This window comes from Lissotriton vulgaris, chromosome 4_1, assembly GCF_964263255.1.
Source record: "Lissotriton vulgaris chromosome 4_1, aLisVul1.2, whole genome shotgun sequence".
In the NCBI taxonomy this organism is placed as follows: Eukaryota; Metazoa; Chordata; class Amphibia; order Caudata; family Salamandridae; genus Lissotriton; species Lissotriton vulgaris.
The window spans coordinates 33,640,134-33,928,491 of NC_141691.1; the positions used below are offsets into that span (position 1 = coordinate 33,640,134).

Genomic DNA, 288,358 nt, shown 5'->3' on the forward strand with positions numbered 1-288,358 from the left:
TTGAAGAGTGGTGGAGAAAGGGGGAGTAGCTTCCTACCAGCTGTGTGGTATTTACTGGAGGTAACAGGAGAGATAGTTGGCCCCCAGGGCGTCCTTGTGGGCCCCCTACCATGCCTGTTATCTCCAGTTAGTCCCACACAGTGGGAGTGCTAACAAGTCATCCAAGGCGACTCCCCCTTTCTCCACCACTGTGAAATCGTGGCTCGTGATGCATTAATCGTTGGGGAATGAAGTCCACTTTACTTCTGAGAGACCATGGGAACCAAGAAGCCTTCCTGGCACTGCCTGTAATTCCCACACAGCAGGATTTCTGAGAACTGGTTGGAGACCCAACCCTGTTTCTCCACCACTTTGCAAATGCTAGTTTAAAAAAGTTAAAAACGTTAGAAATTCACAGAAAAAACAAAGGTCACAGGGACATTATAGTTAGTAAATAATATTTTTAAAAAACCTTTGAAATTCACAGGAAAAACCCAAAGGTTACAGGGACGTTATAGTTAGGGTCAGATTTCACTTATACAAAACCAGTAAATTAAGTCAATTATGGTTAGTTGATCTATCTATAACTTGTGCCCTGCAGTGCACTGCTTATGACCTCGCATATGACATCACTCATGACATGGTCAGTGACATCGCTGACGACATTGATGTAAGCAAGCCTTAGCTAGGCCTACCAACGCAAGGGGTTCACCCTTCTCTGCCTCAAACCATAGGAAGAAGTTGGCACAGAAACTGGAAAATACAAAAGCAAAGGTTATTAATCCTTTAAAGGTGGTACTACAATCCACACAACACCCTTCAGTATTGCATAGAGTAGCACACCGAACTAAAGCACATGGCCCCTTTTATACACAATGAGGGGGCTCAAAAGAAGGCGGTACAAAATACAAGAGCAGTTTTATGTACATATAAGGACATATTGGAAAACACAATCGATGAGTGAGCAGAGTTAACAGTCTTCCGAAACTAGTAAACACATTCCTATCTTGAACTAATTAGTAACAGTCGCAGACCCTACTGGGCATGTCTTTGCATGCTCGAAGTGGGGGATGCTAAATATAGCCTGTTGACAGGGGGAAGTTAACAAAGAAGTAGGACGAAGCACATGATGAGCACATAGCGATGTATGGCAAACAAAAGGGCCGCTACGAATACAAAATAAAGTCGGTTCATTTGATACGATTATGGTCAAATACAGCATGTCTTCTGCTTATGTTTAACCTAATCGCCATTGATTTACAATAACATCACTGACAATATCTCAAATTACATCACTGATGACATCATTTACATAATCACTGGTAGAGAAGTGTGGCTCAATGGTTAGAGCGGCAGACCCTGATGCAGAGGTCTGGCCCAGGACCAGGTTTAAATTCCCGCCTCGGCGGGTCTTGGGCTAAATTTCCTCCGACCTGATAATTCTCGTCTCGTCCCTATTCTAATCATGGGTCCCACTCTGCAACTCTGGGCAATAGCTTGCTTAATCTCCACAACAGCCCTAACAGCACTTGGATGCCTGGCTTCACCGTGGGGGTGCACAGGAGTGGACATTTCACAGGGAAAAACCAGGAAGGTTTCCACAGCGGTATGTGTACAGTGCCAGGAAACCCCGGTTGGGGTATGAATGCGCTTTACAAGTACAAATTCATTTGAATTCATTTCATTTTGCTGACACACCCACTTACACCCCCATGGTTCCTTTCCCCAACACTAGAACACCTTATCAAGATCCCTGCATGGCTTGAACTTATATCATGTATAGCTGTGACAATTTGGAAGTATGTGTATGAATAGGTGGATTGTGATTGTGATCACATTTGTATCCTTAACAGCCACTGTTCCCTGAGGAAGGGCAGGTGTTGCCCGAAATGCATTGGAGCGTATAAATACACACGTGTTTGGAAATGAAATGCATATGATAAGAAAAAATAATGTCATGAGAACATTTGAAAATCGTTTATGATGAATATAATCATAAAAAAACAACAGTTGAAACAATAAAAATGTTATCCAAGTAAACACAGGAGTCCTTATTCACAGAGAGGAACCAATAAAGAGTGCGCGGTGGGGATGTAACCAATGACCCATTGGTCACACTTCTAAACTATTGCAAAAAGACACTGGAGACGGAAAGTGTCACCCAGCAGCAGCACCTAAACTAGTTTAGTTTGAACAAAAACAACAATAAAACAGAAGGCTGGGCATTGATCCTAAACCTAAAGTCCTTTCATACACCCACACAACCATTCACAAACCCATTCACGGACCCATAGGAGTGTTTACACACTAACTCACTGATTCATAGATATACACATATATCCACTTGCTCACCCATACATCCACTCATACACCTATTCAGTCACTAATACAGCCATTGTCATATCCGCTCATAGGGCTAGTCACATGCCTAATCACTCACCCATACAGTTAATCACACAGCCACCTACTCAGCCATATATTTACACACACTTACTTACCCATTAAAGTAGAAACATGTACTCACTCACCTATACATTCACTGACAGAAGCATGCACTCATTCATATAGCCACTCTCACATGTAATCTTTCATCCATACAGTCACTCATATACCCCATCACTCACCTGTACTGCCTTTCATATACCTCGTATTCACCATAAACCCCGACATGCACTCACTCACCAACATAGCCATATACAAACTCACTCACCATGCAGCCCCTCACACATGTACTCACTAACCCATACAGACACTGACACACCCACTGTCTCATCCACTCAGACAGCTCCACACCCCTTCACCCACCCACACAGACACTCATACACCAATAAGGTACTCAGACAACTAATCAATCACCAATACCGCCACTCCCATACCCACTCAATTCAATTCAATAATACTTTATTTGGTTACAGAAAAATATAACCATAAAAGCATATATATATATATATATATATAGAAAATCAGACATTAAAAAAATTAAATGCATCTAATAAAAATACATGATTACAGAAATAGAGATGGGAACATTATACACCCAGATCAAATCATAATTGATTTTCTTATTCTAAAACGTTTTTAAAAAGACCATAATTGAGAATACCACAAAGATTGTCTCCAATTGCTGAAGTACCACAAATGCAGGACAACAGAGCCTCAATCCGGATTCTTTTAAAAGAGGGACAATCCATTTTTTCCACTGGGATATGTAAAATTTACAGAAAAATAAAACATGTATAGTGGATTGCTCAAAGATGTCATCACAGGGACATTCACGTCAATTGTATGTCCAATTGTTAATTACCAGGTAACTTAATAATCCCATACCCACTCACCAACCCATTCAGGAAATTAGACACCAACTAACAGACTGAAATAGACATTCACACAACCTAGTCACTCACCCATAAATTCCATGAGGCACCTAATCACTTATGCAGTTAGTCACATACCCAATGAATAATCTATTAGGGCACTCTTATACCTACTGTTTCACCAATACTCCTAGGCATATATATTTTTCATAAACTTTTAAAAAACATTTACAGTCACTGGATGATGTCATCAGTTATGTCATCAGTGAAAGATAATTCTCTTTTGGAGAGTAAGGTCTACCTTGTGGTTGGCCACATAGTTACTCCTACTCTTAATTGTTGCTATCTTTGTCCTCAAGCCAATATTGACAGACTATCAGGTTAACTCAGGTCTATGAGCCATGCATAACATCCCCTCGTCATCGAGCAGCATGCGCTAGGAACGGGCTACGTTTTTTTGACAAAGCCATCATTTTCTGATTGTTGTTTTTTTTTTCTCTTTGGACTTCTATTTCCATTAGTGTTCAGTTAAAGATGTTTTTGATGTTGAGGTACTGGTAACTTAATGTAACTGTGTTTTATGTTAGATGTTATGTCTAGTTAATTTCTCGATGTGCGTATCGAAAAGTCTTCATTTGTTTATATTTTCTATTCAGCTGCTAAAGATACACTTCATTATGTTTTTGAGCTTACCAATACACTTTCTTATAGGTTTTGATTTTCTAAAAGTGTTTTTTATGCATATGTATCCTAAGCTGAGCTCATATTAAAAGTGGCTATTGCCAGTTTAATCCTGTGTACATATGTTCCCGACTATCAGAGTAGAATTTAAGTTTGATTAAAGAATTGTTATTTTAGAAGTGTACTAGCCCATAAAAGTTCCCAACCCATCATGGAGTTGCCTATAAACCATATGCAAATGAGACTCCCCATGCAGGCTAGGAATTTATATACATTTTCCTGTGAAAGGCATGTGCACACTAAGACACATGCATTCTGCTAGCCAGAGGGAGAACATTCAACACCAACAACATAGAACACACTAGGACACATATTTGGGTACAATGTGTGGGGCAGATGAAGGCTAGAAGAGAGGCACTGATAGAACTATGGGCCATCTTCGAGGTGGCTCCTACATGCGGTTCTGCCCAAGAACCTGCAACCAAGGTGTCCACACCTTTCCCACCATAAACAGGTAGAGAGGTGTTTACTCTAATGCCCATCATCCCTGCCATTCCTACACTGGGTTACCTCAATTTTCAGGTTGAGCCAGCTGAAGGGCAGACATCAAAACACTAGATCCAGGGCAGGGAGGTTGCCAGAGTGGCAAACCCAGACAATTCCTGCCTGATCTCAGTTCAGTGGCAGGATTCCCTGAAATTAGACCCTAAATCTATTGCATGCAACCCAACAGGGTCCAGTGCTGTGGAAAACCTGAACTCCGTCCTGTCTGGTGGAGAACTTTCAGGTAAGTGGAAGTTTTGGAGCCATACTGAATAGTTATACCCCCACGGTGGAGAGGACCTAGCCGTACGGGGACTGACATTAAAGCGGTTGCCACAGGGTATCCTCCTTCAGGGTATCCCCCAGCAGTGTGAGGCGAACCAGGGCGAAGGAGGCCACCTAGATGAGAGTTAGTGGAAAGGCACAGGTTGAGAATGCAGAGATAAAGAGCTCTTGCCTTGGAACCAAAGAGTAAAACATACCCTCCCCCTGAAGAGAGGCAATCTATACCCTGGTTTCCACTTGAAGAGGAGCCTGAAATTAAACTAGGACCCCTCTCAGGAACAAAACACTACCATATTGTCAGCATAGGAACTGGACTGATCAGAGATTGGCCAACCAACAAACTCCGAGATCAGGGAAGCCTAGCCCAAATTCAGTTAAGACTGAGGAGAAGAACAATGGTCCACTGTGCGTAAATTAGGAGAGCAGTGATGAGGCCATCTGGCACTCCCCTTGAATGCACTGGTGAAACAAACATAACCCCAGAGTGATAATATCAGGAAAAGAAGGTGAGGACTTTGTGTGACCATACTGCCCCCTTCTGACCCTGCTGGACCAAAATGGTGGGCCAGTATGATAGAACCTCGCTTAAGGGGCGATCCCAGTGGGTTTCTACCCAGTAGTAATGACAGAGGTCAATGTGACTGGCATCAGCCAGTCCCCAGAGAGTGTTACTCCTGTCACAGAATGGGAAACATGACCAACCAATGCCACATGAAAGCTTAGCATGAGTAAAGCTCAATAGGCCTGGGACGGTCTCCAACAAAGCAACATCTACCAAACCCAGATCAATTGGAGTCAAATATTCAGGGCACAACCACAACAGGGAGTGATGACTGTCTCAAGAGGTAATGTGTTTACTCAATTGCCCAGACCAAATGTGCATTTAGACTAAAACCGCACATATGATCCATCCACTTCACATCCACATCAGAAAACTCACCACACTAATAAAGATTTGTGACACACCATTAAGAAACAAAGAAAACCTTTACTTGCATTCAGGGAAAAATCAAGGCTATTGTATGTTCTGTTGAATGGGAATCCATGCTAAAATATGTCATCTTAGGTGACTGCAGGGGTCTAGGCCCAAATCCGCTGCTAGACCACAGGAGCATGGTTGTCTGGCTAAGCCCCAGGGAAGGGCAGTCTGATGAGGGGGCAGGATGGCTCGATCAGTGCAATCAAAAAGGCACCCAGGTGCCTTCACCATAGGCACTATAAATCCCAGATAAAAAAGACCCCATTCTTGAACATGTTTAGGCCTCCAGCTAGTGGCGGCTCTTTCAGTTTAAAAATAAGGTGTCACTCCGGTGCCAGAGCCATTTTTCCCATGCACTTGGGATAATTGTGTCCCTCTTAGAATGCTGTAGTCCACACATGAATATGAAACAATTTGCCACCAAGTCAGTAAGGAAACACACCAGGGCAATCAGCCATCTGAGGTCATTACCATCAGAGCGACAAGACCCAGCCGGGCACCTGACTCCCATTGCAAGCTTGAATTTGAACATTTGCTATTCCCACTCTAGTCAGTGAAACAGTAGGGGAATTGTTGGAGCATATTGACCTCTTCACCGATTATACCTAATCCTGGGCATAGTTCTTGAAGTAGTGCTACGCGTAGCTACGCAAAGTGCACTTTGCACAATGCGAGCTACGTGTAGCACTTCACAAACTGCGTAGTGCGCTGTTTGCAATGAATGCACAGTGCCTGATGCTTGTTCGCACTGTGCACTCATTGAAAACGGCATCTTGCACAGTAAGAGATGTCTTTGACTGCCGCTTGAGTAGATTAGTAATCGAGCGGCAGCTTTCTCAACGCGGACTGGTAGTTTCTCATCGCAAGCGGTTGTGAGCATACGCGACCACTCGCAGTGAGAAACCTGACCTCCCCGCATTGAGAATCTCGCCGAGAGGTTTATCTTTCAAACTCGCGATTGACAACTTGATTTTGCTGATCACGAACAAGGAAAAAGTATCCCCAGGAGACCGCGACCAAGCAAAAAATAACCACTGCACTATGCTACGCTACACATGTTTGCACTGTGCTACGTGCAATTTGCGTAGTGCGAAGGAGCGCAAACTTCGCAAACTACCCAAGCATAGCATAGTGCTTTGCCCAGGGTTAATTATACCCCCTTACACAGTTCCCATCAGCACTTACTTTCTTCTCTTCAATAAGAAATAAACCAGACATTGTTATAATTTGTGACAAATATATATATTTATATATATATATGACCTTCCCTCCTTGAATACACGAATACCAATATTAACAAGAGCTGTATTTCCACTTAAACCTTGTAATTTTTGGATAGTGAGGACATACGCTAAAGATACTGGGAACTGCTTTCACTGGACATACAAATCTTTCACACTTAGGAAACGTGCAAAGCATCTACCAATCTTTCTAACTTCAGAAACATCATCATATTTAATGGCAAAGTATTCCACATCATTTCTGTCATACCATAAAATTGCCCTTCTTCAACAATTACATTATCACATAAGATCACACAACAGTTTTTACAGATACGTAAGTATTTTTTGAATCCTGCAGTTTTTGACACAGCCTTATCTAAACTATCCAATTGTCATTGCTGTTTTTCTTTTAGTTGCACTGTAACTACTTGATGTTCGATTTTATCATTTGCTCTAATTTTGAAGATCTCTTCTTTTTCCAGTTGCAATAATTGTTCATTGAATTTACATCAAACAAACATTAGACTTCTCTGTCATACACATTTATACATTACTTCTGCAGCTGAAACATTATTTGGAAACAGATTGTTTATACAGGTTTCTAATACTGTTTTTCCTTTTTTTGTAAGGACTCCAAATCGTATGTCCTTAGTATATCTCCATAATGCATATCTGATGCCAGGCGCATATATTGGGGTTAAGTCTTTGTATAGAATGTTTTCACAAATGCTTATATTTCCAATACTTCCAAGTGAATTGCTTGTTTCATTATGTAGAAGTTCCCTGATTACATGTTGTCCTTTTACAGGAGTTATTTGTAGCTGGTCTCCTAGGACTAGTAAGTGTTTTCCTCCAAAAAGCATGTCATAGTCAATTTGCAATATTTGCTGCAATCTATAATATATAAAAGCTAGCATTCGGTTAGAAACCATGCTGACTTCATCAATAATTAGTAGCTTTAATTTCTTTAATTCTTGACAAGGTTCACGAGAAAACTTGTGTATTGTAATTTGCTGTTATGTTCAATAGGCAGCATTAATAATCGATGAAGGGTAACTTATTTAATATTATGTGCAGCTAATCCTATTGATGCAGTAACTACACATGGGAAATTGGACTTTGGTGCCTTCTGTAGATAACTTGTCAGTACTTTAATCAATGCCATTTTTCCAGTTTCAGCATGACCACTGATGTACAACAGAATTGGTTTACATGTAGAACATGCAAATGATTTTTCCTTATTCAGAAATCCATGTGCTACTTCACCTTTTACATCTTCAAAAATGTGTTTCTGATCTGCATCCAATAGCTGTATTAGCTTTTCTAGATCAACACTTTCCTGTCTTACATTGCATTCACCAACTCATCCATGGCTATTGCAGATTCATGTTCATTGACTGGCTGTCCAAGAGGATCTTGACTTCCAGGTGCTGAACTTTGACTGCTCTGAGAAGTATTTCTTGCTATCGCAGAAGCAATTGTTTCTTCTAGTTCAATCTCATCTCTCAACATTTTAAGATACATTGGAAACACAGAACACTCAATGCTGTTTTTCACAGTGTTTAATTAGTCTTCATAATAGTCAAATTCTTTAAGTAGCTCACTTTCAGTTCCCCATGGCTTGAACAACTGTAACAAGGCTAAATGGAAAAACTTTATTTTGTCTGGATATTGTCAAATTAGCTTTCAATGGTTGATTCCATTTCCTTCGTAATATCTGACCAAACATCTGTTACATCCAACAACAACGAATTTGCCTTCTATGTTTTCACTGACATTATTTCTGAATGTATAATGTTGAAGTAATTAATAAAGACACATACTTTCCAGATGAGGGCTTCAGAATATCTGTACTGTGTGGCTCAAATTCTGCAAGATATTGGATTTCAGGGAAATACTTCAGTACTCTGTTACCAGCATAAGCAGGCTATAAACTCACCCATAGAACTCCTCTAGGTTTAGAAAACATACTGGGTTTAACCAGTCCACACATTCATATCCACCTATCTCTCATTGAAAAGGCATTTTCAAACTAAAACTGTGCAATTTCTTTGTAAGACTATTTTCTTCTGAAATCTCCTCCCACATCTTCTTCAGCTCAGTTTTCTCTGACTTCTTTATATAAGACGTAACATATCAAACAACAGAAATTAAGTTGTCTAGAATAAATTATACATACATGTTTGCATTCAACATCTTTAGAATCACATGATTGCATAGGGACAAACAACAACTCCAGCAGGGCAGATCAGACAGCCCATCAGTGATGCTAGAGATGACTACCACACATTTAACACCAACACCCTACATCAGCTAATGGACATCTCAGTCGTTTCATAAACTTTTATTCGATTACCACTTGTTTGTAACCATAAAAAGTACACAATTTAAAACAATGGATTAAACAAAACAATATTTGTTATGGGAAAAAAAATAAAAAATAATAAAAGAAGAATACTATTTATAATAAATAGCCACACTTATAACAATTTAAAACTATAAGAACTTGAAAGGAAAGAAATTAGAATAAATTTATGAAAATTATATGTAAAAAAAAAAGGATTACGCAAGCTTTAAAGTAGAAATTTCTTATCAGTCATAGGCTTGGCTATTTTACTGCTAGCTTTTAAAAAAGTAGCTATGCATTTTGCAACATGTACCGAGTCCAAGAGCTGCAGAGAGAAAATGCAGGGTGGCATAACCTGTGTCCAGAGGATTGAAGAAGTGGGAGAATCCAGGATTTTCGAGGTGTTTTATAGTATTTACAAAAGAAAATAATATGAATTGTTGATTGAGTGGATACTCCATCACACGGACAATTCATAGGTGTATGGGACCAGTTTTGAACTTTCGGAAAGGAAACTAGACGGAAAAAGATGTTGAAACGAAATCTTGTCAGAAGATATTTTTCATGGTTGGACAAATAGTACTTCAGATAGGGTTGGATGCCTTTAACAATTTGAATTGCACTAATTTTAGAGTTTGAACGTTTTGTGATCTCCATTTGATTGCGCAGTTCTCTCAAATGGTCAATACACATCATCTTTAGCTCTTTTCTAGAGATGTCCTCTACACTAGGTGGGTCATCAAAATAAGAGCTGCAGCCAAGATCATGCAGAAAGTTCCGCAAATGGACTAACCAGGGAATCCTGTGCCAGTTGGTTAAGGCTATACAGTCCGTGATCAGAGATCGTGTTAGATGACACTCTGGTTTAGTCCATATGCATTGCCATAAAATAATTTGTTGGGAACGTATGGCGTCTGTGATATATTCCATGCCAAGCTCATTATGTGAAGCATTGTTCGGAGCACTTTGTGGAAGAGCCAGCAGGTATTTGACAAAACCATTCTCTATTGTATGAATAGAGTCTATTGGACCATAACCCCAAACACCCGCTCCATAGGTAGCCACACTATGGCATTTTGCGTAGTACATTTTCAAAAGTTTGGGGGGTGCGGGTTTGCCTAACTTTCTCGAAAAGGTGACCAGGGCCGATGTTGCTCGCTGGAAGAGAAGTTTTCTACTGGCCGTGGCCTGTCGCCAACTTAAAGAATCGTCCACAAGGATGCCCAGGTATGGATAAACAGAAGTTTTCTCCAGTCTTATTTTGTCCACCAGGATTGGTTTTGAATTCTTGACCTTAGGACCAATGTGCATGGTAAATGTCTTTTTTATATTAATTTTAAGACCAAGAGAAACCATAAAGCAGCAATATTTGTTAAGTTGTTTTTGGAGTTGATTCAGTGTTCGAGCTAAAATGACCGAGTCATCAGCATATAGCAGTGTTGGTATAGGACGATGGTTTATCTGGGGTAGATCCTGGCTCCCTTCCAGCATAGCCTGCTCTAGACCATTGGTGTAAAGGTTGAACAGGAAGGGAGCCAGTACGCATCCCTGTCTTACTCCTTTTCCTATGGTAAAAGAAGGAGTTAGCTCTCCGTTAACTCCAAATCTGACACACGCCGTGGCGTCAGAATAGAGCTCACGGAGAAAAACTATAAGGGAAGGGTCCACCCCAAGATCACTAAGAATAGACCAAAGTTTGGGATACTGGACGCAGTCAAATGCTGCGCTGAGATCAACGTACACAAGAAAGATGTTACCTCTTTTTGCACCCACGTACTTTCCAAACAAAAGGGCAAGGTTCAGGGCCTGCTCCACGGTCCCAAGACCCTTCTGGAAACCGTATTGCAGGTCGGTCATGATGTTATTTTCTTGGGCCCAAGACTGTAATCGGTCCAAAAGCACCCGACCTGCAACTTTGCCCATGGAGTCCAGAAGGGAAATCGGCCTGTAGCAGGCCGGGTCGTTACGGTCACCCTTTTTGAAGATGGGAAGCAGGATTGACGTTGACCAAGACTCTAGCAGCCCTACTGATGTTACTGCTGCCAGGACCTGGGTAAGTAGTGGTGACCAGAGTTCGACGTTGTGGAGAAAAATGTCCAGTGGAACTCCGTCCGGCCCGGGAGCTTTACCGGGTTTCGACACCTTGAGTGCTTTGGCGACTTCCGCATAATTAAAATGGATGTTAATCGGATAGATGTTCTTCCCTGACTTATGGCCTCCACTGTGGTCTATTCCTGCTGAGTCTATATGGGAATTCCCAAAGATTTTGGAAAAATGAGAGACCCATTCATCTGCCGAAATTGCAACGTCTAGGTGCTGTCCCTTTAAGGTATCGGCCAGAAAGGGGGATCTGATGACTTGCCAGAAGAGGGCGCTATCCTTGCTTTGGCAGCTATCATGCAATTGTGCCCAAAGATTTTTCTTAATTTCTCTTCTGCGTACCCGTCTAGCTGTATTATAATGTTTCCTTAAATTTGAGATTTCCAAGGTATCCCTCGTAGGTCTATGAAGGGCTTCCTTTAGGTTCGAAAGGGCCTTGCGACAGTCTGCATTAAACCATCTCAGAGAGGTTGACTTGTTGTTCCTATGCTTACCAGTAAGCTCCTTTCCAATTACCTTCAGGATATTCTGAAAGCTTCCCACGATTGTCTGGGGGTGGAGTCGGGTGATAGACAGTCAAGTACCCAAGGTTTAGTTTTTACAAGGACCCTCTCTGTTATTGCAACTGGGTCCACCTTGGCCCATTTGACTGTATAACCATTCAATTTATTCATAGTTAGTGAATTTTGTCTTAGATGGCTAGAAGTGATAGACTGCGGTTTAACCGTTTTTGGCTTAACTCTTACACTAATCGGGAAGTGATCACTGCTAACGTCTGTCCCAGTGGAGAAATTGATCACTTGCCCCTTTAGGATCTGGAAAGTCAGAATGTAATCAATAGTGGTTGAAAACCCTCTACCATGAAACGTTGGTGAATAATCTATTTGTGGCTCCACTAGGTCGTTTGCAAAATCAAGTTCTAGGGAAAAAAGGGACTCGTTTAATTTGTTGCCATGAGTGGAGTGGGTGAAATGACACAGAGGACTACCATGTTCGTCCTGCAGGCCACAAATTCAATTTTTATAGTTAGTGCATAATGAGAGGTTAAAATCACCACCCCAGATTATGTGTACTGGGGAAGATTGGGAATCGTTTTGCAAAGATTCTAAAAACGTGGTAATTTCTGTTAGCATATTTATACAGTCCATTGTATCTAAATTATTATAATAGTTAATCAGAATATAGGTACTGTTTTTGGTAAAATTTACTTGCAGAATTTGGTAAGTCTGGAGTTCTTTTAGCTTGCGTATGGATATAGTAGGCAAGGTATTAGCAACAAAGACCACGAGGCCTCCCTTTGGTCTACGCATAGCTCCCTGGATTGCTGGGGTATGGAAAGTTTTATATCCCATTAGATGGTTTGGAATAGTTGACCACGTTTCCTGGAGACAAACTATCTGGTGTTCCCTCACTGTATCAAGCCACGGTTGCCGTGACAGCTTAGTACGGAGGCCTGCGACGTTCCAGTATAATATTGAAAAGCTCAGGTCTGCTATGTGGAAATGGTCATTTAGGTGAGATGGTAACTGACGATCGAATGATCACAGTGGTACTGACTCTGGTGGGATCACGGTGGTTGCTTTAATAATGACCAGGTCACTGGTCTGATGTGGGTTTATATCATTTGCAGCCATGGAGGTTTCCAGGTGGCTGATCATCATTTTATTTGTAGTAACATGGGGAGGTTCTGTCGCAAGACCAAACTGGGTGCTATTTGTAGGGGACAAAATGATGTCTTGTTGGACTTGGGGTTTAGGCTGATGTAATTGTGATCTGGGACTAGGAGAGGCGACCGTGGTTTTTAGGACCTGGGACGTACTCATTATGGTCACTAACGGTCAATCTACCATTTCCAAACAGTCAAACCTATTTCTGGTTGGAAAACCCTGCCAACCCTCCATTGAAAAGAGGGACCTGCCAGGATGCCAGAGCTGAGTCTGCCAATCTCTACTGCTATTTCTATTACCATAACTGTAGTCCACCTGGTTCCATTGCCCTTCCTGTGGGTGTTGCCAGTTTAAAGTGGGAGGGTATTGGTGGGTATTTAGTGGGGGTAGATAAAAGAAAGATGTTGGGCGTCAATTCCACCCCTTTTCCCTAGTGTTGGCCAAGAGCAAATATAGTCAACAGTAGTTGGATCATTACAGTTTACTATGACACAGTCGCCCTGGATTGATTTGCGTTTATCCCCTATCCAGGTTACTCTGCGAACTGTTGATATCCTACCAGAGTGGTAGGGCTCTAGTGGTCTATTTACACTTAGCCACTGCAGGACCTTGTTTTTAAGTGACCAGGCAGATTCGTTAGTACCCTCAGGTAGTTCAGGTACTCCTGTAAGGATGACCGTGTAGGGGGTTGCCTCCGGTGGGAGATGCACCTGGCGCCTTGGTCGTACTACCTTTTTAGCTGCCACCGAGGATTTTGTTTCCATTATTTTAGGAAGTGGAGATGTAGGTTTTTTGTTAGTAGCTTGGTTTGTGTTTACATTTGCATTTTTTACAGATCCTGATGGATCTGGGGCAAAGCAGTGGATAATGTCATTGTTTGGGAACCTAACGCTGGGTTTAGATGTTCTTTACCTAATGGGGCTATATGCTTAGGTTTCGGAAGAGATGGGGTGGCCGGTACAGGCTGAACAGGTTGGGGAACTTTTGTTGAGTAAGTAGATTTCCCCTTCCCTTGTTTGGGTGGATGTAAGCTAGGAACGATGGAGGGAGTATGTGATAAGGTTGCTATCTGGGTTTCAAGATGCCTCAAACTAGTTTCTATTGGTTTTAAGTATTGAGTGAAGAGCTCTTTGATGGAACTTAATATTTGCGGGGTGATATTACAAGCTCTACACGGAACCCCCAACTGGGATATCTTATGTAAGTTGTCTAAATCCTCTACAGCAATAGTAGGTACTATGGAATTGTTAACAATTGATGTGTTTGTACTGCGTTGTGGGGGCTGTAAGAACTGATCCCCCCCAGACTCCAAAGGTATATCAAGCACCGCTATTTTACCGCGTGACTTGGTATTTCCCCGTTTAGAAATGGCTCCTTCCCTAGCTCCCCGGAACTGCTTATCTATGGTTGTTTCCAATGTTCCCACTGTTTGACATAACTCTAAGTCTGGGGTGGTTTCAAGATCAATTGACGAGAGAGAGTCAGACTCAGATTCAGATTGGGTTGCAGACAAATCCACTGAGCACGGCACTGTATGGATAACTGCAGCCGTGACAGATGGTGTCGAAATAGAAGGGGTAGGAGCTTTCTGAATGGGGGAGGCCACAGTAGCCAAAAGGCCCATCGAGGAGCGTTTTGCATTAACGAGGTCCATAGATACTCTTCGCTCCAGGAGGGAGATACTCTGCTCAATAACCTCATTGGTCCGTGAGATGAATTGGTCTATTGGCCCTGTAATCTGGGCTACAGCTAATGCAGATTTAGTTTTACTTCTGGTTCTTCCAGGCATATTGCTCTTGGCAAGGAGCAGACAGCGACAACGTACCAGAATAGAGTTGTGACAAAGACCAAGGGGGATAGCCCGGTCCGGTCCCTACCGGGCACTAACCGGCAACAACGGGCCCGCCCTTTGCCCGGGCTTAGCACCGTGCTTGGACCCGCGTGTGTCCCATGTGCGCGGTAGCTACTTCCTGTTTAAAGCGGGAGGAGGCGGAAGAGGACCAGCTGCGGCGAGTTAAGAGACGCAACGCCCGCTGGTCCTCGCAGTCCCGCAAGGGCGGAGGGCGTCTCCAGGAACTCTTCTCATAGGCGGTGATTCCCCAGTAACGTTGACCTCGAGCGGCTCCCGCGCAGCAGGGGCCGCGAGGAGTAGGTGAAGAAATGGAGTGGTGATTGGAAGGTAGGATTGTGCAGCCCAAGAAGCTTGTCGTCCCTCTCTCAGCAGCAAATGCCGAGGTCCCTGCCCGCAGCTCTTTTCAGTCCAGGCGGGAGGGGGCGGGAAGAGGACCAGCTGTGGAGAGTCAAAAGACGCAATGCCCGCTGGTCCTCGCAGTCCCGCAAGGGCGGAGGGTGTCTCCAGGAACTCTCCTCGTAGGCGATGATTCCCCAGTAACGTTGGCCTCGAGCGGCTCCCGCGCAGCGGGGGCCGCGAGGAGTAGGTGAAGAAATGGAGTGGTGATTGGAAGGTAGGATTGTGCAGCCCAAGAAGCTCTTCGTCCCTCTCTCAGCAGCAAGAACATCTCAGTCAACCCACCCCCAGGAGCAGGGCAGCCAAGTTACATAGAGTAGAGCCCAACCCCTGCACAGACCACACAGTAGAATCACCCTCAACCACAGCGGGCTCCCAACACTTCTCCAAGGCAGATACAGCGTTCCAATGCCAGGGGTCAGAATGCCAAAAGGAGGTGTCCGAACAGGTGAAGGTGGGCTCAGACCTCATGGAAACCAAGCTACTTTACATACAGGGTGTCGAAATCTCACCAGGGACCACCTACACCCCACAAAGGAGACCCACACTGGGACAGAGACACATACATTTGCACATTTCCTGTACTGAATTATGCCCAGATCCCCAGCATTACCATTCACACACCCATCCTGGCCCTGTGTATGACTCCCAGTATACCCCTCTTATGTATTGAGTGCCTGCTTATGTATTGAGTGCCTGATGACAAAGGTACATCTCCAAGCTCTAACCCGCTGACAGTGATTGTAATTGTAATTGTAAGACATACTTTTATAGCGCTGGCTGTCACCCAGGGGTATCCTGGGGCTTTGACTCTACATACAATCACGCGAAAACGGAATCACACTGCCCTAGGGAAAAGGTGGAACTTCAGTCCTTTTTTAAAAAGGGATAATTCATCCAGACTCCTCAAGGAAAGTGGAAGAGAAATCAGGAGCTTAGCAGCCTAGGAGCAGTGCGACAGTAATAGAGTCTGCTGAGTATAATACTACGCATTACTTCAGGTCTTGCCAACGCAGTGTCCGTAGCAGCATCATGTAAGTCCAAATGGTCTTGTTAACAAAGACATCCAACTGAAGATGTGGGCCAAACATGACGCCCAAATTACGGGCAGTGTCTGCGGCTCCGACTGTGACCAAAGAGGAAAATGGCCAAAAGTCCATGGGCAGAGGACGAGTGATTTTGTCTAATGAACAATGCAGTACCCCTGTCTTGGATCCATTGAATTGGAGAGAATTCTGTCATAACCAGTCCGCCGAGGATGACAAACAGTTATGAAAGGTCTCCTTAGAGACGCATCTTTACCTTCAAAAAAGAAGATAAGCTGCGTGTCATCGGCGTAGTTTATTACAGCAATGCCAAAGGATTTTATTACTTAATGTAGGTGGGTCTGCACACCTATTTCTCAAACTTATAGAGTAATTTATACTAATGTAATCAAATGTTTGCGTGCAGTGCTGTGGGAGAAGGTACCAGTCCCCCGGGAAATATGCTTATGTGTGAGTCTAGAGCAAAACCCAAGACTGAAGCAATGCACAGCTTATGGCACTAAGGCCTATTTTTTGTAAACAAAAATGTTGTTCAACACAATTGGTCAAAGCTTCTTTTACTCAGAAATGCTTCAAAACGTTATATCTGATTAAAGACAATATAATATTCAAATCAAGTCAGTTGTTGATACATATCACAAAAACCATCATTGTTTCTGTTTAAGAAAGTACTTTTCACTGTTTTGATACATGAAACAATTCATCCACAACCCAATGCATTTCGGGTTCATTCAGAACCCTCCATCAGGGGGAATCATATTGATAAACATCCACATTGTAAGTATAAACTTGTCGGAGCCAGTCAGAAAGCGAATCTACAACAAAAAAAGGGTTATAATGACTTAGTTACAGTTCAAATGAATTATTAGGGTCAGAATAAGGATGATAAGCATGAACATTGTACAGTGATATTTAGTGATAATCAATGCTGCTGTGGATTTTTTATCACAAAACGACACAAACGTCAAAAAAATGCCTGAAATAGAAAGCATCTCCACCGTGAAGAAGAAATATCCACCATGAGAAGAGAAAACAGAAATAGACAGAGTGTCCTCAAGTGCTAAAATGACTCATTATCCTAAATAACTGAATCCACTTAGTGCCACACACGTGTGGATTAAGGGTCTAAAAGAATGTGAGCGAAATACCTTGTGACGTCCTGGAAAAGACCTAAAGTCAGTGGCATCGGATTCAGTCTATAATGTTTGTTCCTGTTAAAGTTAGTAAACATACTATTATCTCGATGTTCTTGTCCAAACAATGAATGTAACACTATTGCACAGCTAAAACAACAAACGTGATACTCACAACTAATGTCCCAGATGTGGTCCCAGGTTTTGTCAAATACACTCGATGTCCAAAATCACCCCCTTCGTGTTCTAAGTTGTAATCTAGTTTAAAGACCAACATGGTACCCAAAGTTAATATCGCGAAGTATCACGATTCCTAAAGCGATTCTTAAATAAATAGAAATGAAAATCCCCTTACCTTGTTTTCAAGACATGTGTAGCTAGAAGGTTATAACTGCTCCTCGTTAGAGACGCGAAGTGTGTAGCCAGTTTTAAAGTGAATCTGACCAGAGTGACGGCGCGCCGCCCCGTACAACGACATAAACATAGGACATGAAACTTAACCTATCCAAGATGGCGCTCCCCCTCAGCCCGCGATCACGGTGATAATCTAAATAATATTAAAGGAAACTGGACAAGCAGAAAAAGAAAGAGAATGAAGAATATGAAGTTTAAGAAAAGGAAAATCTAAAGTGGAAATAAACTGAAAAAAAGGGAAAAGAAAATTACGAAAGAGTGCACAATCTAACAAAAATAGAGTGTCCTTATGAGATATGTAAATTACCCCTCACATTCTAAAATCACTAGTGATACTAGTGTAAAAAACACAGGAGTTCATAATGGTCATTAAGACACCCTGGGATTACGGTCCCTAGCTTAAGGATCCACTGTGTCTCCATACGTGACAGTGTAGTGTTAATGTCAATGCCTGTGTGTGGTGTAATGCATTCAAGAATGGTGAATCTTAACTGCGGAATGGTGTGTCCTGCATTAATCCAATGCGCTGCTAGTGCAGAATTCATGTTTTTGTTACTTATACGGCTCTTGTGTTTTTATTTTTCTACTTGTCCTGCCCACATAGGTTAATCCACAAGGGCATTTAATTGCAAATATGACATTCTCAGTGGTGCAATCAGAGGTGTGTCTTAAGGAGATGATTTTGCCAGTATGAGGATGTCGAAATTCCTTCCCAGTGATTACATTCCCATATTGGCCACAATTGTGGCACTTCCTCATTCCCTTCCATTCTCTCAGTGTGTCTTTTTTCTTTGTTTTCAACAGTTCTCGAAGATTTTGAGCCCGAGTGTGGGCGAATAGGGGTATTCCTGTGATGATTCCATGAAAGTCAGGTTCATTTTCAATTAGTTCCCATCTCTTGCAGATGATCCTTTTGATTTTAGGAGCTTGGGTGGAATACTTTAAAACAAATACCTCCTTCTTTGCATTGGATTTGTGTTGTTTTTGTAAGAGATATTCTCTTTTTTTATTGGACACTGTCCTTTTTGCTTCACTTAAAGTGGAATCTGGATAACCTCTAGATCTATACCTCTGTACTTGATCATCCATTAGTTGTTCACAGTCCTCCTTTTGTGATGTTATCCTTTTAATTCTCATAAGCTGCGAGATAGGTAAATGTTTTTTCAAAGATAAAGGATGGGCACTTGAGAAATGAAGTGCACTGTTGACATCAGTGGGTTTTTTAAAAACTCTAGTCACCAAACCTATTTCGGTTCTTGAGATTTCGATGTCCAAAAAATGTATCTTCTTTTCATTGATGTCATACGTGAACTGTATTCGACTGTTAAAATAATTCAATTCTTCAAGGCATTTTTCCAGTGTCAAGCGTGGGCCCTTCCAAATCACCAGAATGTCATCGATGTATCGGATGAACATAATGGCATTTTGTTGCCATTCTGGATGGTGGAGTATGTATTTCTCTTCAAAGTATGCCATAAACGTATTAGCGTACGCAGGAGCCCCCGGAAAGCCCATGGAGGTTCCTATTCTTTGCCCGTAAAAACGGTCCTGCCAACAAAAATAGCTGTGAAACAAAGCAAAATGTAATAGTTCCAGTAGGAAAACACATTTTTCATGTGGTAAATCTGAATTCAAGAGTCTCCATTCTGTGGCTTCAAGTCCTTCTTTGTGAGCTATAGAAGTGTATAGAGCTACCACATCGATGGTACAGAGTAATATATTCTGGGTAAAGATTTCTTTAATGGATTCCAGTTTCATTAGACAGTCTGTGGTATCTTTTACGTAAGTCGTCCAAGTTTGGACAAGTGGCTGTAAGTAAAAATCCAAAAAGAATCCTAATGCCTCATGTATAGACCCACATACTGCCACAACGGGGCGGAAGGGGGGGTTGTTTTTGTCTTTATGTACCTTAGGTAATATATATATCGAGGGAGTTTTAGGGTGTTGATTGTATAAGTACTGTTTTTCTTTTTCGGTGATTACTCCCATCTCAGTTGCTTTAGTCAAAATGGTGTTTAACACCTGTTGTAATTCCTTAATGGGGTCTCGTTCTAGTTGGAAATAAGTGTCTTCATCTGAAACGTGCATATTAATATTTTTTTGATAGAATTTAGTATCCAGTACTACCAGAGCACCTCCCTTGTCAGCTAGTAAGAAAGTTGTTGTGTGGTCTTGTCGCATGTTGTTTAAAATCCTCCCTTCCTCACGAGATAAATTCGAATGGGAATGTGTTGAGTATTTTACTTGTTCCAAGTCTTTTTTAACCAAGATTTCAAAATTATCTAGGGTCTTGTGAGATATCGGTGAGACAAATTTGCTTTTAGGTCTAAATTGAGTCTCAGTTGTTTGTGTGTCTGTTATTGTCTCACTAGAGAAGAACCACCTCAGTCTTAGTTTTCTCATGAATTTGAATAGGGACACTTCGGTCTCCAATGCATTCGAGGTGTATGATGGTACAAAAGATAATCCCTTGTTTAAGATTTGTAATTCCTTATGACTTAACTTTTTTTGTGAAATATTGATCACTAAAGATTCCTCAGTTGTTATTTCTTGAGGTCTCGTTTGGGTCTAACCATGTCCACTGGTGTGGCTTTTTTTGTTTTGTCCCCTGCGAGTCCTCCGTCTCCAGAAGTTATTTTGTCCGGAAGAATTTTGTCCACTTGGCCTGTCCCTAAAAAAGGTTGCCCGGTTGTTGAGGTGGTTGGTGTATCATCTCTGGTTTTACTTAAAGTTTGCGATACTGATGCCGCACTTGGTCTTTGCATCGTTAGGTCTTGATCTGTGGCTACACTCTCGTCCGATGATGCTGTTCCAGGTTTTTTAAAAACTCTTTTCTGGGCATAGTTATCAGCCCACATGTAGACCTCATCCATTTTGTAATCAATAGTATCCCGTCTAAATTTTCGGGTCTTACGTTCGTGTACTTCACGAGCATGGATATCTAGGTTTCTATTGATATCTTCCAAGGTTTTAGTCCAGTCTTCCCCTTCCATTTTACTGGAAAGGTCATCCTTCAGTTTATTGATGTCCTGTGTTAGTTCTTTTAAAGCATTAGAAATCTCCTCCACTAGTAATAGAATTAAATCCAATGAACACTTGTTTAAAATCGCGTACCATCATGACATGAAGGTCTTATCAAATTTAAATAGCATGGGGCGTAGGGCAATCTGCAGTCCTCGGGGTATCCTCCTGACCTTATGATACTCTTTCAGCGTGGTGGCCTGTAACCGCTGGTTGATTTCCTTTTTCATCAGGTATTCTAACTGTCCCAGTTGGTTTGGCAGTCCGGCTTCCGAGCCAAACACAATACTGAGACCGCACTCATCGCAGCAAAAGACGACATCCGAACTCTACTGGACAATGGAGACACAGTCGCCCTCATCCTCCTCGACCTCTCCGCAGCCTTCGACACAGTCTGTCATAACACCCTATTACAACGACTCAGAAACATCGAAATCCAAGGAAAAGCACTGGAATGGATCACCTCATTCCTTGCCGGAAGAACTCAGAGAGTACGCCTCCCACCATTCAAGTCAGAGGCCACTGAAGTCATCTGCGGCGTGCCACAAGGATCTTCTCTCAGCCCCACCCTCTTCAACGTATACATGAGCCCCCTCGCGACCATCGCACGCCAACACAACCTCAACATCATCTCCTACCCTGATGGCACTCAACTGATCCTCTCACTAACCAAAGACCCAAACATCGCCAAAGCCAACCTACATGAAGGAATGAAAGAGGTAGCCGAATGGATGAAGCATAGCCGTCTGAAACTGAATTCAGACAAAACAGAAGTCCTTATCTTAGGTACCTCCCCCTCCGCCTGGGACGACACTTGGTGGCCAGAGGCCCTTGGAAAAGCACCCATCCCGACGGATCACGCACGGAATCTAGGCGTCATCCTGGATTCCTCACTCTCGATGACCAGACAAGTCAACGCCGTCTCTTCATCTTGCTTCAACACTCTTCGCATGCTCAAAAAAACATTTCGCTGGATCCCCACCGAAACTAGAAAAACGGTAACCCACGCACTGGTTACAAGCCGCCTGGACTACGGAAACACCCTCTACGCCGGTACCACCGCAAAACTTCAGAAAAAACTCCAACGCATCCAGTACGCATCAGCCAGACTCATTTTAGACATCCAGCGTAAAGAACACATTTCTGGTCACCTGAAAAACCTCCACTGGCTCCCCGTCAATAAGAGGATAACTTTCCGCCTCCTCACCTACGCACACAAAGCTCTTTACGAACTTGGACCCGAATGCCTCAATACACGTCTTTCCTTCTACACCCCCTCCCGCCAGCTGCACTCTTCCAACCAAGCCCTCGCTGCTGTTCCCCGCGTCAACAAAACCACCATGGGAGGAAGATCATTCTCCTACCTAGCGGCCAAAACCTGGAACTCACTTCCCATGCACCTTCGCCTCACTCAAAACCACCTAGCATTCAGAAAGCAACTTAAAACCTGGATATTCGAGAAGTAATTCCCCACCCCTCTTCAAGCGCCTTGAGACCCTCTGGGTATGTAGCGCGCTATATAAATATATTGACTTGACTTGACTTGGACTTAATTCTATTACTAGTGGAGGAGATTTCTAATGCTTTAAAAGAACTAACACAGGACATCAATAAACTGAAGGATGACCTTTCCAGTAAAATGGAAGGGGAAGACTGGACTAAAACCTTGGAAGACATCAATAGAAACCTAGATATCCATGCTCGTGAAGTACACGAACGTAAGACCCGAACATTTAGACGGGATACTATTGATTACAAACTGGATGAGGTCTACATGTGGGCTGATAACTATGCCCAGAAAAGAGTTTTTAAAAAACCTGGAACAGCATCATCAGAAGAGAGTGTAGCCACAGATCAAGACCTAACGATGCAAAGACCAAGTGCGGCATCAGTATAGCAAACTTTAAGTAAAACCAGAGATGATACACCAACCACCTCAACAACCGGGCAACCTTTTTTAGGGACAGGCCAAGTGGACAAAATTCCTCCGGACAAAACAACTTCTGGAGACGGAGGACTCGCAGGGGACAAAACAAAAAAAGCCACACCAGTGGACACGGGCAGACCCAAACGAGACCTCAAGAAATAACAACTGAGGAATCTTTAGTGATCAATATTTCACAAAAAAAGTTAAGTCATAAGGAATTACAAATCTTAAACAAGGGATTATCTTTTGTACCATCATACACCTCTAATGCATTGGAGACCGAAGTGTCCCTATTCAAATTCATGAGAAAACTAAGACTGAGGTGGTTCGTCTCTAGTGAGACAATCACAGACACACAAACAACTGAGACTCAATTTAGACCTAAAAGCAAATTTGTCTCACCGATATCTCACAAGACCCTAGATAATTTTGAAATCTTGGTTAAAAAAGACTTTGAGCAAGTAAAATACTCAACACATTCCCATTCAAATTTATCTCGTGAGGACCGGAGGATTTTAAACAACATGTGACAAGACCACACAACAACTTTCTTACCAGCTGACAAGGGAGGTGCTCTGGTAGTTCTGGATACTGAATTCTATCAAAAAAACGATAATATGCACGTTTCAGATGAAGACACTTATTTCCAACTAGAACGAGACCCCATTAAGGAATTACAACAGGTGTTAAACACCATTTTGACTAAAGCAACTGAGATGGGAGTAATCACCGAAAAAGAAAAACAGTACTTATACAATCAACACCCTAAAACTCCCTCGATATATATGTTACCTAAGGTACATAAAGACAAAAACAACCCTCCCTTCCGCCCCATTGTGGCAGGATGTGGGTCTATACATGAGGCATTAGGATTCTTTTTGGATTTTTACTTACAGCCACTTGTCCAAACTTGGACGACTTACGAAAAAAGATACCACAGACTGTCTAATGAAACTGGAATCCATTAAAGAAATCTTTACCCAAAATATATTACTCTGTACCATCGATGTGGTGGCTCTATACACTTCTATAGCTCACGAAGAAGGACTTGAAGCCACAGAATGGAGACTCTTGAATTCAGATTTACCACATGAAAAATGTGTATTCCTACTGGAACTATTACATTTTGCTTTGTTTCACAGCTATTTTTGTTGGCAGGACCGTTTTTACGTACAAAGAACAGGAACCTCCATGGGCTTTCTGGGGGCTCCTGCGTACGCTAATACGTTTATGGCATACTTTGAAGAGAAATACATACTCTACCATCCAGAATGGCAACAAAATGCCATTATTTTCATCCGATACAAAGATGACATCCTGGTGATTTGGAAGGGCCCACACTTGACACTGGAAAAATGCCTTGAAGAATTGAATTATTTTAACAGTCGAATACAGTTCACGTATGACATCAATGAAAAGAAGATACATTTTTTGGACATCGAAATCTCAAGAACCGAAATAGGTTTGGTGACTAGAGTTTATAAAAAACCCACTGATGTCAACAGTGCACTTCATTTCTCAAGTGCCCATCCTTTATCTTTGAAAAAACATTTACCTATCTCGCAGCTTATGAGAATTAAAAGGATAACATCACAAAAGGAGGACTGTGAACAACTAATGGATGATCAAGTACAGAGGTATAGATCTAGAGGTTATCCAGATTCTACTTTAAGTGAAGCAAAAAGGACAGTGTCCAATAAAAAAAGAGAAGATCTCTTACAAAAACAACACAAATCCAATGCAAAGAAGGAGGTGTTTGTTTTAAAGTATTCCACCCAAGCTCCTAAAATCAAAAGGATCATCTGCAAGAGATGGGAACTAATTGAAAATGAACCTGACTTTCACGGAATCATCACAGGAATACCCCTATTCGCCCACACTCGGGCTCAAAATCTTCGAGAACTGTTGAAAACAAAGAAAAAAGACACACTGAGAGAATGGAAGGGAATGAGGAAGTGCCACAATTGTGGCCAATGTGGGAATGTAATCACTGGGAAGGAATTTCGACATCCTCATACTGGCAAAATCATCTCCTTAAGACACACCTCTGATTGCACCACTAAGAATGTCATATATGCAACTAAATGCCCTTGTGGATTAACCTATGTGGGCAGGACAAGTAGAAAAATAAAAACACGGATAGGGGAGCACAAGAGCCGTATACGTAACAAAAACATGAATTCTGCACTAGCAGCGAATTGGATTAATGCAGGACACACCATTCTGCAGTTAAGATTCACCATTCTTGAATGCATTATACCACACACAGGCATGGACATTAATACTACACTGTCACGTAAGGAGACACAGCGGATCCTTAAGCTAGGGACCGTAATCCAAGGGGGTCTTAATGACCATTATGAACTCCTGTGTTTTTTATAAGTGTGAACACTAGTGATTTTAGAATGTGAGGGGTAATTTACATATCTCATAACGACACTCTATTTTTGTTAGATTGTGCACTCTTTCGTAATTTTCTTTTCCCTTTTTTTCAGTTTATTTCCACTTTAGATTTTCCTTTTCTTAAACCTCATATTCTTCATTCTCTTTCTTTTTCTGCTTGTCCAGTTTCCTTTAACCCTTTCGCTGCTGATGACGAGCTCAGCTCGTCATCACCCACAGGTGTCGTGTGCTGATGACGAGCTGAGCTCGTCATAAGTGAAGCAAAAGAGCAATTTCCAGCATACGGGAAAAATCATGGCAGCAGCCATGTGGTTAATATTATTTAGATTATCACCGTGATCGCGGGCTGAAGGGGAGCGCCATCTTGGATAGGTTAAGTTTCATGTCCTACGTTTATGTCGTTGTACGGGGAGGCGCGCCGTCACTCTGGTCAGATTCACTTTAAAACCGGCTACACACTTCGCGTCTCTAACGAGGAGCAGTTATAACCTTCTAGCCACACATGTCTTGAAAACAAGGTACGGGGATTTTCATTTCTATTTATTTAAGAATCGCTTTAGGAATCGTGATACTTCGCGATATTAACTTTGGGTACCATGTTGGTCTTTAAACTAGATTACAACTTAGAACACGAAGGGGGTTATTTTGGACATCGAGTGTATTTGACAAAACCTGGGACCACATCTGGGACATTAGTTGTGAGTATCACGTTTGTTGTTTTAGCTGTGCAATAGTGTCACATTCATTGTTTGGACAAGGACATCGAGATAATAGTATGTTTACTAACTTTAACAGGAACAAACATTATAGACTGAATCCGATGCCACTGACTTTAGGTCTTTTCCAGGACGTCACAAGGTATTTCGCTCACATTCTTTTAGACCCTTAATCTACACGTGCGTGGCACTAAGTGGATTTAGTTATTTAGGATAATGAGTCATTTTAGCACTTGAGGACACTCTGTCTATTTCTGTTTTCTATTCTCATGGTGGATATTTCTTCTTCACGGTGGAGATACTTTCTATTTCAGGCATTTTTTTGACGTTTCTGTCGTTTCGCGATAAAAAACCCACAGCAGCATTGATTATCACTAAATATCACTGTACAATGTTCATGCTTATCATCATTATTCTGACCCTAATAATTCATTTGAACTGTAACTAAGTCATTATAACCCTTTTTTTGTTGTAGATTCGCTTTCTGATTGGCTCCGACAAGTTTATACTTACAATGTGGATGTTTATCAATATGATTTTCCCTGATGAAGGGTTCTGAATGAACCCGAAATGCATTGGGTTGTGGATGAATTGTTTCATGTATCAAAGCAGTGAAAAGTACTTTCTTAAACAGAAACAATGATGGTGTTTGTGATATGTATCAACAACTGACTTGATTTGAATATTATATTGTCTTTAATCAGATATAACGTTTTGAAGCATTTCTGAGTAAAAGAAGCTTTGACCAATTGTGTTGAACAACATTTTTGTTTACAAAAAATAGGCCTTAGTGCCATAAGCTGTGCATTGCTTTCAGTCTTGGGTTTTGCTCTAGACTCACACATAAGAAAAGGATTTTATTAGCCTGATCAGAGGACAGAGGTAAAGGTTGAACAGAATGGGGCTAATTACTCATCCCTGTGGCACGCCTTGCCCCACCTTCCTAATGCCAGATCTAAAAGGCGGCAGAGCCACCACCTGATGCCTGTTAAGAAGGTAATCTGCTGATTAGAGTAGAGTGGTTGACCGCATCCAACGTGGCTGACATGTCGAGCAGCACTAAAAATGCTGCTCGACCAGTGTTGACACACGAGCGAAGATCGTCCAGGACAGCCAACAGTGCTGATTCCATGCCATGAGCTGGTCGGAAACCGAACTGAGCTACATCTAAACAGGCATTAGTCTCCTAAAACTAGATAGGGATTTGGTAACAATTTTTTCCAGGATTTTAGTTGGAAAAGGCAAAAGCGAAATAGGCCTATAATTCGCAGGACATACAGGATCCAGTGTAGCCTTCTTCAGCAATGGGGAAACCACCGCCAGTTTCCAACTGTCAGGAACTGTAGCAGAGCTAAGAGACTGGCAGCAGATAGAATACAGAGGCGGGAAGAGCTCCTCTTGGAACAGTTTCCAGAATTTATGAGGCAACGGGGCTAACGGGGAACCTGAGGAGACATAGTTGGCCATGATACAAAAGTCCTCGTAGGAAGGGAGGGTAAAACTGGACAGCGTCGGGTGTACACCTGCTTCCCTAGTTGTTGTGGAAGGTAGCTCAGAGACAGACTGAGTACTGGGAGTGCTACAAGCAGCAAGGCCGTTCAGAATGGTGGTGATCTTGTCCTCGAAAGTAGAGGCCAATGAATCACACAGTGTCTGGGAGGCCGGAATGCTGTTAGTTGCAAAGGCAGTATTAGAAAGATTTTTTAACAATTTTAAAGAGAGTTTGTGACTTATTAGCAGCCTGTGCCAGCATATCCTCCAAGTATTTGGCTTTAGCTCATTTAATCTGTGTTTTAAAATCCACGCTCAGTTGTTTAAAGAAAGTCTTATCAGCCTCAGAATAATGCTTCCTCCAAGTTCTTTCTGCCTGTCTACAACGTAGTTTCAGCTGAAAGACATCATTAGAGTACCAGGGGGTGGCTTTGGTCTATCCCTCACTTTCCTTAGAGGGACCACTTTATCTAGAGATTCTGTAATCTGTTGACAGAGGCTCAAATAGCTTTCCTCCACCCCTTTCTCCAATGAGAAGCCACCAGGGAGCAAGGCAGGCAGTGTAGAGCATTTCAAAAATCTAGACCACTGTCTACAGAGTTTGGTTTTACCTAAGCAATTGTCCAGCGAAAAAACATCAGGAAGTTGTACCGCAAAATGGATAAGAGCATGGTCAGTCCAACATTGAGTGATTACATCCCTGACCTTGACCCAAGTGTCTTTGGCAAAGACCAGGTCGAGAATATGAACCTTCGAATGAGTTTGAGTAAGCACCAACTACTGGAGGTGGATGTTACTACAGGTCTGGCATAACTCTCTGTAGGCTGTGTCCGACGGGCCATTTAGCCAAAGGTTAAAGTCTCCTACGATGAGGAGCCTGGCATGGGTATTAGAGAGGTCATAGATAGGATCCACCAGGTCATGTGGAACTGCCAAAGCACTGCCGGCGGTCTATAACAGAGCAGGCCAGAGAACAGAACTCCCCTGTGGTTTTTAAGTGAGAAGCCCATCAATTCAATAGCCTGAACAACCTTGACCTCAAACTCTGACAATGCAAGTTCTTCCCTAAATATAAGTCCCACCCCTCCTCCTCTGCCTCCTACTTGGGGATTATGTCTGATCTTGTAGCCAGGAGGGCAAGCCAGCCCAAGCTCTACCCCGCTGTCAGCTCTTGTCCAGGTCTCCGTGAGAAATAACACATCCAAATCCAGAGTTTCGATTTTGAGCCATATTTCCAGGTGGTGTTTACACAAAGACCTGACATTGAGCAGGCCGCAGGAAAGCTCCACCGGACGACTGATAGTTGTTAAAGACTGACTGCCCAGACTGGGGTGCTGGCCCACCTGCATTAGCTCTTCCCTAAAGTAGACATACCGAACAGAAGCAGTTTTAACAGTCTGGCTGGCGCTGGTCGCGGCCTGTGCGCGAACGGGCTCAGACGGGCTTGCCACTATGAATACAGAAACAGAAAACACCAGCATTACAGAGACAATTGCGGAGCATCATGGAGGTTGCTGGAGCAAGTACAGAGGTCACACAATGAGCAAAACAGAAGCGTCCGTGAATTGCAGTGCACTGAGGATGGGGCACTATAGCTGAGTGCGCTCATGTGAATAAAATGTCTAGGATTGTGTTCCTTCAGGACATCCTAATGCAGCTGGTGTGGGGGGTGGCATACCTGCATAATCTTCCCCGTCATCGTCCCAGGTCTCTCACACTGCCTCAGGTGACATTGCTGTGTGAGCTCTCCACAGCACATTACCAAAACAGTAATGGATGATGATTTGTGGTGCACTGAATTAGTGGCATCTGGAGAGCTGAGCAGGGGATGAGGCAGAAGATGGCATTCACGACCTGTGTGAGCAACTCCGTCAGTCTGCCACTATGACTGCTTCAGTTGCTCCGTCCATCACCACCCCCTTTTGTATTGCTTTTTTCGCCATAAGTTGTCAGGGTATGCTCAGACGTGAGTCCCTTGCTCACTTTGCCACTGGATTCAAGCAAGCAGGGCTGACGACGGCTGAAATGCCAAAAATCATTCCTCGGAAGCTTGTTTCCGGTCCATGGAAGGCATGGCTTGGCAGTTCCGGCTGGACTGTTCCCATGAGGCACAGGGTCAAACTGATTTGCATATGATCATGTCTGAACTGGGGTGGCAGAGTGGGCTAAAGAACGGTGATTGATGAAACCCAGATCTGTTGACTGGGTGTGAGTGTTTGATTGGTTCAGATGCTCCGTCTATCACCACCCCCTTTTGTACCGCTTTGTTCGCCATAAGTTGGCAGGGTATTCTCAGACGTGAATCCCTTGCTCACTTTGCCACTGGATTCAAGCAAGCTGGGCTGACAACGGCTGAAATGCCAGAAACCATTCCTCGGAAGCTTGTTTCCGGTCAAGGGAAGGCATGGCTTGGCAGTTCGGGCTGGACTGTTCCCATGAGGTACAGGGTCAAACTGATTTGCATATGATCATGTCTGAACTGGGGTGGCAAAGTGGGCTAAAGAACGGTGACGGAATAAACCCAGATCTGTTGACTGGGTGTGAGTGTTTGATTGGTTCAGATGCTCCGTCCATCACCACCCCCTTTTGTACCACTTTGTTTGCCAAAAGTTGGCAGGGTATGCTCAGACTTGAACCCCTTGCTCACTTTGCCAATGGATTCAAGCAAGCCGGGCTGATGACGGCTGAAATGCCAGAAACCGGACCTCGGAAGCTTGTTTCCAGTCCAGGGAAGAAATGGCTTGGCAGTTCGGGCTGGACTGTTCCCATGAGGCACAGGGTCAGACTGATTTGCAAATGATCATGTCTGAACTGGGGTGGCAGAGTGGGCTAAAGAACAGTGATGGATTAAACCCAGATCTGTTGAATGGGTGTGAGTGTTTGATTGGTTCAGATGCTGCGTCCATCACCTCCCCCTTTTGTACCGCTTTGTTCGCCTCTGAATCTGCTGTCTTGAATTTAGCGCTGGGATGCTTCTGGGTTACTACATGCTCTATAAACCCACATTCATTCATTCATTCATTCATTCATTCATTCATTCATTCATTCATTCATTCATTCATAAGTTGGCAGGCTATGATCAGACATGAGTCCCTTGATCACTTTGCCACTGGATTCAGGCAAGCCGGGCTGACGACGGCTGAAATTCCAGAAACCGGTCCTCGGAAGGTTGTTTCCGGTCCAGGAAAGGCATGGCTTGGCAGTTCGGGCTGGACTGTTCCCATGAGGCACAGAGTCAGACTGATTTGCATATGATCATGTCTGAACTGGGGTGGCAGCGTGGACTAAAGAACGGTGATGGATTCAACCCAGATCTGTTGACTGGGTGTGAGTGTTTGATTGATTCAGATGCTCTGTCCATCACCACCCCCTTTTGTAGCACTATGACTGCTTCGATACGGGCAGTTCGCAGTTGGAGTTGGTCCTGGCAGTGGAGGTGTGTGCCTCCTGTGGTGATGCGACGTGCATGCCGGTCAAAACTCGATTTGATGTGTGAGCCCTGGTGGACCTCAGTTGAGGCCGGAGGCGCCTGACAGCGCAGGGCCACAAACAAATGGCTTTCATGACCCAAGGCCAATGTCTCAGAGGCCATCCATTATTTCAGAAGAGAGGGTCACTGACTTGAGATGTACAGAGTTAGTGGCCCCGGATGCACAGCGACCGGCAGAGGCAACCAACCACAGGACGGTGACTTGCAGTGCACTGAGGTAGGGCCAGGCGGACTGAGTGGGTCCTCATTGATGTCCGAGGTGAATGTGGCAGAGGGTTGCAGGGGAAAGTGGAGGATGTCCTCCAGGGCATGATGCAGAGGGCAGAAGCCATCTGGAAGCAGCAAATGGAGGAGTGGAATGCTGCAGCCTTGTTTTCACCACCAATTATGTATCAGCTACATGAGGATAATGAGAACTCCCAGTCCATAGCCTCAGCCGCCACCAAAGTTCAAAAAGAGAGTGTCCATGAATGACGGTGAACAGACTTTGTGGCAACAGGGCTGAGAATGGATGCAGTCTGTGATGATGCCGGTACAATAATATGAACTCGGCCATTGCTAAATCAAGACTCAGTTCCAACTGTGTGACCCACTTGACAGCAGTATTGGCCAAAGATTTTGCCCGCAATGGGCCACAGTCACGTGTGGTTTTGATGCTATGCACAGAGTCGGTGTCACAACATTGAAGGGAGTACGGTGATTTAAACTCTGCATTAACATGTATACTAGGCCATTGCATGATCAAGACTCGGTCCCACATGTGTGACCTACTCAACTGCAGTGTAGACAAAACAGGTGATGGACCGAATGTGGATCAATGTCACACATTCAACCCAGTCAAAAGATCTGGGCCATAAGTGCGCTGGGGATGCCCAGACGTGGGTCCCAGGTACTCCACACCACTGGAGTCAAGCTAGCCGGGCTGATGACAGGTGTTACCTTGAAACCGGTCCGGTCCTCGGATGCTTGATTCCGTTCTGGGAAGGACATGGCTTTTGTAGTTTGGACTGGACTGTTCCCATGGGGCACAGGGTCAGAGCTGATTTGCATATCGCCATTGTCTAACCCAGGGTGGTGTGGAGTGCAAAAAAACAATGGATTTGGGCCCAGATCTTTGGACTGGGATGAATGTGTGACATTGATCCACATTCGGTCCATCACCTGTTTTGTTTGCAATTGCCGCCATAAGTGCGCTGGGGATGCCCAGACATGGGTCCCAGGTACTCCACACCACTGGAGTCAAGCTAGCCGGGCTGATGAGAGGTGTTACCTCGAAACCGGTCCGGTCCTTGGATGCTTGATTCCGTTCTGGGAAGGACATGGCTTTTGTAATTCGGACTGGACTGTTCCCATGGGGCACAGGGTCAGAGCTGATTTGCATATCGCCATTGTCTAACCCAGGGTGGTGTGGAGTGCAAAAAAAACGATGGATTTGGGCCCAGATCTTTGGACTGGGATGAATGTGTGACATTGATCCACATTCGGTCCATCACCTGTTTTGTTTGCAATTGCCGCCATAAGTGCGCTGGGGATGCCCAGACGTGGGTCCCAGGTACTCCACACCACTGGAGTCAAGCTAGCCGGGCTGATGAGAGGTGTTACCTCAAAACCAGTCCGGTCCTCGGATGCTTGATTCCGTTCTGGGAAGGACATGGCTTTTGTAGTTCGGACTGGACTGTTCCCATGGGGCACAGGGTCAGAGCTGATTTGCATATCGCCATTGTCTAACCCAGGGTGGTGTGGAGTGCAAAAAATCGATGGTTTTGGGCCCAGATCTTTGGACTGGGATGAATGTGTGACATTGATCCACATTCGGTCCATCACCTGTTTTGTTTGCAATTGCCGCCATAAGTGCGCTGGGGATGCCCAGACGTGGGTCCCAGGTACTCCACACCACTGGAGTCAAGCTAGCCGGGCTGATGAGAGGTGTTACCTTGAAACCGGTCCGGTCCTCGGATGCTTGATTCCGTTCTGGGAAGGACATGGCTTTTGTAGTTCAGACTGGACTGTTCCCATGGGGCACAGGGTCAGAGCTGATTTGCATATCGCCATTGTCTAACCCAGGGTGGTGTGGAGTGCAAAAAAACAATGGATTTGGGCCCAGATCTTTGGACTGGGATGAATGTGTGACATTGATCCACATTCGGTCATCACCTGTTTTGTTTGCAATTGCCGCCATAAGTGCACTGGGGATGCCCAGACGTGGGTCCCAGGTACTCCACACCACTGGAGTCAAGCTAGCCGGGCTGATGAGAGGTGTTACCTCGAAACCGGTCCGGTCCTCGGATGCTTGATTCCGTTCTGGGAAGGACATGGCTTTTGTAGTTCGGACTGGACTGTTCCCATGGGGCACAGGGTCAGAGCTGATTTGCATATCGCCATTGTCTAACCCAGGGTGGTGTGGAGTGCAAAAAAATGATGGATTTGGGCCCAGATCTATGTCAAGTCAAGTCAAGTCAGAGAATTTATATAGCGCACTACATACCCAGAGGGTCTCAAGGCGCTTAGGGAGGGGTGGGGGATTACTTGTCAAATATCCACGTTTTAAGTTGCTTTCTGAATGCTAGGTGGTTCTGGGTAAGGCGAAGGTAAGTGGGAAGTGAGTTCCAAGTTTTAGCTGCCAGGTAGGAGAAGGATCTACCTCCCATGGTGGTTTTGTTGATGCGAGGTACAGTGGCGAGGGCTTGGTTGGAAGATCGTAGTTGGCAGGAGGGGGTGTAGAAGGACAGTCGTGTGTTGAGGCATTCTGTTCCGATTTCGTAGAGTGCTTTGTGTGCGTGGGTTAGGAGCCGGAAAGTGATCCTCTTATTGACGGGAAGCCAGTGGAGGTTTTTCAGGTGACCACAGATGTGTTCTTTACGCGGGATGTCTAATATGATCCTGGCTGAGGCGTTTTGGATTCGTTGGAGTTTTTTCTGGAGTTTAGCGGAGGTACCGGCGTAGAGGGTGTTTCCATAGTCCAGTCGGCTCGTGACCAGAACGTGGGTGACCGTTTTCCTAGTTTCGGTGGGGATCCAACGAAATGTTTTTTTGAGCATGCGCAGAATGTTGAAGCAGGATGAGGAGACGGCGTTGACTTGTCTGTTCATTGAGAGTGAGGAATCCAGGATGACGCCTAGGTTCCGTGCGTGGTCTGTCGGGATGGGTGCTTTTCCAAGGGCTTCTGGCCACCAAGAGTCGTCCCATACGGAGGGGGATGTACCTAAGATGAGGACTTCTGTTTTATCTGAGTTCAGTTTCAGACGGCTGAGTTTCATCCATTCGGCAACTTCTTTCATTCCTTCGTGTAGGTTAGTTTTGGCGGTGCTAGGGTCATTGGTGAGTGATAGGATCAGTTGAGTGTCATCCGCGTAGGAGATGATGTTGAGGTTGTGATGGCGGGCGATAGCCGCGAGGGGGCTCATGTATACGTTGAAGAGGGTGGGGCTGAGTGAGGATCCTTGTGGTACACCACAGATGACTTCAGTGGCCTCGGACTTGAATGGTGGGAGGCGGACTCTCTGGGTTCTTCCGGTGAGGAACGAGGTGCTCCATTCTAGTGCTTTTCCTTGGATTCCGATGTTTCTGAGGTGCTGTAGAAGGGTGCTATGGCAGACTGTGTCGAAGGCTGCGGAGAGGTCGAGGAGGATGAGGGCGACTGTGTCTCCATTGTCCAGTAGAGTTCGAATGTCGTCTGTTGCTGCGATGAGGGCGGTCTCAGTGCTGTGTTTTGCTCGGAAGCCGGACTGTGAGGAGTCGAGGGATTTGTTGGCTTCGAGGAAGGCGGCGAGCTGGTTGTTGACAGCTTTCTCGATGACTTTGGCCGGGAATGGAAGGAGTGAGATGGGGCGGTAATTTTTGAGTTCGGTGGGGTCCGCTGTGGGTTTTTTCAGAAGGGCGCTGAGTTCAGCGTGTTTCCAGCTTTCCGGGAAGGTGGCGGAGTTGAAGGAGCAGTTGATGACGTCTCGGAGGTGCGGTGCTATGATGGAGTCTGCTTTGTTGAAGATGTGGTGAGGGCATGGGTCTGTGGGGGATCCTGAGTGGATGGAGTTCATCAGGCGGATGGTGTCCTCAGTGGAGATTGGGTTCCAGTCATTAAGGATGTTCAAGGGGGGTGAATGTTCAGCAGATGGTTGGGTGGGTTGGTCTCCGGGTTGGTTGTCGAAGCTGTTGTGGATGTCTGCAATTTTGTTGTGGAAGAATGAAGCTAGGGAGTCGCAGAGGGCTTGAGAGGGGGTGATGTCGTTGGAGTTGGCCGAGGGATTGGTAAATTCCTTGACGATGTTGAAAAGTTCCTTGCTGTTGTGGGCGTTGTTATCTAGTCGATCCTTGAAGGCGGTTTTCTTGGCCTTTCGGATTAGTTGGTGGTGTATGCGGGTGGCGTTTTTGAAGGCGTCCTTGGTGCTGGTGGTTGGGTCTTTTTTCCAGGCCTTCTCAAGGGAGCGGCAGAGTTTCTTGGACTTCTTAAGATCATCGTTGAACCATGAGGCCTTCTTGCTGCCAGGTTTGCTTTGTCGTTTTTTCAGTGGTGCTAGGATGTCGGCGCTGTTGGATATCCATAGGGTGAGGTTGGTGGCGGCTTGGTCGGGGTTTGAAGAGTGGGCTGGGGTGTTTAGAAGGAGCGATGAGGAGATCTGGTCGATAGTGACTTTGTTCCAGTTTCTTTGCAGAGTTGGTTGGGGGTGGTTGATGGGTTTGGGCTTGTTGTAGGTAAAGTGAACGCAGCTGTGGTCAGTCCAGAGGAGAGCCGTAGTGTGGCTGAAGGAGACATGATTGCTGGAGGTGAAGATAGGGTCGAGAGTGTGACCTGCGATGTGGGTGGGGGAAGTGACCAGTTGTTTAAGTCCGAGGTTGGCGAGGTTGTCCAAAAGAGTGGTGGAGTTGCGGTCGTTGTTCTTTTCAAGGTGAAAATTGAGGTCTCCCAGAAGGATGTAATCTTTGGAGGGGAGCGCGTGTGGAGTGATGAAGTCCGTGATGTCTTCACTGAATTGTGCGCGGGGTCCTGGTGGCCTGTAAAGGAGGGTGCCTCTGAGTGTGGTCTTGGGGTCGATGTGGATCTGGAAGTGAAGGTGTTCAGAGTTGGCGAGATTGACGTCAGAGCTGGTTGAGATGTGGATGGATTTTTTATGGACGATAGCGATTCCTCCTCCTGTGTGGCCGGTACGGTCCTTGCGTATGATCTTATAATCTTCTGGGATGGCAATGGTGATGTCTGGGGCGGAGGAAGCGTTCATCCATGTTTCTGTTAGGAAGGCGACGTCTGGAGAGATGGTGTCTAGTAGATTCCATAGGTCAATGGCGTGCCTGTGGACCGATCGGGTGTTGAGCAAGATGCATTGTAGGTGGTTGGGGTCGGGAATCTGAGGTGTGATCGTAGCGGAGTAGGTGACGGTACCGATGAATTTGCAGGAGTAGCAAGAGAAAGGTCCATGGGTGTGTCCAGGAGCGGCTTGGACGCAGTTGGTGGAGCGGCCGGGGTTAAGGGCTAGGAGGGTGGAGGCATCGTAGGTAATGCGGGAGGGCTGGGCAATGTGAGGGCCAGGGGGTCTGGCGCTGGGCGCGGGCCAGGCGCGGACGGGCGTAGACGGGCTTACCTTTGGAGCACCTTTGGCGAAAATGGGGCGCGAAACTCTGCGCGTGAACGCTGCGCGCTGATGCATTAGTCATATATGGATGGTGGAGGGGGCGGAGCGTGGGAGGGGCTCCAGGGAGGAAGGAGCGAGGTCCAGGGAGGGTCAGGGACGGTCAGCAAATCAACAAAATGGCTGTGTGGTAAACAAATGTTGCGAGCGTCTCAGCCAACAAAAGCCACACTGAAATTGGAGCGCTATGCAGGGCAAGACTGTTGGAATTAGGTAGCCTGGCCTAGGGCTAGACTAGCATAACAGAGGCACAGTGTAAAGGTTGCAGACCACCCAAAAGTAATTCCACGCAATAGCACTCAAAAAGAAAACACTACACCAAAATTATATGAAAATACGTACTGCTTTATATAAAAATAATATGCTCTTTGTTGTCAAATATCAGTAGTTCACATATAAATAGTTCAAAACATTTCAAGGCACCTTTAGAATCAGCAGTTACACTTTTGAAATTACTAGCAGATTATCACGTTGTCTTTAAAGCCGTTGCTATATCCTTGAACTCCTATTACACTTGTACATTAGGATAAACTGTACCTTAGAATCAATCAGGCTATTTATCACTCTGCTAGAACCTTGGGAGGAAAAACCCCAGCGCCACCTAAATACAAGTAGATTTCCTTTTGAGATGAAAGCACAAATCTTATTAGTCAGGGAATTTGTTACAGATTCTGTCAAGGTGCTAGCTTAAATCATCAGCTGTACATTACTAGCATTTCTAGCGCTTAATTAGGCATAGTTTCTAAAGATGACCTATACTCTTCAACTGGTCTCAGCGATAGCAATACTACTTTTAACGTGCTATGCAAACTTCAATTAATTACTACAGTTCATGACCTTTTTAAACAAGCACTATATCATTAGCCGGTAGGTAACCTTCAGGTTTTCTCAGGCCAGTTAACTATGCGTTATACTTGACTCTTTAGTGAACTTCTCACCAACTCTACTCCACCAGAGGGGGGGAAGGAAGTAATCTGTCCCCAACTGTTAAGTACCAAGTTTCTGTAGGCAGTTATGTAGTTATTTTTGCAGTTAGGCCACTCGTTTCTCTCAGGCCTTAGGGGAAGAAGACAGACGAGCTGGAGGCCTGTCGAGCTCTCCCTCGCCACCCCTCACTCTTCCCAGCTTACTTGTAGGAGCAGGCAGCAGTCGAGTCCTCCGCTCACCCTCTGGACTCGAGGACGCTTCACCGCTGTTACTCGGCCCCCTCGCTCCCTCTCAGAGGAGCAGAGACCTCTCCAGCAATCAGAAAACGAAGCGCAGACACGGTGATGCAGCCTCGCCACAGGGCTGCTCCTCACCGTCCAGGATCTGTCCCTCGGCGCCCCACTTGATCTCAGCCACTCGCCGAAGCCGCCTCCTCACAGCTCTCCTCAGCGTCGCGTCGTCACTTCCACACGCCCCCGGGCTCTCCTGCGCATGCGCGGGGGAGAAGCGACACCGCACCGGGCCTGCTCGGTCCTAGGCCCCTCCTGAGGGAATACTATAGCTGAATGGGCATGCGCGATGGCGCCTTGGCAAAGCGTCTCGCCCAGGCTCTGCTCTGTAACCCGGGACTCTACTCGGTAACGCGACTGGAGCGCGGAAGGTGCCCCCGGGGTCCCGCTTTCAAAGGGAAGCCCTGACAAGCTTCACAGGCTCAGTGGATCCCGGGGTTAGGCGCTATTCCAGAAGACTTGATGCCTTCCACCAGGGACTCCAGGGATCAGTTGACTGCCAATCCAGCCAGGGCTCCTCAGGACACAAGCCTTCCCCAGCACCCAGGAAGGTAGGGACAGCGCTGGCTCGATTCTGTACCCAGTTCCCACCTCACAAAGTCCTTTTAGCACTTGAGTTGAAGAAGGGGTTGGGATCTTAGGGAAGAAGGTTATCCTTCCTGAGTCTCTTTCTGCTGGGCAGAGGACTGCGCACCGCAGCACTGCAGTCTCCTTCTCCTCAAACTTCCCCTGTATAGTTTGGACAAGGGGCAAGCTAGGCGCCCAGGGTCTCCAGTAATCCTTCACAGCGGGGTCAGGACAAATAACCCAAAAGGGGGATTTTGAGGTGACAACCCAAGGCAGCTTCCCTATCTAGGAGGTCAACCCTATGTCTAACCTCTCCCACCCTTGGCTACAGCCTGTCCTCCAGCTGACTTCCACAGGTAGACATAATGGCTGCCCCGCATTCCGCCTTATATAGGCTGCCCTTCAGTGGTCCAGAATGGACCAGAAGGTTCTGGAATGCCCTATGTTAGGCTATGGCCAAGTTCTGTTGGTGACAGTTGGGGCAGTTGGTGGCCACCATTTTAGGTGGTGCCAACTTTCCTGTCAGAACAGGCCTCTGGACCTGAGGTAAAAAACTATGAGGGGGAGAGGGAACACCTATCCCCCTGGCCAACACCTACAAAAAGTCAGTAGACACAAAAATTAATAAGGGTTTGAGGGGCAAAAAGGGGACAAAATAAATAATAATTAGGAGGGACTTCGCCAAAAAGCCAGACAGGTCTAACACGCGTCCCCCCCAGCTGAAAGTGGGGAGAACTACCCAACCCCTTGGGAGTCCTCATCACTAAGGCGGAAATACCTGGAGAGACCGTCTGCATTGGCGTGGTCCACTCCAGGCCGATGTTCCACCCGGAAGTCCATTCCCTGTAGGGAGATGGACCACCTCAACAACTTGGGATTTTCCCCTTTCATCTGCATCAGCCAACGAAGGGGTCGGTGGTCAGTCTGAACCAGGAAGTGCGAGCCAAAGAGGTATGGCCGCAGCTTCTTCAGAGCCCACACCACCGCAAAAGCTTCCCTCTCAATGGCACTCCACTTCTGTTCCCGGGGAAGCAGTCTCCTGGATAAGAAGACCACAGGTTGATCCAGGCCCTCTTCGTTGAGTTGCGATAACACTGCCCCAATGCCATGTTCTGATGCATCTGTTTGGACAATGAACTCCTTGGAGAAGTCTGGGGCCCTCAGGACCGGTGCCGCACACATTGCCTGTTTCAATTTTTCAAAGGCTTGCTGACAAGCCTTTGTCCAAACTACCCGTCGAGGTTGTTTCTTGGAGGTGAGCTCTGTGAGGGGCGCTACAATAGTGCCATACCCCTTCACAAAGCGACGGTAGTATCCTGTGAGGCCCAGGAAAGCTCGGACCTCAGTCTGTGTCTTGGGGGGTTCCCAGGCCATGATTGCCTCAATCTTTGCCTGCAGGGGCTGCACAGTCCCCCTACCCACCAAGTGTCCAAGGTACACAACCGACCCCTGCCCAATCTGGCATTTGCTGGCTTTGATGGTCAATCCAGCTTGTCTCAGGGCCTGGAGAACGGCCTGCAAATGCTGCAGATGGTCCTCCCAGCTGCTACTGAAGACAGCAATGTCATCCAAGTAAGCAGCAGAGAAACTCTCCATTCCAGAGAGGACCTGGTTCACCAGCCGCTGAAATGTGGCAGGGGCGTTCTTGAGCCCAAAGGGCATCACGCAGAACTGGTAGTGTCCCTCAGGCGTGGAGAAGGCTGACCTTTCCCTTGCTCCATCTGTCAAGGAGATCTGCCAGTACCCTGAAGTGAGGTCAAAGGTACTCAGATATTGGGCAGCTCCTAGCCGGTCAATCAATTCATCCGCCCTAGGGATCGGATGAGCATCAGTCCTTGTCACTGAATTCAGTCCTCGGTAATCCACACAGAACCTCAGTTCAGGTGTGGTGCCTGGTGGTGCGGCTTTTGGCACGAGCACCACCGGACTGGACCAAGGGCTGTTGGAAGGTTCAATTACTCCCAGCTCTAGCATCTTGGCAACTTCTCCATGTATGCTAGCCTTCACCTTGTCAGACAGCCGGTAGGTCTTGGACTTCACTGGTGGGCTGTCTCCTGTGTCCACATCATGGGTACACAGGTGGGTCCTTCCCGGGACAAGGGAGAACAACGAAGAGTACTGCTCCAGGATCTGGCGGCAGTCCTCCCGTTGCTCAGGAGTTAGAGTAGGAGAGAGAATCACTCCCTCCACTGACCCATCCTTCTCTTGGGACGAAAAGAGATCTGGGAGAGGTTCGCTTTCCGCTTCCTCTTCCCCGTCAGTCACCATCATCAGCATGACTTCGGGCCTCTCATGGTGGGGCTTGAGTCGGTTGGCATGCAGCACCCGTAGGGGCTGTCGAGGGGTCTTAAGGTCCACCAGGTATGTGGCCTTACCCTTCTTTTCCAACACCTCAAAGGGGCCTGTCCAGCGATCCTGGAGGGCGCTAAGCTCTCCAGGCTCCATCACCCACACTTTCTGTCCAGGCTCCAGTTCCACCTGGTGAGCGTTGTGGTCGTACCACTCCTTCATGACTGCCTGGCTGGCCTCCAAGTTGTCAGAAGCTTGCTTCCACAACTTCGCCATTTGGCTCCTGAAGGCCAGCATGTAGCTCACCACATCCTGGGGGGGTTTCCTGGGAGATTTCTCCCAACCATCCTTCACCAGGCTGAGAGAACCGCGTACAGGGTGCCCATACAGAAGCTCAAAGGGGCTGAAGCCCACTCCCTTCTGGGGCACTTCCCTGTAGGAAAAGAGTAAACTGGGTAGGAGGACATCCCATTTCCTCCGCAGGCTCTCGGGCAGACATCTGATCATGCCCTTCAAGGTCTTATTGAACCTCTCAACCAGTCCATTCGACTGGGGGTGATAAGGAGTGGTGAACCGGTAGGTCACTCCACACTCCTTCTACATTGCCCGCATGTAAGCTGACAGGAAGGTGGTCCCCCTGTCGGACACAACTTCCTTGGGAAATCCTACTCGGGTAAAGATTCCCATTAGGGCTCTTGCCACTACAGGTGCAGTGACTGTCCTCAAAGGTATTGCCTCTGGGTACCGTGTGGCATGATCCACCAGTACCAGGATAAACCTGTGACCAGCTGCTGTTGGTGGATCCAAAGGCCCTACAATGTCGATGCCCACCCTCTCAAAGGGGGGGCTAACGACTGGAAGTGGTTCCAGGGGAGCTTTTAGCTTCACCCCTGTTTTCCCACTGGCCTGGCAGGTTACACATGTCCTACAGTATGTGTTGGACGCCGCTTTCATCTGAGGCCAGTAAAAGTGGAGAACAAGCCGTGCAAAGGTCTTGTCCTGGCCTAAGTGTCCTGCCAGGGGTATGGCATGAGCCAATTCCAAAAGAAAGGCTCGGTACTGTTGCAGGACTACCAAGGCCCTCGATGAACCAGGCGAGGGTACCTTGGGTTCACTGTAGAGGAGTCCATCTTCCCAGTAAATATGGTAATGTCCCGTAACATCACCTGCTGCTTGGGCTTCAGCCTGTCGCCTCAGTCCCTCAAGGGTGGGGCACTCCCTCTGCCCCTTACAGAATTCTTCTCTGGTAGGACCTCCCTCCACATGCCACTCCGCAGGGATGGGCAAATCCTCCAGAGAGTCTACTTCCCCCTCCACGGACTCCTGGTCCACCACCGCAGGTGGCCGATCTGTCTCATGGGGTGTGGAAGCCGGAGCAGGCTTTCTCTGTCTCCGGGTCTGTCCCTTCTTAGCAGCGGGTTGGGCCATTGTTCCAGGCTCCAACCCAGGCGAACTCCCTCTCCGGGCAGTCGCAGACCGTGTGCTGACACAGGCCCAGTCAGGTGTACCCAGCATCGCAGAATGCGTCCGGTATTCCACCTCTCTCCAAGTATTGTGTTCTATGTCATTCCCCAACAGACAATCGACTGGCACGGCAGGGCTCACGGCAACTGGAAGTGAACCTGCAACCCCCTCCCACTCAAAGGGAACCTCAGCCACTGGATAGTGGCCCATTCTGCCGTCAGCCATCGCGGCGGGGTGGAGTACATTAGGAACAACCTGCTCTGGGGACACCAGCTGACTTCTCACCATAGTCATGCTGGCTCCTGTATCCCTCAGAGCCTCCCCTCTCTGGCCATTGATGGTAACCCATTGCCCATACTTTGTAGTATTTGGGGGCACCTGGATCTTTGGCACCATATCCCGCTCTCCCAGGGACACTAAGGTGACACCCGCCCACTCACCCCCCTTATCTAAGGGCAACTCCTCCCTGAGCGCTACGCTAGCTACTCCCGGTGACTTTCCTCCGGTGGGAGGGGGTGGTCTCTTTGGGCATCTGACATCTCCCTTATAATGTCCAACGCCACCGCATTCAAAACAGTGGAGAACCCTGGGCTGCTGGCTCTGGCCAGGATGAGGGTTCCGGGGCGGGTTTGCCCTAGGGGTGAAACCTGCTCCCTTCCCTTGGAAGTTATTTTGGGGACCTTTAGAGAACTCTTTCTTTTTCTCCCCCCCCTCCTTCTTCTGGGGGGCGCCCTGTCCAGCTTTTTGAGATTCCCCTCCAGTCCCCTTGGAGGACACCCGGGTACTTGTCCAGATGTCCGCCTCCTCTGCAAGCTTCCGGGGATTGGTCAGCTTGCTGTCTACCAGGTGTTGGCGCAGCTCGGGAAAACATTTCTCGAGGAGGTGTTCTCTCAAAAACAGATCGTACAGCCCCTCATAATCTTTTACCTCACTGCCCTTGACCCAACCCTCTAAGGCCTTTCTGGCGTAATCAAGGAAGTCCACCCAGTTCTGAGTGCCCATCTTGTGGCTCCCCCTGAACTTCTGTCGGTACCTTTCTGGGGTGAGCCCGAACTTCCTCAATAACGCCAGCTTCATGGTGGGGTAGTTTGTCTGTTCCTCTGGATCCAGGGCCAGCAAGGTGTCCCGACCAGCAGGAGGCATGTACTTGTACAAACTACCCCCCCAGTGCTTCTCCTGCACTCCATGAACCTTCAGAGAAACCTCATAAGCGGCCAGCCACTTAGCTACATCGTCCCCCTGACTGAAGCTCGCTATCAGGTCCTTTGGGATATAGGGTTTGGTCTCCCTGGCTGACTCTTTCGGTTCGCTGCCACCATTCCTAACAGGTGAGGACCCCCGTCGCAGACTTTGGAGCTCCAGTTCCTTCAGTCTAAACTCGTGGACCATCCTCCTCTCCTCTTTCTCCTGCTCCAACTTAGCCAACTCCCACTTTAGCTGTCTTTTCTCCCTCCTATCGGTGAGCTCGGCTTCCGTTAGGCTTTTCCCAGAGATGCTACTGCCCTTTCTGGAATAGGACACTGGTCCGGTGAGTAAGTTTTCCCCCTCATGGCGAAATAACTCTTCTACCTCCCCCACCGTGTCCTGGTCAACCTCTTCATCCTCCTCCTTTGTCTCTTGGTGTGCCTCCACCCATGCCCTAAGGCTAGTCTGGAGCTCCCCCTTCCTGGCACCATGTTTGAAAAAGACCCCCATTTGTTGGCAGAACATTCTCAATTGGGGCACGGAATAGACTTCCAGGTTTTCCACCGCAAACTCCATTGTGAGTCTGGCAAACCTGGATACACACCAGAAATTTCAGAGGGGCAAGGGCAACCTTAAGCCAACTCCACCCACCACCAGGAATAAATTTAGAAAAAACAAAAAGACTAATTGGGAGGGCCGCAAGGAGAAAACTCCTGGTGTAGGTTGGGTGTATTACGTCAAGTTACTAGTAAGTAGCTGCAACCAAGTCCGCAATCCCACCGCTAGGCACCAATATGTTGGAATTAGGTAGCCTGGCCTAGGGCAAGACTAGCATAACAGAGGCACAGTGTAAAGGTTGCAGACCACCCAAAAGTAATTCCACGCAATAGCACTCAAAAAGAAAACACTACACCAAAATTATATGAAAATACGTACTGCTTTATATAAAAATAATATGCTCTTTGTTGTCAAATATCAGTAGCTCACATATAAATAGTTCAAAACATTTCAAGGCACCTTTAGAATCAGCAGTTACACTTTTGAAATTACTAGCAGATTATCACGTTGTCTTTAAAGCCGTTGCTATATCCTTGAACTCCTATTACACTTGTACATTAGGATAAACTGTACCTTAGAATCAATCAGGCTATTTATCACTCTGCTAGAACCTTGGGAGGAAAAACCCCAGCGCCACCTAAATACAAGTAGATTTCCTTTTGAGATGAAAGCACAAATCTTATTAGTCAGGGAATTTGTTACAGATTCTGTCAAGGTGCTAGCTTAAATCATCAGCTGTACATTACTAGCATTTCTAGCGCTTAATTAGGCATAGTTTCTAAAGATGACCTATACTCTTCAACTGGTCTCAGCGATAGCAATACTACTTTTAACGTGCTATGCAAACTTCAATTAATTACTACAGTTCATGACCTTTTTAAACAAGCACTATATCATTAGCCGGTAGGTAACCTTCAGGTTTTCTCAGGCCAGTTAACTATGCGTTATACTTGACTCTTTAGTGAACTTCTCACCAACTCTACTCCACCAGAGGGGGGGAAGGAAGTAATCTGTCCCCAACTGTTAAGTACCAAGTTTCTGTAGGCAGTTATGTAGTTATTTTTGCAGTTAGGCCACTCATTTCTCTCAGGCCTTAGGGGAAGAAGACAGACGAGCTGGAGGCCTGTCGAGCTCTCCCTCGCCACCCCTCACTCTTCCCAGCTTACTTGTAGGAGCAGGCAGCAGTCGAGTCCTCCGCTCACCCTCTGGACTCGAGGACGCTTCACCGCTGTTACTCGGCCCCCTCGCTCCCTCTCAGAGGAGCAGAGACCTCTCCAGCAATCAGAAAACGAAGCGCAGACACGGTGATGCAGCCTCGCCACAGGGCTGCTCCTCACCGTCCAGGATCTGTCCCTCGGCGCCCCACTTGATCTCAGCCACTCGCCGAAGCCGCCTCCTCACAGCTCTCCTCAGCGTCGCGTCGTCACTTCCACACGCCCCCGGGCTCTCCTGCGCATGCGCGGGGGAGAAGCGACACCGCACCGGGCCTGCTCGGTCCTAGGCCCCTCCTGAGGGAATACTATAGCTGAATGGGCATGCGCGATGGCGCCTTGGCAAAGCGTCTCGCCCAGGCTCTGCTCTGTAACCCGGGACTCTACTCGGTAACGCGACTGGAGCGCGGAAGGTGCCCCCGGGGTCCCGCTTTCAAAGGGAAGCCCTGACAAGCTTCACAGGCTCAGTGGATCCCGGGGTTGGGCGCTATTCCAGAAGACTTGATGCCTTCCACCAGGGACTCCAGGGATCAGTTGACTGCCAATCCAGCCAGGGCTCCTCAGGACACAAGCCTTCCCCAGCACCCAGGAAGGTAGGGACAGCGCTGGCTCGATTCTGTACCCAGTTCCCACCTCACAAAGTCCTTTTAGCACTTGAGTTGAAGAAGGGGTTGGGATCTTAGGGAAGAAGGTTATCCTTCCTGAGTCTCTTTCTGCTGGGCAGAGGACTGCGCACCGCAGCACTGCAGTCTCCTTCTCCTCAAACTTCCCCTGTATAGTTTGGACAAGGGGCAAGCTAGGCGCCCAGGGTCTCCAGTAATCCTTCACAGCGGGGTCAGGACAAATAACCCAAAAGGGGGATTTTGAGGTGACAACCCAAGGCAGCTTCCCTATCTAGGAGGTCAACCCTATGTCTAACCTCTCCCACCCTTGGCTACAGCCTGTCCTCCAGCTGACTTCCACAGGTAGACAAAATGGCTGCCCCGCATTCCGCCTTATATAGGCTGCCCTTCAGTGGTCCAGAATGGACCAGAAGGTTCTGGAATGCCCTATGTTAGGCTATGGCCAAGTTCTGTTGGTGACAGTTGGGGCAGTTGGTGGCCACCATTTTAGGTGGTGCCAACTTTCCTGTCAGAACAGGCCTTTGGACCTGAGGTAAAAAACTATGAGGGGGAGAGGGAACACCTATCCCCCTGGCCAACACCTACAAAAAGTCAGTAGACACAAAAATTAATAAGGGTTTGAGGGGCAAAAAGGGGACAAAATAAATAATAATTAGGAGGGACTTCGCCAAAAAGCCAGACAGGTCTAACAAAGACTATCTGAGGCCAGCAGAGGAAAGCGCTATATCAGGTGAGGTTACAAAGCGCTATGCAGGGCTAATAACTAATCACACTCGACATGTAATTCTGTTAGGCAGCAAGGCACAGCAGCGTGACAAAAGCGCAGCGCAGCTTTGAATTCCTGATTATAATGAAAATAGCAGGAAATGCGATGCAGAATTCAGCTTTAAAAATACGATACCAGCCAGGAGAGGAGAGGAGGGAGGGAGCGACCGTTTCTGGTGTTAGCAGGGCGGTCACAGTTCACTACGAGGATGTGGGCAGCCTGTAACTCTGTGGGTGGGAGGGGCTGCAGGGAGGCGGGAGCGAGGTCCAGGGAGGGTCAGGGACGGTCAGCAAATCAACAAAATGGCTGTGTGGTAAACAAATGTTGCGAGCGTCTCAGCCAACAAAAGCCACACTGAAATTGGAGCGCTATGCAGGGCAAGACTATCTGAGGCCAGCAGAGGAAAGCGCTCTATCAGGTGAGGTTACAAAGCGCTATGCAGGGCTAATAACTAATCACACTCGACATGTAATTCTGTTAGGCAGCAAGGCACAGCAGCGTGACAAAAGCGCAGCGCAGCTTTGAATTCCTGATTATAATGAAAATAGCAGGAAATGCGATGCAGAATTCAGCTTTAAAAATACGATACCAGCCAGGAGAGGAGAGGAGGGAGGGAGCGACCGTTTCTGGTGTTAGCAGGGCGGTCATGACTGGGATGAATGTGTGACATTGATCCACATTCGGTCCATCACCTGTTTTGTTTGCAATTGCCGCCATAAGTGCGCTGGGGATGCCCAGACGTGGGTCCCAGGTACTCCACACCACTGGAGTCAAGCTAGCCGGGCTGATGAGAGGTGTTACCTCGAAACCGGTCTGGTCCTCGGATGCCTGATTCCGTTCTGGGAAGGACATGGCTTTTGTAGTTCGGACTGGACTGTTCCCATGGGGCACAGGGTCAGAGCTGATTTGCATATCGCCATTGTCTAACCCAGGGTGGTGTGGAGTGCAAACACACAATGGATTTGGGCCCAGATCTTTGGACTGGGATGAATGTGTGACATTGATCCACATTCGGTCCATCACCTTTTTTGTTTGCAATTGCCGCCATAAGTGCGCTGGGGATGCCCAGACGTGGGTCCCAGGTACTCCACACCACTGGAGTCAAGCTAGCCAGGCTGATGAGAGGTGTTACCTCGAAACCGGTCTGGTCCTCGGATGCCTGATTCCGTTCTGGGAAGGACATGGCTTTTGTAGTTCGGACTGGACTGTTCCCATGGGGCACAGGGTCAGAGCTGATTTGCATATCGCCATTGTCTAACCCAGGGTGGTGTGGAGTGCAAAAACACGATGGATTTGGGCCCAGATCTTTGGACTGGGATGAATGTGTGACTATGATCCACATTCGGTCCATCACCTGTTTTGTTTGCAATTGCCGCAATAAGTGCGCTGGGGATGCCCAGACGTGGGTCCCAGGTACTCCACACCACTGGAGTCAAGCTAGCCGGGCTGATGAGAGGTGTTACTTCGAAACCGGTCCGGTCCTCGGATGCTTGATTCTGTTCTTGGAAGGACATGGCTTTTGTAGTTCAGACTGGACTGTTCCCATGGGGCACAGGGTCAGAGCTGATTTGCATATCGCCATTGTCTAACCCAGGGTGGTGTGGAGTGCAAAAAAACGATGGATTTGGGCCCAGATCTTTGGACTGGGATGAATGTGTGACATTGATCCACATTCGGTCCATCACCTGTTTTGTTTTCAATTGCCGCCATAAGTGCGCTGGGAATGCCCAGATGTGGGTCCCAGGTACTCCACACCTCTGGAGTCAAGCTAGCCGGGCTGATGAGAGGTGTTACCTCGAAACCGGTCCGGTCCTCGGATGCTTGATTCCGTTCTGGGAAGGACATGGCTTTTGTAGTTCGGACTGGACTGTTCCCATGGGGCACAGGGTCAGAGCTGATTTGCATATCGCCATTGTCTAACCCAGGGTGGTGTGGAGTGCAAAAAAACGATGGATTTGGGCCCAGATCTTTGGACTGGGATGAATGTGTGACATTGATCCACATTCGGTCCATCACCTGTTTTGTTTGCAATTGCCGCCATAAGTGCGCTGGGGATGCCCAGATGTGGGTCCCAGGTACTCCACACCTCTGGAGTCAAGCTAGCCGGGCTGATGAGAGGTGTTACCTCGAAACCGGTCCTGTCCTCGGATGCTTGATTCCGTTCTGGGAAGGACATGGCTTTTGTAGTTCGGACTGGACTGTTCCCATGGGGCACAGGGTCAGAGCTGATTTGCATATCGCCATTGTCTAACCCAGAGTGGTGTGGAGTGCAAAAAAATGATGGATTTGGGCCCAGATCTTTGGACTGGGATGAATGTGTGACATTGATCCACATTCGGTCCAATACCTGTTTTGTTTTGCAATTGCCGCCATAAGTGCGCTGGGGATGCCCAGATGTGGGTCCCAGGTAATCCACACCTCTGGAGTCAAGCTAGCCGGGCTGATGAGAGGTGTTACCTCGAAACTGGTCCGGTCCTCGGATGCTTGATTCCGTTCTGGGAAGGACATGGCTTTTTTAGTTCGGACTGGACTGTTCCCATGGGGCACAGTGTCAGAGCTGATTTGCATATCGCCATTGTCTAACCCAGGGTGGTGTGGAGTGCAAAAAAACGATGGATTTGGGCCCAGATCTTTGGACTGGGATGAATGTGTGACATTGATCCACATTCGGTCCATCACCTGTTTTGTTTGCAATTGCCGCCATAAGTGCGCTGGGGATGCCCAGACGTGGGTCCCAGGTACTCCACACCACTGGAGTCAAGCTAGCCGGGCTGATGAGAGGTGTTACCTCGAAACCGGTCTGGTCCTCGGATGCCTGATTCCGTTCTGGGAAGGACATGGCTTTTGTAGTTCGGACTGGACTGTTCCCATGGGGCACAGGGTCAGAGCTGATTTGCATATCGCCATTGTCTAACCCAGGGTGGTGTGGAGTGCAAAAACACGATGGATTTGGGCCCAGATCTTTGGACTGGGATGAATGTGGGACATTGATCCACATTCGGTCCATCACCTGTTTTGTTTGCAATTGCCGCCATAAGTGCGCTGGGGATGCCCAGACGTGGGTCCCAGGTACTCCACACCACTGGAGTCAAGCTAGCCGGGCTGATGAGAGGTGTTACCTCGAAACCGGTCTGGTCCTCGGATGCCTGATTCCGTTCTGGGAAGGACATGGCTTTTGTAGTTCGGACTGGACTGTTCCCATGGGGCACAGGGTCAGAGCTGATTTGCATATCGCCATTGTCTAACCCAGGGTGGTGTGGAGTGCAAAAACACGATGGATTTGGGCCCAGATCTTTGGACTGGGATGAATGTGTGACATTGATCCACATTCGGTCCATCACCTGTTTTGTTTGCAATTGCCGCAATAAGTGCGCTGGGGATGCCCAGACGTGGGTCCCAGGTACTCCACACCACTGGAGTCAAGCTAGCCGGGCTGATGAGAGGTGTTACTTCGAAACCGGTCCGGTCCTCGGATGCTTGATTCTGTTCTTGGAAGGACATGGCTTTTGTAGTTCAGACTGGACTGTTCCCATGGGGCACAGGGTCAGAGCTGATTTGCATATCGCCATTGTCTAACCCAGGGTGGTGTGGAGTGCAAAAAAACGATGGATTTGGGCCCAGATCTTTGGACTGGGATGAATGTGTGACATTGATCCACATTCGGTCTATCACCTGTTTTGTTTTCAACTGCAGTGTAGGCCTGAGGGAGCAGTCAGCAGTGTCCCACAGCCACATGTCGTTGGCTCGAGATGCACAGAGTTACTGACACTAGGGCAGCTGTTGATACTGTCCGATCACCTCCATAATGATGATCCTTTTTTCCTCCTGACTACAATGCGTCATTCACTTACACCTCTCCTTGAGTGCAATGATGTGTAGTCTGCCATTGACGTATCGATGCTCAGTGCCAATTGTGTGACCTACTCAAATACAGTGTAGGCCGAGGGCAGTAGTCGGCGTTGGCCCACAAACATGTGTTGTTGTAATGCTATGCACAGACTTGGTAACACAACATTGAAGGGAGTATAGTGACATGAAATCTACCATGAATGATGTTCTCCGATATAGTGTAATCAAGACTCAGTTCCAAATGTGTGAACTTCTAGTCTGCTGTGTATGTTGGTACAGTACATCAATGTGAAAGGAGTACTGCAGGCCTTGCTAGAGGAGGCCATGAAGGTCATAGCAGGCACACAGGATCTCAGGCAACACCGCTCATGGCGATGGCGTCGGTCGCGTGGTGGGCTGAGGGGCACTGCCCTGGCAGAGACAATGGGCATTCTGAAAATGGACCATGCCTAGAGCTACTTGATTTTTATTCACACCCCTACGCTGGCCCGGCGGACACCAGGGCCAGTCCACAATGCTCACACTTAAGGGGGGGGGTGTAACAAGCTATATTTCTGTTATCTTCCCCAGTGGCAGGCGTGACATGATTGCGTTCACTGCCCACAACACTCCATACACCAGTGGTGTATGTCGACATGGATATGTGTGTGGTATGCATACTGCAGTCTGGCCATCACATCCACATCACAGTTGGCAATGGGTACTTTCTCATTCATGGGTCACTTGCCTCCTTCATACATGCCTGGTTCTTATCTCTCTCCGCATTCAGGTTTTGTGTGGATGAGGTGCCATGCCATTGATGGCTAATGTACATGGCTGGCCCAGGTTCCCAGAGTAAGTTGTGCTGTGGTGTCTGGTGGGTGGGCATGTTGTTTGGCATGTTGTATGTGAGTTTGTAACATGGGCATTCCCAGTGTTGTGTGTTGCATGATTGTGGAGTCAAGGAGTGTGTTGTGTTCATTTGGTACTTGCCATCGAGTAGTGCAGTTCCTTAGGTTCCATCCTGGTAATGCTGGTTGCTGATGGACTGTCAGGAGATGTAGGAATCATACACAAAGCCTGTGTGGCTGTCATCGACGTAGGTGGAGATTTCCCAGGGGACTGCTATTGTTTGCACATTGATGGAATGCATGTGCTTTTTTGTGGTTATTTTGTGCAGTGTTGCCTGGGGGCACCAGTAGGACACATGTGCACTGAATTGCACTCAAAACGTGTGGGAAGCCAGCTATGGCATAGACATCTTGCCTTGTACCAAGCTGATGATGGCATCCAGGACAGGTTTCAGGAACCTTTATAGGGCTGGCTGTGAGACTCCTCCAACATTGCCAGTAATTGGTTGGTAGGTACCAGATGCCAACAGGTGCAGCACAGCCTGCAGCTTTATCGGAGGTGGGATGTTGGTTGTCCTTTTGAGCCTGTGGCATGTGATGTCATTCTCTGGTATTGTGTCTCTGTGTTTTCAGGGGGTCGTTGTCTTTGCCTGCGCTGCCTCAGTGTTGGTCCGGGGAGGGCAGTGGGATTCCAGGAGGGGGTGGGGCGTGGTCCTGGAAGTGGTGGTAGTGGGTGTTGTGGCCCTCCTGGGTATCCGGGCTGCATGATCAGTGGCTCCAGGGCATGTGTAGCTCTGGGATAGGCTTCCTTTTGTGGTGCAGGCTGCTGTCCGACTTTACTTCTGGTCAGAGCAGGTGTTCAATTCCTGCTGTTAACGCGCCTTATCGTCTGTTTTGTGATCTTATCGCTGATCTGGCTGGTCAGTGAGAATTTTGCGGAGTGGGTCTCGGCTTTTAACACGGGAACGCCTACTCTGCATCTCATTAGCGATAGTTGCCGGGGTCATCTGTGACGAGGTTTTTTGCGGTTGATATCAAGGGTAAACTGGTGATATGGGCTGTTATCACCTGCTTGCGAATAGGGCGTTAGTTTTATTATAACTCTGCTGCTCGAGAATATGCCCCTATCTGTTATAGTATATCTATCCTTTTCTAATGAGCTATGTGTCAGAAATTTCTAGATATCACACTTCGTATATAATTGGATACATACCTCTCTAGGCACATACCTTGCTCTGTTTCTCAGTAAACATGTGCATCATTACGTTTTCTAAAACTAAAAAACAACAAATCTCACTTTTTCAAAGCAGAAAACCTTTTCTTAAGGGCATACCTACATCATTTGTCAAAGTTTCTTTGTGTGTTTAAAATATATATTCAGCATTTCTCAAAGACAATTTACACAACAAATAAAGGTAGAACAAGAACTATCAAAATCAAAACAAATCAAATAACTGTATTCACGTTTAGTGAATGCATAAAAGTACAAATAAATATCACTATGCAATTTTCTTTTAAAATAACAATATGTATCCTCAACTCTAAAACTGACATCTATTAGTTATAAAAATAAATTAACACAACAGGCAATTTAAATATGGCACCACCCCTACGTAAACATTTCATTATTCTATATATTGAATTGCAGTTAATATTTTTAAATCCTTAGAGCAATATATTTTCAGGAATTGGGCAATTAATGACAGGCTGATAAAAATGATCACATAAAACAACACCCCATCTGACAAACTTCTCCGAGTCCGAAGGACTGTGTATAAAGCATTTGCAGATAGACTTGGGTCCTGATTAGCAGGATCCTAGTCAGTCTAAGGTGAAAACAGAGATACATCAGCAAAAAGTGGGGGTAACTTTAAGAAGCAGAAGCTACTCTCATGCACAACTCCTCTAAAATGTAGGGAAATTAAACTAACTGTGACCAGTTGAGTCTCCATGTTCTAAGTGGAAATATCTTGAGAGTCCATCTGCATTTGCATGGTTACTCCCAGGTCTATGTTCCACTGTATAGTCCATCCCCTGTAGGGAAATGGACCACCTCAAATGTTTGGGGTTATCAGACTTATCTGTTTTAGCCATAAGAGGGGATTATGGTCTGTCTGAACAATGAAGTGAGTGCCAAACAAGTATGGGCACCGCTTCTTCAAGGCCCAAACCACAGCAAAGTATTTCCTCTCAATAGCTGACCAACGTTTCTCTTTGGGGGTCAGCCTTCTGCTAATAAAAGCTACTGGCTGATCCTGACCCTCTTCATTCAATTGTGATAAGACAGCCCCTAACCCCAACTCGGATGCATCAGTCTGAACAATGAATTGTTTGGAATAGTCTGGACTTTGCAGAATGGAAGCAGTGCACATGGCATGCTTCAGAACATCAAATGCCTTTTCACAGCTAACTGTCCACTGAACTTTCCTAGGCATTTTTTTGGGATATTAAGTCATTCAAAGGCGTCACTATGGATCAAAATCCTTTGACAGACCTCCTGCAATACCCAGCCAGGCCCAACAAAGCTCTGACCTGAGTATGGGTAGTTGAAGCAACCCAGTCCATGATGACGACAAGAAGGACAAACAGATCAACGTGCTTAAAGACTTTTTGAATGAGCTAAATATTACACAAGCCTGCTTACAGCCAACACACACAAAAGAGCAACACTAGACTGGATATTATCAAGAAACAAGAACATAGTGACCCACTCAGTTGTTCCGTGCCACTGGTCAGATCACCATGCCATAATACCTACATTGAAAAGGAAAAGAAGCAAGACCACGCAGCCTATCAAACTCAAAAAGTGGACCCAGGATATTAAAGACTCAAATATTGAACCGCTAGTAGAGAGGTGTGAGAAAGATCTGAATCCACCTAACAACTTGCAGAATGTGAATGAACTAACGGATCACTACACTACGACAGTAACAAACATAGTTAACACCATCATGCCACTAAAACTGAAAAGAGTCACAGAAAAGGACAGAAACCCGTGGTTTAATGGGTCATTGAATGATGATAGGCGGAAACTAAGACTTGCTGAAAGAAAATGGAGACAACACCCTGCAACACCCGAGCTGAAATCGCTCAGGAAAATCAGAAACAAATACAACTAAAAGATCCTCAACTCCAAAAAAAAATATATTAGATCAGAACTTAATAATGTCAAACAGACCACGGAAACTATTTGAGATTCTAAAGCAACAATCCAACAAGTTGGCAAAATCGGCTCAAGAAACTACTAAAACTCAGCTGAGCTGCGAAGAATTTTTAACTTTCTTCACCGACAAGGCAAACACCTTGGAAATAGAGCTCAAAACGGTAGCGGACTACATGCCCAGCCATCTACACGGACTGAACAATACCACATTGACAATAGACCACAATGAAGCAAAAAACAAAGTGCTTTGGGATACTTTCAAGACTTATGATCAGAATACTAACGGAAAAACACTATCGGATATCAAACCAAATAACCACTATAATGATCCACCCCCGCCAAATGCCTGCAAAAAATCAACCATATCTTCATCCCAATATGGACCAAAATAATAAACTCCTCGCTATCACAAGGGATCCTTCCAGAATGCTTAAAAACAGGCCAAGTTGTCCCAATCATCAAAGAAACCAACAGCGGACCCAGCAGATCCTAAAAACCTTCGCCCAGTTACCAATATTCCATTACTGGCTAAATTAATCAAGAAATGTGTCCAAAACCAACTGAGCCACCACATCGCTAATTTGATGCTACTGGACGAGTGCCAATCGGGATTCAGAACAGGCCACAGCATGGAAACAGCGATCCTACATATTGTAGATGATGCGTTACAGGCCCTAGATCTTAACAGGACATGTCTACTAGTCCTTCTTGACCTGTCATCTGCATTTGACACTAAAATTACTGGATAGGCTGTACAAAAAGATGGGAATATCAGGAAACGTACTGAAATGGTTTGATTCCTTCCTTTAGAACAGATCTCAAAGATTTTTTGTCAACCAGACACTGTCCCCATCAAGTCCAAATTCGATCAGAGTCCCTCAAGGATCTACACTATTCCCCTCACTTTTCAACCCATACATCGAACCTCCAACAGAAATTCTCCGAGACGCAAACATATTGTATCACATGTATGCTGACAAGACACAAATATACATCAAGATCGCATCTCTGGAAGACATCAGGTTAATGAATGAGGCCTTAGAAGTGTCATTAAGCTGGTTAACCAGTAATCACCTGAAGCTAATTACACAAAAAACGTAATTCCTATTAATCTCACCACCTAAGAACCAAACAGAAGTGAAGGAATGGACCAAATTGTTCACAGCACTGAACTGCACCCCTACTCTAGTGCACTCAGTGAAATCATTAGGAATCACATTGGATAAGAATGTAGACATGAAAGCCTGCATCAAATTAATAGCAAAAAATGCTCGCTTTTACTTGAACTACATCAGGAAAGTGAAACCATTCATCTCTACATCAGATCTCAAATTGGCAGTGCAATCCTTAGTTATCTCAAGAATTAAATATGGATGTACAACCAGCAGGTCTACCAAAAATCTCCATGGCACCACTAAAAGCATGCCTCAATGCAGCGGCAAGGCTCATCACAGGATCAAGGAAATTCGATCATATCTTGCTACACCTGAAAGCGCTAAACTGACTACCATACGAAGCAAGAATCCAACTTAAAATGGAATGTATCTCCCACAAAGCGCTCCACTACAAAACACCAAGATACCTTGCCCAGAAGATTGAGCTATCTGGAGGAAGCAGACCAGCTAGGAGTGCCAAGGAGCTGCTTCTAAAACCACCCATCTTCCGGAAGAAGAGCATTCACTGGGGTAGCCCCCAGAATATGGAACTTTCAAGCAGGAAGCCAAAATCTTCCTAATGAGTAAGTTCCTCACATAGGCATGACAGGACATCACCGCCACCCCGTCATAGATGTACCAAAACAGAACATCAAATGGAGAAAAGGGAAATGACCAGTAGACTTGGGACAAACTAGCGGTGCTATACCTACCCAGAATCTGGAGGAAGAATGCTCAGATAAAGACAATGCAGAATGACTGTACAGGAATACAATATACAATACAGTAAGCAAGTAGAATAACGTATATGAAGATAGATGCAGACTGAAAATAGAAATATGTAAATCACGATGTCAACTAACTACTAGCCTATAAATTTACCACGCCACTGTACATAGTCTAGGCTTTATTACCTTATAGACGTATACCCAACCTACCTCATATCAGTGTGATACGTTTACTATATAGCTCTATAACTACAGACCTCACTCAATATGTGATTATGCTATGCGAGCTGTATCTCTACCCAACCTACCTCATATCAGTGTGATACGTTTACTATATAGCTCTATAACTACAGACCTCACTCAATATGTGATTATGCTATGCGAGCTGTATCTCTACCCAACCTACCTCATATCAGTGTGATACGTTTACTATATAGCTCTATAACTACAGCTTCACTCAATATGTGATTATGCTATGCGAGCTGTATCTCTAACCTACCTCATGTATGTGTATCTGTGTAGCGCTCTGATTCTTAAGGGTCATGTTTGCGCTATATAAAACTTTCTAAATAAATAAATAAAATGGTCTGGATTTTGCTCTGCAATTATTGAACCTGGCCTCCACCCACAAGGTGGCCCTGGTATGCAACCGTACTCTCCATATCTGGCACTTGGCGGCCTTGATAGTGAGGCCTGCTTTCTGCAGGGCCTCTAAAACATTTCTCAGGTAGACCAGGTGATCCTCCCAGGTGGAGGTAAAGACAACAATATCATCTAGATAAGCTGCACTATAGGTTTCCCGGCCTGTAAAGACTTTTTTCATCAACCTTTGAAAAGTGGCAGGTGCATTCTTTAAGCCAAAGGGCATCACTACAAATTGGTAGGACCCACTAGGGGTTGATAATGCTGTTTTTGTCTTTGCATCCTCAGCTAATCTGATTTGCCAGTAGCCAGCTGTTGAGTCAAATGTACACAGAAACTTTGCTGAGGCCAAAGTTGGTCTCCCCTGGGTATTGGATGGGCATCAGTCCTAGTGACTGCATTGAGACCCCTGTAGTCAACACAGAACCTCATCTCTCTCTCCCCACCCTGGTTATGAGGCTTTGGTACCAAGACTACTGGACTAGCCCAAGGGTTTTCCGAGGGTTCAATTCTCCCAGCTCCAACATTCTCTGGACTTCAGTCCAGGTGCAGTCCCTGACATGTTCAGGTTGCATGTAAATCTTACTTTTAACAGGCATACTGTCACTTGTGTCTACTTCATCAGTGCACCAGGTAGTCTGACTTGGAGTCAGTGAAAACATATGTCTGTACTAATTGAGGACTTTCTTACAATCAGTTTGCTGTTGGCCAGTGAGACTGCCTGCCAAGGCTACACCACCAACTGAACCATCATCAGGGTTCTGTGAAAGCAGGCCAGAATCACTCTCTTCCTCCTGTACCACATCAGTAGCCATGAGCAAGCCCATGTATGCCCTGTCAACATAAGTTTGAGCCTGTCCACATTAGGCACCCTATGGGGGCTCCAGGGAGTTCCAAGGTCAGCCATGTAGGTAAGCTCTCTCTTTTGCTCAATGGTTGTAGGAAGACCACTTCAATTGTCTTCGAGGGCTGCTGGGGCCACAGGCTCAAACAGCCATACTTTCTGTCCTGGCTGTTAAACAGTCAACCTAGCCTTTTTGTCATGCCTGGCCTTTTGCAATTCCTGGCTAGCCTCAAGTATTTTGGATACCTTCTTCATGTATTCAGCCATCCTGGAGAGGAGACCAAGTACATAGTGGACAATATGCTGTTTAGGGGGTTTGAGAAGTAACTCCCATCTATCCTTCACTAGACATAAAGGATCCCTAACTGGATGTCCAAACAGAAGTTCAAAAGGGTTGTAACCAACCCCCTTCTGAGGAACCTTTGTATTGGCAAAGAGAAGGCAGGGCAAAAGGATGTCCCATCTACGCCTGAGGTTTTCATTGAGACCTTTAATCAAGCCCTTGAGGGTTTTGTTGAATCTCCCAAATGGCCCATAGCAATGTGGGTGATTAGGGGTAGTACATTTGTAATTTACATAACACACCTTTCCCATAGCAGTCAAGTATTCAGACATAGAGTTTCAAAGGAGGATACAACCTCCTAAGGAAAACCCACCCTGGAAAATATTCCTAGGAGTGCTCGATCCACCACAGGAGCTGTGGAAGTCCTGCGTGGGATTGCCTCTGGTTACCTAGTGGCATGGTCCACCACCACTAGTATGAATATGTGCCCAGATGCAGTTTGAGTATTTATGGGGCCAACAATGTCAATCCCAACCCTCTCAAAGGAAACCCCCACCACAGGTAGGGATATCAGCAGGGCCGTGGTGGTGCCACCTGCTTTACTACTGGCTTGGCAATTGACACAGGAGCAACAAAACTGTGTCTTCTGACATATGAGGCCAATGAAAGTGAGGAACAAGTCTGTCCTAGGTCTTGTTTTGGCTTAAGTGTCCTGCTAATGGGATATTATGCTCCAGTGTCAATGGGAAGCCCCTAACCCTCCGAGGTATAGCCAACCTCCTGGTGGTCTCTACGTCCATCATTCCAGTAGATCCTGTGGGACATACTGAGACTCCTAGCAGTCTCAGCAGCAGCTTGCTGTCTGAGCTGTTCGGGAGAGGGGCAGCTCAGCTGCTTCTGGCTCAGATCTGCTCTGGAAGGCCCCCTGTCGAAACAAACTCACCTTGATCAGGTTCAAGTTCCTCTGAGACCTTTCCTACTTCAGGACTATGATCATATCCCTCAAGAGACTGTTGGGGGCCATGGGTCTGGTCTGCGTAAATGGAAGAAAAGAAGCAGACCGGCCTGCGAATCGCACCTTTAAAGTAGGGCATCAAAAGTGCCCAATAGATTATGCATTCATACAGGCCTGGAATTTTTATCTAATTAAACAATTTGAAATTCTTAGGTTAGAGGGTAGTGATCATTACCCACTGCAGATAGAACTCCAGGTAAATAATTCCCCTTATAGACAAAAAGTGTTACCAGTAGAGGTGGAATACCCTAAGCGACTAACTATGAGAATTACCGATGAATATATAAAAAAAACTGGGTGCACACCAGTTAACAGTGAACTTAGATGACCTAGCACCAGAGGAGGGCATAACCTGGTATGAGGATACAATAAGGGATATGGTGGAATGCCTCAGGATAAAATTAAAGCATGGTAAACATAAATCAGTAAATAATGCAAAATTATACCCCAGCATTACCAACCATTGGTTCGTTGATGAATGCCGGAAGGTAAAGGCCAGTATTAGAAAACAGGAGAGACGCCTAAGAGCTAACTATAGTGATGAAGCGGTAAAAGAACTTAAGAAACTAAAAATAAAATATAAGGCCAATATTAGAGATAAAAAAGAACCTTTAAGGACAAATGTTGGGAGAATTTACTTGAGACAATTGAAGAAAAGAATGTGAGAGGCTTTTGGAAGTTAGTTCAGGAATGTACGGGGGAAGTCTTAGGAATTCTACACTGCTCGGTACCAGAGGACAAGTGGGTGACCTACCTGGAAGAAATCTATGGTATATGGCCAGACAGGGAGGGAAGAATGGTCAGACTTGAGTCCCAGGCACTCCACATCACTGGAGTCAAGCTATCCAGGCTGAATCAATCAATCAATCACAGACATTTATAGAGGGCACTACTTACCCGGAGGGTCTCAAGGCGCTTGGGGGGGTTGTACTGCTACTGAGCGAATAGCCAGGTCTTGAGCTTCTTCCTGAAGGAGAGGTGGTCTTGGGTCAGGCGCAGGTCGGTCGGGAGGGAGTTCCAGGTCTTGGCGGCCAGGTAGGAGAAGGACCTTCCTCCTGTTGTCGTTCTTCGGATGCTGGGGGCGGCGGCGAGGGTGTGGCTGGCTGATCGGAGATGACGTTTGGGAGCGTAGAAGTTGATGCAATTGTTGAGGTAGCTCGGGCCTTGATCGTGTAGGGCTTTGTGTGCGTGGGTGAGGAGGCGGAAGGGGATTCTTTTGTTGACGGGGAGCCAATGCAGGTCTCTCAGATGTCCGGAGATGTGGCTGTGTCGAGGGATGTCGAGGATGAGTCTCTTCTGGAGCTTGGCGGTGGTTCCGGCGTAGAGGGCGTTGCCGTAGTCCAGTCGGCTGGTGACGAGGGCCTGGGTGACCGTCTTCCTGGTCTCGGTGGGGATCCACCGGAAGATCTTCCGTAGCATGCGCAGGATGTTGAAGCATGACGAGGAGACGGCATTGACTTGTCTGGTCATGGTGAGGGAGGAGTCCAAAATGAAGCCCAGGTTGCGTGCGTGGTCTGTCGGTTTGGGTGCGGTGCCCAGGTCGGGGGGCCACCAGGAGTCGTCCCAGGCAGAGGGCAAGGAGCCCAGGATGAGGACCTCCGTCTTGTCTGAGTTCAGTTTCAGGCGGCTGGTCGTCATCCACTCGGCTACGTCTTTCATCCCTTCGTGAAGGTTGGCTTTGGCGGCGGCGGGGTCGTTGGTCAGGGAGAGGATCAGCTGGGTGTCGTCAGCGTAGGAGATGATGTTGAGGTTGTGTTGGCGTGCGATGGCCGCGAGGGGGCTCATGTAGACGTTGAAGAGGGTGGGGCTCAGTGAGGATCCTTGAGGGACGCCGCAGATGACTTCGGTGGCCTCTGACTTGTACAGTGGTAGGCGGACTCTCTGTGTCCTTCCGTTGAGGAAGGAGATGATCCATTCCAGTGCCTTTTCCTGGATTCCGACATAGCTGAGGCGCTGCACTAGGGTAAGGTGGCAGACAGTGTCGAATGCCGCGGAGAGGTCTAGGAGGATGAGGGCCGCTGTTTCTCCGTTGTCCATCAGGGCTCGGATGTCAGTCATCGGTGGCAGCGATGAGGGCGGTCTCGGTGCTGTGGCTGGCTCGGAAGCCAGACTGTGAGGGGTCGAGGGATCCATTCGTCTCGAGGAAGGCGGCCAGCTGTTTGTTGACGGTCTTCTCGATGACTTTGGCTGGGAACGGGAGGATGGGGCGGTAATTCTTGAGTTCGGTGGGGTCCGCCGTAGGTTTCTTTAGTATGGCGCTGAGTTCGGCATGCTTCCAGCTTTCCGGAAAGGTGGCGGTGTCGAAGGAGGTGTTGATGATGTCCCGCAGGTGGGGTGCGATGACAGCGTCGGCCTTGTTGAAGACGTGGTGTGGGCAGGGGTCGGTCGGAGATCCGGATTGGATGGAATTCATCATGCGGATGGTGTCTTCGGTGCTGATCAGGGTCCAGGCGAGGAGGGTGGTGGTGGGGGGCGGCTGAAGAAGGCTGATAGCCAGAAACCGGTCCTTGGATGCTTGATTCCGGTCTAGGAAAGACATGGCTTGGTAGTTCGGGCTGGACTGTTCCCATGAGGCACAGGGTCAAGGCTGATTTGCATATAGCCATTGTCTGACCTAGGGTGGTGTGGAGTGCAATTAAACGATGGATTTAGGCCCAGATTTTTGTACTGGGGTGAATGTAAGACATTGTTCTGCATTCTGTCCATCAACTGTGTTTTTTGCAATTTCCAAACTAACCCAGCACGGCGCAGCAAAATGACTTGCTGTACCGTGCTGCGTTACTTTGTTTTTAAATCTGCCCCAAAATGTTTCTAAGCACCCATTTTAAAGTTAGCATTTACAGCAAGGTTATAATGCACTTATATATATATGGTTGGCTGCATCACAGACAACCCTGGAAAATAGGTTCTGAAGGCTGCAGAGGGGCTCTGCTCATGCAGGGGGACCTTTTCACACAAAATTGAGCACCCTTCCTTCAGGATTGATAAGGTCAGCCATAGGGGTGACCGATAAGTTTATATGTGCAGTGATTTAGAATAGATGTAGGTAACCTATATCTAAGTAAGGGGTGCATGCACCACCTTACACAGGCTGCACAATACATGCTTGAGCCTCTGGGAGGCCTCTCGGGTAACTATGCCCTGGGCACATGGTGTACCATATACTAGGGACCCCAGTATCCAATCAGAAGTGTACCTAAAGTACATGCAACAATTTAGAGGAAAAAGCAGATAGACTCGGGTCCTGAATAGCAGGATCTTAGTCTTAGTCGAAAAAAGTGATAGATCAGCAAAAAAGAAGGGGTAACTATAAGAAGCAGGTCCTACTCTGCTACAGCAAAACTATGCAGAAAAAGTGATGCCCATACTTCTGGTCTCACAACAGGAGCAATGCACTGATTCTGATCTAGGCAACATAGATAATACACAAGGTCCACACAAAGGCAGTGATGGACCAGTTTCATGGGGGTTGCATGTGGGGAGCAATAAACGGTACCTGTAATCGCCGCCACAGCCTTGAATTGGATGCTGCCACCGGCCAGAATCAGACCACGCCATACTCCGTGCCGCCGCCCCGGGACCACAATTCCCAGCAGGCTCAGTGGCGGCGCACGCCAGTGACGACGCGCCAGCGCCAGGAGGCGCATAAAATCGGCACAGAGCCCGGCGGAGTGGGGGAGCAAAAAACGATACCTGTAATCGCCGCCACAGCCTGGAATAGGACGCTGCCACCGGCCAGAGTCAGACCACGCCATACTCCGTGCCCCAGTAACGACGCGACAGTGCCAGGTGGTGCATAAAATTGGCGCTGAGCCCCGCTTCGCGGGAAGAGCCGAGCGAAGCCCGGCTAAAGGGAGGGCCCCTTTAAGCCTGTGCCGAATGCCTGTAATTTACACCCTCCCCAAGATACATAAGAGCATCACTGCCCCACCAGGACTCCCTTTTGTGTCGGGCCGTGGTTCTATTCTTGAACCTTTGGGCAAATACGTCAACTTTTTTATCAAGGATTTTGTACCAGAAACTCAATGCTATGTTAGGGATAGCATGGCTATGGTAAACTTTATTGAGGACACACCCTTCACTGTAGGCGACCAGCTTCTGTGTACAATGGACGTTGAGTCCTTGCACACAAATATCCCCCAAAGTGCTGCCCTTTTGGTCATATGCGACATTCGTGACACCAGGCCTAGACCCCATCGTGTCCCTACTGTTTTTATACTCCAACTGTTGGAAATTTGTCTGACCAAAAATGTATTTTCCTTTGACCAGCAGTACTTTCAACAAGTCAAAGGGACTTCCATGGGGGCTATTTTTGCCCCCAACCTCGCAATATTATTCGTAGACCAAATAGAGACTAACTCCATCCTAACACCTTCCAATCCTTTTTCATCAGGCATTTCCATCTGGAAATGTTACATCAATGATATTTTTTTAATTTGGAATAGTGATGTGGGAAATCTGAATCTATTTATCCATTGGTTGAACAACAATTGTTGTGGTCTCACATTTACTAGCTCAATTGACACCCAATCCATCCCCTTCTTGGACCTACACATATATCACCTTGATGGTTACTTACACACAAGGCTACATCGCAAACCAACAGAGAGGAACACGCTGTTATCCTATAACAGCAACCCCCCTAGAGCCCTTAGGGATTCCTTGCCCTACTCCCAGTTCCACCGCATCAGGCGGAATTGTTTTGCCAAGGAAGACTTTTTTAAGGAGGCTGGTGTACTATCAGAAAAACTAAAACACAGGGGCTACCCCAATAGGTTAGTCAGAACAGCTGTCAAACGTGCCTGGTATTGCCCAAGGGAGGCACTTCTCTGTCCCAAAGAAAAAGAAGCTAATACTAGGTTAAACTGTGTAACTACGTTCACGCCCGTGTCCGATGCATTGAAAAAAAGCATTCTCAGACATTGGCCAACCCTGAGCGCAGGTGCCCTGCATTTTGACCGCCCATTGTTCGCTTTTAAAAAAAGTTCCAACCTTAAAGACCACTTGGTCAGAGCTGCTCTACCCAACCCTCCAACTTTGAGAGCAATAGACTCCCTATGGACCCAAACACCACTAGTGGGACATGTTAAATGTGGATCATGTAACGTATGTGGGTTTACTATTGAAGGGAAGTTGTTTGTTTTTAATAAAGTGACTATTCAATGCAAAAGCTTTACTAACTGTAACAGCAGTGATGTAATTTACCTGATCCACTGCCCTTTCAAATTGATATATGTGGAACAAACGAGGCAAAAAATCAAGACAAGGATTCGCTGCACAACTCCCAACACCCTTTTAGTGGATCACTTCACCGACAAAGGACACACAAACAATGATTTGAAATGGACTGTCCTCAAATCTGTGAAACTACCACCACGTGGAGGTGACATTGGACTCCTGCTAAACAGAGATGAACTAAAAATGATCTTACTTCTGGACAGTATACGAAGTGGCCTCAACCGTAATGAGGACTGGACCTCACTTCTGTGAAAATCAGTTTTTAGTCCTGTAAATTAGGGCTGGACCTCACTTCTGTGATAATGTATTTCTACCCCTTGAAATATGAATGCGTGCCTATTCTGAATCTCTTCAATTAATTGGCTTTAGAATGTTATTCATTTTAAGTCACCTGCATGATTTTAGAACTCACCAACTCACTTATATAATTCCCTCACTCACTTGCAGCACTCCCTGTAACCATCCTGGTGACCATTCCAATATGTCTGCCACCACCCCTTGGCTGCCCCCACAATCATGGCCGCCAATTCCCCATTCCAACATGACCGACGCCTCTATTTCCCATGAGCACGCCCACACCCAGGCGTTCTACGGCGCAATTGTGCACCAAGACGCCCTCGGAAGTTCCATCGCAAACTTTAGGTAAGCGCTTATCCCTTTCTAACCCCTTGGTTAGATCGCCAATTGCAGCACCATGCGGGACCATAATGTCACCTTATTTCTTCCACCGGAGCCTTATTATAGGTTACCGCGCTCCGTAGCCGTTTTTTGAAATCGGCAAACTCATAGGTAAGCAGCCGTTGTTGGTTAGGCGTTAAACATGGCATTTTCCCTGGTTCTCAGTGCACACAACGGTAATTTTAACCCCTAATCCCGGTTCTAGGCACTTCTACCGGGTTCTGCATCCCTTTATTGTTCCCTACTACCGGCTTGTGGGTCATCGGCTACGCGCTATCAACACAGACCTTATAGCCCTTTGCGCTCCCCGGGGACCTTGAACCGTGAGGTAAGCCTATCTACCGAGCAGTCACTTTAGATCTAATTCGCGATTGGCAGCCCCTCCTAATTCACGGTCTCATCCCATGTAGGCTCCCCGTAGGCGTCACACGCCTAATTCTACAACTAGCCCTTCAGCTAATCACCTGCTTTGTGGGTCGACCCTTTCAAGCAACTCGGTGACTCCTATAACGCGAGGTAAGCCTTTTTTACCCCATGTTCCTTCACTCAATCTCTAAGCATAGATGCGCAGGCTAATTACGGTCCCACTCCCCGTAGGCACAACACGCCTAATCTGACTGCCAGCCCACTTGGAACCATCAACCTTAATCCTTGCAGGCTCCACATCTGGTAGCCTGACCTACCGTGATCCTGCTATTGGCCCAATTCACCGTGCCTAGGTAATTATGCCACTCCTGGTCTCACAGCAATGTCACTCATCCCTTGCACGAGTAGTCCATGATACTCTCACAATTTCCACCTTATTCACGTAATAGCTTCTTGCACGCAATAAACCAATGCACTTGCGCTGTGTTCGCCTGGCTATGGTTGCCTGTCACCTTTTACACCTTTGATATGTACCATCGTGGCATGGTTTGGTCACCGATAAGAAATGCGTCTTGGTTGCGACGCAGTTGATATGCTCCATCCTAGCATGTTTTGGTCACCAATAAGAAATGCGCTGTGATTGCCTGGCACTGGTTGCCCGACACTCTTTCACATGAATGGCCAATACCACCCCAGTGCATGGTATGTTAAACATGTTGAAATTGTTCTATGAGTTATACAGCTGGTTAATCGTCTGTTATATGTCACCTTGCTCCCTCCTGTCAATACAGGCTTCCTATTCAGGCAAGCACTGAATGTCCTGATGATGATCCACAATTTTTACTGGATCAAAACGCAGTCGACAAAATATGTGGTTTAAACACTAGTACACTATCATGTGCCAAAAATCATGTGTTTTCTACATATGTGAAGCAAATAGATTGAAAAATTACCTTTTGCTCCTGTACCTTCTAAATGCTTGAAAATCCATTGTTAATTGTACTGTGTGTTGTATGTCTAGTACTGTGGATACAGGACTGTGTCCCACTGCTCTATTGTTGTTTTGTTTGATTTGACTTATTTAGTTATCGAATACATTTTGGAGACCGGCTGGACTTTGTGTTCATTATAGCGCATATTGTGGCCTATAATTATTGAAATTGTTATTCTTCCTTGTCAAGGACCATTGTTCTTTGGTCACTTGCTAAAAGAACAGCAGTTCGAGTCACGAATCGGAAGAACTGGGTTCATGGTACCCAATGTCGCCGAGTACTCCCGACTTTGGTGGAGCCTGCTGTATTGACCAACCACTGAGAGGTTCTGACTGCGGAAAGAGGTCGTGCTGTGACGCCGGACGGATCTGAGGAGTTCTTCTTGGACCAGACAGTCCCTGGAGCAACCAGATATAATTTGAGGCCGAGAGAGAAATCTGCAGCATTGTGAAAGTTGTCTGAGCATTCCCTGGGTCAGTTAAACGGAGAGCGATGTGGCAAGGGGGGGGATAGCCCTGCACTAGAGTATTGATACCCGTCTTGGCCCGTGGTGAAGAAATCAAAGGCTACCCAGGGGTAAGAGCTCTGACAACTACTTTAGTTTCAGGAAGATTTGTTTTGTGCCGTGACTGAGAATGGGGAAGAAGAAGACGATTTTTTGTGTTATATGGTTTATTGTTGCCTTGATGATTGTGGCAGCAATAACATGGTCTGTTGAGGAAACAACTCCTGCTCGTGAGTTGTTCATTGTTACTACGCCTGCACCAGAGGAGCATTATTTCTTTACGCTCCTATATCAAGAATCGAAACATCGACAATCTTATCTGAATAACACATTCGTTCAAATGTTACATCATACCCACATCGCTACTAATGCAACAAACTGTTGGTTTTGTGGGATGATACCTGCACACCAAAAGAAAGGTGTTACACCGTTTTTACCTCTCCCTTTTGCGCATAATGGCTCTTGTCGAGCCTGGTATATTTTGCTCTTTGCGACTAGGAAGCCTACAGTGGGCAGACAGCTTTTTCGGTTAAAAAAAGAGTGCCACCAGGACAAAGATGGGTATCCTCAAGCGAATGGGAATATATGGGAGTGGGAAGAATATCGACCGGACAATGTTTCAACACCATATATCATCACCAACACGAGAGACTCATTTGAGGCTGAACATTTTGTTATTTCTGTTACCCAGACACAAGCATAACTATGTGTACAGAGCATTGGACATATCCCTGTGGGAATTAGTGATTGTATCACTGTATTAAATATAGATGGTTTAAACAACAGTACTTTTTTAGCTTCGCACAATACCTATTTTGTGTGCGGAAATCGTGGATATTATCGATTGCCAGCTGGATGGACTGGTATTTGCTATGTTTCTTTTCTGTTGCCCCCTTGTGTTTTTAGCTCCTCCAATGTATCACCGAAATCTTAAATTGTTCAATAATATTACTGTAAATAGGTATAAAAGAACATTGACTACTGATGATGTTGATCAGACTTACACTAGCCTACAACAGTATGTAGATTTCAATTTAGGATTGTTCTTTTTCGTAGGTGCTGCATTAAATAGCAGGAAAATGTGACGATTGACTAGAGTAGTGGAAGCTGTTACTGAACAGATAGCTGCAGCCTTAGGAAATATTACTGAAGAATTACAGATTGCAAGAATTGTAGCTTTGCAGAACCGAATGGTTCTAGATGTGATGTTAGCAGATAGAGGTGGTGCATGCCGTGTTATTGGTAGTAGCTGCTGTATGTTTATCCCAGACCATACCCCATCAGTGTATAAAGCGATAAATAAACTTCATAAAATCGCCGCAGACATCCACACAGAAAATGGTACATGGACTTTTACAGGATGGCTTTGGACTTCAATCTCTGCTTGGGGTTGGAAAGAATTAACAGTCCTATATATAATCATTGTAATAATGTTTTCCTGTTGTGTCTGTTTTCAATGCAGCCCAATGATTTGTTCTATGTGTGTCAATGCTTGTATACCAACGAAAAATAATATTACAGAAGTCAAAATGCAGAATGATCTGAAAAAGGATATAGCAAGTATGATGACCATTGATATAAGAGATGAATATCTGGCCATTCCTAGGAAGTTGAATGTCTTCAGCTAATGCTGAAAGGGTTGTCTGTTGTAAATTAGCAGCAGTTAGATTAAGCATTAGCAGAAGACATGCTTTGGTTTTTACCATTATCCTAATAAATGTGCCGAATCCATCTTGAATTTGTAGCGGTCATTTTGTATGCCATACATTGCCATGTGCTCGTCATGTGCTTGGTCCTACCTTCATGTTCATCGTGCCTGGAGTCTGCCTGGCAACAGGCTTTTTTTAGTGCGCAGTAGGATCAGAGACCGTTACTAATTGGTTGAAGACAGGAATGTGCCTACCAGTTATCGGAGACTGTTAACTCCGCCCACTAATCGATTGTGCCTTCCAAAATGTCCTTGTATGGTCATGAATCTGCTATTGTCTTTTGTACCGCCCTATCTTGAGCCCCCTCATTGTGTATAAAAGGGGCCATGTGCTTTAGTTCGGTGTGCTACTCGATACAATACCGAAGGGTGTTGTGTGGGCTGTAGTATCACCTTTAAAGGTTTAATAAACTTTGCTTTTGTGTTTCCAGTTTCATTGCCAACTTCTTCCTAAGGTTTGAGGACTCTGTGCAGAGAAGGGCGAACTCTTGCACTAAGTAGGCCTGGCTGAGGTTTGCTTACAACACTGGCTGGACTTAATTTGAGTAACCCTGCCAAGAAGCGGCCTTCACCCAATATGAAAACCAGGTCAGCCAGAAGTGCCAAAGTTGGAGTGGCACAACAGTCGCAGGGCCCAGTATCCAAAAAGAAATGCACAGGGGTGCAACAGCAAGCGGCAGAGGGAAAAGTAAAAAAAAACTAAGGAGGTTGCGCCCAAAGAGAATCTGTTAACAAGTGCACCACACACACCACCACCTGCAAAGGAAGGGGCAAGCACCCTGCAATCCAGGGAAGCAGATGCCCCACGGGTCTCGGATCTCGCCTTTAGGAAACAATTGGAAAGCACTGTACATAAGATAACCCTTGCGATACACGACAGGCTGGATCGTATTGAAAATAGACTGGTGTGTCTGGATCTTTTGCTCTCATCAGTGCAGGCCAGGGGAGTTCAGGGGGTGGATCCAATTCACAAGCAGTCAAATAGGGTGGGGCAGGCATTGTGGGCACAGGTTCTAATGCTCCAACTAATTTTAATGTATCCCAAAAGGTAGTCAAAGCCTTGCAGCAAATAACGTATCCGCTCCTAGTGCCACTATCCCCCTGAGAAACCCTGTAGGGGTATCTCAAACAGAACAGGCAAGTAAGGATAAAACATTGAAGGCTATCAGCCCTTTAGTAAAACCCCAGATAACACACAAACCTCCTATAACTCACGCTGTGCTGAGTCAACAAACAATTTATCTCCCTCCGGATTCATCCCCGTACATGGTAGTACTAACAGGGGTGCCACCGTTAGAACATGGAAAGAGGGAGACCTATAGGGAATTAAAAAATAAGTGTATTTGTTGGTTGAATGCCAACCGGCCATTACCTTGCTATATATGCCCAGAGATATTATTTGTTAGGAGAGTTAATTGGGTGGGAAGGCGGGCAAAGTCGACTGAAGGTGATTGTATTATTATTAACTTCAGGGACACAAGATGTGCCGAATTTATTTGTAATGGGGCACAACACTGCTCTAGATCTTGAATCCAATCACTTCCCCTAAAGTTTTTTATGCCCCTGAACAGAACACAGAATGGGGTAACAGCTTAGGAGGTGCGGCCCAAACTATTACAATCCACAGAACATCAGGTTACAAAAAAGGTTCTGGGCCTTGTCCGGGTTGAAAGATTGTGACCCAGAGTTAAGCATGGAATAAGTGGAAACTAGAGGCAGCTTACCACAAGGACTAATAACTGTGGGGAAAGTTATTGAGGGATCTCCGTCAGTCAGGAGATCAGAAAAACTGTGTGAGTGGAACACTGTAGACCTACTGTCATGGAACGTGTCAGGACTTTCAACCAAATTCTATAATAAGGAATGGTTGGACTATGTAAATAAATTTAACGTAATCTGTGCCCAGGAAACATGGGAAGTCGACCCAACAAATTTCAATCTTGAGGGGTATAAGCTGTTTGGGACCCCAGCTGTAAGATCTAGGGCAGGCAGAGCGAAAGGAGGTCTCGCTCTGTGGGCGCATCTGACTCTAGATGGGACCTGGATAGATCTCAACTGGAAATCAGACCGTATGCTTGCAGTTCAGTTCAAAACCAGGGATCTTAACCTGATTACAGTTAATTTTTATAATGCAGGGGATTGTAGAGTGGAGGAGTTGGAGGATCAACTGTGAATCCATAGATAAAAGATGAATAATGCCCTTACTCCTTTAATTTTATTCGTAGGGGATTTTAATTGCCATTTATGTCCTCAGCTGATTCCCTGTATGGAAAACTGGGCGTCGTGTAATTTAGCGGATGGCGCCCATTTTGACCACACAATAGATAGAGCCAAACTCAATACGATGATGAGTAACTTCGATTTGTCTCATTCCATGGATCTTTTATCTCTCAATTCCAACAGTGGAGTTAATCTGACCTTTGTCTCCTGCTTACTTAAAAAGAGACTTTTAGCATTTAATATCAACTGTAGCGGTTTTAGTGACCACAACCCCGCGCAGTGAGTATTGTAGTGTCAAAGTTGAACAGAGAAATAAGGAAGAGACCTTTAGACGTCAGGGAGATGGTCACAGACCAAGGCCGAAGACTAAAATGGGCAAAAATGGATAGCGGAAGTTTTTATAAATCATTAGTCTTCAAAGGGAAACAGCAGTTGGAGGTATGTCTAAATCTGGAGATTAAAGGCCCGCTGGTGGTGGAGGCATTTGAGGAGATGGGTAGTCTAGTAGATCGCCTAATGCACGCAACAGGGAAAGGGATGGAATCCCACAACCCAAGATGGTTTTATAGGGGATGCTCTATGGCCCAGAGAAAGCTTAGAGCTGCCCTCAAACAGAAACCCAGAGATGGTGCCAGGGTTATGCATTATAAGCAAGAAGTTAGGCTCCGTAAGTTAGCCCTTCATACTGAAATGTGGGAATATTTACGCGATGCTGCCGAAAAACGCGATCTATCATCTTACCAGGTTTTGGCAAATAATTCTTAAACGCTGCTTTCAAGATGGGAACGGCCCTAGCATTGCGTTGAATGTACTCCCCGCACAATGGGTGGAACATTTCAGTGCTCTATATAACAGAGGGACCACGCTGGAAGGTGAACAAGGTGACCACAGGGACACTGTTGCTGGGGGAACAGAATTTACCCTAAAAGAGAGTGAGGGGGGCATAAAGGGCGTTACATGTAATAAAGCCCCTGGTCCTGATGGGATCCCACCAGACCTTTTCTTAAGTAACATAGAACTAAGGGGCCTGTTAGTCACAAGAGTTATAAATGTGGCGATAGCATCGGGCTTACCCCGCTCATGGTCAACGGCTATAATAGTACCAATTTTCAAGAAGGGTAGGTGAGATAGCCCCCAATGCTACAGGCCCATCTCTTTAATCGATGTAATAGCTAAAATATTGGGCAGGGCTATCCTGAACCGCCTAATGGATTGGGAAGCAGAAAACGATATCCTCACAGAAGTACAGTATGGCTTTCGGGACGGGAGGTCTACGACAGACCAGTGTTTAAATGTATACTTACTGGTCACAAAATATACTGTTGCCAGATAGGAGAAATTTATTTAGCCTTCATGGATCTGGCAGCAGCCTTCGATTGCGTAAATAGATTGAAGTTGTGGGCAATATTGTCGGATCTGGGGGTTGATGCTGGCCTCATTTCTATTTTGAGGAACCTTCATCAGAACACCATTGCAAAAGAGAGGTATAACCTGGAGGGCGACCAGACGGAGTCCTTCAAATGCACGAGCGGGGTAAGGCAAGGGTGCATACTTGCACCCTTCCAATTTTCCATTCATATCAATGGGCTTGAACGTTTTTTACTGAATCTGAAATCGGACACACCCAGAATAAGAAGTAGATCTGTTCCAGTTCTGCTTTATGCGGACGATGCGGTCTTGCTGGCTCGAACCCCAGTAGGACTGCAACGTCTGATTGATGGGTTTGTGGAGTTTATGTCTAGCCTAGACCTATCCGCTAACATGACAAAATCATATGTAATGGAGCTGGGCCCAAAACATAAGGGTAAACATTTTTACTATAGAATAGGCGCTACAAGTCTGGGAAAATTGCAGACTTTTTTATAACTGGGCATTCTATTTGATAGGAATCTGAATTTTAAACCACTGATTGAAGAACATGGTAATACGTTGGCAACCAGCTCAGAAGCGGTTATGAATTTTGGGCGCAGATTGGGCCATTGGGCCCCTGAGCAATGCTGACCATGCACAATTCGATCACTGTTGCTAAGGTTGTGTCCGGGGCAGAGTTATGTGGATTGGCAAATGTAACCAGTTTACAGACTAAGGAAAACAAACACTTAAGGAGGCTACCTAAAGCCCCCCAATCTGTACCGTCATATATAGTACACGGGGTACTTGGCTATAAGTACTTGGAGGACAGGGTGAGGAATAGACCCTGTATGGCCTGGCTAAAATGATGGATTAATAAGGAAGCTAATTTGTCGCGGTAGGTCATTACAGATTGTTTGGGGAGTGAGAAAGGTATGTCTATTCCCTGGCTGAAGTATGTAAGGGGAGAATAATTCTTACGGGGTAACCCAGTATCCCTGAGAACCTGGGCAATACAATAGTAGTTTCAACAATGGTTCTTTCGGGTTTACCAACAATTGCTTTGAGTCATACGTGTGTCTACAGCAGTAGTCAAAACATAACTTTGTTAATTATTATGCTACGTTAATTACCCTTAGAGTGCAAAACCAAACAAAGAAAAGGGTCAGGGTGATTTTAATTATTCAGTTATTTTTCATTTTTGGACTGACACCTTAGATATAAGTATAAAAAACTTTTTCACAAAGTACAAGAGTACAAGATAAGGCGCAACAATTCTAATCAGTGTGCAAAGTGACATAACGTGAAATATTGTGACATTTTGACATATAAAAGTGATGTTCTATATACAGGTGAATGAATAATTATGAAAAAAGAAGAACAATTATTAAAGGCCAATTCCTGTTTTATGATACTAGAGTCCAACACGCTATTTTAATTAGTTTTGATGCGTTGGGCACGGTAAGTAGGTCCTTTTGGTGATTTTGTCGACGTTTCGACCCTATGGACACCTTATTGTCACAATATTTTACGTTATGTCACTTTGCACACTGAACAAAATTGTTGCGCCTTATCTTGTACTCTTGTACTTTGTGAAAAAGTTTTTTATACTTATATCTAAGGTGTCAGTGCAAAAATGAAAAATAACTGAATAATTAAAATCACCCTGACCCTTTTCTTTGTTTGGTTTTGCACTCTAAGGGTAATTAACGTAGCATAATGATTAACAAAGTTATGTTTTGACTACTGCTGTAGACACACGTATGACTCAAAGCAATTGTTGGTAAACCCGAAGGAACCATTGTTGAAACTACTGAAGTATGTAAGGGGCTTTGGAGAGCATTGGATGTGGAAACCTGTTTTCAGATCCACAGAGTATCAAAAAACAAGACAAACCAAGAGCAAATGAGAAGCTCTCCAAACTTACCGCCAGGTCACGAGAATTGAGGGAAAGAAATAAGCACACAGTACAGGCCTATATAACAGTGAAACCCTCTAGTGGGCTGGAGCCCTATTTCTCCCTTGTATACAACCCGCACAATAGGTTTTTATTAACGCGTTTTAGGCTCAACTTGTTTCACCACCTTTTAGCTGAATCTGCGGGATTCACTAATGCAGTTGAGTCAAAGTGTCCCTGTGGCTGGGATCATCGATCTCCGCAGGATAGCCTTCATTTTGCATTACTATGCCCATTTTATCAAGAACCGAGGCGCTGTTTTTTAATACATCTTTTTTAAAAAGCTAATTTAAGATCAGCAAGAGATGCCCTTGTTTTATTAAAAGAGTCTAGAAATCCCCTGACATTATTTTGCGTGATCAATTTTCTAAGGAAATCAGAAAGATTAAGGTCCACTAGATGAATTTGATTTTTGATACTGTTGAGAATGGAGAAAATAAGGATGTGGTGTTATAATATATATCGTATTAGTCTATTCCTTTTTTTCTTTTAATGAAATGTTTGTATATCTTGAATAATGTACTTTTATGGTGTTGTTGAAATGCCGAATAAATAAACTTTGAATTGATTTGGCTGTAGCCAGGCCCATCTCCATGGGTCCAGGACTGGGATGACTCTACTTGGCAGGGCACATTCACAGATGACCGAATCGAGATGCAGAAGCCGGTTTGTTGGAAGTGTTTTATGTCCATGAGACTTCAGATCAGGAGGGCAGCAAGCTAGCCCTTGGCGTCAGTTTGGGTTCAAGGGATGCAGGACCAGTTCTTTAACAGCGCTGCAGTCCTTCTTACTGACTGTGTCTTTATAGGTCTAGATGTGACCTGAAATGATGGTGTCAGAGATACGGTACTAATTCCCAGTTGGGCTTTTCAAGTGGGGGAGACTTTTATAATTAGTCCTTTGCAGTGCACAGATGTTCTCCCTATCTACAAAGGCCCCAGACTCCCTACAGGGGAGGGAGTAGCCCTTTGAGTTGGGACAGGGCCCAACCCATTCAGGTGTAAGTCGAGTTCTTCTTTCCTATCCTCCCAGGTTTGACCATCAAGTATCAACTAAGCTCTCATTGTGTTTGGCTGTTTAGGGGAATTCAACAAGCACTGCTGTCCCCCACCCCAGACAAGTGATGAGAGGCAGGTGGCTGGCACCGAATGGCCAAAGTAAAAAAAAATGCAAACTGCAGCCTTAGAATTGCAATCTAAAATCCAACTTCATCATAAGTTGTGACTTTAAATTGTGTCTACAGAGAGACAATACTCAAAGTCTATATCAAAGTCTATATCTTCCGAATTGAAAAATACACTTACATTTTAATAATCTATTTCTGATGTCATCCTGTGGGAGAGATAGACCTTGTAGTAGTGGGAATCCATTTTAAATAGTTTTTCACTACCAGGAAGTGCAAAACTTAACAGGGCATGCACTGCCTTTTAGAAACATCACACCCTGCCCTATGGGAAGGTTTAGGGCTGGAAAGTGTTTTATGGTTATGGTCGAAATTGCAGTGTAACCCACACAAAAAGATTCTGCCATGGTAGGTCTGAGTCAAGGTTAGAACGATACTTAAGAGGGGCACAATGCGTGCTGCAGGCCCACTAGTGGCATTACATTTACAGGCCCTCCGCACATCTGGTGCGCTTTACTAGGGACTTATAAATAAATTAAATATGCCAACTATGGATAAATCAATATTACTATGAGTAGGGGAGAAAGTGCAAGCATTTTATCATGGGTTAGCAGTGCTAAATCACACACGGCCACATGCATCAAGGTATTTAGGAATCGCAAACGGTGCGATTCGGTAAAATTGGCCGTCTGCGATTCCTAAATACCTTTTTAGCATGCATCAATAATTTTTGGAAAAATCACAATTTTAGCGATTTCCCAAAATGTGATTGCTTCTAAGGAATCGCAAATTTGCGATTCCTTAAAAGCAATGCATGATTGTTTTTAAAATTGCGAATTCGCAATCAGTAGGGGCAAATTACCACGAGGGTGAACCTCGTGGTAATTTGCGAAAAAGGTTTAAAATGCTCAAATTAGCATTTTAAACACTGTCATGTTACAGACACACATGTCCTTAGGACATGTGTGTGTGAAACATCCACCCATGGAATGCATGAACATTTTGCGAATTCCAATTTGCGAATTCGCAATTCCCATTCATTCCTATGGGCCTTTTGGCCCATAGGAATCAATGGGAATTGCAAAATCAAAAATTGGAATGAGCATAATATTTGCGATTCGGTAAAAATTGCGATTTTTACCGAATCCCAAATTTTATGCAATTTTAATCATGCAACATGTTTTGCGATTCCCTAAAAATCGCAAAAAAGGAATCGCAAAAACAGACTTTGATGCATGTGGCCAACAGAGCCCTAAAACCAGCAAAAATTAGGTCAGAAAAGTGCATGAGGTAGGCAAAAAGTTGAGGGAACAACTCTAGGGTTGTTAGGTCTAACTAGCTGTTTATTCTATATTGCTTCTTAATATTTCAAAGAATATTTATATGGTGAAGGTCTGTTTTAGAACACAATTTTTTCCTGGCTTGTGCTTGACAGACCACCCTGAAACTTGTGTTTGTACATTGTTTGGTGAATAACTTTGGTACCTTTTCATGTAGGTTCATGAACCTTCCCAAAAATAAAACACTCCTCCACCTCACCTTCTTGTGGAGCTATTTGTCAAGTGTGGACTGAGAAAAAGAGGTGTGGGGTCCCAAAACTCTCCCCCCCATGCAATTTGAATGAGGAATTTTACATTGTAAAACTAACAAAGGAGCAAAATAGAATAATACCACAATTGGCAGAACGCTAAATATTTACTTTAAAGTGTGCTGTTTGTGTTTTATTGTAAAAATGTTCAGGATGGATAGTCTTGGCAGACACCTCCAAGAGCCCTACAAAACTGCACATTTGAAAAAAAAACAACTGTATTTGTATGTTATTTGTATGTTTCTTACCCCATCAAGGAAACTTTCTTGTCCTATAGAAAATCCTCAGGAAGTCAAGGGGTCCGTTAGTCTGAATACCAACACTTCAACAAGTCTCGCAATACTTGGCGTTGAAGGCAGAGCCGCCGGCTCCTGCCATGCACCTCAAAGACGAATACAAATATATAAGTATTCTGCTTCTTCTTCTCAGAAATAGGATAATCAGTGAGAAGACACAACTCCTGGAACTAAACAAAACACCACCCTTGGTGCAATATTTTATAATGTGGATATCAAAATACCAGTGCGGTTTCTTTACCGCTCCTCTGGTTTGACGGCTACTGCCGTGTTTTCTTTTTATTCAGGTGGCGGTTGCCGCATTGTCTCTGTGGCGGTTGCCGCGTCTCAATGGCAGCTTTGGCCGTGTTTCACCAGTGGTGGTTGCCACGTATCAATGGCGGTTTTGGCTGCGTTTCAATGGCGGCTGCAGCCGCGGTCCAAATCTTGCTGCAGCTGCCGAGTCTCACCCGCGGCGGTTGACGCATTTAGCTTCATGCGGTGGTTGCCGCAAATGTGCAGAGCTGGGGCCGCCTTTGGAATTTAGGCGAGGACTGCCGAATAAATCCTTTACCCAGCAGTGTGGGTTAAGCAACAGGGATTCCCTCTTGAAATGTAGGGAAGTTCACAGGGAACGCTCCTGCGTTCTGTTCAGGGCTGGTTTCAATGAAAATCAGTAAGCCAAGCGCCCGTTCTCGGTAGGGGAGGGGCTTATGTAGTGCTTCCTTTTGCACCTGATTTCCACATACAATCAAGGAGAGGAAAAGGAGCCCAAGAAAGGTAAAGACAGGGAAGGAAATAGAAGGCCACCTTACTACTGAACTCAGGAAAGTGGTAACAGCCACAACCACAGTGTGGCCACTGGTGTTACTCTGTTCCTAAACTGTATCACCAGAGGTTTTGAAGTACATGGGCTGGCCAACTCCTATGGAAGGTCCCAATGAACCCAGAGTGCTCATGGGCTGGGAGCAGCAATCTTTGGTTAGACTGAGTTAGTTCTGGAACAGAATACACAAACATGACACTATCTATTGGATCTCTCTTGTAAACATCTTCATAACATTTCCTCCTTCCTAAATACGTCCAAATCTTATGTTTGAAGCCTTGAGTTTGACATTAATGCATTTCAATGTATGCCACTGACTGAGGCAGATTAAACTGACCTCTTAACTTCAATAATAAATATAAAGAACGCATGAGTGCATGGTCACCCTGCTTAACCTCTCCTAATGTAATTTTATTTTCAGAGATATAATTGAATTAAAGTCAAATACTGACACATTTGTCCTGAGAAATGGTGCTCATTCAGGCCTCTTGGTTATGAATATAATTGCTGCACAAGGATCCAGTTCCTTGGGGTTTAGAGTAAAAAACAAAACATCTGGAATGAGAAGTCTTGAAAGAAAAGTCATGTCCAGGAGTTGGGATGACGTCATTGTTTATTGATTGTATTTATGCAACAAATAATCAGTAACAGTTGTATTCACTAATATTACTCAACATGATGGACTGCTTTGATGTTTTAGCAGCATTTTACTCAAAATTTAAAGGAATTATTATCATTTGAAAGAAAGTACATCATTGGAAAATGGCAAATAAATTAATTTGATTCTTATCTGAGAGTATCTTTTCATCAGTTTGCTTCCTGTAAGTCTACACTTTATTTACTGAAATATATATTTTTTTAAACTTTGCGAGCTTTTAAAATGACAAAATATTTATAATCAAATATACTGTACAAAGTTTCTGTTTTACGAGGGTAAATGTGATTTTCCTCAATGACAAAACCACCCCCCTCGAGAGCATCCTTCATAATATCCTCATCCAAGCAGAAAAGAGGAAACTTGTAGTCACCACAAGTGTAAAATGTTGAGTTGAATTTTGTAAAAATTATTAGATGTCCTCCAGGCTTTAACAGTGAAGAAACATTTTCAAGAGCTTCACAGTAGGACTTCTTGTCTTTGACAAAGTGCTCCACACAGTGTGACAGGATCAGACAGTCAGCCTGGGGGTGGATAATGGGAGAGAAAGGGTTACAGCTCATGACATCAAATTTCAGGACTCTTTGGATTTTTCTTTGTATCATCTGCTGCTTCTCAGTCCATTTTTCACTAAAACAAAAAGATAAAAGGTAATTAATATGCTTTTAATTGTTGAATGACTCATGTTTTGTAATACAAAGATAACCATCTTCATAGCTGTTCTGTAAAAATGTATAAAAGTTTTCAAGATGGCTGTTCCCAGAGCCTGTGCTGTGGACTTTCTATCCTCCACTTCTATAGAGCAATCAGTATCACAGATGTATTATCTACTATTACATTCACTATTCATTACATTTCTGCTCTCCCTAAATTCCTATTTAAAATGCTGGTGTCAGTTTTGCTTTTTGGAGTCAGAGGTTTGCATGACAGAACATAGAATACTGTACATAGGCAAAGTGAAAAAGGTCCATCATTACTAAAATATGGTCATTGCAAGATATGTTTACAGTGATCCTTCTATCTACATCACCCATTGTGTGGGAGCAGTCATCTCCATCACCATCAATAAAACTTCCCATCCACTCAAATCCCTCACCCTGAATGAAACACAAAATCTAAGAGACTTGTGTTACAGTTTATTGAGAGATCTCTACTTGTAACTGATGAACTTTCAAGGTTTTGTGTGTAATTTGTGAGCCTAACTATAAGGTCACCATAAACTTAGTTTTTTATGGGAATTTTTTAAGGTTTATTAAATTCTATGTTGTAGACGGTTGATCTAGCAGGGGCAGCTTTATGGTGGCCAGTCAAATTTGATTCCAAATCCGGTGGGGATGTATTTTCCAGGAATCTAGCCCTAACAAGACTGGTTGAAAATAGCGAAGTACATTGAAAGTGACAAGGAGCAGAGATGGGTGCAAGTGGAGGTGAAGGTGATGGACAGAGCTGTGGGCTTCTTTTAAATGGTTGCAGAAGCAGGCAGTATTAGGCTGGTTCCGCTTCCTCCTGAGGAGGACCCTTACCACACCAGAACTGCTACTGCATCAACCCCTCCCCCCAAGCTTGGAAGTGCAGAGTGCTGAGAGGCGTTGCACAGCAGTTAAAAATACAACTAAACAGGGCTGGCAGGGCTGATGACTTGACAGATTTGCCTGCATATGCCCCCCCCATGCAGCCAGATCCACAGAGCAATTGTGCCAACTTACTCAGGGACCCCGAGAATTTGGGGTAGCCTGGTTTTCTGCTGGTTCCTCTCCTGCACCTCTCTTCTGATCTACAACACGCAGCCCAGTAATTGTTCAGAGCTGGGTTCTCTGCTTACCAGGGACCTTCAAGGTTCATCTCTGATGAGTTAGAGGAGTGCTTAGGAGTGTACAGGTGCACTGAGGATAAAGTACCTGTGGAGGACAGGCGACCAGAAGAACAGTAACAATAAGGGCTCACCCGCTCAATTTGCAGACGTCATATTGCTAACATTTTCAGCGTGCTTGTGCTCTTCGTGCTGGCCGACCATATCTATGCGCCCGGTGCACTGCAGGAGGGGAGGTGGATCTTTTGCAATCCACTATGCTTCACTAGCCAAAGCCTCTGGTTGGGGTCCCTGGACCAAATAAATATCCAAAATCACTCTGTGAGACATCCAAGGTACTCATGAGCCCCCGCTCAAACTTTTAAAAACTCAAACAAGTACTGACTCAGCAGGTAACGGGGATACATACATTATCCCAGGTTAACCTGAAAGCAGCATGGCAGGAACAGGAAAAATTACTACAAAAGGAGGGAGAGACCCTATATGAGTCATTTACTCGTACTGTAGGACAGTTGACTCATTCCACCAAATGTTAAATTAGGAGGTATTTCTGGAGCACACGTGTACTCTCGGAAATGCCTCTAGATTTTGCAGCCCTGACCTCATAGGCCTCAGATCTTATTGGCCCAGGGACTTCTGTCCCTCCAGTCACAAGTCAACATGGTCTCTGTCATCATTCTTCACTGGCAGAGGACCTCAACAATCAACACCCACTATCATGTTGAAAATTAACAAATGAAGAATCTGTGGGGGAAACATTAAGCTGTAATTGATTGGCAAGAAGGCACCAGTAGGCCCCTGGCCTCTAATATTAACAAGCATGAAGTCAGTAATCAGTTTAAAGATCCAATAGCTAACAAAATCAAACTTGCTGTCCTAGTCCTTGGTGCCAATTATCAGGGAGCTGTCCTATCTCATATCCAAGTACAAATAACAACCCCTTTACAGCAACAATTCACTATCTATTCGTATATCTACAGCCAGACAGGAGAGCACTACAGATCAGGAGTTGGGTAACATGTTAGATTAAGTCAAACTCCAATATTGCGATGGAGGGGGTGCAGTAACATCCCAGACTCATTCGGTGTCTATAAAGAAGATGTCACTGGTGGACATATAGCCTTGTCCTTTGAAATGTCATCAGTGATGTCAATGACCATGTCATGAGAGATGTGAAATCATCAGCAGTGCATTGCAGGGGTGTGAGTTATAGTTTGGTCAGCTAACTATAACAGCTAAATTTGACAGGTTTTATAAAAGAAAAATGTCAGCCTAACTATAATGTTCCTATTATGTGTGTTTTTTCCAGTGAATTTCTAATGCTTCTTTAACTAGTTATCATGTTTGCAGAGTGGTGGAAAGGGGGGTCGGCCTACAACCAGCTCGCATGATTCCACTGTGTAGGACATACAGGAGGTACCAGGAGGGTTTCTTGGCCTCCAAGGTCCTTCATGATTCATGTGGACTTCATCCCCCAGCCCTCCTGTTACCTCCAGTAAACCCCACAAAGAGGGTTGCTGAGAGGTGGTCGCAGAGCACACCCCTTTCTCTACCCCATTAGGAATTATCAATTCAATTGCCCTCAATACTAATTAAAGGAAGCCTGGGAGGGGAGCCCGGTCCAGGTGGGATATTTTTCAATAATGGAGGGAGGCACATGTTCCCACCCTCCTAGGGACTTAATTTCAATAAAACATTGTATGCAGGGGAGCCTGCATGACAACTCTGTGCCTTGGGACCACAACCTCCCTTGGGCTTGGTTATTTAATTAATATAGGGAAGGTCTTGGATTCCCTCCTAGCTCCGAGGATCACCACCTAGCCAGGGCTTTCCAGTTAATAACTTGTGTGGCTATATGGACCCTCTTGCAGACCCGTGTTCCACCACCATCCCTATGTCTTTAACTTTTATCAGTGGAGGGAGCCATGTTGACCCCCACAGCCCCGGGCAAACAACAAAATAATGAAGGGTGTCTATTACGGAACCCCTGGCACAACCTCCTCCTCGAGAGAAAGTTAAAGAAAGCACGGGCCATGTGGCCACACTCCTGGAGCCTTAGATAGCCCTGGGAACTGCCACCCACCAGTGCTACTCGAGCAATGTCCCAGGTTTGGATGCCGCCTTAGCCAAGCTATAACAAGCAATGCTCTGCTTAGAATGAGCAAGGGCAGAAAATACTGTTTCTTACTCAAAGCAGAGCAGATTGCTTTAGGACAGAACTTACATTTTGGTTTCATTATATTTTTTACATTTGGAGTTTTATTGTGGTGTGTTTTCAGTTATTACTGTTTCAGTTGTTGCATACATTTTTACACATAGCCTCTAATGTAAGCCTGAAGTTTTTGTGTCAAACTGCCTTTGGTTCAGTAAATGTTAAGTTAGTGGCTTTTTGTGGTTCACCTTACAAGGATTGTGTTTATTACTAAACACCAAATACCCCATTTATTACAAGTTTCTGATGACTCTTCTAGACAATCACGTCTTACATAATCCCAAAAATTTCGCTCTAGTGCATTTCTCCACAGGCACCTGCAAAGCCATTAACTTCTTCTTCATGCAGTTGATCCGTAAACAGTTTGACATCACCAAGCCTTTTTCTCCTATGCCACCAACCCCTCTATGCTGTATTACATGATGCTTTCCTTTCCTTTGAAGTCGTACCTGTTGCGGACCTCACTGATATCCTCAAATCCATCAACTCCATATCCATATAGATATTTGTACTGGTTCTGCAACAACACCCACAGTGGAGACCCTTTATCAAACCTACTCATTGTAAATATGATCCTTAATCAAATACTTGTCCCATAATCTCTGATAACACTGCCACTCTTGAAGAAACCCACACCAGCACACCAATGCACAAATGCGATTTACCATCCTGGAGGTCTTAACTCCACGGTCTGATCATAATCACAATACACTACTTGCACAGAGAGAAGCTTGGTGGATTAAGCATTTGCAAACCTTGGTACCAGGTGGTCTTAATGATAGGATTGAACTCCAATGTTTCCTGGGATAGAATTTTTATCTTTGTATGTAGTGTTGTAAATGTGTCTTCTTTTGGTCAACACACACATGACACCTTTACGTTTACACATATCCTTTGGTGAACAATCCCATCACTATCACTAATTTTTTCTTTGGTCTTTTCTCTGTTTTTTCTTCATTTCATTCTATTCTGTCTTATTAATGGTTCTCTTACAATAAGGATGCCGCCAGTTTCATTCGACTTGACAGTTGTCATTTGGTTCGGTATTCATCAACTTGTGTAACATGCAGGATAGTGAGTTTCATTTAGCAATTACCTTGTCTCTATTGACAGCTCAGCTGCATCAGCGAAAACAATATCCCCACTTTTCATTGTTTTTGTGCAGGTCCTATGACCATAGGTGGCAGCACTTTCAACAGTTGTTTATCTTGGCGCCTACCTACCCCCCGCGTTTCCCTGACAGTGTCTACCAACTTTACCTGCATTTGCCACACTGATATTTTAATGTGAGTGATTACGCTTGTGAAATACAACTCCCATATAGCGCTTCAACATCTCAACCTTCTACTGTTTTTGCATTGTTTTCACCATATTGAGCTGGTCACAAGTACTTTTTCGTTTTACAGTTGTTATTTACCCTGGAGTTTACCAAGCAGTCTAGTCGTTATAATAGTGGGTTAATCACTGGCATTTGCGATACACATAGTGCTGTTAGTGTAGTTTTGTCAGTAAAGCCCAAGTACTACCATTCTCACCACTCCAACATGGCGAAACTCATCAGTCCTATTTCGTTGTTTAGCATGGCTACGCCGGTTTATAATCCTTCGGAGTTCAGCATCGATTGAATTTTCACTCTGTGGAAGTTTTACGGATGTCAGTGTAGGATCTTCTATTACTTGGTGAGTTTTTCACCTCTTCGTGTATTCGTTTTGATTCTCGAAGAGAAAACTTAAGTTGCATCTCAGTGCGTGCAGGCTCACGCTTAAGGTTATTTCTATTGTGTTACAGACCGCGAACTTGTCGAGATTTTCATATCTCTCCTGGTTGCATGTAAACTGACTGGTGTACTCACTTAACGTATTCATACACGGTGAGTTTCTTATTTTTGAAAAACTGTAGAAAAGTTTATCTTAGATCTGGTGCTACTAGATAATTTAACATCACCACTAAGCGGAGTAATGCTGTTGTTTTATGTGTTACGTAGAGTTGGAAAGAAGGCAGTACCTGGTCATACAGTCGCTTTGTCTGTGGATTCATGTTTCCAGGTCTCTACAGCCAAACTTGAAGTTATAAGTGTTTATTTCTTGGTTCTTTATGTGCAGACATTTACAGTTGTCATAGGTTTCTGTAATCTTAGTATCTAAGAGAATCCATTATCTTCACTCTCTTGCATACACAGAGAGACACAAGCAGCATTTTCTTCGAGGTTCCCCAGGAAATTAGTTTTGACACAACCGATAAACGCAGTAAGTTCTCTCACAATTAGAAGTAGTTGTGTGTAGCCTATTGTTTCATTATTTATGGGGGACTTTCAGGATATCCTCAAGTACAATTTCTAACAGTACTTTTAATGTTAATACACTAGGTGGAAGCTTTTTTGGAAGCACTTTTGTTTCTCTTTTCTTTCCTTGACCGCTAGATAACACATAAGGCATTTTCCACATGATACTGTTACTCTACTTCTGGACGCTGAATCTAAAGTCATTGTAAATAGTTGTACATATGAAGCTTGGTTAAATTGGTCAATGTTTTCCTTGTTTTTCTTTTCACAGTGCCCCTGAAGAAGGGATCTACCCGTAATGCATTGGGCTATTTCCCCAAAAAATGTGGTTGTGTAATTAATATCATGTACTTATGATTGACTTTCTTGTAAATTGACAGTAATGTTCATATTGTATATCAATAATAACACTGCGAAGACTTTTTTTGCAGTATAAGAAAGGTCTTGCAGCTTATCAAATTTTCAGGTGATTTACGATAATGAAAAAAATACATAAGTTGAACTACTCTGGTCGCAAAATTGAATCCTTCATTGATTTCAGTTAGTGCTACTAATTCAATTTCATGTGAAACACTGTCATACTTTAAATTTTGCTGTGCGTCTGGTAAACCAGTGGTTCCCCCACTAGCTGTTGTTCATTCAATTGGGCTGGATGCCCTTTCACCAGACAGCACGCACGCTTAGTTAAACAGTTGCAAGCATTGTGTTTAGCATTTAATAGGGTGTGCACAGGTAAATATCTTGTTTGTTAAACACCAAATACCCCAATCAAGTTTTACCCATTCCCAAAAATTACCCTCTAGTGCATCACTCCACAGGCACCTGCAAAGCCATTAACTTCTTCTCCATGCAGTTGATCTGTGAACAGTTTGACATCACCAAGCCTTTTTCTCCTATGCCACCCACATCTGTATTCTGTATTACATGATGCTTTCCTTTCCTTCGAAGTCCTGCCTGTTGCGGACCTCACTGATATCCTCAAATCCATCAAATCCATATCCATAAAGATATTTGTACCGGTTCTGCAACAACACCCACAGTGGAGACACTTTATCAAACCTACTCATTGTAAATATGTTCCTTAATCAAATAATTGTCCCATAATCTCTGATAACATTGCCACTCTTGAAGAAACCTTCACCGTCACTCAATCCTGAGGATATTGTCAGGAAATCACTGCCACTGCCTCAATTCAGGAAGGACCTCAAGACCCGGCGGTTCTACTGAATTACTTATACACCTACAGGGCCTTGAGACCCTCTTGGGTGAGTAGTCATGTTTTATAAAAATGCAGATTCATTGATTGATGTATCAACTTCTGGACCATCAATTACCGTTGACAACAGAATAATGAAACAAATGAATCCAACAGCAGCTATTCCCTGCACCAATCCAGCTTAAGACACCCTGTAGCACAGAACACCTATCTTACAAATCATAGACAAAGCTTTCCTGATCGCAGATAAAGATAATCACTGTCTCATCATTTGACTGGATCTGTTAGCCAACTTCTATACCAGTAACCTACCTGGAAGGTAGAATTTTAGTGGACTTCAAAAGCCCCTCTTTCAAGTGCCCCACACATCAAAGGCACTACTGGTTATGAGAGCTGGCGCATTGCCCCTGCCCTACCAACTAAATACACTTCTGGGCCTGTGGATACTCTGGCAGGAAGAGGGCTACTAATGGACTTTTATTCTGCTGGACTTCTTTGGAGGACCTACTTTGGCTGACATGCCTGCTGCCCTCTCTGCCAGGATAAGAAGGTTTTGACCTACACCACTTGAACTCAAAGTGACTCCAATGATTTGTGTGCTTGTTTCCTGTTTTGGAGTCTCAGGGACATCAACGAATGTCAGCAGAACTTGAATAGCACCTCGTCTCTGCCATCTGTGAGTTCTACCCTTCTATGTGGGGCTAATCCAGTCCTGGGTTGTTGAATTAGGTTATTTGTGCTGCATCTTCAAAATCAATGCATTGTCATTGTTGCGTCTGCTGGAAACTGCACATCTTCGGCACAGATACTTCACTTGCGTGTCTTAAATAATGAAGCATTGCCTACATCTGGTGCTGCACGATGACGACACATCTCCAAGTGAGCTGCTTAAAATGCAACACCGCCCACAAATCCTAGGGATTGAAAGTGACACATCACCTCCCTATTCCTCGCATTTCAATGTCAATATATGCTCCAACCAAGGTAGCTTTTTAGAATGAGAAGGTTGGTCCCTGTATCCTACCCAGGCTCCATCCTGATTGGTCTGAACCTTTAGATTGACCAGATGGCCCAAGTTGATACTTTATGCTTCTAAGCACTCTATTTGCAGCTATTCTTTAAAAATGCATAATTCTGTTTCTGCCTACTGAATTTTTGTTGTTTTTGTCATATTTTGCTGAATACATTAGGCTCTGGTTTGCTAACCTTGCGTGGATTTTTCTTTTCCCTTTTCATTGTTTCACTGTTTGAAATGTTGCTCTAATACTTTGTACATTGCTCTTAAGTTAAGCCTGACTGCTCAAGCTACCAGCGGGTGAGCACAGGTTAATTTAGGGAGGGTGTCTGAATTACCCTGACTAGGATTGTGGGTGTATAACTCTACCAATTTGAGTCCTAATTTCTAACAGTCTGCCAATCTGTCAGTCTGTCTGTTTGGGGTTTCATGAAAGAGATCAGTTTGGGCGTTTTAAGACTGCCAGGTATTATATTTCACACTACACCTTGTGTCTAAACTTTGTGTATGGAGAGGTCCATAAATTGTTTTCATTGGTATGATTTTAAGTCAAGCAATTAAAATAAGAGGTCCACACTGCAGAGCGTCTATGTCTTTTATCATTGACATGTTTCAACACATGATGAAAATGTTGATACAATTTGCACTCATCTGGACCCTCATATTTCCAAATGATGGACGGGCAAGTCATAAGACAGGTGGATGCATGAATGCAAGTACAAGTGTTAGATGTTAAATCCAGTGAAAAAGCATACCATCAAACAAAGAGACTAGAGTCATAAAATGGTAATCCCCTAAATATTCAGTAGCCAAGAGGGGGGGTATATTCAGTTTATGTTCACTGTAAAGTAAAGAGGAAGACAGCAATCTAAAACATCCTCTCATTTCCCACTTGTGTGAAACAGATTTATCACAGTCTGAGCATATGAATGTTGTGGTATATATACTGGTACACGTCAGAGTGAGGAACTAGATGAACACTTTTAAAATCAAGATCTGGAAATTAAGTGGTAAGGCATTGAAGCTATTCTATGAAGTAAGATATGACAAAACAGCAGAAAACAGAATGAAGGGTAGCCTGGTGAGCCGTTGATTTATCGCAGAATCTGTGTAACTGAGATGTTAAACCCGAAGTATAGCACACAGAAGATTATTTCCTATTGTATTCCTTCTTTTACAATTCTATATGAGATGTCAAAATCGTTATTTTCTTACATTTTTCCCTTTTTAATAGGAAAGCAAAGCAGGGCTGTGTTAATGTGGAGCAAACTCCTTACCCACTTCCCTGGAGATCACAAATCATTTCCATAATCTGACTGTAATCGATGGCATCAGGCTCATTCTTCCACCATTTCTGTACCTCTTGGATGGACTTGTCATCTGCGCAGGCAAAGGTAATCTCGTTGAAATATTCACAGATTGGAAGAGGGTCGAAGACAAAGGGCCCAATGGAAAGAACAATCACTAAGTCTCCTTTCACTTGACCTGTTTAGAATAAACAGTTATACTTCAGTGAATTCAAAATCAGCAAACTAGAAACAATTAAAATGTGCAGTACAACATCATATCATGTATATGTTACATGTTTGTTCTTCTCATGTCACATGAGTCTTCCATATCACCTCTCAGGCTCTCCTTTGACCTTATAACCTCCCTAGATCTAGGTGTTGGTCTACAGTGTCTTATCTAGAACTCATCTGCAGTGTTTGGATGGTGAGGACGTTGGAAGGGTATCCCTTCCTTGCATATGTTGCAGCTGTTGCAGCTGTGATATTCAGTGGGGGTTAGTGGGTTTTGGTTCTCCTGTCAAAGGATCACAAAGAGAACAGGTGAGGGTTGAGCTTGGATTCAAGGGTGTACATGATCATTTTCTGAGGTAGAATGACTGAAGGTAATTGTGTCACTTCAGAAAGATTATTGTCAATAAGGGTAGCCTAGTCATAAGTGTTCAGAGGTATCTTTGTGTCATAATGGAAATGACAGACAGTATAGCAATAGTGCTATGGTACACTAAATGAGATTCCACTTCAGAAATATTAGGACACATTTCATCAGTTAAAGCTCTGAACTCTTGTACTCCCGTAGCATGTCTGGATAGAGTGGTCATGATGACAGACTCTGTTCATGGAAGTGTTTCCTAAGTATCGGAATGTGTTAGAGAAGGAAAACAATTAGGTAGGGAAAGCTATCAATATAGGGGGACAGAAGAGGACTGAGGACCTAATTTAGATATCAGCGAGCATGATGCTCTGTCTCAACGGTGATGGATATCTTGTCCATCGAAATACAAATCCTATCAAATCCGATGGATGTCCTGTTCTGACTGAGTTTACTAACCAGCAGGTGTACAGTAGATGTGGGAGGAAAATGGGAGCTGGTAAACTGCCCTTTAAGGTATATGAGAAAAAATGAGGAGCAGAGGATGAGGAGGAATATGAGGGGAAGAATTAGGGTAGAGTCACAAGGAAAGTAATGCAACATAGGCAGGGATGAGGTCAGTAATGGGTGAGAGTGGGAATAGCCGTTCACAAACTACCTTGAATTTATAGTTGAAATGTGCAAGGGCCTAATTTGTTTATCAAATTTGTCTCTTGCCATTGGATATGATTACCTACTAGCTCTATTTCTCAGACCAAAAGCAACCGTAGGTCTATTTTGAATGCTTTAAAACAATTGATCTAAATACCAAATTACACTTCTTCTGTAATTTGGCAGAATTCAGGCAATTACATGTAATTATAATAGAGAATTTTCTGCAAGTTAAATATCCCCCCTTTTCTTTATGTTGCATTTGATAGTACTGCTGAACAATGTGGTTCTCTAGTGCAGGGAAATGCTAGTGGGGTGCAATGGTAAACGCGGCAGATTCGTTTCAGACTATCATTATGCATGAAAGCTGCTTTGCTCACTGTTGGGATCGTGTTTTCTTCAATTACGCTCCAAGTTTCCTGTAAGTCGGTCTGCTTGCGTGTTATTTCCGCCGCCATTTGCTGTGTTGTTGTTGTTGCCCTGAGACCGCCCCCTCCACCACGCAACCGCCTTCCATAGGATCCTCCCTCGCCCCTCCCCCTCCCACTACCCATATATGACAGATGTCTTTCCGCGCAGCATTTACGTGCAGCGGTCGCGCCCCAGTCGCGCCGAAGGTGCGCCAAAGGTAAGCCCGTCTACGCCCGTCCGCGCCTGGACCGCACCCAGCGCCAGAGCCCCTGGTCCTCGCAATGCCCAGCCCTCCCGCATTACTTACGACGCCTCCACCCTCCTAGCCCTTAACCCCGTCCGTTCCCCCAACTGCGTCTAAGCCGCTCCTGGACACACCCATGGACCCTTCTCATGCAACTCCTGCAAGTTCGATGGCACCAAAACCAACTCCTCATCCACCGACACCAAGCAGAGACCCGACACCAACCACCTAAAATGCATCCTGCTCAACACCCGCTCAGTCCACAGACACGCCATCGAACTTTTGAATCTACTAGACACCATCTCTCCCGACGTCGCCTTCCTGACAGAAACATGGATGAACGCCTCATCAGCCCCTGACATCACCATTGCCATCCCGGAAGGATACAAGATCATCCGTAAGGATCGCATCGACCAAACAGGAGGAGGCATCGCTATCGTCCATAAGAACTCCATCCGCATCTCAACCAGCTCAGACGTCAACCTAGCTAGCGCCGAACACCTTCACTTCCAGATCCACACCGACCCCAAGACCACACTCAGAGGCACTCTCCTCTACAGGCCTCCAGGACCCCGTGCAAAATTCTGCGATGTTATCACCGACTTCATCACCCCACACGCCCTCCCCTCCGAGGAATACATCCTACTGGGAGACCTCAACTTTCACCTGGAAAAGAGCAACGACAGCAACACCACCTCCCTTCGGGACAACCTCGCGAACCTCGGACTCAAACAACTTGTCTCTACGCCCACCCACATCGCAGGTCACACACTCGACCCCATCTTCACCTCTAGCAAACATGTCTCCTTCAGTCACACCACTACCCTCCAGTGGATGGATCACAGCTGCGTACACTTTTTCTACAATAAAACCACCACTCACAACCGACTTCAACCTACTCTATGAAGAAACTGGAACAAAATCACCATCGACCAGATCTCCTCTTCGCTTCTTCAAAACCCACCTACCCACTCCTCAAACCCCGACCAAGCAGCATTTAACCTCACCCAATGGCTATCCAACAGCGCCGACATCCTAGCACCGCCGAAAAAACGTCAAATCAAACTTGGCAGCAAAAACGCCTCCTGGTTCAATGATGATCTTAAGAAATCCAAGAAACTCTGTCGCTCCCTGGAGAAGGCCTGGAAAAAAGACCCAAACTCCAGCACCAGGGACGCCTTCAAAAATGCCACCCGCATACACCACCAACTGATCCGGACTGCCAAGAAAGCCGCATTCAAAGACCGACTAGACAACAACGCCCACAACAGCAAGAAACTATTCAACATCGTCAAAGAATTCACCAACCCCTCAGCCAACTCCAACGACATCACCCCCTGGCAAGCCCTCTGCGACTCCCTAGCCTCATTCTTCCACAACAAAATTGCAGACATCCACAACAGCTTCGACATCCAACCCGGAAACCATCCCACCCAATCTTCTGCCGTACCTGCACCCCCCTCGAACATCCTTAACAACTGGAACCCAATCTCGACCGAGGACACCATCCGCCTGATGAACTCCATCCACTCAGGATCCCCCACAGACCCATGTCCTCACCACATTTTCAACAAAGCAGACTCCATCATAGCACCACACCTCCGAGACGTCATCAACTGCTCCCTCAACTCCGCCACCTTCCCGGATAACTGGAAACACGCCGAACTCAGTGCCCTTCTGAAAAAACCCACAGCAGATCCCTCCGAACTCAAAAACTACCGCCCCATCTCGCTCCTACCATTCCCGGCCAAAGTCATTGAGAAAGCCGTTAACAACCAGCTCGCCGCCTTCCTCGAAAGCAACAAATCCCTCGACTCCTCACAGTCCGGCTTCCGAGCCAAACACAGCACGGAGACCGCTCTCATCGCAGCAACAGACAACATTCGCACTCTACTAGACAACGGAGACACAGTCGCCCTCATCTTCCTCGACCTCTCCGCAGCCTTCGACACAGTCTGCCACAGCACTCTCCTACAGCGCCTCAATAACATCGGGATCCAAGGAAAAGCACTGGAATGGATCACCTCATTCCTCACCGGAAGAACCCAGAGACTCCGCCTCCCACCATTCAAGTCCGAGGCCACTGAAGTCATCTGCAGCGTACCCCAAGGTTCCTCACTCAGCCCCACCCTCTTCAACATATACATGAGCCCCCTCGCAACCATCGCTCGCCAACACAACCTCAACATCATCTCCTATGCAGACGACACCCAACTGATCCTATCACTCACCAAAGACCCCAACACCGCCAAAACCAACCTACATGAAGGCATGAAAGAAGTAGCAGAGTGGATGAAGCACAGCCGTCTGAAACTGAACTCAGACAAAACAGAAGTCCTTATCTTAGGCACCTCCCCCTCCGCTTGGGACGACTCTTGGTGGCCAGAGGCCCTTGGAAAAGCACCCATCCCGACGGACCACACACGAAACCTGGGCGTCATCCTGAACTCCTCTCTCTCGATGAACAGACAAGTCAACGCAGTCTCATCTTCATGCTTCAACATCCTCCGCATGCTCAAAAAAACATTTCGCTGGATCCCCACCGAAACCAGAAAGACAGTCACCCATGCACTGGTTACAAGTCGCCTGGACTACGGAAACACCCTATACGCCGGTATCACCGCAAAACTCCAGAAAAAACTCCAACGCATCCAGAACGCATCAGCCAGACTCATACTAGACATCCCACGCAAAGACCATATCTCTAGCCACCTGAAAAACCTCCACTGGCTCCCCGTCAATAAGAGGATTACTTTCCGACTCCTAACCCACGCCGACAAAGCACTCTACGAACTTGGACCCGAATGCCTCAACACACGACTTTCCTTCTACACCCCCCCTCGCCAGCTTCGATCTTCCAACCAAGCCCTTGCTGCCATTCCTCGCATCAATAAAACCACCATGGGAGGTAGATCCTTCTCCTACCTCGCAGCTAAAACCTGGAACTCTCTCCCCACCCACCTACGTCTCACACAGAACCACCTAGCATTCAGAAAGCAACTTAAAACCTGGATATTCGACAAGTAACTCCCTTCCCCTCCTCAAGCGCCTTGAGACCCTCTGGGTATGTAGCGCGCTATATAAATTTCTGACTTGACTTGACTTGACTTATGATGATGAAACTCATGTCATGGGGAACAATGACATATGTGCTTTTATATCATTGCATTTATACACTAAAAGCACATATTTTAACTGAAAAAAACAAACATAAATAGCACAGCACTTCTGAATAAAAAGTTAATAACTACTTTATTTGACAATATTATAAACTGCAAGCATGGTGCAGGCCAGTTGTTCCTGCTGTTGCAAATCTTTATCAAGGCAAACTTTTAAATTACATTACAGGCAGCCTTTGTTTATCACTGTATAAACATGATATAAATTACATTACAGGCAGCCTTTCTTTATCACTGCAGTCAGCTGCATAAACATGAAATAAAGACAGTGCAGTTACTCACATTTGAGTAGAGATGGAAAACATGCTTTCCACTTTGATGCACACATTTCTTCCTTTTAGTTAACATTTCTCCCAATGGATACTTGTGCAATTGATTCTTTCTATTCCCATTGCTCAAAATTCACAATACACTTGCTGGTATACAAACATCATATGTATATTGCATATATATTGACTGCCTATATTGCACAGTTTTCACATGTATCTGCTATCTTCGTTCGACCAAAATACATATATATATATATATATATATATATATATATATATATATATATATATATATATATATATATATATATATATATATATATATTCACAGAAAAAACCATAGGTTATAGTGGATATATAGTTAGGAATTTGCATTTACAAAACCTTGAAAATTCAATGAAAAAACCATAGGTTATAGGCCATATATAGTTAGGAATTAGCATTTACAAAACCTTATTTTACTCGCATAAAACCATTGAAATTCCATATATAGTTAGCTAACTATAAGCGCTAACTATATATCGCGCACCCGCAATCCACTGCCGATGATGTCACATATTACATCATTCATGACATGGTCAGTGAAATCACTGATGACATCACTGATCAAAACAACCAGTGATTGTATGTGTCTGTAAAGTTTAAATATGTTTCACATATTGAAGAATGAGTGGATGTATAAGTGTCTGGATGAAGAATTTAGTAGGTGCATGACTGACTGTATGAGTGAGTGATTAAATGTGTCTCACTGAGTACATGGGTTAGTGACTAAACTGTCTTAATTCGTGCATCAGTATGTTTGTTGTTGTGTAAGCTGCTGCATGTGTTGATCAGTAGCTATAAGAGTGGCCATATGGGTTATTGATTGGTTGCCCAAATATTTGAATGGGAGGCTGAGTGTGTGTGTGGGTGGCTGGGAGGTGCGTGACTCTGTGCATAGATGTGTAAGCAGTTGATTCACTAGGAGTATGAGTTCAAGAGTGCATGTGGAAACAGCTATATGGGCGATTGACTGTGCATGGGTGTGTTGTTGAGTGAATGGATTTCTCATTGCTACATGTGCAAGTAAGTACGTATGTAAAATACAATACATGTGAGAGTTGAGATATATAAATAACTGACCATAAGAGCCAGTGAATGTGTGAGTGGCTGTATCGATCACTGTGAGCTTGTATCAGGGATTATATAAGAGAGTAAATATGTGTTATTATATGTTTGAATAAGTAAGATGTGTATAACTGTATAGTTGAGGAAATGGAGGTGTGATTGATTCTTTGCATGACTGACTAGGTGTGTGAGTAACTCCATGGATGAGTGACAGTCTGTGAGTGTCTGTTTATACTGAGTGTATGTAAGGTTATATTAGAGTCTGAAGAGGTTCATTGTATTATCACATGAGTGATGTGATCAGTGATGACAAATGAGATGTCATCAGTGATGTCATTTGAGTTGTCATCAGTGATGTCATCAGTGATGTCATTTGAGATGTCATCATTGATATCATTTGAGTTGTCATCAGTGATGTCATTTGAGATGTCATCAGTGATGTCATCAGTGATGTCACTGACCATGTCATGAATGATGTAATATGTGACATCATCAGCAGTGGATTGCGGGTGCGCGATATATAGTTAGCGCTTATAGTTAGCTAACTATATATGGAATTTCAATGGTTTTATGCGAGTAAAATAAGGTTTTGTAAATGCTAATTTCTAACTATATATGGCCTATAACCTATGGTTTTTTCATTGAATTTTCAAGGTTTTGTAAATGCAAATTCCTAACTATATATCCACTATAACCTATGGTTTTTTCTGTGAATTTCATTGGTTTTTTAATAGCAAATATGAAAAGCTTTAAAATGTCAAGTACGTGATAGATAAAAACATTTTCGTATTTATGCACGCTGATGTGCTTTGAACGCTGCCCCCCCCCCCCTGCCCTCTTTTGCCTTAGTAGTACTCTCTCTTTGCAGATACTGAAGGGTAGTTAACGCAGGCCTTTACCCCCGTTGTAATCCGTCGTACCTCCTTGTCTCTCCATTTGATTGATTGTTGTCCAAGCATTTACTGTTTTAGAATTGGTTCTCTTTGGATCATTCTCTATTTACAAACAAGCACAAAGTCGCAATACTCTGTTTAGTCTTTGCAGATAGTGAAAAATCGTGTAAAAAAATAAAAGTAATCGAGCAAAATCAGTAGGCCACTAATTGGATCTCTTTTTGACCTCGCTAAAATAGAAATATTAGGAACAACCCTTCTTGAGAAATACGAAAATAGTGAGATGAACTGAGATCCACACCATGAGGGCTGCAAGACAGCTCGGCTCCATCACCCATCCCGCACAAAATAATGACAAACCCTATGCAAATATTAAAAATATAGACAACACACCAGCAAAGAAACAGGGTAAAACATTTTATTAAAAAACTATTTACATAACGTTGGTTTATAAGATGATGTCAGTAGTGGACCGATGTGTGAATAGATCGAAAACAGCACAAGGCTCCAAGATCCGGATAGCAAGCTCCTGGATGTTGGGTGCCATAGTTTAGAGTTCTGAATTTCAGCCTTTTTCAATGCCTGTGCTTTGTTGAATCAAAATGGCGGCTTGACACAAAGCTGACTCAAGCGTTGTTACTGATGCTATGCAGACCAAAACTGGTTTTCAGTTTGTACATTTTTCTAGATTTTTCAATCCAAGTTTGGTTGACTTTGTAGAACGATGGCTTCAGATTTTCAACATACGGTGTGGTGGCGCTGACTGGGAGGGGGCGCTTCGCTCCTGCCCCCTCCCCAAGTAAGATTTTCATACGTGAAAGTACGTTAATGGTTTTGGTCCCTGAGATGCTTCGATGTCACTACCATTCTCAAATAGCATAAGTTCTGGATGTTGGGTGCCATAGTTAAGAGTTCTGAGCAGCGCTTGTAACACTGTCTGAACCTTATTTCCACCTACTGCAGCTTCACTATTCTCAAAGTAAGTGAGTGTCGTTTGTGGACCTGACTGCATTAGAAAACAATGTGATATGTTACCTTCCTAAACAGCTTGACGGAGGCCCCTGAGGGGCGGTGTGATGGCCATGGACTCGGAGAAGACGCTTGGCTCCGACACCCTCCCCAAGTCTTATAGCACTGGTGTAGCCTGAGATCGCCCCCGACATAGGCGGCCGGCTCCCGGGGTCCGGCGGAACTTTTTGCCTTTTGATGACTCTTCAATTCTGGACCTTGTCCCACAATCCGTTTGACCTGAAGACAAGCTGTAGTGGGGCGCCCCTTTATCGTTTTAGTTGCCATTCCGCCCGCTTTTGCTACACTGTGCCTCTTCCGCCATTCAGCTGTTTTCCGCCCGCTCTTGCGACTACAGCGTCTCGCTCACCATGTAGTTGAGATGCGCCCGCTCTTGCGGTGCAGCGATAGGCGGCTGCCACAGGACTCTCAAAATGGCGGCCGGCTCTTCGGTTTTGGGCCTGGTCCACTAAAATGGCCCTGGGACACCTTGGAACTCGGACGCTTGTCTGCTAGGGCTTGGGTCCCATTCTCGAAAAGCGTCCCCTCAGCCGTGAAGATTCTACAAAAGTCTTGGGGGCCTCCGACTCCCGCAGGCTTCTGGTGGGGAGCGGCTGCCATGATTGCTCGTGGAATGGCCACGACGGAGCTACGAGATGGTAGTGGTCTCATGCTGACGCCAGCTTTAGTCTGAAACATCCAGAAACACTGTAGACTACCAATTCGATCAGTTCCGGTAGCGCCCCAACATGACCCGGAAGAGAAGAACTTGCCCTCCCCTCTTTGACTGATGGTTCTTGTTGCCTGTCCCCTCTGTTGTCATTTAACAGAACTTTTTGGACTGCTGAAAGGGGTTGTGTTCTGAACGCTGGTTGGTGGAGACATTTAGACTATATTCTTGACCTACGTTGTCGCGTAATGCGTTTTATGACACGCCGCGTTAGCGCACCCGGAAGTGATCCGAGGCGCGGCGCGCAGCGCGTAACGTAAGCATAACAGGTCATGTGACTTGTTAAACTTTTCATTGGTTCATTTTACTTTTGTTAATTTAATGATGAAAAGCTTGGTCATATGACCTAAAAATTACGCTTTTTATTATTTTCGAACAATATTTTTTTTTCAAACATATGTTATAATATTCCAGGCTAATGTACTTTCCCGGAAAATTTACAACTGTCTTGCAAGTAAAATATATTCCTTTTTCGAGAAAAAGGGCGTTTCTTCCTTCCATGACGGAGCCGTTGAGTAAAAGAGATTCGGCCTGCTGTCTTAGTCGCCGATACGCCTGATTATCAGATTCTTATCGATCACTTTATGTTGCAGACATGAAAAACACAACTGCCCTTGACCATTTATCTTTACTGCGTTCCTACATATTATACCTTTTATCCGTCATGTAATTGGACTGCTTTATTTCACTTGCCTTTTACTGATTCGAAAACAGTCACTAAAAGTAAAAACTTTACAAATGAAAATACTACTACCGTGTTTTGTTTTAAAAACCTTTATTGTGAAAATGTCAGTATACAAATACGGGCCTATAACCACGTGGGCCGGCCACGGAGCAAACTGAAATCGTATATGATGAGGAGACATTTACACTGTAGAAGAACGTAACGAGCGGGCCATTAGGTGACAAGAACAAAGGTGTCTAACAGTTGCGGAATCGGTGGACGTACATTTTGTAATTAAAATACGACAGGGCCACTTACAATAACATTTTCTAGATATACATTTGCGGGCAAAGAGTTACGAGTCCCATTTATACCGGCGCCATTTTGGGCGAGGCCGGGCAGGTCCAAGATATAGTCAAAATGTCTCCACCAACCATCGGCCAGACCAGAACCCCTTTCGGCCCTTTATGTTACAAGATGGTGTCTTCCATTCAGAAAATATTGGTGGCAGCATTTTGAAAGGAAACAGAAACAGCCGTTCTCCTAGTGAGTTTCACATTGTTACATTTAGGAAGAATGTTGAAGAGTAGTATGTGGAAAATCTGAAGCCATTTTTCTACAAACTCTCAATCAGACTTGGATGGAAAAAAAAACCTGAAGAATGTACAAACTGAAAACCAATTTTTGTCTGTATAGCACCAACAGTAACGCTTGAGTCAGCTTTGTGTCAAGCCGCCATTTTCATTCAATCAATAGCGTCCCCCTGCACACATTCAGGGACCTGGTCGTGTCTTCAGATGAAACGCATTGTAGGAAAAGAAGCAGAAAGGAAAAGGAAAAAAGTTCCGCCGGACCTAGTGAAGCTGCAGCAGGTGCAAATAAGCTTCAGACAGTCTTCAACTTACTCTGATTCTTATAATAAGCTTCAGACAGTCTTACAAGCACTGCTCAGAACTCTCAACTGAGGCACTCAACATCCAGGACTTGCCATTCGGATCTTGGCGCCTTGTATTTTTGTTTTGTTTTTGATGGAGGGGAAACAACAAAAAACAGACATTGAAAAAGGCTCAACAGTGCAGGGCGCCTTGTGCTGGTTCCGACCTATTCACACATCGGTCCGCTACTGACATCACCTCATAAACCAACGGGGCACCCCACGCCGACTTTCGGCGCAGCATTGTAGGATGGCCACACCAGTGCGGCAATTTGCTGGACACCACCTCGGTGCCATCCAGATCTCGGCGCGTTCATTCAATCAATAGCGTCCCCCTGCACACATTCAGGGACCTGGTCGTGTCTTCAGAAGAAACGCATTGTAGGAAAAGAAGCAGAAAGGAAAAGGCAAAAAGTTCCGCCGGACCTAGTGAAGCTGCAGCAGGTGCAAATAAGCTTCAGACAGTCCTACAAGCACTGCTCAGAAATCTCAACTGAGGCACTCAACATCCAGGACTTGCCATTCGGATCTTGGCGCCTTGTGCTGGTTCCGACCTATTCACACATCAGTCCACTACTGACATCACCTCATAAGCCAACGGGGCACCCCACGCCGACTTCCGGCGCAGCATTGTAGGATGGCCACACCAGTGCAGCCACTTGCTGGACACCACCTCGGTGCCATCCGGATCTCAGCGCGTTCGAGTCACTGTGCCGGAAGAGTGACCGGAACTCAGCTGAACACGCCGTCTTTCGGCGCAGCATTGTAGGATGGCCACTCCAGTACGGCAATTTGCTGGACACCACCTCGGCGCCATCCGGATCTCGGCGCGTTCGAGTCACTGTACCGCAACAGTGACCGCAATTCAGCTGGACACGCCGTCTTTCGGCGCAGCATTGTAGGATGGCCACACCAGTGCGGCAATTTGCTGGACACCACCTCAGTGCCATCCGGATCTCGGCGCGTTGTGCTGCCTTCGGCCTATTCGCACATCGGTCCGCTACTGACGCCGCCTCACGTGCCAACGGATTTTCTACGCTTTTTGTAGCCCTATGTCGCATAACAGGTCATGTGACTTGTTTATAACACTTTTCATTGGTTCATTTTACTTTTGGTTTCCTAAAGATGGAAGGCTTGGTCATATGACCTAAAAATAACACTTTTCATTGGTTTAGAACATTTTTTTTTCCCAAACGATGAAAGCCCCACCTTGTTTCTGGATCATTCAGACTGAAGCTGGCGTCAGCATGAGAGCACCACCATCTCGTGGCTCCGTCGTGGTCATTCCGCGAGCAATCATGGCAGCCGCTCCCCACCGGAAGCCTGCGGGAGTCGGGGGCCCCCAAGACTTTTATACAATCTTCACGGCTGAGGGGACGCTTTTCGAGAATGGAGCCCAAGCCCTAGCAGGCAAGCGTCCGAGTTCCAAAGTGTCCCAGGGCCATTTCAGTGGACCAGACCCAAAACCGAGGAGCCGTCCGCCATTTTAAGGGCCATGTGGCAGCCGCCTATCGCTGCACTGCAAGAGTGGGAGCAACTCAACAACATGGTGAGCGAGACGCTGTGGCCGCAAGAGCGAGCGCAACTCAGCTAGATGGCCGCCACCTGGGGAGGCCCGTTCACGCCGGCTCCCCCACGCCCCCCCCTGGGCCGCCGCACGCCAATTTTCGGAGCAGCATTGTAGGATACCAAAACCAGTGCGGCAGTTTACTGGACATCACCTGGGTGCCTGTCGTACATGTTGTGTCAGCCATGTGACACTGGACACAGACCGCTACTGACGAGGCCTCCCCCCGCACCACCCGGGACGCCCCACGCTGTTTTTCTGTGCTGCATTGTAGGATCCCTAAACCAGTGCGGCACCCAGGCGACATCACCTGGGTGCCGTCCAGAACTCTGCACGTTGTGCTGCCTTGGGACTATTCGCACAACAGACCGCTACTGACGAGGCCTCCCCCCGCCCCACCCGGGACGCCCCACGCCAATTTTCGGAGCAGCATTGTAGGATCCCTAAACCAGTGCGGCACCCAGGCGACATCACCTGGGTGCCGTCCAGAACTCTGCACGTTGTGCTGCCTTGGGACTATTCGCACAAAAGACAGCTTCTAACCATTGTTGCTTTTTGTGTTGAGAAATGTTTAAATGTTTTTAGTTTTTGTTCCGTTTGTTAAAGTTAGTAGTTAATAAAGTTTTATAACCTTACTTTGTTGGAGTGTTATCTATTTTTTTTAAAACGGGTGAATGGGGCCTTGATTCGGGTTATTGTCATGTGTGGGCTTTGGAAGTGTGCTGCTGCAGGATCGGACATTTCAAACTCAAATGCACGTTCTTTTTCTTACCTTTCCGAAGCATGGAGCGCAATAGCAGGCAGAGAAAGGGTGATGCACGTGTTGAACACTACCTGACCTGGCAAGTTGCTGGCAGTGCCCCCCCGCCCGCTCCTGAAAGAGGGCACACACACACCGCCGCCCCGAGTACTTCACAAATCTTTAAAAGACCATGCGCTTGTTCATGAGGCTTAAATGGTTTATCACCTCTTCTAGAACCCCTACATCGACCCTCTGACGTTTCATGGAAAAATTACCATGTAACACAATACCAAGCCCTGTCAGCTGAAACCCCCAAGGAATCGTGGGGCATATTATCAAGGGGGTTTATCTCCGCTTTTTTGGCTTTAAAAACCATGAAAGCGGAGATAAAATTATTTCCCTATTATCAAGCTGTCGCTAACACCAGTTAGTGACACCTAAAAGGAGATAGCGACCATCTTGGGCCCGGCTTTGCATGTCAGTGATACTTATCACTAATGACATGCAAAGTGGCGTGCCAAGATGTTAGCGACTGAAAACAGTCCCTAACATCGCTACCTTCTATTACCAACTTTTGGAGATATTCGCGCTAAGCGCGAATATCTCCAAAATCTAACACCTGCCCTGAGCAGTTCTTAGCCATGTTATCCAATGGGAGGTGGATAACATGGCTAAGAGCATTAGGTTGATAATACATGAATATCGCTGACTTTTCTGCGATAATAGCAAGGTTTATCTGCGATAAAAATCGCCGATGTGCGGCGATAATTTTTGTCTCTAAACAAGTTATAGACAAAAATTATCGCTAGTTGTTCGTAATATGCCCCCGGGTTTTTGCTTGCAGAAATCGGGAGGCGGGAGACTAGCACTGAAATCAGTACTCACACGCCTGAATCAGGAGGATTGGCATGTCTGAATTCTCTACAGCTGGGGCCATAAACTACATCCGCAGGGGTAGGTGATAGCCTGGGACCAGCCTGGCATCTAAAATGGCTGCCGTGCACGACAAAATTGTGGCATTCGAAAAAAGGCAAGATGGCGCAGCCGCTGGAAGAGATATATCAACATATATCAGCCTCCTCAGCCACCCTCAGGAAACATAGGGGATTAGGATATGTCTCCCGCACCCCCTTATACCTAGTACTTTAATTAACGAAGCACAAAATGGCGAATTCCCGTTTCGCTACCAGTTTGCGGCCCAGTTCGCGGCCCGTGAAGCGCTTCTACCGTGAAAAATCATTTTTTTTTTATTTTCCCCACGGGACCCTTTAATAACCCCAACAACATTCCTAGGGGGTCAAGAGGGGGATACCTTGCCCCCTTTCATTAAATTCCCCCTTAGTTTTTCACCTTTTCTTCTCTCTCGATCCTACCGAGAGACAAGATGGCGGCCGCTCCGGACTGTCACGCAGCAAAAAAAAAAAAAAAGCTCACGCACAGCCGCTGGAAGAGATGTATCAACATATATCAGCCTCCTCACCCACCCTCAGGAAACATAGGGGATTAGGATACGTCTCCCGCACCCACTTATAACTAGTAATTTAATTTACGAAGCACAAAATGGCGAATTCCCGTTTCGCTACCAGTTCGCGGCCGCGCTTCTACCGTGAAAAATCATTTTTTTTTTATTTTCCCCACGGGACCCTTTAATAACCCCAACAATATTCCTAGGGGGTCAAGAGGGGGATACCTTGCCCCCTTTCATTAAATTCCCCCTTCGTTTTCCACCTCTTCTTCTCTCTCGATCCTACCGAGAGACAAGATGGCGTCCGCTCCGGACTGTTTAGAATGTTGACAGACACCGGAGAGCCAATCAGCTTTCTGCGCGCAAAGTTCCGATAAGCGAAAAGTAAGCGGACCGGATCGCTGCCCAGAGCGCTGTTACAGATATATATCTTGGTTTGAACGTTAATTTCTCAAAAACTACTGGAGCACATATATTGAGACCTAGCAAAGGCACATCGGGCTAACAGTCCCTACAATTTTGCCAAGTTTCGTGCAAATCCATTCAGCCGTTCGAGCTAAAAGTGAGTCCAACCGCCCTACGGAAAACTCAATGCAAAAAACGCGTTTTGGGACCCCCCTTTTTTCTCAGCCCCCCCTTGACGAAACCCCACCAAATTTTCAGGGGCTGCTCAGAAACAAAATGTGCCATTTTCCTGAAAATTTCAGCCGATTCCGTCCACAAACGCCAAAGTTATTAGACATAGAATTTTCAAAAGTCCCATAGGGAAAAAATTCTAACTATATATACCTACTGGCGATAGCCAGTAGGTAATATATATATATATATATATATATATATATATATATATATATATTCACTGAAAAAACCATAGGTTTCACACCAGTTATAGTTAGGAATTAGCATTTAAAAAACCTATGAAATTCACTGAAAAAACCATAGGTTTCACACCAGTTATAGTTAGGAATTAGCATTTAAAAAACCTATTAAATTCACTGAAAAAACCATAGGTTTCACACCAGTTATAGTTAGCTGGAAATTTTACTGATATAAAACCATTGAAATTCCCACGTTATAGTTAGTCGGACTCACTATAACTTGCACGTGCAATGCACTGCTGATGACATCACATATTACATCACTCATGACATGGTCAGTGACATCACTCATGACATCACTGATGACACCATCCAGTGAATGTGTGTCTTTCTGAAAAATAAATATGTTTTATATATGTATATGTAAAAGTCGATGGGAGAATAAATGTTTAAATAAAAGTCTAAATGGATGGTTTTTAAAAAAAAAAAATATTGAATAACTGGCTTATTAAGTGTATCTTATTGAATACATATATTAGTAAGTAATGTTTAAATATTTAAATATATGTATCAGTGTTTCACTTTGTGTATAAGTGGCTGCATGGGTTGGTGAGTAGCTACATATGTGTGTATATGAGTTATTAGATGTTTTTTTAGTATCAGTATAAGTGTCTGTATGATTTGGTGGGAGTGTTACTTAGCACATAGATGCATAAATGACTGACTCACTGTTTGTATGTGTTTTAAAGACAGCATATGTGCCGGACTGTATGGGTGAATGAGTGTCTATATGTATGTGTTAGTAAGTGAATGACTGTCTTACTAGTGTCTTTATCAGTAACTACATATGTTTTAATCTAGTATATGTGAGTATTGATGTATATAAGTGAGTATATATGAGAGTGAGAGATTGAAAGAATTCTTGTTTTAATAAGTATGTGTTTCTATAAGTGATTTTTTAAGAGAGTAAGTATGTGTAAGTTTCTTTAGAAGTAAGGTGATAGAGTGTGTATAGCTGTATATGCTAAAAAATTGATGTTCAATAGTTTATTTGCATGTGTGAGTATGTGTATGAGCAACTTTTGGAAGACTGTCGGTGTGTTAACGGATGTATAGGTGTCTCACTACATATGATGAGTGAGTATATGTATGACTGACTATTTAGAACTGTTGATGAATGAGTGGATGTGTATATAAATGGTGGAATTACTGAATTGGTTGTTGCAACTGGTATAGATATCTTCACTTTTTTGAAAATATTAGTTTCTATTTTTGAATATGTGTTTCAAGGGTTACTTTACAGTGAAAGGAGGTCAGTCACTCTGTCACAAGGACGGTATCATCAGTGATGTCATGAGTGATGTCACTGACCATGTCATGAGTGATGTAATATGTGATGTCATCAGCAGTGCATTGCACGCGCAAGTTATAGTGAGTCCGACTAACTATAACGTGGGAATTTCAATGGTTTTATATCAGTAAAATTTCCAGCTAACTATAACTGGTGTGAAACCTATGGTTTTTTCAGTGAATTTAATAGGTTTTTTAAATGCTAATTCCTAACTATAACTGGTGTGAAACCTATGGTTTTTTCAGTGAATTTCATAGGTTTTTTAAATGCTAATTCCTAACTATAACTGGTGTGAAACCTATGTTTTTTTCAGTGAATTTCATAGGTTTTTTTAATACTAATTTTTAACTTTTTGTAGGGCTTCATACCTATGTACGTTTTATTGAATTTCTAAGCTTATTTTTTCGCAAATGTCTTTACCTGAGAAAGGTATGTTTTTCTAAAAATGAACCCTATAATGTATATTAAGATACTATTTTTATTTTAAAATAGTTTTTTCCTTTTTTTTTTATATTTGACTCTGGAGCGCTCCCGGTGCGCATACCGATAAACGCCCGGGTGCGCGCACCGTCAGCGCATCAACAAAAAAAAGAAAAAAAAAATAATGAAGGAGTGACCATAAGAAATGGGGACAGAGAGAGTGGTGTTAAGAGAAAGAGAGCTAAAGGGAGGAACACAGAGGGACTGTGTAATAGATAGTAAGACAGATAAAAAGTGTAAGAGGAAATAACTGAGAAAAAAAAAATGAATAAGGGAGCAAAAGAAATGAAGAAATAGGAAGAAGACTAAAGCAGAGGTTCTGGGAGAATGTAAATGGATGATGAAAGTAAAAGGAAGGACAGTTAAGCATGTGAATGACAGGTAGTGACGGAATGAAAGAAAAGGAATAGTAGTGATGGAGGGATAGTAAATAGCAGTGAATATAAGCAAAGAGGGGTGAAACAGGGTACATGTAAGTGAATAAGGGTAAGACATGGGGAATAATAGAGCGAAAGAAGAAAGAGAGTAAAAGAAGGAGTGTCACAAAGGAACTAAGTGAACCAGTAAAAAAGGTAAGTGAAGGAGTGTGCATAGACAGAGGTACTGAAAGAAGTTGAATGTGGTAGGAAGTAAACATGGAAGAAAAGAATAATTGAGAAAAGCAAAGTAAGGAAACAGGGGTGAGGTAGGGTGAGAGAAAAATAGTGAAAATAAAACCAAAGGTGATAACAAAAAAGATTTTGTAAACACACTTACCGTATAATCAATGCAAACTTGTATCTATGAAAGATAAAAGAAAAAACACGTTATAATTACTTAAAAATATATAATAAAATAGAAGCAACAGTTCATGAGGTTTAAAAATCTACAAAAGTTTACTAAGAAATGATGCAATAGTGAAGGATACAAAAACAGAAAGAAAGTAATGTAGAAAGAGAAAAAAAAAGGAAAAAGAAATAGAAAGAAAACAAATTCCTAAAGATAAATAAGATACTAAAAGAATGTAAGATATCAAATCAAAATCAGTAAAGATAAGAAAATAAAAGAAAAATGAGTGAAAAGGAGAGAAGTCTGATTGAGAAACTATAAATAAAAAAGAGGAATAGAAGATGATTGAGAGTGAGTGAAGTAAAGTAACAGAGTGAAGGGATGAAAGGAATGAAGTTAGTATAGAACGATGGATAAAACAGGAGTGAGAGAGTAAGTACACAGAAAGACAAAAGGAAGAACTAAGTGAACTACAGTACAATGGGTGCGAAAGAAAAAAAATGGAGAAAAAGAAAGAGAGGGTTAGGAAACTAAAGCAGTGGTACTGTGAGAATATGAAAAAGATACAAAGTGGTGGAAGGAACAGAGGAAATGCAGACAGTTCCTATTAGATTAAGAAGTTGTGAATGAAGTGCACTAAAGAAACAGCGATGAAAAAAGAGTGTAAATTAGTAAAGAGAGGTAAATAAGGGTGAAAAAGAAAATGAGTATAAGACAATGTGAACACAATATAAATTACACAATGCAAACTACACAATAACTTCTACAATATGTTACATTATTTATTTTTGCTGTTCTCAGAATATATTGAATTTCACTTAAATTAGTGAGATCAAAGTCTTCATCATATAACAGCGGGAAAAAAAAAACACAATCTAAAAGATTGTGTTTAAAAAAACCCATTCAAACATACATCTCATATAAGTACACTAATCTTTGATTCACTTACTTTTCCGTGTGACCAAATTGCAGATAGTGAAGGTCCTTTTGGTGGAAAAAAGTCTGCTGTGCTCTATAACTTCCATTTCATCGACTTCCTATGAAAAAAGATCTAACAACATCATATCTTACACTTTCCTCACGGCCAATTTGTGTCAGATATATCAGTATTTTTTACTTTGAGATCCACTTAAAGTATCTACATGAGATTGCAGATAGTGAAGGTCCTTTTGGTGAAAAAAAGTCTGCTGTGCTCTATAACTTCGATTTCATCGACTTCCTATGAAAAAAGATCTAACAACATCATATCTTACACTTTCCTCACGGCCAATTTGTGTCAGATATATCAGTATTTTTTACTTTGAGATCCACTTAAAGTATCTACATGAGATTAATAATTTAAAATATTAGATTAACTAACTAACTAACTAACTTTTATTATCTATTCCCGTCTTCAAAGGCCAATTCCCTTTACTAAAACTTTGGTTTTAAAAACACTAGATAAGAATTTGTAGAGTCAGAAGGCAAACGTTGTTTATAAGTTAAATGAGAATCATTGCAGTAACTCCATCCATTTTCAGATTTTAAGTAGCATGTATAATGTCCTGAGGTGGTCGAAGATCCATCATGATAAATAATAGCTTCAGTTGTAAAGGTCCTTCCAGAAATTGATAACTGAGAATCCACAAAATTTTTGATAGAAGTTGTCAATTTAGTTCCATCAGGTCTACATCGTTGGAAAACTAAAATGATATACTGCCCATACCTTTGTATAAATAATGTGGACAGCATTGTACAGTTACATTGGGTACACACCATATTATGATCTGCTGCTTTAACTAGATTTTTAAAAGACACTGATTTACAGTCTGGTAAACTCAAATATATAAATCTTTCAGTGTCTATTCTAGTAGTACTTGATAAACTACAATTGCGGCAGTCATGCTGCCATTGATAAGAAAGACTGAAAAGATTATCTACATCTACACCTTCATCTTCCAAAACACCAAACATATACATTAAAAATTCCTGACAATCCTGCTGAATGTTCTGTGAAAATTTATCTTGACCAGAACACAAATCTAAAATATTTCGAATTTCTGTTACAGTTTCTATTTGTGCTGTACCACTGCTACATTTCTGAAACACAGAATTCAATAAACCACACAATCTTTGATCCCGATTTTCAACAATCTGTTCTTGTAAACTTTTAAGAAAAAAAAACAACATTAACCACTACATTAGCATAGCAGTTGACACCAGAACTATTTTCAAACTGAAATCCAACAACATTTTCTCCACAATTCTTTTTCTTCCTGTTTTCAATTACAGTTTTCTCTACTTTTTGTCTTTTTGCAACTACCTCACTACAATTATCCTCATTTCTTCTTTTTCGGCCTACCACACGTTTTTCAAACAGAGGATATTGAGGCAAGTGTGGAGCATACTCTCTTCTTAACCTATTGTATTCTTTAACACAATCTAGATCTGCAGAAATCTTTGTCTCATCACACGCAATCAAGTACAATCCTGATAAAGTTCTGACTCGAGATAATGCCACATATGCCATACCCTCTTTAAACACAGATCTTCCAATGTTCACCAAAGCACTATCTACACTTAAACCTTGAGATTTATGAATTGTCACCGCATACGCCAAACAAACAGGAAACTGTTTTTGGCGAACATATAAGTCTTTTACAAGTAAAAATCTAGCAGAACAACGACTTATTTGTTGTACTTGTTCAATCCCATCACATTTTATTTTTAAAAATTCAATTCCATCTCTATTTCTGTAATTCACAAAATCAACAACATAACCCATTGCTCCATTTACCAGACCGCTTTCAACATTTAAATTCCTTCTCAAAATGATACGACAATTTAAACACACATTCAGAGTCTTTTCAAAACCAGCTGTTTTTGAAATACTTTTCTCCAATGAATCCAATTTAGTTTTCAAATTTTCTGGCAAAACAATTGTTGCACCCATATGCTCTATTTTATCTATTGCTTCCAGTTTCACAATCTCTTCATTTTCTAAGTCTAACATTTTTTGGTTGAAGATGGAACATTCTTGCAGAGTTGGCATCAAACATATCCCAGATTTCTTCTCAGTCATTTTTTTAAAAATATTCTCTGGTAGAATGTTTTCATTTGGATACAAATTTGAAATTAATCGACTATGCAAAGCTTTTTTACCTTTCTCAGTCACTTTTCCAATTCTTACATCTTGTAGAATATTTTTATAATCTTCATCCTTGGCCTGTCGCATATTTTGAAGCAGTTCAGCATATTTAAAATTTAGCCATATATTAACATTTCCAATGCTTCCAAGGGACTTCCTGGTATCTTCATGCGTGAGCATTTTAAACACTGGTTGTCCTTTTACTGGAGTCAACTGCAATAGATCTCCAAAAACAATAATGTGTTTTCCTCCAAATAACACATCATAGTCTGTTTTAAGAATTTCTTGCATTCTCAAATGCACAAAAGCAAGCATTAGATTTGAGACCATGCTTACTTCATCTATGATAAGAAGTTTCATTTTCTTCAAGACTCTTGAAACTTCAGAACACGCATCTCCAGATAGCTTGTTGTAATGCAATTTATTATCATGTTCAACTGGCAGCATCAATAAACGATGTAGAGTAATCCCTTTAATGTTATGTGCTGCCAGACCAGTTGGAGCAGTTACAACACAAGACAGTGGTGAATCAGTCCTTTTCTGCAGATAACTTGCAACGGCTTTAATTAGAAAACTTTTTCCTGTCCCCGCTTCTCCACTTACGTACAATCGGACAGGGTCAAATAATATACATGAGCACTCTTTTTTCTCATGTCTGAATCCATGTTCAATCTGCTCTGTGACTTCATCATATATCTTTTTCTGCTCAATGTTTAGTTGCTTTACCAAATCTTCTAAGTTAACTCCATCCTCTTGAGCTTGTTCCATAGCTCTTTCCACCTCATCCATGGCAGTGGCAGCTTCATTTTGGATAATTGGTCCTCCTAGTGGATCCTGGCTCAATGAAGTAGAACTCTGACTATCTTGAGAACTGTTTCTAGCTATCTCTTCAGCAATTGTAGTTTCTTGCTCCATTTCTTCATTCAACATTTGCAGATAATTTAGAAAAATAGGACATTCTATGGTATCCTTAGTTGCATTAAAAGAGTCTTCATAACAGAGAAAATCTCCAAGTAGTTCCTCTTCTGTACGCCATGGCTTAAAGAGTTGCAAAAGAGCTAAATAGTAAAATTCTCTTTTGTCTGGAACTTCACAACTCAATTTTCGATGATTAATCAAATGGCCTTTTTTCTGCTTCACTAGACATCCTTCATAGCCAATGAGTGCATATTTTCCATTATTGATATCTTCTGTGATGTTCCTCTTATAACTGTAGTTTTGAAGAACTTCATACAAACATGTGTTCTCAAGGTGAGTACTTCTATTTGGATAGTATGTATCCAACATATTTGTCTTCAAAATATCTGTACTGTTTGGTTCTTTTTCCGCCAAATATTCAATTTCTTGTACAGATTTCAAAACTCGGTTTCGTGTTGCAGCAAGACCAAGACTCACCCAAATGATTGTTCTTGATTTGGCATAGAGACTTGCTGATGATAACCGATCAGAACATTCATATGCTCCAATTTCTCGATGCGACAACATCTTCAGACTGAAACTGTATAATTTCTTGCTTAGACTCTTTTCATGTGAAATATCCTCCCACATTTCCTTCAATTCTGTCTTTTCTTTTTTGGTGATGTAAGATGTCACATATCGAGCCACAGCAATAGAGTTGTCAGCAACGAACTGAATATCCATGTTAGCATTCCACATGGACAAAATCACTGGGTTGTAATCATTGATGTACTTAGATTCTTCATTTCTTTTCAAATTGTATATATTTTTGGGAGATTTCCTCGTCACAGTATGTCGTAGAGATGACATCAAATTATTTACTCTTCCCTTAGAAATCACTGGTCGAGGAAATGCAAAACGACATTTCGTGTAGTACTTTTCCTTGTTTTTAAATTTTCGACGACAGTACTTTCCACAACGATGAGATTGAAAACGTAAAACTTGTTGCCTTAAATTGTTTTCTTCAGTAGATTTTGGAACAGCACATGTTGAATACTCTTCAATGAAACTCATCACTGTTTCATCTGAATCGGATCCAAATTTGGGTGCATCTTTAATCCACAACAACATATGTATATGAGGAGCACCTCTCGCTTGATATTCCTTCCTCCAAAAGAAATCCAAAACCTCTCCAAGGGGAGGATTTTTTTTGTTGGTAATAAAAGACATCATAGCTTCAAATCTATGATTAAAATATCTGCAAACATTCACTGGATCTAAAGAACACAGTTCTCCTGGTGTTTTCAATTCTATATTTGGTATGTTTTCATTTGCCTCTCGTAGAAATTGAAGTAAATCGTCCCATGCATACTCAGCACAGCTAAGAGTGAGGAACCATGTAGGAGTTCCTAAGTTTCTTACCATACATTTCAATTCTCCATGACGACGAAACCAATACTCGTTGGTTCCACGTTGACATGCCATGAGATTGATTAGCTGAGATTCCAAAATACTGTCTTGCAGATTAACTTTCTCCATAAAGTCCCTTGCACAAACATTCTGCAAATGAGGTCCACTTTTTAATATATGATTAACTGCATAAGAAAGCCCAGACAAATCACTTTCAAATAGTAGATAAAATAAATATGGAATGCATTGACGAAACCTTGGATCTTCTGCATATAATCTTAGAGTCCGGTATTCAGCTGCAGGAATTTGAACTGGTCGATCATCATATCGTCCACCACAACCTGTTGGAAATAATTGTGGAAAACAACGAGCTTCCAAACTTTCTTCCCATACACTAATGGGACTTCCTTTTGCTGCTTTCATTTGAAACAAGTCAATTGCATTTCCCATTACTTCTTTGGAATGCAAAGGATGAACAGTATAATGTTCATATATTTCTTCAGTTCTAGACACATCAACTTTTTCAATTTGACCAACTGAAGAATCACTATCTTCTTCTATAGCTGTTTCCTCTGCTCCAACACTTACATCTTTGTAGTACTCATTGTTTTTGACCAAATACAACGTTGCCTTCTTGACTTTTTTAACATCCACTAAATCTTGCCAAATTTTCTTACTCTTTGTTGGAACCCCATTAACTAGAATAACTAAAGGATCTTCTTCTACTCTTTCTACACCAATTGTATCAATATTTTTCTTTACATCTAGCGGCAAATAAACAACTCTTCCCTTTAATCCTCTCAGTAAATCTGATGGAGGCAATGTCCCTGTCTTAGGCTCCATGCGTACAATAGCCTGAAAAGGATGGACACATTGAATCAAAATAGATTCATAAGTATTTAGATCCATCAATTCAGAAGGAATATCTATCAACTGAAGATTATTATAAACTGCTCTAGCAGGCATTCTATTTTCATTTAATTTTTTCAAACAATAATTACAAATACGCTGATCCAAACTCAAATCAAAAGAATTCTCCACCAACAAATAACTTACAAAATCCTCCCATTGACTATTATTTTCCAATTCACTTTTTGCATATAAATCAACTAACCTGGTCTGAATTTTATAATGAGTCCGTCGACAACACACACAAGTTAAATTAGGCCTCTCACTTGATTTCACCTTAAACTTGATAATTTCCTCATCAAACTTTTCAATACTTGAAATTTGTCCATTATCTTCTGCATTACCATCCATTACTATATCTATTTCTACACTGTCCTCTTTGTTCCCAAAATAACAAAACTCAATTTCTTCACAAATAGTCTTCACATCCACTTCAGATCCATGCAAAAGAGCACTATTTAACTGTTTAAGCTTAAGTGCAGGACTTTTTGCATAATACAACTTCCTCACTAATTTCCTTACATTATTATGATGCACTGCTAACATCCTAAAATGATGAAAAACACTCCGACAAACTTATCTAGAAAGACAAGCTAGTGAATGCCCTTGCAAACCTGTGCTTTCTCTCACTCTGCAAGGATCTAACTCTTGCAGGATCTTCATTTTTTGTTTGAGACTTTTTTTACTATATGTACGTAAGAAATTTCGAAGCAAATCGATTGATTCCTGTCGCACACTACAAATACTACTGCATTTCCATGTGTACACTGGACCCTTAGTACGTCTCCCTAAAACTTCATCAGCTAACACCTCTTCTGCATCTCTAGATACAAGTTTCTCTTTTTCCATCACACAACTATCTTTCACCTCATATGCACGACCACTGGTGTCAACTGCATGCACCAAATCATTTTCCTGAAAGTAACTCTCCTCATTGAAAAAAGGCTCAGAACTTGAACTATGCATCCATTCACCAGAAAATACTTCACAAAAATTACTCCGATTAATAATTCTTTTCCATCTACTGTTCGATTTGAAAACATCAATTGCCTTATTAAGTATCCTAATTCTATTGATTATTAAAATAAATAATTTTTTCTTAACTTCAAAAGCCTGATCAACAATCTTTTCTACACTTTTCTTTTTCTTGTAAAAAGCAGCTTTTAGTTTACTTTTCTTATCATTTTTTAGCAAATTTAAAACTACCCTATTGCGAAACATTCGCCTACGAATGTCCCTAAAAACATTTACCCTTCTATTGCTATCCATTCTCTTCTCTCCTGCTCCAATGGAAACATTTTTTGGGGGCTTCTCTTTCCTTTTTAGATTTGTTGACTTTTTCTGTATATTCACATTAGCAATATCATTTTTTTTTCTACGACATATGTTGCGAAGAAAAGACTTAATTGGCTTACCAGAAGCTTTTCTGGTGTTTTTTGAAGTACTTGTTGAAGAGGATTCCATAAACTCTGTTGTTGATGTTCTCCTTTTCCGTATGTTATTTTTGATATTTCTTTGCTTTGAAGGCATTTTTGCTTCCTTTTCAGAAGTTGATTTGAATCTGTTGCTCTGTTAAAAAAACACATGAAAGACCACTATTAGCAAACAACAAAGTAATGTTAAAAAGCAAACAATATATACAATAAATTGCAACATATTTAAGTTTATACAATAGCAACTCATGGCTTTATTTATAAAGGCCTTGCGACACCAGTGCGTCACTTTTTACCCATGTTTAAAGTAATGCACCAGCTGCACATGGCAATCATAAATAAGGGCCAAATGCAAATACCAATCATTTGCACCCACAAATCGATTTTTGAATAACATGTAAGAAACACTGCGCAGAACCTAAGTACAACCACTCAATATCATCAAACAAAGTCAGGGTCTGATTTATAAAGGCCTTGCGCCACCAGTGCGTCACTTATTACCCATGTTTAAAGTCATGCATCAGCTGCACATGGCAATCATAAATAAGGGCCAAATGCAAATACCAATCAATTGCACCCAAAAATCGATTTTTGAATAACATGTAAGAAACACTGCGCAGAACCTAAGTACAACCACTCAATATCATCAAACAAAGTCAGGGCCTCATTTATAAAGGCCTTGCGCCACCAGTGCATCACTTATTACCCATGTTTAAAGTGATGCATCAGCTGCACATGGCATTCATAAATAAGGGCCAAATGCAAATACCAATCAATTGCACCCAAAAATCGATTTTTGAATAACATGTAAGAAACACTGCGCAGAACCTATGTGCAACCACTCAATATCATCAAACAAAGTCAAGGCCTGATTTATAAAGGCCTTGCGCCACCAGTGCATCACTTATTACCCATGTTTAAAGTGATGCATCAGCTGCACATGGCATTCATAAATAAGGGCCAAATGCAAATACCAATCAATTGCACCCAAAAATCGATTTTTGAATAACATGTAAGCAACACTGCGCAGAACCTAAGTACAACCACTCAATATCATCAAACAAAGTCAGGGCCTTATTTATGAAAGCCTTGCGCCACCAGTGCGTCACTTATTACCCATGTTTAAAGTCATGCATCAGCTGCACATGGCAATCATAAATAAGGGCCAAATACATATACCAATCAATTGCACCCAAAAATCGATTTTTCAATAACATGTAAGAAACACTGCGCAGAACCTATGTACAACCACTCAATATCATCAAACAAAGTCAGGGCCTGATTTATAAAGGCCTTGCGCCACCAGTGCATCACTTATTACCCATGTTTAAAGTGATGCATCAGCTGCACATGGCATTCATAACTAAGGGCCAAATGCAAATACCAATCAATTACACCCAAAAATCGATTTTTGAATAACATGTAAGAAACACTGCGCAGAACCTATGTACAACCACTCAATATCATCAAACAAAGTCAGGGCCTTATTTATGAAAGCCTTGCGCCACCAGTGCGTCACTTATTACCCATGTTTAAAGTCATGCATCTGCTGCACATGGCAATCATAAATAAGGGCCAAATACATATACCAATCAATTGCATCCAAAAATCGATTTTTGAATAACATGTAAGAAACACTGCGCAGAACCTAAGTACAACCACTCAATATCATCAAACAAAGTCAGGATCTCATTTATAAAGGCCTTGCGCCACCAGTGCATCACTTATTACCCAGGTTTAAAGTGATGCATCAGCTGCACATGGCATTCATAAATAAGGGCCAAATGCAAATACCAATCAATTGCACCCAAAAATCGATTTTTGAATAACATGTAAGAAACACTGCACAGAACCTATGTACAACCACTCAATATCATCAAACAAAGTCAGGGCCTTATTTATGAAAGCCTTGCGCCACCAGTGCGTCACTTATTACCCATGTTTAAAGTCATGCATCAGCTGCACATGGCAATCATAAATAAGGGCCAAATACATATACCAATCAATTGCACCCAAAAATCGATTTTTGAATAACATGTAAGAAACACTGCGCAGAACCTAAGTACAACCACTCAATATCATCAAACAAAGTCAGGGTCTAATTTATAAAGGCCTTGCGCCACCAGTGCATCACTTATTACCCATGTTTAAAGTGATGCATCAGCTGCACATGGCATTCATAAATAAGGGCCAAATGCAAATACCAATCAATTGCACCCAAAAATCGATTTTTGAATAACATGTAAGAAACACTGCGCAGAACCTAAGTACAACCACTCAATATCATCAAACAAAGTCAGGGTCTGATTTATAAAGGCCTTGCGCCACCAGTGCTTCACTTATTACCCATATTTAAAGTGATTCATCAGCTGCACATGGCAATCATAAATAAGGGCCAAATACATATACCAATCAATTGCACCCAAAAATCGATTTTTGAATAACATGTAAGAAACACTGCGCAGAACCTAAGTACAACCACTCAATATCATCAAACAAAGTCAGGGTCTAATTTATAAAGGCCTTGCGCCACCAGTGCATCACTTATTACCCATGTTTAAAGTCATGCATCAGCTGCACATGGCAATCATAAATAAGGGCCAAATGCAAATACCAATCAATTGCACCCAAAAATCGATTTTTAAATAACATGTAAGAAACACTGCGCAGAACCTAAGTACAACCACTCAATATCATCAAACAAAGTCAGGGCCTTATTTATGAAAGCCTTGCGCCACCAGTGCGTCACTTATTACCCATGTTTAAAGTCATGCATCAGCTGCACAAGGCAATCATAAAAAAGGGCCAAATGAAAATACCAATCAATTGCACCCAAAAATCGATTTTTGAATAACATGTAAGAAACACTGCGCAGAACCTAAGTACAACCACTCAATATCATCAAACAAAGTCAGGGCCTTATTTATAAAAGCCTTGCGCCACCAGTGCGTCACTTATTACCCATGTTTAAAGTCATGCATCAGCTGCACATGGCAATCATAAAAAAGGGCCAAATACATATACCAATCAATTGCACCCAAAAATCGATTTTTGAATAACATGTAAGAAACACTGCGCAGAACCTAAGTACAACCACTCAATATCATCAAACAAAGTCAGGGTCTAATTTATAAAGGCCTTGCGCCACCAGTGCATCACTTATTACCCATGTTTAAAGTCATGCATCAGCTGCACATGGCATTCATAAAAAAGGCCAAATAAAAATACCATTCATTTGCACCCAAAATCGATTTTTGAATAACATGTAAGAAACACTGCGCAGAACTTATATACTAACATACAATTTCACTTCTAAAACATAACTATCTGCTTCCAAATATTCTCCATAGAGCAAATAAGTCTCTATCTAAATTAAATGAATCATTACTTACCTTTACAAATGCTTTTGGAGATTGAGAACAGTGTCAGACACACACACCAATTTTTCTTTAGCAGAGCAAAAGGTGTGCTCTCAATACACTGAAACCAAGACTGGCATAGAAAATCTCTATCTTTGTACACATATGCCTTAATTCAACCAATCAAAAGTCTTCCCTCACTATTTACAAACCAACACCCATCCCCCTCTCAGACCTTTCTATCTGTTACCATAGCAACTCCCTCCTAACTGAACTCTAAGGTTCAAAAGTTTATTTTACAATGTTGCAAATTAACTCAGCAAGGATGTTTGACCTCTCAATTCAGCAGCCTATACAGGGTATTTTTGCTTTTGGTGACTTTTTTTAAACCATTCAAATTGCTTCTTTCACACAACATAACCATGCACCCTAACTTTCAGATTTCAACTATCTGAATCCACCAATCATTGCTTGTGATTCAAGAGCAGAGAAACTCCACAATTATTTTTTTGTAAACTCCTACTGTTCCAACTGCCATTTCATTCCCACACTTCATCTGACTGGACCAGAACCTTCTCACATCATGTACTCTGTTTGGATTATTGGACATAGCTACATCCACTGGGCTCAAAGGTATGCAGCTAGCAGAAATTTTCATAACCTTGATTTATCAAATGTGGAAATCAAGTGGATTGGCCACAGAGGATTAAAATGTCACCAATTGATACCATTGGTGAAAACCTTTTTGCATCTGCCAGAACCTGACCTTATAATTGTGCACTGTGGTGGAAACGATCTAGGCACATTGACTGGGGTAGGTCTGGAAATGCTTTTAAAGGACACCTTTCATCAATTGATGATACTTTTTCCCCACACTGCCTTGGTATATTCCAATATATGCCAAAGACAGAAATGGAACTGGTCCAACCAATTTTGTCCAGAATTTGAGAAAGCACGGAAACATGTGAATAAATCTGTTTCTGCTTACATGAGAGACTATGGAATGGGTTCAATATACAATAATAACTTGCGTTACAACATGCAAGACATCTACAGAGGAGATGGAGTGCACTTCTCAGATGAGGGGAATAGAATATTCCTCCTGAATTTAAGAATGTGTATTGGAACCTACTTGTAGGTACCTAAATCAACCACAGAACCCAAAAGCTCTTTTCAGAGCTACCCTACCTCTGATCATTCAAAGCGTTTATTTTTTTCTAACTTTTTTCACTATTTTTCACCAAAGTACGCTTTCGGGTACGCTTAATGGTGCGCGCACCAGGCGCTACCCCCGTGGAAAATTAAAGAATTTTTTTTTTTTTTTTACGTTTATGAGCCTCCTAAGCCCCCCTCAGAAAACCTAGAGGGTCAAGAAGTCTCTACAGTGCCCCCTTCTATCCATTCCGAACATTGTTTACCCTCCATCTTGTGTCTCGATTGTACCGAAACACAAAATGGAGGACTCCCGTAACGCTGCCAGTGCGCGTAAAGGAGCGCGCACCGCTAAGCGCTCGATAAAAAAAGGTGGGAAAGCAATTTACAAAAAAACCACTGGAGACACTTTCATCAAATATAGAATAGGCCCTACTACATAGCAGTCCCTACCATTTGCCCAAATTTGGTGAAATTCCATTGAGACATTTAGGCTACAGGCCTGTCTAAATATCCTGAGGTAAATTACATGACAAAAACACACTTGTAATGTTAGAATTTACAACCAATTAAAAAGTATCTTTCATTTTCTACTATTATTTCCTGACGTTTGATTGGTTAAGTACAAGAATATATATAAAAGAAGAGAGGGAAACACAGCCATTTTGACTACTGCTTCCAGAAGTACACTTGAAAACAAATTTCACTGACAACTTCAACTAATTTCTCTAAGGTAACTTCTAATTATGGAAGTATATTGTACACTTTAAGTTTATTTCTGAAAAAATATTCTGTTAGTGATATGCTATCCCTCTTTAATAGTTAGAGATAGAGATAGACTTCTCTGTAATAGTTATGGATTGAGTTAGGCTTCTCTGGTATACAGTACCCTAACTCTACTAATATAGTTAATTTGTATGCAATTTTCAGAAAGAAAATGGAAGGAGAAAATCAGGCAAATGATACTTCTATCAAAGTAAAGGTGGAAAAACCAGAAGATCAAAAAAAAGAAGTTGATTTCATGGATGACTCTTTGGATGAACAGTTTATAGAATGTTTGGAAGAAATGGAATCATGTACATATAATTATGAGGAAATTCCGGACAATATTATGTTAGAAATTTTATTAAATTATGAAAAAGAATCAGAGGAATAAATTTATCTTTAATAATTTCAAATTGTTTCAGACAATATTCTTTTTTATATGTAATTCATAAAGTATTACCAAAAATGTTCAAAATATAAAGTGAGACTTATAGTATACTGTTCAACTATTTTTCTGTTACATAGTAAGTTTACTCATAGTTACTACCTTTCTCCCACTATATTATCTCATATGAATATTTTACACCTCATTTTCATAAGTGAGCAGGATAGACTACTCATGATCCCCTAGAAATTCTCAGGGAGTGCTTAAAAGATCTGTTTCTCCTTTCCAGACAGACTATGTTATGAATTCCATATACCACAAAAAATACAATAACAACATGCAAGATGTCTACAAAGAAGATGGTGAACATTAAATTTAAGTCTCTTCATTAGTACCTACATGTAGGTACTTACATAAAATAAAAAAATTAAAAAAAAACAATTAATAAACATACAATGTTTTAAAGTGATTATTTTTCCATAGTATCCTCCTCGATACGCTCCCCCGTGCGCGCACCAGGCGCTTCCCCCGCGAAAATCGAAAAAAAAAAAAAAAGGGGGTGAGACCCCGCGGGGCCCTTTAATGGCCCCCACATCAAACCTAGGGGTACAGGGAGTGTCTACTCTGCCCCCTTATGGTCATTTCCCCCTTTGTTTTGGCCACCTCTCGTGTCTCGATCCTACCGAGACACAAGATGGCGGCCGCTCCGGACTGTTTAGAATGTTTACAGACACCCAAGAGCCAATCAGCTTTCTGCGCGCAAGTCGCGTGTCGCGCCTGGAGCGCACTCCGGTGCGCGCACCGGAGAGCGCCTATAGATATATATATTTTTTTGAACCTAAATTACTCAAAATCCACTGGAGCACATATCTTGAGACATAGCAAAGGCACATCGGGCTACCAGTCCCTACAATTTTGCCAAGTTTCGTGCAAATCCATTCAGCCGTTCGGGCTAAAAGTGAAATCGACCGCCCTATGGAAATTAACATGGGGAAAACGCGTTTTGGGACCCCCCTTTTATCTCGGCCCTCGCTTGACGTATCCCCCCCAAACTTTCAAGGAAGAACCGGAACTCGAAGAGGCCATTTTCAGGAAATTTTCAGGCAGATTCGTCAACCGGTGCTAAAGTTATTTCAAATAGAATTTTGAGATTTAACATTGAAAAAAATCCTAACTATAACTACCTACTGGCGACCGCCAGTAGGTAATATATATATATATATATATATATATATATATATATATATATTACCTACTGGCGATAGCCAGTAGGTATATATAGTTAGGATTTTTTCTCTATGGAACTTTTGAAAATTCTATGCCTAATAACTTTGGCGTTTGTGGACGGAATCGGCTGAAATTTTCAGGAAAATGGCACATTTTGTTTCTGAGCAGCCCCTGAAAATTTGGTGGGGTTTCGTCAAGGGGGGGCTGAGAAAAAAGGGGGGTCCCAAAACGCGTTTTTTGCATTGAGTTTTCCATAGGGCGGTTGGACTCACTTTTAGCTCGAACGGCTGAATGGATTTGCACGAAACTTGGCAAAATTGTAGGGACTGTTAGCCCGATGTGCCTTTGCTAGGTCTCAATATATGTGCTTCAGTGGATTTTGAGAAATTAACGTTTAAAACAAGATATATATCTGTAACAGCGCTCCGGGCAGCGCTCCGGTTCGCGAACTTTTTGCGTATCGGAACTTTGTGAAGCGAAGCTGATTGGCTCTCCGGTGTCTGTCAACATTCTAAACAGTCCGGAGCGGCCGCCATCTTGTCTCTCGGTAGGATCGAGAGACAAGAGGAGGCCAAAACAAAGGGGGAAATGAAGGAAAGGGGGCAAGGTAGACCCCTTCTGACCCCCTAGGATTGATGAGGGGGATATTATAGAGCCACGCCGGGCCCAAAAAAAAAAAAAAAAATCCGATTTTTTCGCCGTAGAGACGCGTCTTGGTTCGCGAACCGGGCAGCTAACCGGGCAGCTAACCGGGAAGCTAACCGTCAGTGTAACCCAAAAAAAACAAAAAAAAAAATTCCGATTTTTTCGCCGTAGAGACGCGTCTTGGTTCGCGAACCGGGCAGCTAACCGGGCAGCTAACCGGGAAGCTAACCGGCAGTGTAACCCCAAAAAAAAAAAAAAAAAATCCGATTTCACTTTTAGCCCGAACGGCTGAATGGATTTGCACGAAACTTGGCAAAATTGTAGGGACTGTTAGCCCGATGTGCCTTTGCTAGGTCTCAATATATGTGCTCCAGTGGTTTTCGAGAAATTAACGTTCAAAACAAGATATATATCTGTAACAGCGCTCCGGGCTGCGCTCCGGTCCGCTTACTTTTCGCGAAACTGAACTTTGCGCGCAGAAAGCTGATTGGCTCTCCGGTGTCTGTCAACATTCTAAACAGTCCGGAGCGGCCGCCATCTTGTCTCTCGGTAGGATCGAGAGACAAGAGGAGGCCAAAACAAAGGGGGAAATGAAGGAAAGGGGGCAAGGTAGACCCCTTCTGACCCCCTAGGATTGATGAGGGGGATATTATAGAGCCACGCCGGGCCCAAAAAAAAAAAAAAAAATCCGATTTTTTCGCCGTAGAGACGCGTCTTGGTTCGCGAACCGGGCAGCTAACCGGGCAGCTAACCGGGAAGCTAACCGTCAGTGTAACCCAAAAAAAAAAAAAAAAAATTCCGATTTTTTCGCCGTAGAGACGCGTCTTGGTTCGCGAACCGGGCAGCTAACCGGGCAGCTAACCGGGAAGCTAACCGGCAGTGTAACCCCAAAAAAAAAAAAAAAAAATCCGATTTCACTTTTAGCCCGAACGGCTGAATGGATTTGCACGAAACTTGGCAAAATTGTAGGGACTGTTAGCCCGATGTGCCTTTGCTAGGTCTCAATATATGTGCTCCAGTGGTTTTCGAGAAATTAACGTTCAAAACAAGATATATATCTGTAACAGCGCTCCGGGCTGCGCTCCGGTCCGCTTACTTTTCGCGAAACTGAACTTTGCGCGCAGAAAGCTGATTGGCTCTCCGGTGTCTGTCAACATTCTAAACAGTCCGGAGCGGCCGCCATCTTATCTCTCGGTAGGATCGAGAGAGAAGAAGAGGTGAAAAACGAAGGGGGAATTTAATGAAAGGGGGCAAGGTATACCCCTCTTGACCCCCTAGGAATGATGTTGGGGTTATTAAAGGGTCCCGTGGGGAAAATAAAAAAAAATATATTTTTCACGGTCGAAGCGCTTCCCGGGCCGCGAACTGGGCCGCAAACTGGTAGCGAAATGGGAATTCGCCATTTTGTGTTTCGTTTTAATTAAATTACTAGGTATAAGGGGGTGCGGGAGACGTATCCTGACCCCTTATGTTTTCTGAGGGTGGCTGAGGAGGCTCATATATGTTGATACATGTCTTCCAGCGGCTGTGCGTGAGCTTTTTTTTTTTTTTGCTGCGTGACGTCTGTTAACGTTCGATTCGATGGAAATCAGGAAGTGTTGACCACCATTTTGTCACTGCGAGTAAATATTTTGTTATAAATGAATCCTTATTGATAAACATTGTCTGCGCCATCTTGCCTTTTTGTCCAATGCCACAATTTTGTCGTGCACGGCAGCCATTTTAGATGCCTTGACCAGACCCACTCTCTGCACGCCGTCGATTCTCAGCACGGCTCCCCACCCTCGCAAGCATCTCCCCCACGCACTGGTCACCCCCGCTCTCTCTCTCATGCATGGGCCATATACTTCCCCCCATCTGCGCTGCTCTTCCCTGAGAATCACACCCTGTGCCCGCCCGACACCTCCCTTTCACTCTATTCACTACCGCACCCTCTGACACTCCTCTTCCTCTGTGTCCGATTGTCCAGGCCGGACCCAGGCTATCACCTAGCCCTGCGGAGGTAGTTTATGGCCCCAGCTGTAGAGAATCCAGACATACCAATCCTCCCGATTCAGGCGTGAGACTACTGATTTCAGTGCTAGTCTTCCGCCTCCCGATTCCTGCAAGCAAAAACCCGGGGGCATATTACCAACAACTAGCGATAATTTTTGTCTCTAACTTGTTTAGAGACAAAAATTATCGCCGCACATCGGCGAATTTTATCGCAGATAAACCTTGCTATTAGCAAGGTTTATCGCAAATGCGATAAAAAACGGCCGCAATGCATGAATATCGCTGAAAAGTCAGCGATATTCATGCATTATAAAGCAAATGCTCTTAGCCATGTTATCCACCTTCCATTGGATAACATGGCTAAAAACTGCTCAGGGCAGGTGTTAGCTTTTGGAGATATTCGCGCTTAGCGCGAATATCTCCAAAAGTTGGTAATAGGAGATAGCGATGTTAGGGACTGTTTCCAGTCGCTAACATCTTGGCACGCCCACTTTGCATGTCATTAGTGATAAATATCAGTGATATGCAAAGCGGGGCCCAAGATGGTCGCTATCTCCTTTTAGCTGTCACTAACTGGTGTTAGCGACAGCTTGGTAATAGGGAGATAATTTTATCTCCTTTTTTTTGGCTTTTAAAGCCAAAAAAGCGGAAATAAACCCCCTTGATAATATGCCCCACGATTCCTCAGGGGTTTCAGCTGACAGGGCTTGGTATTGTGTTACGTGCTAATTCTTCCAGGAAACGTCAGAGGGTCGATGCAGGGGTTCTAGAAGGGGTGATAAACCATTTAATCCTCATGAACAAGCGCATGGTCTTTTAAAGATTTGTGAAGTACTCGGGGCGGCGGTGTGTGTGTGCCCTCTTTCAGGAGCGGGCGGGGGGGGGGCACTGCCAGCAACTTGCCAGGCCAGGCAATGTTCAACACGTGCATCACCCTTTCTCTGCCTGCTATTGCGCTCCATGCTTCGGAAAGGTAAGAAAAAGAACGTGCATTTGAGTTTGAAATGTCCGATCCTGTAGCAGTACACTTGCAAAGCCCACACATGACAATAGCCCAATTCAAGGCCCCATTCACCCGATTTTTAAAAAAAATATAGTACTCCAAGAAAGTAGGATTATAAAATTTTATTAACTTTTAAATATAACGAACGCAACAAAAACTGTAAATATATTTAAACATTTTTTGATAAAAAAAAACAACAATGGTCAGAAGCTGTCTTTTGTGCGAATAGTCCCAAGGCAGCACAACGTGCTGAGTTGTGGAAGGCACCCAGGTGAAGAACCATCCCTTCTTTAAACCCCATGGTGACCAACTATAGTTTCAATGAGTGCTATGTCCCAGGTTTTACATAAAGTAGTGTTTATCTAGAGTGGTGCTGTGTAGGACATTCTGAATAGAAATTAACTAGAACTATAACGATAACAACAACAACAACAATAATATAACTTTTATGCCCAAATTACGCAAACATTTAGCTAATCTGCTAAAGGGGGGAGTCGCCATTTCTTTTGATAATTTATTCACCCATCCGTAGCCTCTCTAATCTCCATTACAATGTGTTTCTTGCTGAAATTAACCAGAACTATAACCATAACAACAACAACAACAATAATATAACTTTAATGTCCAAATTACGCAAAGATTTAGCTAATCTGCTAAAGGGGGGAGTCACCATTTCTTTTGATAATTTATTCATCCATCCGTAGCCTCTCTAATCTCCATTACAATAAGTTTCTTGCTGTCGCTAGCTGATGAAAAAACTAAAGTGATAACTTCCTCATCCTTATTTTGTCTTTCTTTGTTCCTTAAGATGTTATCTGTGTCAACCTCTTCCGAGAATGCTGATGCGTTAGGGATTTCCTTGTGTTTCTTAATAGCATTGGTGTCTGCACACTTCTTTGTCAATTCTGTGAACATGATAACTGCTTCATAAACAGACGATATCTTTGTTAAGTCATTAGTGTTAAGTGTGTCTGAAACTACAGTGCCCTTCTGTTTTTCTTTCTTCAGGCTCTACAGAGTTTTGTGTGTTGTTCTTTTGAGCGACAATTATTCCAGAGGTTTCAGGTTCACTTGTTTTGTCCTGCAGTGAGTTAACAGCTTTAGAGACTTCATGTTTATTTGCTATGTCCTGCTGTGCGTCAACTGCTTCAGAGACGTCAGCCTCATTTGTTATGTTTGACTAGATCTTGGACCTGCCCGGCCGCGCCCAAAATGGCGCCGGTGTAAATGGGACTCGTAACTGCTTGTTGTGTACTGGTTGCCCAACCTTGATATCACGAGATACGTATGCAGTTTTGAAGCACATGGCGGAGGCTCGTCTGCTGTAGTGGGGCGCCCTTTTATCGTTTCAGTTGCCATTCCGCCCGCTTTTGCTACACTGTGCCTTTTCCGCCATTCAGCTGTTTACCGCCCGCTCTTACGGCTACAGCGTCTCGCTCACCATGTAGTTAGTAGTAATAATAAAAGTGTGTGATCAGATGAAGGGTAGCTCTGAGAAGAGCTTTTGGGTTTATGGTACATTTAGGTACTTATAAGTAGGTACCAATGCACAGTCTTAAATTCAGAATGAAAATTCTGTTGCCCTCATCTGAGAAGTGAACTCCATCTCCTCTGTAGATATCTTGCATGTAGTAACGCAAGTTATTGTTGTACAAGGAGCCCATTCCATGGTCTCTCATGAAAGCTGAAACAGATTTGTTTACATGCTTCCTCGCTTTCTCAATTTGTGGACAAAATTGGTTGGACCACCTCCATTTCTGTCTTTGGCATATATTGGAATATACCAAGGCATTTTGAGGAAAAAGTGCCATTAATTGCTCAAAGGTGTCCTTTAAAAGCATTTCCAGACCTACCCCAGTCAAAGTGCCCAAATCATTACCTCCACAGTGCACTATTAACAGGTCAGGTTTTGGCAAATGCATAAAGGTTTTCACCAATGGTATCAATTGGTGACATTTTAATCCTCTTTGGCCCAACCACTTAATTTCCACATCCTGTAAATTGAGGTTAGGTAAATTTCTGTTCTCAGCATACCTTTGAGCCCAGTGGATGTAACTATGTCCAACAATCCAGACCTTAAACATGGTGGGAGAAGGTTGTTCTGCAGTCAGATGAAGTGTGGTAATGAAAGGGCAGTTGAAACAGTAGGAGTTTGTAAAGAAAAAAAACTGTGGATTTCCAATGCTAATGAATCATTAGCAGTGATTGGTGCATTTCCATTTCTGAAAACAGAAAGTTAGGGTGCATGGATGTGTTCTTTGAAAGATGTAATTTGAATGGTCAAGGAAGAAACATTTAATGAAAGATTGCACTGGATACGCAGGTGCACTGAGAGTTCAGAGTTCAATTGAAACATTGTTGTGTGAATTTGCAAACATGAGAGGTCTTCCAGGAGGTGGTTGCTATGGAAAAAAGGCAGAGAGGGCAGAGGGGGGAAGGGTTTTGATTTGAAAAAAGTGAGGGAAGAGTTATGATTGGCTAATATGAGAGATATGTGAAATGAATATCTGTATTTCTGTGCTTTCAATAGCTGCAGCCTCTGGAGTGCATCCTTTTTCTTCTGCTGAAGACAATTTGGTGTATTTCTGAGACTGTTTTCAAAACTCAAAAAATATTTGCTAAGGTGAGAAAAGATTTATTTAATTTAGATAGAGAATAGTATGATTTAAGGAGAAAATGATGAAGAAAGTTGTGTTTTTAAAATGTGGTTTTGTCTCTAGTGATATACAAATAGAATTTGTTTCTTTGAGAAATTGTAATTGCATATTCGGTGTAGCATTCTGGCATGCAGTAACACAAGTTATTGTTGTACATGGAGCCCATTCCATGGTCTCTTATGTAAGCTGAAACAGATATGTTGTTTTTAAAAACGATTTTAGAAATCAATTACATTTCTGGATATGTACTGCTAGAGCTTCATAGGTTGTTTTGGGTTATATTTATAAGGCATTTGAGTGTCTTTGATGTTATTTTTTCCTTTTTAAATGGAAAGTGTTCCTCATGGGGCAAGTGTCTTGTAAATACGCTCCCACTTGTGCTTTGCAAATTTAGATTTTGATTATGGGAGTTACATAGCCATGTTAATAATGTCCAAACAATGGTGGTAGGGCATTCAAGAAAACGCTTTCATGTGTCTCTAGGACATTTTCAGTCATTTCCTCTTGAAAACAGGTATACAATTGATTTATATGCTGTGTTTAAAAACGATTTTTGAAATCAATTACATTTCTGGATATGTACTACTAGAGCTTCATAGGTTGTTTGGGGTCATATTTATAAGGCATTTGAGTGTCTTTGATGTTATTTTTTCCTTTTTAAATGGAAAGTGTTCCTCATGGGGCAAGTGTCTTGTAAACAAAACAGGTGATGGACCGAATGTGACCCAGGGTGGTGTGGAGTGCAAAATAACGATGGATTTAGGCCCAGATCCTTGGACTGGGGTGAGTGTGTGACATTGATCCACATTCTGTCCATCACTTGTTGTGTTTGCAAGTGTCTTGTAAATACGCTCCCACTTGCGCTTGGCAAATTTAGATTTTGATTATGGGAGTTACATAGCCATGTTAATAATGTCCAAACAATGGTGCTAGGGCATTCAAGAAAACGCTTTCATGTGTCTCAATGACATTTTCAGTCATTTCCTCTTGATTACAGGTATACAATTGATTTATATGCTGTGTTTAAAAACGATTTTTGAAATCAATTGCATCTTTGGATATGTACTGCTAGAGCTTCATAGGTTGTTTTGGGTCATATTTATAAGGCATTTGAGTGTCTTTGATGTTATGTTTTCCTTTTTAAATGGAAAGCGTTCCTCATGGGGCAAGTGTCTTGTAAATACGCTCCCACTTGCGCTTGGCAAATTTAGATTTTGATTATGGGAGTTACATAGCCATGTTAATAATGTCCAAACAATGGTGCTAGGGCATTCAAGAAAACGCTTTCATGTGTCTCAAGGACATTTTCAGTTATTTCCTCTTGAATACAGGTATACAATTGATTTATATGCTGTGTTTAAAAACGATTTTTGAAATCAATTACATTTCTGGATATGTACTGCTAGAGCTTCATAGGTTGTTTTGGGTCATATTTATAAGGCATTTGAGTGTCTTTGATGTTATGTTTTCCTTTTTAAATGGAAAGCGTTCCTCATGGGGCAAGTGTCTTGTAAATACGCTCCCACTTGCGCTTGGCAAATTTAGATTTTGATTATGGGAGTTACATAGACATGTTAATAATATCCCAAAAATGGTGCTAGGGCATTCCAGAAAACGCTTTCATGTGTCTCAAGGACATTTTCAGTCATTTCTTCATGAATGCAGGTATACAATTGATTTATATGCTGTGTTTAAAAACGATTATTTGAAAACAATTACATTTCTGGATATGTACTGCTAGTGCTTCATAGGTTGTTTTGGGTCATATTTATAAGGCATTTGAGTGTCTATTATGCTATTTTACCCTTTTTAAATGGAAAGCGTACCTCATGGGGCAAGTTTCTTGTAAATACGCTCCCACTTGCGGTTGGCAAATTTAGATTTTGATTATGGGAGTTACATAGGCATGTTAATAATTTCCCAAAAATGGTGTAAGGGCATAATCAAAATCTAAATTTGCCAACCGCAGGTGGGAGCGTATTTATAAGAAATTTGCACCATGAAGAACGCTTTCCATTTAAAAAGGGTAAAATAGCATAATAGACACTCAAATGCCTTATAAATATGACCCAAAACAACCTATGAAGCTCTAGCAGTACATATCCAGAAATGTAATTTATTTCAAATAATGACTTACTTCATTGGTAGGCCTTCACATGTATTTTCTCCTTTGTTTTCTTCAGTGAAAATCTTATCTGCAACCATGTGTTGGCCTCACCTCAAATAAACAAAACAGGTGATGGACCGAATGTGGATCAATGACACACATTCACCCCAGTCCAAAGATCTGGGCTTAAACAAACCTTTAGATAGGCCACACCTTATCGTCATCCTGAATTAATCATTTAAAATATTAGGGAGTGATTTATGATTGTTGTATGCCTGTTTTGTACCATTGTGTGTCATTATTGTGATGCAGTGCTGGTGCAAAAGATTTGCTATGTTAAATAATAAGTAGGGCATTAAGTTTTTGATGACTGTTATTCATTTACTGTTTGGTAATAGTGATTAATAACATTTTTTATTATATTTTTCCACAGTTTCAACTGCAGATCTTTTTTTAATTTGAAAAATGCCAACGAAAAATCGTATTAGAAAGGCTAGAAAACGTCAAAGACAGCAGGATGATGTTTTATTGCAGCAGTCCTCTTCCCAAAATACTTTTCAAAACACCAAGAAAGCTCCGGGTAAGAGCACAAAATCATTCTTAAGAAATATTTTTAGAAAAAAAAGTATTTATCCTAAAAATGTTTCAGTTCAGAAAAAGAAAAGTAATTTAAATGGAAAGGAAAGACCCATCAAAAATGTTACTGGTAGAGGAAGAGATAACTCTGTGCATGATAGTAGAAGGAAACAACAGTTTAGGGACATTCGAAATCGAATGTTCCGTAACAGGATAATAGTTAATTTATTAAAAAATATTAAGAAAGGCCAACAGAAAGCGGCATTTTATAAGAAGAAGAAAAATGTAGAGAAAATTATTGATCATGCTTTTGAAATTAAGCGAAAGTTGTTTATTTTGGTAATCAATAGAATTAGGAAACTAAGCAAGGTAATTTCTGATTTCAAAACAAAAAGTAGATGGAAGAGAGTAGTAAATCGTACTAACTTTTGTGAAGTTTTTTCCGGAGAATGGATGCATAGTTCAAGTTGTGAGGCATTTTTTATTAAGGAGAGTTATTTTCAGGATAATGATTTGCTGTTTGCAGTTGACACCAGTGGTCGAGCTTATGAAGTGAAGGATGGTTGTCCAGTTGAAAAAGAACAACTTGTGACAACAGAGACAGAAGAGGCGCTAAGTGATGCGGTTTTAAGAAGACGTCCTAAGGGTCCTGTGTACATTTGGAAGTGTAGTTCTATTTGCAGTGTGCGACAGGTTTCCATCAATTTGCTTTGTGATTTTATACGGACATTTAATAAGAAAAGTTTGAAGCAGAAAATGAAGTTGTTGCAAGATTTAGATCCTTGCAGAGTGAGACAAATGACAGGTTTGCGTGGTCATTCACTGGCTTGTCTTTCCAGGAGAGTATGCCAGAGTGTTTTTCATCATTTCAGGATGCTAGCAGTGCATCATAATAAAGTGAGAAAATTAGTGAGAATGTTGTATTATGCTAAGAGTCCAGCAATTATGCTTAAACAATTATGTGCTGCTCTTTTGCATGGTTCTGAAATAGATGTGAAGAATATTTGTGAAGAAATTGAGTTTTGTTACTTTGGTAGTAGAGATGAGAATGTTCAAATTGACCCAGAAGTAGAGGGTTATGTTGAAGATAATATACAGGTTTCTAGTACAGATAATTTTCAGAAGGAAATTGCCACGTTTCAGATGAAATCAAGTGAGAGGCCTAATTTCACTTGTGTATGTTGTCGACGCACTTATTATAAGAATCAGACTAAGTTAGTGGATTTATATGCAAAAACTGAAAGGGAAAATAATAGTGAATGGAAGGATTTTGCCACATACTTGATGGTAGAAAATTGTTTTGATTTGGGAGTGGACCAACGTGTGTGTACTTATTGTTATAATAAATTAAACCAAAACCAGATGCCTGCTAGGGCAGTTCATAATAATCTGGAATTGGTTGAGATTCCTTCAGAATTGAAGGATTTAAATACTTATGAATCTATTTTGATTCAAAGTGTCCATCCCTTCCAGGCTATTGTAAGAATGGAACCAAAGACAGGGAATTTGCCTCCCACAGATTTACAGAGAGGATTAAAGGGAAGAGTTGTTTATTTGCCTCTAGATTTGAACAAAAACATTAACACAATTGGAGTAGAAAAAGTGGAAGAGGAACCTCTGGTTATCTTGGTTAATGGGGTTCCGACAAAGAATAAGAAAATATGGCAAGATTTAGTGGATGTTAGGAAAGTCAAAAATGCAACTTTGTATTTGAAGAAAGATAATAAGTACTATAAGAATGTATATGTTGCAGAAGAGGAAGTAAGTGATGAAGAGGATAGCGTTTTGTGTGCTGGCCAAATTGAGAAAGTAGAGGCGTCTAATAGTGAAGAAATATATGAACATTATAGTGTTCATCCTTTGCATTCCAAGGAAGTCATGGGGAATGCTATTGAGTTGTTTCAAATGAAACAAGCCAAAGGGAGTCCCATTAGTGTTTGGGAGGAAAGTTTGGAAGCTCGGTGTTTCCCACAGCTATTTCCCACAGGTCGAGGAGGAAGATATGATGAGCGACCTCATCAAATTCCTGCGTCTGAATACCGGACTTTACGATTGTATGCAGAAGATCCTAGGTTTCGTCAATGCATTCCCTATTTGTTTCATCTCCTGTTTGAAAGCGATCTGTCTGGACTGTCATATGCAGTGAACCACATCTTAAAAAGTGGTATACAGATGCGAAACATCTCGGCAAGTGATTTTATGCATAAAGTCAATGTCCAAGACAGTATTTTGGATTCTCACTTAATTAATCTCATGGCATGTCAGCGTGGTACTAATGAGTACTGGTACCGTCGTCATGGTGATTTAAAATGTATGCTGAGGAACTTAGGAACTCCAACATGGTTCCTTACTCTGAGCTGTGCCGAGTATGGCTGGGAAGACTTACTTGAATTTCTACGAGAGGCAAGTGGAAATATTGAAAAAATTGATTTCAAGACACCTGGAGAACTGTGTTCTTTGGATCCAGTGAATGTATGCAGGTACTTCAATCATAGATTTGAAGCTATGATGTCTTTCATCACAAATAAGAAGAATCCACCTCTTGGAGAGGTGTTGGATTTCTTCTGGAGAAAGGAGTACCAAGCAAGAGGTGCTCCTCATATACATATGTTGTTGTGGATCAAGGATGCACCTAAATTTGGAACATATCCGGATGACTTAGTGATGAATTTCATAGAACAGTATTCTACGTGTGCTGTTCCAAACGCAACAGAGAAGAAAAGCCTAAGAGAACAAGTTTTACGTTTCCAAAGCCATCGTTGTGGAAAGTACTGTCGTCGTAAATTCAGAAACAAGGACAAGTTCTACACCAAATGTCGTTTCAACTTTCCACGACCGGTGATTTCTAAAGGAAGAGTGAACAGTTTGATGTCTTCACTGCGACATAATGTGACGAGGAAATCACCCAAAATTACATACAATTTGAAAAGGAACGAAGAGTCCAAGTACATCAATGACTACAACCCAGTGATTTTGTCCATGTGGAATGCTAACATGGATATACAGTTTGTGGCTGACAACTGTATGGCTGTGGCTCGGTATGTGACATCTTACATCACCAAAAAAGAAAAGACAGAACTGAAGGAAATGTGGGAGGACATTTCCCATGAAAAGAGCCTCAGCAAGAAGTTGTACAGTTTCAGTCTGAAGATGTTGTCGCATCGAGAAATCGGAGCTTACGAATGTTCTGATCGATTGTCTTCAGCAAGTCTCTATGCCAAATCCAGGAGTATCGTTTGGGCGAGTCTTGGTCTTGCTGCAACGCGAAATCGAGTTCTAAAACCTGTCCGGGAAATTGAGTATTTGGCAGAAAAGGAACCAAACAGTACCGACATTTTGAAGACCAACATGTTGGATACATATTATCCAAATCGAAGCAGTCACCTTGAGAATGTTTGTCTATATGAGGTTCTACAAAATTATATATTCAAGAGGAACATCAAAGAAGATATTGAGAAAGGAGTGTATGCTGTAATTGGAAGTGAGGGATGCCTGGTCAAGCAAAGAAAATGCCAATTAGTAAACCATCGAAAATTGAGTGGCGAATCTCCAGAAAAAAAGGAGTTTTTGTATTTAGCACTTTTGCAACTTTTTAAGCCTTGGCGTGGAGAAGAGGAACTGCTTGGAGATTTCCTCTGTTACGAAGACTCTTTCACTGCTGCTAAGGAGACCATAGAATGTCCTGCTTTTCCCAAATATCAAGAAATGCTAACTTTGGAAATTGAGCAGGAAGCAACGATTGCAGCCGAGATTGCCAGAGACAGTTCTCAGGACAGTCAGAGTTCTGTTTCATTGAGTCAAGATCCACTTGGAGGACCTATTATCGAAAATGAAGCTGCCACTGCTATGAATGAAGTGGAAAGAGCCATGGCACATGCTCAGGAGGATTCAGTTAACTTAGAAGACTTGGAAAAACAACTCAACGTTGAGCAGAGGAAAATATATGATGAAGTTACCAAGCAAATTGAGCACGGATTAAGTCATGAGAAGAAAGAGTGCTCATGTACATCGTTGAAGCCTGTCCGACTGTACGTGAGTGGAGAAGCGGGAACTGGAAAAAGTTTCCTCATTAAAGCAATTTCTTGTTATTTGCAGGAAAGGACTGAGTCATCGCTGTCTTGTGTTGTCACCGCTCCTTCTGGACTGGCAGCACATAACATTAAAGGTATTACTTTGCATTGTCTACTGATGCTGCCAGTGGAGCATGACAACAAATTACAATACCACAAGTTATCTGGGGATGCTTGCTGTGAAGTTTCAAGAGTCTTGAGGAAAATGAAACTGTGAGAAGTTGGCCTGGTATATAATGCTCACTAATTCTAGTGATCACTTTGTACCATGCCAAGCAACCCTTATGATGATGGTTGTAATTCAACCTTGTAGACCAGTTATCCTAGTGGTAACGTGGACAAAGCAGTCTTAGGCTAAACTCTGAAAGGCATGTGAAGCCAGCTGTTATACCATACACAACCCCCTTGAATACCAAATGAAAGGGACACCACACAGATATATATTGAAAATATATATTGATTTATTAACTATTAAAATCCCCTGGACTCTTTATGAGCACAGAAGCACAAGCGTAAAATCACAAGACAGTTTAAAATACACAAAAGTTGCACAATATGGATGAGCCCTAGGGGCCACCTAAACCATATACTAAATAAGTGGTATAAGAGATACCAGGAGGAAAGTGAAGAGGCCTAGGGCCTTGGGAATCGCTGGAGCTATTCGAGACTGGAGTTAGCTAAGTCGGGAAAGGCCCACGGGACTCGGATGCAGTGTTTAAAGTGCACGCACTTTACAATACAAAGTCTATGGTGCGTAAAAAGCACAAAGTTAGAAAGTTAGGAACCTTCCGAGTGACCTACGGAGCTGAAACTTAAAACACAGGCCCTTGGGATGTGTACCAGTGCAGGAGCACCGGCGGAGCTGAGTTACCTCACCCACAGGAAGCGGGTGCACAGGGTCGAAGATGTGTCGGGTTTCGTCACGCTGGTCGATGGTGCTTGGAGCAGGAGATGCTGCAGGCGGCTCGATGAGAAGAGTTCCGGTGGATCCAAGGGTGGATCTGTAGATGTGAAGACCTGAAAGCAGAGGGGACAGTGTTCAAAGTCACTAGCCAGTGACTGCCGTGGAACCAGAGTGGAACCAGGTGATGTCGGGTGCAAACAGGCGTTGTCGGGTAGCTTCTTTCTGCAGTCACGTGGATACCCGGGGTCGAGGACGTCCAGGAGTCGGTCACGAGCTGTCCCACGTAGGCTTCTCGCTGTTGGCGGTGTCGGCGACCTGATCGGAGCAAACAGGCCTTGGCAAATGCAAGCCACGCAGAAGTTGAAAGATGCTGTTCACTCGGACCAGCAAGGTCAGAGCGGGTGCTCCTTTTCACAGGAGCTTGGGTAGGTCTGGAGCAACCAGACCTGCTGTTTAAATCTTCGGGTTCGTCGCCAAGATGGCCGCTGGCCGCGTGGCTAGTGGCCGGGATGGCGCGTCGAGTGGCACAGTGCAAAAGGGCCCCACGCAGATCGTGGAGATGCTGGGGGGCTGATCTTCGGTGCAAGGGCTGCTCGGTGGTGGGGGTTCTCAGTCCCCAAAGCACAACGTCGAGGATGCCTCAGAAGCTGCGCAGTCAGCTTTACGAGTGTCTTCCAAGAGGTCCGGTCCCACGTCACTCGGTGCCTCCACGGGTCCCTTCTTTGCAGGGACTGTGGATCGGGCTCTGAGAGGTCTGGGAATCTGGTTCTTGTCGGGCTCTGGGCTCGGGCTCCGGCGGGAGGCGGCGGCAAAGCAGACGTCGAGTTGCTGGTTGGTACCTGTGTTCACAGGGTGGTCACTCCTTGGCCACAAGGGAGATTCTTCTTCAGTCTTCTGTGCAGCAGAATGTCGAAGTCCAGTCTTCTTCTTAGTTTTAAGTTGATTTCGGGATGATCTGCTGTGCAATGGCACTGCTCCCCCTCTTATTCCAATCTAGGGGGTGGATCACCTACTAGGTCCCTCCTCTGGGAGGAACCAGGAAGGGGGGCGGTTACACCCCCTTTCCTTTGTCCAGCTCCGCGCCAGGACTGGGGCTGGAAGGCCCCAGAACCGGTTTGGGCTGGCCTATGCACGGGGACACCTTGTGTGCCCCGGGCATGTCTGATTCTTTTCAGCCCTGTCCTACCTAATACACAAAATCCTGTCTGGGGTGGTGCTCGCACCTCCCAAGGCAGGAAACCCTTTGTCCAGGCCACCATCTGCCGAGTTTCGGTCAGCAGCAGGAGGCCAGACTTGTGTCTGTGGTGGCAGCGTCCATTTTGTGGAGCTGAGGCTCTGTTTAACTTTAACCGGGGTTAAGGCTACACACATGTCGTGTCCCTCTAGAAGGGTGGAATGCTATCCCCGTCGCCAGAACTGGCGAGGGGATAGTATTCCAATTCGTATGACACCTTACTCGACATGTTTTGATAAAGCCAAACCAAAGATAGCATTTAACCGCGAGGATTATAATGCACTTAAGAGTATATGGTATGGCAATATCCCGGAACAGCTTAGGGAGTGGTTCCCGACAGCTGCAGACAGGCTCAGCTCATGCTAGAGCACCATCTCACATATTTCCAAGCACTCTGCCTCCAGGATTGATGAGGCCTTCCATAGGAGTGGCTGATAGGAACATATGTGTCCAGTTTAGGGTTAGGCACAGGCATACTGTACCTAAGTAAGAGGTGGTTACACCGACTTACCCCAGCTGAGTGTTCAGCCAGTTGTGTCAAAGATGGAGGCCAGGCCAGGGGTGGCACAATACGTGCTGCAGCCCCTGGTAGGCCTTGGATACACCTATGCCCTGGGCACCTAGGGTGCACTATTACAGGGGCTCATAAGGTGAACCAGTTCCAATTCGTAATGCACCTAGAGTGCATTGGCATCAATTTAGAGAGAGAACAGCAGGCTGTGGGTCTGATTAGCAGGCCCACAGCCACATTAAGTCAGAAACCAGTGAAGCAAAAAGCAAAAATTTGGGGTGACCATAGGATAGCAGACCCTACTCTCCTACATAACCCCCCCCCAAACGCAGGGACATTAGACTAACCTTGACCAGTTGTGTCTTCATGTTCTAAGTGGAAGTACCTGGAGAGACCATCTGCGTTGCCATGGTCAGTCCCTGGGCGGTGCTCCACTGTAAAGTCCATCCCCTGTAGGGAAATGGACCACCTGAGTAGTTTGGGGTTTTCACCCTTCATCTGATTAAGCCATAGGAGGGGCTTATGGTCGGTCTGAATCTTGAAGTGAGTGCCAAATAAGTATGGTCTCAACTTCTTCAGGGCCCACACCACAGCAAAGGCCTCCCTCTCTATAGCTGACCAACGTTTCTCTCTGGGGGTCAGCCTTCTGCTAATGAAAGCAATGGGCTGGTCCTGGCCATCTACATTAAGCTGTGAAAGCACTGCTCCCACTCCCAACTCAGAAGCATCTGTTTGGACAATGAACTCTCTTGAGTAGTCAGGACTCTTCAGGATAGGTGCAGAGCACATGGCCTTCTTCAGGTCATCAAATGCCTTTTGACAGATTTCTGTCCACTGAACCTTTTTGGGCATCTTCTTGGATGTCAGATCATTAAGAGGAGTCACAATGGACCCATAGTTCTTAACAAACTTCCTGTAGTACCCAGTCAGGCCCAAGAAAGCTCTGACCTGAGTCTGGGTAGTTGGAGGGGACCAGTCCTTGATGGTCTGGATCTTACTCTCCAGTGGTTGAACTTGGCCTCCACCTACAAGGTGGCCCAGGTATACAACCTTGCTCTGCCCTATCTGGCACTTTGTTGCCTTGATAGTGAGGCCTGCCTTCTGCAGAGCCTCAAGCACTTCCTTCAGGTGGATCAGGTGATCCTCCCAGGTGGAGCTAAAGACAGCAATATCGTCCAGATAAGCTGCACAAAAGTCATCCAACCCAGTGAGGACTTGGTTCACCAACCTTTGGAAGGTGGCAGGTGCATTTTTCAAACCAAAGGGCATCACCACAAACTGATAATGCCCACTAGGGGTAGAAAATGCTGTCTTGGCTTTAGACTCCTCAGCTAACCTGATTTGCCAGTAGCCAGCTGTTAAGTCAAATGTGCTCAAATATTTGGCAGAAGCCAACTTGTCAATGAGCTCATCTGCCCTTGGAATAGGGTGTGCATCTGTCCTGGTGACAGCATTGAGTCCTCTGTAATCCACACAGAACCTCATCTCTCTCTTGCCATCTTTGGTGTGAGGTTTGGGGACCAGAACCACTGGGCTAGCCCAGGGGCTCTCTGAAGGCTCAATGACACCTAATTCCAGCATCTTTTGCACCTCAGTCTTTATACAGTCCCTGACGTGGTCAGGTTGCCTGTAAATCTTGCTCTTTACAGGAAGACTGTCACCAGTGTCCACCACATGGGTACACCAGTTAGTCTGACTGGGGGTCAAGGAGAACATATGCCTGTATGCCTGTAGAACTTGTCTGCAGTCATGTTGCTGATGTTCAGTGAGGCTGCCACCTAAGGCCACACCATCAACTGAGCCATCCTCAGGGTTCTGAGTGAGCAGGTCTGGGAGAGGGTCACTCTCTTCCTCCTGTCCCTCATCTGTAGCCATGAGCAAGCCCATGTCTGCCCTGCTGACATATGCCTTCAATCTGTTCACATGGAGCACCCTGTGGGGGCTCCTGGGAGTTCCTAGGTCCACCAAGTAGGTAACCTCTCCCTTCTTTTCCAGAATTGTATGGGGTCCAGACCATTTGTCTTGGAGTGCTGCTGGGGCCACTGGCTCCAACACCCATACCTTCTGTCCAGGCTGAAATTCAACAAGGACAGCCTTTTGGTCATGCCAAGCTTTTTGTAATTCTTGGCTAGCCTCAAGGTTTTTGGATGCCTTTTCCATGTACTCTGCCATCCTGGAGCGGAGACCAAGTACATAGTCCACTATGTCCTGTTTAGGCTTTTTGAGAGGTAACTCCCATCCTTCCTTCACAAGACACAGGGGTCCTCTTACAGGGTGCCCAAACAACAATTCAAAGGGGCTGAAGCCAACCCCCTTTTGAGGGACCTCTCTGTAAGCGAACAAAAGGCAGGGCAGAAGGATGTCCCATCTTCGCCTGAGCTTTTCAGGTAATCCTTTAATCATGCCCTTTAGGGTCTTGTTAAATCTCTCAACAAGCCCATTGCATTGTGGGTGATAAGGAGTGGTGAACTTGTAGTTTACACCACATTCCTTCCACATAGCTGTCAAATATCCAGACATGAAGTTGGTACCTCTATCTGATATTACCTCCTTAGGAAACCCCACTCTGGAGAAAACTCCAAGTAAGGCCCTGGCCACAACAGGAGCTGTTGTGGTCCTAAGGGGAATTGCCTCTGGGTACCTGGTGGCATGATCCACTACCACCAGTATGAATCTGTGCCCAGATGCTGTAGGGGGATCCATTGGACCAACAATATCAATCCCCACTCTCTCAAAGGGAACCCCCACCACAGGTAGTGGTATCAGGGGGGCCTTTGTTGTTCCACCTGCTTTACCACTGGCTTGGCAGGTTTCACAGGAGCGGCAAAACTCCTTGGTGTCTTCAGACATGTGAGGCCAGTGAAAGTGAGGGACAAGCCTGTCCCAAGTCTTGTTCTGGCCTAGGTGTCCTGCTAAAGGAATATCATGGGCCAAGGTGAGTAGGAAGCCCCTAAATTGCAGAGGTATAACCAACCTCCTGGTAGCACCAGGCTTGGGGTCTCTAGCCTCTGAATAAAGGAGTCCATCGTCCCAATATACTTTATGGGCACCTTGAGCATTCCCAGCAGCCTCAGCAGCAGCCTGCTGTCTGAGGGGTTCAAGAGAAGGACAGGTTAACTGAGCCTGCCCCAAGTCTGCCCTAGAAGGTCCCCCTGTCCCCAGAAACTCAACCTGATCAGGTTCAAGTTCTTCAGGGACAGTTCCTTCAGGGGTCTCTAGATCAGTTTCCTGTGAAGCCTGATCCTCACTTGTAGGCAGTTGGGAAGGCACAGCCTTAACCCTCCTGTTCTTCTTCTTGGGAGGTACTTGGTCCATTGTTCCAGGATCCAAGACCTGAGGTTCAGAGAGGCACTTTTTGGCCTGTGACCTGGTCACAGCAAGGACATGTGATGATATCCCTAACATCTCTGCATGAGTCCTGTACTCAACTTCTGACCATAGAGAGTTCTCCAGGTCATTGCCCAACAAACATTCTACTGGGAGATCAGCACTAACCACAACTTTCTTTAGGCCAGTTACCCCTCCCCAGGAAAAGTTAACAAGTGCCACACTATGTGTAGTAGTGACATTGCTGGCATTGGTCACCAGGTAATCATCGCCTGGCATGTATTGTCCAGGGTCCACAAAGTTAGGTGTCACCATAGTGACACTGGCACATGTGTCCCTGTAAGCTTGAGCCACTTTGTTGTTAATCAAAGGTGTCTGTCTGTATTTGCCCAGGTTACTGGGACTTATGTCAGGGGTCAAATCTATGTCCCCTTCACAAACCAGAACAGCCTGTGTAAGGGTTCTGACTAGGTCAGAATCTCCTTCAGTTCCCAAAGTGATTCCCACTAAACCCTTGGCTTGAGGACCAACACTGCTAACTGTACTAGTGGGTGCAGGTGCCTTAGGGGCTGCAGTGTTGGGGGCTCCACCCTTTTTACACTCACTTGTCCAGTGAGAGGTGTTCTTACAAGTTTTACACCAGGGTTTCTTCTGACCTTCTTTCTTCTTCTTCTTGGAAGTTTGGGACCCACCCTCTGTCTCAGTTTGGGGCCCTGTTGAAGACTTCTGGTCTTTAGCTTTCTGCTCCCCACCCTTCTGGTCTGTTTTCTTCTGGTCACCACCCTGGTTCTGGTTCTGGTTCTTTTGCTTAACTCTGGTTCTTACCCATTTATCTGCCCTCTTTCCCAATTCTTGGGGAGAGGTCAAATCTGAGTCAACCAAATGTTGATGCAACTGCTGGTTCTGACAATTATTTAAAATTTGTTCTCTCATCAGCAAATTGTACAATCCTTCATAGTCTGTAACCTTGCTTCCCAGCAACCATCCCTCCAGAGCCTTAGTGGCACACTCAACAAATTCAGACCAGTCCTGAGTCTGTGTCTTCTGGGTATCTCTGAACATTAACCTGTACTGTTCAGTGGTTAAGCCTAACCCATCAATCAGAGCACTCTTCAGGACCAGGTAGTTTCTAGAATCCCCATCACTAACTGTGAGGAGTCTGTCTCGGCCTCTACCTTCAAAGGAGAGCCACAAGATTGCTGCCCACTGCTCCTGAGGGATCTGCTGTACTCTGCAGGCTCTCTCCATTGCAGTAATCCATTTATGGATGTCATCCCCAGCTTTGTAGGGGGGCACAATCTTACTCAGGTTTCTATTATCAAAAGACCTGTCTTTATCCTTGTGGATATTGCCGCCACCAGTGGGTTCTATTACCCCACTCTCTCTAGGCTGTCTTGCTCTAGCAAGTTTCTCCTTAGCCAGGGCAACCTCTAACTCTTGCCTCTGGATCCTAAGCTCAGCCTCTCTCATCTTGGCCTCATGTTCCCTTCTCTGAGGGCTAGTCATCTCCTTTCTGGAGTGACCATGAGAGCCTCTAGAGACATGGGAGGTGTTGGATTCACCTGAGTGATGCCTTCTCCTCCTATGGCCCTGGTTAAGTCCACCTGGGGGTCTGAATGGGTTGTTACCTGATTCATTCCCAAGTTGACTTAAGTTAGCCTGGTTCAGTCTACTGACCAGCACCTGACTATCTCTGTCATCATCTGACTCACTGCTTTCCACCTCCTCCTCCTCTTCTTCTTCTTCCTCTTCATCTACTTGAGGAGCTCCAGTGGTGGAGGCTTCCTCATCTACTAGGATGATAGGGGTAGGGGTGTCTACAGTGTCATCCTCTGAAGGATGGCCTCCTTCAGCATTCCCTGTGGGGTTTGCTTTAGAGGTCTTTAGAGCCTCAGACTGATCCAAGAGCTCTCTTAGGTGGTCTGTAGTAGGGGTAGGCCCTGTCTTCAGACCCCTTAAGACACAAAGCTGTCTTAATTCCTTAAAGGGAAAAATAGCAAACTGGGATGGTGCCCTTGGAGGGTCACTCTCAACAGGAGTAAGTCCACTGGACCCCTCTGTTCCAGACATTGCTCTAGTGTGGGTGGATGTGTTGCAATCTACCTACACTGGTGTTTACCTACTAAACCTATCTAGTAGTTGTAGCTAGGGTGTGCTACTCCCTTTGCTCTACAACAACTAAGTTCAGTAGAACTTAAGTATACTAGTCTTGTTTTATATGTACCTAGCAGGTACCTGTATGATCTTTCAAATGATAATCTCAAAGATTGTAATGGTAAAACAACAGCAAGCTCAGATCCCAATCCGCTGCTCACCAATGTGAGAAGTTGGCCTGGTATATAATGCTCACTAATTCTAGTGATCACTTTGTACCATGCCAAGCAACCCTTATGATGATGGTTGTAATTCAACCTTGTAGACCAGTTATCCTAGTGGTAACGTGGACAAAGCAGTCTTAGGCTAAACTCTGAAAGGCATGTGAAGCCAGCTGTTATACCATACACAACCCCCTTGAATACCAAATGAAAGGGACACCACACAGATATATATTGAAAATATATATTGATTTATTAACTATTAAAATCCCCTGGACTCTTTATGAGCACAGAAGCACAAGCGTAAAATCACAAGACAGTTTAAAATACACAAAAGTTGCACAATATGGATGAGCCCTAGGGGCCACCTAAACCATATACTAAATAAGTGGTATAAGAGATACCAGGAGGAAAGTGAAGAGGCCTAGGGCCTTGGGAATCGCTGGAGCTATTCGAGACTGGAGTTAGCTAAGTCGGGAAAGGCCCACGGGACTCGGATGCAGTGTTTAAAGTGCACGCACTTTACAATACAAAGTCTATGGTGCGTAAAAAGCACAAAGTTAGAAAGTTAGGAACCTTCCGAGTGACCTACGGAGCTGAAACTTAAAACACAGGCCCTTGGGATGTGTACCAGTGCAGGAGCACCGGCGGAGCTGAGTTACCTCACCCACAGGAAGCGGGTGCACAGGGTCGAAGATGTGTCGGGTTTCGTCACGCTGGTCGATGGTGCTTGGAGCAGGAGATGCTGCAGGCGGCTCGATGAGAAGAGTTCCGGTGGATCCAAGGGTGGATCTGTAGATGTGAAGACCTGAAAGCAGAGGGGACAGTGTTCAAAGTCACTAGCCAGTGACTGCCGTGGAACCAGAGTGGAACCAGGTGATGTCGGGTGCAAACAGGCGTTGTCGGGTAGCTTCTTTCTGCAGTCACGTGGATACCCGGGGTCGAGGACGTCCAGGAGTCGGTCACGAGCTGTCCCACGTAGGCTTCTCGCTGTTGGCGGTGTCGGCGACCTGATCGGAGCAAACAGGCCTTGGCAAATGCAAGCCACGCAGAAGTTGAAAGATGCTGTTCACTCGGACCAGCAAGGTCAGAGCGGGTGCTCCTTTTCACAGGAGCTTGGGTAGGTCTGGAGCAACCAGACCTGCTGTTTAAATCTTCGGGTTCGTCGCCAAGATGGCCGCTGGCCGCGTGGCTAGTGGCCGGGATGGCGCGTCGAGTGGCACAGTGCAAAAGGGCCCCACGCAGATCGTGGAGATGCTGGGGGGCTGATCTTCGGTGCAAGGGCTGCTCGGTGGTGGGGGTTCTCAGTCCCCAAAGCACAACGTCGAGGATGCCTCAGAAGCTGCGCAGTCAGCTTTACGAGTGTCTTCCAAGAGGTCCGGTCCCACGTCACTCGGTGCCTCCACGGGTCCCTTCTTTGCAGGGACTGTGGATCGGGCTCTGAGAGGTCTGGGAATCTGGTTCTTGTCGGGCTCTGGGCTCGGGCTCCGGCGGGAGGCGGCGGCAAAGCAGACGTCGAGTTGCTGGTTGGTACCTGTGTTCACAGGGTGGTCACTCCTTGGCCACAAGGGAGATTCTTCTTCAGTCTTCTGTGCAGCAGAATGTCGAAGTCCAGTCTTCTTCTTAGTTTTAAGTTGATTTCGGGATGATCTGCTGTGCAATGGCACTGCTCCCCCTCTTATTCCAATCTAGGGGGTGGATCACCTACTAGGTCCCTCCTCTGGGAGGAACCAGGAAGGGGGGCGGTTACACCCCCTTTCCTTTGTCCAGCTCCGCGCCAGGACTGGGGCTGGAAGGCCCCAGAACCGGTTTGGGCTGGCCTATGCACGGGGACACCTTGTGTGCCCCGGGCATGTCTGATTCTTTTCAGCCCTGTCCTACCTAATACACAAAATCCTGTCTGGGGTGGTGCTCGCACCTCCCAAGGCAGGAAACCCTTTGTCCAGGCCACCATCTGCCGAGTTTCGGTCAGCAGCAGGAGGCCAGACTTGTGTCTGTGGTGGCAGCGTCCATTTTGTGGAGCTGAGGCTCTGTTTAACTTTAACCGGGGTTAAGGCTACACACATGTCGTGTCCCTCTAGAAGGGTGGAATGCTATCCCCGTCGCCAGAACTGGCGAGGGGATAGTATTCCAATTCGTATGACACCTTACTCGACATGTTTTGATAAAGCCAAACCAAAGATAGCATTTAACCGCGAGGATTATAATGCACTTAAGAGTATATGGTATGGCAATATCCCGGAACAGCTTAGGGAGTGGTTCCCGACAGCTGCAGACAGGCTCAGCTCATGCTAGAGCACCATCTCACATATTTCCAAGCACTCTGCCTCCAGGATTGATGAGGCCTTCCATAGGAGTGGCTGATAGGAACATATGTGTCCAGTTTAGGGTTAGGCACAGGCATACTGTACCTAAGTAAGAGGTGGTTACACCGACTTACCCCAGCTGAGTGTTCAGCCAGTTGTGTCAAAGATGGAGGCCAGGCCAGGGGTGGCACAATACGTGCTGCAGCCCCTGGTAGGCCTTGGATACACCTATGCCCTGGGCACCTAGGGTGCACTATTACAGGGGCTCATAAGGTGAACCAGTTCCAATTCGTAATGCACCTAGAGTGCATTGGCATCAATTTAGAGAGAGAACAGCAGGCTGTGGGTCTGATTAGCAGGCCCACAGCCACATTAAGTCAGAAACCAGTGAAGCAAAAAGCAAAAATTTGGGGTGACCATAGGATAGCAGACCCTACTCTCCTACAGAAACTACTTATCATTGACGAAGTAAGCATGGTTTCCAATGTCATGCTTGCCTTTGTGCATTTGAGAATGCAAGAAGTACTTAAAACTGAATATGATGTGTTATTTGGTGGCAAACACATCATTGTTTTCGGAGATCTTCTGCAGCTGACACCAGTAAAAGGTCAACCTGTGTTCAAAATACTCACGCATGAAGATACCAGGAAGTGCCTAGGGAGCATTGGCAACGTCAATATATGGTTAAACTTCAATTATGCTGAACTGCATGAAAATATGCGTCAGGCAAAGGATGAAGATTACAAGAATATTCTACAAGATATTAGAATTGGAAAACTGACCGAGCATGGGAAAGAAGCTTTAAATGCACGATTACTGTCAAATTTATATCCCGAACAAGAGATTGTGCCTGAGAATATTTTTCAGAAAATTACTGAGAAGAAATCCGGAATATGTTTGATGCCAACTCTTGCAGAATGTGCCATCTTCAACAACAAAATGTTGAATTTAGAAAAGCAAGAGATTGTGAAACTTGAAGCTATTGACAAAATAGAGCATATGGGATCAACAATTATTTTGTCAGAGAATTTGAAATCAAAATTGGATTCATTAGAGAAGACTATATCTAAAACTGCGGGTTTTGAAAAGACTCTGAATGTGTGCTTAAATTGCCGAATCATTTTGAGAAGGAATTTACATGTTGAAAGAGGTCTGGTAAATGGATCAATGGGTAATGTTGTTGATTTTGAGAAATACAGAAATAGAGATGGAATAGAATTTTTAAAAATTAAATTTGATGGCATTGAGGAAGTACAGCTAATTGGTTGTTGTTCTGCTAGGTTTTTGCTTGTTAAAGACTTATATGTTCGCCGTAAACAATTTCCTGTTTGCTTGGCATATGCGGTGACAATCCATAAATCGCAAGGTTTAAGTGTAGACAGTGCATTGGTGAATATTGGCAGTTCTGTGTTCAAGGAGGGTATGGCATATGTGGCATTGTCACGAGTTAGAACTTTATCGGGATTGTACTTGATTGACTGTGATGTCACAAACATTTGTGCGGATCTAGATTGTGTTAAGGAATACAATAGGTTAAGAAGAGAGTATGCGCCACATTTGCCTCAATATCCTTTGTTTGAGAAACGTGTGGTAGGCCGGAAACGTAGAAATATCAGTAATAGTAGGGAGGTTGAAGCAAAAAGACCAAAAGTCGATGAACCGAAAATTGTTAGCAGAAAGAAAGTGGATTGTGTTGAAGATGTTGTCGGTTTTCAATTTGAAAACAGTTCTGGTGTCAACTGCTATGCAAATGTAGTGGTTAATGTTCTCTTTTCACTAGAGAGTTTAAAAGAACAGATTCTCTTGAATTCAGAACAAATTTTATGCTGTTTGTTGAATTCTGTTTTAGAGAAATGTAGCACTGATCGAACAAAAGTAGAAAGTGTGTCTGAAGTTCGTTATCTGTTAGATGAATGTTCAGGTCAAACAGACTTCTCTGAAAATAATCAGCAAGATTGTCAGGAGTTTTTAATGTATATGCTTGATGTATTGCAAGATGAGGGTGTAGATGTAGATCACCTGTTTGGGCTTTCTTATCAATGGCAGCATGACTGCGAGAATTGTAGGGTATCAAGTACTACTAGTGTAGACTCAGAAAGATTTATATATTTAACTTTGCCAGACAGTAAATCAGTCTCCTTTAATAAGCTAGTAAATGCAGCGGATCACAACATGGAGTGTAGCCAATGTAAATCTGAAATGATGTCAACATTATTTATACGTAGATATGGCCAGTATGTCATTTTAATGATCCAACGATGTAGGCCTGATGGATCAAAATTGTCAACTTTAATAAAAAATGTTGTGGCTTCTCAGCTGTCAATTTCAGGAAGGACTTTTGTAACTGTAGCAATTATCTATCACGATGGTCCTTCAACAACATCAGGACATTATACAGCTTATTTAAAGTCTCAAAATGGCTGGTCATTCTGCAATGATTCTGTTGTAACTTTCAAAAAAAAATTGCCGTTTGACCTTAAAAATTCTTACCTGGTGTTTTTAAAACCAAAATTTTAAAGAAAGAATCTTGGGATTTCCTGTGAGGAATTGCAAAAGGTTCATCAAGTAGAGGGAATGTAAGTCTGCAATGCTGTCTAGATTATTGGTCCAAAACTTTTAATTATAATGTCAATTTAAAAATTCAACTATATAAACCTGATGCAAGTAAGTCTGCTTCATAGTAAACAGTATCAGTGTCATAGGAAAAGGAGAACATGAGTGACAAAGAAGGGTAAGATATTAGTAGTCCAGGATTGTGAAAATAATCTCAAATGTTTTCTTTTTGAAAGTTGCGAAAATAGAAAATGACGGGATTTGATTGGAAGAATTACAAGACTTGTGAATCGCTGCAACATGATTTGGCCAAGTGGAAACATGTGGTAGAATGTGAGAAGTCTTTTCTTGTATGTAACATATTTTTCAAAACGATGGAGGTTTTCTTTCAGAAAGTGGCGGGCTGAAAATATTTATAGCACAACAGAGTGGACGCTCTTCATAGGACATCCTTCGACGTCATTGAAAGTAAGTTAATTTTAAGGAGTTTTGAAATCAGATTTCTTAGGTTGTATGGGTTTTTTAAACACAATCATTTTGATTGTGTTTTTTTTCCCCGCTGTTACATGATGAATATCTTCAAGTCACTGATTTAAGGGAAATTTGATACATTCTGAGAACAGCAAAAATAAACCATTTAACATGTATAATTAATGTTTTCCTTTTTGTACTTATGATATACATTTAGAAATGTGAGGTAGATATGGAGAAACTGAATCTTCAGTAAGTGTCAATTTTAATGCTTACAGTGCAGTACTTCTAGGTACTGTTTTTTTTTGAAAACTGAATACACTTCACATTAAAGAAACCTCTTGAAAGGACACATCTTATTTGCATCCTGAAACAATCATTTACAATGTTACACACAATTTTATGATGGCTTTACATCTCTTTTGCGCTGCTATTGCATCACTATGGTGAGACATCAGCAATGCAAAAGAAGCACCATGTTCCAAAATAGGCCTCACTTCATCAGCATGAAGATACTGTCTGTTTAAAATAAATATCTTTAGGATTGTGTAGGGGTCGTAGAGAAGCAGAGGCTTCTGTAAGTGTCAAAGTTGTTTAAAAACTGTTTCTTCTTGAACCTTTTCCCTTCTTTTTTCTAATTTTTAAATACATGTTTTAATATTTTTGGAAATGTTTGTTCTCTCTTTTACAGATTGAAAGTATGAAAAATTTTCTTTAAAAGTTAACAAGAATTATAAGGTAAATGTTTTCTACTTTTTTAACCCGCCTTCCATTGCTGATGATGTCACTGACTATGTCATGAATGATGTAATAAGTGGGCATGTTTTACTACAATGGTAGGTCTTTACATGTATTATCTCCTCTGTATTCTTCAACAAGCATAAATTTGATATGCAACCCTGAGTACGCCTCACCTTAAACAAACTTTTAGAGAGGACACACCTTATCGTCACCCTCAATCAATCATTTAATCTATCACATTTAGCATCTATTAGTTCTACTGCTTCATTTCTTTAATCCTTACTTTCCTGTGTTTGCTACTTCTCTCATTCCTTTCTCTATTACTTAATTATTCTACTCCTTCCAATATTTTTCACAGTCCCTCTCTTCTCATACTTCTTCATTCTTATTCACTCATTCTGTCTCTATTAATGTTATTGTTTCTGAATGATCTTAAAAATTTTTTAAAACAAGAACAGTAACTATAAGGATAGGAAACAGACATTTATATTTCAAGAAAGACAGCTATAGGAAGTCAACAAAAGATACTGTTACTCGCAATCCACTGCTGATGATGTCACTGACCATGTCAAAAATGATGTAATATATGACATGATCAGAAGTGAATTGCGGGTAACAGTATCTTTTCTTTACTCCCTATAGCTGACTTTCTTGTAACATAACTGTCTGTTTCCTTTCCTTATACTTACTGTTTTTTTTTTTTTTTTAAATGTTTTGGTTCGCTCCTGGTTCGCGTACCGGAGTGCGAACTGGGAGCGAACTAAAAAAAATAGAGCTTGGCAGAGTTCCAAAAATTCTACAAATTTTTTTTTATAATGGGGAGGTAGTTCTGAAAAGAACTTTTTTTTGGTTTTTGTTGTTTTAAATTTTTTTTATTATTTTTCTGAACATTTTTTATATTTTTTTGTTTTTTTCTGAACATTTTGTAATTTTTTTTATTTTTTGGGGGGAGGGGGGAAACAAAAATGATTCATAGAAGAGGGCTCAACAGGAGCAACAAAAAAAAGAATAATTTATTTTTGGGGGCGTTTTGGACATACATGATTTTTGATTGCTCTTATTATAAGAGTTATGCTACTTTCACGGTAGCATAATATTTGATTGCACCTCACGCACATTTGTTTCACTTCTCCCATGTCCATTTGAATATTCGGGATCAACTCCCTTGCTTCTGGTCCCGAAACTTCTGGCACGACCGATCTTCTGGCTATTGCTGGGGGATTTTGTTGTTCGTCCCGAAGCTGAGCAGCACTATAATTATTTGGGTGCCACCTACTCATGTGCCTGTGCATTGTAAAATTTCCAAAACTATATTTTTTGTCCGTCCCCCTTGAAAGGCGTTCATCGCAAATACGACAAAAGACATATCTTGCGTTGACTTTCTTTTGCCCTGTTGCAAATTAAATAAATTGCCAGATGAAATTTTCCTTTCTGTTGTACCTCCTGGGCTCCTCAGGCAAATACTCAGGCACTTCCTCCTCTTCCTGATCTTCCTCTTCTTCAAAGATTGGTTGAGTAGGTGGTCCTTTCTTTCCATGAGGAGGTGGAGGTGGTGGTGGGGGAACACTACCAGAAGCAACAACTGAAGCCATTTCTCTGGAATGTAAAAGGGTCTTTCTCTCACCAAGATGAAAGTCAGAGTGAGGAAAGAAGGAGGGGTTTTCATCATTTGGGAAAAGAAAAAGTTCTAAACCAATGAAAAGTGTTAATTTTAGATCACATGACCTAGTATTACATCATTAGGAAACCAAAAGTGAAATGAACCAATGAAAAGTGTTATTACCGAGTCACATGACCTGCTGTGTTTACGTTTCGCGCTTTGCGCCGCTTTCCGGTCCGCTTCCGGGTCCGCTAACTTGGCGCGTCCGATGACGTATTACGCGACAACGCAAAACGTCATTCTAACGTAACAGTTACGCTAAAAGAACGTTTACCGGTTCGCGGACTGGGAGCGGAACAAAAAAATATTTTTAAAAAAAATGTATTAAAAACATGTAAAATATATTTTAAGATTTAAAGAAGAATACATTTTACAGTTACAGATATTAGCTTTCAAAAAACCATTGAAATTCAATGAAAAAACCATAGGTTATAAAGAATATATAGTTAGGAATTAGCATTTACAAAACCTTAAAAATTCACTGAAAAAACCATAGGTTATAAACCATATATAGTTAGGAATCAGCATTTACAAAACCTTATTTTACTCGCATAAAACCATTGAAATTCCATATATAGTTAGTTGCACTAACTATATATCGCCCACACGCAATCCACTGCCCATGATGTCACACATTACATCATTCATGACATGGTCAGTGACATCACTGATGACATCACTGATGACATCTCAAATGACATCACTGATGACATCACTGATGACAACATCCAGTGACTGTTTGTTTCTGTAAAGTTAAAATATGTCTTACATATTGAAGAATGAGTGGATGTATAAGTGTCTGGATGAAGGATTTAGTAGGTGCATGACTGACTGTATGAGTGAGTGATTAAATGTGTCTCACTGAGTGCATGGGTTAGTGACTAAACTGTCTTAATTTGTGCATCATTATGTCTGTTGTTCTGTAAACTGTTGCATGTGTTGATAAGTAGCTATATGAGTAACTATATGGGTTATTGATTGGTTGCCCAAGTATTTGTATGGGACACTGAGTGTGTGTGGGGGTGGCTGGGAGGTGTATGACTCTGTGCATAGATGTGTGAGCAGTTGATTCACTAGATGTATGGTTTCAAAAGTGCATGTGGAAACAGCTGTATGGGCGGTTGACTGTGTGCATGAGTGTATTGGTGAGTGAATGGATATCTCAGTGCTACATGTCAAAGTAAGTACATATGTAAAACACAGTACATGTGAGAGTTGACATATATAAATAACTGTGCATAAGAGCCAGTGAATGTGTGAGTGGCTGTATGGATCATTGTGAACTTGTATCAGGGATTGTATAAGAGAGTAAATATGTGTTAGTATATGTTTGAATATGTAAGGTGGGTATAACTGTATAGTTGAGGAAATGGAGGTGTGATTGATTCTTTGCATGACTGACTAGGTGTGTGAGTAACTCCATGGATGAGTGACAGTCTGTGAGTGTCTGTTTATACTGATTGTATCTAAGGTTATATTAGAGTCTGAAGAGGTTCATCGTATTATCACATGAATGATATCATCAGTGATGTGATCAGTAATGTCAAATGAGAAGTCATCAGTGATGTCATCAGTGATGTCATTTGAGATGTCATCAGTGATGTCATCAGTGATGTCACTGACCATGTCATGAATGATGTAATGTGTGACATCATCGGCAGTGGATTGCGTGTGCGCGATATATAGTTAGTGCAACTAACTATATATGGAATTTCAATGGTTTTATGCGAGTAAAATAAGGTTTTGTAAATGCTGATTCCTAACTATATATGGTTTATAACCTATGGTTTTTTCAGTGAATATATATATATATATATTACCTACTGGCGGTCGCTAGTAGGTATATATAGTTAGGAGCTAGTTACCATAGGAAATTCCGAACATTCTATTGGGAATAACTTTGGCGCCGATTAAGGGATCTGCCTGTAATTTTTCTTAAATTTGCTTCGCTGCACTCCGCTCCTTCCCTCAAAGTTTTGGGGGGATTCGTCAAGCAGGGGCCGAGAAAAAAGGGGGGTCCCAAAACATGTTTTCCCCATGTTAATTTCTATAGGGACATTCTGACAAGGCTACAGCTCGAATGGCTGAACGGAATAATAACAGATTTGGCAAAATGGTAGGGACTGGTATGCAGAAGTGCCTTTTGTATGTTTGGTGTAAATCCCTCCAGTAGTTCTTGAGAAAATTGAATTTGACATTTTTCAAGTGGCATTTTCTATGGGACCTTTAGACACGGCTACAGCCCGAATGGCGAACGGAATTACCCCAAACTTGGCAAAATGGTAGGGACAGGTATGCAGTAGTGCCTTTTCTATATTTGGTGAAAATCCCTCCAGTAGTTGTTGAGAAAATAAATTGACTCCCTTAACCGATATCATCAATTACGAATTAAAAATGACTAAAAATGACAAAACTAATGGAATTACAGATCCAGCTGGGACACAACCAAATAAGGAATAATTGGAAAACAAAGATTGCCAATGGGGTACAATTCCAGACCTGGAGAAGCTTGCATTTGCAGCTCATTCTCCACAATGGTCGATTAGTTTATACTCACCCAAAGATTGTCAACAATCGCAATTAAGATCAGGTGCTCCACAACCAATTGAAGTAAATGTAAAAATCAATATTAACTACAGAGATTCATTTATTTATTTAGTGTTTTATAGAGAGCAAACCAGACCCATAAGGGTGTCAGAGCACTTTACAGGAACGACAAGTAGTATATAAGGGACTTAGGAGTGGTGGATACATTTGGGATAACATAGACTTAACCAGTTAGGATAAAACAGGTGGATACATTTTCCAAGAGACAGGTGGTCTCAGATCCAAAACCTTGGGGGGTCCATGCAAGTCATACCTAGCTGGACTCCACCGGGTGCCTAGTTTTCAGACATGTGGATGTTTGGTGGTTTCCTAAGATGGCCCGCGAGTCTGGGGCAAAATTCTAGGGGACCCCCTTGCAAAACCAGGTTGTTTTGTGATAGATCATTTTGATGTTGCTTTAATAGGTTTTGGTCCTTTGCCGGTCGCGAATACTTTACCAACCCACGCGAATGAGGTGCCATTTTTATCAGTAGACCTGGGGGAATGCTGGGTGGTAGGAAATGTGTGGATTCACACAGATTCGAGAACTTCCCCACACAGAAATTTGAGAAAAAAGTGATTTTCTTCAGCTAAATTTGCTGTTTACAGGGGATTCTGGGTAGGGAAATATTGGGGGAGCCACACAAGCTATACCTCACTGGACTTCCCCAGATGTCTAGATTTCAGAATTTGTTGGTTTGGTAGTTTCCCAAGATAGCCGCCGAGCCCAAGGCCAAAACCCCAGGGGACCCCCCTTGTAAAACCAGGTTGTTTTGTGATAATTCATTTTGATGTCACCTCAAAAGGTTTTGGTTTTGGGCCCTTGCCTGTTGCGGGTACTAGACCCACCCATGCAAGTGAGGTACCGTTTTTATCGGGAGACCTGGGGGTAGACTGGGATAGGAAATTTGTATTAAAAAAACCTGGCTTTGTAAGGGGGTTCACCTAGTTTTTTGGACCCGGTCTTGGCGGACATCTTGGGAAACCTTAAGGATGTATCTTCCACTAAACGTTATAAGATGTTTCTCATGAGGAGCACTTGGAGTTCTGAAAACTGCTGCTTTGCATATTGGAGAAGATGTTTCTCCTCGCTCATGCTTGCTAACATCAAATTGGTGAACACACGCAAGGAAAATCCACCTCCTGGATAGATTTTGAAACACAGGTGGTTGGATTTGTAAAGGGCCATTCGCCTACTAGAGAGACAGAAAAAATAAGCACCCTTTTGTGTGCTGCATGCTACAGCTCATGCTAATGTTATAGTGCAGGAAAACCCCCGGTGCTGATAATCAACATAAATGGCATGACTAAACGCACTCCACCGCTTGTATAACTCCATGTAGCTTGGGAGAGTTTTTTGGTCACCTCGTGTGAAGTCCACAATTGTCTTGCTTTTGGCAACCTCATCTAACTGGACCTCAATCCATAAGATGCTCAATCTTTCCAGTTCTCTTGACTGACTCAATTAAAAACATGTTACAACTAGGAAATCATTATATCTATAAGCTACCTTAGAGAACTGTGTTGAACAACTGTGACCATATCCTGTATTGTTCACTGAGAGTTATGTATTCTTCTAATTAATACATACATTATTTGTAAATCAAATGGCTTGTTCAAGGCTCCCTTACTACACTGGTTCTTTGCTATGAATATTCCTTTTCTGTTTCATTTATTCGACAGTGACCCTCTTTTTCTCATAAATGTCAGTAGCCTTATTTACTATAGCCGTTACTTACAAATTCTTGTTACCTTTCACATCTTTATTCAAACTGTCAAGTGTCTCAACATCTAAATTACAATATAATTCTAAACGTATCAAGTTTTGTGATATATCATCACCTTTTTCCTTCCTTCAGTACCAAATACTTTAGTTGCTTAGTTGGTACTCATTAGCACTCTGCAACATTATTTATTCTCCTTTGAAATTGCTTGTCTGTGTTCAAGAATGTGTTTCTGTACATGAAGTAATTTTGCTACTACTTACCAGTTTATACAAGTGCATTTCAGAGCATAGATGGTGTACCTCATATTGCACGCACTGTTTCTTGTTGACACATTTCTGCAGGAGCCTCACTTCTAAGAGTAAGAACACGTTTTATAGCTTTCTGGTTCTCATTGTCTTATTCAGTAGCAGGGGATGTTCCCGTAGTAGTATGGGAAGTTTCTAGACTTTCTTCTGAGATGTCTCAAAATACCCCATATTGTCATTCACTTGATGTTATACCAGAATACCACAGTGATTGTGTAGTGTAGAAAAATGGAAGCTGCATCTAATTAACAGGAAACTGTTGTCCAATCTAACAGCAAAAAGAGTTTTCAATGTAGAAAGTATGGAATTTGGATCAAGTATAAAAACCTGAGTGGCACTGCAAAATACTAACACAGCATCAGGGATTCTGGAATATTAAACCAACAGAAATAATGTACTGTGAGGATGAGGTCAAAGAAGTTAAGACTACCTATTCCGAGATCACAGCAAGGAGCAGAAACTATTCAGATCTCTGAAGGAAAGAAACACAGCAGAAAAGACCCGCAAAGCTTTCCACATGGAGGAAGTATCTGACAACATCACCCTCAAGTGAAGAATGGGAAATCTAAATCTCTACAAGATTTCCTAGTGTACAGCTGTACGAGTACAGGAGAAACACAGGGTGGGTGGCTTAGAAAAAAAAAGGTTTTCCAAATGTGACAGATGCAAAGCCTGTAAGGTAAGTAGGAATGTAAAGGCAAAAAATGTTCCATCAACAAATGTATCACATGTGGGAGTGATTATGTCGTCTATGCTTGTTATATGTCCATTTTGTTATAGATAAATAGGCAATACCATCTGCCCAGTAAGGGAACGTATACTGCAGCATTTCAGGCCCATTAAGAATTGCAATGCTAATTATCCAATGGCTAGACACTGGGCAAAGGGCATTATCAAAATGCTGATCTGATGCCTAATTTTGGGATTGACATGGTGCTGAAGAAAACATGAGGCAGATTCTAAGTACATTGTTGTTATTGGGAGTAAATCCCCTTCAGGACTGATTGAAGATGAGGAGTTAAACATCCATATTGGCTGATTTGGACCTCGGTGAACTGGGTCCTTTGAACATTTTTTTTATTTTCTTATTTCTTTTCAATGTCCCTTTTTTATCACTTTTGGTAAATTCAATACTCTATCCCTCCTACTCTTTCCTTGCATCCCTCTTATGAATCTAGTCTTTCAATGTACATGATGAGGTTTTTCATCCTTAAGCTCCAGATCTTATTATTTTTGGATGATTATTTAGTAATACTCTACAGTTCCATTGCAGAAATTACAGAAGGGATTTCTCAATTTACTAATATCTGTAGTTTGGGGGTGTTAGATAAGGAAGAGTGGTGGTATACAGACATATATCATTTGTTCTCTGCAGTTTAATTAATATATGCTGTTTTTGATCACACAAAAAAATTGTGTGAATATATAAATCATATGATTTAGGATGGATGATTATACAATTAATGTTTGCACTGTGTTCTAGGCAGAACAGAGTGAATTTGGCCACCTGGCTTCATGATATAGGCCACTAGGCAGCCATTCCCACTGATGTGCAATAGGGACTTCAATGTATACACTATTTAATTGATTCCTCTGCATGATGCACTTTGGGCGTTGTGTGCCTATGTGTACATTACACCAACCACCGCTTAACCCTTTCCATGCTCATGACGAGCTCAGCTCGTCATGATGCACGGTTGAGCTGTGCTGATGACGAGCTGAGCTCGTCATGATCAATGGACCTGACGATAAGTCAGCATAGGAGGGGAAAACACCTAGCAGCCAAGGTGTTAATTTTTTTTCTAGAAGGAGAAACACTTGCGCTGGATGTGTTTTTAAAAATAATTTTAATAATATAATAATAATAATAATAATAATAATAATAATAATAATAATAATTTGATTTTTCTTTGACAGGCACATATATGCACATGCTTGTTATTTTCAATCATTTTATAATTATGAAAATATGATATGGCATGATCCTATGTAAACAAAATATGTCTCTTGGCATTCTTTGTTATATTTGTTTACTAGTATGTTTTCAATGTCCATACACTCATGTGACATTACCACCTTTCTAAAAGTGATGGGCCACAGTGAACTCTGTAACCAGGCTGTGATGAGGCCCCTGGAACACATAACCCAACCCATCTCAACCTTGAAACACATAACCCATACAATAATGTGGACATTGGATTATGGTGTTTGATTCTTTCCAAAATCATTGATGTTTGGATTTTGCATTTGCAGCTTGGTGTTAAAAGGGGTCATGGCCATGGACCACTCCCTGCAGTCCAGGTGTGTAGCACCTACTGGAGGTACCTGCTGGGCTAGTTGGCCTCCAGGGACCCTCAGGAATTAAGAGGACTTAATACGCCAACGTTGAATGCATCAGGAGGTGCTTTTGAAAAGTGGTGGGGAAAGGGGGCGTGGCCTATGTCAACCTCTCAGCAGTCCCACTATGTGGGGCTTACTAAAGGTAAGAGGTAGGCTTGTTGTCTCCTAAAGGATGACCAGCAGCAAAGGGGACTTTAATCCCCATCCAAGAGCGCGCCAGAAAGTGTGTTTGCAGAGTGGTGGGCAAAGGGGGCATGGCCTGCTCTTCCAACTTAGCAATTCTGCTGTGTGGTAATAGGAGTGGTAGTTGGCCCCAAAGGATGTCCTTGGGGCCAACTACCCCTATTGTTACCTCCAGTAAATCCCACACAGTGAGACTGCTAAAACATCTTCGGAGGCCATGCCCTGTTTCTCGGCCACTATGCAAACACGCCTCCTGGCAGACTATGGGATGGGGGATGAAGTCCAATTTACTCCTGAGGGACTTTGGGGGCCAAGAAGCCCTCCTAGTACATTCTGTAAGTCCTACACAACAAAATTCCTGAGCCAAGCACCCTTTCTCTGCGACTCTGCAAACGTGACTACTAGTTAAAGAAATGTTTGCAATTTAAAAAGGTTTCACATTTGTGAGAGTTAGAGCTAATGGCATTGTAAATGCAAACGTTTTTTACTAATGTTTTTTGGAGTGGATGTACGTTTTGTGTAGTGGAATTATGTGGTATGTTGGGCAGTGAAATTATGTGGTTAGAAAGTATGTGGTATTTAGTGTATTGGAATTATGTAGACTGGGATTATGTGTTATGGAGAGTAATTATGTGGTATGGTAGTCTGTGTTGTGGAGTGGTAACCTCAGGTTTAGTCTTCCTCATTTCCATAGGAGCTCAACTATGACCTCAGTGACACAAAAATTAAGGAATGACTTAGGAGCACTTGTGGACCTAGTCAGATGAATGAACAGGGTCACTGGAATTATGTGACTGTTTGGCTGCAAAAACATTTCCACAATTATACATTTTCTACATCAGCCACATAATTCATCATCTGCTCCCTAATCTGCAGATTTGTACAAATAAAGCCTTGTTTCTAGCTCAAATGGCTCAAAGGTTACCAAAAATGCAGCAACAAGTGTTACGTTTTGGTCGAAGGCCCTTTGCAAACCTAGAATGGTCACCTGTTACTTCTTGCTAAATGTGGGAGTTATATTGGTACTAATGGTGTGCAAGTCACTCTTGCTTCCCTCTGCACCTCTCTTGCCTCTTTCTGCAAATCTCATATACTTTCTGCACCTCTCTTGTCTCTTTCTGTACATTTATTTTTTGCCTCAATATGTACCTCATTTGCATATTTTTGTAACCCTCTTATGTCTTTCTGCACCCTTATGCCTCTTTCTACATCTCTGTTCCTTCTTTCTATACATCTTTTAATTCTATCTACATCTGTCGTGCTTCTTTCTGCACCTATCATCCCTCTCTCTCTACCCCTCTTCCTTTTCTTCACTTTTGTTGCTTCATTCTCCACTTATGTTGCTTCTTTCTGCACGTCAGTTGCCTCTTTCTGTACCTCTATTGCCTCTTTCCGCAGTTCTCTTGCCTCCTTCTGCACTTCACTTGCCTCTTTCTGTAACTCTATTGCCTCTATGCACCTCTCTTCCCTCTTTCTGTACTTCACTTTCTTCTTTCTGCACCCCTTTTGCCTGTTTTGGTACCCCTCTTCCCTCCTTGTGCAACTCTCTTGCCTCTTTCTACCCCTCTCTTCCCTTTGTACCTATGTTCCTTCTTTATTCACCTGTCTTTTCTCTTTCTGCAGCCTTTGTCCTTCTTTCAGCACCTCTGTTTCTTCTTTCTGTTGTTCTCTTCCTGCAACCCTCCAGATTCTTTTTGTACCCCTCTTGCCTCTATTTGCAACTCTCCTACCCCTTCCTGTACCACTCTTACCTCTTTTTCTACCTATGTTGGTTCTTTCTGCACCTCTTTTGCTTCGTTCTGCACTTCGCTTGCCTCTTTCCATACCAATCTTGCCTCTTTCTACACCTCTGTTGGTACTTTCTGCATTGCTCTGGCTTCTTCCTGTGCCACTGTCCCAAATGTCTGCAGTTCTCTTGCTTCCTTCTGTACCTCTCTTTCAAATTTCTGCACTACACTTGCATCTTTCTGCACCCTATTACCTGTTTCTGTCCCTCTCTTTGTCTCCGTCTACACCTCTGGTCCCTCTTTCTGTACTCCTGCCTTTCTGAATGTCTCGTGCCTCTTTGTGCAACCCTGTTGCTTCATTCTGCCCTTTCAATACTTTGTTATGCATTTGTTTTACATCTTCTGTACCTTTATTGCCTGTTGATACATCTCACTTGCCTCTTTCTGCACTTTCCTTCCTTCTTCCTACACCTCTGTTGCTTCTTTCAGCAATTCTATTGCCTCTTTCTGTAGTTTGCTTGCCTTTTTCTGTACCCCTCTTGCCTCTTTCTGCACCCATTTTCCCTCTTTTGAAGCTCTCTAGCATCTTTCTAAACCTCTCTTCCCTTTTTCTGCACCACTTTTGCCTCTTTGTGTACCTCTGTTGCCTCTTTTCTCACATCTCATAACTCTTTCTGCACCCTCTGTGCATCTTTAGCCACCTCTGTTGATTCTTGCTGCACTTTTCTTGGTTCTTTCTGTACTGCTCCTGCCTCTTTCCGCATCCCTCTTGCTTCCTTGAGCACCTCTTTTGCTTCTTTATGCACTTCTGCTGCCTCTTTCTGCACCCTTTGTGCCTCTTCCAGCACCTCAGTTGCTTCTTTCTTCACTTCTCTTCCTTCTTTCTGTACCTCACTTGCCTTTTTCAGCACCGCTGTTACTTTTTTCTGCAGATCTCTTGCCTCTTTTTGTACCCCTCTTTTATCTTTCTTCATCTCTCTTGCCTCTTTCTACAGCCTTGTTACCTGTTTCTGCACATTTCCCACCTGTTTATGTACCTCTCCTACCTTTTTATGTACCTCTGTTTCTGTTTCTGTACTTATCTTGCTATTTCTGCAGCCTTCATACCTCTTTCAGCACCTCTGTTGGTTCTTTCTGCACTGCTCTTGCTTGTTTCTGCAGCTCATGTGCCTCTTTCTGTACTTCGCTTGCTTCTTTCTACACCTCTGTTGCTTATTTTAGCAATTCTCTTGCCTCTTTCACCACTACTCTTCTTTCTTTCTGCTCCGCCTGCATCTTTCTGTACCTCGCTTGCCTCATTTTGTACCCCTCCTACCTTTTTTTGCACCCCTCTTGTCTCTTTTGCACTTCTGTTGGTTCTTTCTGCACCTCACTTGCCTATTTCTGCACCCATTGTCCCTGATTCTGCATGTTTCCTGCCTGTTTATGTACCTCACTTTCTTCTTCCTGCACCCCTTTTGCCTGTTTTGGTACCCCTCTTCCCTCCTTGTGCAACTCTCTTGTCTTTTTCTACACCTCTCTTCCCTCTGTACCTATGTTCCATCCTTATTCACCTGTCTTTTCTATTTCTGCAGCATTTGTCCCTCTTTCAGCACCTCTGTTTCTTATTTTTGTTGTTCTCTTCCTGCAACCCTTCAAATTCTTTCTGTACCCCTCTTGCCTCTTTTTGCAACTCTCCTACCCCTTCCTGTCATTTTAATATTCCAGCCGTATTATGTACAACTGCCTTACAGAGGAGGTCATGCCATTCAAAGGGATGTCTCTCGATCCTACCGAGAGACAAGATGGCGGCCGCTCCGGACTGTTTAGAATGTTGACAGACACCGGAGAGCCAATCAGCTTCGCTTCGCGAAGTTCCGTTACGCTTCCGGTACGCGAACCGGGGCGCTAACCGGAGCGCTGTCACAGATATATATATTTTTTAAAACGTTAATTTCTCAAAATCCACTGGAGCACATATATTGAGACATAGCAAAGGCACGTCGGGCAAACCATATCTACAATTTTGCCAAGTTTCGTGTAAATCCATTCAGCCGTTCGAGCTAAAAGTGGGTCCAACCGCCCTATGGAAAAATGAATGGGAAAAACGTGTTTTGGGACCCCCCTTTTTTCTCGGCCCCCCCTTGACGAAACCCCCCCAAATTTTCAGGGGCTGCTCAGAAACAAAATGTGCCATTTTCCAGAAAATTTCAGCCAATTCCGTGTCCACAAACGCCAAAGTTATTCGACATAGAATTTTCAGAAATCCCATAGGAAAGAAATCCTATATATATATTACCTGCTGGCGGTCGCCAGTGGGTAGTTATAGTTAGGATTTTTTTCAATGCAAAATCTCAACATTCTATTGTGAATAACTTTGACGCCGGTTGAGGAATCTGCCTAAAAATGTCCTCAAATTTGCCTCGCCGCGCTCCGGTCCTTCCCTGAAAGTTTAGGGGGATTCGTCAAGCGGGGGCCGAGATAAAAGGGGGGTCCCAAAACGTGTTTTCCCCATGTTGATTTCCATAGGGCGGTCGACCTCACTTTTAGCCCGAACGGCTGAATGGATTTCCACCAAACTTGGCAAAATTGTAGGGACTGGTAGCCCGATGTGCCTTTGCTATGTCTCAAGATATGTGCTCCAGTGGTTTTTGAGTAATTTAGGTTAAAAGCAATATATATATCTATGGCCGCGCCCCGGTACGCGCTACGCGACTTGCGTGCGGAAAGCTGATTGGCTCTCGGGTGTCTGTAAACATTTCAAACAGTCCGGAGCGGCCACCATCTTGTGTCTCGGTAGTATCGAGACACAAGAGGTGGCAAAAACAAAGGGGGAATTGACCATAAGGGGGAAGAATAGACCCCCCTGACTCCCTAGGTTTGATGTGGGGGCCATAAAAGGGCCCCGCGGGGCAACATTTTTTTTTTTTTCGATGTGTGTGGGGGGAGTGCCCGGTAGGCGCACAGGGGAGCGGACCGGGGAGTGTAGCATGGGGAAAACCCAGTTTATTCACTCCGTCACCTCTACGACGCTTTCTTGCGTCAATACGCCCCTTTTGCATACATTACACCTGACGTAGGTATAATGCGGTGCAGGGTTTACAAAGTGACGAATCTAACTAGATGCGTCACTTTGTAAATATAACTCAATAAGGTGCATGTTTTACGCTGCTGATGCATCACAAAAAGTGACGTACCGGTGGCGTAAAAGTACAAAGTGACGCATCTACCTAGATGCGTCACTTTGTAAATATGACTCAATAAGGTGCATTTTTTACAGCACTGCTGCGTCACAAAAAGTGACGTACCGGTGGCGTAAAAGTGACGCATGGCCTCATAAATGAGGCCTTCAGTCTTCTACTCATGCGTCATATTAAATATATGACGCATTATGTCGCAAGTACTTACAGATACATCAGTATTTCAGATGTATCTGTAAGCGCAAAAGTGATGCATTGCTGGAGTGCGTTACAAAAATGATGCAATTCCAGAAATGCATCCTTTCACATGGGGCCAGGCCTATGTGAAAGGGCCTGCATCAGTCTTATGCCTGATGTGAAACAGGCGCAAGATTTGGACGAAACAGCGTCATACAAGTGACGCAGAGATATCTCATAGATTTCACTGCGTCACCTCTACGACCCTTTCTTGCGTCAATACATCCCTTTTGCATACATTGCACCTGACGTAGGTATAATGTGGCGCAGGGGTTTACAAAGTGACGTATCTACCTAGATGCGTCACTTTGTACATATGACTCAATAAGGTGCATTTTTAACAGCACTGGTGCGTCACAAAAAGTGACACACCAGTGGCGTTAATGTGACGCATGGCCAAATAAATGAGGCCTTCAGTCTTCTAGTCATCCGTCATATTAAATATATGACGTATTATGTCGGAAGTACTTACAGATACGTCAGTATTTCAGACGTATCTGTAAGCGCAAAAGTAATGCATTGCTGGAGTGTGTCACAAAAATGATGTAACTCCAGCAATGCATCTTTTCTTACCCTTCCACACCCCCGTTCCTTTTCAACATTTTCTTTGAATATTTACATTCCCCATGTTCACTCTCCTTCTCCTTACTTTCCTTCCCAACACTCACCTTCTTTCAGTCCCCCTACTTCACTTCCTTTCCCCTCTCATACCTTTCTGTTCTTCCTTACTCATTTTCCTTTCCATTATCAATGCACTCCACTTCACTTACTCTTTTTCATTTTTTTAAGAACAAAGGGGCATATTACCAAGCAATAGCGATAATTATCGCTGTTACTTGGTTAGAGACAAAAATTTACCGCTGAGCTGCGGCGATTTTTACCGCAAATAAACCTTGGTATTACCACTTCCCATTGGATAACATGGCTAAGAACTGCTCAGGGCAGGTGTTAGCTTTTGGAGATATTCGCGCTTAGCGCGAATATCTCCAAAAGTTGGTAATAGGAGATAGCGATGTTAGCGACTGTTTCCAGTCGCTAACATCTTGGCACGCCCACTTTGCATGACATTAGTGATAAATATCACTGACATGCAAAGAGATGGTCGCTATATCCTACTAGCTGTCGCTAACTGGTGTTAGCGACAGCTAGGTAATAGGGAGATAATTTTATCTCCGCTTTCTTGGCTTCTAAAGCCAAAAAAGCGGAGATAAACCCCCTTGATAATATGCCCCATAGCTCTTTGATGAGAATTGGAGGTAGTTGTGAAAAAAACTTTTTTTTTCTTCTTTTTTCTTTTTTCAGAACAAAAACAAAAACAGGGAATGGAAACTGCTCAACAGGAGCAAAAAAAAATAAAAGAATTAGGGCTGGGAACCGCAGCGATGGTTCTCCAATGCTCGAACCATGAGCAGAACACTTTGCTCCCCAAAGGCAAGTAGCTGATCACAGTATCTGCATTTCAGGACGCCTTTATTAAATGCAGGCTGAATGTTCGGAACCAGCTCTTGTGATCTCCCCCTCACCGATGTTGTTGGTCCTCCGGTTGATGTAGAGGCCCCATCACTGGGAACCTCTTGTGCCAGAGCCCTGACACTTTCCTGGGCAAAATTCTGGGGGTGCTTCCTCTCCACATGGCAAAGCATTGTGGAGTTCCCAAAAGAATATTTCTAAGTGGGGTCACCCCGTGACAGGACTGTATGACAGATCCTGCACTCCACTTTTGGATCATCAGTGATGTCATGAGTGATGTCACTGACCATGTCATGAGTGATGTAATATGTGACGTCATCAGCAGTGCATTGCAGGCGCGCAAGTTATAGTGAGTCCAACTAACTATAACGTGGGAATTTCAATGGTTTTATGTCAGTAAAATTTCAAGCTAACTGGTGTGAAACCTATGGTTTCTTCAGTGAATATATATAAAGATACTACGCATTTCCTGACCATCATAGACGGTATCCATTGGGAACCTAGTTACATCATGATCACATTAGACGTGTGTAGCTTATACACGTCCATAAGACATGATCTAGGACTCAGGGCAGTTGAACACTTCCTCAAAAGACGCTCCATTTCTTTTTTGTCCCATTCCAATATGATTTTGAGTATGATCGAATATTGTTTGGAAAATAATTTTTTTCTGTTTGATGATGTCGTCTACCACCAGCTACAGGGCACGGCGATGGGCACCTGCTTTGCCCCCAGCTATGCCAACTTGGTGATGGGCTGGTGGGAGGAGCAGGTGGCCGCTCAGCTAGAACATCATGATCGCTGTGTCCTGTGGCTCAGGTACATAGACAACATCTTTTTGATTTGGGATGGGGACGCTGATTCTGCCATGGATTTCGTCAAACTTCTTAACACCAATGAGTACAATCTAAGTTTCACTGAACATCTGAGTAAAAACAAGATAGAGTTTCTGGACGTCTTGGTGGAAATTGTTAACAATACCATGCAAACGAAACTGTTCCGCAAAAGCACTGCGGGTAACAGTATTCTTAATGCAGCCAGTTCCCACCCCAGACAATTAATATATAGTATCCCCTATGGCGAGCTCCTATGTGCCAGGCGCAACTGTAGCTCGAATGAGAATTACCTAATGGAAAAACAGACCATGATCGAACGTTTCAGAGAGAGAGGGTACAATAACAAAACTATTAGCGAAGCATGTGCCAAAGTAGATGCAGTGGACAGGAATAAACTTCTGTACCCTAGCATCGAGGTGCCAGAAGAAAAAAACACCCTTCGTTTTATTACGAAATTCTCTGGACAAGCTACCCAAGTTCGCAAGGTACTCCAAAAACACTGGCATGTTTTACTCACTGACACGCATCTCGAAAAACATCTGAATCAGACACCTCAGGTCACTTTTCAGAAATGTAATTCTCTTAGGGATGAACTCAGTCCTAGCTTTATTACATCTAAAGAAAAATCTAACACATCTCTCAAAGGTGGATACACTAGATGCAGAAATTGCAAAGCTTGCAGTAACAGCACTGACTGCAAAATCTTACGTATGGCTGGCACGAAAAAAGAATTGACCATAAAAAAGAAACTTAATTGCAACACTATGTATTGTGTGTACGCTTTGTTATGTCCATGCGACAAGGCGTACATAGGGAGCACCATACATTGTGCCAAGAAACGCGTCCTGGAACATATCAGGGCAATCAGGCACAACAATAAGCAATACCCGGTTGCGAGGCATTTCTTTGAACAGCATTTCCAGAATGAGAAATTGTTGAGGATGGTCGTAATTGATGATGTCCCCAATAACATCCGGGGGGGCAATTGTAAACTAGCACTGCGTAAACTGGAATCTAAATATATCATAGACCTCGAAACCATGATGCCGCAGGGTCTGAATTCCAGTGAAGAATTGTCAATTCATCTACATTAAGTGCACACTGAACATGACGTGTTTGATAAGTGACAGGATGTGGGTTTCTGAGACTGTATTGTTTTATCTGCTGCCGTTTGGCCTGTTTTTAACTGTGTATATATGAGAGATGATTATAGTTATGTTTTGTTTGTTCATGTTTCAGGTGGTGGCACATACTTTTTGTGGAATTTGATTCGGACTTTGCCTGATTGAGAATCTTTTGACGATTTAAGTTGCAACTATGTGCCCACTTGGGCAAGACCTTCCAATGCTGCTCGCTATTTGGACATTATTATTTTCTCACAAGGGTATCATGCAGTAATACCTGTTGCTAAGATGAGATAATTTGGGTTACTATATGTTCAACTGTTTGTCCAAATGCCTAAATAAGAATCTGTTGAGGATGTGAGTTGCAACGAGTTGCCCACTTGGGCAAGACCTTCCATACTGCTCGTTATTTGGACAGTGTTAATTTTTCATCATGGTATCATCCAGCAATACCTTTTGCGAAGATGACATTATTTGTATTGTATTGTATTGTATTGTGGTATACTTGTAGAGCGCGGCCTGTCACCACCAAGGGCATCCTGGCGCTTTGAACCCTGATCCAACAACAACTTCCGCAACTAGCCTGTCCTCGGGAAAAGGTGGGTTTTCAACGCCTTCCTAAAGGCTGGAAGAGCCTCAAGGCTCCTAAGGGATAGTGGCATAGAGTTCCAGAGTTTGGCCGCCGCTACTCTGAACGATAGGCCACCCATCCTCACTCTCTGGAAACGTGGGACTACTAGCAGCTTAGATGACGAGGAGCGTAAGGCTCGAGCTGGGAGATACCAAGCAAACATTCTCCGCAGCTGGATAGGTCCCAAGCCATGAGTAGCTCTGAACACTATACATGCGGCTTTGTAGTGGACGCGAAGGTGAATCGGCAGCCAATGAAGTTCCTGTAGTGCTGCTGTAGCCGAACTGTAGTAGGGGCGGGACAGAGCAAGTTTGGCCGCCAGATTTTGTACCCTTTGGAGCTTGCCCAGTAGTGTTACAGGGGCATCCAATAGTAGTGCGTTGCAATAGTCGAGTCGACTTAAGATAGTGCTCCGCACTACTTCGGCTCTGGCTTGCTCAGGAAGGAGAGGTAGAACCTTGCGCAACATCCGGATGAGCATCATGCACGTAGACGTGGTCTTATTTACGTGCAGATCCAGCTGTAAATTAGGCCCAAAAGTGACCCCCAGATTACGCGCCGAGTGTGTAGCAGACACCGTCTCAGAGAAGGACGGGGGCCAGAAGTCATCTGGAAGGTCCCTGGGGATTCGGTCACCGGAACAGTGCAGAACCCCAGTTTTAGTACCGTTGAACTGTAACGAGTTCAAACGGAGCCAATCCGCTGTGGCCTGCATACATCGGTGAAAGGTCTCCAGTGGGACCGCATCCTGTCCCTCCAGTGAAAAGACCAGCTGGGTATCATCTGCGTAGTTAAATGCAGAGATCCCAAAGGATTTGATAAGCTGGACTAGTGGGCGGAGGTAGATATTAAAGATAATAGGGCTGATGGCTGAGCCCTGCGGTACTCCTTGTCCTACTCTCCGCTCCTCTGAACTGAAGGGAGGGAGCGACACACGTTGTTGACGGTTATCCAGGTAGGAAATTAACCAGTCCCTGGCCTTGTCTTTAACTCCACACTCTTCCAGCCTCGCTATCAAGGTTGGATGGCTGACCGTGTCGAACGCGGCCGACATGTCGAGCAGCACTAAAAAAGCTGCCCGTCCACTGTCGACTCGCGCCCGCAGATTGTCAAGCACGGTCACTAACGCGGTTTCCGTCCCATGAGCAGGGCGGAAGCAGAATTGCGTCTCATCCAACCAGGTGTTTCCTTCCAAGAAGCCGGATAGAGTGCGGGTGGCCAACTTTTCCATGATTTTAACTGGAAAAGGCAACAGAGAGATTGGCCGGTAATTGGAGAGACAGGCAGGGTCCAGCGTAGGTTTTTTTAAAAGCGGAGATACCACTGCCTTCTTCCAACAACCCGGTACAATCCCTGTTTCAAATGACTGGCAGCAGATGGAATATAAAGGCTGGAAAAGTTCCTCCTGAAACAGCCTCCAGAGTTTTGGCGGAAGAGGGTCAAGAGGGGAGCCAGATGAGATCGTAAGGGCTAGGCTGCTAAACTCCTCCAAGGAAGGCAGGGGAAAGCTACTCAGTTGAGGTCGACTGGCCTCAGTCGCCGGAGCTCCCAAGCTGAGAGCCAGGTCCAAGGAGGGCAGGGGAAGACTACTCAGCCGGGGTCGACTGGCCTCAAGCGCCGGAGCTCCCAGACTGAAGATCTGGTCCGCAGGAGGCAGAGAGGAGCTACTCAACTGGGGTCGACTGGCTTTAATCGCCGGCGCTCCCAGACTGAGGGCCCGGACCAAGGGGGCGGGGGAGAGCTACTCAGCTGGGGTCGACTGGCCTTAATCACCGGAGCTCCCAGACTGAGGGCCCGGACCAAGGGGGGCGGGGAGAGCTACTCAGCTGGGGTCAACTGGCCTCACTTGCCGGAGCTCCCAGACTGAGGGTTTGGTCCGAGAAGGGCAAGGGGTGGCTACTCAGCTGGGGTCGACTGGCCTCCCTCGCCGGAGCTCCCAAACTGAGGACCTGATCCATGGGGAGAAGGGAAAGGCTACTCAACTGGGGTCGACTGGCCTCGATTGCCAGAGCTCCCAAGTTGTGAGCCTGATCCTCTGGTCGGGGTCGACTGGTAGGTGAGGCTGGAGCTTCTAGACAGGGGTGAGAAATCCCCTGCAAGGGTCGACAGGCCATCACCTCCGGAGCTCCCGAACCAGTAGGAGAGTTGACTGGGTCCTGCAGACCGTCCAGGATTCTGTGGATTTTCTCCTCAAAGGCCTCGGCAATAGAATCACAGAGATCTTGCGATGAGGGGACAGAACTGGCCACACACGTGGGATGGGCAAGGTCTCTGACAATTTTAAACAGGGCCTGTGCCTTGTTAGGGGCATGACTCAAGGTGGATTCAATATAAGACGCTTTAGCCAACTTGATCTGAGCCTTGTAATTGTGTATGGCAGACCGGAACACAATTTTCTCCGAATCTAGATATTGTTTCCTCCACGCCCTTTCTGCACGTTTGCAGTCGAGTTTGAGCTGACGAAGTTCGCTCGTGTACCAAGGGCTGGCTCGGTTCACCCTACCCCGTGACTTCCGAAGGGGTGCCAGCTTATCCAAGGAGCTCGAGATTGATTGGCAGAAGCGAGCATAGCTCTCCTCGGCTGTGTTGCCAAGCTTAAAGTCCTTGTCTAAGATGTTCAGCAGAGGGGAGGTTTTAAGAATTCGGGACCAGGATCTCTCTAATTTAGCTTGGGGTAGTCCAGCCTCCCGTGAGGTATGGTCCTCCACCCAGAGAGAAAACAAGATCAAGAAGTGGTCTGTCCAATACTGGCACTTAATATCCTCTATCGAAACCCATAATGGATCCGCGAATATTAAGTCCAGGATGTGACCCTTACGATGCGTGGTGGCGCTCACCAACTGTTCCATCTTAATATCCATGCAGGCTTGGCTAAGGGAAAAAAATACATTATCTCTTGAGCCACCAGCCCACAGATTAAAGTCACCAAGAATCAGTAACTTGGAGTGGGAGCTGGAGAGTTCATAGATCAAGTCAATGAGGAGTGCTATGGTAGGTGCTGGTCCTGGGGGGCGATAGCAGAGAACACCTGAGCACAGTTTCAGCTCCTGCTGTTTGACTGTAAAACCCATCAGTTCAAAGCCTGATACCTCACGAATCTTTAGCTGGGAGAGAGTAAGCGAATCTTTGTGGATAAATCCGATTCCTCCTCCTCGATTAAGCGGGCGAGGGGTATGACTGATTTTATAGCCTGAAGGACAGGCTAGGCCCAGCTCCACCTCACAGTCCTCCCGAGTAATGACAAGTTTATTGATCGTCCAAAACGCAGCGAAATACAACTGAATTGTTATTTGTATTTATTTGTGACTAGGCAAAGATGGCGGATCCACTGTGTATTATGTTTCACTTTTTTCACTATGGTGTAAGTCCTTCTTTCATGTTTTTTCACAAACAGTATATTTAAGTATGGTCACTGTGTAGCTTCTTTAGCGTGATCAAGACGTAAAGTCGAAACGCGTTGCTGTGCAGTTGGATGATTAAAATTTCTGCAATCCATGTGAGGTGTCCGTGGTGATCTTTCTCGAGGGAGGAGGTACTATTGTGATAGTTCTCAGGGCTTCCGGTGCCCTGACCACGGACCGCCTGTCAGACGGCTTCTTCCATACCGGAGTTGGGTTGCTGAAATATATATATATATATATATATTACCTACTGGCGGTCGCCAGTAGGTAGTTATAGTTAGGGTTTTTTTCAATGTTAAATCTCAAAATTCTATTTGGAATAACTTTGGCACCGGTTGACGAATCTGCCTGAAAATTTCCTGAAAATGGCCTCGTCGAGCTCCGGTCCTTCCTTGAAAGTTTGGGGGGGATTCGTCAAGCGGGGGCCGAGATAAAAGGGGGGTCCCAAAACGCGTTTTCCCCATGTTAATTTCCATAGGGCGGTCGATTTCACTTTTAGCTCGAACGGCTGAATGGATTTCCACCAAACTTGGCAAAATTGTAGGGACTGGTAGCCCGATGTGCCTTTGCTATGTCTCAAGATATGTGCTCCAGTGGATTTTGAGTAATTTAGGTTCAAAAAAATATATATATCTATAGGCGCTCTCCGGTGCGCGGACCGGAGAGCGCTCCGGGCGCGCCACGCGACTTGCGCGCAGGAAGCTGATTGGCTCTCAGTTGTCTGTAAACATTCTAAACAGTCCGGAGCGGCCGCCATCTTGTGTCTCGGTAGGATCGAGACACGAGAGGTGGCCAAAACAAAGGGGGAAATGACCATAAGGGGGCAGAGTAGATACCCCCTGTACCCCTAGGTTTGATGTGGGGGTCATTAAAGGGCCCCACGGGGTCTCACCTTTTTTTTTTTTTTTTTCGATTTTCGCGGGGGAAGCGGCCGGTACGCGCACCGGGGAGCGTATCGAGGAGGGTACTATGTAAAAATAATGACTTTAAAAAATTGTATGTTTATGTTTTTTTTTTATTTTTTTTATTTTATGTAAGTACCTACATGTAGGTACTAATGAAGAGACTTAAATTTAATGTTCACCATTTTCTTTGTAGACATCTTGCATGTTGTTATTGTATTTTTTGTGGTATATGGAATTCATAATATAGTCTGTCTGGAAAGGAGAAACAGATCTTTTAAGCACTCCCTGAGAATTTCTAGGGGATCATGAGTAGTCTATCCTGCTCCCTTATGAAAATGAGGTGTAAAATATTCATAGGAGATAATATAGTGGGAGAAAGGTAGTAACTATGAGTAAACTTACTATGTAACAGAAAAATAGTTGAACAGTATACTATAAGTTTCACTTTTTTTTAAAAACTTTTTTGGTAATACTTTATGAATTACATATAAATATGAATATTGTCTGAAACAATTTGAAATTATTAAATATAAATTTATTCCTCTGATTCTTTTTCATAATTTAATAACATTTCTAACATAATATTGTCCGGAATTTCCTCATAATTATAAGTACATGATTCCATTTCTTCCAAACATTCTATTAACTGTTCATCCAAAGAGTCATCCATGAAATCTAGTTCATCTTTTTGGTCTTCTTGTTTTTCCACCTTTATTTTGATAGAAGTAACATTTCCTTGATTTTCTCCTTCCATTTTCTTTCTGAAAATTGTATTCAAATTAACTATATTAGTAGAGTTAGGGTACTGTATACCAGAGAAGCCTAACTCAATCCATAACTATTACAGAGAAGTCTATCTCTATCTATAATTTTTACAGAGGGATAGTATATAACTAACAGAATATTTTTTTCTGAAATTAACTTAAAGTGTACAATATACTTCCATAATAACAATTTACCTTGGAGAAATCAGGTGAAGTTGTCAGTGTAATTTGTTCTCAAATGTACTTCTGGAAGCAGTAGTCAAAATGGCTGTGTTTCCCTCTCTTCTTTTATATATATTCTTGTACTTAACCAATGAAACGTCAGGAAATAGTCGTAGAAAATGAAAGAAAGTTTTTAATTGGTTGTAAATTCTAACATTTCATATGTGTTTTTGTCATGTAATTTACCTCAGGATATTTAGTCAGGCCTACAGCATAAATTTCTCAATGGAATTCTATCAAATTTGGGTAAATGGTAGGGACTGCTATGTAGTAGGGCCTATTCTATATTTGATGAAAGTGTCTCCAGTGGTTTTTTTGTAAATTGCTTTCCCACCTTTTTTTATCGAGCGCTTACCGGTGCGCGCTCCTATACGCGCACCGGCTGCGTTACGGGAGTCCTCCATTTTGTGTTTCGGTACAATCGAGACACAAGATGGAGGGTAAACAATGTACGGTATGGGTAGAAGGGGGCACGGTAGAGACTTCTTGACCCTCTAGGTTTTCTGAGGGGGGCTGAGAAGGCTCATAAACGTAAAAAAAAAAAAAAATCTTCAATTTTTCCACGGGGGGAGCGCTCGGTACGCGCACCGGTAAGCGTACCGGAAAGCGTATTTTGGTGAAAAATAGTGAAAAAAGTTAGAAAAAGATAAACGTTTTGAATGATCAGAGGTAGGGTAGCTCTGAAAAGAGCTTTTGGGTTTTGTGGTTGATTTAGGTACCTACAAGTAGGTTCCAATGCACATTCTTAAATTCAGGAGGAATATTCTATTCCCTTCATCTGAGAAGTGCACACCATCTCCTCTGTAGATGTCTTGCATGTTGTAACGCAAGTTATTATTGTATATTGAACCCATTCCATAGTCTCTCATGTAAGCAGAAACAGATTTATTCACATGTTTCCGTGCTTTCTCAAATTGTGGACAAAATTGGTTGGACCAGTTCCATTTCTGTCTTTGGCATATATTAGAAAATACCAAGGCAGTTTGTGGAAAGAGTGTCATTAATTGATCAAAGGTGTCCTTTAAAAGCATTTCCAGACCAACCCCAGTCATAGTGCCTAAATCATTTCCTCCACAGTGCACTATTAAGAGGTCAGGTTTTGGCAAATGCATAAAGGTTTTCACCAATGGTATCAATTGGTGACATTTTAATCCTCTCTGGCCAATCCACTTGATTTCCACATTTGATAAATCAAGGTTGTGAAAATGTCTGCTATCTGCATACCTTTGAGCCCAGTGGATGTAGCTGTGTCCAAGGATCCAGACAGAAAACATGATGAGAGATGGTTCTGATGCAGTCAGATGATGTGTGGGAATGAATTGGCAGTTGGAACAGTAGGAGTTTACAAAAAAATAATTGTGGAGTGTCACTGCTTTTGAATCAGAAGCAATGATTGGTGGATTCAGATAGTTGAAAACTTAAAGTTAGGGTGCATGGTTGTGTTGTGTTAAAGAAGCAATTTGAATGGTTAAAAAAAAGTCACTAAAAGCTAAAATACTCTGGATAGGCTGGTGTATTGAGAGGTCAAACAGCCTTGCTGAGTTAATTTGCAACATTGTACAATAAACTTTTGAACCTGAGAGTTCAGTTAGGAGGGAGTTGCTATGGAAACAGATAGAAAGATCAGAGAGGGGGAAGGGTGTTGGTTTCAAAATAGTGAGGGAAAACTTTTGATTGGTTGAATTAAGGCATTTGTGTACAAAGTTAGAGATTTTCTATGCCAGTCTGTGGTTTCAGTGTATTGAGTGCACACTTTTTGCTCTGTTAAAGAGAAATTGGTGTGTGTGTCTGACACTGTTTTCAATCTTCCAAAGCTTTTGTAAAGGTAAGTAATGATTTATTTAATTTACATAGAAACTTGTTTGCTCTATGGAGAATATTTGTAAGCAGATAGTTATGTTTTAGAAGTCAAATGGTATGCTAGTATATAAGTTCTGTGTTGTGTTTCTTATATGTTATTGAAAAATCAATTTTTGGGTGTAATTGATTGGTATTTGCATGTGGCCCTTTTTTATGATTGCCTTGTGCAGCTGATGCATCACTTTAAACATGGGTAATAAGTGATGCACTGGTGGCGCAAGGCCTTCATAAATAAGGCTCTGACTTTGTTTGCTGTTGATTTGATTTTGGATTTTTGATAATGCTTGATTTCAACATTTGAAAGATAAAGGATTTGTTTTTGGGGAAACAGTGATGTTTCAAAAGTGATATTCTGTGCTTGTATATAGGTTCTGCGCAGTCATTTTTAAATGTTATTCAAAAATCGATTTTGGGGTGCAATTGATTGGAATTTGCATTTGGCCCTTTTTTATGATTGCCTTGTGCAGCTGATGCATCACTTTAAACATGGGTAATAAGTGACGCACTGGTGGCGCAAGGCCTTCATAAATAAGGCTCTGACTTTGTTTGCTGATATTGAGTGGTTGTAGATAGGTTCTGCGCAGTGTTTCTTTCATGTTATTCAAAAATCGATTTTTGGGTGCAATTGATTGGTATTTGCATTTGGCCCTTTTTTATGATTGCCTTGTGCAACTGGTGCATCATTTTATACATGGGTAATAAGTGACGCACTGGTGGCGCAAGGCCTTTATAAATAAGGCCCTGACTTTGTTTGCTGATATTGAGTGGTTGTACATAGGTTCTGCGCAGTGATTCTTACATGTTATTTAAAAATCGATTTTTGGGTGCAATTGATTGGAATTTGCATTTGGCCCTTTTTTATGATTGCCTTGTGCAGCTGATGCATCACTTTAAACATGGGTAATAAGTGACGCACTGGTGGCGCAAGGCCTTTATAAATAAGGCCCTGACTTTGTTTGCTCATATTGAGTGGTTGTAGATAGGTTCTGCGCAGTGTTTCTTACATGTTATTCAAAAATCGATTTTTGGGTGCAATTGATTGGTATTTTCATTTGGCCCTTTTTTATGATTGCCTTGTGCAGCTGATGCATCACTTTAAACATGGGTAATAAGTGACGCACTGGTGGCGCAAGGCCTTTATAAATAAGGCCCTGACTTTGTTTGTTGATATTGAGTGGTTGTAGATAGGTTCTGCGCAGTGTTTCTTTCATGTTATTCAAAAATCGATTTTTGGATGCAATTGATTGGTATTTGCATTTGGCCCTTTTTTATGATTGCCTTGTGCTACTGGTGCATCATTTTATATATGGGTAATAAGTGACGCACTGGTGGCGCAATGCCTTTATAAATTAGGCCCTGACTTTGTTTGCTGATATTGAGTGGTTGTACATAGGTTCTACACAGTGTTTCTTTCATGTTATTCAAAAATCGATTTTTGGGTGCAATTGATTGGTATTTGCATTTGGCCCTTTTTTATGATTGCCTTGTGTAGCTGACGCATCACTTTAAACATGGGTAATAAGTGACGCACTGGTGGCGCAAGGCCTTTATAAATAAGGCCCTGACTTTGTTTGCTGATATTGAGTGGTTGTACATAGGTTCTACACAGTGTTTCTTTCATGTTATTCAAAAATCGATTTTTGGGTGCAATTGATTGGTATTTGCATTTGGCCCTTTTTTATGATTGCCTTGTGCAGCTGATGCATCACTTTAAACATGGGTAATAAGTGACGCACTGGTGGCGCAAGGCCTTTATAAATAAGGCCCTGACTTTGTTTGCTGATATTGAGTGGTTGTAGATAGGCTCTGCGCAGTGTTTCTTTCATGTTATTCAAAAATCGATTTTTGGGTGCAATTGATTGGTATTTGCATTTGGCCCTTTTTTATGATTGCCTTGTGTAACTGGTGCATCATTTTATACATGGGTAATAAGTGACGCACTGGTGGCGCAAGGCCTTTATAAATAAGGCCCTGACTTTGTTTACTGATATTGAGTGGTTGTACATTGGTTCTGCGCAGTGATTCTTACATGTTGTTCAAAAATCGATTTTTGGGTGCAATTTATTGGTATTTGCATTTGGCCCTTTTTTATGATTGCCTTGTGCAGCTAGTGCATCACTTTAAACATGGGTAATAAGTGACGCACTGGTGGCGCAAGGCCTTTATAAATAAGGCCCTGACTTTGTTTGCTGATATTGAGTGGTTGTACATAGGTTCTGCGCAGTGTTTCTTACATGTTATTCAAAAATCGATTTTTGGGTGCAATTGATTGGTATTTGCATTTGGCCCTTTTTTATGATTGCCTTGTGCAGCTGATGCATCACTTTAAACATGGGTAATAAGTGACGCACTGGTGGCGCAAGGCCTTTATAAATAAGGCCCTGACTTTGTTTGCTGATATTGAGTGGTTGTAGATAGGTTCTGCGCAGTGTTTCTTTCATGTTATTCAAAAATCGATTTTTGGGTGCAATTGATTGGTATTTGCATTTGGCCCTTTTTTATGATTGCCTTGTGCAACTGGTGCATCATTTTATACATGGGTAATAAGTGACGCACTGGTGGCGCAAGGCCTTAATAAATAAGGCCCTGACTTTGTTTGCTGATATTGAGTGGTTGTACATAGGTTCTGCGCAGTGATTCTTACATGTTATTTAAAAATCGATTTTTGGGTGCAATTGATTGGAATTTGCATTTGGCCCTTTTTTATGATTGCCTTGTGCAGCTGATGCATCACTTTAAACATGGGTAATAAGTGACGCACTGGTGGCGCAAGGCCTTTATAAATAAGGCCCTGACTTTGTTTGCTCATATTGAGTGGTTGTAGATAGGTTCTGCGCAGTGTTTCTTACATGTTATTCAAAAATCGATTTTTGGGTGCAATTGATTGGTATTTTCATTTGGCCCTTTTTTATGATTGCCTTGTGCAGCTGATGCATCACTTTAAACATGGGTAATAAGTGACGCACTGGTGGCGCAAGGCCTTTATAAATAAGGCCCTGACTTTGTTTGTTGATATTGAGTGGTTGTAGATAGGTTCTGCGCAGTGTTTCTTTCATGTTATTCAAAAATCGATTTTTGGATGCAATTGATTGGTATTTGCATTTGGCCCTTTTTTATGATTGCCTTGTGCAGCTGATGCTTCACTTTAAACATGGGTGATAAGTGACGCACTGGTGGCGCAAGGCCTTTATAAATAAGGTTTGACTTTGTTTGCTGATATTGAGTGGTTGTACATAGGTTTTGCGCAGTGATTTTTACATGTTATTCAAAAATCGATTTTTGGGTGCAATTGATTGGTATTTGCATTTGGCCCTTTTTTATGATTGCCATGTGTAGCTGACGCATCACTTTAAACATGGGTAATAAGTGACGCACTGGTGGCGCAAGGCCTTTATAAATAAGGTTTGACTTTGTTTGCTGATATTGAGTGGTTGTAGATAGGTTCTGCGCATTGATTCTTACATGTTATTCAAAAATCGATTTTTGGGTGCAATTGATTGGTATTTGCATTTGGCCCTTTTTTATGATTGCTTTGTGCAGCTGATGCATCACTTTAAACATGGGTAATAAGTGACGCACTGGTGGCGCAAGGCCTTTATAAATAAGGCTCTGAATTGCTATTGTATAAACTTAAATATGTTGCAATTTATTGTTTATATTGTTTGCTTTTTAACATTACTTTGTTGTTTACTAATTGTGGTCTTTCATGTGTTTTTTTAACAGAATAACAGATTCAAATCAACTTCTGAAAAGCAAGCAAAAATGCCTTCAAGGCAAAGAATTATCAAAAATACCATACGGAAAAGGAGAACATCAACAACAGAGTTTATGGAATCCTCTTCAACAACTACTTCAAAAAACACCAGAAAAGTTTCTGGTAAGCCAATTAAGTCTTTTCTTCGCAACATATGTTGTAGAAAAAAAAATGATATTGCTAATGTGAATATACAGAAAAAGTCAACAAATCTAAAAAGGAAGGAGAGGCCCACAAAAAATGTCTTGATTGGAGCAGGGGAGAAGAGAATGGATAGCAATAGAAGGGTAAATCTTTTTAGGGACATTCGTAGGCGAATGTTTCGCAATAGGGTAGTTTTAAATTTGCTAAAAAATGATAGGAAAAGTAAACTGAGAGCTGCTTTTTACAAGAAAAAGAAAAGTGTAGAAAAGATTGTTGATCAGGCTTTTGAAGTTAAGAAAAAATTATTTATTTTAATAATCAATAGAATTAGGATACTTAATAAGGCCATTGATGTTTTCAAATCGAACAGTAGATGGAAAAGAATTATTAATCGGAGTAATTTTTGTGAAGTATTTTCTGGTGAATGGATACATAGTTCAAGTTCTGAGCCTTTTTTCAATGAGGAGAGTTACTTTCAGGAAAATGATTTGGTGCATGCAGTTGACACCAGTGGTCGAGCATATGAAGTGAAAGATGGTTGTGTGATGGAAAAAGAGAAACTTGTATCTAGAGATGCAGAAGAGGTGTTAGCTGATGAAGTTTTAAGGAGACCTACTAAGGGTCCAGTGTACACATGGAAATGCAGTAGTATTTGTAGTGTGCGACAGGAATCAATCGATTTGCTTAGAAATTTCTTACGTACATATAGTAAGAAAAGTCTCAAACAAAAAATGAAGATCCTGCAAGAGTTAGATCCTTGTAGAGTGAGAGAAAGTACAGGTTTGCATGGGCATTCACTAGCTTGTCTTTCTAGAAAAGTTTGTCGGAGTGTTTTTCATCATTTTAGGATGTTAGCAGTGCATCATAATAACGTGAGGAAATTAGTGAGAAAGTTGTATTATGCAAAAAGTCCCGCACTTAAGCTTAAACAGTTAAACAGTGCTCTTTTGCATGGATCTGAAGTGGATGTGAAGACTATTTGTGAAGAAATTGAGTTTTGTTATTTTGGGAACAAAGAGGACAGTGTAGAAATAGATATAGTAATGGATGGTAATGCAGAAGATAATGGACAGATTTCAAGTATTGAAAAGTTTGATGAGGAAATTATCAAGTTTAAGGTGAAAGCAAGTGAAAGGCCTAATTTAACTTGTGTGTGTTGTCGACGGACTCATTATAAAATTCAGACTAGGTTAGTTGATTTATATGCAAAAAGTGAATTGGAAAATAATAGTGAATGGAAGGATTTTGTAAGTTATTTGTTGGTGGAGAATACATTTGATTTGAGTTTGGATCAGCGTATTTGTAAATATTGTTTAAATAAATTAAATGAAAATAAAATGCCTGCTAGAGCAGTTTATAATAATCTTCAGTTGATAGATATTCCTTCTGAATTGATGGATCTAAATACTTATGAATCTATTTTGATTCAATGTGTCCATCCTTTTCAGGCTATTGTACGCATGGAGCCTAAGACAGGGAAATTGCCTCCATCAGATTTACTGAGAGGATTAAAGGGAAGAGTTGTTTATTTGCCTCTAGATGTAAAGAAAAATATTGATACAATTGGTGTAGAAAGAGTAGAAGAGGATCCTCTAGTTATTCTAGTTAATGGAGTTCCAACAAAGAGTAAGAAAATCTGGCAAGATTTAGTGGATGTTAAAAAAGTCAAAAAGGCAACGTTGTATTTGGTCAAAAATAATGAGTACTACAAAGATGTAAGTGTTGGAGCAGAGGAAACAGCTATAGAAGAAGATAGTGATTCTTCAGTTGGTCAAATTGAAAAAGTTGATGTGACTAGAACTGAAGAAATATATGAACATTATACTGTTCATCCTTTGTATTCAAAAGAAGTCATGGGGAATGCTATTGAGTTGTTTCAAATGAAAGCAGCAAAAGGAAGTCCCATTAGTGTATGGGAAGAAAGTTTGGAAGCTTGTTGTTTTCCACAATTATTTCCAACAGGTTGTGGTGGACGATATGATGATCGACCAGTTCAAATTCCTGCAGCTGAATACCGGACTCTAAGATTATATGCTGAAGATCCAAGGTTTCGTCAATGTATTCCATATTTATTTCATCTTCTGTTTGAAAGTGATTTGTCTGGTCTTTCTTATGCAGTTAATCATATATTGAAAAGTGGAGCTCATTTTCAAAATGTTTGTGCAAGGGACTTTATGGAGAAAGTTAATCTGCAAGACAGTATTTTGGAATCTCAGCTAATCAATCTCATGGCATGTCAACGTGGAACCAACGAGTATTGGTTTCGTCGTCATAGAGAATTGAAATGTATGCTAAGAAACTTAGGAACTCCTACATGGTTCCTCACTCTTAGCTGTGCTGAGTATGCATGGGACGATTTACTTCAATTTCTACGGGAGGCAAATGAAAACATACGAAATATAGAATTGAAAACACCAGGAGAACTGTGTTCTTTAGATCCAGTGAATGTTTGCAGATATTTTAATCATAGATTTGAAGCTATGATGTCTTTTATTACCAACAAAAAAAATCCTCCCCTTGGAGAGGTTTTGGATTTCTTTTGGAGGAAGGAATATCAAGCAAGAGGTGCTCCTCATATACATATGTTGTTGTGGATTAAAGATGCACCCAAATTTGGATCAGATTCAGATGAAACAGTGATGAGTTTCATTGAGGAGTATTCAACATGTGCTGTTCCAAAATCTACTGAAGAAAACAATTTAAGGCAACAAGTTTTACGTTTTCAATCTCATCGTTGTGGAAAGTACTGTCGTCGAAAATTTAAAAACAAAGAAAAGTACTACACGAAATGTCGTTTTGCATTTCCTCGACCAGTGATTTCTAAGGGAAGAGTAAATAATTTAATGTCATCTCTACGACATACTGTGACGAGGAAATCTCCCAAAAATACATATAATTTGAAAAGAAATGAAGAATCTAAGTACATCAACGATTACAACCCAGTGATTTTGTCCATGTGGAATGCTAACATGGATATTCAGTTCGTTGCTGACAACTCGATTGCTGTGGCTCGATATGTGACATCTTACATCACAAAAAAAGAAAAGACAGAACTGAAGGAAATGTGGGAGGACATTTCACATGAAAAGAGTCTAAGCAAGAAATTATACAGTTTCAGTCTGAAGATGTTGTCGCATCGAGAAATTGGAGCATATGAATGTTCTGATCGGTTATCATCAGCAAGTCTCTATGCCAAATCAAGAACAATCATTTGGGTGAGTCTTGGTCTTGCTGGAACACGAAACCGAGTTTTGAAATCTGTACAAGAAATTGAATATTTGGCAGAGAAAGAACCAAACAGTACAGATATTTTGAAGACAAATATGTTGGATACATACTATCCAAATAGAAGTACTCACCTTGAGAACACTTGTTTGTATGAAGTTCTTCAAAACTACAGTTATAAGAGGAACATCACAGAAGATATCAATAATGGAAAATATGCAGTCATTGGCTATGAAGGATGTCTAGTAAAGCAGAAAAAAGGCCATTTGATTAATCATCGAAAATTGAGTTATGAAGTTCCAGACAAAAGAGAATTTTACTATTTAGCTCTTTTGCAACTCTTTAAGCCATGGCGTACAGAAGAGGAACTACTTGGAGATTTTCTCTGTTATGAAGACTCTTTTAATGCAACTAAGGATACCATAGAATGTCCTATTTTTCTAAATTATCTGCAAATGTTGAATGCAGAAATGGAGCAAGAAACCACAATTGCTGAAGAGATAGCTAGAAACAGTTCTCAAGATAGTCAGAGTTCTACTTCATTGAGCCAGGATCCACTAGGAGGACCAATTATCCAAAATGAAGCTGCCACTGCCATGGATGAGGTGGAAAGAGCTATGGAACAAGCTCAAGAGGATGGAGTTAACTTAGAAGATTTGGTAAAGCAACTAAACATTGAGCAGAAAAAGATATATGATGAAGTCATAGAGCAGATTGAACATGGATTCAGACATGAGGAAAAAGAGTGCTCATGTATATCGTTTGACCCTGTCCGACTGTACGTAAGTGGAGAAGCGGGGACAGGAAAAAGTTTTCTAATTAAAGCCATTGCAAGTTATCTGCAGAAAAGGACTGATTCACCACTGTCTTGTGTTGTAACTGCTCCAACTGGTCTGGCAGCACATAACATTAAAGGGATTACTCTACATCGTTTATTGATGCTGCCAGTTGAACATGATAATAAATTGCATTACAACAAGTTATCTGGAGATGCGTGTTCTGAAGTTTCAAGAGTCTTGAAGAAAATGAAACTTCTTATCATTGATGAAGTAAGCATGGTCTCAAATCTAATGCTTGCTTTTGTGCATTTGAGAATGCAAGAAATTCTTAAAACAGAGTATGATGTGTTATTTGGAGGAAAACACATTATTGTTTTTGGAGATCTATTGCAGCTGACTCCAGTAAAAGGACAACCAGTGTTTAAAATGCTTACACATGAGGATACCAGGAAGTCCCTTGGAAGCATTGGAAATGTTAATATATGGCTAAATTTTAAATATGCTGAACTGGTTCAAAATATGCGACAGGCCAAAGATGTAGATTATAAAAATATTCTACAAGATGTAAGAATTGGAAAAGTGACTGAGCTTGGGAAAAAAGCTTTGCATAGTCGATTAATTTCAAATTTGTATCCAAATGAAAACATTCTTCCAGAGAATATTTTTTAAAAAATGACTGAGAAGAAATCTGGGATATGTTTGATGCCAACTCTGCAAGAATGTTCCATCTTCAACAAGAAAATGTTAGAGTTAGAAAATGAAGAGATTGTGAAACTGGAAGCAATAGATAAAATAGAGCATATGGGTGCAACAATTGTTTTGTCTGAAAATTTGAAAACTAAATTGGATTCATTGGAGAAAAGTATTTCAAAAACAGCTGGTTTTGAAAAGACTCTGAATGTGTGTTTAAATTGTCGTATCATTTTGAGAAGGAATTTAAATGTTGAAAGAGGTCTGGTAAATGGAGCAATGGGTTATGTTGTTGATTTTGTGAATTACAGAAATAGAGATGGAATTGAATTTTTAAAAATAAAATTTGATGGCATTGAACAAGTACAACAAATAAGTCGTTGTTCTGCTAGATTTTTACTTGTAAAAGACTTATATGTTCGCCGAAAACAGTTTCCTGTTTGTTTGGCGTATGCAGTGACAATTCATAAATCTCAAGGTTTAAGTGTAGATGGTGCTTTAGTGAACATTGGAAGATCTGTGTTTAAAGAGGGTATGGCATATGTGGCATTATCACGAGTCAGAACTTTATCAGGATTGTACTTGATTGCGTGTGATGAGACAAAGATTTCTGCAGATCTAGATTGTGTTAAAGAATACAATAGATTAAGAAGAGAATATGCTCCACATTTGCCTTAATATCCTCTGTTTGAAAAACGTGTGGTAGGCCGAAAAAGAAGAAATGAGGATAATTGTAGTGAGGTAGTTGCAAAAAGACAAAAAGTAGAGAAAACTGTAATTGAAAACAGGAAGAAAAAGAATTGTGGAGAAAATGTTGTTGGATTTCAGTTTGAAAATAGTTCTGGTGTCAACTGCTATGCTAATGTAGTGATTAATGTTATTTTTTTTCTTAAAAGTTTACTAGAACAGATTGTTGAAAATCGGGATCAAAGATTGTGTGGTTTATTGAATTCTGTGTTTGAGAAATGTAGCAGTGGTACAGCACAAATAGAAAGTGTAACAGAAATTCGAAATATTTTAGATATGTGTTCTGGTCAAGATAAATTTTCACAGAACATTCAGCAGGATTGTCAGGAATTTTTAATGTATATGTTTGGTGTTTTGGAAGATGAAGGTGTAGATGTAGATAATCTTTTCAGTCTTTCTTATCAATGGCAGCATGACTGCCACAATTGTAGTTCATCAAGTACTACTAGAATAGACACTGAAAGATTTATATATTTGACTTTACCTGACTGTAAATCAGTGTCATTTAAAAATCTAGTTAAAGCAGCAGATCATAATATGGTGTGTACCCAATGTAACTTCCAATGGTATCCACATTATTTATACAAAGTTATGGTCAGAATATCATTTTAGTTTTCCAACGATGTAGACCTGATGAACTAAATTGACAACTTCTATTAAAAATGTTGTAGCTTCTCAGTTATCAATTTCAGGAAGAACCTTTACAAATGAAGCTATTATTTATCATGATGGATCTTCGACAACCTCAGGACATTATACATGCTACTTAAAATCTGAAAATGGATGGAGTTACTGCAATGATTCTCATTTAACTTATAAACAACGTTTGCCTTATGACTCTACAAATTCTTATCTAGTGTTTTTAAAACCAAAGTTTTAGTAAAGAGAATTGGCCTTTGAAGACGGGAATAGATAATAAAAGTTAGTTACTTAGTTAGTTAATCTAATATTTTAAATTATTAATCTCATGTAGATACTTTAAGTGTATCTCAATGTAAAAAATACTGATATATCTGACATAAATTGGCCGTGAGGAAAGTGTAAGATATAATGTTGTTAGATCTTTTTTCATAGGAAGTCGATGAAATCGAAGTTATAGAGCACAGCAGACTTTTTTTCCACCAAAAGGACCTTCACTATCTGCAATCTCATGTAGATACTTTAAGTGGATCTCAAAGTAAAAAATACTGATATATCTGACACAAATTGGCCGTGAGGAAAGAGTAAGATATGATGTTGTTAGATCTTTTTTCATAGGAAGTCGATGAAATGGAAGTTATAGAGCACAGCAGACTTTTTTTCCACCAAAAGGACCTTCACTATCCGCAATTTGGCCTCACGGAAAAGTAAGTGAATCAAAGATTAGTGTACATATATGAGATGTATGTTTGAATGGGTTTTTTTAAACACAATCTTTTAGATTGTGTTTTTTTTTTCCCGCTGTTATATGATGAAGACTTTGATCTCACTAATTTAAGTGAAATTCAATATATTCTGAGAACAGCAAAAATAAATAATGTAACATATTGTAGAAGTTATTGTGTAGTTTGCATTGTGTAATTTATATTGTGTTCACATTGTCTTACACTCATTTTCTTTTTCACCCTTATTTACCTCTCTTTACTAATTTATACTCTTTTTTCATCGCCGTTTCTTTAGTGCACTTTATTCACAACTTCTCAATCTAATAGGAACTGTCTGCATTTCCTCTGTTCCTTCCACCATTTTTTATCTTTTTCATATTCTCACAGTACCACTGCTTTAGTTTCCTAACTCTCTCTTTCTTTTTCTCCATTTTTTTTTCTTTCGCACTCATTGTACTGTAGTTCACTTAGTTCTTCCTTTTGTCTTTCTGTGTACTTACTCTCTCACTCCTGTTTTATCCATCGTTCTATACTAACTTCATTCCTTTCATCCCTTCACTCTGTGACTTCACTTCACTCACTCTCAATCATCTTCTATTCCTCTTTTTTATTTATAGTTTCTCAATAAGACTTCTCTCCTTTTCACTCATTTTTCTTTTATTTTCTTATCTTTACTGATTTTGATTTGATATCTTACATTCTTTTAGTATCTTATTTATCTTTAGGAATTTGTTTTCTTTCTATTTCTTTTTCCTTTTTTTTCTCTTTCTACATTACTTTCTTTCTGTTTTTGTACCCTTCACTATTGCTTCATTTCTTAGTAAACTTTTGTAGATTTTTAAACCTCATGAACTGTTGCTTCTATTTTATTATATATTTGTAAGTAATTATAACGTGTATTTTCTTTTATCTTTCACAGATACAAGTTTGCATTGATTATATGGTAAGTGTGTTTACAAAATCTTTTTTGTTATCACCTTTGGTTTTATTTTCACTATTTTTCTCTCACCCTACCTCACCCCTGTTTCCTTACTTTGCTTTTCTCACTTATTCTTTTCTTCCATGTTTACTTCCTACCACATTCAACTTCTTTCAGTACCTCTGTCTATGCACACTCCTTCACTTACCTTTTTTACTGGTTCACTTAGTCCCTTTGTGACACTCCTTCTTTTACTCTCTTTCTTCTTTCGCTCTATTATTCCCCATGTCTTACCCTTATTCACTTACATGTACCCTGTTTCACTCCTCTTTGCTTATATTCACTGCTATTTACTTTCCCTCCATCACTACTATTCCTTTCCTCTCATTCCGTCACTACCTGTCATTCACATGCTTAACTGTCCTTCCTTTTGCTTTCATCATCCATTTACATTCTCCCAGAACCTCTGCTTTAGTCTTCTTCCTATTTCTTCGTTTCTTTTGCTCCCTTATTCATTTTTTTTTTCTCAGTTATTTCCTCTTACACTTTTTATCTGTCTTACTATCTATTACACAGTCCCTCTGTGTTCCTCCCTTTAGCTCTCTTTCTCTTAACACCACTCTCTCTGTCCCCATTCCTCATGCTCACTCCTTCATTATTTTTTTTAAATTTTTTTTTGTTGGTGCGCTGACGGTGCGCGCACCGGGACGTTCACCGGTACGCGCACCGGGAGCGCTCCAGAGTGAAATATAAAAAAAAAGGAAAAAACTATTTTAAAATAAAAATAGTATCTTAATATACATTATATGGTTCATTTTTAGAAAAACATACCTTTCTCAGCTAAAGACATTTGCGAAAAAATAAGCTTAGAAATTCAATAAAAATTACATAGGTATGAAGCCCTACAAAAAGTAAAAAATTAGCATTAAAAAAACCTATGAAATTCACTGAAAAAACCATAGGTTTCACACCAGTTATAGTTAGGAATTAGCATTTAAAAAACCTATGAAATTCACTGAAAAAACCATAGGTTTCACACCAGTTATAGTTAGGAATTAGCATTTAAAAAACCTATTAAATTCACTGAAAAAACCATAGGTTTCACACCAGTTATAATTAGCTGGAAATTTTACTGATATAAAACCATTGAAATTCCCACGTTATAGTTAGTCGGACTCACTATAACTTGCGCGTGCAATGCACTGCTGATGACATCACATATTACATCACTCATGACATGGTCAGTGACATCACTCATGACATCACTGATGACACCATCCAGTGAATGTGTGCCTTTCTGAAAAATAAATATGTTTTATATATGTATATGTAAAGGTCGATGGGAGAATAAATGTTTAAATAAGTGTCTAAATGGATGGTTTTAAAAAAAAAAAAATATTGAATAACTGCCTTATTAAGTGTATCTTAGTGAATACATATATTAGTGAGTAATGTTTAAATATTTAAATATATGTATCAGTGTTTCACTTTGTGTATAAGTGGCTGCATGGGTTGGTGAGTAGCTACATATGTGTGTATATGGGTTATTAGATGTTTTTTTTAGTATCAGTATAAGTGTCTGTATGATTTGGTGGGAGTGTTACTTAGCACATAGATGCATAAATGACTGACTCACTGTTTGTATGTGTTTTGAAGACAGCATATGTGCCGGACTGTATGGGTGAATGAGTGTGTATATGTATGTGTTAGTAAGTGAATGACTGTCTTACTAGTGTCTTTATCAGTAACTACATATGTTTTAATCTAGTATATGTGAGTATTGATGTATATAAGTGAGTATATATGAGAGTGAGAGATTGAAAGAATTCTTGTTTTAATAAGTATGTGTTTCTATAAGTGATTGTTTAAGAGAGTAAGTATGTGTAAGTTTCCTTAGAAGTAAGGTGGTAGTGTGTGTATAGTTGTATATGCAAATAAATGGATGTTCAATAGTTTATTTGCATGTGTGAGTATGTGTGTGAGTAACTTTTGGATGACTGTCGGTGTGTACCAGGATGTATAGGTGTATCACTACATATGATGAGTGAGTATATGTATGAGTGACTATATAGAACTGTTGGTGAATGAGTGGATGTGTATATAGATGGTGGAATTACTGAATTGGTTGTTGTAACTGGTATGGGTATTTCTATTTTTTTGAAAATCTTAGTTTCTATTTTTGAATATGTGTTTCAAGGGTTACATTACACTGAAAGGAGGTCTGTCACAAGGATAGTGTCATCAGTGATGTCATGAGTGATGTAATATGTGATGTCATCAGCAGTGCATTGCACGCGCAAGTTATAGTGAGTCCGACTAACTATAACGTGGGAATTTCAATGGTTTTATATCAGTAAAATGTCCAGCTAACTATAACTGGTGTGAAACCTATGGTTTTTTCAGTGAATAAATATATATGTATAATATATATATTACCTACTAGGTAGTTATAGTTAGGACATAGTTTCCGTAGGAAATCCACAACATTCTATTTGGAATACCTTTGTCGCCGGTTCACCAATCATCACGAAATTCTCAGAGAAGATGGGGCGCTCAGCTCCTTCACTGAATATTTTGGGGTGATTTGTGAAGCGGGGGCTGAGAAAAAAGGGGGGTCCCAAAATGTGTTTTCCCCATGCATTTTTCTATAGGTTCATTTAAGTGAGGCTACAGCCTGATCTGCTGAATGTAATTACACGAAATTTGGCAAAAAGTTAGAGTGCGGTTCACAGATTAGGCTTTTTGTTAAATGGTGTACATCCGTTCAGTAGTTCCTTAGAAAATCAAAAGTAAAATCATAGAAATATTTGCGAAGTTGTACCGTACGTGAATCCATCTGAGGACAGTACGCGTACCATTACGAGCACGAGCTGCACGCTAATTGGCTTAAAAGTGTCTGTCAACACTCCAAACCAGGAAGTGTTGGAGGCCATCTTGTACCTCGGTAGAACTGATGGACAAGAAAACAGAAACAGAAACGCAAAAAACGTGAAAAGGGGGCATGGTAGAAACAGCCTGGCCCCCAAGGCCTGCTTAGGGGGTCCCACAAGGACCCCCAAGGCTCCCCCAAAAATTTTTGGGGAAAGAAATCACAGGACACATAGGTACGCATGCCCTTCCCTCTCTCCTCATACTAAACCCTCTCTCCTCATACACCCCTACTCTCCTCCTACTCCCCCTCTGCACATTCTTCCCATCTCTCCTCATACATCCCCATCTCTCCTTATACTCCTCCTCTCTTCTCATACTTGCCCCTCTCTCCACATATTCCTCCTTATCTACTCATACTGCCAGCTCTCTCCTCATACGCCTTCCTCTTTCCTCATATTCCCCATCTCTCCTCATACTGCCCCCTCTCCTTATACATCCTGTCTCCCCTCACACTCTCCCCTCTCCTCATATTCTCTCCTCTTCTCATACACCCCCCTCTCTCCTCCTACTCCCCCCTCTCCTCATTTTCCTTCCCCATCTCTTCATACTCCTCAATCTGTCCTCATAGTCCCCCCTGTCTCCTCATAGTCTCCCTCTCCTCTTACTTCCCTCTCTCATTATACTCCCCCTCTTCCATCATACTCCCCCCTCTCCTCATACTTCCCTTCCTCCTCATTCACCCCCTCTCTCCTTATATTTCTCTTTTCTCCATATTCTCCCCCCTCTCTCATCAAACTCCCTCCTTTCTCCTCATACACACTCCTCTTTCCTTATACTCTCCCTTTCTCCTTATTCTTGCCCCTCTTTCCACATACCCCCTCTCTCTCCTCACACTCTCCTTCTCTCTCCTTATACTCCCCCTTCTTTCCTGATATTCCCCCTATCTTCTCATTCTCCCCACTCTCTCCTCATACTCACTCCTGTCCTCATACTCCCCCATCTCTCCTATTACTCCTCCCTCTCTCCTCATTTGTCCCCCTCTCCTCATAGTCCGTCCTCTCTTCATACTCCCCCCCTCTCTCCTCATACTCCACCCTTTTTCCTCAGACACACCCTTCTCTCCTTATACACACCTGTGTCTACCCCCTCTACAGGCAAATAGGTTGGTCATGACCTATGTGTGGCAGCTTTTGATGTGGTGGTCAACAGAAAGAAAGAGGATCAATGGGGTAGATGGGTGTTGCTGGATTTAACCTACAAGGGAGAGATTTCACATTGACCTCTATATGTGATTCCACTGAGGACGATCAAGACATCTTTCAATTCTTAGACGTAGAGTTGGCTCACTGGCCTCAACCCATAGTCTGTTGTGATGATTTTATCATTCATGACCATTCAGGCTCAATTACACAAGCTGGGGGGTGCTACACAGGGAGGAAGAAGAGAACATATTGAGTATTAACGGCTCTAATACAGCATAATTCTTTGATAGACCCATGGGTCAAGCTCCACCCGTATAAAGACGGCAGCACATTTTTGCTCTGCTCCTCACAAGGTTTTGGTTAGATTAGACTATTTTTTGATATCCAGCTCCCTCATTGGGGGTTCCCAGATCGAAAAACATCCGCGGATCATCTCAGACCACAACCCATTGATTTTAACAGTTAAACTAGGCCAGGTACACAGACAGGACACACAATGAACTTTCGAGAGAGCATTGCTTAAAGATGAGTTATATATAAAGCATATGAATGTCTGGATAAGGAATTTCAGCTCCAGGTATTGTGTGGATGCTTTTAAAGCTAGAATCAGGGTGAGATGTTGAGTTATGCACTCCATAAACAAAAGAAGGAAAAGGTGAGGGCAGAGGAGCTGGTTAAAAACCTGATCAAGGCAGAAGAAGAGTTAAAGTGTATTGCCAGCAAAGCCGTAGTGAATTATCTAATCAAAAAAGAAAATGCGTATGAATTGAGCGAGAGAGTGGCCATGCACTAGCCATTCGAACTAGATAGAGACTGTCCGCCTCCGATATTAAGGAGATTGTAGATGAGCAGGGTAACTCCGTTTCACAACCCGATGATGTGAGGGAAGTTTTTAGACACTTTTATACAGATCTTTATAGCTTAGATAATGGAAATGAACCAGCAGATATATTGGGGTACCTGAGTAACATCCCCCCCTGCTCTCCCCGAGGAAGATGGCTCAAGATCTACCAATTCAACTAGAGGAAATTTCTGAAGCTCTGGGTAGCCTTCCCTCGTGAAAGGCTGCTGGCCTGGATCTGATCCCTGTAAAATTTTATAAAGTGTTTCAAGAAGTTTTGATCCTAGATATCTTTAATACTTTGACTCAGGGACAACAAGGGTTGTCGATTCCTGGTTCATGGGGGGGCATACATCATGGTAATTCTGAAGAAAAGGAAACCTCCACTAGCACCTGGGTCCTAAAGACCTATTACCCTAATGAATGCTGTTGCCAAAGTTTTATCTAAAATACTAGCTAAAAGACTGGCAAGAATCTTTGAGAGCCTGGTCAGTCCATCACAGCATGGTTTCATTCCAGGTAAAGGTACCACCCAGCATGTTAGACAGGTAATTACTTTGTTTGATGCAGTGGCAGTCCCGGGAGACCCTATGGCAGCATTATTCTTAAACGCAGAGAAAGCATTCAATAGGGTTTACTGGGATTACCTCTGGATCGTAATGAAGTGGTATGGCATAGGGAAGGGCTGCATAAAGGCTATCCAGACCTTGTATAGAGAACCAGTAGCCAGAATTAGAGTGAATAGTTAAGATTAGCAGGGGGACTAGGCAGGGCTTCCCCTCCTCTCCCCTGTTGTTTGCACTTTATATGACCCGTTGCTCCGAAGCATAGAAGCTAACCCTAATATTCCTTCCTTAAGTGTAAACGGTAAGGAGTTTAAAACTTTGGCTTACGTGGACGACGTGGCTATTACATCAAGCCCTATTATAGCTATTAGAGAGGTGGAATTTGAAGCTGAGCAATTTGGTAAGATCTCTGGACATAGACTTAACAGTGCTAAGAACGAGATTGTTAAAAATGTCCATACATGCTGTCATGATGTTCTGGTCGTTAGCTCAGCAGTATATCTAGGGGTTGAGATCTCCGCAGAGCTGGACAGGGTGGTGGAGCAGAACATTACTGCTCTAATGACAAGAGTAAGGTCAGATCTCGAAAGAATGAATAACCTTCATTTATCCCTAGTTGGTTGCACCAATGTCATTAAAATGTTAATTTTGCCCAAATGTCTTTACTTTTTTAGAGCTATCCCCCTATATTTTGAGGGTAAATGGTTTCATGCGCTAGAGTTATTTTAAATAGGTTTATCTGGTCACACGGTAAAACAAGAAGGGCATATAGGTTTATTTCCCTTCCAAGAGAGAAATGCGGATGGGGGGCCCCGGATTTTATGTTATATTATTGGGCGGCGGCATTACAGTACATGCAGGGTTTGATCGGAGGTGGCGCAGGAGACCAAAGGATTACTAGCACTTCTACAGACGTTTATGCAGTGGTTTGGGAGCAGAGTTTTTTAAATTGTACTAATTTTGCATACTTTAACAGGTCCAGGTTTAAGACAGTCAATGCTGCTGTCAAGATTTTGACTCATTTCTGAAAAATGCGGGCTGGGGAGATTTAATAGGTATACACGGTTATACAGAAATAGATATTTTCTAGCGGCAGTTTTTGCGGACTCACCTATGGGTGGTTGGGCCAATAAAGGGATAGTACAGATCGGGGATATTGTGGATCTAAGGGGGGGGGGTTGTACAGTTCACAGAATTAATAACTAAATACCATATAGACAGTAGGAATGTTTTTTAAGTACCTACAAGTTAGGAGTTTCTTGAGTACTAAGCAGGGCGGATCTGCATGCTTTGGCAATAACGAAATTCTTGACAAAATAGGGAAAGGGGGCAACTGAGCATCAAAACACACCAATTCCAGGAATCACTAGACTTAGGCTGTATGGTCTTTTGCTCTACCCCGCTCCAGGCACAGCATTATAAAACAAAATATTCCCTTTACTACACCCCTGCCAGGTTAGCACTGTGGGGCAGCACCTCAGAGATTAGCTGTCCACGATGTTACTTCCCAGAAGCAGATATTGTACACATCTTCGCCACCTGCACTCAACTTCATACGCTTATTCAAGATCTAGAGGAATTTTTAGATAGATCAATAGGAATTCAAGTTGTACTTACACCAATTTTGATACTGCTAGGGGTCAGTTCAGACTCTGACATCCCTCACCGGGAATTTATGTTTGTAGCTATGACAGTCTATAGATTAGCTATAGCCAGGACCTGGTTGGATAAAAGTCCCCTGGTACTACAACAATGGCTGGCAAGTCTTCTGGCTGCTTATAATTTAGAAAAAGCAATGTATGCACAGAAAGGCAGGAGAGGGAGACAATTACGATTGAGAATCTGGGACCCTATACGGAGATGAAAGGAGGGATTGGAGTTGGCTTGATTGTCTGGAATAATCCTCCATTATGTCCTTTATAACCTGTTCAATCTTTTTTTTCTATTTACTCTATCTCCTATCATTATTGTTTTCTGTCCGCATATGGTGTAATATGTAGAAGAGGGCTTTTTAGGTTGGAAATTCGCCCCCCCTTTTTTTTCTCCTAGAAGTATATTGCCTATGCTGTAATATGGATCGTATGTAAGTCATTTCTTAATGTATAAAAGCCTATGTTAATTTGATTGTACGATAAGTATGCTGTGCTATGCTATATGACGATTGTTGGAAGGAAAGCAAAAATATTTCTTTTAATAAAAATAATTTAAAATAAAGATTATATTCATGAACACTAAAATAAATTCATCATGCCTACTAAAAGTGAAAAGAGGAATCCAGATAATAAAGCTTATTATTTAAAGAGAAGTAATCCACCAGATTTACCTGAGCAACAATGTATGAACAAAAAGAAAAAACTCCTGGTAAGACAACGAAGATTTTTTTGAAAAAGTTATCAAACACTAGGAGTAGTGTGGACAATGTGAAAAATACAAACTATGTATCTGCAACAAAAAAGAAAAACAAGAGAAAAGACAAAAACAATGGGGAATCATCTTCTAAACAAACACTGTGTAGTAAAAGGAGGAAGAATCAATTTCAGGAAATTAGAAAAAGAATAGAGTTGTTTTGAATTTGATGAAGGAAATGAAGAAATGTAAAAGAAAAACAGCATTTTATAAGAAGGAGAAACGTATAGAACATTTTGTTGAGAAGGATTTTGAATTGAAAAATACGTTGTTTAGTTTAGTAATTAATGGAATTTGATCACTAGATTAGCCAATCCATTTAATGAAGGCCAAAAGTAAGTGGAGAAGAGTAATTAACAGAAGTAATTTTCCTATTGTTTTTTCGGGTGAATGGAAACATAGTTCAAGTTCTGAGCTTTTTTTTTATTGAAGAGAGTTTTTTTCAGAGTAATGATTTGTTGCATGCAGTTGACACTAGTGGTCGTGCTTATGAGTTTTGAAGTGGTTGTCCTATTGAGAAAGAGAAAATTGTTCCTATAAATGCAGAATTGGTGTTGGCTGATGAAGTTTTAGGGCGACATCCTAAAGCTCCAGTGTACTGTTGGAATTGCAGTAGTATTTGTAGTGTACTGCAGGAATCTATTGATTTTTTTGTATGCAATTTCTTATGTGAGTATACTAAGAAAAGTGTTAAACAAAAGATTATGCTTTTGCCAGACTAGACCCTTGAAGAGTGAGAGAAAGTACTGGTTTGCAAGTTCATTCTGTTGCTTGTCTTCCTAAAAAAGTATGTCGAAGAGTTTTTCACCATTTCAGGATGTTAGCAGTAAATCATTCTCAAATGAGGAAATTAGCCAGAACATTGTATTATGCAAAAAGTCCAGCACTAATGTTAAAAAAGTTGAACAGTGCTCTTTTGCGTGGATCTGTATCAGATGTAATGAAAGTTTGTGAAGAAAGAAGAAATTCCTGAGGAAGACAGTGCAGAAACTGATACATTAATAGAAGGAAATGTGGAAGAGAATGCACAACATTGTAATACAGAAAATTTTGAGCAAGAAATTACGAAGTTTAAAGAGATTTCAGGTGAAAGGCCAAATTATTCATGTATTTGTTGTCAACAAACTCATTATAAAAAGCAAACCAGGACTGTTGATCTGTATTTAAAAAGTGAAAAGGAAATTAATAATGAGTGAAAGGATTTTGCAACTTATTTGTTGGTGGAGAATTGTTTTGATTTGGGTTCTGATCAGCGTATTTGAAAATATTGTTATAACAAATTAGACGAGAACAAAATGCCTGCTAGAGCTGTGCATAATAATCTTGAGTGGGTAAATATTCCTTCTGAACTGATGGATTTAAATACCTATGAGACTATTATTATTCAATGTGTGCACCATTTTAGGCTATTGTTCGTATGGAGCCTGACAGGGAAATTGCCTCCTTCAAATTTACAGAGAGGATTAAAGGGAAGAGTTGAATATTTGCCTCTAGATTTAAAGAAAAATAATGAAACAATTGGTGTAGAAAATGTAGAATATGAACCTCTAGTTATTCTTGTTCAGGCGTTCCAACTAAGAGCAAGTAAATCCGGCAAGAATTAGTGGATGTTAGGAAAGTGAAAAAGGCAACGTTGTATCTGGTAAAAAATAATCAATGCTGTAAAAATGTGTATGTAACTGTGGAAGAAGATAGTAACTCATCAACTGGACAAATTGAGAAAGTGGATGTGCCCAGAACTGAAGAAATCTACAGACATTACAGTGTTCATCCACTTCATTCCAAAGAAGTGATGGGGAATGCTATAGAGTTATTCCAAATGAAAGAAGCAAAGGGAAGTCCCATTAGTGTATGGAAAGAAAGCTTGGAAGCTCGATGTAACCCTCAGTTGTTTCCAACAGGAAAAGGATGACGATATGGTGACCGACCTATGCAGATTTCTGCATCTGAATACCGGACATCAAGATTGTATGCAGAATTTCAACAATGTATTCTGTATTTGTTTCATCTTTTGTTTGTGAGTGACTAGTCTGGAATTTCCGATGCAGTCAACCATATATTGAAAACAGGTGTACATCTGCAAAATGTTTCGGCCCAGGAATTTATGGATAAAGTGCAGCAGAAAGATAATGTTTTGGAATCTCAGCTGATTGATCTCATGGCATGGAGCCTGGTACTAATGAGTACTGGTACCGTTGTCATGCAGAACTTAAATGTATTCTTGGGATGATTTACTTCAATTTCTTCGAGAGGCAAATCCAAATATAGTAAATATTGAATTCAAGGCACCTGGAGAATTGTGCTCTTTGGATCCAGTTAATGTATGCAGGTATTTCAATCATAGATTTGAAGCTATGATGTCTTTTATCACCAATAAACAAAATCCTCCTCTTGGAGAGCTTCTGGATTTCTTTTGGAGGAAGGAGTATCAAGCGAGAGGTGGTCCTTACATACATATGCTAATATGGATCAAAGATGCCCCCAAATTTGGAACAGATTCGGATGACTCTGTGTTGTCTTTTATTGAAGAATATGCAGAGGAAAAGGACTATGATTCCAAAGCCATCGTTGTGGGAAATACTGTCGTCAAAAGTACAAATCTAAGGACAAATTCTACACCAAATGTCATTTTAGATTTCCTTGTCCTGTAATATCGAAAGGAAGAGGTAACATTTTTATGTCATCTTTGTGACATACTATCACAAGAAAGCCTCAAAAAAATACCTACAACAAGAAATGAAGAGTCAAAATACATAAATGACTATAACCCAGTTCTTTTGTCCATGTGGAATGCTAACATGGATATTCAATACATTGCGGACAATTCCATTGCTGTTGCTCGATATGTAACATCCTACATAACAAAATCAGAAAATACAGAATTGAAGGAGATGTGGGAAGAGATTTCCCACGAGAAGAGTCTGAGTAAGAAATTATATAGTTACAGTTTGAAGATGTTATCTCATTTAGAAATTGGAGTGTATGAATGTTCGGATCGCTTATCATCTGCAAGTCTATTCTCTAAATCTAGAAGAATCATTTGGGTGAGTCTAGGTCTTGCTGCAACACAAAATCGAGTACTTAAATCTGTATAAGAAATTGAATAATTAGCTGAAAAAGAGCCAGAAAGTACAGATATTGTAAAAACAAATATGTTGGATACATATTATTCAAATAGAAGTCATCATCTTGAGAATATTTGTCTCTATGAATTGCTGCAAAACTATATTTTTAAACGGAATATTAAAGAAAACATCAATAATGGTATATATGCCGTGATTGGTTCTTAAGGATGTTTAGTGAAGCAAAGAAAAGGCCATTTGATTAATCACTGTAAACTGAGTAGCAAAACTCCTGACAAAAGGCGTGGCGTTCATAATTGGAATTACTTGGATATTTTGAGAGCTATGAAGATTTGTTCAATGCAACTAAATATACTATTCAATGTCCTGTTTTTTCTAATTATGTGAAAATGTTGAATGACGAAATTGAGCAAGAAGCTACAATTGCAGCTGAGATTGCTAGAGACAGTTCTCAAGACAGTCAAACTTCTGCTCGCTTGAGTCAGGATCCACTAGGAGAACCAATTTTTCTAAATGAAGCAGCAACTGCTGTGGATGAGGTGGAAACTGCAATGTATCAAGCTCAAGAAGATGTAAATAACTTAGGAAACTTGGAAGAACAACTGAATGTTGAGCAGAAACAAATAGATGACCAAGTGAGAGAACAGATTGACCATGGATTACTTCATGAAAAGAAAGAGTGCTCTTGCTCATCACTTCAACCTATCCAAATGTACGTGAGTGGACAAGCTGGAAAAGGAAAACGTTTTTTTAACTAAAGTAATTACAACTTATCTAAAGAGAACAACTGAGTCGCATTTGTTGTGTGTTGTCACTGCTCTAACTAGGTTGGCAGCACACAATATTAAAGGAATTACTTTACATTGTTTATTAATGCTAACAGTAAAGCATAAAAACAAATTGGAATATCACAAGCTAACTGGAGATGCTTGTTCTGAAGTTTCAAGAGTCTTGAATAAAATTAAACTTCTCATTATTGATGAGATAAGCATGGTACCAAACTTAATGCTTGCTTTTGAGCATTTAAGCATGCAGCAAATTCTTAAAACAGAGTATGAGGTATTATTTGGAGGAAAACACGTCATAGTTTTTGGAGATCTACTACAACTTAATCCTGTAAAAGGACAACCAGTGTTTAAAACACTGATGCATGAAGATACCAGAAAGTCTTTGGGGAGCATTGGAAATGTTAACATTTGGTCATATTTTGAGTATAAGGAACTTATTACAAATATGTGACAGGCAAATGATGCTGATTATAGAACTATTCTTCAAGATATAAGAATGGGAATAATGACTGAACATGGCAAACAAGCGTTACAGAGACGATTACTTTCCAATTTGTTTCCAAATTAAAATATTGTTCCTGATTAATTATTATTATTAATGAGAATTGCAGAAAACAAATCTGTAATCTGCTTAATGCCAACACTGCGTGAATGTTCTATATTCAATGAAGACATTTTAAAGTTGAAAAATGAAGAAATTCTAAAATTCGAAGCTATTGATAAAATAGAGCATGAAAGAATCACTATTATTTTGACAGAAAAGTTGAAGAAGACATTGGATTCTTTAAAGAAATCGATAAGTAAAACTGCTGGTTTAGAAAAGAATTTACGTTATTTGAATGTGGAAAAAGGTTTAGTAAATGGAGCAATGGGTAAAGTTGTTGATTTTGTTAATTACGTAAATAGAAATGGCATTGAATTTTTTAAAATCAAATTTGATCAAATTGAAGAAGTAAAACAATTTAGTCGTTGTTCAGCTCGGTTTTTGCTTGCAAAAGATTTGTATGTTCACAGGAAACAGTTTCCTGTTTCTTTGGCGTATGCGTTGACCATTCATAAATATCAAGGTTTAAGTATAGATAGTGCTTTAGTGAATATTGGAAGTAATGTGTGTAAAGAGGGTATGGCATATGTTGCTTTGTCTCGAGTGAGAACTTTATCTGGACTTTACGTGATTGATTTTGATGAGACAAAGGTTAGTGCAGATCAAATTGTAGGAAAAAGTATAATAGGTTAAGAAAGGAATATGCACCCAATTTAGGTCAATATCCAGTATTTGTAAAGCGTGTGGTAGGTAGAAAAAGAAGATATGAGAATATCTGTGCTGAATCTGTAGAGAAAGAAAAAAAAACAAGATGAAGTTGTGATTGCAAGCAAAAAGAAAACGGACACTGTTGAAGAGATTGTTGGTTATCAGTTTGAAAATAGTTCTGGTGTCAACTGCTATGCTAATGTAGGTGTTAATGCTGTTTTTATCCCTGAAAGTTCGCAACAGCAAATTGTTGAAAATCGGGAAAAAAGATGTTGATGAAAGTAAAAAACAAAGTGTTTCTGATATTCGAAATGTTTTGGACGCATGTTCTGGTTCTACTCAATTTACACAGGAATTTGTAATGTATATGCTTGTTGTATTGGAAGATGAAGGTATAGTTATTGAAGACCTTTTTGGCCTGTCTTATAAATGGCAAAACGACTGTGAAAATTGTTTGTTTACATGTAGTACTTACATAGACACTGAAAGATTTATAGATTTGACTTTACCAGACTGTGAATCAGTGTCTTTTAACAATCTAGTTAGAGTAGCAAGTCAAAACATGGAGTGTAGCCAATGTAAATCAGAAATGTCATCAACATTAGTTATACAAAGATATGGACAGTATGTAATTTTAGTTCTACAGAGTTTTAGAGCTGATGGAAGAAAATTGGACACTTTAATTTTGTTGTAGCTACTCAAGTATCAATATCAGGAAGAACTTCAATCAATCAATCAATCAAGGAATTTGTAGAGTGCGCTACTCACCCGTTAGGGTCTCAAGGCGCTGGGGGGTGGGGGTCACTATTGCTCGAACAGCCAGGTCTTGAGTTGTTTCCTGAAGGCAAGATGGTCCTGGGTCAGCTGGAGGTGGGTGGGGAGGGAGTTCCAAGTCTTGGCTGCCAGATAGGAGAAGGATCTTCCTCCGGCGGTGGCTTTGCGAATATGTGGGACGGTGGCGAGGGCGAGGCAGGCGGAGCGGAGTTGGCGGGTCGGTGTGTAGAATGCAAGGTAGTTGTTAAAGTACATGGTGCCCGTGTCGTGGGGAGCCTTGTGTGCATGGGTGAGGAGTCGGAATGTGATTCTCTTGCTGATGGGGAGCCAGTGCAGGTCCATCCTATGGGCAGAGATGTGGCTGTGGCGGGATGTCCAGGATGAGTCTTGCCTAGGCGTTCTCTATGCGCTGTAGTCTTTTCTGGAGCTTGGCAGTGGTACCGGCGTAGAGGGTGTTTCCATAGTCCAGGCGGCTGGTGACAATGGCCTAGGTGACCGTCTTCGTGGTTGCAGTCGGGATCGATCAGAAGATTTTTCGGAGCATGCGCAGGGTGTTGAAACAGGATGATGAGATGGCGTTGACTTGCTTGATCATCGTGAGGGATGAGTCCAGGATGAAGCCCAGGTTGCGTGCGTGGACAGGTGGCCACCAGGCCGAGGTGGATGGTCCCACGATAAGGACTTCCGTCTTGTCTGAGTTCAGTTTCAGATGGCTGAGCTTCATCGTTCCACGACGTCCTTCATTCCTTCCCGGAGGCTGGCTCTGGCGGTGTCTGGGTCGTTGGTGAGGGAGAGGATCATCTGTGTGTCATTGGCGTAGGAGATGATGTTGAGGTTGTGTTTGCGTGCAATGGCTGCGAGGGCGCTCATGAAGACATTGAAGAGGGTGGGGCTGAGCGAGGATCCTTGTGGGATGCCGCAGATGACTTCGGTGGCTGTGGACCGAAACGGGATGAGGCGGACTCTCTGGGTTCTGCTGGCGAGGAACGAGATGATCCACTCCAGAGCCTTGGATCCTGGTGTCGCTGATGCATTGTATCAAGGTGTGGTGGCATACCGTGTTGAAGGCTGCTGAGAGATCCAGGAGGATGAGTGCGGTGGTTTCCCCGTTGTCGAGCATAGACCTGATGAAGTCGGTAGCTGCAATGAGCGCGGTCTCGGTGCTGTGGTTTGCTCAGAAACTGGACTGTGATGGGTCGAGGGCTTTGTTTGTCTCGAGGAAGGCGGAGAGTTGTTTGTTGACCGTCTTCTCGATGACTTTGGCAGAAAAAGGGAGGAGCGAGATGGGTCGAAAGTTCTTAAGGTCCGTGGGGTCCGCAGTGTTTTTTTTCAGGAGGGCGCTGAGCTCGGCATGCTTCCAGCTCTACGGGAAGGTGACGGATGCGAAGGAGCTGTTGATGATGCCCCGGAGTTGGGGTGCGATCATGGATTTGACTTTGTTGAAGATGTGGTGTGGGCATGGGTCGGTAGGGGAGCCGGAATGGATGGTGCTCATAGTGCAGGCGGTGTTTTCGGTGCTGACCGGGGTCCAGGTGCTCAGGGTGGCGGTTGGGTTCCCTGGTTCGGTGGTTGGGTGGTTGGTGGTTGGGTTGTTGGTCTGTGCGCCGAAGCTGTCGTGTATTTCGGCTATCTTGCGGTGAAAGAACGAGGCGAGTGAGTCGCAGAGGTCTTGCGAGGGTGTAATGTCATTGTTGCAGGCGCTGGGGTTGGAGAGTTCTTTAACGATGCTGAAGAGTACCTTGCTGTTGTGGGTGTTGTTGTCCAGATGTTGTTTGTAAGTAGTTCTCTTGGTGGTACGGATCAGTTGGTGGTGCTTTTGGGTGGCGCTCTTGAGGGCTGTCATGTTCTCTGTCGTCTGGTCCTGGAGCCAGGTTTTCTCCAGGGAGCGGCAGGTTTTCTTTGAGTTTATGAGGTCGTCTGTGAACCACAAGGCTTTCTTGCTTTGGGGTCTGTTGGGTGGTTTCTTTAGTGGTGCGAGTTCGTCGGCGCAGGTGGCGAGCCATTGTGCAAGGTTGCGGGCTGCTTCATTGGGGTCAGTCGTGGTGGATGGAGGGTTCAGGCTGAGGGAGGTGGAGAGCTGGTCGGCGGTGATCTTGCTCCTGCTTCTGCGGGGGCCTGATGCGGGTGGTGGTGGGTCGTGGTTTTCCTGAAGGAGAAGTGCACGCAGCTGTTGTCTGTCCAGTGGAGTCCGGTGGAGTGGCTGAATGTCGGGATTGAGAGCAGCGCAAGAATACACAAGCGCTACTAACCTTACTCTGATGGCCAGCAGAGACGATAGACGATAGTCCTTCCAACTCCGCACCACACAAACCCCAACAATGGAATCTACCCACTGTTCGAGCCTGTACGGATAGGGGCCGGGAGGTAGATTGGCATCAGGGGAATGGTACTTCTGGTATCGTCTGGTCATTACACCATGAGGTTACTGGTACTGGGACACTGCAGGTAGAGGAGGGGACAGAGAGCAAGAGATTAATACCGCAAAGGTAACTATGTGAACCGTGAATCCCCCCCTTGGATTCCACACTCACCAGTTTATCCACCCCATGTAACCAAGAAGGAATCCAAGCATACGCACAGCACACTAGTGAAAAGGTTGCCAGAAGTACGGAGAAGTTAACTTCACTTCTCTACCTACCACAGTAGTAGGCAACAAATTAGATCTGGAGGACTACTAGTACCAAGCGTTTAAGCGCCACTCTTGTAAGAATCCACAATACTCCTTGTGGAACGGTGTAGCCCAAGTATCAGGTAGAGTCAGCAACCACTGACAGAGAACACAGAACTTCCCCGAATATAAACAAGAAATGGCGGCAGCCTTAGTACCGCTTCAATGGAAGAAGTATACAAAAGAACAGGAGGCGAGCCCGTACTCCTCAGGGATACTTGCACGACAGAATATGGCTTGTAACAAGGACTCTCCTGGATTCTTGACCACGCTGGCTCTTCATCGGCGTTGATTGCTCCAACGTCGACTGACCACGCTGGCTCTTCATTGGCGTAGTGCAGATCGGGGGGGCTGACCACGCAGGCTTTTCCTCGGCGTCGTGCAGAACAGGACAAATGACCACGCAGGCTTTTCCTCAGCGTCGTCCTCAAGAATACCACTCGATAAGAGAATGCTCAACTGCTATGAGCAAATACGGAACACGATTGACAAGCCCCGTTGTGTTCCGGAGGTGGAGTTTATATAAGGTCCTCCTATTGAGCCAACCCCCAGTGCAGGATGGCCTTCTGGGACTTGTAGTATTTCCGCAAGGGACTGTCAATACGTAATCTTTTACATTTGGCCTTGTCGATGGTAGCGATCGCTACACTGAAGGAGATGTGCTTGCTGGAGAAGAAGACGGGGTCAAGCGTGTGGCCGGCGTAGTGGGTGGGGTTGTTCACCAGTTGCTTGAGTCCGAGGTTGGCGAAGTTGTCCAGCAGGGTAGTGGTGTTGCTGTCGTTGTTGTTTTTTAGGTGGAAGTTGAGGTCCCCTAGGAAGATGTAGTCAGTGGAGGTGAGGGCGTGCGGGCTTACAAAGTCTGTGATGGCTTCGGTGAATTGAGTGTGTGGTCCCGGGGGTCTGTAGATTAGAGTGCCTCTGAGGGCAGTCCTGGGGTCGGTGTGTATCTGGAAGTGCAGGTGTTCAGCGGCTGTGAGGGTGTCTTCCGCATTGGTCGTGATGCGGATGGTGTTTCTGTGGATGATGGCGATGCCTCCTCCGGTTTGGTTGGTGCGGTCCCTCCGGGTGATCTTGTAGCCGTCCGGGATGGCTATGGCGATGTCGGGGGCTGAGGAGGCGTTCATCCAGGTTTCCGTGAGGAAGGCGACGTCAGGTGCTGTTGTGTCCAGGAGGTCTGTAGATTAGAGTGCCTCTGAGGGCAGTCCTGGGGTCGGTGTGTATCTGGAAGTGCAGGTGTTCAGCGGCTGTGAGGGTGTCTTCCGCGTTGGTCGTGCTGCGGATGGTTTTTCTGTGGATGATGGTGATGCCTCCTCCGGTTTGGTTGGTGCGGTCCCTCCGGGTGATCTTGTAGCCGTCCGGGATGGCTATGGCGATGTCGGGGGCTGAGGAGGCGTTCATCCAGGTTTTCGTGAGGAAGGCGACGTCAGGTGCTGTTGTGTCCAGGAGGTTCCAGAGCTCGACTGCGTGTCTGTGGACGGAGCGGGTGTTGAGCAGGATGCACTTGAGGTGATTCTTGCTGGTGGTAGGCTTGGCGGGTGCGGGCCCGGGACGGATGCAGGTGAATTTGCACTCCTGGCAGGTGAAGGGTCTGTGGGTGCGTTTCAGGGTGGCCAGGTGGCAGGCGGGGTTCCGGCTGGTGTTGAGTGTACTGAGGGTGGCGGTGTCGTAGGTTCATCGGGTTCGTTGGCATCGTCGAGATCCAGGGTTCCTGGTGCTGGGCACGGTCCAGGCGCAGACGGGCTTGTCTTTGGCACACCTTCGGTGGACAATCGGCACGTCTGCTGCACGCGTCCGCTGCGTGGTTGCTCCGAGGTCTTAATAAGTAAGAGCCGGGAGGGAGGAGCAGCTGGGTGGTGGAAGCGGGGCAGCAAATGGGCTGGAGGGGGCGGGGCCGCAGGGAGGCAGCGGCAGGAAGAGGAGTCTTGAGTTGGGCGGCTCAGCGGTGGCTGGGTCATCCAGGCAGGAAGCTGCAGGGAGCGGCAATCAGCGTGGCAGGCTGGAAGGCAGCAGTGCGTGGGGGTGACCTAGCCTGGTGGCAGGGTCAACGGTCGCTTTTGTAGCTGTAGCAATTATTTTTCATGATGGTTCTTCTACAACATCTGGACATTACACTGTTTATTTAAAATGTCAGAAAGGTTGGATATATTGTAATGATAGTCAATTGGTTTTTAAAGATCGTTTGCCTACAGTTACCAAATTCTTATCTAATATTTTTAAAGGCAAAATTTTAAGCACAAAAATTGGCCTTTCATGATGATTTGCTGTTATGGTAGGCTGTTCCGGTGTTGTAGAGTACTTTATGAGTGAGGGTGAAGAGCTTCAAAATGATCCTCTTGTTGACGTTGAGGCAGTGTAGGTGTATCAGGTGGTGGGTGATGTGGCTGCAGCAGGGGACTTTGATGATCAGTCAGGCGGAGTTGTTTTGCATTTGTTGTAGTCGTTGTAGGTGTTTGGCTGGAATTCCTGTGTAGAGTGTGTTGCCATAGTGTAGTCTGCTGCTGATGAGGGCCTGTGTCACTGTTCTTTTTCTTTCGGTCAGGAATCACTTGTAAATGTTGCGGAGCATGCGGAGGGTGTTGTAGCAGTATGAGAAAATATTGTAGACTTGATTACACATGGAGAGGGAGGAGTTGAGGATGAATCCTTGGTTGTGTACATTGTCGGTAGGTGTTGGTACTGTTCACAGTGTAATCGGCCACCAGTAGTCGTCCCAGGCTGAGGGCGTGGGTCTGAGAATGTGTACCTCCATCTTGTCCGAGTTGAGGTTTAGCGAGCTGATCCTTATGCAGTTGGCAACGGCTTTCATTTACTTGTGGAGGTTGCTTTTAGTGGTATGTGGCTCCTTGGTGAGGGGGAGGATGAACTGGGTGTTGTCGCCATAGGAGATAATGTTGAGGTTGGGATGGCGGGTCACTTGTGTGAGGTTGGCCATGTAGATGTTGAATAGCGTCAGGTTGAGGGATGAGCCCTGGTGGACGCTGAAGATTACTATTGAACAACTTCCAAACTAAGGATTTGACACATACTATTTGGCCATGAGAAAAGTATGTAAAACTTTTAAGGACTTTTTGTTGTATATTTTGTCAGCATATATTTGTAAGTAACATTATTAACAGTGTATAAAAATGTATCATAATGTTTTGTTTTTTATGATTGTTTGAGATGTCTCATATTTACGTAAGAAATTGCTTTTAGAAAAAAACATTTAACATATGTTTTATTTCTATTTTTTAGATTGTTATTTAGAATGTTGAATATTTTTTTGAGATAGTCTTTATTTGCCTGCTGTTATGTAATGAGTACTATTGACTCACATAGTGAAATTCAATATATTCCGAGAACAGCAAAAAAGGCAAATGAAATGCTTTTCAAATTATTTTTTGTTGCAAAATATATATTGTAACTGTATTTTTTCTTGTCTTCCAAAGATGCTATATTTATAATATATATTTTTTTATTATTTATTATGTTTTCAGGTAAGTATAAGTAACTATAAGAAATGATCAAAGGGATGTGCTTCTACAGAGCTGAAAGAACAAGAGATGGATGGAGTACATATCTGTGCAAAGATGGTATGTTTTTAAGACATTTGAGAAAGTTCACATATATACTGAGTGTACCTGAGGACCTCTTTGAACATATATTTAAAAAATGCCAGAGACTTTTATTATAGAGATTTTTTAAATGGTACATAGCTTCAGAACAGCATTCTCCAACGTACCAGTGTGGTAATGAATAGAAAGACATGCTTGCCTAGTAGAGACCAGAGAGTTTTAGGATTGAAAGAGATCAAATTATTCTACACAAAATATGTCACAGAGAGTGTTTTAAAATTCTATTTTATGTTTAGAAGGACAGGATAAGTTACTGTGTGCAGGTTTTCTTCTCTATGTAAATATATCCTCATCATACACAATACTTGGTGTTGAAGTGTTGTTGTATACCTGTTGCTGTGAGTATTTTTGACTTATATACGGAGTCACTACTTTCTTTTTATGTTAAAAGGTGAGTACTGGATAGGTCTTTAAGAATTGATGTGTGTGAAAACACATGAAGTATTCAAAAACTAATGTGATAATGGTACCTAAATATACAAATATAATCAGTTTTATTCTGGACAACCAACAGTATCCCTTGCATTTTACTAAAATACATTTACTAGTTTGGAACAGGTATGGTGAATAGACATATTCTACATTTTTTAATACTTCATTTTACTATAACAGCCATAGTCTTTTCCTATAGTCATAAGGAGTGACTGGTTTAAAAATTTAGGAAAACTTAAGACCAGGATATTCTTATAAGTAATTATATTTTTATCTATACTACTATAATAAAGCAGAAACTTTCAGGCTTTGAGGTGGGTAAATTTAGGAACCACTGAGCCAATCTACACACCCGATACACCGTTGAAATCGGCAGGGTGTGTAGATGGTTATAGGCTACATAAATTAAAAAAATAAACGTTATTTCAAATTTTAGATAAAAAAAAGTAGTCCCTCAAAAGTAGCGCCAGCCGCGACGTGCGTCGTCACGTTAGGAGCACGGGGAGGAGCGGCGTACATGGCGCGGGGGAGGAGCGGTGACGTCACGAGCAGAGGACCGGCGGCGGAGGAGGAGTGGCGGACATGGAGCAGGGGAGGAGCGGTGGTGCGAGCGGACAGGCGGGAGCAGAGCCGGCAGAGGTAAGGCCACTCATGTAGGGGCAGGCTGGGGTCTGGGCAGGCGGGGGACGGATGGAGGACAATATAAGCGCGGGCGGGGGTCAGGGAAGCTGCCTGTTGCTCCCGGACAAGGTCGGGACGGGCTGCTAATGATTCAGCGTGAAGGAAGGCAATGTATGAAAAGAATTAGTCATGCCTTGCTTGCAACCTACCTGAGAAAGAGAGAGAGACGCAGGTGACGTAACAGCAAACAACGTGCCTCCTGCGATTTTCCTGTCCATTAAAGCTGAAGATTTATAGGCTCAAGTGAGCCTCTTGTACCATGCCTCAGCTGTGCTCATTATATGCGGCAGTGCTTGTGCGTGCATGCAGGGCAACGGGTCAGCGAAAGGTGGCGCCTGTCAAGCTAACCAGCTTTCTTTCATGAGGTAATGTGTAAACTAAGTGAAATATAGGATGCATATTCAAGCACTGCAGGAACTTAAGGTTTGTAGTATGGAGTAGCTACTATGAAGTCGGGGGGTCAAAGACAAAGGGCTGGGGCAGGCAAGAGTTAAACTGAGAGCGCTTACAAGTGAAGTGACGACTGGTTTACTAATCATAAATTGGTTTTCATTTAGGTACTCACTATACTGGCCTGTCGTTTTTAATGTTGTCAAAAAACAGATGCTATTGTTACGCTATTTATGGTAATCCCTCAACCGACCTTAGAAGGATGGAAGGCTGAGTATGCCTTGCCAGGTTTCATCCCCCAGAACACTGCATCCGGCGGCCGAGCATTCTATTCAACCAGCCATTCTGTCAGCTAAAATACTCAGAGCTGTAGGTGGCCTTGGATGCAACATCGTATATTTAAGAGTACATTTTTGAATTGTTTATTCAAAATATTTTTAAGCATAGGACCCTTCTAACAAATGTTTCCCCTTCCATTGTGCTGTGGGGAAAGAGCCACCTCAGAAAGACTGGGGCGCATGACATAGAGGTCAAATCTCTGAACTAGGGGCAAGATATACAGACATTTTTCAGATCATAAATCTATATCTATACTACTATAATAAAGCAGAAACTTTCTGGCTGTGAGGCGGGTAAACTCGGGAACCACTGCGCCAATCTACACACCCGATACGCCATTAAAATTGGCAGGGTGTGTAGATGGTTATAGGCTACATAAATTAAAAAAATAAACGTTATTTCAAATTTTAATTAAAAAAAAGTAGTCCCTCAAAAGTAGCCCCTGCCATGATGTGCGTGGTCACGTTAGGAGCACGGGGAGGAGCGGCATACGAGGAGCGGCGGACATGGCGTGGGGGGGGAGCGGTGACGTCAGGAGCAGAGGACCGGCGGCGGAGGAGGAGCGGCGGACATGGCGCAGAGGAGGAGCTGTGGTGCGAGCGGACAGGCGGGAGCAGCGCCGGCGGAGGTAAGGGCACTCATGTAGGGGCAGGCGGGGGTAGGGGCAGGCATCGGACGGGACAGTCCAGACGGGGGACGGGACGGGCGGGGGACAATGTAGGGGCGGGCGGGGGTCGGGGAAGCTGCCTGTTGCTTCCGGACAAGGTCGGGACGGGCTGCTAGTAACCTTATAAAATACTAAAACTCTAATGTTCAAATGTTATTAGACAATGGTATTTATATAATATTTTTTTAAGGCCAAAATAGTTGATAAAACAAGTTTTGTGTTATGTATTAAGACAACTGATAAAATGAAGTGGTAATGTTTTTTTTTACTCAGACCTACATCATAACAGATTCATTATGGAAATGGAAAAGAACAATACCGAGGACAAGTTTGGAAATTGCCAACAGTCTCATAGAAGAACTAGATGTACCTTTCACAGGCAGCGAGAGTGAAGAACAAGACATTAGTGCTGCACATATGAGATGTGATTTCCAAGACAAAAGTTGTGATGCTGATTTTGTGGAAGCATTAGATGATATTGAATTTTTTGAACATATAAATTCCGAAATTGCTAACCAGGAAAATGATGTCAATGAAATACCTGATGAAATTCTTTTAGAAGCTCTTTTAAATTATGAGATGTTATAAGAATACATTTATTGTTAAATAATAATAATGGTTTGAGTACTTTCGACTAATGTTCACTGTACTAAAAGTAAAGAACTTATATATTCTTTACAATATTCTATTGATTCAAAAAATGCAAAGTGGATCTCAGGGCATGGATTGCTTGAAATCCTTATGGAATATGCATGAAGTCTTGTATCTACCTGCATACTTGTATTTTATACCATCTATTCTGTAGTCTGTATCCTTACACTTCCACTAAACACTCTGTCACTACTGTTTCACTATTGTAATGAGGCATTCAGCAGTATGTGCTTATCTATACACTGTGCTAAAAGTGAAGCAGTTATACATTCAGCTCAACACTATCCTTGCAGAACTGTAATCATTTAGTCAGTACCTAAGTGCTTATGCAGCAAAGTAGGCCTTAGAGCATGGACTGCTTCAAGCCCCTATTTACTACGTATGTACTTTTCTATGCACCTGAAAACCTGTCTTTTAAACCTTAAATAGCCCAGTCTGTATCCTTACAGTTCCACTAAACAGTCGGACACTGCTGTTTCAGTATTGTAGTGAGTCATTTTGCAGTAATCAATCAATCAATCAATGACATTTATAGAGCGCACTACATACCCGTAGGGTCTCAAGGCGCTGGGGGTGGGGGGGTGCCGCTACTGCTCGAACAGCCAGGTCTTCAGCTTCTTCCTGAAGGAGAGGTGGTCTTGGGTCAGGCGCAGGTCGGTCGGGAGGGAGTTCCAGGTCTTGGCGGCCAGGTAGGAGAAGGACCTTCCTCCTGTAGTCGCTCTTCGGATGCGGGGGACGGCGGCGAGGGCGTGGTTGGCTGATCGGAGGTGGCGTTTGGGAGCGTAGAAGTTGATTCGGCTGTTGAGGTAGCTCGGGCCTTGGTCGTGTAGGGCTTTGTGTGCGTGGGTGAGGAGGCGGAAGGTGATTCTTTTGTTGAGGAATTCAGCAGTATGTGCTTATCTATGCACTGTGCTAAAAGTGGTGCAGTTACACATTCAGCTAGACACTCTCCTCGCAGAAGTGTAATTATTCAGTTAGTATCCAAGTACTCATGCAGTAAAGTAGGCCTTACGACATAGACTGCTTCAAACCCCTATTTACTATGCAGGTGCTCTTCTATGCACCTGAAAATTTGTCTTTTAAACCTTTAATTACCCAGTCTTTATCCTTACACTTCCTGCAAACATTATGCAAATGCTGTTTCAGTATTGTAGTGAGACACTGAGCAGTATGTGCTTATCTATGCACTGTGCTAAATGTGAAGCGGTTATACATTCAGCTACAAACTCTCCTTGCAAAAGTGTAGTTATTCAGTCAGTACCCAAGTACTCATTCAGCAAAGTAGGCCTTAGGGCATGGACTGCTTCAAACCCCTATAGACTATGCATGCACTCTTCTATGCACCTGCAAACTATGCTGTGTCAATTCGTACACCTGCTTCAAGCAGGTGCAGGGTTATGACGCAACATGGGCCCAAAAGTGACTAAGTAGCCACTTTTATTATGTAATCCTTCAATGGAACCCCCCCCCCTCTTGGCAGGAATGTCTTCTTCTGGTACAGGGATTTAGAATGTGATGCACCTCTCAGATGCGTCACATTGTAAATACCACACACCATGGCGCATCTTTTGCACCAGCAGTGTAAAAGAGGCACAAGGGGGTTGTAAATCTGCCCCTAACACTTACAAATGCACCCAGGCAGTTTCACCAGCAGTGCAAAAGGAAGCACAGACTTGTAACATATTTATGCATATATGTTACATTCAAGTGCTTTGGAAGTACTACAGTACTATAAGTAAACACCTTATAGATTTATGCTGTAGCACTTCCATATAGTTCTGCACTTTCACTTTGACCATACACTACTAATGTATCCATTCATTCATTTATGCACTACACATTCATTCAAACACCATTTTACACACTATCATAGAAATATAGCTCTTTTTTTTACCACAGAAGGTAGTTCTGAAAAGAACTGGTTTTTTTTGTCTTTTTGGTATCATATTTTTTTTAAAATATTTTGAAACTGTTTTTGATTTTTTTATACGAAATAAAAGAAACTGCAACCAAAAAAGTGTCAACAGGTACAAATCAACAAAAAAAATTAACGACGTGAGAACCTGTGCTCCCGTTTCCTCCGGATAATCAAATCAATTGACTGCTCCCCATAATGGAGAATCCCATTGCAACATTTGCAATGGATTACTAAATCGGCAAAATCTGGTCTGATATCCGAGTGTGGACTGCTTGCTTGTGGTGGTGGTGCATTATAAGTGCTGGGAACAGCAGGTGGAGGGTTTTTACGAGGATTCAGATTTTTTACATGGCGCACCATGCTTGCTGTTCAAACTCAGTAACACACCCATACACAGACTCATCCACCTATACAGTCCTCACACATACTGTCTTCAAAACACAAACAAAGAGTGAGTCAGTCATTCATGCATCTGTGCGCTAAGTAATACTCCCACCCAAACATACTGACACTCATTATAATACTCAAAAATTCAAATAATAACCCATATAGACACTCATGTAGCTACTCACCAACCCATGCAGCCACTTATACACAAAGTGAGACACTGATACAGATATTTAAATATTTAAACATTACTCACTAATACATGTATTCACTAAGATACACTTAATAAGTCCGTTATACAAACAATTTTACAAAAAAAACATCAATTTACCACTTATTTACCCATTTATTCTTCCATCGACCTTTAAATATACATATTTAAAAAAAAATGCTAATTCCTAACTATAAAGTGGCTGAAACCTATGTTTTTTCAGTGAATTTGCAAGGTTTTTTAAATGCTAATTCCTAACTATAACATGGATAAAACCTATGATTTTTCTGTGAATTTTATAGGTTTTGTAAATGCCAATTTTTAAATGTAATAATTAATATATTTATTTATTTACACTCATTTCCTACATTTGTTATATTAATTATTTTTAGCTATTACATTTTTTGAATTACATTACATATTTTTAATGTAAAATAATGTAAAAAATTCAAAATGTTTTTTTTATTTATATATGTTTTAATATATTAAATTAATTAGAATATGTTTTTGCATTTTTTTGGTGGTAAACATAGGGTACACGCACAGATACGTTTTGACGATATGCGTCGCAGCTCGCTTCCGCGTGACGCCATGTATGTTTGTACGGCGTACGCTCCGCGTACCCCGCAACATTTTTTTAATGTTTAAAAAGATATATTTATGTATTTAATGTAAATTTTAAGGCAATACATTATCTGAGCTTATCATGAAATTAGTATTAATTTAGCTGTAATAAGCGTATATTACTTTTAAAAGCATTTACGCAAATTGCGGGGTACGTCGTTCGTACGCGCATCATTAGATCACCCTACTCTCACCACATGTGACTTCAAAACAAGAGATTTGATTGCTTCATAATACTTCCTATGCTAACTGTTGAAGGACCCCACCCATTTTAATCATTCTTTTTTGACCTTCACTGAAGTACCATCTGTTTTGTGAAGCTCCTGTGCTTTTAATGAGATCTTCAATATGGTTGCACACCAGGATGAAGATTTATCTGAACACTCTTCAGATGAATAATTTGCTGCTGCGGATCCAGTCCCAAAAAGGAAGGAAGCTCTGATATGGAAGTTGTTTACGTTTCCTGACAGAGAAAAGAAAGTAAAAGCAGCAAAGGTCACCTGTAAGGTGTGTGGGACAATGCTTTCAAGAGGCGACCCGAATAAGAAATATTCTTTTGGAACTGCCAGCATGGTAAAGCTTGTGAAGACACTACATCCCCGCAATTAGGCGAGAGCTGCATGCGACATGCTACGAGAAGACCCTCCACCAGCTGTAGCCAGCACTTCCACAGCACCATCAAGTCCTCATCTGGACATCTGTCTGGATTTTGCTGCTTTGATTATTTTATGTAAATTTTGTAAGGAAACCCTATGTTATGGAGAACAATCCATTGATTTAATTTGCAGACAGAAACAGGAGCACCATTGCTCCCACTGATTATTTTTTTTGTTTATTTTTTCCAGTTCCAGACAGTTTTATTTGTGCAGTTCCCTTTTTTCCCTTTTGAAAAAAACTAAAAAAACTAAAAAATGTTCAAAAAATCCCCACAAAATACAAAACAACAAAAAGACAACAAAGTTATTTTAAGAACTAACTTCACTGGTCAAAAAAAGAGCTATATGTGTATGATAGTGTGTAAAAGTTTTTTTGAATGAATATGTAGTACATAAATGAATTAAAGAACACGTTGGTAGTGCATGGTGTATGTGAAAGTGCAGAAATATAAGGAGGTGCGACAGCATAACTCTATAAGGTGTTTACTTGCAGTATACTGTAGTACTTCCGAAGCACATGAATGTAACATATGTACATCAATATGCTACAAGTCTATGCGTCCCTCTGCACCGCTGGTGAAACTGCCTGGGGAAATTTATAAGTGTTTGTGTTTTAATGCATTGAATGGATTAGTACATATTGCTGAATGGGTCACTACACCAGTGCAACAGCAGTGACAGAATGCTTGGTGGAAGTGTAAGGATACCGACTGTGGAATTGAAGGTGGAGTAGTGTGGCTCACTGGTTAGAGGAGGCAGACCTGGAAGCAGAGGCCAGCCCGGGACCAGGGTTCAATTCCCGGCTCTGCGGGGTCTTGAGTCCTGAAATGTCCATGGACTCGACCATTCTCGCTCCGGTGCCTACTCGATTAACGGGTTCACACTCTGCGACTCCGGGCAATAGCTTGCTTAATCTCCACAACTGCCCCTCGCGGCGGGAGGCCTGGCTTTCACCTTGCGGATACCCTGCCGGGGTTATCTCACAGGGGAATACCAGGACAGGTTCCCTAAGCAAGCGCTTAGAGACAAGTTGGTGATTTGCGCTATATAAATTCCTGTACATTTACATGTACAAGGTATACAAAATAAGTGTGCAGGTAGATAAAAGACTGCATGCATAGTGCTTAGGGGTTTGAAACAGTCCATGTCCTAAGTCCTTCTTTGCTGCATGAGTACTTGGGTACTGACTGCATGATTACAGTTCTGCAAGGAGTGTGTCTGACTAAATGTATAAGTGCTTCAGTTCAAGCACAGTGAATGGATTAGTACAAACTGCTGAATGGGTCACTACAACAGTGCAACAGCAGTGATAGAGTGCTTGGTGGAATTGTAAGGATAGAGACAGGGGAATTGAAGGTATAAAAGACAGGTGTAAAGGTGGATAGAAGACTGCACACATATTGTATAGGGTTTTGAAGCAGTCCATGCCCTAAGGCCTACTTTCCTGCATGAGTAGTTGGGTAGTGAATGAATGATTACAGTTCTGCAAGGACAGTGCCTTATTGAATGTATAACTTCTTGAGTTTTAGTGCAGTGAATGAAATAGCACATACTGCAGAATAAGTCACTACAATAGTGCAACAGCAGTGACAGAGTGTTTAGTGGAAGTGTTATGATACAGAGTTGAGAAGTCAAAAAGTGAAAGACAAGTGTGCAATTGGATAGGAGACTGCATGTATAGTGCATAGGGTTTTGACACACTCCATGACCTAATGCCTACTTTGCGGCATGAGAACTTGGGTACAGACTGAATGATTGCAGTTCTGCAAGGAGAGTGCCTAACTGAATTTATAAGTGCTTCAGTGTTAGCGCACTGAATGATTAGTACACACTGTTGAATGGGTCACTACAACAGTGCAACAGAAGTGACAGACTGTTTGCTGGAAGTGTAAGTATACAGACTGGGGAATTGAAGATGTGAAACAGAAGTGTGCAGGTAGATAGAAGACTGCATGTATAGTGCATAGGGGTTTGAAGCAATCCATGTCCTAAGGCCTACTTAGCTGTATGAGTACTTGGGTACTGACTCAATGATTGGATTACTGTACTGAGAGTGTCTAAGTGAATATATAACTGCTTGAGTTTTAGTGCAGTAAATGTATTAGTACATACTGCTGAATGGGTCACTACAACTGTGCAACGGCAGGGACAGAGTGGTTGGTGTAAGTGTAAGGATACAAACTGGGGAATTGAAGATCTGAAACACAAATGTGCAAGTGGATAGAAGACTGCATGTATAGTGCATATGGGTTTGGAGCCAGTCCAAGTCCTAAGGCCTACTTCGCTACGTGAGTACTTGGGTACTGACTGAATGATTACACTGGGGAATTGAAGGTATAAAAGACAAGTGTGCAGGTGGATAGAAGACTGCATGTATAGTGCATATGGGGTTGAAGCAGTCCATGTCATAAGGCCTACTTTGCTGCAGGAGTACTTGGAAACTGAATGCATGTTTATAGTACTGTAAGAAAAGTGTCTGAGTGAATCTTTAGGTGTTTGAGTTTTAGTGCACTAAATAATCAGTTCTAACCGCTAAATGGGTCACTACAACAGTGCAACAGCAGTGGCAGAGTGCTCGGTGGAAGTGTAAGGATACAGACTGGGGAATTGTAGGTATAAAAGACAAGTATAAAGGTAGATAGAAGACTGGTACGCATAGTGTATAGGGGTTTGAAGCAGTCCATGTCCTAAGGCCTACTTTGCTGCATGAGTACTTGGGTACTGACTGAATGATTACAGTTCTGCAAGGAGAGTGCCTGACTGAATTTATAAGTGCTTGAGTTTTAGCACAATGAATGGATTAGCACAAACTGCTGAATGGGTCCCTACTACAGTGCAACAGCAGTATCAGAGTGTTTGGTGGACCTGTAAGGATACAGACAGGGGAATTGAAGGTATAAAAGACAGATGTAAAGGTGGATAGAAGACTGCACACATATTGTATAGGGTTTTGAAGCAGTCCATGCCCTAAGGCCTACTTTCCTGCATGAGTAGTTGGGTAGTGAATGAATGATTACAGTTCTGCAAGGACAGTGCCTTATTGAATGTATAACTTCTTGAGTTTTAGTGCAGTGAATGAAATAGCACATACTGCAGAATAAGTCACTACAATAGTGCAACAGCAGTGACAGAGTGTTTAGTGGAAGTGTTATGATACAGAGTTGAGAAGTCAAAAAGTGAAAGACAAGTGTGCAATTGGATAGAAGACTGCATGTATAGTGCATAGGGGTTTGACACACTCCATGACCTAATGCCTACTTTGCGGCATGAGAACTTGGGTACAGACTGAATGATTACAGTTCTGCAAGGAGAGTGCCTAACTGAATTTATAAGTGCTTCAGTGTTAGCGCACGAATGATTAGTACACACTGTTGAATGGGTCACTACAACAGTGCAACAGAAGTGACAGACTGTTTGCTGGAAGTGTAAGTATACAGACTGGGGAATTGAAGATGTGAAACAGAAGTGTGCAGGTAGATAGAAGACTGCATGTATAGTGCATAGGGGTTTGAAGCAATCCATGTCCTAAGGCCTACTTAGCTGCATGAGTACTTGGGTACTGACTCAATGATTGGATTACTGTACTGAGAGTGTCTAAGTGAATATATAACTGCTTGAGTTTTAGTGCAGTAAATGTATTAGTACATACTGCTGAATGGGTCACTACAACTGTGCAACGGCAGGGACAGAGTGGTTGGTGTAAGTGTAAGGATACAAACTGGGGAATTGAAGATCTGAAACACAAATGTGCAAGTGGATAGAAGACTGCATGTATAGTGCATATGGGTTTGGAGCAGTCCAAGTCCTAAGGCCTTCTTCGCTACGTGAGTACTTGGGTACTGACTGAATGATTACACTGGGGAATTGAAGGTATAAAAGACAAGTGTGCAGGTGGATAGAAGACTGCATGTATAGTGCATATGTGGTTGAAGCAGTCCATGCCATAAGGCCTACTTTGCTGCAGGAGTACTTGGAAACTGAATGCATGTTTATAGTACTGTAAGGAAAGTGTCTGAGTGAATCTTTAGGTGTTTGAGTTTTAGTGCACTAAATAATCAGTTCTAACCGCTAAATGGGTCACTACAACAGTGCAACAGCAGTGGCAGAGTGCTCGTGGAAGTGTAAGGATACAGACTGGGGAACTGTAGGTATAAAAGACAAGTATAAAGGTAGATAGAAGACTGCACGCATAGTGTATAGGGGTTTGAAGCAGTCCATGTCCTAAGGCCTACTTTGCTGCATGAGTACTTGGGTACTGACTGAATGATTACAGTTCTGCAAGGAGAGTGCCTGACTGAATTTATAAGTGCTTGAGTTTTAGCACAATGAATGGATTAGCACAAACTGCTGAATGGGTCCCTACTACAGTGCAACAGCAGTATCAGAGTGTTTGGTGGACCTGTAAGGATACAGACAGGGGAATTGAAGTTATAACAACAAGTGTGCAGGTAGACTGCATGCATACTGCATAAGGGTTTGAAGCACTCCATGCCCTAAGGCCTACTTTGCTGCATGAGTACTTGGGTAGTGACTGAATGTTTACAGTTCTGCAAGGAGAGTGCCTGACTGAATTTATAAGTGCTTCGGTTTTAGCACAGTGAAGGGATTAGTACATACTGCTGAATGGGTCACTACTACAGTGCAACAGCAGTATCAGAGTGTTTGGCGGAACTGTAAAGACACAGACTGGGGAATTGTAGGTATAAACGACAAGTGTGCAGGTAGACTGCAGGCATACTGCATAAGGGTTTGAAGCACTCCATGCCCTAAGGCCTTCTATATATCTAACTACTGCATTTTAGTGTACAACCCTAACTCATTTTGCAAATACATAAGCCATTTGCTGCACCATTTGCACCAACATTACATCAAAAAAGTGACACAATAGAACTACAAAGAGGCACAAGTGGTTTGTAAATCTGCCCCAGAGTGTTTGCAGCAGTGTATGTATACTGACTGGGGAATTGTAGATTTGAAACACAAGTCTGATTCTAGACAAGCAACACTATTAATTACTCTTGAAGGGTTAATATGACTGCACAGATTCCAGTAATATGAGTCATTTTGAAAATACAAAAGCAATAACTGGTTTCTAGTTGTATCAAAACTTGAAAAAAGGATAGATTTTTAAACACGTATTTGTCTGCAAACACAAAACATACAAAAATGTTTCTCTCAGAATAATTCCTAAATGCACACAAACGCACAGTATGATTCTAGACAAGAGATATTAGACCTTGCATTTTAGTAAAACACATGTACTAGTCTAGAAACCGTAAGGTGACTAAACACATTCTATATATATGACTGCTGCGTTTTACTATACAATCCTAATTCATTTTGCAAATACATAAGCAATTTGCTACATTATTGGCACCAAAATCTCATCAAAAAAGTGACACAGTAGAACAACAAAGAGGCACAAGGGGCTTGTAAATCTGCCCAAGAGTGTATGCAACAGTGTATGTATACAGACTGGGGAATTGTAGATTTGAAATATAAGTCTGATTCTAGACAACCAACACTGTTAATTACTTTTGAAAGGCTAATATGACTGCACGCATTCCAGAAATATATATACTGCGTTTTACGGTACAACCATGAGACATTTTGCAAATACAAAAGCAATAACTGGTTTCCAAATCTATCAAAACTTGAAAAACTATAGGTTTTGTCATATAGCTACTTCTTTTCTACATACTGTGTTAAGTAAGCATGAGTGTATTAAATGTTTGCACGCCGTTTTCATTCTTGCTTCACTTTTGCTCACAACACATAATTGTTTGTTTTAGCTTTCAACCTAGAAGAGATTCGTGATTTACTAGAGAAATATTATGTTATTGCTCTGATATCAGTTTTGTTCTGCACTCTGTCTGCACAGTGAGTGCTTAAGGCTACAAGGATAACTTAACCCAGTGTTGTTGTAAGGTCTGATCTTCGCACCCCTATAGACATAACACACATGCTGCTGCCAAAATCTGTCTCTAGGCGAGTTTTATATTGTTGTGCTGAACGCACAAGAACAAACTTGATATGCTTCGCATGCAGAGAGCGGGTGGAAGATGATGTGATCCTCCTGCCACTGAGATTTTGAGGTATGGGCCCGCCCTGCTAAAACCCAAATGAGACCTTCATAGATATAAAATACTATGCTAAATAGGGAGGGTGTGAATTAGACGGTAATAATTTCTATTCATTTCAGCATCTTAGTATGCTGTCACCATTCGCCTTTTATGGACTGATAACTATGCTGATAGCTTTGTTTCTTATAATATGTTTGCTAGTATTATACAAGATACTGCGTTTGAGAACCTTGCATTAGTAAATAAATATTTCAAACATGAACATGTCCTCTCTTACTCCACGTTCTGGTTTGTGATGATTATATAACGAAATAGTGTTCATGTGTTCCACGATACCTGAGGTATTCTAAGTTCATGTTCTGGTCTGACTAATCATTGGGAGTTTGTTAGGACCAATGAGACACTGTGGCTAGCTCGGTAAGGGGATTGTGGGTACTGAGGTGAGTTTTGGGCCATCCTAATTCACCGAGGTTCCAGGTCTCTATGCACAGTTCTGTAGGAGAACGGAATTCCCGCTACATGGCGCCCATACGTTGTTGGCCTTATATCATGACACTCGAGTAGAATATAATTCAATCCTTAACCCCTTCACTGACGTTTCCGGAAAACGGTGGTGTCGGTAAAACCTACCTATTTTTGAAATAGGTCTTTTCAAGCTTGATTCTATCTAAAACGGTTTCCTTGAAATACTACCCAGTTGTGCTACAAAGTTTCCTTTGTTTTTTCTCATTCCTGTGCTGTCATGGCCCAAGCAGTGGACATTCCGAAGCATAGTCGCATTGCGGTGCGAGATCATTTGCGGGCTTACAATATACCTTTGGAAGGCTTGGCTGTGATTATGGTGGTGAGTGCGGAACATGCTTACCCTTACAAACTCTTTTATTCGTGGGTGACATTTCCGGCGGTGGACACAAATTCAGGCGTCTTTCACACGTACACTCCCACGGTTGTACCTAATGAGTATACTCCGTACAGAGCACAGGAAGTACCTATTGATGTTTGGCAGCATGGAGTTTTGGTTTTGTGGCGCCCTACCCCATTCTTTAACCGCTCCGAGGTTAGGTCCTTTGTCCATTCCAGGCGCTGACTGGCCTGATTTGGCTGGATTTACTTCTCATCCTCTACACGGCAATTGTAATGAGGCTGAACTCAGACGACTACATGTAGTCGCGATTGCCGTGATTAGTGCCTTAGTGCATTACATGGGCCGTAATCTTCCGAGTGGAGCCCCAGGGGGTGCGGTGCTTCTGGCAGGGCAGGGTGGTTTGAAAATCAGTCCTGTCATGGTCAATGCCGTTATGGGCAAGAAGCCCCAGGAAAAGGATGATTTTCCTTTCTGGCTTGCCAAGAAATTTGACCAGCTGGAAGCTGTATTTCCTAATACGACTCCTGGCGAAAAACACCGGATTCTTACGCTTAGTTTGACGAAGGATTTGGCCCCTGAGCTCGTTGACTGTGAGACCTGGGGTAAGACTTTTGCGGCGGTCCATGCTCAGTGCTACGGCACCCCGTCGATGTCGGTGCTGTCTTCAGTCCTTAAACGTGTTCAAGATGATCACGGACCGGAATCTGCGGTCGAGTTGGGCATGCGCCTGTGTGGCACCTTTGATGTAGTTTGCGATCTGATCCTTGCTAATGTCAAGGGGGATGCAGTGAACTTTCAGGTTGCTAACGCGTAAGCGGCGCTACCCGAGGCCAAGAAACCCCGACAGTTAGCGAAGATTATTGTGGCGGCTTATAAAACAGTGGTTCGCAATAGTAAGGGTGTTAAGCCTTTTTCTGTTAAAGATAAAAAGCAGCCCCAGGGACAAACTTCAGAGACTGAAGTTCAGCCCAAGTCCAAAAAACAAAATTGGCCTAAAAAACAGAAACAGAGAAAGCAACCTCAACAACAACAGACACAGGTTTCTCGCTCTGCATCTCCGTTGCCTACGCAGTTGGAACGTGTTTATGACTTGCGCGACCCCGCGACGATTAAGACTCCTGATCGGTTTCAGGCTTCTGACCAACGCTCTCCTCGTTCCTTTCAGGACTCATCGGCTCCGAGGACCGGTGGTGGAGGGGTCGGCAGGGGTCGGGGTGGCCAGCAAGGATGTGACCAGCCCTGCCCAAGGAACGGTGCAGAAAAGCAGGAAGGCTCTACGCCTAGGAGACCACAGTTTGCCAAGAAGAAAGTCGCAGCCTTACCAGCGCATCGATATGCCCCAGATAGTGAGAATGCGGCTTCGGAATCTGACGTGGGCTCTGACCTTGCTGGACAGCGCGGTGGAGATTACCATAGTGAGAGAGGCGCTCCGTCCACTACTGAGGGTGACAGTGACTGATACTTATGTTGTCATTCAAACAGCTGACACCAGAGTTGCTCCCCCTGATAGACTTTTTGAAATTGTCCTGTTAATTGAAGGTGACATACAACGAACCATTAAAGGGGTATTTTGGGAAAATCTTTCGTCTACATATGACATTTTGCTTTCGGAGGCTGACTGGTCCCCACCTTTTGTGCTCGCAGCTCCGCGAGGGGAGGAGATAATCCTCCCCAGTTTCGTGAACACAGTCTCGAAAGAGGATGCGCTGCATTTTGCAGAAGAGTGGGCTCTAGCTCTGGCGCCGGCTGTGTACCGCAATCAGTGTGGTTGGGATAAATTGTCCCCGAGCCACGAAATTCCTTTACGGTCTCAGCCGCAGCCTCAACCTCAATATCCTATACGACGTGAAGTGAAAGCTTCCGTCGCGGCAATCCTTGAACAATTGGAATATCAAGGTGTGATTGAAACGTGTGTGTCACCGATGAATAAATCTCTTTTTACTGTAAACAAGCCAGACGGTTCATATCGTTTGGTTTTGGATTACCGGCATTTAAACTCGCATTGCCGTAACTGTGCAGTACAGAATACTCACGGCTCTGCTTTTGTGAATAGTCTTGTGCGTAAGCGGTTTAAAACCACGCTTGATATTTCCAATGGTTTTTATGCCCACAGATTGGACGGTCTAAGTTCCCAATGGACCTCCTTTACTTGCGGCGGTGTGCAAAAACACTTTTGGCGTCTCCCTATGGGCTATAAGAATAGTCCTGGCGTTTTTTCCGCCCGCATTGTCTCTCTTTTGGAGAGAATCGACCCAGATGCTTGTTCGTATGTGGATGACATATATCTCACAGACGACGAACTTTGGGAGCATCTGTGTCGAGTCAACAGTATAATTTGTAACTTTGCAGATCTGGGTCACAAGTTTAACTTTGCGAAATCGCACATTGTCGTTTCTGGGCTACGAGCTCAACAATGAGCGTAAAGGTTTAGCTCCTCACTTTCTGGAGAAATGCGCACAGTTGCGCTCTGCGACAACACTGAAAAAATGACAATCTTTACTGGGCTTCTTAAATTTCGGGAGAACATACATTCCGGAATACGCCCAACGTATCAAGCCACCCGTATGCTTTGATACAACCATCTTTTTCCAAAACATGCTGGCTGCCTGAGCATTCAGCTATCCTGCAGTCTTTACAAGCTGATCTGCTCGCTTCTGAATATTTACAGACTCGTGATAACCAGACCAACCTGGTGATAAGAATTATCCCTGGGACGGTAGGTTTCACGTACCTGACTTTTAATGAAGGAGACACAGTACCCATTGCTTACAAGTCGCACTTGTACACTTCGGCTGAATTGCGCTTTTCCTCTGTGGAGAAGGTTTTGACGGCTGTACAGATGGCAATTCTTAAGGAACGTGCCCTGTCACAGGGAAAGCGCATGTTGGTTGTTACCCCGTGTCCTGCCTTGGAGGCAGTCACAAAAGCCAGTGTACCTAATTCTAAAGCTTTGCACCCTCAGTGGATTCAATGGGCTGCGCCCTTGACATCTCAGGATGTCACGTTTATCTTTGACGCCACATTACGGTCGCAGGAGTACTTACAGTATGAATTCGTTCATCCAGCTCCTTTAGCAATGCAACCCCTGGAGGATTTCCTTTGCATCATTTACACCAATGGTTCAGCGCAGGTTGCGCATGGCTCTAAACATGCCTACGTTTCCGCATGCGCCATTGTGGTCGGTGCCATGGTGAACAATGAGTTCAAGTCCAGTGTCGGTCACACGCAGACACTTGGAGACTGCACTGCACAATTAGCAGAGCTTCGTGCTCTGATGCTTGCATTGGAGTACGCAGATCCTAGGGTGACTACTCTTATTGTAAGTGATTCTTACTACTGTGTCCAGTCTTACAATGAGAACTTAATCTTTTGGATTCAGAATGAATTTCGTGATTCCAAGGGTGGCGCAATAAAACATAAAATGATCTGGGTCTGAGTGGCTGAGCTTAAAGAGCAGTTGCAACTTGTGTTTGTGATTCATACTCTCGGCCATCAGCGCGTGGGAGTCCACGCTGTCGGTAATTTGCTTGCTGATGAAGCAGCGAAGTCAGCAGTATCTAAATATTTAGTTGCAGCGGTTACACGGTCCAAAAGTAAAATAGATGATGACATCTTGGTGGCTGTTGCTGCCACTGAGAAGGGAGGTAAATATCCTGCGGGGTTCCCTTCAAAGTACACATACCACTTAAGTCCCGATAAGGTTCCTTACGTGAAAATTCCTGATGTTGGCGAACGTTTGATTCCCAACTCGGATCGCAGAGCTACTTTGATTACAGCGGCTCATGAAGGTGTGGCGTCTGCGCATGTGGGTGCCTCAGCCACTGTAACTCAGCTACAACTACAATTCTGGTGGCGGGGACTGTACAAACATATGCGCGATTATGTCTTTCAATGTGACATTTGCCAGCAGATCAAGCCTTCGACTGCTGCGCGTCCGCCACAGACACAGTTGTACATTTCTAATAAACCACTGGGATGTGTTTATTTAGATCACTGCAGTCCTTTTTTTTCTGAAACTGCGTATAAGTACATCTTAGTAGCATTTGATTCATGCACACGCTTTGTATGGGCGTGGCCCCATCGCAGCGCTGATTCACTGACTGTCATAAGAGATTTGCGTGTCTTTGTAGGGATTTTTGCCTGTGGTACCTTTCATTCAGATCAGGGTCCGGCTTTCGCCTCTAAGGCGTATAAGGATGCTATGATTTCGTTGGGGTCCAAGTCAAGTTTTCGTCTCCATACAGACCTGAGGGTAATAGTGTAGTGGAATGAATGAACCGTGACTTAAAGCAATTTATGACAGCTCGAGTTATAGGCACTGGCAGAAACTGGCTGGCCCATCTCAGTGGCGTGCAGCGTGCTCTTAACAATCTCCCTAGAAGGTCTCTGGGTGGGCGGATCCCATACGAAAGGCTCTTTGGTATCAAGATGTATGTCCCTGACCTCGACTGTCTAGACTGCGTGGCTCAAGCCACAGCCTTTGTCGTAGATGAACATTGCAATGTTTTACAGGATCTACAAAAGACCAGAGACAGTCTTGCAAAGGAACAATTGCCCTCCACATCGGATGATGAGTTGCAAATCCCGGTAGTTGGCTGGCTACCCAAAGTTGGAGAACTGGTTCGAGAGAAGATCGATAACAAGAAAGAATTTGGTCCTTCCTATCGAGCACCGGTCCCTGTTCTTGGAGTGAAGGGCACAAGAACAGTCATATTACCACCACTTCCAGGTCGTAAGGAAAACAGGTTCATCTCATTTGACAATGTCAAGATACACAGGGTGGCCGATTCTTCATAGCATGACACCGGCCGTCTCCTTTCCTTCGATGGTGAGAAATTCTGTTTTGGCCATTACTGCAGCTGCTGAGCCAGAAGTGGCCCTTGGGAGTGCCTGTCATTTCCAATCCTTTACTGAACCCTTTCCCCGTTAATACCAATGATGACCTCGAAAATTCCTTTCCTGCTGATTTATCGATGCTTGACTTACAAACACGTTTGGCCACAGACTCAAGATTCTCATTTGACTCTGCTTCAGTGACTTCGACAAAAACCTCACTTTGTGCAATTTGTGCCTCTTTATTCAAGAAACATTTTTTGGTTCCCCCTTGGACATATATTTGGCTAGTGCTTTTTTCAGTATACCTTTTTATGTCATTTGGTTTTGTGTTTTATTTTTTCCGTCTCATGGATGGACACTATGTTGAGGACAGAACATGAATTCGGCATCTTAATGGAACTTTGGCCCCCTTTTCCTCTTCACATTCTGCACACAGACTGAAAAGAGACTTGAACTTTGTTAACATCACAGCTTGGCCGTTTCTTGATGGGATTGTGTGGGATGCAGTTAAATTTCAAAATCATGGCCCCACTGAAGTGGATAATTTCCCAAATGTACTGAGAGTGAACATGGGGGATGTGGTAAAACAAAACATACGTTCTGATGATTGGAATGTTCAGGCTGTAGAGTCATTGTTCTCTGACTTAAAATATTATGCTGCCTTTGATGCTGAAGATTTGTATTTAGAATCTGCTAATTATGGTGATTTATTTTGCTTTCAACATTTTGGTAACCATTTTCTGCATAAAACAAGTTCCAGAAGGGGTACTGTAAATTACACACAGTGGGAACATTGCCCAGCACCATTACAAGGCAGCTCCAGTACATTTTTGAAGAAGTACACTTACTTTACCGACTTTAATCAATCAAGTCCTGAGTCCTTTTATTTTAAGATGACACAGAAGCCCATGTCCCAAGTTAGACTTACCGATACCAAATTATTGTACTCGAAGTCCTTTCTAGAAAAGTTGGCTGTAGAGGGCTACGAGCTATGGAAGGAAATCATTGACCTTAAATCGGTTTGGGGTTCTAAAAGTTGGCAGGTACAAGGCACTGAGGCTTTGCACCGTGCATGTCTCATCCCAAATCACATGTTGTTTTTGAATTCTACTATTTCTCAGACAACGTGCTTTGGATTGGTTACTTCAAAAAAGTTAAATACCCCTGCTGTCCCAGATTTGGAAGAATATTCCGGTTGGGATAATTTCACAAAGTTTTCCATTCGAGAGTTGCAAACATTCCTACATAATGCATCCTTTAATGTATCCAGTTTTGATCCGAAGGGTTGGCTGCTGTGGCACAGAAGCTCTGACTCTTGCCAGAGTCGCTTTATGGGTTTAACTGACGGTTTTACACAAGTCAGGCCTGATCCACGTTTTGATCCTGACCACTCTGTTACAACATACTCAGTTGGCAAATTATGTCAGAATTGGTTACAACATTCTACATTAGCTGCTGTTAAATTACATCTATCTAAGCTAACTGATGATGTGGATATAAATGATTTTATAAAGGGCCCGGCTAGCGGTAGATCTAAACGTTGGATTTATGCTGTTTACAATGAAATCTGGAAGCTTTCACAAATTAAGGCTGCTAAGCGCCTGGGGGCTATTGATCAAGCTAATTTAGAAAAGGTGCTTGCAGTTGTCGATAACAGTATTAACATGCTTTCTTCCCGCATATACACGTTGAATAACATTGTTTCAGTGGTTGATATTGTAAATGATGAGGTGTCTGTTTTATACCATGGGCAAAATCAATTGCGTTCTGTAATGCAGTTTGCGTGGACTCTGCAAACTCTTAAGTCTGGCCGTGTGCCCTGGAATTACATGAACGTGTCCTCCCTCTTTTCCCCGTTTAATTTGACTGACAAACAGCGCATGCTTTGAATGCGAGATGCATCATTTTCCATGTTACACATTGAGAGGTTGGAATCTTTACCGTTCTCTGTTGCTGAGGCCACTGATGCGACGTGGCTTATCCACGGATTAATTACATTACCATTCGCCTTGTACAAATTCTCTAGTTGTATGCGATATGTTGCAATAGGACGTTATGAACCGTTAGGTGGTGCCTTCCTCTATGAGGCATGGTCTCTTCCTTTCACATATAGGTGCCTGAAAGACGGTAAAGAAGTTTATCTTAATCGGGAGGAATGCACTGAGTCCCCTGACCATTCATAAATATGCAGACACATCCAGTTACATGGTTTAACCAGGAACGGCCTAATCTGGCCTGTGTGTTAAAAGGGACTCCTGTTCCCGCAATTGTTCCCACATTTACACTTCTGGCAAATGGTAGTTATTTGCTGTTGTGGTTTAATTGTTGGTATCGCTTATGTAGTAACTGTATCGGAACGTGTTGTGTGCTGCAAAAATGTTTGGTATCCCCCTACGTTTCCATCTGGCCGCGAAGGCAGAGTTCAATGGTATGACTAGAATAAGAGCCCTTTTGTCTCAGAAAGAGGTGGCCCTGAGTTCGGCCCGAGAAACATTTGTCCTTCACATAGCTAACACACGCACAGAAGTGAAGGCGCTTTTAAATACTGATTTATCGTTACATTTCTTCGAGCTAGTTCATCAAATCTTTAATGCCTCCTTCACTTCCGACCTTGCTCACTTTTTTAAGTTAGTTAGCAGCGGTCTCGTGACTTCATTTGAAAAAATATTTGGTCTCATCCCTGCTTTCATTCATTCTATTTTTTCGAGTTTGTTTGGAGGCTTCCCTGTCTTGCTGGCTTTAGCTGCAGGCGTATTGGTGATATTTTGTTTTATTACAAATGGATGCCCATCCTGCATTAGGAGCAGAAGAGCCCCTCCTGTCACTGTTGCGCAACCGGTGGCTTGATTACTATGGCACCCTGCCGCTTGAGACTTTAAGCACAGCATTTGGAGTTATCTTTTCGATTTTCCTATTTCACATGTGTCCAGCCTGTGTTTCATTGCCTGAGCTGCGATTTCCACTGGACCCTTGATTTGTGTCTCTGCTTGACGGTGTCCCCTGACGTTGATTTTAATCATCTGATGAGCCCCGTAGTTGCTCACGAGTTGGTTCATTCTGGCGAAAGGATTATGGCCTTGGCAGCGATGCATGGACTAATGGGTCATTGGGATGTAATCGCAGCAGCGCATGAGTTCTTGGCAAGGAGCTTTCTTGAGAACCAACCGAGTTGTCCTCTGATGTTAATAGAGGATCCAGTGACGGAGCCGCACGCATGTTCCTTCCCACTACTTAATTGGATGGCTGAACTGTTTTCAGGTGATGACAGTGATTTCATGTTGGAGGCTGTGGCTGCATATTTTGCATATTCAGTTCTATCGTGAGATGCCCTGGAGTATTTTACTTATTTCGGCACGTGCATTTTTATATTTTTGCACAGTGCCTTTTGTTTTTCATGTGTGAGAATTTGTATACGTCCCAGACCTATTGACTTATATTTTCAAAGGTTGGAACAATTACGCTTGGCCCCTATAGGCCTTCATATATACGTTTTAAAAATAGATTAGCTCATTATTATTGAACTCTGTTTTCAGGTTAAACCCCTTCATGGTTCTGACTTTACATGATTTCTGACAGTGCTCTGATCATTGCGGGGTTGTCATATAGCTACTTCTTTTCTACATACTGTGTTAAATTAGCATGAGTTTATTAAATGTTTGCACGCCGTTTTCAATCTTTCTTCACTTTTGCACACGACACATAATTGTTTGTTTTAGCTTTCAACACAGAAGAGCTTCGTGATTTAATAGAGAAATAATGTGTTATTGCTCTGATATCAGTTTTGTTCTGCACTCTGTCTGCACAGTGAGTGCTGAAGGCTACAAGGATAACTTAACCCAGTGTTGTTGTAAGGTCTGATCTTCGCACCCCTATAGACATAACACACATGCTGCTGCCAAAATCCGTCTCTAGGCGAGTTTTATATTGTTGTGCTGAACGCACAAGAACACACTTGATATGCTTCGCATACAGAGAGCGGGTGGAAGATGATGTGATCCTCCTGCCACTGAGATTTTGAGGTATGGGTCCGCCCTGCTAAAACCCAAATGAGACATTCATAGATATAAAATACTATGCTAAATAGGGAGGGTGTGAATTAGACGTTATTAATTTCTATTAATGTCAGCATCTTAGTATGCTGTCACCATTCGCCTTTTATTGACTGATAACTATGCTGATAGCTTTGTTGCTTATAATATGTTTGCTAGTATTATATGAGATACTGCATTTGAGAACCTTGCATTAGTAAATAAATATTTCAAACATGCACATGTCCTCTGTTACTCCACGTTCTGGTTTGTGATGATTATATAACGAAAGAGTGTTCATGTGTTCCACGATACCTGAGGTATTCTAAGTTCATGTTCTGGTCTGTCTAAGCATTGGGAATTTGTTATGACCAATGAGACACTGTAGCTAGCTCGGTAAGGGGATTTTGGGTACTGAGGTGAGTTTTGGGCCATCCTAATTCACCGAGGTTCCAGGTCTCTATGCACAGTTCTGTAGGAGAACGGAATTCCCGCCACAGTTTTTAAGCAGTTATGTTTCTACAATGCAGAAAAATTCAGAATGTGATTCTACACAACTAAACTACTACTTGCTCTTTAGAAGGATAAACACAATACTCTTATTAAAAACAAAATACACCACATACAGCCCCTTACAAGTTAACAACTCACCTTTCAAATATATTTGCACATTAAGACGAATGTCAGTCACACAGCAGATATTCTTATTCAGAATCTCTATACTTCACTGTTCTTTGCAACTTTCCCTCTCATTCTACACATATATACATGAAAATACCAAATCAAATTTGCTTCTCACATTAATTCAAAAGCAAATATACACTTCTATTGGTAGAGCATTTGAACCGTTTCCAACTGACATAACTTAGAACCCTACCCCAATTTGCTTTCTGCTGTTACCATAGTAACAGATCATGCAAAATTCAACTGACCACAGAGGTCAAAAGTTCAGCATAGTGTAAAACTCTCCTCCTCAACAAGTTTAGACTCTGCATAAGTACTTACTTATAAGTACCAATAAAGAGAAAGGCTGTTGTTAGAAGCAACCAACACCTAAACACATAAGCTTGATAGATATCTTCAAAATATACTTTTTTTTTCTTGCTTAGGTATGCGTACCCGACGCCTTAGATACCTCACAACATACGTGGTACGATACGCGTACCCAGCGCATGCACACCAGAGGTCATGCTGAGCGCCACGCTCGGTACGCGCACCCTCATTTTACCGTTAAGAAAAAATACTCCCATCACAAATTTTTATTATACCTGGGGACCCCCTCCCCGGGGCACATATAAAATGTTGGCGACTGTGGGGGGGAGCCCCAATGCCTCCACGGTCCAAGCCGGCTTCCCGCGTCCTTCGGGAGCCGGCATTGCTTTTCCTCAGAGAGAGCAGCTAACATGCTGCTCCCCCTGAGGAAAAGCAATCTGCTTTCCTATTTGGAAGAGAAAGCAGGTGAACCTGTTCTCTCTTCCAAATAGGAAAGCAGTTTGCAATGACTGGGTGGAAGCTGTGAGGCTCCCGCCCTGTCATTGCAAATGGCAGTGTCTGGGGGTGGGCACCCAGGGACACTTCAGGAGCCGGCCCCGGGGTGTGGCAATTCCCAGGGCCATCTTGGGCTCCAGGAGGGGGGCCACGTGGTCCCCCTACCACACTTTCAAGAAGCCCCGATGGTGGCAGTCCCCAGTCCTGGGGGCCTTAGAGCCCCCCTCAATTAATGTTTTAAAGGGTTGTGGTCCCCGGGGCTGGGGGGCCTAGGAGTTACCCCACACATTTACATTTGATACAGGGGGCAATGATTCCCCTGCACATATTCAAATAAAGCTCTGGGTGTGGCAGTCCCCGTTCTGCGGTGGGGCCCGTGAGCCCACCCCCACGTTTACTTAAAAAAGAGCCACAGGGTGGCAGTTTTTGGGTCTGCGGGAGGGCTGTAATCCCCCGCTATTATACTTACTTTTCCCCAGGGGGTGGCAGTCCCCGGGGCAGTGTGGTCATACTTTATAAATACATTGCTACCGAGATTTGGCCCCCTGGGGGCTAATTAGCATTAAAATAGGCATATTATTTTTCCAAGCGATACACGTATCCTACACGCATGCCGCAATTTTATTTAAAAAAAACATTTTTGGGGGGCCTTGGGGGTCCTTGTGGGACCCCCTGAGCAGGCCCAGGGGGTCAGGAGGACCTTTGGTAAATAGCAAACTTTCCCTCTCAATTTACACACTCAATCTACACACATATACATGTAAATAACAAATCACATTTCTTTCCACATTAATTAAAAAACAAACACACATTTCTATTGCTTGAACATTTCAACCCTTTCCAACTGAAATAACTTTCAAACCTACCCCCATTCTCCCTTCTGCCAGTTACCATAGAAACACTTTATGGAACACTTAACTGAGCGCACAGGTCAAAAGTTCATCACATAATGTTTCTAATAAAAACAGCAAGTGTGCTTGACTTTTCAATGTACCAGCTTATCTTATGTAACATTCCTTTCTATTACTATTTGTTAACCAATAAGAATCAGGTTTTAGAAAACAGAAACATGCGCCCTAGTTTTTAGTCTATAATATTTTGAAACATCCAATCATTTCTCTTCTTTTTTTTTAAACTGCATCTTATCCACCATTTTAGAAAAATCAAAGTTTTCAAACTGCCATTTCATTTACAGAGACCATCTGAGTGCATCCAGACCTCCCTTCAAGATGCTTAGTGTGTGGATTGTCGGACACAGCTATATTTTCTGGATCCAGTGCAGAACAGAATTGAATTCACAAAGACCTAGCTTTACCAAATGTAGACATAAAAATGGATTGGACAGAGAGGGTTAAAGTGGCACCAATTGATGCCATTGGTGACATTCTTTTTGGATCTACAACACCCTGACCTCATAATTGTGCACTGTGGTGGCAATGACCTAGGCACTTTGACTAGGGTAGGTCAGGAAATGTTTATGAAGGACACCTTTAGAGAACTGATGTCACTTTTCCCTCAAACTGCCTTTATCTATTCTAACATATGCCAAAGGCAGAAAGGGAACTGGTCTAATCAATTTTGTCCACAGATTGAGAAAGCTAGGAAACATGTGAATACATCTGTTTCTGCTTTTCTGCGAGACTATAGAATCGGGTCCATATACCACAACAATCTGCGTTTCAATATGCATGACATCTATAGGAGAGATGGTGTACATTTTACAGATGAAGGGAACAGAGTCTTCCTCTTGAACTTAAGACTCTACATCGGTACTTACTTGTAGGTACTAAAATCTCAACATAAACACATGGGCTTTTTTAGAGTCACCCAACATCTAAACACATAAACCTGATAGATATCTGAAAAATATTTTTCTTTTTCTGCCTTGGATACACGTACCGGACGCCTTAGAAATCGGGCAGCATACATTGTACGATACGCATACCCAACGCATGCACACCAGAGGTCGCGCTGAGTGCCACGCTGCATACACGTATCCTAATTTTACCGTCAACAAAATTAAATAAAAAATCTGCCCTTAATTTAAATACTTAGTGCCCTGGGGAGATGGTGAACCCCGGAGCTTGGGGGGGGGCTTACATATGCTGCGGGGGCGATATGCCTGTGAACATATTCAACTAAAGCCCCTGGGGGTGATGTTCCCCAGGGCTGCGGGGGGCACTGTGCCTGCTGTATTTCAATTTAGTAGAGCCCCGGGGGTGTTAGTCTCTGAGGTTTGGAGGCCTTACAGGCCCCACCTCATTATACTTTTAAGCCCCGGAGGGTGGTGGTTCCTGGGGCTGCGGGGGGCCACGTGCCCTTCTGCAATTATACATACTTTGCCCCGGGGGGGCGGTCCCCTGGACAGTGTGGGGGAATTGGGCCCTTGCACTTTATTTTTACAGTGCCCCCAGAATTTGGCACCCCCAGGGGCTAATTAGTATTAAAATAGGCTTCATTTTTTTCCCACACAATGAGCGTATCCTACATGCATCCCGCGTAGCATACCCTAGGGAGTCAGGTTGTTTCTACCCTGCCTCCTTTGCGTCTTTTGCACACTTGTTTTTCCAATTTCTTGTGCCACGGCTCTACCGAGACACAAGATGGCGGCCAACACTTCCTGGTTTGGAGTGTTGACAGACAGTTGACTGCCAAGTAGCATGCAGCCCGTGCTCGTAAGGGTACGCTCATAATCCTCTCCGGATACGCGTACCCTACTTCGTCCATAGATATATCAATGAATTTACGTTTGATATTCTCAGGAACTACTGCATGGATTTACACCATTTAACAATCAGCGTGATCTGTGAAACAACCTCCACCTTTTTGCTAAAGTTGGTATAATTCTGTTCAGCAGTTCGGGCTGTAGCCGCGCTTACAGGTCCCTGCGGAAAATTGCATGGGAAAAACATGTTTTGGGGCCCCTTGTTTTCTAAGCCCCTGCTTGACGAATCACCCCTAACCTTTCAGGATAGGAGCGGAGCATAGCTGTCCATCGTCTTGGGGAATTTCACAAAGATTTGTAGATCGGCCCCATAATTATTCCAAGTAGAATGTTGCAGATTTCCTTTGGAAACTAGGTCCTAACTATAGCTACCTACTGGCGACCGCCAGTAGGTAATATATATATATTTCTATACCTATCTAGATCTATCTATACATATATACCACATTTCACCATAGCTGTGAATATCTCAAAGTGATTTTATAAATTTAAACTTTCAGCCATCAAAAAAAGACAATTAAAACAATGTTCTTCCATTTCTGAAGTAAAATACACCTGAACTAAATAGTGGATCTCCTTACACAGGCCTGCCACAATGTCTCAATTTTTAGAGCAAAGGTTATAAAACACAGAGGAGAGGAGGAAGAGCAAAATTCATGTAGCTTGAGTCTGTATTGGTTGTGCTTTAGACCCACGCTATCAGACGTGATTTAAATTGCATCATCACATTGGTGAATACGTATTTACTGTATTTACTGTTCAAGTTTGGTTGCTTCAAAATGAGTTCTTCAAAGAGTGAGCTTTTTATCAATAATTAACCCCTTCACAACGGGGGTAATTACCCCGCTCTGCTGGTGGGTGGGGGCGTGCACACCGCCCCTGTGCTCATGACGAGCTCAGCTCGTCATGAGGCACAATGCTCATGTGCTCATGATGAGCTCAGCTCGTCACGGCCACACCCGTTTGTGTGGAACTCACAGCACAGAGGGGGAATTTCTCCCACGTGCGAGCGTTGGAGCCGCTATGACAAGCTCAGCTCATCATGAGCACACGAGCACTGCGCCTCATGACGAGCTGAGCTTGTCATGAGCAGCGATGGGGTTAAGAGATGCTATTCTAAGTGTTCTTACCATAATTGGTACATAGCATTGATACTCAATCCTCTACTGCAAATGGTATAGACCCATTATTTATGTTAGACACTATTCCAGTACCACATTGTGAGTTTATCTGCTGCCAGCAGAACTAGATAAGTCGGCACTGTCTGATAATGGATAAGTCAAAGAATAGTACATACCTGATGAGGTGAATTCGAAGAATTTAGAAAACATCTCAGTAATGGTATCATCAAAAAATTCAGAACTTCGCATGAAATATGTCTCCAGGACCATTCGTGGATCAAATTTCTTCTCATGGAGTTCCTTTAGGTTCATCGGAGAAGCCATTTCTCTGGTGACACCTTCTCCAACTTTGAGCCGTTGCTACATGCACCCATGCTATATAGGTTGAAATCTAACTTTTAAATTAGCTTCTATGCAACAGTAACATTTACTGTACCCTCAGGAACAATGATCCTCAGCTTACTTTACCGGTTTAGTTAGTGGCCTCTTGTTGGTCTTTACTGTTTGCAAGTGTGACACTTTAAAGCATGATGAAAATCCATAAACAACATGAATACATGTCCACAAATGAATACAATCCAATGCCTCTCATGTTTACAAGACTTAGAACATGTATGGTTAGCACTACAGACAAGACTGACAAACGTTTCACAGGTCCAAGAATGTTAGTTTCTCATTAAGAGTGGCAACGTAAATCCACCAACACTCTTCTGTCCAGGCTTGAAGAGATGGGAGTTGCGGGCACTGCTTAAGGTGGTTTCAATCATATCTATCTAAAAGACAACAGGCAGCAGCCCTCCCCCCTTTCTGTCCACGTTCTCAAACACCCTGCATGGTGTCCCACAAGGGTTGGTGATTAGCCCCATTGTATTCAACATCTATATGAGCCCTCTACTTGGCATCATAAAGTCTCATAACGTTAATCTAGTGAATTATGTAAATGACACCCAACTCATCTTGTCCTTAGAGGGTGAGCAATCAGTATCCTTAGAAGCTTTCCACACTGTTTGCAGGACACAGCAACCTTGCTCAAGAAGAACGCTTTTCAATTTAACACAGATAAGACTGAGATTCTACACTGTGCAGCAGGTGGAATCCCCACTAAATTGCTGACCAATTTCTGGCTAACTTCAACTAGTACTCCATTGGCTCCCAGTAATACGGTACGTAACCTGAGAGTTATGTTTGATAACAAACTGACACTAGAAAAACATGTTAACAAAACAGTTGGAAGCTGCTTTACTTTGTTTAGAGTATTTCAGAACCTCTTCCCGATGTTCTCCAAGCAGGCCAGAACACTGATAGTCCGAAGTACCATCCTCAGTAGACTGGACTACTGTAATGCTCTGTTACTGGAATCTCCACAATATCTGATCGAGAGATTGCACACAATACATCATTGATACAACAATACAACATTGATCATCAATACAATCATTGAGGCCAAATTGAACCTACTGAAGCCACGCTATTCCTCCGCCTCCCAGGCACTCTCTGAGTTGCACTGTCTTCCAGTCTCACAAAGGATACAATTCAAGGCACTGTGTATAGTGTTCAGGGTCTTTCACAGACATGGATTGAAATCCTAGCAGGAGAAGCTCATATGGTATGTCCCTCCCCGAGCGCTTCCCTCCTCATCGGCCAATCTGGTGTAGGTGCCCAGAATCAGGAAAGTCAAATCAGGACGCAGTACGGCAGACTCCTGCCTGTGGAATAAACTCTCACCGGATATCAGACAAATAGATAATATCCTGCAGTTTAGACCCTGGCTCTATCTTGCAGTATGCTCTTTGACATCCTGCTAATCTTCTTCTGGCAGGGGGCACAGTATTCACACTCAGTTGGACACTTGTATCACAGCACACAGGGTGTCAGTTACATCTATAAGCAATGATAATATTAATAATAATAATAATAATCAGATCGTACATACTCAGCATCATCTCCTATGCCGACAACATCCAGCTCATCATTTTACTGTCAGAAATTCCCTCCACCACCAGAGTCAACTTCCCCACATGTAGGATGAACGTCGCTGACTGGATAAAGTACAACTGTCTCAAGCTCAGTGCGTGCAAGACAGTACTGATCTTTGGAAACAATACCTCACCATTGAAAACACATGGGGCCTGCTGAGGTCCTCCTACCTCTGATCTGACACACCAAGTCCTCCACCTTATCATCATCTTGGACAGTAAGCTCTCCATAAAGAAACAGGTAAATGTGGTCTCATCCAACTTCTTCTACACCGTACACATGCTCCACAAGATCTTCATGTGGCTCCCAATCAACGCAAGAAGGTCCACCAAGGTGGCCTGTTTCCAGCAGGCTGGACTATGAGAACACACTGTAGGAATCACTGCATGCTTCCTGAAGAGACTATATACAATAGAAAACTTAGAGCCTCATTTATGTGTTTTTGTCATAGGGCAGCTCAGCAGGCTCTCCTGCTGCTCTACTCTCCGGAAAAAGAAAAGGCCATGAATGCATCGTATCTATGAGCTACTGTGCATTGCTGTCATTTTCCCCTGTGCCAGTTTACAAGTGACTGTTTTATGCCAATGCAGGCACCTTTTAACCTTCGTGCAAGGGTGCCTGCGTTGAGGGGATGATTGCTTTTGTACGGGACGGGAAACTTTCCTGCACAAAAATAATCACAAGCAGCTTTTTTTCTTTTCTATATGTGCTGCAGCAGTCATGGGAAGAGGAAAAACAAGAAGAAAAAAAGATATTATCTTCTCCTCTTTGTGCCTCCCTTACCCCTCCCTTGGGGAGGCGTACGTTTTTGGTGCTGCCTCAGATTTAAGATTTCTTGTAAATCTGGGGCAGTGTCAAAAAGCCATGGATGTTACTTGGAAGGCCCCAGCAACACCCATGGAACACCCCTTTAACACAAAAAACTATGTTTAAGGGAACCACATTCATGAGGCAGCATTAAGACTAAAAATGTGGCTTAGTGCAGCCTCATAAATTTGGAACAGCCTCCTGTGCCACAGAACATCAGAAATGTGACATTCTGGTGCACAAGGAGCCTAATAAATGAGGCCCTTAGTGTCAGGCATCCTTGGCCCTCTCCTGATGGCCCTACCTCACCCAACCTCAAAAAGCTAATCTTTCTCCTGATTTAGAAAGATGCAAGTTCAAACTGTTGTCCCATGCATACAAAGCCCTGCACAATAAAGGACCAGCATATATCTTCAAACACATGACCTTCCTGTTGCCATGAAACAGTGAGCAACTCCAGTGCCTGGAGACCCTCACAGGTTATTTGCCACACTTCATAAATCTGTGAACTTACCCCCGACCGTGGAGACCTAGTTTTCTGGTCGACGCCCGGTGGAGCTACCTGGCAGCTAAAGAGGAGATGGGTTATGGACTTTCCCCCTCGGCCGTCACCTACCCAGCTGGATGTTGGGCAGATTTTTCCTGTGTCTCTTTGGTATATGCTCCCTCCTACTCCTTTACCCCCCATTACCCCTCTACACCCAATGTATTTTGCCCTCTATGTTCTTTAAATGTTTTCCAATTGGGACCTAGCTATTTGGCCAATGCCCGGAGGATCTACTTAACAGCTATATAGGAGATGGGTTTTGGGACTGCCCCCTCGACCGCCACCTACGCAAACGGACTTTGGGCATACTTTCCTTCATCTCTCTGCCGTACCTCCCTCCTAACACCTGTCCTGGCCCTAAGTCCCCACCCTGTTTATCTCCTCGCTCTACTCCTCTCCACTTTCCTGCTGCTAGCCTCTGCCTTCACCTGTCCTGGCCCTTAGTCCCTACCCTGTCTATCTGCAAATTTTCCCTCGTCATTTGAGATGTAGCTATTTTGTCTGATGCCCGATGGAGCTACCTGGTTTAGCTATAGGGGAGACAAGTCAGGGATTGCCTCCTTGGATGTCACCTACCCAGTCGGTCTTCAGCCAGACTTCCTTTCGTCTCTCCTGTCGCTCTTCCCGCATCCTCCCTCTATTTTTGTCTCTCCTTCACTCCTCTCTCAATGTATTGAGACTGAACTATTTTGTCGAATGGCTGATGGAGCTACCTGGTTTAGCTATAGGGGAGATGGGCCGTGGACTTCCTCCTTGGTATTCACCTGCCCAGTCGGCCTTTAGACAGACTTCATTTCGTCTCTCCCTGATGTCTCTTCCCCTATCCCCCTTTCTCACCTTCCATGCCCCCTCCCCTCTATGCTCCATTTATTTTGCCCTCCATGTTTCTTTACTTGTTTTTCCCATTGAGACTGAGCTATTTGGCCAATGCCCGGTGGAGCTACCGGATAGCTATAGAGGAGATGGGTTTTGGGACTTCCCCTCGACCGTCACCTACCCAGCCAGATTTTAGACAGACTTTCCTTCGTCTCTCTGCCGTATCTCTCTCCTATCCCTTTACCCTTACCTCCTTCCCCTCTACACTTCAATTATCTTGCGTTCTATACTCTTGCAATCGTTTGTCTAGCAACTGATGTAAATTGGAACTAATTTAATCTTGTAAAGTAGTTTTTGTGGAACCTCATGTAAAGCGCTCCAATATCTCTGGGTCTAGCCAGCGCTATACAAAACTTTTGAATATATAAATAAATAAATACATACAGAAATAAATAGATGCATCAGATGGGGGAAGCATGAGTGTTTCCATGTATCTACCCAGGCTTTTTGGCACTTGCCCATTTTTATTACAACTAGGAAGCCTGGAGATGTGTCAAAATTAGACCAATTCCCTATAGAGGCACTACAAGAGAAATATATGTATTTCTCCCCTCTGATATCTCTGTCAAAGTATACTTAGAAATAGGAAAACAACTTCAAGGACTGCTCTTTTGCAGGAAGGTGGGAGCTGAAGAAAAATTGTTCAGGCAGGAGTGGTGTGAGTGTACATGGTGAGTCTGTTGGTGTCACTCTCCAGTCCTCAGTTACCCTCCCAAGTTCATGGGTGTCATGGGTGGAACCAAGTCTGCCAACAAAGAAGCCAAGTGGAAAAACCTTCTCATCTATTATTCATTTCTCAGTCCATGGGTTAAAACGTACATATCATCTGTTGGTGGTGTCCCAAGGAGGGGCAGGGACACCACCAGCATTACTAAAGTTTGTTTGATGGACTGCAGAAGGATTAAGTGTTCCAGGTTGAATAAGAAATGTTCTGAGCTGGCCTATTATCTATTTCTAAGCTCTTTCTGACCCTTTGCTTTTCCATATGAGCTCAGGATGGCAGAGATCTCTAATAACCGGTCATTTGGCTGAGTTTGAGGCTAATAAAAGGAAAATAAATGTTTCGAGACACTTGTATAATTGCAATGTTTTATTTACAATGTTGTTGTTCACAATACCATATTTAATTCTTTGTTACTAATGAAGTGCTTCATACATACTCAGCACTGCCTTTCATGTGCTGAGGGCATAGTCATCAATTTATAGCACTATCCTGTGGGGGAAACACCAGGGCCCACCAGGGAGCTCCCACACCACATTCACTCATAGGGAATGGTGACGGAAGTGCTTCTGCTGCCACCCAACCCCTCCTCCCTGGTGAGATGATGATGTCAGCATATGGTGCTTGGTAGCAGTTGACTGGCAGTGCATGTGTAGTGACTTGCTGGTTATATATTTATAAATTGGCAGATGGCTGGTTAATTGGTGCTGTGATGGGGGATGTATGACGTTACAACGAATACTTTTACCATGCATACCATTACAACGCGGTATTTATAAAGCATACCATTACAACGCATAGCGCTTTGGGGTGCTGGATAGTGAATAGTTTAATCTACTATTCCAAATCCAGTCCCAGTGGACACTAAGGAAGGTGTTGGATAGTAAATTAAACGTATTCCCTATCCTAGAGCGCCCCCCAGCACAATGCGTTGTAATGGTTTGTGTTGTAATGACTGCGTTGTAATGGTAGTGCGTGGTAAAAGATTCATTGTAAAGGTTGTATACCGTGATGGGTGGGTCTATCCTGTCGGAGTTAAAAGGGAAATGCTCTATGATGGCACTGTTTATTAATGTGACTGTTGTATTGTATTGGGCATGAAAAGCGTGTGAATAGTTTGTTAAGCAGTGGGTGCCTTGATGTGGCTTTACAGCACAGAATAAGTGTTCTGAAATTCAACTTATCTTACTAAAAATGATTTCAATGTTTTCCTTTTCATTAAATCATTTGACCTTTTCACTCAGCCTTGTACCAAATGCAACTAGTATGTGGGTGCACTATAGTAGTGGGTTAGTGTGCAATAATATTTGTCTTTTCTGAATTTCACTTCCACCTTGTACATTGTTTATAGGTAAAACCTACCAAGCCCAGATTTATTTTTAAAAATAACCACCAGTGGACTCTAGGGTGTATCCTACGTTTTCTTCCCTACAGTACCTTGCAAACCTCAGCCTTTTCTTCACATTTGTGTGAGAGAAAGTTTGAAAATCAGCTGGATCCTTACATGTTTGACCATCTACAATTTCCACACTCCTCCTGAAAAAAAACTGCAGCTCATGTGTGTGATTGGTCATAGCGACAGAAACTCAAATGGTCCCAATCTTGAGAAATCATCAATGGACAGCTACGGAATTTAGGCTGTCACCAAAGGAAACCAACCCAGATATTTTGGAAAACAAGACTTCCAAGTATGTCCAGGGTGGCTAAAAAACATTGTGGAGCCCCAAATGGCGGCATGACGTTTCTAGGAACTAACCTGATGTCAACACCCTGCCTCTAGACAGCAGAGGACCGGGGGAGCATGCAGTGATGGCTATGCTGCGGTGTGGTGCCCCCATGCTGGCATGCCAATGTTCCTCTTCACAGACTTAAGTGAGGCCGGGTATCGCAAGGGAATCCATGGCCTACAGTGAGAAGGTGGCGCCAACATGGTGAGACTGCCATAAATTAGTGACATAAGCGTAGATAATAGACTCTGCACTGAGTCACAGCCGGATACTCCAACGTGAAGTCTGACTCACTTCTTTCACTTTGGTCATGTTAATGTGCAGTGACTGGGTTGGGGCCTCTCCACACCCCTGGACAAGGTGAACCGGCCCTGTGCATCTGCACTCACTGATTGACTGCGGCTTATTGCCATTCTTTCAGCAGCCAGAGGGATACCTACATTTGAGAGCTATACTGATCTTGGAAATGGCGTCCTCCTTTCCCTCTGTGAGACAAGGGGAGAGTTCTCATGGCTACAGGTATGACCGTGCCCACCTCCCTAGCTGGGAGAATTGTATCATTCTCGGTGCCTTCTGCCCGTAGTGACCCCTACCTACCAGACTGCAGTGATATGAACGGGATACTTCCTATAAACTGCCACTTTGAAGAGCCCATGTGATGCCATTTCTAAACCCAAATTAACTGCTTGTAAGGAAGACCTTCGCAGTCCAATGCCAAAGGGGTGTCCTGTCAGTGAATGATTAATCTTCCCCTCACTATATATAGTGGATTGCGTTTGTGTTTGTCATTGTTCCCTCTTTCCTTCCTCTGTAGCTGCAAGGTATGTACATCAGTGGAGGGAGGTTGGATAACAGCATTGCATTTTGGTCCTTCAACAAACAGGCCTACTGGGGACCCTTGTGCAGGAACCTTTTCTCGATGTGTATACCTGAAAAATGTGAGCATCATAGCTCTATCTTGTGCTCCCAGAGATCTGCTTGATGTGATACACTGCCAGCATATTCTTCCCCATGTGGATATATACTTACTGTCTCCGCAACTCACTTGCCTGATGGTTGGCCCTTGTACCTATGATTGGCTGACTACCAAAGACAGACTCACTTTAAGGGAGGCCACACCTCCGGGTGCCTGAAAGCACAAAACAGCTATAGAACACTGCCAACAAACTCTTTAAGGCCCTGTTATCCACCAACGCTCTGCTCTTCTACTTGACACTGGTCCCATCTTCAACCTTTTTTGTCAAATAATAAATGGATCCAACCGCAGACCCCCCTGGTGTGAAACACGGGCTGTGTGGAACCTTTCACTAAGAATCCTCCTCCCAGACGTCTTGCCTAGCAGAGCAGCGGTCTGTGCTATTTCTTAGTCCGATTTCCTTTGCCCACTTTCTACATCCCTGCACTTACTGAACACAGCAGGGGAGTCATAAGTGAAGGGCAATGCTTACACACTTGAGGGCCGACACAGACATGTTGGAATGCCTTTTAGCAAAATGACTGGAAAGCCATGCAAAGCAACTCCTATTTGCTGGGGCTCTAATCGAAGGCTGGCCCATCTCAGAAGGGGGTACCTCCTTCACTTTGAAATTGTCCAGGCCCTTAGGGTCAACATCACTGGATTCCACCATGGAGCGGATACTCTAGGACATTTTTACTCTGGGCTGCCGTCAGGAGGGTATCAAGTCATCCACATCTGTTCTCACAAATGATACTAAGTCCATCTGTGCAGACATTGCTGGATTCCATGGCTAAATGGACAGCCTTACAGCATGGGTTGCCGCAGTAGAGGCCCACCTCGACACCATGCCGGATCGGACCAAGAACGTCTCTCCCTCAGGAGCAAAGTGATAGACCTGGAAGACAGAAGGCGCCAGAACAATGTCCACCTTTTTGGCTTTCCAGAAAAAAATAGAAGGATCCAAGACCAAATCCTTTCTCAAAGCAGCCTTCCCAAAACTCACAAGCCTCGCTGTTAGACTCGGCGGTCCCTAGTTGGCAGAGGTATACACTTCTGACAAATAGGGACTCACCTCCTCTAGTCAGGGCAAGGGGATCACACACTTAGATAACCCCTGCTCACCCCCTCAGTAGCTTGGCAAAGCAGATAGGCTTATCCCAGAGGCAGTGCATTAAGCATTTACGACCACGTATAGTAATAAAGTGAAGACACTACAAATGGACACGACACAGTAGTATTATAAAAATACGAATGTTTATATAAGGCTTAGCACAAGACCAAATAACAACAAAAATATACAACAATCTTAATAAATACTCTTGGAAGGAAAAATAATAGTTCAATCGCAGTTTCTTCTTAGGACAAAAGTATTTAGCAACAAAAGCAAATCTTCTTCTTTAGATCACAGTTCTTGGCAACAATGTAACCCACACGGGAGTCACAGGACGTCGAGGCAAAGTTAATCCAAAGGTTCGGCGTCAACTGCAAGGAGTGCTACGTCAAGCCCGGAGTCACACAGACCCCCAACAGCACAGTACCTTGGGAAAATGAAGCACACGATGAACAGCGGTGTCGAGCAATCCGGCGTCGCATCTTCGGTGTCGATCAGGCCTCAGTAGTCGTCGATGTCGATGATGATGTTGCAAGAGTGAGCAGTGCTCACGGCGTCGAGAGGGCTCGAAGTCGATGCGATCAGCGGCGGTGCAGACACGAGGTCACTTGGAGCTGGAGCCGAACTCACTAGTCACTGGCGTTGCTTCTGGCGTCGATCGGGCCCGGCGGCCAGCGTCGAGGAAGCGGGACACTGGAGCCGTTATTCACGATGTCGAGCTGGATTCGGCGACGTCCGTCGGCGTCGAGATTGCTGGATTCTTTCAGAGGTGCTGGACTTTCAGGTTTCAGCAATAAGCACTTTCAGCAAACGGTGAAGTCCTTTAGCCCTGTGACTTCAACAGGAGGCTGGCACTCTTCCAGCCCTTTGAGATTTCCTTGGCAAAGTTCGAGAGTACACACTCAGTTCCTCTCTTCTGGTTCCTTGGCAAAAATAAAGAAGCAACTGCAGGATTCCCCCCAGCAAACAGCACTCTGGCAGAAGGGGTAGGCAAGTCTTCGGATCAGCAGGCTTCTTGTCCTCGGTTCCGGGTTCCTTGTCAGAATTGATCTAAAGTCTTTGTTCAGGGTCCTTCTCTTATACCCCATTTCTGCTTTGATCCCTTTTTCCATGCGGGGGAACTCCCCCTCATTAGGGGTCTGTGGTGGGTGTAGCCAGGTGGTGACACCTGACCGATTCACGGTACAGGGCTGGGTCCTCAGACACCCAGCAGGAGGTGGAGCCAGTATTGTCACTGGCAGGAGCAGAGCTATCCGTTGCTCGGCAGGAGGTGGAGCCAGCATTGTATCGGGCAGGGCCGGCTATCAAGAGCTGCTCTTCCACTACTCTCAATGCAGATGCACCACTTATCCCCCACTGACTCATTCAGAACTCTGGAGCCACCCAGCTCCTGACACACACACACCAAACCAGCAGACACCAGAAATAGATAGGCAGGAAAATAGTCACTTTCTAAAAGTGCTATTTTCAAACCCAGAGTCCAAAAACCATCCACCCAAACGGATGCGTTATCAAAGTCTGAGTTCAGGGATACCAAACTCGACATTGCACCGTGCTCCCCGAGCCAGCTAGGATCATTAATAATCCCGGCGGCCCATTCTAACTAATGGAGAGGAGGCGGCCTTACGATAGTGAAGTACGAATATGGCGGTAGTTCACTATTAGGACATGCCACCCTCGCCAGGCTTGTCCTACCTTACACTTATAATGCACCCTGCCCTCGGGCCTACAATAGGGGTGACTAACATGAAGGTAAGGGAAGGTTTGGAGGACTGGCAAGTAGGCGTACTTGCGCAGCCCGTGTGACAGTACGAGACTGCACGTTGGTCTCCAAATGACAGACCTGTAGACATACTTTTACTAGGCCGCTCGTGTGGGTGGCACAACACGTGCTGCAAGCCCACTAGCACTAGCAGTGGCACAGCGCCCAGAGCGATATACCAGCAAAAACATCGTAAACATAGGAGGCAGATAGAAAAAATTAAGGAGAGACTCAAGCCAATGTTGTCAGGTCTAACACTCACGTTTGACCCGACTTTAGAGATGCAGACAGACCATCCGCATCGGATCACCCAACACAGGACAGAATGCACAATTGTTTCCTACATCACAACAGGCTAGCCAATTGATCATGGCAGCTTACACTCACTGTGCGTACATGTTTGAGTGTCATGAGATACAAATAGCAGTGAACTGCACAAAGGAAACAAATTACCATTGCAAAGCACTTCTCTCTCTCAGACCTCGACTACAACAGTTAGACTTCAAATATGGCCTCCTTGAGCCTGCTCACCTGAGGATCAAAAATGACGGGATATCCAAAGAATTCTTTAACCCAGAGGACCTTTGTCATTAGTTGGATAGCCTCACTCCTCAGGGAATGGACTGTGCTGCTTCTTTACCGGAGGACTGATCTCCATTCCCAAAACTGAACTGTTGGACACCTTCTGGTAGACCTAAACTCAACTCAAGCCGTTCCCGGAGCAAAGGTTGAGATCTGGGCTGACCTGTGTGATCCCTTAGATATAGGGCACAGGCTCTACATGAAGTGGCCACCCTTACACAAGAACGAGATAGGGACAAATATTGCTCTCCTATAAAGAAGGGGTATCCTGAACTGTAACTAAGTATATCCCTTACAATAGAGGAGAAGATTGGACTTTGCTTCTCTAAAGCCTCCCGAAGAAGATAGCCGGCTGAAAAAACTTTTATTTACTATGGTGTACTTGTTATATATTGCTCCTTCCTGCCCAATATCCTTTCCTACCTCCCTATTTTCTCTTTTCTGTTCTCATAACTGTGTACTTATAGCGATGCTTAAATGCCTCAGTAGAGTTTTATAAAGCTTTTTTTGTTGTACTTTGGATGTTGTGAGCCTTGCATGGTGCAGGCTACACACTTTCCTCCTCTTCTACTGCCCCTTCCCTCCATCAGTACTGATCCACTAATATAAGTATTTCCCCTTCCTTCTTTCTATTTCTAATTTATCCCTTACACAATGAACAGCCCATCACCCTTAACATTGGTCATTTTAACTGTACCACGCATCTCCTAGTTGGCTCTGCTGTCTGAAGGGGCTCCTCCGATGTGCATAGCATGAACGTTTAGATCCGCCGAAATCAGCCCTTTCCCCCCTCCTCCCTCTTAACGCTCTTTATCCCCTCTCAGAGTGGCACCTTTGTGCATGGATCATCAGCTTCCGATACTAATCCTCTACTTCTCTCCCAATCTATCTCTCCTAGCGCACGCAAGAGGCTCCTGCAGATTATATATAACCACTAGGGGACAACTTTGCTCCTTTCTGCAGCTTTTCACCCTTGTTTGGATTTTTTCCCCTCTGTTCCTTTCCCTTCATTATTTCTCCTTCCTTCTCTCCTCTCTTCGAACTGTCCACTTCCTATCTCACTATGTCCATGACATCCATCCCCTTTCGCCAGTGCAGCATCCACTTCCATACCACTCTTTGTCCCTCTGCCCTTCCTCTATAACCCTTTCGCTGCTGATGACGAGCTCAGCTCGTCATCACCCACGGGTGTCGTGTGCTGATGACGAGCTGAGCTCGTCATGAAGAAGGGGAATCTGAATATTTCAGCACAGCGCAAAAATCCCCACAGCAGCCATGTGGATAACCTACCACTTCCTCTCTCCCACTCCTCCCTCTATTACCAACTATATCTTCAGGGCACAGATGGCAGCGACTACCCCTTAGTGTAACATCACAGGCTTCTGCTGAAGAGAGTCACTCACTGAAATGCGGAGTATCTATACTTTTGTGTAAGTCACTACCTGTGACATTTGTCAAAACATGGATAGATCCAAACGGCACATGGTTCAGTATATATCCCCATGGGAGCCAAGTGTTCCTTTTTCCTCAGCCTGAACCAACTGTTAGTGGAATTTGGGGCATCTAACATCATCATCAGCGGTGACTTGCACCTTCCCCGTGATGCAGTCCTAGATAAGAAAGGCCCTCCAGACAGGGGTAACAACAAAGACAGCTTTGTTAAATGATAAAACTGACCATGGATTGGTGCCTATGCCACCCCACAGACAAGGACGATACTTTTCTCTCCTCATCCCACGGTACCCAGTATATGTTAGACTAGTTCCTAATATCTCATTTTGTAGTTTCAAGCACTAGCAATTTCCATATATTGGAAGTTGCTCTTTCTGACCACTCCCTTGTTTTACTTGCCATTGATGTGGGTCTGGCCTCTCCAGGCCGCCAGCCACGGCATCTGAACAATTAAAGATACCACTTGCGTACGGGCAAAGTCAAAAATGCGGTCTCACCTTCCAGTCTACTGAACCAACAATAAGACTTCACTTAAATCAACTAGGACCATAAGGGCAGCTGAGAAAGCAACCATCCGTGTGCAACTGATGAGGGATGCAGCGGTGGCCAACAAGAGCCCTTCGCTGCTTTGAAGAGCATGTCAAAGAGCATGTCACCGCGTTAACAGGCCTTTAATTCTCACACTCCAAGTGCCCAAACACCGAACTTAGAACTGTCACGAATAACACTTTATAACCGACACACCTCCAAAGCTGAAAATACCTCAGCACCCAACAGCTATCCCTGCCATCCAGGGTGAATAATGTGTGATCCTTACTTAACCTCAAAACATAGTAAACACATTAATTTCTGTTATGAAAAGCTTTATACTCCAGATCCTCCAACATCTACATAAATCTCCTGGGGACAATGGTTTTCCTACAGAATACTATAAATGGTCTGGCGATGAGGCATTGACACCCTGCATGCCGCTCTGCATGAGGCTGAACAGACAGCCTCACAGCCTCATCTGGCCTTATCTCCAATCGAGAAAGGATTGCGGTCATTCCCAAACCAGACCTAGCTATCGCCCCATCCCACATATAAATAAAGATGTTAAGATTCTGACCAGCATTCTGGCAGGTTGACTCTGCAAGGTTTTACAGTCCCTCATTCACCATACGCAGGTCAGCTTTGACCCAGGCGCTGATCCAGAAATCAGCTCTGTACGTTTTTGCATACTATGTGGGCTACAAGAGATACGCCACAAGAGGCAGTGGCCCTCTCCCTTGATGTGGAGAACGTATTCAACCACATGGACTGGAATTACCTCTTTGTACCATGAAACACTTTGACCTGGGAGACCAGTTTATCTCCAAAGTCTGCCTGGTATATGACAATCCTGTAGCCGAGGTCAACTGCAGATGATTTTTATGTGATGATTTTCTGTTTTGAAGGGGCACCCTTCAAAGATGTACTCTATCCAGGCTCCTATTCCTGCTGGCCATGCAACCCCGACCATCCCTCATTCGTCATTCTCCACGGGTACAGGACATACCCATTGAATGGTGACTTATCCCAATTATGCCTCTACACTGACGATATACTCCTCAGTCTCAGAGACCTCCCACATTCCCTACCAGCTTTACTAGAGATTATTGATGGATTTGCAGCTATATCTGAATATAAAGTGGATTGGGATAAGAGCGAGGCCCTCCATTATCATTGGCCACCACGAAGGCATTCATTTATGCCTATCCTTTTACCTGGAAACCGTAACAAATAACATATCTGAGTATTTTATTAGTCGTGGTCTAGACATGCCAGATCCCCCTCAATGGATTACTATGGAATGATCACTTCTCGCTGATGGGACAGACTTGACTTTTTATACAGAATCCCCATTGTCATGCACATCCCCTCCACACCCAGTGGTATCCACTACATATAAATAATGGAACAGTGCACATTACCTTCTTAGTGTGAACCACCAGTTACACCCCCAAAGCCCCATTATGGGGCAATTATAGCATTTGAATTAATGGTTATGTGATTCCACTAGCCCACTGGATCAGGTTATACTAAATGGAGAGTTAAAGTCCTTCGCCCAACTTCAAAAGTAATTTGATCTTCCTGTACAACAAGCATTTCAATATTTACAACTACAGCACTGTCTGAGACAATGCCTCGCCCCTAATTCTTGGACTCTCAAGTCCTCACTAATACTGACTTATCTCCTAACCTGGGGATGACAAAGGTGTGTGATGTCAGGACTAAACAGCGCACTAACTGACCACATTTGCTCACAACCTCTTCTTAGAGGTCTTTGTGAAAAGTGGCAGTCAAGCCAATATGTCACCACAGAGGAAGAGGACTGACCAGATATCTTAAAAGCCCTAGACAAAGATACCAGGGAAGAACAATTGGAATTCTGTTTGTTCAAAAGCCTAATGACCGGTATTGGACACCTCTATAATTGCAACAAGCACATGCTGAATATTTCCAGGAGTAAACTGCCACCTCCCCCACATTCTTTGTGAATGTCCCTCTTAACAGTGCTACTGGACTTATATAGGAGATACTCTAAATAAGACAATACCCCTAAAGCTCCCTCTTATCCCCCCATCATCCTACTGTACAATTCAGCAACTCACCAAGCCTTACGTGCCCACAGCGGTACCTTATGCACACAGCGCTCCCTACTGCCAAAATCTGCTTCTTATGAAAATGAAGATCACCTGCCCCTCCTTCACAGGAGGACTGGATGGTAGCAATGGTACAAATGGCATCCCACAAATGTATATTATACCGTCTTCAAGATCAGGAGGAGGTGTTTCAACAAACATGGGCCTCTTGTCTTCAAGATACCTAATAGCTGCAAATCATACTCCCCCCTATCTTGGCCTTGGCTCCACCTCCTCTCTTATTCCACCCCCTCTCCCATCTGTTCTATATACTCCCTCCCCCTTCTGCAAGATTTCCCCTCACCTCCCTCCTTGTTACCTTCCCCCACACCCACCCCATCTATTCCCCCCTCGCTCCCTTATTCCCTACCCTCCAACCCTACCCCTCATGTCATATCCTTTCTCCCCTCTCCCCCTCCAGACAAGGAAACTGACATCCTACACGCTTCTTACCAACTAGTATTATCCCCCTCCATATATCCATATATCTTTTTTTATATCTCTCCAACCTCGCCTCCCCCTCCAATACCCATTCTGCTTAATCCTTCAGATAAACTGGCACAATGGGAGGTACAGGATGTCTCACATGGCATACTCCCAACCAAATTCAGTCATAAAAGTTGTTTGCCTAACCTCTACCTCATAATCTTCCCTCCTCCCCTTAGTGCCTCCACTACAATCCAGCATACAATCTCCTCAGCTGAAGTGTAGATCTCTCATTGTTTATTGTACTTAACCTCCCCTCCTCACCCTAATCTAATGTTTGTCATAGGTCACGATACTGGAGTCCACCCCCCATAATCTGCACAATAGTCCTACTCTTTTAACACTACATGTTTCCTTGATTAACCCCTTTTCTGTTATCTCCCTGCCCCCTTCCTTCCTTCTTTCCCCCTCTACTCCTCCCTCCCTGTTCTTAATACCCCCCTCCCCCACCTTCCCTGTTCTGTGAAATATTTTCTCTGAATAACAGCATGACTATTCCTGTAACGATAAGAGACGTCTGCGAATTTGTTAAGCTGTGACTTACTTACATGTTATGCTCTCCAACAAAGAATTACGAAACAAGGAAATAACACATTGAGAGGTCCATGAGAGGGCACCATCCTGGACATACCCAGTTGTCTAGGTCTCAGAAATTAGTGGAATTGGTAGGTTTTCTTGAGTGATGGACAACCCGGTCCCAAATTGTGTTATGGGCCCTTTCCTGTCATGGACGCTAGGCCAAACTTCACTAGTGAGGTAGGAGTAAGTAGGCAATGCTTATTACATTGACTTGTGCTTTTATGTTGAGCTTCTTGTACAGGGTGATCCCCAGATTTCTAGAATGGTTGGTTGGTGTTGATCCTACTTCGGTTAGCTACAAGGTTGTTTTGGGCAATAGGTCCTCATTCATTCTGCTACATACAATTTGTGAAGTTGTTTCTGGTGGTATTAGTGATGTCAGTCAAGGTGAGGATGAGTAGGGTGCAGTGAGCATAGGGGATGCTATTGATGCCTTCCTTGGAATTGTGTGATTTTGGTGAGAGGTGCCATGTAGACATTATAATGGACAGGGCTGAGTGGCAATCCCTTAAGAACTCCACAGATCAGGGTCTTGGAGTATGAAGTTACATGTGGCTGTTTGACTTTTTAAGTTCCTCCATCTGAGCGTGTGCCCTTCGATGACGATCTTTTTCTGTCTTCTGATATGCTGTGGGAGACTGCGATGAATGATACAGAGAGGTTAAACAGAATGAGGACCTCTGCATCTCCTCCTTATAGGAAGATCCAGAGTCATCACTAGCTGTGATGAGAGTGGTTTTGCTGCTGATTTTTTTTAAAGAAAACTGATTGAGTGTTGTCCAACAGGTGGTGTCTTTTTTATTTGTTTTTTGGGTTGCTTGTTGGTGACCTTCTCTATCACTTTTTCTAGGAATGCAAGCATGGAGAGCTGACTGAATTTAATCACTTGGTTTTGGATGGATTGTGCTTCCATTGTTCATGGAGTGTGGACAATGTGATTGAGGTGTTCATTGTCTAGTTGAGGGTCCTGCTGATTGGTTTTGCTTAATTGTGGTAGATATTATGGGGCAGGGATCTGTAGGGGCCCTTAGTGGATGGTTCTCATTAATGTGGTTTGTGAGAGATTCCCATTTGATTATGGGGTTATCTTGGTTGGTGATGGGCAGGCTGGCTAAGGCTCCAATGGTAGTGTGGCATGAGACTGACAATAGTGGTGGTGTCATATCCAGAGGACAGCTGCAGAGTATCAATAGGGCAGTGTTTGGACAGGTGTTCCTGGTGCTGATTGCAGTCCAGGCATGAACCAGCACAAATGGTCTTGCCTTTGGTGCACATGTTGTGGCTCTATGGTACAGCAAATAGATTCTGGAAGGGGAGAGGAGTGTGAACAGGAGGTGGACAGGGCTGCAGAGGTGTGGCAAGAAGCATGAGTGTAAGAAGCTTGATTAGTATATTGTGCACGTTTATGTAAGTGAGCACCTGCACTAATTCAGACAATCCTCAAGGTGATTTTAGTGGGCTTAGACAACCTTAGAAGCTTTCTAAGTGAAAGCCGTGGGGAGCAGCCTTCAGGATTAGTCTAGAAGGAGTGTAAAGCAGCCTGTTTTACCAGAGCATCATCTTATTGTATCAGATTAAATGAAAAAGTACCATAGATATAGACAATGCACATGATAATTTTCAATAAAAATAGGTAACTCGCACCAATACATAGTGGTCACCAGGGGGAGACCAAATTATATATGAACCCCTTCCCTGCTGATGACGAGCTGATCTCGTCATGGCACACAGTGCTTGTGTGCTCTTTTTCTGTGGAAAAATGTGATGAGTCCATGGAGCGTTTTGGCCATTTCCTGTCATGGGCACAAGGCCTGCCCACAAAAGTGAAGTACCATTTTTATTTAGATACTTGTGGAAATGCTGGGTGGGTGGAAGCTTGTAGCTCCCAACAGATTCCAGAACTGTCCATCACAGCAATGTGAGGAAAATGTTTTTTTTACAAAGTTTGATGTTTGCTAGGGATTCTGAGTAACAGAAACTGGGTGTCTAGCTTTAATAAATGTAAAGGTTTGCTAGGTTGCTGTAGGGGCTGGCTGTGCTATTGCTCAAAACCCACAGCTAGCCATTTTGCAAAAAAACGTTGTTTTGTGTGGAAAAATGTGATGTGCCCATGTTGCGTTTTGGGCCATTACCTGTCACATGAACTAGGCACACCGACACAAGTGAGGAACCATTTTTATCAGAAGACTTAAGGAAACAGAGGATTGTCGACAAACATGATTATCCATTGTCTTTCTATGCATTTCTGCCATTCTAATGTAAGAATTTGTGTAAAAAAGAAGACATTTTAAAACTGCCACCTAATTCACGTGGCAGTATGGCTACCCATATATCATATATTCAGAGATGTGCAAAGAAACACAGCTTCTAAACTCCAGATCTTCTTCCCATTTCGGAAATACATAGGTTTCCTTGATGCCTTTTTTTCACTCTTTGTATTTAACAAAATGAATTGCTATATAACCTTTGGGTACCTCCGGTTCTTTTTTAACCTTTGAGCCGATATATCCCTGCAACTAGAAAGGTCCTGTGGATGTAACTGTATATTGGTTTAAAAAATCTAACATAGTAAGAAAAAGTTGCAGGTATAAATGTAGGCACACATGGTTGTTTTTTTCAACACAATTTTATTTAATTTCAACTGTTAGTTTCCTTATAAAACCCTTGAAGCATCTCCACAAATCACCACTTGCTGAATTCAGAATCTTGTTTCCTTTTTTAAAATGTATAGCTCATCAGGATCCATTATTGTTTTCACACCTATTTCTACCACTAACTGGAAGGTGGTTGAAAGCACAACAAATAGCAAAAATAGCCTCTGTCCCAGTAAAATTACAAAACTGTATAGAAAATTGTGTTTTTTCTTACAAAAGGCTACCTGTTCTTGAAAGCTGGGATGATGGGTATCTTAGCACAATAAACCCTTTGTAGATAACATTTACAGTAATAAAAAAGACGCTGTCTTCTGCTCCACTTATTCCCCATTTTCCCACAAAAAACAACATTTAGCTGTATTTTGACAAGTTTCTCAGTTCTGTCAAGGGGAATCTACAAACCATGGGTACCTTTGAGGTTCCTCAGGAAGGAAAGGATGTAAATTTGCCATGGATACCGTATGTGAACAAAACTTTATGAGGGCTGAAGCGCAAACTGCCCCAAATAGCAAAAAAAGGCAGGGCACTGGGAGGCCTCGCTGTGAATGGGTTAAGGGTGCCTGGAGAATATTGTGTACACACTCTGAAGAAAGACATATAACCTTTCTCAGTTGTTTCACATATTACTGTGATGCCTAAATGAAATCTTCTTATATGTTGAGGGGTTTATTGACGGAGGTTCTGTAGTTGCTATAGACAATGTGTTTGTTATGCATACAGGTTCAGGCATGTGAGCAGTGGAAGGGGAAGAAGAAAATGGACGCAGTGAAGTCATCTTGCAAATTACTACATGAACTCTGCTTCATTCTCAGTTTCTGCTTAACACCCATCCTTATAAACTCTGAACCTTGTGGTGAAACTGCTAGTATTCTCGCAGTGCTCTAATGTTGTTGTGTTAATAATCATTAGGGAGTCTCATTGTACACTCAGTCATTTTAATGCTGTCATAAATGTGATTTGTTCTTTTTTTTTATTTGACTTTAAACCCTTTAGACCTGTTGACAAGCACACAAAATGTTATACTTTCCAAAAAAGGGACCCAGAATATGTTCTCCTGACCTTGGGGAGGGCAGACTCACTCTCCCACATGCTCCATTACAAGGCAGGACACAGGAGCTAGTAAATGTTGATGACTTGTCATTTTCTTGCCATGGCTCTCAGGTCTGCTGCTTGAGCTGACCATGGCCTGAATATCCGATTTTGCTCCTCATGGTGCAGTCTATATATGTTTTATTTGTTGTCTAATCTCTAAGGTTCACCAACTGAAGACTTAATATACACGGAAGGATCATCTATTGAATCTCAGCTTAGAGACACAGAACAGCAAACACAGATCTGAATGTACAAGTAAGCTTGGGTTAATTTGATTATGATAAATTCAAAAACTTGTCTTTGTAGTTAGGATAAAAGAAACAGTGTATACCCTGCCCAGACACAGCCTAAGTTTTTGAGGTCAAATTACAATGTCTTGCAGTCATGATCTACAATACAAACTCAAGATTGTGTGTGGAATATTTTCATTAAAGTTGCACAAACATGTGCCTTATGCTTTGCATAGAAATGTAACTTTTACTTATGGAGTACCCAGACAGTGCTACATGGAGCTTTTTAAAGTTTTAGTCAAAAATAGGACAACATTGCTTATTTGTTCATCTGACTAAAAAATATTTTCCTGACAGAAGCCCTGAAGAGATGCCTATGGAGCAGATGTTTCCCTTGACCTGAACAGATTGCCCAAACTATCCAGGTCAATCAGGAGCAGGTGGCAGCGCTAAGCATGTTACCTTGATGTGTAATGCTGTTGCTGTGGTATCAGAGTAGTGAATGAGAAAAAATTTCAACCTATATCATGGTGGTGGTTGCACAAAGGAATGTACAAGTGTCACGGGTGGTATGAAATGAAATGGAAATTTATAAAGCACAACAAAGTCACCCTAAGAGTTTGCAGGCTCTTTATTGAATAAACAACCAGGTCTTTAAAGCTTTTCTGAAGGCTAACAGATTTGTCTCCTGTTTCAATATTATAGGTATAGAATTCCACAATTTAGTTGCGCTCAATACAAAAGTTCTTCCTCCCCAGGACATTTTTTCACCCTGGGAACAATAAGATCATGTGCAGAGGATGAACGAAGATTGTGTGCTGGGATGTAGGGTATCCAGTTCAGTTTTAAAAAAACCTGGTCCTATACCCTGTGTGGTTTTAAAGACAATACATAAAGCCTTAAACTCAATACGTGTGTTTATTGGCATCCAATGTAAGTCCTTGAGTGTCTTTGACACAAATCTGTGTTGGGATATTCAGCAAGCATTCTGAACAACCTGCCGTTTCCTTAACCATTTGTTCCGGAGGTTGATACAGAGCCCATTGCAGTAGTCGGCCCTGGAAAGGACAAGCACAGGGACCACTAATTAAATTCATCTCAGTCACTGATATTTTTTCAGTCCACAACCCAGTCCATTGTTTTTTACTCGTCCATGAACGTTCCCAATTGGGCTCATTCTTCTATAATAGGAACAGTCTATCCCGAGCTGACAGGTCTGTTCTACATTCGACCGGAGCACAAACATCTTTAATCATGTCTTTAGGCTTTTTGACCTCATCTGGGACTGCAGCTTGCTTCTAGTCACTCAGGTGTGATCATGAGACACTTATTTGGACATCCTCATCCCTCGGGACATCGCACCGAGAAATGTGAATAACAAGATGGTTGAGATTATTTCAAGCGTTCACACTCACTTTTTTGTTTTCCTCAGTGCAGCATCTTAAGTGTGATAGGTCTGCCCAGACGTATGTCTGTAGCACCCTGGGCCATAGTGATCCAGCTACCCCCTACTGGTTACTTACTTAAATCTGTTGCTGCTTGGAGAGAACCTGGTCTGTTAAACAGGGGTTGATGGATCTTATTGGAGTAGAACCAAGGCTGATTCACATGTAGTTCATTCCTGTCTGGAATGTCCTCATGAGCAGAAAACAATCCACTGGATTATGGCCCAGAGTAAATACTACTGGACTAGATTAATTTCAGCAATTTATTTATTTTGCTAGTTTTTTTATAGTGCGATTTTGACCCTTGTGTGAAGAGATCAAAATAGCCAAACCCAGCCTAGAGTTGCTTGTGATTTTGCCCAAAGGTGACCCAGTGTGGCAGTTTTGGCTGAATTGTTCCTACTAGAGCATGTATGATTGACATATTTCTAGTTTTTATCTGATGTGGCATGCATGGAAAACATGGCTCAGAGTATTTACTAGTGGCTGAGATGTATTCATGCATTCCATCAATTAATTTTTGTTTTCCACAGAGGGCAAAGCAAAGAAAACATATCTTCTGGTGCAATAGCTTCATCCTCTGATTGCAGACAAGTGTGAGTTCCATAAGTCAAAGCTTAAATTATTAGGTCATATCTTTTCTGATAGGGGCATGACACCAGAGCTTGTTAAATTGCAAGGGCTGGTCTCCCGAACGACTTTACAATTTTTTTTTACTTTTCTTTGGTCATATAAAACGTTTTAAGAAAATGAAAAAGACAGGTAGAATGCTTCTGAAATATTACAATATGTAATTTGTACACCAGACATGGCACCAACATACTCTTTTTTTAAAACATTTTTTATTGAGCATAGCATTAGGTACATAAAATACATAGTATACTTAAGCTCGTTATTAAAAACCATTTGTAGAAAACAGATACAATAGCTTTTAATTTAATGATAACATTTTAGACAAAATTAGCTGTAGTAGTGATAACATCATCAACCAAAAATAGCAATGTGCAATCATTCAATAAAGTGCAACAGCAGGAATGGTTTCTGATGCTTCTAAAGTGCAGTAGCAAGTAAAGTGCTAGAGCCTTTTCATCAGAAATAGCAGCTACAACTGCAGCATCATAATCAATTTTTAGACAAATTATGGCTGTAGCAGCTGGTAACAGCCGGAAAATACCAATTTGCAAATCATCTAATAAAGTGCAGCAGCAAGAAAAGTACTAATGATTCTAAAGTGCAATAACAAAGAAAGTGCTAGTGACTTTTTATCGCAAATAGCAGCTACAGCTACTGCATCAATATAGAAAACAAGTGTTAAATTCCCTATTTTAACTTTTATAAATCGTTAAAAAACTTCCAATTGTATTCAAATTTCCTACTGGCCCCCACCCGTCTAGCGTAAGCTTCTTCAAAATTGTGAGTCCTTTTCATTTTATCAAACCATTTCAAATGAGAGGGAAGTTCCCTAGATTTCCAATTCTGAAGAATTAAAGAACGGGCTACAATACAAGAAATAAGTAGAGAAACTTTTGTGGCCTCTGTAAACATCATTCTATCTCTGTAAAGTCCAAACAGAGCAGCCTCGGCCTCGAGTAAACACTCTTCCCAATTACTAGCTCAATGTCAGCAAAAATTGCCTCCCGAAATGGCCTCAACTGTAGACATGCAAGGAACGTATGGTGCCATCCGCCTTCCACATCTACCTGACAGTAAAAACACTTATTCTCGACTCCGGGGGAATCTTTTTTTTAGGGCAGCCGGAGTTGAATAGGAAAGCAAATGTGATAGGAAGGCTATCCTTTTAAAATTTTCAGCACACAGGGATTTACTTCCTTGATGGCATAAGGCCTTCCAATCATTCAGGGAAAGAATACATCGTGTCATGGGAGCTTGACCCTGTTGATGTAATAACTGGTACCAGTTCCCTACACCTATAACTTTGGCCCGTGGATCCAACACACTCAACGGCTCCATATTGATGGTTAATATATAAAATACAAAAATGTCAACCTTGAATTGTTCATAACTTGATAATAAGTTATATTACAAGGGTCAAGATCCTGATTCCGGAGTCTTTTAGACAGAAAATAATTGAGGTAGCCCATGAAGGACATTGTGTTATTGATGTCATAAAACAAAATCTTCAAGAATGAGTCTGGTTTCCTTACCTTGATGACAGGGTTGAATAGGAATTAAAGGCCAGCCATTGATACAACTACCTTTCAACAAAAACTGGACGCCATCTATTGAACATGTTACAACACCTGAAGCATGCATGGGAAAGAATAGCCAATAACTTTTTCAGTCCACTTGACAATGGACATAATGTATTGGTGATTGTCATTGAATCAAGTGGATACATTATCAAATTCTAGAAGAGAAGGCCTTGCTCAAAAGTTAAATTTGTCATGTTGTAACCTATTTAAGAAATGAGGCTTCTTTCCCAGCGTACATGGCCATCAACATTGTTTGCTCCAGGAGCCGGTCATGGCCCTCCTTCAGCTCAATAAATTATGCCATTTCTCACATAAGTATTCACAGAATCTTTTCCCTTAATGAATGCATATGTTTGTATTGTATTCCAACGAAAGTGCATACATTGATGGAGCTAAATCACACCCACCAAGGCATGAATTTCATCAGGTGACCTTGTTACAGTACAGTGATGGTGTAGTAATCTCTACTCTTATTGTGGTCAAAAACTAAATGATGGGGAAACTTACAACAAAATCTGATTGTGGGATTCGTAAGGAAGGTCACGCCGCAGATGACTTTGGTGGCCTCGGATCTGAACGGAGGGAGGCAGACTCTCTGTGTTCTTCCGGTGAGGAATGAGATGATCCACTCCAGCGCTTTCTCTCGGATCCCGACGTTGCTGAGGCGCTTCACTAGGGTGCGGTGGCAGACGGTGTCGAAGGCTGCAGAGAGGTCCAGGAGGATGAGGGCCGCTGTTTCCCCGTTGTCGATCAGGGTTCTGATGTCGTCGGTGGCTGCGATAAGGGCGGTCTCGGTGTTGAGGTTGGCCCGAAACCCGGACTGCGAGGGGTCGAGGGATCCGTTCGTCTCGAGGAAGGCGGCAAGCTGTTTGTTGACGGTCTTCTCGATGACTTTGGCTGGAAAAGGAAGGAGCGAGATGGGACGGTAGTTCTTGAGGTCGGTGGGGTCCGCCGTTGGTTTCTTCAGGAGGGCAGTCAGCTCGGCGTGCTTTCAGCTCTCCGGGAAGGTGGCGGTGTGGAAGGAGGAGTTGATGGTGTCTCGGAGATGGGGTGCGATGGTGGCGTCAGCTTTGTTGAAGACGTGGTGTGGGCAGTGGTCGGTTGGTGATCCGGAGTGGATGGAGTTCATCGTGCGGGTGGTGTCTTCGGTGCTGATCGGGGTCCAGTTGCAGAGGGTGGTGGTGGCGGGCACTGGTTCAGTGGTAGGGTGCGAGGTCTGTGCGTCAAAGCTGTTGTGTATGTCGGCGATCTTGCGGTGGAAGAACGAGGCGAGTGAGTTGCAGAGGTCTTGCGAGGGAGTGATGTTGTTGTTTCCTGCGCTGGGGTTGGAGAACTCTTTGACGATGCTGAAGAGTTCCTTGCTGTCGTGGGTGTTGTTGTCCAGTCGTTCTTTGAGGGCCGTCTTCTTGGTGGCGCGGATCAGCTGATGGTGTTTGCGGATGGCGTGCTTGAGGGCGGCCATGTTGTCTGTGGTGTGGTGGAGCCGCCAGGCTTTCTCAAGGGTGCAGCAGTTCTTCTTGGATTCCTTGAGTTCGTCGGTGAACCAGGGGGTTTTCTTGCTGCCGGGTCTGCTGGGAGGGTTCTTGAGTGGTGCGAGGTCATCGGCGCAGGCGGTCAGCCACTTGGTGAGGTTGTTGGCTGCTTCGTTGGGGTCCGTTGTGCAAGTCGGAGTGTTGTGGCTGAGGGAGGTGGTGAGCTGTTCGGAGGTGATCTTGCTCCAGCTTCGGCGGGGGACATGTTGCGGGGGGTGGTGGGTCGTAGTTCTTCTGAAGCTGAAGTGGATGCAGCTGTGGTCGGTCCAGTGGAGTCCGGTGGCGTGGCTGAAGGAGATGTGCTTGCTGGATGAGAAGACGGAGTCAAGCGTGTGGCCGGCATAGTGGGTGGGGGTGGTCACCAGTTGCCTGAGTCCGAGGTTGGCGAGGTTGTCCAGCAGGGCGGTGGTGTTTTTGTCGTTGTTGTTCTCCAGGTGAAAGTTGAGGTCTCCAATGAGGATGTAGTCGTCGGAAGGAAGGGCGTGCGGGCTGATGAAGTCCGCGATGTCTTCGCTGAATTGTGTGCATGGTCCCGGTGGTCTGTAGATGAGGGTGCCGCGGAGGGTGGTCTTGGGGTCAGTGTGTATCTGGAAGTGCAGGTGTTCGGCGTCGGTGAAGGTTTCGTCGGAGTTAGTTGAGATGCGGACGGTGCGCTTGTGTACGATGGCGATGCCTCCTCCCGTCTGGCCTCAATCGGCTCTTGTTACATGTGGCTCGGTGTCTGGCTTCAGGAACTCTTTTCTCTTCATTTGCATCTGAAGTCATTAAAGCCATACACCGCTTCATTAATTATAGGGGTGGGAGTAATTTGCGAAATTTACTTTCAAAAACTATCGCGAAAATGTTAAAAATGGCAGTGAACACGCAGAAATATCGTGAAGATGCAGAATTTATTTCCCGCCCGTTCACAATATTTTTTGCGTGGTCGCATCTCGCCAACTTACCCATGCGGTCACTCATGGGCGCGGCCATTTTGTTTTCACTTGTCCTGCCTGGTCGCAATGCTTACTTCCTGTTCCGGGTTGCACATGGATGCTCGTTGCCATTCGCGGTACGTATTTCCTATTCGGGAACGCTTTTACGTGTTCGCGACGCTTTTTGCACGCTCGGGGAAAAAATATTGTGCTAACTTGCGCACGTGGTTGCAATGGGCGTGGCCATCTTGTTTTTCACTCTATTGATATGGTTCTGGGGCCTGATTTTCATTCCTCCCTCTATCTTTCCAATCCTTTGTTTCAAGACACTTTTTTAAATCTTTTTTATTTATTATCTCTCTGACTATTTTCCTGCTTCTATATTTTTGTTTTTTGTCTACTTTTTGTGTATTTTTTTAGCTACTTTTTCACTCTGTTTTTCTGCTATTTCATTTCTTTTACTTACTTTTTATTTCCAGCCCCTTCTCACTCTCTCGCTGCCCAGAACCATTTGCGGCGCCCACAAGGGGTGCAGGCACGGACTTTATTTGGGGAGGTGGGGTTGGCTGCACTCATTTTCTTTGTGCAGCGCCACCTCTCCTTAACCCTGGCACCTGGTGGCAGGTCTGGGTCCGGGTATGGGCTCCGGGAGCATAGGCAGCATTGGGGAAGATACGCCAGGCAGTGTTCCTCTGCTCTGGGGTCCGACGCACCCATGCCCAGTTGACGCAACGGTGGTCCGAAATTCTGGACTGGGAGCATGACCTGCTGGACCTGCTAGGAGTGGAGGTCCCGGTCTTGGTGAGTAACTGTTTAAATATTACAATTTTGTGTCTGTTCTTCTGCTCTGTGTTATATAATTATATTGCAAATATCTTTTTTTTCCAACCAGCTAGAATGCTGCTGCTTACATTACAGGTTAATTATTTTGTTTAAACGTCTTCTGTGATTGTTATGACACAGGTGCTCTTCTGCTCTACTATTAATCTTACTTGTTTGCAACTTTCCGTTTGCGCTCACTTGGCATGATTATGTAAGAGTTTATTTTAGAGAAATTAAGTAACGTAATGCTATAGTGACTCTAGTCCTTACTTTGTTCTGTCACTAAGAGATAGGGGCAGATTGATACTTAGGTTTAGTTACTTTGTATAAGTTTGTAATTGTTTAGTGGTATGCGTGATGCCCCCTCTGTTACGTCATGTGCTTATAGTACCCCAGACTTTAGTAGAACCTTTTCTAGTTTGTCAAATGAGTGGTAATAGGCTTAGCACTAGAAGAACATCAGCATCAATCAATCAGCCAAATATTTGGTGATAACAACAATGTAGTCGTGTGTCCTCCATTTGAACATATGCATTGTTGAGGACTAAAAGAAGTGGAAATGCATACTTAATTTTACAATTGGCACGCATTGAATAGGTAGGCTAGGTCAGGTGGTACGTTGTACTTAGGCTTAGTTAGTATTCTGGAATCAGAATGGAAGACTGGATTAGTGTTGATAAATAGTAAGTAGTCGATCCACAAATCCCCCGATACTACTAGTTGACCAGATGAGATCAGTCAATTAAGTTATTGCAATTGTTGTTTACATAAGTGTTTTTTGACCGATCTTTAAAAATATTTTATTTGTTTGACACCATCCATCAATGTTTGTTTCTTTCTTATATCTTTCCTGTTCAGCACCCAGGGGCAGGCAGACAGGGGCGCAGTCGGGGGGAGAAGGACAGCAAGAGGAAGACACCGACACGGGCTCTTCTGCTGGCCCTAGTAAGTCTTCTTGTTTTTAATAATAATTCTTTTTCCATAACTTTTACTGCACCATATTTTTCCCGAACTATAATTTCTGTTGCCTAATGCTATCTTTTACCAACAATTATCCTTCGATCTGTACTGTTTCGAAAATGTTGTAATCCCTGCCTCTGCTATGATGACTCTCTGAACTACTGCTACTATTAATCTGTCTGTACTGTAGTAGCTAAACTTGCCCAGTTGGCCTCTCTTTATTTCAAACGTTTTTAAATAAAACTCAGATTCACCAGTAGTTCTAGCCATTGAGTCCAGTCCTTTGGGTCGTCCTCTTGTACTACTTGTAGTCTTATTGATCTTGAGTCTTTGTTAATCCTGAGGCTTTGACAATTCACACCAACAAATGCCCAACCAGATTTATTACTATTTTGATATGATAGGACATACTACTACTGTTGTAGGGATTTTGAACATACAGAAATGTGCACAAGAAAATAGGATGTTGGTGATGGGAGATTTGACCTTCCTCACACACCTCAATCAGAAGTTCAGAACCCACCACATTCCCATGCCCGACTAGTTATAGTAGTGTCTTGTCATATCTATTAGCACTCCAAACCCTCCCCCAAAATACCCAGCAAGTAGACAACCCAGAACATAACACACCCAACCTCTCAGTCATGGAAGCAATGCACATGTACACCCTTCCTTTCACTCACTCACTCGTGTAAGTCCACACCAAATACCACCAGTCTATGTATGGTAAAAAAAATTATTTTGAATTTACGAGTTCTGTAGGTTGTTCTATAATGCAGCACCGACAGGAAAATCAATAAATTTGAAATAATTATCATTGATACACTTACTTACAGTTGGGAAATACATCATGATAACTGAACATTGGTGGAAGCACCACTATCCCCTAGGTAGGAATATAATTTATATAAATGTATAAATGAAGATCTCAGAGGGAATTTTGGGGACCCCTCACCTTAGAAGAACCTAGTAATGGTAGTTGTTGCATCATAAGCTCTGCAAAGCTCTGGTTCGTAGAAGGGAATCTTCCATCTGTAATGCGAAAAATGAAATGGTGCGCGTTAGAATATTGCAAGCATTTCTCAGCCATGCCAAAAAGTGGAGCATAAATGGATGAGCAATATGGACTAACAGTTAACCAGAACTTCATAAATAAAGGGCTTGTTAATTTTTTGGTTGCCCTTGTACGCAGCGCTTAGACAGTAGCAGTATGAGGTTATACAACAAGATGCAAGGTAATGTCACATGTGCAAAAATAAAAGACACAAAGGTAAAATGGTTGCATGGCTTGGGCTAACTAAGCAAAGGTTAGAATGACCCTAGGGACCATAACTACCTACTAGTGTCTACTCTACTAGTACCTGATTTGTACTAGTGATGTATGTTGTATACTATTAACAAATTTTTCAATCTTCCTACCGACCAATAGTGGGAGGTGTATTTGATGCCTAAAAATGTGTAATTTTTTCTAGGTACACTACCGACCACCATTGCCGGTGCCAGTGGTGAAGGCGACGCGGATGGAGAGGATGCAGCAGTTGCCGATGGAGCGGTAGGGGGCGAGCCAGCACCAGTGGCAGGCGGTGGTAAGTTAGATTCATAATCCTTAACTATTGACATTACACTCACTGCAAGGGTGTACTGAATGTATACTGTACTGTTGCGATTTACGGCCCCATTAGGGTAGCGGGCGGATTGCCCCCGCTGGGCCGGCAGTAGTCACCGCCGGGCTGGCAGGGGCAAACCTCTTTCCATCTCTGTAGAAAAGACCCTCCCGTCATATTACAATGGCTGGTGGTCCGCGGCGGATAGAAAACGGGCAGAAAAGGGTTCAATATGGTGACGGTGTCTGAAACACACCGCCAGCCATATAATGTGCATTTTGGAATGCCTTAACGTGGCAGCAATGCCGCCCCGGAAAGGCATGCTGAGTATGCTTGAGGAGCCCATTGCAGGCCCCCATGGAGGGTACCTATGGTACCCTCCTGCCTTTCAAAGCACAATGTGGCAGGCACTGCGCGGGGCCTGTCATGTTGTGCTTGGAAAAGCACAACATGTATTTTTAGCATTGCGGTGGGCGGTGCTTTCAGCACCGCCCACCACAATGTTAAAAATATGGGATGTGCACGCTACTGTAGCGGGCACATCCTAATTGCCCCCCCGGCACCCCTGCCCTTATAGCGGGCGGTCCCTTTTAGTGAGAGGATGGCGGGTGGACTTTGTCTACCCGCCATCCTAATGATGCCCTAAGTAAGTAAGAGTTGTGGTGAATGTATGAATTTGTACTAGGGATGTATGTTGTATACAATTAACTAATTTTTCAATCTTCCTACCGACCAATAGTGGGAGGTGTATTTGATGCCTAAAAATGTGTAATTTTTTCTAGGTACACTACCGACCACCATTGCCGGTGCCAGTGGTGAAGGCGACGCGGATGGAGAGGATGCAGCAGTTGCCGATGGAGCGGTAGGGGGCGAGCCAGCACCAGTGGCAGGCGGTGGTAAGTTAGATTCATAATCCTTAACTATTGACATTACACTCACTGCAAGGGTGTACTGTATGTATACTGTACTGTTGAGATTTACGGCCCCATTAGGGTAGCGGGCGGATTGCCCCCGCTGGGCCGGCAGTAGTCATCGCCGGGCTGGCAGGGGCAAACCTCTTTCCATCTCTGTAGAAAAGACCCTCCCGTCATATTACAATGGCTGGTGGTCCGCGGCGGATAGAAAACGTGCAGAAAAGGGTTCAATATGGTGACGGTGTCTGAAACACACCGCCAGCCATATAATGTGCATTTTGGAATGCCTTAACGTGGCAGCAATGCCGCCCCAGAAAGGCATGCTGAGTATGCTTGAGGAGCCCATTGCAGGCCCCCATGGAGGGTACCTATGGTACCCTCCTGCCTTTCAAAGCACAACGTGGCAGGCACTGCGCTGGGCCTGTCATGTTGTGCTTGGAAAAGCACAACATGTATTTTTAGCATTGCGGTGGGCGGTGCTGAAACACAATGTTAAAAATATGGGATGTGCACGCTACTGTACCGGGCACATCCTAATTGCCCCCCCGGTACCCCTGCCCTTATAGCGGGCGGTCCCTTTTAATGTGAGGATGGCGGGTGGACTTTGTCCACCCGCCATCCTAATGATGCCCTAAGTAGGTAAGAGTTGTGGTGAATGTATGAATTTGTACTAGGGATGTATGTTGTAAACTATTAACTCATTTTTCTATCTTGCTTCTGACCAATAGTGGGAGGTGTATATGACGCCTAAACAATGTGTGAAGGTTTTCTAGGCGCGCTACCCACCACCATTGCCGGGGCCAGCGGTGAAGGTGACGCGGATGGAGAGGATGCGGCAGTTGCTGATGGAGCGGTAGGGGGTGACCCAGCACCAGTTGCGGGCGGTTGTAAGTTAGATTCATAATCCTTAACTATTGACATTACATTCACTGCAAGGGTGTACTGTATGTATACTGTACTGTTGAGACTTACAGCCCCATTAGGGTGGCGGGCGGATTGCCCCCGCTGGGCCGGCGGTAGTCTCTGCCGTCCTGGCAGGGGCAAACCTCCCGCCATCTCTGTAGAAAAGACTCCCTGCCATATTACAATGGCTGGGGGTTCCGCAGGGGATAGAAATTGTCTGCCGATTTTCCGCACAGTCGACATGTCGACCGGGAGGAAACTGGTTCAATATGGTGACGGTGTCTGAAACATACCACCAGCCATAAGTAAGTAAGAGTTGTTGTGAACGTTTGTAGATTGAAGACAACCTTTAATTGGCATTAGTAAAGGCATTAGGGGCAGGAGTTTTGAGTAACCAATGGCCTCATCTATCTGAGATTTCAACTCCGTTTTGAAAGTTTTATGGAGATGACTAAAAGTCAGATCAGATCACCTGGTGTTCAACTAAAAAGTGAAAGATGGGTGGAAGGAAGAAGGACGGGTGAGATTTAATATTTATGACTGAAATAGAGAAGGATAGCGCCTTGATACTTTTGGGCTAAGTTACGCTTTATAAGACTCTATTCATTAATTTATTCATTCATACGTGTGATGCAAGCGTTCAAATTGCAAAGGTGGCTTATAATAAAGAATCTGATGTATGGTTGGTTTAATGCCTGAAAAAAATCCTGCAAATGTTAAAGCCCAGGTAATTGAGAGGATAGATACATACCACAAATGTTATGTACTATGCTCCATAGTGCTACCATGCCAGTATCTGTATAATTAACGTGTCTTACTGTTTCTCTAAGAGTATATTTTACAATTGTCTTGTTTTTTTTTTTATATACAGCTACTCCTTCCAAACCTGATCGGAAGGAGTTGGCTGCCAAGGCAAGGTGCCGCAAGCTGTAGGCAAATCAGCTAGAATTTTGGCGGCTGGTTGTCTTGGAAGAGGAGGAAGAAGAGGCTGCAGCACATGAAGCTTCATCCAGCGGTACGGCACCACCGCCTGGCGGCCACCCTCTGCTCCATTTCCATCTCTGTTGCCCCCCCCACTGTGGCTGCAACTGCCGCACACTAAATCACTGCATCGCCTGACTAGAGGACCAAGTGCTTGAACTCCAATCCCGCACACAAAGAGTCCCTGTCTGTTGCCCCTTTTTTATTTCTTGTTTTGTTGGGTGGGAATTGGGCTTTGGGGTTTTCGACATTTGGACTTTCTTGTTACGGACATTGGTTGGAGTTAGAGAGGGGGGTGGGTCCTTTAAGAGACTGTTCAAGGAGTAGTAGAATGAAGTACAGTACAGAACTAACTGAGCAACAATAATATGCAAAAATATTTTACAGCAAAATATTATGGTGGTGGGGATAGGCTACTAGACAGAGTTACAGACTATAGTTGTGTCGAGTCACTTGACTAGGCCTACAGATTAACAGTTAGTGCTGTGTATGAGGATGACAACAAATCCAATCAATGCCAGCAATTAATGCTGAGGTATATGTTCCTTTACTAAAGAAAAAATCACCTCTAAAACATACTGCTCATGGGTGGGCAAGCGGAAGAAGATCATCCCTCTACCTTGAAATTAAAGTACTATTGCTTTCGCCACATCCGCCCCAGCAAGTGTGTGATTAATTATTGGTGTACATTTATTTAGTCACACCTCAATAAGTCACACCGCCCGGGGGAAGAGGGTTAGGGTTTGGTAAGTGGATGGGAAGGGGTGTTTGGGGAAAGGTTTAAAAATGAAAAACAGACAGTACGCCTGGACAAACACCAAACAACAAACTCTGTAGACTACTATATTCATATCAATATGTTAGGGAAGAAAAAGTTAATGAATGCATGGCGATGATTGATAAGCAGACCCGGATTACATACACTTCTTGTACAGTTATTCTGGGCTTAATACTTTTACAGATAGCAAATACAATTTTTTAAATATTGGTAGGGATAAATAATAAACAGAGAGCAAACCTAATTATAATAACAACAACAACAAGAACACACTGTTGTAAAGATTGTCGACAAAAAATGAATCAAATTATTTAAAAGATAATGAAAATTTATACTGTTACTGTGTTATCCTGTTCAAAAATGTGGACAGGATTTGCATCTCGGCATTCCTCTTGGTCCTGGAAAAAAAAATGTAGATTTATTGGTAAGGTAAGTGTGCATTGTAATGTTTTCCCAAGTACAGGGCAAGGCCCGGTCTGTAATTGTATATGGAAAAACAAAAGGGATATTGAGAAACAAAGAGTTGGACAAAGCACATATCCATACATAGCATTTTACAATTTAAGTTACTAAATCAATGCACCACTGTCATCACAGGGCTACACTCGACTCCACTTCTACACAGATATTTGGGTCTGCGTGTTTACCTTTTATGCCACTCATGAAACGTCCTCTTGACTTGTTATTATTCCATCAATCATCTCCGAAACTTGTACTGACTGACTGTGAAGATCGGCCTGCAGTAGAAGTAACATTTTGTGATTACACAAAAAGAGTAGAAATATTATTGACTTGAGTCACTCTTTAGTGTGTACAGAAAGACTACTAGGACACGTTGACTTCACTTCATGCACAACAAACAAACAACAAAAACACAAACACCAATCGCTCAGAGTCAGGTGTCCAATGCATGACATTCATTTTCATGACCTTTTCCTGCTCATCTTAAGTTAACGGGCGTCTTTTTCGCCATCATCATCATGGACGGTGCTGTTGTCATACTCAGTGTGAAGATTGAGTACCCCTCCTGTATTCAATCAAAAGCTATGTATCAAGCTTCAGTAAAAGTACAAATTTCTTATAAAAAATATTTGTAAGAAGGGGAAAATTGCCTTGAGTTACGTTTAGTGTGTACTGTAGAAAGATGATTAGTGCACAATGACATAACTTCATGCACAACAAACAACAACCAAATCACTCAGTCTGCGACTCTGCGTATAATGCATGGTGTTAGACCTGGCATCCTTGGCATGGTTTTCCCCTATACTTTTGCCTCTGCCTCCTGTATTTTTGATGCTGTGCTGGATTTCGTTGTTGCTGGTTTAGATGCTTTGGACACTCTGCCACTGCTGATCAGTGCCAGAGTGTAAGTGATCCCTATGTAAATTGTTTTCATGATTGAATATACATGATTGGCATATTTGTATCACCCAGAAGTCCCTAGTAAAGTGCACTGGGTGTGCCAGGGCTGGTGATGACAAATGCTACTAGTGGGCCTGCAGCACTGATTTTGCCACCCACATGAGTAGCCCTAAAATGATGTCTCAGGCCTGCCAGCGCAGGGCCTGTGTGCAGTCTAGGAACGGCCGTGTCCTCCTGGTCAGTGTCCCCACTGACCAGGCCTAACCCTTCCCTTTTTGTGCACATTAGTTACCCCTATGGAAGGCCCAAGGTACCACCTCTGGGCAGGGTGCAGTGTATGTAAAAGGTAGAGCATGTACTAGTGCAGGTGACATGCTCTGGTAGTGAATTACAGCCATTTTTGTTTTTCACTACTGTAAGGCTATCTTGCGCCACAGATTAACATGGGGGAAGCTGGCTAAATTGGCTTTCAGCATTTCTTCCCATAGGAACAAGATAGGACATAAGTATCTAGTATCCCTGAACTCAGAATTTAATAACAAATCTTTTAGGAAAGGTTGTTATTAAATCGTGCGTTTGAGAACAGCACTTTTAGAAAGTTGCTGTTCTCTTGTCTGACCTTTCTGTGTGCCTTGGCCTGTTTGTGTATTGACTATCTGGTTTGAGAGTGGCAGGAGGCTGGCTGCGTCAGCCTTAGGCTGAATGACTGCATTTGCAACCTGAGTGGTGGGAGAAGATAGCACCTGGGCATGAATAGGGCTGTGCCTGCCTGCCACAATTCTGGCTCCACCTCCTGCTGGGCGGCAGACGACCCTGTCCCTCACTCTGAGAGGAAATTAGAAGCCAAGCAAACAAAGTGCTCAAACAACACCCATAACTGGTTCAGACCGGGCTCAGGGCCCACTTGCACAAAGAGAACAAAGATTTTTAGGGGTATGAGTACGGGACCCCTGACAACAGAAAATTATATCATCCTGGAATCAAGAAAGAACATCTGCCAAGGAGAAAGCTGAAACTGAAGAAGGAAGACTGTCCTGCTGTTGCTCTGCTAGACTGACCTGTTGCTTTGCTGCCAAGGAGAGGGGAAGGACTTTGCTGTGTGCTGTGTACCCTGTCTTGAAGGAATCTCCAAGGGCCTGAGAAGAGCTGGCTCACTGTTCTGAAGTCCCAGGAAAAAAAGGACTTCACACCCAAGTTCCCTGAACTCTGCTGAGAGAGTTCTGTCCTTCCTAGAGTGCTTGATCCAGTTGTGGGGCCTCTGGAAGTTGTACCTGTGCTGGGAAGCTTGAAACTAAGCTTGAGAGACTTTTGCAATTGAAAAGTTATTGCATCGCTCGCTGCAGAGTACATCCCTGACAGTGCGAGAAGCTTCCCGCCGCTACGAAGGTCGAGATCGTCACAGCGCCTGTTTCGGCTGTCAGAGCCGTCGCACCCTTTGTTTGCGGGACTCACTCGATCAGTGCGGGAAGTCTAACATCGCTGCGAGTGTCGTCGCAGAGCCTGTCGTCGCTGGGTGAGATCGCTGCACTGCTTGCTTGCGGACCGCATCACGTCGCTGCGAGTGTCGTCGCGGAAGCCATCGCATTGAAGAGCTGCGAGAAAGAAGATCACCCCTGGTTCGCGCATCGTCACCCCGGAGATCATTGCAACTCAAGAGATCGTCGCATCATGCCTTTGCGAGAACAAACTTCCTACGGAACCTACGCACCGGAACCCATACAAGTGGCCTTCCTCCCCATACAGACCGGATTCATCGCAACACGCCCGCTGCTGCAGCGGGGCTGTCGCATTCCCTCCACAGGTTCCCAGGAGCAACGCATCGCTTGTTTTCCACCGCACCAGCTTCTGCTTTTGGAACTTTCATGCAACTAAAAGGTACTGTTCGTAAATGTGACGCAACTGTGAACTTTTCACGCATCTGTGGATTATTTTATCGCAACCTAAAAGAACTTACATTACAACCTTTTGAAACCATATTCTTGAACTGTGTATGTTGGATTTTTGTCGTTTTGGTCTTGCGCAGTCTAGATAAAATACCTTTATTTTTCTAAACTGTTGTGGAGTCAGTTTATGGTGTTTTCACTGTGTTACTGTGAGTGTTGGTACTGAATAGCCTTGACTGCTCGTGCCAAGCTACCTAGAGGGTGAGCAGGGGTTATCTCAGAGGGTTTCCTCCTTACCCTGACTAGAATCAAGGGTCCCTATTTGGACAGTGGTACCTACCTCTGCCAACTAGAGACCCCCAGTTCTAACACATGGCATCAATCATTACCTGTTCCATCTCATTTTCAGTTAATAATCAGTCTCTCTCAGCTCTGAAAGGAGGATAGCTATAGTAGTCATCATGTTCCACTTCTTTTGGTGGGACTAGGAAAGTTTTCATTTTTTCTTCTATTTTCCATTATCCAATCATCATGAGGGCAATGGATTTAGGGAGATTCAGTATGATGGAGCGGAGGAGCTGGATTCGGAGTACTGTACTCTGAAAAGCAGACACCTGAAACGTGTACATTGAAATAAGAAGAGTAGAAGACAGTAGTAATGGATTTGTTGTGATTCAAAGTTTGTAACCGGAACGACAGACACAAAAATAAAAGAAAATAAGGGAGAAAGACAGTAAGTGCAAGCCTAATTGCAGGAAAGTGTAGCTCGTCCTCAAACTCTGGGGGTTCAGCCAGTAGTAGGTAATCATGTCAAACACTACTTCAGTCACCTGATCCGCTGTCCTCATTTTCCTCCCTTGCTTCATGTATTGTGTAATTCGGTGGTATGAAGTGCTGATTTATTTTGATCATTGTTAACCTTTCCACGTTTTTGGGCGAGAGACTGGTCCTTCTCACTGTTACAATGGAACCAGCAGCACTGAAAACATGTTTGGAAGAGACACTTGCGACAGGGCAAGCCATATAGATTATCGGCAGCCTGCTGAGAAGTGACCATTCAGCCATTTTCCCATACCAATACGGCAATGGGTTTTGATCAATGTACACCTCCGTTGGGTCGTCCAGATAGGCCTGGACCATCCGCTTAATGTTCAGGGGTGCTGCTGATAACCTTTTGGGCCCTTTTCCCTGTGCATCAGTACTGTGCTTATTAATGCCTAATTGTAAATACCACTCATGTAACGATTCTACTGGGCCTTATGATTAGTTGTTGCTGCTGTTGTCAATAGTGATGGTGAGTGTTGTGAGCCAAACGCACTGCCCTCAGCCTCTGAACTTGCACTGCATGCCCTGCTGCAGTACTTCTTGTGGGTAGATCTAGCGGGCTTTTAATTTGCAGCCGTTAATTTTCCAACTTATTAGCTGCCTCAGCTATCCAAGTTTTGTAGCAGGCAACATCCATCTCAGAAAAAGCAATGAATGTCTTCAGTCCCAATTTTGCCCATGGATCCAAAATTGTGGCACAAATGTAATGTTCTTGTGAACATTTTTTATTGTGCACCCTTGTATTTTCGCTAAGCGACGGGCTAAGCTCTCCACCAAGTCATAGGCTTCCTTTTTTTCCTCTACACCTTTGTATGATCCAGACACCTTCTTCAGCTGATGCTCTAGCATTTGCAATAATGGGATAGCTTGACCCATTGTACAGTCTTCCTTGCTGACTTCACGTGTGAAGACCTCAAAAGGACGAAGCATCTCAGTCAGGCATTTAACTAGTCACCATGGGTCCATCTGAAGGGTCATGCCTTTCACAGTAGCATCCAGTCTTCGCATGACATATTCATTCAGTCGCCTGTACTGCTCAAACAGACGATCAAGCATATAATACAGTGAGTTCCAAGGTGTTGCCACCTCCTGGATGAGTGTTTTGACTGGCATCTTATATTCACGTTGAATGATCTTCAGCTCCTTTCGAGCTTTAAAAGAATGGCTGAAATTAGTGCATATTGTTCGGCAGGTAGTCAGTAAGTTGCAGACTTGAGTTATTTTTTCAGAAAGTCTTGAACTATAATGTTTATGCAATGCGCCAAATACGTAACCCTGAAACAGGAACCAAGGTCCATGGCCTTATGTACATTACTGCCATTTTCTGTGGCAACAATACCAATACTAAGCCCTCTTGTGTGCAGCCATTCAAAAACCTTGCTGAGAAACTCTTCCAAAATGTTTTCAGCAGTGTGAGATTTCTCCATGGCGAACATGGCTACAGTTGCATGTTTCCGAGTTTCTTTAAAAATCTCAGCTGTGTCAACAACACCTGATTTAGATAGCTTATCCCTAACCCCCACAAAAGAGACCCAGTGTGCAATGATGCACATGTAATCTGTGGCTTGGCAAATGGTCCACATGTCTGTTGTCAGGTGTATATTGTGAAGAGCACTCTGCTGCAAAGCTTGTCCAACCAATTCCAGCACATCATGTTGTAGTGCCGGAACAGCAATTCTTGCTAAATAGGACCGGCTACGAACCTTCCAATTAGGGCAGATGGCCAACACAAATTCAAGGAACCCTACCCCTTTCACAAATGCAAAAAGGGAGAAGGTCCAGCACTAACATTTTAGCCAGCTTCGCATTGTACAACCGTGCTGTTGGTTAGTTGTGTTGGAGCTGCCCCTCCAACCTAAGCATGCTCTCAATGGTTGGTTGGATTACTTTCCTTTGTGGTGCTGTTGTTTTCATCAACCCACTTAGGCGCAACGACGCAGTTTGCCTCATTGCAGTACTCAGTCTCCTTGGTGTCTCAGGCTGACTCTGAGTATGGCTCTTACTGCGGTGCCACTCAGATGTTACTGAGGAGGATTTGGGCGGTTCTATTGTACTACTGGGGACTGGGCTAGAAATGCCTCCCTCTTCCTCACCTACCACCGCAATAATATCGTCCCCTGATTCTTCATGCCCAACTTCAATGGGTTGAGGTTTTTTACTTTGTTTTAAGTGAAGTAGGTGATTCTCCCACACAATAGTGTGGTGTATTCTGAGATGACATGCTTGGACTCCGGTACCATAGTTTGTACCAAGCTTACCCCGCCAAACACCTTGTCAACAAATTAAGCACATAGCAACGTTCTCCTCCTTGGTGCTAACAGAAAATAAGTCCCAAACTGGGGAGGAGAACTGTCTGACACTGCTGGATGTGCCACTTTCAATACCAGATGAACTGCATGGTGTGCTTGGAATGTGACTCTGTGCAGCTACACTGGGAAGTTTACTACCACTACCTACTGAGATGGTTGAGCTGGATGTAGTAGGTCCCTGCCGGGCCTTTGAAAATATGGCAAAAACAACAAGTGATGGACTGAATGTGGATCAATGTCACACATTCCCCCAGTCAAAAGATCTGGGCCCAAATCCATCGTTTTTTTGCACTCCACACCACCCTGGGTTAGACAATGGCGATATGCAAATCAGCTCTGACCCTGTTGCCCCATGGGAACAGTCCAGTCCGAACTACAAAAGCCATGTCCTTCCCAGAACGGAATCAAGCATCCGAGGACCGGACCGGTTTCGAGGTAACACCTCTCATCAGCCCGGCTAGCTTGACTCCAAGTGGTGTGGAGTGCCTGGGACCCACGTCTGGGCATCCCCAGCGCACTTAGGGCGGCAATTGCAAAAACAACAAGTGATGGACTGAATGTGGATCAATGTCACACATTCCCCCAGTCAAAAGATATGGTCCCAAATCCATCGTTTTTTTGCACTCCACACCACCCTGGGTTAGACAATGGCGATATGCAAATCAGCTCTGACCCTGTTGCCCCATGGGAACAGTCCAGTCCGAACTACAAAAGCCATGTCCTTCCCAGAACGGAATCAAGCATCCGAGGACCGGACCGGTTTCGAGGTAACACCTCTCATCAGCCCGGCTAGCTTGACTCCAAGTGGTGTGGAGTGCCTGGGACCCAAGTCTGGGCATCCCCAGCGCACTTAGGGCGGCAATTGCAAAAACAACAAGTGATGGACTGAATGTGGATCAATGTCACACATTCCCCCAGTCAAAAGATCTGGGCCCAAATCCATCGTTTTTTTGCACTCCACACCACCCTGGGTTAGACAATGGCGATATGCAAATCAGCTCTGACCCTGTTGCCCCATGGGAACAGTCCAGTCCGAACTACAAAAGCCATGTCCTTCCCAGAACGGAATCAAGCATCCGAGGACCGGACCGGTTTCGAGGTAACACCTCTCATCAGCTTGGCTAGCTTGACTCCAAGTGGTGTGGAGTGCCTGAGACCCACGTCTGGGCATCCCCAGCGCACTTAGGGCGGCAATTGCAAAAACAACAAGTGATGGACTGAACGTGGATCAATGTCACACATTCCCCCAGTCAAAAGATCTGGGCCCAAATCCATCGTTTTTTTTGCACTCCACACCACCCTGGGTTAGACAATGGCGATATGCAAATCAGCTCTGACCCTGTTGCCCCATGGGAACATTCCAGTCCGAACTACAAAAGCCATGTCCTTCCCAGAACGGAATCAAGCATCCGAGGACCGGACCAGTTTCGAGGTAACACCTCTCATCAGCCCGGCTAGCTTGACTCCAAGTGGTGTGGAGTGCCTGGGACCCACGTCTGGGCATCCCCAGCGCACTTAGGGCGGCAATTGCAAAAGCAACAAGTGATCGACTGAATGTGGATCAATGTCACACATTCCCCCAGTCAAAAGATCTGGGCCCAAATCCATCGTTTTTTTGCACTCCACACCACCCTGGGTTAGACAATGGCGATATGCAAATCAGCTCTGACCCTGTTGCCCCATGGGAACAGTCCAGTCCGAACTACAAAAGCCATGTCCTTCCCAGAACTTGAGATAATTTTGGAAAAGCAAGTTCATGTTGGTTTCTGCTTGAGCCAAACTAACAATTACATGCGAAAATGGTCACGGAAACTCACATTGCATCAACTTGCGCTAAGTTGATGACTGAACACAAGGCTTTGTTATGTAACCTTTTTAATCAGAATGTTTACAGCTTTCATAAAGTGTATCATAAACACTGATAAGCTGCTTTCTGGTAAAGGTTTAGACACTGCAGTGTAGATGAAGAATAACTCCACTCTGAAGTTGTTCAATGTTTCCCTGTGATTCTTTTAGTGGCTTTTCCACATATATGTCACCACTTAATTCTGTATATAATGGAAATGGCAGTACAGGACAAGATGTGGAACAACAAGGTCCAAAGGAATAAGGTGACACTATTGAGCAATATCCTGATCTGATGATTCCTATTATTATCTTGTACACTTTAATGTGAATGTTGCACCAACTAGAAAAAAAAGTCACTGTCAGATTGCAGTATAAGGGGGTTTGAGTAATTGCTTTAAGCTTGATGTCTTTTTCTTCAAGTTTGAGTAAATATTGTCCGATCACACCTTCACTTTATATTTGGTATTATTGAAGGAGCAGCATAAGACAATAGGCATCACTCTACCATAAGAGAATATATGTGATACTGCTGTCCATTGTCTTTCTCTGCATTTCCGTCATCCTAATGTAAGACAGTGTTTAAAAAAGAAGACATTTTGAAAAATGCCACCAAATTCACCTGCTAGTATGACTACCCATATATTCAAAGATGTGCAAAGAACCACAGCTTCTAAACTCCACATCTTCTTCCCATTTCGGAAATACATAGGTTTCCTTGATACCTATTTTTTATTCTTTGTATTTAACAAAGTTAATTGCTGTATACTCTGTACACAATGAAAAACCATTACAAGGTGTGGCTCAGTTGTTGGTTCTGGGTACCTTTCTGGTTCTTTGTGATCCTACAAGCTATTCCTGCAACTAAAAAGGTTCAGTGGATGTAACGGTATATTGGTTTAAAAAACCTAGCAAAGTAAGCAAAAAATTCAGGTATACATGTAGGCACAAATGGCTAATTTTTTTTCAGCACAATTTCAATGTTCTTTCATTTCAACTGTTAGGTTCTTTACAAAAGCCTTGAAGCATCTCCACAAATCACCACTTGCAGAATTCAGAATGTTGTCTCAAAAATGTATAGCTCAAGAGGATCCATTATTGTTTTCACACCAATTTCTACTACTAACTGGAAAGCGGTTGAAAGCACAAAAAATAGGGAAAAAAGCCCATGTCCCATTGAAATGCGAAACCAGTACATCATTTTTTTTGTCAAAAGGCTGCCTATTCTTGAAAGGTTGGAAGAAGGTTATTTTAGCACAACAAATCCTTTGTGAATACCGTTTGCAAGGAAAAAAATAACCCTGGGCGGAGTTTGCGGAGTGGGGCTTCACGGAGCTACGCGAAGTGGGCGAGAAACTACGCCCACCTCCGCACTCCGCGTAGCCCCACTCCGCAAAACCACTGGCCGCCAGCCCCGCCACCCGCCTCCCTCCCGCCCTCCCTAAATACTTTAAAATAAAGGAACACAATAATTTTAAAAGCACTTACCTTGCCGCCGCGTTCCCCGGGGCTCCTTATCTTCCGTCTTCCGTATTTTTCAATAATGCGCATGCGCGGGCGGCCGCGCATGCGCATTTTCACGTGAAAATGCGCATGCGCGGCCGCCCGCGCATGCGCATTATTGAAAAATACGGAAGACGGAAGATAAGGAGCCCCGGGGAACGCGGCGGCCAGCGGCGGCAAGGTAAGTGCTTTTAAAATTATTGTGTTCCTTTATTTTAAAGTATTTAGGGAGGGCGGGAGGGAGGCGGGTGGCGGCCAGCTACGCTCCGTCTGCGGAGCGTGCGTAGTGCCGCCTGGCTCCGCCAGCTCCGCAAAATGCGGAGTAGGCGGCACTACGCACACTCCGCAGACGGAGCGTAGCTGGCCGCCCACACTTAGAAAAAAACAGATTCTGTCTTCTGCAGCACCTATTCCCCATTTACCCCCCGAAAAAACATATAACTGTACTTTGACTAATTTCTCAGTTCTCTCCAGGACAATCTACAAACACTGGGTACCTTTGAGCATCCTCAGGAAGTTGAATGGAAAGGACACAAATTTGGCATGGATACCATATGTGAACAAAACTTTATAGGGGACGAAGAGCAAACTGCTCCAAATAGCCCTAAAAAGGGATGGCACAGGGAGGCCTGGCAGTGAAGGGGTATAGGGTGCCTGGAGAATATTGTGTACACACTCTGAAGAAAGACAGAAAACCTTTCTCAATTGTTTCACATATTGCTGTGATGCCTACCTGAAATCTTCTTAGATGGTGCTGGGTTTATTGACAGAGGTTCAGTAGTTGACGTAGACAATGTGTTTGTTATGCACACAGGTTTAAATATGTGAGCCTATCAGGGGAAGACAAAATAGGTGTTGTGCAGTCCACTTGCATATTACTACATGAACTCTGCTTCATTATCAGTTTCTGCTTAAAATGACCCACTGAATATGAAATCCCACCCTTACAAACTCTAAACCTTGATGGGGATACTGCTAGTATTCATGCCAGTGCTCTAATGCTGTTGTGTTAATAATCATTAGGCAATCCCATTGTTCCATCAGTCATTTTAATGCTGTCATTAATGTGATTTGTTCTTTTTTTTGTTTGAATTTAAGCCCTTTAGACCTGTTGACAAGCACACAAAATGTTATACTTTCCAAAAAAGGGACCCAGAATATGTTCTCCTGTCCTTGGGAGGGCAGCGGCACTCTCCCACAGGCTCCATTAGAAGGCAGGACACAGGAGTTAGTAAATGTTGATGACTTGTCATTTTCCTGCCATGGCTCTCAGGTCTGCTGCATGAGCTGACCATGGCCTGAATATCAGATTTTGCTCCTCATGGTGCAGTCTATATATGTTTTATTTGTTTTCTAATAGCTAAGGTTCAGCAGCTGAAGACTTCATATACAAGGAAGGATCATCTCATGAGTCTCAGCTTAGAGACACAGAACCGCAAACACAGATCTGAATGTACAAGTAGGTTTAGGTTAATTTGATTATGATAAATTCAAAAACTTGTCTTTGTAGTTAGGATAAAAGAAACAGTGTATACCCTGCCCAGACACTGCCTAAGGTTTTGAGGTCAAATTACAATGTCCTGCAGACTTGATCTACAATACAAGCTCATCATTGTGTGTAGAATATTTTCATTAAAGTTGCACAAACATGTACCTTATGCTGTGCATAGAAATGTCACTTTTACTTATGGAGTACCCAGACAGTGCTACATGGAGCTTTTTAAAGTTTTAGTCAAAAATAGGACAACATTGCTTATTTGTTCATCTGACTAAAAAATATGTATCCTGACAGAAGCACTGAAGAGATGCCTATGGAGCAGATGTTCCCCTGGACCTGAATAGAATGTCAAAATTAGGGGCTATCTGGGTCAAGCTGGAGCAGGTGGCAGTGCTAAGCATGTTAGCTTGGTGTGTAATGCGGCTGCTGCGGTATCAGAGTAGTAAATGACAAAAAATGTTAACCTATATCATGGTGGTGGCTGCACAAACAAATGTACAAGTGTAACGGGTGCTATGAAATGAAATGGCAATTTATAGAGCGCAAAACAGTCACCCTAGGGTGTCAAGGTGCTAAGTCATTGAGACCAAATTTTAGGCGCATTAATGAATAAATAACCTGGGGGCATATTATCAAGGGTGTTTATCTCCGCTTTTTTGGCTTTAAAAGCCAAGAAAGCGGAGACAAAATGATCTCCCTATTACCTAGCTGTCGCTAACACCAGTTAGCGACAGCTAGTAGGAGATAGCGACCATCTTGGGCCCCGCTTTGCATGTCAGTGATATTTATCACTAATGACATGCAAAGTGGGCATGCCAAGATGTTAGCGACTGGAAACAGTCGCTAACATCGCTATCTCCTATTACCAACTTTTGGAGATGTTTGTGCTGAGCGCGAATATCTCCAAAAGCTAACACCTGCCCTGAGCAGTTCTTAGCCATGTTATCCAATGGTAGGTGGATAACATGGCTAAGAGCATTAGCTCGCTAATGCATGAATATCGCTGACTTTTCAACGATATTCATGCATTGCGGCCGTTTTTTATCGCATTTGCGATATAAACCTTGGTAATACCAAGGTTTATCTTCGATAAAAATCGCCGCAGCTCTGCGGTAAATTTTTGTCTCTAACCAAGCAATAGCGATAATTATCGCTATTGCTTGGTAATATACCCCCAGGTCTTTAATGCTTTTCTGAAGGCTAACAGATGTTTCTCCTGTTTTAATTTTATAGGTAGAGAATTCCACAATTTAGTAGCGCCCAATACAAAGCTTCTTACTCCCCAGGAAAATGTTTCACCCTGGGAACAATAGGATCATGTGCAGAGGATGAACGAAGATTGTGTGCTGGGATGTAGGGTATCGAGTTCCATTTAAAAAAACCTGGTCCTGTACCCTGTGTGGTCTCAAAGACAATACATAAAGCCTTAAACTCAATACGTGTGTTTATTGGCATCCAATGTAAGTCCTTGAGTGTCTTTGACACAAATCTGTGTTGGGATATTCAGCAAGCATTCTGAACAACCTGCCGTTTCGTTAGGCATTTGTTCCAGAGGTTGATAAAGAGCCCATTGCAGTAGTCGGCCCTGGAAAGGACAAGCGCGGGGACCACTAATTGAATTCATCTCAGCCACTGATATTTTTTCGGTCCACAACCCAGTCCTTTGTTTTTAAGCCATCCATGAACGTTCCCAATTGGGCTCATTCTTCTATAATAGGAACAGTCTATCCCGAGCTGACAGGTCTGTTCTACATTCGACCGGAGCACAAACATCTTTAATCATGTCTTTAGGCTTTTTGACCTCATCTGGGACTGCAGCTTGCTTCTAGTCACTCAGGTGTGATCATGAGACACTTATTTGGACATCCTCATCCCTCGGGACATCGCACCGAGAAATGTGAATAACAGGATGGTTGAGATTATTTCAAGCGTTCACGGTCACTTTTTTGTTTTCCTCAGTGCAGCATCTTAAGTGTGATAGGTCTGCCCAGACGTATGTCTGTAGCACACTGGGCCATAGTGATCAAGCTACCCCCTACTGGTTACTTACTTAAATCTGTTGCTGCTTGGAGATAACCTGGTCTGTTAAACAGGGGTTGATAGTTCCTATTGGAGTAGAACCAAGGCTATTTCACATGTGGCTCATTCCTGTCTGGAATGTCCTCGTGAGCAGAAAACAATCCACTGGATTATGGCCCGAGTAGTTACTAGTGGACTAGATTCATTTCAGCAATTTATTTATTTTGCTAGTTTTTTTATAGTGCGATTTTGACCCTTGTGTGAAGAGATCAAAATAGCCAAACCCAGCCTAGAGTTGCTTGTGATTTTGCCCGAAGGTGACCCAGTGTGGCAGTTTTGGCTGAGTTGCCCCTACTAGAGCATGTATGATTGACATGTTTCTAGTTGTTATCTGATGTGGCATGCGGGGAAAACAATGGTGAACTGGATTTGGGCTCAGAGTATTTGCTAGTGGCAGAGGTTTATTCATGCATTCCATCAATCAATTTTTGTTTTCCACAAAGGGCAGAGCAAAGAAAAAATATCTTCGTTTGCAATAGCTTCATCCTCTGATTGCAGTCAAGTGTGAGTTCCATAAGACAAAGCTTAAACTTATTAGGTCATATCTTTTCTGATCGGGGCATGACACCAGAGCTTGTTAAATTACAAGGGCTGACCCCCCACAAGATGTTTGCATGGTAATTTCATTACATGGCATGGCTAGTTACTGTTCCAGATACATAAGAGACTTTATAATTATTTTTTTACATTTCTTTGGTCACATAAACATTTTTAAGAAAATTCAAAAAGACAGGTAGAATGCTTCTGAAATTTTACATTATGTAATTGTAAACCAGACATGGCACCAACACACTCTTTTAAAAATATATATTATTTATTAATTTTTATTGAACATAGCATTAGGTAATTAAAATACATAATATACTTAAGCTCGTTATTAAAAACCATTTGTAGAAAACATATACAATAGCTTTTAATTTCATGATAACATTTTAGAAAATATATAGCTGTAGTAGCTGATAACATCATCGTCCAGAAATAGCAATGTGCAATCATCTAATAAAGTGCAGCAACAGGAAAAGTGCTAATGATTCTAAATTACAATAACAAAGAAAGTGCTAGTGCATTTCTATCACAAATAGCAGCTACAGCTACCACATCAATATAGAAAACAGGTGTTAAATTCCCTCTTTTAATTTTTTCTAAACTTCCAATTTTGTTCAAATTTCCTACTGGCCCCCACCCGTCTAGCGTAAGCTTCTTCAAAATTTCGAGTCCTTTTCATTTTATCAAACTACTTCAAATGAGAGGGAAGTTCCCTAGATTTCCAATTCTGAAGAATTAAAGAACAGGCTACAATACAAGAAATAAATAGAGAAACTTTCTTGGCCTCTGTTAACATCATTCTATCTCTGCAAAGTCCAAACAGAGCAGCCTCATTTCCCAACACTATTCCCAATTACTAGCTCAATGTCAGCAAAAAGTGCCTCCCGAAAGGGCCTCAACTGTGGACATGCAAGGAACGTATGGTGCCCTCCGCCTTCCACATCTACCTGACAGTGAAAACACTTATTCTCGACTCCGGGGAATCTTTTTTTTAGGGCAGCCGGATTTAAATAGGAAAGCAAATGTGATAGGAAGGCTATCCTTTTAAAATTTTCAGCACACAGGGATTTACTTTCTTGATGGCATAAGTGTGAGAAGTTGGCCTGGTATATAATGCTCACTAATTCTAGTGATCACTTTGTACCATGCCAAGCAACCCTTATGATAATTGGTTGTAATTCAACCTTGTAGACCAGCTATCCTAGTGGTAACGTAGACAAAGCAGTCTTAGGCTAAACTCTGAAAGGCATGTGAAGCCAGCTGTATTACCATACACAACCCCCTTGAATACCAAATGAAAGGACACCACACAGATATATATTGAAAATATATATATTGATTTATTAACGACAAAATCCCCTGGACTCTTTATGAGCACAGAAGCACAAGCGTTAAATCACAAGACAGTTTAAAATACTCAAAAGTTGCACAACATGGATGAGCCCTAGGGGCCACCTAAACCATATACTAAGAAAGTGGTATAAGAGATACCAATGAGAACGGAAACAGGCCTAGGGCCTTGGGAATCGCTGGAGCTATTCAAGACTAGCAGTTATGTTATGTTATGTTAAATGACTCTTGTAACGCGCACTGTCACCAAAGGTTTCCTGGCGCTCTTTATAACAGGATGGAAAATGATGAGTTGACACTGACCAGATTAGCCTAGGGAGGGGAAGAGTAATGTCTTAAGCAGTTTTCTGAAAATAGAAAGGGAAGTGCTTGACTTGATGGAAAAAGGGAGGGAATTCCAAAGGCTAGGGGCCAGATGAGAGAAGCGGCGGCCGCCGTACTTCTTGGTTTTGACTTTGGGAGCAACAAGCATGTGAAGGTAAGCAGAACGGAGGTTGCGTGACGGGCGATGTGGGGTAATTAAAGATTGCAAGAATGCAGGACTAGTGCAGTGCTGGGCTTTGTAAGTGAGGCAGGCTACCTTAAAGGCTGACCTTAGTCCCATCGGCAACCAATGAAGGCGATGCAGCAGGGGTTTTGCCGATTGCCATTTAGGGATTTTATAGATGAGCCGGGCCGCCTGGTTCTGAACCACCTGGAGACGATGCAGCAGAGACTGAGGGAGGCCATGGTAGATGGAATTGGAAAAGTCCAGGCGGGAGAGAACCAAAGAGATGACAACCTGAGTTAGAGCAGGAGGTGGTAAAAGATGGCTAACTTTGCGGATCTTTCTCAGCTGATACATACAGGACGAGATGACAGCGCCCACTTGGGCTTTCAAAGAAAGCTCTGCATCAATGATCACGCCCAGACTTTTCACTGATTTGACCGACGGTGGAAGGGGGCCAAATTCTGTGGGCCAGAACTGTGGACCCCAGTGAGCAGAACTGGAGCCGGGAAGGAGCAGCTCGGTTTTTCCTGGATTCAACTTTAATTGATTCTCATTCATCCAATGTAGGATGTGAATCATAGCAGTGCGAAAGGTGTTAACAGCATTGGAAGAGTTGAGGGGAAAAATTATCTGCAAATCATCGGCATAATTATATACCGTGATGTCCCAGTTCTTGAGTGAGTGGATAAGTGGGCGGAGGTAAAGATTGAACAATAATGGCGAGATGGAAGAGCCTTGGGGTACTCCACAAGACGTGGAGGTTTTTGCTGCGGTGTACGGGCCCAGACGCACAGCCTAAGTACGTCCAGTTAGAAATGACGCAATCCATTTAAGGGCAGTACCCTGTATGCCTGCCTGGCCAACACGGTGGAGAAGGATGTTGTGGTCCACCATGTCGAATGCGGCAGACAAATCCAGGAGTACAAGGACTTGAGGAATGCCCGCATCCGCGTTTCTCCTCAGTGTATCCAAGGCCGCGAGGATAACAGCCTCAGTTGAATGGGCGGGTCTAAAACCGGCCTGGTTGGGCTCCAGGTAGCCAGAAGTCTCAATGAAATTAGAGAGACAACGGGTGACATATGCTTCTGTTAGTTTAGAAAAGTAGGGAAGAAGAGAAATAGGGCGAAAATTTGAGAGATCGCCGGGATCAGCTCCGGGTTTCTTGAGAAGGGGCACTAAAATGGCATTTTTAAAGGAGTTAGGAACAATGCCGCTCCCCAGAGAGCCATTCAGTAGGGATAGAATGTCGTCCGGTAATTTAAGGCAGACTAAGTCGGGAAAGACCCGCGGGACTCGGGTGCAGTGTCTAAAGTGCACGCACTTTCCAATGTAAAGTCTATGGTGCGTAAAAAGTACAAAGTTAGTTAGTTCGGAACCTTCCGAGTGACCTAGAACGCTGAAACTTAAGACACAGGCCCTTGAGATGTGTACCAGTGTAGGAACACCGGCGGAGCTGACTTACCTCACCCACAGGAAGAGGTGCACAGGGACAAAGTAGTGTCGGGTTTCGTCACGCTGGTTGATGGTGCTTGGAGCTGAAGATGCTGCAGGCGGCTCGATGTGAAGAGTTCAGGTGGATCCAAGGGTGGATCTGAAGTTGTGAAGACCTGAAAGCAGAGGGGACATTGTTCAAAGTCACTAGCCAGTGACTACCGTGGAACCAGATTGGAACCAGGCGATGTCGGGTGCAAACAGGCGTTGAGGTGTAGCTTCTCTCTGCACGTGGACACCGGGGGTCGAGGACGTCCAGGTGTCGGTCACGAGCTGTCCCACGCAGGCTTCTCGCTGTTGGCGTTGTCGGCAACTTGGTCAGAGCAAACAGGCCTTGGCTAATGCAAGCCACGCAGGAATCAAAACATGCTTAACACTCGGACCAGCAAGGTCAGAGCGGGTGCTCCTTTTCACAGGATCTAGGGCAAGTATTGAGCAACCAGACCCGCAGTGTAGTTTGACGGTTTTGTCGCCAAGATGGCCACTGACCACGTGGCTAGAGGCCGGAATGGCGCGTTGAGTGGCACAATGCAAAAGGGCCCCACACAGATCGTGGAGATGCTGGGAGGCTGATCTATGGTGCAAGGGCTGCTCGGTGGTGGGGGTTCTCAGTCCCCAAAGCACAACGTCGAGGATGCCTTGGTTGCTGCGCAGTCAGCTTTTCGAGTGTCTTCCAAGAGGTCCGGTCCCACGTCACTCGGTGCCTCCACGGGTCCCTTATTTGCAGGGACTGTGGATCAGGCTGTGAGAGGTCTGGGAGTCTGGGTCTTGTCAGGCTCTGGGCTCGGGCTCCAGCGGGAGGTGGCGGCAGAGAACTGGTGAGCTCCTGAGGCGGAAAGCCGGGAGATTTTCGTGAAGACTGCTTGTGTTTTTAAAACTTTTAACAATTGTGTGATACTGTGTTTATTAAAAGCAAATCCTACCTGCCACTCGCCCAGTATACCCCCAGTGCAGCGGACCTTAGCACTGAGAGGGGAAACTTTCCACGGCTGACGCCATTGACTGGAAGCACTGCGGCCACGCCCACCACCCTTAGGCCACGCCCCCCTTACTCGCTATTTAGGCGCGCTGATGCACTAGCGCGACTAGAGAACTGGTGAGCTCCTGAGGCGGAAAGCCGGGAGATTTTCGTGAAGACTGCTTGTGTTTTTAAAACTTTTAACAATTGTGTGATACTGTGTTTATTAAAAGCAAATCCTACCTGCCACTCGCCCAGTGTACCCCCAGTGCAGCGGACCTTAGCGCTGAGAGGGGAAACTTTCCACGGCTGACGCCATTGACTGGAAGCACTGCGGCCACGCCCACCAACCTTAGGCCACACCCCCTTCATTCTATAAAAATGTGCTTCCCCCGGAAGCGCAGCGGACGAGCGCAGCGGGCGCGCCGTTTGCGCGCCGAAGGCGCGCCTAAGGCAAGCCCATCTGCGCCCGTCCGCGGCCGAACGGGGCCCGGGGCCACAGACCTTGGTTCATCTACACCAACCACTATAAGGTATGGCAGACATGCTTTGCTTGATCTCCAACCTGACATGCCTGCAGCTTGTAAGCATGCCATGACCGCCCAGTCGTTGAGTAAATGTACAGGGTGTAGCTTTGAACCCATGATTCACATTCCAACAACAAGCACGGGTCATTCCATGAAAGCAGCTCTACTTAATTGTAGATCTCTCCGCAAGCACGCCCTCGAAATATTTCATCTACTCGAGGATCAAAATCTTAACATTCTATTCTTGACGGAGACCTGGTTAGATGAGTATTCAGACCCTGACATTATCCAGGCCATGCCCCACGGCTACTCTCTCTCTAGATTAGATAGAAAAGACGGAAGGGGGGGAGGTATTGCCATAGCCACGAAAGCCCCTCTAGTCTGCTCCTTAGCTCCTATACAGATCGATCACAGTGAAGCTGGATCCTTCACAATTAATACCGGCCCCAACCACTCCGTATCGGGCATCCTGATTTATCGCCCACCTGGCAGAATGTATGATTTTACTTCTACTTTAATGGAAGCCATTACCCACTTAGCACTTAGAAAATCTAGACTTCTAGTGCTAGGTGATCTCAATGCTCATTTTGAAGATCCACTAGATAATGATGCCTCTGAGATTCAAACGGAGCTTCTTTCGGTTCAACTTGAAATGAAAAACAAGGAACCGTCTCATCAATTAGGTCACCTACTGGATCCTATCTTTAGTAACTGGCAGGGAGTTCACACCTTAGAGCCTATACCCATACCTTGGTCGGATCACTACATTATCCCGATCACGATTCAATTGGACAGAATTGAGCATTTCCAACACCAATCTCTGCGGTATAAACGTAGAAAATGGAAGAGCTTTTCTATAGAATCTTTTATTAAAATTACCCAGGAGGAGGGCCCTCCTAAAGGGGAAGACTGTGAAGCAGCTAGCAACAACCTAAATAATATCGTAATCAAGGCCCTCGATATTACTGCCCCCAGTCGTATCATGACCAATGCCAGGAGACTAAAAAAAGCTGCTCCCTGGTTTAGCCAAGAACTGCAGACCATGAAAACAACCTGCAAAAATCTTGAGAGAGCCTGGCGCCAGAATTTCTGTGCAGAAACTAAAATGAAGTATAAAAACTCTCAAAGAGTGTATTACAAATCTGTACGTTTGGCTAAGGCAGAGCACTATCATTCCTGTATCATGGAAGCAGGCAATTCCTCGAAGGAATTATTCCAAATTTACAAAGAAATATCAGTAGTGGATACTAACTCTTCCACTCAAAATGATTCTGTGGAATCATGTAATGAAGTTGCACAGTACTTCTCAGGTAAAATCAACAAAATATATACAAGCTTCGCCAATCATGTAGAGTCGGCTTCTGACTTCACAGAAAATGACAGTCTTATTAAGACTCTAAAGTGCCTCAAATCTTTTGAAGTTCCCCCGTACGAAGTCCTGTCTAAATTGTGTAATAAAATCAAATCGGGCTCTCCCCGAGACCCGGCGCCTCCGAAAATTTTAGCTGAAGCCTTCCCTGCTCTAGAACCTCATTATAGACATCTACTTCAGATCTCATTCTCCACAGCTTGCCTGCCGGCGGACTGGAAACAGGCAGTTGTACTACCGATCAAGAAAAAGCCGAATGTCAGTCAAGACATTATGGACAACCTCCGGCCAATTTCCCTGTTACCATACTTAGCTAAACTAGCCGAGAAAATTGCCAACATCCAACTCATGGAACATCTAGAAGAACACGATGTTTTCCATAAATCCCAATCGGGCTTCAGATCCAACTTCTCAACGGAAACGGCTCTCCTCAGGGCCACTGAAACCCTACGAGAGGGAGCAGACGAGGGCAAGATCATGGCCCTCATCATGCTCAACCTCAGTGCCGCGTTTGACACTGTAGCACACTCCATCTTGCTACAGTGTCTAAACAAAGCCGGAGTAACCAACAGGGCACTGGGATGGCTGAAAGCCTTTCTGATCGATAGGAGCTTCCAAGTCCAAAGAGGGACTTCCCTCTCAGACAGTGTACGGCTTGAACAGGGGGTGCCTCAGGGCTCGGCCCTGAATCCCACCCTGTTTAATCTATACATGGCCCCCCTGGCAGAGGTGGTGCAATCGTTCGGCGTGGAGCTTGTCTCTTACGCCGACGATACGCAACTTTTAATATCTTTGACGCAAGCCCCATCCACGGAAGCCGCGAACTTCAACAACTGTATGAGCAGGCTGGCCTCTTGGATGACAGAGCACTGTTTAAAACTGAACGGAACCAAAACAGAGGTCATCATCATTGGAGGTAATGAGACCAATTGGACTAAAGAATGGTGGCCCACCTGTTTGGGTCCTTTGCCCCCTCCCAGCCGGGAGGCGAAGAATTTAGGAGTCTGGGTTGATAATAAGCTATCTTTTGATAGCCATATAAAGAGAACTGTAGGCAAGTGCTTCGGAGTGATGAAGACTCTCAACCGTACCCTTGACTTGCTGCCTCTCAACTCCAGACGGACTATGACGCAGGCACTAATAACTTCCCGGATTGATTACGGGAATGTTTTACTCTTAGGCACTTCAGAGAAAAATATAAAGAAATTACAGGTCCTACAAAATTCGGCAGCACGCCTAGTATTAAGACTGCCCCGCACAGCACCTTCACGACCCTCTCTGGCAACTCTCCATTGGTTGCCTATCAAGAAGAGGATCATTTTCAAAGCTCTGCTATGGTGTCGCAAGATCCTCCATAACAAGGCACCTGCCTATATGTCGGATCTGGCTTCGCCATATGAACCCAACAGAACCCTTAGATCCAAAGGTACAGGTCTGCTCAGAATTGCCCGTCCTAAAAAGGCCAGAATGGGAGGCAGATCCTTCCGCACAATGGCAGCGAAGCACTGGAACCTCCTGCCCATGGACATCCGAGTAGAGGTGAATGAGACCTCCTTTAGGAAGAAATTGAAAACTTGCCTCTTTAATCCGTGATAGTTTCTCCTTCTCCTCAAAACTCACTCTCTCCACAGCGCGGGGACACGCCGGGAGGCGTCACCAGGCGCTTTACAAGCTCCTTTAAACTAAACTAAACTAAACAAAGCAGATGTCGAGTTGCTGGTTGGTGCCTGTGTTCACAGGGTGGCCACTCCTAGGCCACAAGGGAGATTCTCTTCAGTCTTCTGTGCAGCAGAATGTCGAAGTCCAGTCTTCTTCTTG

At 43.4% G+C, this 288,358-nt stretch overlaps 1 protein-coding gene across 1 annotated transcript; it reads right to left on the bottom strand.

Annotated features, from left to right (window-relative positions):
- Positions 1-78,446: 78,446 nt before the first annotated feature.
- On the bottom strand, positions 78,447-233,539 carry LOC147718287 (nicotinamide N-methyltransferase-like). Its single transcript, XM_086966680.1, has 3 exons — positions 233,392-233,539; positions 88,309-88,516; positions 78,447-79,127 (listed from the first exon to the last, which is right to left on the bottom strand). The coding sequence occupies exons 1-3, from the start codon at positions 233,537-233,539 to the stop codon at positions 78,701-78,703; spliced, it is 783 nt and encodes a 260-aa protein (XP_086822806.1). The 3' UTR covers positions 78,447-78,700.
- Between the last annotated feature and the right edge of the window lie 54,819 nt (positions 233,540-288,358).

Bases quoted from the DNA above. Each gene is read 5' to 3' on its own strand.
- LOC147718287 (XM_086966680.1), bottom strand. From the start codon at position 233,539: ATGGCTTCTCCGATGAACCTAAAGGAACTCCATGAGAAGAAATTTGAT. The intron at 88,517-233,391 runs GTATGTACTATT...TATTCTAAACAG, and splicing joins CTTCGAATTCACCTCATCAG to GTCAAGTGAAAGGAGACTTA. The intron at 79,128-88,308 runs GTAAGGAGTTTG...TTTTTGTTTTAG, and splicing joins TGTGATCTCCAGGGAAGTGG to TGAAAAATGGACTGAGAAGC.